Source organism: Cupressus sempervirens, chromosome 3, assembly GCF_028749045.1.
Source record: "Cupressus sempervirens isolate cs-2001-9-10 chromosome 3, ASM2874904v1, whole genome shotgun sequence".
Lineage (NCBI taxonomy): Eukaryota > Viridiplantae > Streptophyta > Pinopsida > Cupressales > Cupressaceae > Cupressus > Cupressus sempervirens.
In genome coordinates, this window is record NC_143120.1 from 826,344,066 (window position 1) to 826,611,575 (window position 267,510).

At 34.5% G+C, this 267,510-nt stretch overlaps 1 pseudogene; it reads left to right on the forward strand.

Annotated features, from left to right (window-relative positions):
* The first annotated feature begins 81,622 nt into the window (after positions 1-81,622).
* LOC149569327 (uncharacterized) lies at positions 81,623-198,720 on the forward strand (annotated as a pseudogene).
* The last annotated feature ends 68,790 nt before the right edge of the window (positions 198,721-267,510 follow it).

Sequence of the window (267,510 nt, forward strand, 5' to 3'; positions counted from 1 at the left end):
TTATTTATGAAGATAAGGATAATAAAAAATAAATGATACTTATACATACAATGGGGCTCTTAGTGCGAATGGAAATCCCTAATGATCTATGATGCAAAATCTATACATGCTCATCGCGAGTAGCCACATCCTATATACAATAAAGAATGTAATTAAATGGGATTATCACAAACATGTTACAAGAATGCATCGATATTTAATCAAATAGAAAGCACCTAATTACCTTTCCTTTGTCAATGCATGCTGGCTCACCCCTCGCACTTTGTCCCCCCGGGACAGGTGGTACCTGCAAGATAAAAGAAAGTTTAGCAACCATATATGCTACAATATCAAATAGAAGAAAAAATGCAAACACAACATAATGTACCATAGATGTCTCAAGGCCAAATGAAATGGTTGAGAGCGTGGCATCATCAATCTGTCTAAGCTCCTCCTCGGTCATCAACTAAACATGAATGAAGATCACATACATATAAAAGTCAATATGGCTTAAAAATTAAAATTACTCTATTATAAAAATTAACTATAAATCGCATATGTCAAAACAAAAAAATGTATACATGTACCAACATTGAAGGAGTCCATGCCTCTGCATTCCCCTCCCCTCTCACATTTGGGTTTGTAGCCTCTACGCATGTGTCTAGTGTATCCTCGTTTAATACAAAATGATACTCAGGAAGATCACCTATGGAACCTAGGAAAATATTATTGCACGTAATGCAAGTGTGAGGCACACAAACGCGTGATGAGCTAGTCGATGATGAACTGGCACCAGCATCATCAACACGATGAGGCTGGATTGACCTAGCCAGAGATATCATTAGGCTACCCAGCTTATGAATGGCTTTGATGGTCTGAGAGCTAGCCTCTATCATAATATCTAGGTGCTGCACTCGAGGAGGAGGGGAGATATCAGTGGGTGGGACAAAAGTGCTAGCTTTCTTCTACTGGGAGGAGGGTCTATCCTTAGGAGCTCCTAGTCTTAAGCCCATGTTGGGCTTCACACTCCAATAGTTCACTTTAAGTTTCAACACAAATTCTGCATATAATTTTCTAAGGAAATAAAATGGTATGTCTAAATTTCCATGTGGAGGAATATCAAAGACCATCCACCAACGATCCCAAAAGTTTGCACGTATGGCATCATTTGTGCACCATTTAATGGATAGTTTCAATTTTTTTGGGTCAACTGGTAAACTCATTTTCGGGTTTGCAAAAAGGCTAGCCAAATCATCTTTGGTTATTTTGAGGGTTGCAACCTCATCATAGTCCAAACCAGCATCAAACATCTTGTGCATTTCATCACACCAATGAAGAGTGACATTTTGTTGGTTCATAAGGGTTTCAATGTTATCCACTATAGTGTTTAATGTGGATAACATAAGAGCCAATGTGGGTACATTATTATATGTTCTATGCAAACCTCTCAACTCAGTGAGATTTTTGTTTATCAAATCCTCAATTCGAGGAGAGTTTTGAAGGGGTAGAGGATCATTTGGTGGACGATTTTGTGGGGGTACTAGATCATTTGGTGGGGGGTTACAAGGAATATTATTCCCTACCTCAATGTCATCATTCTGATTAGCCCTTCCTATTGAATTGAAAAACGTAAATATATATTAAAAAAAAACCTTAATTTTAACCATTTTTTTCAAAAAAAAACCCTAGATTCAACTGAAACAAACAAAATCATGCTAAAATGAGTTGAGGAAAAAAAAGCCTTAATATCTGATATCTGATATTCAATTGTATATCCGATTGCCCTGGCAAAAAACTAGCCCCAAATAAAGTAATAATGGGCCCGCGGGTCTGTGTTTTTTATTTTATGTTGTGCACAGGTATCAGATATCCGATATTATATTGGATATCGAATATCCAATTCAATATTGGATACCTGATATATTATTGGATATCCAATATATTATATATTAATTATAACATATACTATCTTACGTTTTTATTATTATATGATATTTTATATATAATATATTACATTATATTATATTTTATATTATATTGTATTATATTATATATATTTTTATATTATATTTTTTATATATTATATTACATTACTATATATTATAATATAAAATATTATATTATATTATTATAATATAATATATTATTATAATATAATATAATTATTATATTATATTATTATAATTTATAATATATTATAATTTTTTATTATATATTATATTATAATATATTACTTTTTTATTATTATATTTGATATTATATTATATTATATTATTATAATTTATAATATATTATACTTTTTTATTATATATTATATTATAATATATTACTTTTTTATTATTATATTATATTTTAGATATATTACATTATATTTATATATTATATTACTTTACTATATATTATAATATTAAATATTATATTATATTATTATAATATAATATATATATTTTTTGTATTAAGTATAGAAGGATCAAAACAGTACAAAAACGGATGGAATTAGTTCAGAGGAGGCCAAGCCTCACCAAAAGACGAAAGGAATTACATTTCAAACAAGCAAAAGAGAGAAGAGAAAGAGGGGCAACTAATGGAGAACATCAACATAAGTATCCATCCATGTTGTCCAACCTAGATTTCCTTCCATCCAAACTAGTTTTTTTGATCTTGAATATGTTTTAGCATATAAATCATGTCACTAATGAAGCTTTGAGGTGTTCTCTTGATCTCCTTTCTAATGGCTTGAATGGTCTGATTAAAGAGTTTGACATTATCCAAATGTTGTCTCCAAATGTGTCCATCCTTAAGCTCGTTTGCAAGAAGGTAGCATATCAATCCTTAAGAAGCCTTTTGAACTTGGACTTATTGGTTCTCATCATGATTTGGACCTGTGAAATTTTTTCAAAATAAGTGAGACTTCAAAAAGACTCAGTAAGCAGCCTAGGTTTATTTTGGAACCTTTCTTCATTTTTGCATTTCCAAATTTGCCATAAAATGTTAGCTGAGAGAATATTCCAAAATATGTTAACATCCTTTTTAGCATTGCAGATAAAACCAGTAATAATCTCAAAAATAGTAAAGGAAGTAGGAATAGAGATACGAAACATAAGCGAAATTTCTTTAGCAAAAGTGCATTCAAATAAAATATGCCTACCTGTTTCAAGGACCCTGCAAATGTTGCAGTAATCAACAATAGAGAAAGAGTTCCTAATAGGAAGCTTGCTAAGAATAAGAAAACATTTAAAACATTTGATTTTTGGATCAATAGAGCTTTTCCACATATAATCAAACTTTTTCATCCAAGCATGTTTGTCTAAATCAGTATACCAAATCTTATTAATATGTCTTAAGATGTCTTCATTATGATTAATAACTTTGTATATATCTTTAGCTTTGATATTAAGAAGAGCAATACCACTAGGCCATTTAATTTTTTGATAACTGTCAGAATCAACATAACATATAGTAGGGATGTTTTTACTAGCTTTAGCAATCATATTGTAAGTCTTCTTATGAACATTTAGAAGGTTAAATTTGGCTTTCAACTCCTCCCACTTAATAAGAGAATCTTTCTCAAATATATCAACAAACTGTTTGATACCTTTATTAGCCCAAATTTTGGCAGAACAACATTGAGTAAGAGCAAGGGGTTTATTTCCTAGCTTAAGGTTCCACCAAATGGACCTTTCCCCATGAAGGGTATTTTTACCAAAAAAATCCTTATTGGTGATAAGCTGCCTAACATAGTCCCAGGCTTTCCAAATAGACTTAAAAATAGTAGAGCCTTGAACTATGGTAGGGAACTCACCACAAATAAGGTCAGCAAGGGGGAGGTTCTTCCAAAACTTAGCCTTTTTAGGATAACCTCTTCCAATATTATTATGGATCAGAACCTTCCAAGGTTCCTCACCCTCCAAAGCATGAAAGATCCATTTGGAGGCCAAAGCTATGCCACTTAACTTAAGGTCCTTAAGACCTAGACCCCCAAGCAGCTTGTCAGTGTGGCACCAAATCCAGTTTACAGAGTGAGTTTTTTTATTACCTTTTCCATCAGACCACAAATAATTTCTAATGGCTTTTTGAATTTCAAGAACTTGATAATCATTAAACATCCAGGCAGAGGCGTAGTAAATATTATAGGAAGAAAGGATTTTTTGAATATTATTATTTTAGTATAATATTATACGATTATAATATAATAGTAATAATATTATATTATATAATATTAAATAATATGTTATACTATTATAATATAATATTTTTATATTATTATAATATAATAATAATAATATTATATTATATTATATTATATTATAATAATTATAATTATGGTATTATTATAGTACACTGATTATCAGATATCTGATAATATCGGATATCTGATATCGAATCAGATATCCGATGTCGAATCGGATATTTGATAAGGCTTAGCCTTACCTTCCAAGTTTAGTACTTGGATAGGTGGAAAAAAGTTAGAGCGAATTTTGAAGCACTTTTGGACATCTTCAAACTCTATTTTTTTCACATCACCACTTTTTGGCACACCATGATCCTGCACATACTCGATATAAGTACTATATAATATTTTTATTAATTTAAATATTCTATCTATACTATAAAAATTTTGTTACATAAAAACTAAATTTATACTAAAACTAATGACAAGTACTAAGCCATTATATGATACTTGTTAAAAATATCAAAAATATCTAACAAGTTGGAATGTTCAATAATCTTATTTATATTGGATAATATCATTGGAAAAATCAATACAAATAGGTTTATTCTTCACATGGTTTGGCTGCTAGATTTACTTTACTTTGGTTTGGGGCAATCATAACTGCATTTACACCTATTTTAAGAAAAAATAATTTTAGGATTAAGATAGATATATCCCCAATAATATATTTTGTTATGAATAGTCCCTTCTCTAATCCCTTACCCCTTTTAAGTACTTGTTGTAGGCTAAGTACTGTAATGATACAATTTTCATTTCATGTGTTAACTCATGATTAAAAGGTTTCCTTTCAAGTAGTTTAAATTTATCATTTTTAAATTTAATTGTAAAGTTAATAATTGTGCATAATTAGATGCACAATATTTTTAACTTAATAATTTCGATAAAATACATTTTATATGATTTGATTGGATGAATCATTTTAGCTCTTATATGGACCAGATTTTATGCATTGCAAAACATGATACTTTGAAATTTTAAGGATTTTTTATATTATGCTTTACAAATTAATTTTTTCATTCAATGAAAGATATTATATATACTTATATTGTACAATCTTTTAAGAAATACTATTGTATATTATTATTATTATAGAAATACTATATAATATTTTTATTAAGTTAAATTTATCTATCTACTATAATAAATATATTAAATAAAAACTAAATTTACTCAAACTAATGACAAGTACTAAATTATCATATGACACTTGCTAAAAATATTTTAAAAATGTCTAACAAGTTGGAATGTTCAATAGTCTTATTTATATTGGATAATATCTTTGAAAAAATTAATATGAATAGATTTATTCTTCACATTGTTTTGCTGCCATATTTGCTTTGCTCTGATCTAACACAATCATAACCACATTCACACCCTCAATAGATTTTGTTATTAATAGTGCTTTCTCTAATCCCTTGACCTCTTTTAGTACTAGGTACTATTGTGATACATTTTTCCTTTCATGCATTAGCTCATGATTAAATTCTTTCCTTTCAAGTATTTTAAATTAATTTTTTTTGAATTTATTTAAAAAATTAATAATTGTGCTTAGTTAGATGCAAGATTTTTTACTTAATAATTTATATTAAGAACTTTTCTATGATTTGATTATATGAATCATTTTAACTCTTACATGGACTAGATTTTATGGATTTAAAACATGATAGTTTTGAATTTTTTTTTTTTCAAAAGGTGGCAAAGCCACTTTATATATATATATATATACACACACACACACACACACATCTGTGTGTGTGTGTGTGTGTGTGTGTGTGTGTGTGTATATCTACATATATATGTACATATATACATATATATGTACATGTACATATATATGTACATATGTACATATATACATGTACATATGTACATATATACATGTACATATGTACATATATATATGTACATACATACATGTGTGTGTGTGAGTGTGTGTGTGTGTGTGTGTGTGTGTGTGTGTGCATATATGTGTGTGTGTGTGCACGCATATATATATAATTTTCTTCTTACAAAAGTGTTGATTCTAACATAAAGAGCTCTTGAAGAAAAGAACTAGGAAAAAATACTTCATTCATGACTCCATCAAGATAAAGAAGAAAAGTGTTCGTGTAAATAATTAATTATTATTAAACTTTACTTAAGTTTACTTAGGTTAATCCTTATTATATTAGTTCTCATAGAGACACCTAGGACTATCCATAGTCATATGAGTTGTCTTGTTGACAACACAAGAGTTTGCATATTCATCTACATTTACATGTAGACAACATAGTTGTTCACACTCTAATTAAGCACATGGTGACTACAACATCTTTTTGTAAGATACATGTATGTAAGCTTATCCTCTCATCATTTCACAAACTCATGTGCTCAATGGAGGATAATCAACTCTTGGTGGACACGTATTGAGTTGTAATCCTTATCTCTTTGATGACTCCTAGTCATTCTAGTTGCCTCTATATACAAGGCACTTCTATTGTGTATTTATCTCATATGAAATTATCTCATATCCAATTATCAAAAATCCACTATTATCTTGATCATCATGAGTCTCTCCTGTGCTATCTATTGAGCTTCTTGATCTTAGTGTTGAATTCTTGCCTTAGCCAAATTCTTACATGGTATCAGAGCCACGAGAACTTCATTGCATAGCCATTGGAGAGATTTTTATTTTTTTGTAGGTCAAGATTGGAGCTTGTTGGTGCAAATCAGATATTTCCATCACATTCAAATGGTTGAAAAACCCCCCAAATCAACTCTCGTTTCATCAAAATCGGACATCTGAGGTGAAATCTAGAGTCATTTGATTTTTGGAGGTGTGATGGGGGTGATTTAATAATAATAATTATAGAGGTGATTTTCAAATAGCGATATCTCCCTCATACAAACTCCTTTCAAGAAATTATTTTTTGTTTTGGGGTAGAATTTCATGATGTACACATTGGTGCAAGATGTTTGATTATCTTTGTTCCCAAATTTTTCTACAACTTGCAAATCTTAATTTTGACAAGTTCAAAGGATTTTTTTGGGCTCTTGTAGACACATATTCAAGTTCTATTTTTTTTTTAAAGTGCATTTTTTTTTGTCTATTTTCCATATCTAGTATTAGTTTGGAGTAATTTTGAGTAGACATAGTACTTTCAAATTTTGGTCTCATTTTGGCCTATTGGCACTTGTAATTAATTAGAACCTTGAGAGGTCTTCTATCTTATCTTGTTGAGTCCTCTATCTAATCTCAAAACCTTGATGGATAGATTACTTTATTTTTTCAACCAATGGCATAAACTCCTTGGATTTTGCAAATATCTCATATTTATACTTGAGAAAGTAAACCCATGTTTTACTACAATAATCATCAATGAATGTTAGAAAATAAATACTTCCCATAATGATGATGTTTGTATTGGACTGCACAACTCTATATGAACAATTTCTAAAGGTTCCCAAGCTCTATATGACATTTATTTCAGAAAACTTTCCCTATGTTTCTTTACGAAAATACAACTTTCACATGAACTCATTTTTTCTTTAATGAGGGTTAAAACTCTTACCATTTTTCCTTTGAACTAAACATAATCCCTTCAAATTTAGATGACCATATCTCAAATGCCATTTTCATGCTTCATCTTGAAATGTTGCCTTGAAACTTGATCTAGTCTCCTCCATCACTCAAACTTTTATGTGAGGTGGAAACATTCTATTTTTTGTCATTTCAATGCTTGCAATCACCATGTTAGTAGGAGAAATATCAAATATAGTGTACATATTCTTTTCAAAACAACTTTATAACCTTTTTGTGTAAGTTGTCCCACTCTTATAATATAATGCTTCAAATCTAATACAAAATAAACATCAGAAATAGATTTTTTACCAAGCTTTGTCACTACATTAATTGCACCTTTTTCATTTACTTCTATTGTGTTATTATTTCTGAATTTCACTTTTGATTTGGCTAAAGTATCCAAGCTTTCAAATATATTTTTATTTACTATCACATGATTACCACAATGACTATCTAGAAACCATACATAACTTGAGCTCTCTTTAGCTACATGACATGTAATGAACTATGTCCCATAACTACTCTTGGAAAATTTTACATTTTTCTTCCCTATATCTGCTTGTTTCTTTCTATATTCATTAAAAAAATGTCCAAGCTTCTTGCAATAATAATATTTAGTATTTAAGTTTTCATATGAAAACATTTTGAATAAAAATAACCTATAAATATATTCATTGAAAATGTATGTGAATCCAATTTCATTTCCTTTTGGTTTGAGTCATTTTTATGCATGTTTATGGAAGTTATGAATCTTTTAGTGGAAACTAGTTTTGTAGTATCTTCAATGGAGTTACAGGCATAGATTTGCATGCATGTAATGATTTATGGATTGGAAGAATAAATGGATTACATATTTGGAAACTAGACTCAAGAAGGATTAATATGAAATTGGTTTGGGATCATTTAGTTTTTTTAATAAAATATATTGGATTTATTAGGTAGGGTTACAAGTTTTTTTTTGGTTTATGACATCGAAAATAGGTTTTAGTACAAAGACCATAATTTGTAATTGGTATATTAGATTGGATTAAGATTTTGATATGTTTTTATAGGTATATTTTGAAAAATTCCCTCCAAAGGGTGTTGCAAGAATGTATCATAAATGAAACTTATGACTAATATCCTCTCCAATAGAAGTCAAACCATGTGAATGGTGAATTATTGATTATCTTGGGTTAAAAAATATTTTGTTTTACTTGATGAGATGCCTCTAATTAATGGAATTACATAATAGAATTTGAAGGGATATGAATGTATCCTACTTATTGGTTGGTTTCTATGATGCTCTACATCAGATTTGTATCAGAGCTTAGAAGATTCTGAGTATGTAGATATAAGATAATCTACACCAAGAAGTGTTGGATATTTAGATTCTTTTTGTAAAGTTACTTGGTTGTAGGTGCAAGTTCACTCACTTCAGATAGGTGGACATGAAGATCTACCAAAAGGGCTATAGGAGATACTCTAGGACTAGAGGAGATGACCCATTATGTGTCACCAAGAGATGGGGGAGAGAGGCAAGAGTGGACTCCTAGGTGAGGGAAAAAATTTGGTGTTTGTAGCAACACACCGGAGTGGACTTTAGATGAGAGAAGCACCTTGGAGGAAGACAACATCAACTCCATAGATAGGAGTCATAGTTTAAAGGATAAAGAGGAAGCAATAGAGGCATCAATTAAGTGATGAAGACAAAGAGACAACATATTTTTTTTACAGATTCTCACCAAAGCATTTCCATGGGACATGGAAATATTTCAAGGTTGGGAGTATTGTGCATCAACACCTAGCCATAAAGATATTGTAGATGATCCTAAGAAATATTATATTTATTTAATGTAAATCCATATAATTTTATGTGATATTATATGTAATGGAATCAATGGTAATGCCTAAAGGCAATATATGTAAAGTTGTCAAAAAAGTGAATAACTATAAAGTTGTAATATTGCAAAAATTGCAAAAAGGGTTACAAGTAGGTAATAGGTTAGTTCAAAAGTTGGTTGGGAAGTTTAAAACTACCAATTTTTTTAATAAAAAATTATATTGGTTGTTACAAATCAATAGGAGAAGAAGAAAACATTTTGGATCTATTATGGAGATTTTCTATATTGCTATTTTGATTAGTTCTTTTAGTTTTGTGTTGCTTCCAGGCCTTGTGCAGACATGTATGACCAATGAACCATGTATACTATATATATTTGGTTAGTAGCATTAATATTCATTCTCTTTTTGGTTTGGAGTAATTCCATGAAGTTTTGAAAAAGTTATGAGCATTTTGGTAAAAGTGGTTGTTTGTCAGATTTAGGATTCTCTAACTACAGTTAGATTGAAGCATTTTTTATGGACACATTTTAAATAGTCATAAACTCTAAATAGATTCATTGGAAATACATGTGACTCCAATTTCATTTCCTTTTTTTTTGAGTCATTGTTATATAGATTTATGGAAGTTATGGATCATTTAGTGGAAACTAGTTTTTTAATATCTTCAACAGAGTTGCAGGCATAGATTTGTGTGCAAATAATGATTTATGAATTGGAAGAATGAATGGATTAAATATTTGGAAAATAGACTCAAGAAGACTTAATATGAAATTAGTTTGGGATCATTTATTTTTTTCATGAAATATATTGGATTTATTAGGTAGGGTTACACGTTTTGTTTCTAGTTTATGATGGTGAAAAGGGGTCTTGATACAGAGACCATACTTTGTAATTAGTGTATTGGATTGGACTAATATTTTTATATGTTTAAATAGGCCTAGTTTTAAAAATTCCTTTGAAAGGATTTTCAAGAATATATCAGAAACAAAAGTTACATGACTAATACCCTCTTGAATAAAAGTCAAACCATGTGAATGGTGAAGTATTGATTAACTTGGGTTGAAATATATTTTGTTTTACCTCATGAGATACCCCTAATTAGTGGAATTATTTAATGGAATTTTGAGGGATCAGAATGTATCCTACTTATTGGTTGGTTTCTATGATTCTCTACATTAGCTTCCCCCATTAGTAGTTTAGCCTATAAATCTGTCAAGAATCCAACCTTCACAAAATGATTTGAGCTAGAACTCAAGTCAAGTGCTAACTAACTAGCACTATTCTTCAAGTCTTCACCAATCTTGGTTAGTTTTTCCTTTATTCCCTTGGTGAAAATTTAAGTATCACATAGTTTTGTAAATAAAGTGACAACATTATTTACAACTCCTTCTAGAGTAGCAATAATGGTGGACAATTCCACTTGATCAATGGCAATCTTCTTGGCTACATTTTACATGCTTTTGTTCTCAAATTTCCTTTCAGTCCTTTGTAGAAGTTTATCCTGGCCATCAAAATCCTTATTGAATATATGTACAATATCAATAAATTTCTCAATGATAGGGTCTTTTTTATTTACCTTAACTTGCATTATATCCAAAAATATGTCCTTGATATCTTCAAGAACCTTTCCTAAATCCCTTTCCACCCTGAGTTTCCTCTGCTGATCCCTTTTTCTCCATAGATCACTCAAGATCTTCATCTGTTTAGTAGAGAGATTAGATTGATCCCAATTTGGGATCACATTATCTATATCAAGATCAATATCTTCTAAGACCTTTTCTTTTCTCTGTCCATTGGCACTTGGAGAGAGTATAATTTCTTTGCTTTTGTCTTCATCCTTTTTCTCTTCTCCACTCAGCTAGCTCATGCTTTCTTCTTTATTTCTTTTGTCAAATGTGTCCTCATCCTTTTCTAATTTTTTCTTGGTTGTGCTTGGCCCAAAGGTAGTCAAAGTATGCTACTCGATTTCTACTTAGGTGGATGCAAGACTTTCTTTCTCCTTCTCTTCGCTCGTTGTCTTCTCTGCACTTGATGGAATGATGGCTTACCTTGGAGAAGTGGGAATAAAGGCTATTACTATAGTTGACATCATTTCTAAATCTGATTCTTTAATATTTTGTACATCTGGTGTTTCATCTTTATCTACCTTATTTTCTTCCTCAAAAATAGCTTTTCATAATTTTTGTGTCAATTAAATGACCTCTTCTATATAGTTAGACAAAATTTGAAAAGATTGAATCTAGGACTTTGTCTTTTTTCATGCTTTCTCATGGCCTTCTTTATTTCTTCTTTATTGAAGTGTGGCATGTTTCTTTTCAATCTTTTTTCCTAATGCCCTTCTCTATTTTCAAAACATTTGTCCATCTTTGCATCACTGCCTTAAGTAAAAATTCTGGAGCTTGGATTTTCAACTCATTAGGATCATATTTTCATCTTTCCATTTATTCAACCAAAACATTCTCTATCTATTACTACTTCTCCTTGATCCTAGATTCATACATGATATATTTGAAAGTAGTCATGCCTCTTCCTTCCTTAAATCTTTTCAACTATTGCTCAAAGGATAGTGGGGGATTATTCATTTGGATGATAGGTGTATTTTCTTCTTCCTCTTCATCATCACCCTTCTGAAGATTCAATTTCCTTCTTGACTTTCTAGTAGTGGTGATCACAGGGGTAGCTACCTTCTTAGTTGTAGCTTGCTTTGGTATAGTCTTGATTAATTTACCCTTCTTCTTTGGAGGTTCTTCTTCCTCTTCTTCTTTATCCTCCCCTTTTCTTTAGAGAGAATAAGAGGGTCATCCTTGTCTAATTTCTTTTGAATGTTTTTTTATTATTCTTTCCTTTCTTCAAAATTTGAGGAATCTATATTTCTAGAGATATCATGATTTTAGTCTCCTCATTTAAGTGCCAAAATATGTAACGTTAGGGTTAGCTAGCTCATTTAGTAGAGCCTCAATGATATGCTTAGTATAATCAATGTTTACTTCATACCTGAAAGCTTTTACCCATGCTATCCTATGTGTGACTACTTAAATATGAGTGTTATCATAGTCAAGTAGGAAAAAAATATCTTGTTCATACTACTCAACCAACTATTGAGGAATCTTGTAGCTATTTTGCATCTTTTTCTTGAAATTATCAAAGTATACATCCATAATGTTATCAAAATTTTCTCCTAAATCATTGATAAAATCATTGTTTAATATATAATACATCTATCCTTGCTCTAGACCACATTACTCTTAGAAGGAAAGAAATTTTGCAGATATAAAAAAAGAATACAAGAAAAGAACCAAACTTACACACATTCTTCATTGATGCTCAAACTCTTTCCATGTTCTTATGTAGTTGGCTTAGCTGCAACTAAGCTAGGTCAAAAGATATATTGTTAACACAACCTTGTATGTTAGGTCAACTACCTCACAGGGTATGTTGTTAGGCCTACTTAAGTTGTAGATCTTTTGGGTAATTACATGGATTCCAAACTTGATTTCCATGTCTATGACATTGTTCAATTTCATTCTTCTACTATCCCACTCTGCTAGGGTTTTCTTCACAAGCTTGCTTTGAGCTAGGGTTTTTGTAGTTTTAGGTCTATCAAACATTGGGTAACTCATGACTTGATGGATTATCCTCTTTGTGAGACTAACAAGTTGTTTTAGCTAGAATGACATATCATGAACCCTACTTAACACATTTATGGTCCACTTTAGTTGAAAGTGCCTTGCCATGCATAGTGCATGAGTCAAACCCTTGACTTCCAAATGTGTGAGCTCAAGTTTAAGCACTCCATTGTCACACAATGCATTATATGCCTCATTTAACTTGAAAGAACATAATTCTTGAATGATGCAATGATAAAATGACCTATTGTCATAGATCAACAATACCTTTGGAGGAATGACTGAGTGAGCTCCCAATAGGTCTTTCTGCTCAATAATTGCAAGGTTAAGCTTTAATTTTGGTGCATTGCATACTGCATTCTTTAGGAACATCTTAGAACCTTTCTTTAACTTCATACTAGATCTAGATGCCATTTCTCTTCGTGAATAAAGAATTTTTCTGATAGATAACCTTCCTTAATGAAACTTTACAAATTTTCTCCAACAACACAATAATTTTCTCTTGATCTCTTGGGGGTTCAAAAGTCACTCTGCTCAAAATGGTCTCTAAATTTGTGGTGAAAAAATGAACATTCAATTCCATCTTTTATAGAAATTTCAAACTTTAGGGTCTAATAAATGGTTTGTACTTATTAGGTGAGAAGACTTGGAAATTTCTTCAAACTTATCCTCAACATGAACTATTCATTGTGAAGCTCAATTAGAACTTGTTTCTAACTGGGCTTTGCTTGATGAAGCCTGACAACTCATTTACAACTAAATTTTAACCTAGTTAAAACATAGTTCCCTCCACTTTTCGTAGTGCATCTTTTTATGTAGATTTGGATTGATCTTTCTTTCATATCTACAACTAATGTAGGATCTTCTTTGTATTTATAGTTCTAACCATCTCGTTGAATGCTTAGTTGGATGTGGATGCCTCTTGCAACTCATTGGTTTGGATGAAAATAGCTTCATTGTCTTTCCTTGTGTTTTCCTTTGATATCCTTACCAATTTCTGATTCATCTAAGTTTTGATCTCTTCAACCTTTGTTTCATTCACTAGAATTTTTTGTAGCTCAATTAATGTAATTTCTTGCCAAATGAACTATTTTTTGCATACATAACATCTTATATTAGTATGCCTTTTCCTGAAGTGATTCCTTACACAATTTACTCCAATGTGACCATATTCTCCACGTAGATGACATCTTTCCCATGTGTTGTAGCCCAAACCAATAAATGCTCTTTTTTTGGTTCCATTTTTTTGATTTTTTTTTTTTCTGTTGATTTGATATACACTCATAAGAATTGTGACCATATTTGTCTATTCAGAGTTTGTTCATACAATTGATTCACACTTTATTGTGACCTCAAGCTTCTTTCATTGAGTTCCTTTTCAGCTCTTAGTTCACTTTAGAGTCTTTCATTCCCTATTCTTACATTGGTGATTTCATGATTTGCATTATCTAGTTAGTTTTTGATGTCTTTGTGATATTGTGACAACTACTAGATTTGATTGATCTTTTATTCTAAACTTATTGCAAGTAATATTTTATCTTCATCTACCATTTCCTTTCCATTTATTGCTTTTTTCTTTTGCTCCATGATTTCACATAGCCTGACTGAGTGAATTTCCTTTTCTCTTTTCAATTTTCTTTCTTCTTCTTATAGAGTGACATTCCTTCCTAGTAGATATTCTAGATGGCTACATTTGCTTCTTCTGAACTTCTTTCTCTACAGAGGTCTTTTATTCTTTCCTCTATGTATAGATTGTCATTCATCTGCATATCCAATTCTTTTCTTCTTTTCAAAGAGTGAGTGAGTTGCTCATTGAGTTTCTTAACTTGTTCCATATCCATATGTAGATCAATTTTATCATTCCCAATAACTTTCTCTAACTTATACAGTTCAATTTCCTCATATATTTACTCTCAATCTATTATTCCTTCGATAGGAGAACCTTTCTCTAAAACCAATTGTTGGAAATGTAATGATATATAGGTGATTGAGAGGGGGAAGAGGGTGTGTTGGTAGGGGGTGAATTAGAAACCACTCAAAATATTTCACTTTCAATATTTCTTCTTTACTTTAATAGATTGTCTAATCCACTATCATGCATGAACATGAAGCAATGCATGAATATAAAGCAATAGAAAAATCAAAACCATAACACTTTGACACAATATTTTGTAATCCAGAAAACCTCCAAGGATAAGGTAAAACTACGGTGGGGATGACACTCACAATGCTTCACTACTATAGTAATAAAGTTCTCTTGTTAGGGCTTACAAATGATCACTTCTGATAATCTACTCTATTAGGAGTATGAAGGGTTTTTAGGTCCACCTTGTGAAATAATTTTACAATACAATAAGATTTACAAGATGCAAATTTTAGGATGCAATTTTTAGGATGATCCTTGTTTGCAACTTGATTTACTGATATAGATCCTTTGAAGATCGTAATCATCTGACTGTAATAGATATGCATGTTCTCTTCCCTTTATACTACTTGGTAGAAAACTTAATCATTATTCTCTATCTTCTTCTTGTTTTCCATATTTTCTTGTTTCACTTGCTTATATACTTTCTATTCATGTTTTTCACTTCTCATGCTTATTCACATAGTTAGACAAAACAATTTACCTCTCTTATATAACCATCAAACTGTATGTTCAATCTACATCAACTCAAACAAGAGATGTCTTTACAATAATCAAATTACACCATCAGGCTGGCTGAATGCTAATACTTAGGTCACACTATGAACTTAGGTGTTATTCTGATGCTTGGGCAATTTAGTGAACTTAGGCAATACTCTAGCACTCAGGTAACACTAGATGCCTTGCTTAAAATAAATGCTCTTTTTACACTGAGGACTTGATGAATACAATGAAATTTGTCCACATTTCTAGCTTGGTTCACACTAAGAACTTAGTTTACATTGTGATGCCTGTCCATAAGCTAGTGCTCAGTTAACATAGCCTATTTTGAATCTGCTCGAGCTATATTGAAGCATGTTGATTGAAGGAAAGCTTAGTTGCAATATTAACCAAACTTCTTGGATGAATTCAATGTTTTTTCACCAATTGACAATATGTCTTGCCATAGGGTCAATTATTTTATCTTATAAGGTTGAACATAGATGATCTTTGTGAAGAAAATAAGACGTCTGAACAATTAAAATGAAACAAGATTAACTTATTTGAATTTTGTTTGATAATGTCAGTATCTAATGTATACTTTGCATCTAAAAATATGTGGTAGATGTGATTTTTTTTCAATTCTAATTTTTATTAAAGGGGAATGATGAGAAATTTAGTATAAAGCATATATTAGCAAGCAGTAGTCTTCACATGTGTAAAACATTGAACAAATCAATATGATCAATGTTAACATTGAGGATTATAGTTTATACCATTTTTAGGACTACCACTACATGTATATTTTATATCATATTTAGTATTATCGTTAAAGCTCAAATGATATTTTGATTTATTACTAATTTATTTGGGTTTGTATTTAATTGGTTTAGGATTGAAAATAAAGATAAGTTAAGGGCAAAGATTTATATTTGATTAGGGCTATGGTTTGGGTAAGGGTCAGGGTCAAGGTAAGGGTCAAGATCAAGGTGAGGACTACTGTTAAGTCTTATCATTATAGTTAGGATTTGGTTTAGGTTTATAATTATGGCTAGGGTTACATATTTATAATTAACATTAGAGTTAATATAAGGTTTATGGTTTACTACTAGGATTTAATATAATATGTTAAATCAAAATATAGTTAGGATAAGAGATAACCTTTATATCATCCTTAGGTTCATGGTTTACAATTTACAATTAGGTTTTAGCATTTATGATTAGGTTTTAGCATTTAATGAGTATTGATATGGCCAATGTAAGGGTTTAGGATTATGGTTGGTGGTATTACTATAATTAATATTTTGGTTATGGCCAAGATTTACATCATGGTTAGATTAAGTCAGAGTTAATGTCATAATTAAGATTATGATCAGGGTTTGGGTTTTCCGTGTTCTTTCAATTAGGGTTAGGGTTGTGCTTCCACCATTTTTAGGATTAGCTCTAGCTTATAAATAATGTTAAAGATAAAATTATAGCATAGCTAGGATTAGGTTTAAAGGTAAGGAATAAGGTTAATATTAGGGTTTAAATAGTGACTAGAGAAAGTACTTAGCTTAGACATAGTCCACTATAACTTAGGTTAGGGATATGGTTTTGATTACTATCAAGGGCAAGGTTAGGATTATAGATAATATTATTATCATGGTTAGGACTTAATTTAGGTTTAAAATTATTATTATGGTTATTGCTAGTATTTAGAATCAACATTAGGGCTTATATAAGAGTTGGAGTTTACTCTTAAGATTTAGTATAATATGCTTAATCAATTTACATAGTTACTGCAATAGTTAACACTCATATTATTGATAGGTATTGGCATTAGGTTTTAGCATTCATGATTAGGGTCTAGCATTTAATTATTATAACTATGGTTAGGTGGGTATGTGTAGGATCATGGTGTACCAAACTATGGCCTTAAGTGGCAGTGAAAAATAACCAAATCAGGGTTATGTCAACTTGACACATAATTTTGAAGTGGTTATGGACTTTATATCAAAGAGTTGTAAGAAAATAATCTATAGAAAATTGAATGTAGTTTCTAAACTATTAGGCCTTATTAGGAGAAAAACATAATTGATTGGTCAAAAGTTTAGATTTTAATGCAGTACTAAAAAAATTTTAGGGTGAAAATAAAAAGTAGGTCTATGTCTAACCACCTTAATCAAAATCAAATGATAATATTTTTTTAATAAAATTATAGATATAAAAAGTAGACTCATGCTCGGATGTGATGCATATTTTTTGGTATTTTTATTTCAAATAAATAATTAAATATAAATTATCCACCAAAACTTATTTAGAAAAAAAACTCCCGTGTCTGACCACCTTAACTAATAAAAAATTTTACCATTTTTTTTTTCCTATAATAGGTGAAGCATAGAATGTGACGCAACATTTAGATTTAAAAAATGTTATACTGTTTGAAAGTTATAGCTATTTTTCAATCAGTATATCAATCAACACTTTACAATTATCTTCATTAAAAAGTAACTAATAAATACTTATCGAACTTAGAATTTGATAGCAATTATATCGATGGAATCTCAAGAGTGATATTAAAAAACTTTTTTTGTTTCATTCAATTTCGATCAAAATAACATTGTCAGATGGCTACCCAAAGTTTGAGTGTCACTGAAACCCTCCTAGAACACATTCTTTTGGGTTGACTGGGTAGGCTTGGTAAATACTAGACCTAATCCAATATCCAATTTCAGATTGGATATCTGATGTGAAATCAGATATTCGATATGGCCGGGTAAGTTCCAACCCATTTTTGGAGGGAAATTTCAAAAGGAAATTTTAAAAAATTTTTAATTTAGAGGGAGACAAATTTAAAGGGAAATAAGCATCAGATAATAACTTTAGACAATTTTAGAAGAAAATATATTTTTTGAATGTGTGAACATTAACATTATAATTATTATTATATTATAGTAATATATATGATTATTATTAAACATATATAGTAGTATTATATAACAAAATTATTTTATATAATAATATATATTGTTATTATTATTATTAGATCTATAATCTAGTAACATATATGATAATTATTGTTATATATTCTAATAATATATTATTATTATATTAAAATATACAATATAATATAATTATCAAATATAATATTGTCCCTTTGACCCATACGAAGGATTCTAATATGTCCTTAGGGGTCCTAGGACCCCTGGAAACATATTTCATCATGTAATGGGTTGAAAGGGGTCATAGGCCAACTTATGACCCCCTTTGACCCATATGAAAGATTCTAATATGTCCCTAGGGGTCCTAGGACCCGTAGGGACATATGTCATCATGTAATGGGTCGAAGGGGGTCATAGATCACACTATGACATCGTTCGACCCATAAGAAGCATTCTAATATATCCCTAGGGGTCCTAGGACCCCTATGGACATATGTCGTCATGTAATGGGTTGAAGAGGATCATAGGTCAACCAATGACCCCCTTCAACCAATATTAAGGATTCTAATATGTCCCTAGGGGTCCTAAAACCCCTAGGGACATATGTCCTTATTTAATGGGTTGAAGTGGGTCATAGGTCAACCTATAACCCCCTTTGACCCATATGAAGGATTTTAATATGTTCCTAGAGGTCCTAGGACCCTTAGGGACATATGTCATCATGTAATGGGATGAAGGGGGTCATTGGTCACCCCATGATCCCCTTTGACCCATATGAAGGATTCTAGCATGTCCCTAAGGGTCCTAGGAACCCTAGGGACATATGTCATAATGTAATGGGTCGAAGCAGGTCATCGATCACCCCATGATTCCCTTCGAACCATATGAAGGATTCTGACATGTCCCTATGGGTCCTAGGACCCCTAGGGACATATGTCATCATTTAACGGGTTGAAGTGGGTTATAGGTCAACTTATGACCCCCTTCAACCCAGACAAATGATTCTAACATATGTCATCATGTAATGCATCGATGGGGGTCATAGTTAAACATATGACCCCCTTCAACCCATATGACACATTCTGGTATGTCCTTAGGGGTCCTAAGACACCTAGGGACATATTTCACCATGTAATGGGTTAAAGGGGGTCATAGGTCAACCTATGAACCCCTTCAAACAATATGAAGCATTCTAATATGTCCCTAGGAGTTGTAGGACCCCTAGGGACATATGTCATCATGTAATGGGTCAAAGGGGGTCATAGGTCACCCTATGACCACCTTTAACTCACAAAAAGCATTCTAATATGTCCCTAGGGTTACTAGGACCCCTAAGGACATATGTCGTCATGTAATGGGTTGAAGCAGGTCATAGTTAAACCTATGACCCCCTTCGACCCATAAGAAGCATTCTAGTATGTAGGGGTCCTAAGACCCCTAGCGACATATGTCATCATGTAATGGGTCGAAGGGGGTCATAGGTCAACCTATGACCCACTTCGACCAATAAGAAGCATTCTAATATGTCCCTAGGGGTCCTAGTACCCCTAGGGACGTATGTCATCATGTAATGGGTTCGACCCACAAGAAGCATTCTAATATGTCCCTAGGGTTGCTAGGACTCCTAGGGACATATGTCATCATATAATGGGTCAAAGCAGTACATGGGTTAACCTATGACCCCCTTCGACCCATAGGAAGCATTCTAGTATGTCACTAGGGGACCTAAGACCCCTAGGGAAATATGTCATCATTTAATGGGTCAAAGGGGGTCATAGGTCAACCTATGACACACTTTGACAAATAGGAAGCATTCTATTATCTCCCTTGGGATCCTTGGACCCCTAGGGACATATGTCATCATGCAATGGGTCAAAGGGGGTCATAGGTCACCCTATGACCCCCTTCGACCAATAAGAAGCATTCTAATATGTCCCTAGGGTTCCTTGGACCTCTAGGGACATATGTTGTCATGTAATGGGTTAAAGTAGGTCATAGGTCAACCTATGACCCCCTTTGACCTCACAGAAAGCATTCTAGTATGTCCCTAGGGGTCTTAGGACCCCTAGAGACATATGTCATCATGTAATTGGTCAAAGACCTATGACCCACTTCGACCAATAGAAATGATTCTAATATGTCCCTAGGGGTCGTAGGACCTCTAGGGACATATGTTGTCATGTAATGGGTCGAAGGGAGTAATAGGTCACCCCTTGACCCCCTTTGAGCAATATAAAGAATTCTAACATGTCCCTAAGGGTCGTAGGACCCCTAGGGACATATGTCATCATTTAATAGGTCAAAGTGGGTAATAGGTCAACCTATGACCTCCTCCAACCCATACGAAAGATTATAATATGTCCCCAAGGGTCCTAAGAACCCTAGGGACATATTTCGTTATGTAATTTGTCAAAGTGGGTCATAGGTTCACCTTTGACCCCCTTCGACCCATAGGAAGCATTCTAATATGTCCCTAGGTGTCCCAAGAGCCCTATGAAAATATGTCATCATTTAATGGGTCAAAGGGAGTCACATGTCACCCTATGACACCCTTCGACCCATAGGAAGCATTCTAATATATCCGTAGGGGTCTTAGGACCCCTAGGGACATATTTCATCATGTAATGGATCGAAGGGGTTCATAAGTCACCCTATGACCCCCTTCAACCCATAGGAAGAATTCTAATATGTCCCTAAGTTTCCTAGGACCCCTAGGGACATATGTTGTCATGTAATGGGTCAAAGGGGGTCATAGGTCACCCTATGACCCCCTTCGACCCATATGAAGGATTCTAACATGTCCCTAGGGTTCCTAAGACCCCTAGGGACATATGTCCTTATTTAAGGGTTGAAGGGGGTCATAGGGTGACCTATGACCCCCTTCGACCCATATGAAGGATTCTAATATGTCCCTAGGGATCCTAGGACCCCTACGGGACATATGTCATCATGTAATGGGTCAAAGGGGATCATCAGTCACCCATGATGCCCTTCAACCCATATGAAGGATTCTAAGATGTCCCTAGGGGTCCTAGGAACCCTAGGGACACATGTTGTAATGTAATGGGTCGAAGCGGGTCATCGATCACCCCATGATTTGCGTCAAACCATATGAAAGATTCTAACATGTGCTTAGGGGTCCTAGGGACATATGTCATCATTTAATGGGTTGAAGTGGGTTATAGGTCAACCTATGACCCTTTTCAACCTATACAAAGGATTCTAACATATGTCATCACGTAATGGGTCAAAGGGGGTCATAGGTCAACCTATGACCCCCTTCGACCCATATTATGCATTCTAGTATGTCCCCAAGGGTCCTAGGACCCCTCAGGACATATGTCATCATGTAATGGGTCGAAAGGGGTCATATGTCAAAATATGAACCCCTTTGACCCATATGAAGCATTCTAATATGTCGCTAGGGGTCCTAGGACACCAAAGGACATATGTCATCATGTAATGGATTAAATGGGGTCATAGGGTGACCTATGACCCCCTTCGACCAACAAGAAGCATTCTAATATGGCCTTAGGGTTCCTAGGACTCTTAGGGACATATGTTGTCATGTAATGTGTCGAAGCAGGTCATAGGTCAACCTATGATCCCCTTTGATGTATCGAAAGCATTCTAATATGTCCCTAGGGGTCCTAGAAACCCTAGCGATGTATGTTATCATGTAATGGGTTAAAGGGGGTCATAGGTCAACCTATGACCCACTTCGACCAATAGGAAGCATTGTAATATGTTACTATGAGTCCTAAGACCCATAAGGACATATGTCATCATGTAATGGCTCGAAGGGGGTCATAGGTCACCCTATGACCCACGTCGACCCACAAGAAGCATTCTAATATGTTTCTATGGTTGCTAAGAACCCTAGGGACATATGTCATCATGTAATGGGTCAAAGTGGGTCATAGGTCAACGTATGACCCCCTTCGACCCATAGGAAGCATTCTAGTATGTCCCTAGGGGTCATAGGACCCCTAGGGACATATGTCATCATGTAATGAGTTGAAGGGGGTCATAGGTCAACCTCTGAACCACTTCGACCAAGAGGAAGCACTATAATATGTCCCTAAGGGTCCTAGGACCCCTATGGACATATGTCATCATGTAATGGGTTGAAGGGAGTCATAGGTCACCCTATGACCCCCTTCGATCGACAAGAAGCATTCTAATATGTACCTAGGGTTCCTAGGATCCCTAGGGACATATGTCATCATGTAATGGGTCGAAGCAAACAATAGGTCAACCTATGACCCCCTTCAACTCATATGAAGCATTCTAGTATGTCCCTAGGGGTCCTAAGACCCTTAGAGACAAATGTCATCATGTAATGGGTCGAAGAACTATGACCCACTTCGACCAATAGGAATGATTCTAATATGTCCTTAGGGGTCCTAGGACCCCTATGGACATATGTCATCATGTAATAGGTCGAAGGGGGTAATAGGTCACCCCTTGACCCCCTTTGACCAATATGAAGGATTCTAACATGTCCCTAGGGGTCCTAAGATCCCTAGGGACATATGTGATCATTTAATGGGTCGAAGTGGGTCATAGGTCAACTGATGACCCCCTTCGACCCATACGAAGGATTCTAATATGTCCCTATGGGTCCTAGGACCCCTAGGTACATATTTCATCATGTAATAGGTTGAAGTGGGTCATAGGTTGACCTATGGCCCCCTTTGAGCCATAGGAAGCATTCTAATATATCCCTAGGGGTCCTAGGATTGCTAGGGACATATGTCATCATGTAATGGGTTGAAAGGGTTCATAGGTCACCCTATGACCCCCTTCAACCCATATGAAGCATTCTAATATGTCCCTAGGGTTCCTAGGATCCCTAGGGACATATGTTATCATGTAATGGGTCAAAGGGCATCATAGGTCACCCTATGACCTCCTTCGACCCATATGAAGCATTCTAATATGTCCCTAGGGGTTTGACGACCCCTAAGGACATATGTCATCATGTAATAGGTCGAAGGGGGTCATAGATCACCCTATGTCACCCTTCAACCTATAATAAGCATTCTAAGATGTCCTTAGGGGACCTAGGAACCTTAGGGACATATGTCCTCATGTAATTGGTGGAAGGGGGACGTAGGTCAACTTATGACCCCCTTCGACCCATATAAAGGATTCTACCATGTTCATAAGGGGCGTAGGACCCCTAGAGATATATGTCATTATGTAATGGGTCTAAGGGGGTCATTAGTCAGCCCATGACCCCCTTCGACTCATATGGAGGATTCTAAAATGTCCAGAGGGGTCCTAGGACCCCTAGGGACATATGTCATCATGTAATGGGTCGAGGCAGGTCATATGTCAACCTAAGACTTCTTTTGACCCATAGGAAGCATTCAAATATGTCCCTAGGGGTCCTAGAACCCCGAGGGACATATTTCATCATATAATAGGTTGAACAGGGTCATAGGTCACCCTATGACCCCCTTTGACCCATAGGAAGCATTCTAATATGTCTCAAGAGGTCCTAGGACCCCTAGGGACATATGTCATCATGTAATAGGTGCAAGGGGGTAATAGGTCACCCTATGACCCCCTTCGTCCCATAGGAAGCATTCTAATATGTCCCTAGGGGTCCTAGGACCCCTAGGGACATATGTCATCATGAAATAGGTCAAAGGGGGTTATAGGTCACCCCATGACCCCATTTGACCCATATGAAACATTTTAACATGTCCCTAGTGGTCTTAGGACACCTAAGGACATATTTCATCATGTAATGGGTCGAAAGTGGTCATCGATCACCCCATGACCACCTTGGACTCATAGGTCGATGGGGATCATAGGTGAACCTATGACCTCCTTCGACCGCTAATAAGGATTCTAATATGCCTGTAGGGGTCTTAGGACCCCTATGGACATATGTCCTAATGTAATGGGTCAAAGGGGGCTATTGGTCACCCCATGACCCCCTTCGACCCATTTGAAAGATTCTAACATGTACCTAGTGGTCCTAAGACCCTTAGGGACATATTTCATCATGTAATGGGTCGAAAGGGTTCATAGGTCAACCTATGACCCCCTTCAACTCATAGAAAGTATTCTAATATGTCCCTAGGGGTCTTAGGACTCCTAAGGACATATTTCATCATTTAATGGGTCGAAGGAGGTCATAGGTCACCCTATGACACCCTTCGACCCATAAAAAGCATTTTAATATATCTCTAGGGGTCCTACGACCCCTACGGACATATGTTGTTATGTAATGGGTTAAAGTGGGTCATAGGTCACCCTATGACCCCATTTGACCCACATAAAGCATTGTAACATGTTCCAAGGGGTCTTTGGACCCCTAGGGACATATTTTATCATGTAATAGGTCGAAGGGCGTCATAGGTCAACCTATGACCCACTTGGACCCTTAGGAAGGATACTAATATGTCCCTAGGGGTCCTAAGACCCCTAGGGACATATGTCCTCATGTAATGGGTCGAAGGGGGTCATATATTACACCATTACCCGCTTCGACCCATATGAAAGATTGTAACATGTCTTGAGGGGTCCTAAGACCCCTCCGGACATATGTCATCATGTAATGGGTCAAAGCTAGTCATAGGTCAACATATGACCCCCTTCGAGCCATAAGAAGCATTCTAATATGTCCCTAGGGGTACTAGGACTTTGAGGGACATATGTCATCATGTAATAGGTTGAATGTGGTCATAGGTCACCCTATGACCCCCTTCGGCCCATATGAATCATTCTAATATGTCCTAAGAGGTCCTAGGACCCCTTGAGACATATGTCATCATTTAATAGGTCCAAGAGGGTAATAGGTCACCCTATGACCCCCTTTGGCACCATGGGAAGCATTCTAATATGTCCTTAGGGGTCCTAGGACCCCTAAGGACATATGTTGTCATGTAATGGGTCGAAGGGGGTCATAGGTCACCCTATGACCCCTTTTGAACCAAATAAAGCAATATAATATGTCTCTAGGTGTCCTAGCACCCCTAGGGACATATGTTGTCATGTACGGGATCAAAAGTGGTCATCGGTCACCCCATGGCCTCCTTTGACCCATATGAAGGATTTTAAAATGTCCATAGGGGTGCTAGGACCCGTAGGGATAAATGTCATCATGTAATGGGACAAAGGGGGTCATCGGTCACCTCATGACCCCCTTCAACGCATATGAAGGATTCTAACATTTTCTTAGGGGTTCCAAAACCGCTAGGAACATATGTCATCATGTAATAGATCGAAGGGGGTCATCGATCACCCCATAATCCCCTTCAACTCAAATGAAGGATTCTAATATGTCCCTAGGGGTCCTAGGATCCCTAGGGACATATGTCATCATATAATGGGTTGAAGGGGATCATAGGTCAACCCATAACACCCTTCGACTCCTAGGAAGGATTCTAATAGGTCCCTAAGTGTCCAAGGACCCCAAGGGACATATGTCCTCATATAATGCACCAAATGGGGACATAGGTCACCCAATGACCCCCTTCAACCCACAAGAAGCATTCTAATATGTCCCTAGGGGTCTTGGGACCCCTAGGGACATATTTTGTCATGTAATTTTTGAACTTATTCTTCTTTGATACTTGATGGTAGAGGAGTAGTAGAGCCCTTATCCACAATAGCTATGAGTTGTGATATGGATGAAGGAGTAACTTCAAGAGATTGTGACTGTGGTTGCATCTGATCCCAATCCTCCTATTGAGGTTCATTAGTTGGTGTATCGCAGATCTTCTCCTGAACTAATTTGGTTTCCACGAGCATAAAATCAAAATATGACATCTTAAAGACATCAGTTCCCCCTACATCCTACTTATCAATCCATTGTTGCATTTCATCCTCTAATGCGGTTGTTTGTAGAGTTCCTTCTGGGATTGGTGGTGGTGTACCAGTAGAACTTCTTCTCCTTTCGTGTTCCATGACTCTTTCTAGTTGAGTTCTTTTATTCAAAGGTACATTGTCCTCATCATCCTCATCTTCATCTTCCTTAGGAATAGGTTCTAGGATTGATGGGACAAGGACTACTTTCTAGATCACCCTTTGCCTCTTCTTGACTAAAGTCTTAATCTTTCTTCCTTTCTTAGTCACAAAATAGAATGCTTGTTCTATCTACCAAGGTTGAGAGACTTCTTGAATCTCAAATTTTGTCTCTATTTGGCTGGGTGTAGTAGCTAGTGGCAATTGTGGGTCATCCTAAACTTGTGATGCCCTAGTATTCTTCGGCCCTTGTTCATTTACTTCTCCTTGCTATGGAGGTGGTAGGATTTCACCCTCTTTGGTCTCAACTTTCTAGGTAGAATTCCTCTTTCTTTTGCCTTTTCCTCTTCTCTCCTAAGGGTGGTAGTATCCAACTGGTCTGTCAAGTTAGTATACTATTTGGGGTCTTTTTGGTGATTGAGCTATAAAGGTAGGGATGGTGACTTTCTTCCCTTTACCTTTGGTTAGACAGGCTTGTGCATGGAAGATTATTGTTTCAAGTATTGGATCAAGTTTAAATGGTTTCTTAATCCAATCTTGTATCATTTTATTAATGTGCCTTGCCCAATGGTTAATGTTATAATTCTCTTCTTTATTAACCTCAACATTCACTATGGGTCATTCCCCAATTTTATTTGCATTGAACAAAGGATCAAGTAGCTCCCCTGAGTCTTATTGTAATGTATTCAATGGAATCTTTATCTTCAGGGCCTTTTCATCCAATTACAAAGTCATCCTAGAATAATCCCTTGATTGGACATCGTAGTCATTTGTAGCATTCATCCAATGATCCTCAATGGCTTCTTCATGCTAGAATGTCTTGCTTTCTAGATATTGTACTCTCCCAATATTATCAAAACATGGCCTTGGAGAAATGTACTCTTCTAAGGGATATTGATCCCATTCACATTCAAAAGATGAAATATCTTGTTTTTAAAGCACCAAAAAGGGTTCTATAGTCAGAGGCCATGTCCAACAATGTTTATGTTGTTTTCTAACTCTATCATATGTAGACACAATTTGTTGAGAAATCTCTAAGAGGACAAGTCTATCACAAGGGTACCTCAGAAGATTCTTTGGGTTGATAGTGGTACTAGCTACCCTTAGATATTTAAATGTTTTTAATTGAATGTAGTATTCTCTGAGTACCATTATTTGTGCTACTACATCATCTAATAATCTCTTTGCATAATCTCCTTCTATAAACCTAATTATGGAAAATATGAAGGCATCATTAATATTTCTATACTCCTTGCTCTACTTCAAGAGTCTCTTCTTTACCAAGTGTGGGTAGACAATATATGGCCATGCATTAGAATCTTACATGCTACCCCTCTTGTATAACCCTGGATAGTCTATCACCTTGGGGCTAACAAGTTCACCAAATATGATGCCATATAGAACTTCCTTTTTTCTTTACCACCTCCAACTATTCAAATAAATTTTCACTCAAAGTAGAGGCCTAATCAAGTGGCATTTTTTTCATCTTGATGGTCTCTATAAAATGTAGCATAAAGTAGTTCAAATGTTCAGCTGCTGCCAAACCCATAACCCTACTTAAAAGTATAATTGAGTATCCAATGTCTTCTTTTTTATATCCTCTAGTCATGTCAAATTTACCAATCTTCTTTCCCAAAGGAGTCTTCTCTATAAGGTAGGATGATTGAATGATATTAGAGGCTTCCTCAATATGCTCTCAGTACTAGCTTTCTACTTGTTCATAGGTAAGCTTGATAAATTGATCTGCACATGGGGGATGGAATACCTTCTCAATGTTGTTGGGTTGGAGATCAAGAAAAAATTCCCTCGTTATACTCTTCACAACCCTTTCCTCAAGGATAAAGTGTTCCAGAAGTGTTACTATGAGCTTTGAAGATTGTATTGATATTGGGTGCAAAGTTGCATTCGCTAGCCCTAATCAGATCAATGCAGAGACCATAGCAGACCTCTCACTAGGTTTGTTTCAAATCTTCAAAAATTTCCCCAAGTCAGTATTCCCCAAGTCAATATCCTTGATTTCTGAGTAGTCATCCTAGAACCTCAATTTTGTTGGAATGCCTTGGAACTTGAAAACTATAGATTTAAGTGCCATTTCCTCACCCAAGGAAGTTGAACAAAATGCCATTATATCTGCACAAAAGAAATCCATTACTCCAAAATTAGGACTGAAAATGATTAAATTAAATTCTAGAATTAAGTTAGACAAGAAATCAAACACCCAATTGCATTGAAAAACCAAAAATATTTTATTATTAATTCATGCCCTTTAAGTGTGCAAAAGTGCACCAAATGATATTGATAGCCCTTTTTAGGTTTTTAAAGTTTTTTTTAATTCATTAATTTGGGTCCACTAGTGCACACCCAAATTGGGTGCAAGTTCTTTTTGGTTTAAACTTTTGTCTATTTGAAAACCCATATTGGGTGCGCATTAGCACACCTAGATGGGTGTGCATTATGGTTTATTTCTTTCAAACTTTTTTTTAAAATTAATTTTATCAAATGTTTCAGGAGGTGCAGAGTAGCACACCAAATTAGGTGTACTGCTACACACCCCCTTACTTAGGGTGTGTGTTGTACTTGTGCAAGTTATTTAGAGGGAAGAAGGTGGGAAGTGCACCTAGCTAAGTGTGCAAATGTGAAGGTAGACCTAGAGGGCGGAGGAGAAGATGAACACACCTATGTGCCAATAAGAAAATAAAAGACACGATGAGGAAGGATAGGGTTTCAACCCTTTAAATAGGTTTTTGGAAAGCCCAATGCAGTTGCATAGTTGTGCATTTATAATGTGCAAAAAGCTCTTTATCATTTTGGGTGCACAAGCACACCTAATTAGGTGTGTCTAGTGTGCCAAAATTCTTAGTTTTAACTTGCTTATCTTGAATCTCCCAAATTTTTGACATCTGAGCTTCCTCAACAAGACCTAGACATGAACTAGGGACTTATGGGGGACCTCAAAATTGTTTGAATCCTGAATGTTTGTTCAAAAGCCAAAAAATAAAGTGGGGGGCCTCCATTTCTAAAGAAAATGGGGTGTGCATTGTGGAACCACGACAAATAATTGTGATAAAGGCATCTCTTCATCAGAAAACAATCCTCTAACATATATCAAACACCAACTAAATTTTGAACATTGCAAGCATATTTCGAATGACTTCACAATGAAGACTTCAGGATCTAAAACCTCTCAACCTAAGTGTGTGCCCTATGTATTCATTTCCTTCGACTTCTCTAGATGTAGTCTATCAATTTTTTTTGACAACATGGGAATAATCTTCCACCCCATTTGGCTCATCCATTGGAAATCTCCGCAAAGGTTGTTTATCGATCCTTTTCCTGACCAAATTAAAGAATTAGTTTGAGAACTCTTAGTGGCTTGTCACTTTTCTTTTAAATTTCTTGGTAATCCTTTGAATAATTGCTCTATGTAACTCATAATGTTTCCTTCTTCTTTTTTCGATGAATCAATGTTTTGTTACTAGATAGCTCATTTTGTATCTATTAATCATAATACCCCTTTTAGATCTTTTAGAATCCTTCAGTCTTAACACCATTCTCTCTCTTTTTGTTTTTTTTTTTTTTTTTTCTATTTTTTCTTTTTTCTTCTATATCCTAAGTATGCTTAGACTGTGTAGCTAGGACATCGGTTTCATTTCTTGGATTTGATCTTTTGTGAACATCCCTTGTATTCCTCTTTCAGAACTTTTGGAAACTCTCATGTCAAACAATGATCTTAGTAGTCCCTTTGAGAAGACCCTTTCATCTAAACCAGTGGAGGTTTGGATCATCCCTTGTTGTCTTCAATCTTAATTTAACAACACCCAAAATAGTTGATCTTTAAATTTTCAAAATGTTGAGAACTTGTTGGTCTAGAATCCTAAATTCAAGACTAAATGTCCCCCTATTACTATGAGTAATATCCATTCCTCAATTGGTATAAGACACACGAACATCAAAATGTTCTAACAAAGAAATACCTCTTCCTGAAATAAGAACCAAAAGAGTAGTTATCCAAGATAAAATGTCAAGTGCACCTTACCCCCTGGACTGATGCAACTTTGAAAACAAACACGTGACTCAAAGCAAACATGAAATTGAAAAAAAACACTCTTATAGAAAATAAACACATTTGCAGGAATGAAATCTTTTTTTCTTGGTTCTTCTAGGCTTCAAAATAATGTTTTAGAAATTTTCCATTAACTGGCAATGGAACTAATTCTCCCTATAAGGAACTAAGCCTAAAAACTTTTTCTCCAAGAATCTCTACAATCTAGTAAGGACCAACCCACAAGCATTGAAACTTAGTGTGGTTGGCTAGCTTTTCTCTCACCTTATCTCAAAGTAGAAAAAGGTCAAAAATTCTAAAGGATTTTATCGTGGCCCTCTTGTCGAACTATCTCTTGATGACTACTTGATGTTTACCCATGTGCTCCAATGTAGTTGTCCATTTCTCTTCCATCTACAAAAGATTCATCAATTTGATTTGTACTTTGTCAGCATCTTCAATATATCCACTCATGAACTTTAGAATGAGAATTGTGAGATTAAGTGGGAATATGGGCTCTTGTCCATAAACAATCAAATATGGAGAAATCCCCAAAGCATTCTTGACTCTCACTCGATCTATCCATAGAGCATATTTGAGTTTTGTATGCCAATCTTTAGGGTTCTCCTTCAATAACCATCTTATTATTGTGATCAAATTCTTATTTGAAGATTCAACTACCCCATTTCTTTGTGGGTAATAATTCAAAGACAACTTGATAATATCCTAATTTTCAAATGCCCATTGAGTCAAGAATAATGATGCAGAAGCTGATCCACTATTGCACACAAGGCTAAATGGCACTTCATTTTAAATCCTCTACATTGTGAAAAATTCATCCAGCTAGGTCACTAATTCTGTAGAAGTTAGTAAATGATATCTTGGTACCAAACATCTGTCACTATACCTTGGCTAGTATCAACTTGAGATACTATCATGTTCTTCTGGTTATTATCATTTGTCTCACTGTCAAACTTGAATTTCTTTTCATCTCCAATTTGGTTATTAGCTATCATTCTTGATAATCCTTGACCCCTAACCAACCTCATGGGTTGGATCTCTAGATCAAATTCTTGCAATATCACCATCCATTTACCTTGTCTTTCACCAAGTTCATTTTGCATCAATAATGTCTTTACTATTGGATCAGGTACAATAGCATACACTTTGCTCCTTATTATGTAAGGGTAGAACTTCTTTACTACTTTAATAAAAGAAAAATATTTTTTATTGAGGTTTGAATAGTTCAACTTAGCATTTCTTAGAGGGCAACTCATAAAAGCATTAGACCTTTCATCTTCCTTCTCCTTCTTCTGGGTTAGGATCCCAATGCATGAATGTTCTAAAGCAAAGGAATATATAATAAAGGGAAGATCATAATTAGGACTTACCATTACTAAAGCTATGGAAATGGCTAAATTAATATCCTCAAATGATTTCTTTACCTCTAGAACCCATTCTATTTTAGCCCCCTTTTTGAGTAAATCATTAAGGGGATGTACTATCTCTGCAAATCTTCTTATGAATTTTCGCATGAAATTTATCTTTTCAAAGAAAGACTTGAGTTCCTTTTGACTGTTGGGAGGCAATAACTTCAAAATGGCTTCAACTCTATCAGGATCAATGGCGATGCCAGCTTCAAAAATGACATGACCTAAGAGCTTTCCCTTAGTAACCCTGAATGAACATTTCTTGGAATTGAGAGATATGGTGTATTTGCAACATCTATTGAATACCTATCTTAAGTCAGCAATATGAGTACTTCAATCTTTGGAAGAGATCGTTAAGTCATCCATGTAGAAAACTATACATTTATTAATCAATCCCTTAAAACCTTCATCCATGGCTCACTGAAATATAGCCCCTGCATTAATCAATCCAAATGGAATTCTCCTATAGATGAAGGTTCCCCATTTGGTCATAAAGGTCATCTTTAGCCTATCTTCTTCTTCTACCATTACCTAATTATATCTTGAATATCCATCCAAGAAAGACATCATCTTCAAACCATTCACAATTTTCAAGACCTCATCTAGCGAGGGTAATGGGTTGTCCTTTTGGGATGCTAGGTTCAAGTTACAAAAATATACAAAAAGTCAAATATCCTTGGTCTTCTTTTGTACAGGAACTAAATTAGCCACATGCATGGGGAAAATAATCTTAGCATGCAGTTACTTCTTGACTTTCTTCATTATCAAAGGTTCAAGGATAGGATTGATGGATCTCTGCCTTTGTTAGAAAGGTATGCCATTAGGTTTGAGTGGAATATCATGTGTAATAATATGAGGATCATATGTCTTTAGTTCTTCATAGCTCCAAGCAATGACATCCTTACACTCTATAAGAAATTTGAGCATTTCTTTCCTTTCTTTTCGAATGCACGCTTTCCCAATCCTTACCATTTTAGGATCACCATCTGTACCTAAATTGTATGAATCACATTCCTTGATCCCTTTCTCTTTAGTGGTCCTTTTATTAAACGCTGATACATTACGATCAAAAATGTGCTCCAACTAAATCATCCTCTTAGGAATAGTATTAGTTTTCAAATTCAAGATTCCATCTTCATCTTGAAGCTTATTGTCTTCAGGTGTATCATCTAGAGTGTCATCAATTTATTGTCCCTTAAAGTGCCCACTACACATAATAAATTCAAGTATATGTTGATCATCCTAAAAAACTTGAAAATTTACAATATTGTTGAGAATAGATGGAGCAGCAACCAATTTGACTAAAAATCATTTTAATTTTGTTCTTTTGACTAGTTGTAATGCACTTGCTAAAATAGCGAGGGCATCTGCTACCATGTTTTTCCTTCTTGGAATAGACTTTATGTTCAAAGCTTCAAAATTATCTAGTAAATCCCATACTCTTTTCCTTTAATAAAGTGACCTTTTATCATTATAGGAATATAATGATTTCACTTGTTGAATAACCAATTAAAAATCTCCTTTGATTATAAGGGCTGTAACTCATTTCTTGAGTGCAAAAACAAGTCGTCAAAACAATGCTTTGTATTCTAAAACATTGTTAGTACATCTAAACTACAATTGATATACTGCATAGAAAGACTTACCTTTTGGGCTAATCAACTCAATACCTACACTAGCTTGTGATTTGCATTTGGAACCATCGAAGTGAAGTGTCCAAATTGTGCTTTCCTTGGGTTTTCTAACCTTATGCTTATTTTTTCTCAATTTTTCCTTTACTTGAGCTTGGAAGGATTATCTCTTAGGTAGCCATTGTAGCCTTTTGTGGGGTGGGCTTAATGATTTTCCATTGTCACTCCTTGAAACTGGGAACATATGTTTTTCTTCTTTGTCCTGGATTTTTCCTATCAATTCGTTGATTTCATCCACTTCAGGTTTAGGATGGATGACTACTGAAGTCCATCCCTAGCCTTTTATGTATTGTCTTCTTCTTTGTACTTTGATCATTCTAGGTGGAGGAGAAGAAAAATATTTGCCATCTAAAGAAGTGTCACTATATGACACATTTAGATCTTTAGTTTGCTTTCCAATCTCTTCAATAGTGTCAAACATGTTTGTAGAACTTTTATTTTCTATGGATTCATTTGTGGCTTATTGATTTTCTTTACTCCCATTATTTGTGTTAATACCTTGGCAACTATTTCTTGACATGATGAACATTCAAACTCTAAGTGGCTAACTTGATGCAATCAACAAAATCCTAGAAGGAGGAGGATATTGGAGTTAGCTTCTCCTCTTGGACAGTATAAATTAGCCATCATGTGGTCTATGAATTGTGTTATGACCTCATCTTTTGGGGTTGAAATCATGGAGTCTATATCTTGATCATCTGATATTTTAACCACAGTTGTGTCAAAAACCACTACCTTGTAGGAGCCCAAATATGTTTATAAGAAGGCTACCTCATTAGGAGCATTGTATTCTATAATCATCCTTTTTAACTTTGGCTCTACATCTATTTTGATTTGAATCTTCAAATCTTTCCATGGTAACCAAAGATGAGTGAAATTTGTGGGAAACCATCCCCTTAAGCATTTTTTCCATTCTCTACTTAGGAGTAATCCATATGTTTATGGGATATCAACCACATATGTATCAATGACATCTTGAATCCAAGGGTCAACTATTAACTATATCTGAACATCTTTTAATATGCCAATGACTTTAACCTCTATTTTGTCTAGCTATATCACTATTCATTTGGTATGTTGAGGGCTCACTCCTAACCTTTGCACTATTGATAGTGGTAGGATGTTGCAAGAGGCTCCTAAATTAATAAGGAAATTATGAAGATTCTTCCCATATATCCTGATGCTGAGAAAAAATGGAGGTACCTCTACCTTATCTTTAAACATAGGGGGCAATGCCTCTGTAGCATTAACCTATTGAGATACTATCTTTTGAGGGATAGAAATTGTATTATGGGGAGTCTTCTTATGGTCCAAAGTCTTCCTAAGCTCTTCTCGTTGTTGTGGACAATTTTGCAACATGTCAAACATGGATATGTTAGCCTTTGTTTGCTTCAAATATTCTATGACACTATACTTTTTAGTAGACCAAATAGGGTTTTTTAAATATTATTGGTACATTTCTTTGGTTCTAATTTTGTTGTCCTCCATACGGTGATTTAACTAGTACCAAATTGTTACTTGCTCTTAGATCAAGAGGAGTTAGTTGCAGTGCTAGGGAAATTTCATTTGTCAAAGGTTCTTTTCTACTTCTCAAGTTGTACATATTTTGAGTGTCATTGCAAAAGGAAAACATCTCTTAATGCTAACAGTCAGATTCTTGGCTAAATAGGAATGAGAATTCTTCATTGACTAGTTGTTCTACATGTGTACTTTGTGCAAAATCATAGGATTCTAATAGCATAGCATTAAATTGCATAGGAGGAGCATTGTTGTTTACTTGCAAATTTTGAGTCATTTGTTGATTTCCATCATAATATGAACCATCATTGTTAGATGCATTTTGACCATCATCATATTGATTGATATCTATGTACTGAACATTATCATTGTTATTGTTTGCAGGGATGCTTCTATTATTTGAATGAGTGTTTCATTGTTGATTTTGCCTTTGAAAGCTATTATTACGGTTAGGAGGATTGAAGTTGGTTCCTCCATTATTGTATCCACTTTTGTCATTCCCACTGAAGTTACTATTGTAATTTTGGTCATAATAGTTGTTGTAGGGGCCAATGTTGTTCCTTTGAAAAAAATTATTTTGTCCCTGTGACAACATTAATGAGTCATCTCATTGTTCATTTGTGACATAGTCTTTTCCATTTGACCAAATTTATAAACAAAGCTATTGTCTACTTTTGCAAAAACTATTGCCTTTTGTTCAAAGAATGCAACTTTCAAAGATTCATAACCTGGATATGTCAGAGTGGAGTTTTGTAGAGCAGGTGCCTGCTCTAATGGAACTAGAGTCATAGGTATGAATTCGCTAGGCATCATGGGTACTCTGATAGGTTATGTTGGCATTGTTGTGATGGCTTGGGCTAGAAGCATCAATCCTCCTCCATTAGGATTGGCTTGCTTAGTAAAATTTATTGCTTCTATGAAGACTTTTTCCAATGTATCAATATTTGTTGTAGGAAGTCTTCTCAGAAAGATAGCACTAAGAGGGTCCATAGCATTTAGATAAATCTAAATAGCTACTTCAATTGGTATAGTATATGGAATTTCTAATTTTAGATACACCATGTGAAAGTGATGATTGAAGAATGAAACTGTCTCAACTGGGTCCCTTTTGATTGATATGAATTGTTAATATATCACCACTAGGTTGATAAAAGTTTTGAATTGTTCTAAGATCAATTTTTTGAAGGAATCCCAATCTCCAATACATCCAAGTGGAAAATGAACATACCAATTAAAGGCAACATCCCCCAAGGAGTAAGGGAATAAATGGAGAATGTCATCCTTATTGGCAATCTATTTTTGATTGAAATTTTCTTTGGATACTTTGATGTGATCTTTGGCTTCGTGTTTCTCCATAAATGAACCCTGGGAAAAAATTCTTACGATTTTTAGGGAGGTCAAGGAGTGCACCTCCCAAGCAGCCTACAACATTTGCAAAAAAGGCCATTGGAGGATTTGGTGGACCCAAGGGTGGTTTTTGTGGAGGTGGATTTGAAGAAGATGATGAAATTTTGAATGGAAGTGGTTGAATTTGAGGTATTCCTTTGTCACTATGAGGCTTGCAGAATTGGCTAAGCTTGAAAAACTTGTGTGCACTTCAATAAGATCTTAAAGCTCATTGAAATGGGGATTTTGGATAAAGATCTTCTAGTTTGCATCAAATCTAGAAAAAATTGCACCTCTGTAGAAGAACACATTCTCACAAAAGAGGTGTAGCTTAGAATTTTGAGCAACAACGCACCAACACAGCAGTGCAACAACACACCTGAATTTCCCAAAAAACTCAAAAAAAAAATTGAACTTGTAAAAAGTGTAGAATTTCAAAACTTTGGTAGATTTTTCTTCTATTTTGGAAATCAAAATGGTGGCCCTCCTTCTAACACCACTTCTATTGAGTTGTCCTTATGCACAATGATAAATGGCAGGAATTCTTCCGAACTCCTCTCTTGAAAAGTCAATCTTTTTGGATCAACTCCAAGGTTCTGGGTGATCTTGCAACATACTAGAATTTTCTTAGTTGAAGATAAAAAATTTTGTTCACAAGGAGGTCTTTGCTAGTTTGAATGACTTCAAATGAGATGTAGAATCTGCTCACTACTTCAAAATAAACATAGAAAAGAACTATGTTTTTGTATTTTTTGTTTTTTTTAATATATGGATGCAATCTAACAATGTAGCTAGTATGAATTCCTATTTTAACAAGGGGTTATTAAAGAAAATAACAAGAATTTTAAAGCAAATAACACAAAAGTAAAATCCTAACAGACATAAGCTATGGAAACAAAAAGTTTTTGAAGAAATTGGTGGGTAACCAATGAAAGTAGGACTAGTGCTTCCTTAATTCCACCAATGCAATCATTGATGGGAAATTTAGTAACTATATGATTTTTTACTCTTCGTCAAATCACAAGACCATGGAAAGTGTGCTCATGCGAGACAAAAAGTTATGCAGGCACAATTTGGTCATTTCTTCTTGAGCTAGATAGATCAACGAAATTTGTCAAATCGTAGAAAACACCAAAATTAAAAGATAGCACAACCAAAAATAACACAATAAACTTCTGGCTTAATCACAATTCCATGAACATACATTCACAAAAATATGACATATTTAGGCAAGAATTACTACACTCCAAATGCAAGCAACAAAAGCATGATATTATTGCAAAATAATGATAGCCCTGATTACATATTACAATCTTGTATTTATAAGAAATCATATCCTCAATTTGTGTTGAGAGTGAGAGATATCTTCATACAATCATATGCTTCTAATTTAATAAAAAAAACCAATTATTTACAAACTGACTATCTAACTAGTTCTCAGTAGGACTCCATTCATTTTTACATCATTAATTGGATGCATGAGCCTTTACATGTCATAAAACAAAGAAATAATAAGAAAATAAGAAGAATATAGCCTTCAAAAAATGTGGAAGTGTTAAAAATAGAATCTAGTTCTTCACTGGGCATCTGTTAGAGTTAAATTGCTATCAAAATGTGTTTCCAATGCATGGAAAGCTCTATTTTTGGAACTAGCAGTTAACTATCGGTGAACCTCTTGAAAAGTGCACCTCGAAAGAAGGGCATCAATGCACCTATGCACCTCTAACTTCTTCAAAGTTCTTCCAACACTTCAAAATCAAAAAGTGCACCAACATGCTAGAACAACAATGCACCAGTGTAGCAGTGCACCTCAAGGGTCCAAAATTGTAAAATTATACTAAGTGTCAAAAATGAAATTCTGGCTTCTGGGTTTTGTCTCCCTTCATACCAAAGCTATGTCTAGATGCTTGCCCTTGAATTTCTTAATAATTTTAGTGATATTTAGCACATCTAGTAAATCCAAGGTGTTATACTTATCCTTGACCTTTTTCATGTAGTTGTCTACCTCAATACAAGTTTCAGCAAAATCCCAGAGTTTAGTATCCAACTCTAGCAAGACTTCTTCTACCTTGAATGCCTATTAGATATATTTATCACTAGAAACCTCATCAAAATCCTTCCTAAATTTATAGACTACTACCTCTATAGATATTAATTTCTCCTATTCATTGTCTTTAAAAATGTCCAAACATGCATTGCTATAATGTTTCTTTGCTTCCAAAATTTGCACACGGGTTTGATCCTTGAGCCAGTGGATCTCTGCATGTTATGACTCCATTACTTTATTTCTATTCACTATCTTTTCTATCCAATCATCAATTAAATCTAGATCCTCTATAGCATATACATCCATGAGAATTCTATATCTATGGCCCTTTATCACCTTTAGCACCTATAAATCTTTTCCCCATGCATTTACCTCATCCATAATACTGAAATCTTGTTTCAAAATTGCTACCATTTTATCCACATTTTCCTACATAGCATGAAGTAGTTTCAAATTTCCTTGGATGATTAGAACACCTTTTTCCTCAAAACATTCTCACCATTGTTGACAAGCATTCAAAATGGATCTAATTGTACAACCCCCCTATCTCTTATTTCAAGTGTAGCATTGAGAGTCTCCTTGGGGTGTTCAGGATCCAAGGGACCAACAACTTCAACTAAATATCCCTTTAGGATTTCATTTTTCCTTTGAAGTGTTATCAGTTTAGCCCCTTCTTGTTCCAAACTTCTAAATACCTCCTTGATGCCCATTGTAACCATCAACTTCGCTATGTCTAATGTGAGCTTCCCATACATAACTTCTCTGATTTGGTAATCTTGTGGATTCAAATCTTCTATTTTTGAATTAGGAGGAGGAATAGCCACTTCTGTAAATAAATCCTAGTTCTAATCATTGTTAATAAACATCAATGCTCTTGCTTCTTTTCATGGGGACTTAGGTATCCTCAGAACCTTGTTTAACTCTATCATATCTTCTTCATTAGCATTAAATTGTTTCCTTTTACTCCTTATCATTTCTTTTTGCAACCATCTTGGGATGCATTTTTCTGAAGGCCTACCTTTTGATGATGAAGAAGTTTGTTCTTCTATCCCTTTTCTCTTATCACTCCTCTATGAGGTTTTCTCTCCCTGTGATGGCTCTCCCTCCACAGCCTTGGTTTTGGTAGAGCCCACAGTTCTTACCTCTATATCCTAGGAGGCTTTTTGAGGATATTCAATCATTCTTCCTTCTCTAGACACTTCATCAGTTGATACTTGTTGTGGTTCTTCCTCTTGTTCCTTTTTAACTTGTTCTTCTTTGGTACCTAATGGTAGAGGAGTAGCAGAGCCCTTATCTATAATAGCTATGAGTTGTAATGGGAATGAAAGAGTAACTTCAGGAGCTTGTGACTATGTTGGCATCTGATCCCAATCCTCCTATTGAGGTTCATTAGTTGGTATATCTTAGATCTTGTCCCCAAATAATTTGGTTTAATGGGCATGAAATCAAAATCTGACATCTTAAAGGCATTAATTCTCCCTACATCCTACTCATCAATCCATTGTGGCATTTCATCCTCTGATGTGGTTGTTTGCAGAGGTTCTTCTTGGATTGGTAGTGGAGTAGCAATAGAACTTCTTCTCCTTTCCTATTTCATGGCTCTTGCTAGCTGAGTTCTTCTACTCAAAGGTACATTGTCCTCATCATCCTCTTCTTCATCTTCCTTAGGAATGGGTTTCAGGATTGATGGGACAGGGACTACTTTTTGGATCATCCTTTGCCTCTTCTTGACTAGAGTCTTGATATTTCTTCCTTTCTTAGGAACAACAAAGGATTCTTGTTTTATTTGCCAAGGTGGAGAGACCTCTTGTATCTCAACTTATGTCTTTGTTTGGCTATGTGTAGTAGCTGGTGGCAATTGCGGGTCATCCTAAACTTGTGATGCCCCAGTATCCTCTGGCCCTTGTTCATTTACTTCTTTTTGCTATAGAGGTGCTAGGATTTCACCCTCTTCAATCTTAACTCTCTAGGGAGAATTCCTCTTTCTTTTTCCCTTTCCTCTTCTCTCTTGAGGGTGGTAGTATCCAACCCATCTATCAAGTTGGTACACTATTTCAAGTCTTATTGGTGACTAAGCTATAAAGGTAGGGATGGTGACTCTCTTCCCTCGACCTTTGGTCGCACAAGCTTGTGCATGGAAGCTTACTATTTTAGGTATTAGATCAAGTTTAAATGGTTTCTTCATCCAATACTGCATCATTTTAATGATGCGCCTCACCCTATGGTTAATGTTAGAATTCTCTTCTCTATCAACCTCAACATTCACTATGGGTCATTCCCCAATTTTATCTACATTGAACAAAGGATCAGGTAGCTCCCTTGAGTCTTATTGCAATGTCTTCAATGGAATCTTTATCTTCATGGCCTTTTCTACCAAGTAAAAAGTCATCCTACAATAATCCCTTATTTGGACATTGTAATAATTTGTAGCATTCATCCAATGATCCTCAATGGATTCTTCATGGTAGAATGTCTTGCCTACTAGATATTGTTCTCTCTTGATATTATCAAAACACAGCCTTGGAGAAATATACTCTTCTAAGGAATATTGATCCCATTCACATTCAAAGCATGAAATATCTTGTTTTTAAAGAACCCCAAAAGGTCATATGGGAAGAGGCCATGTTCAACAATGTTTATGTTGTTTTCTGAATCTGTTGTATGCAGAGACAATTTGTCAAGAAATCTCCAAGAGGATAGGTCTATCACAAGCACACCTCATAAGCTTCTTCAAGTTGATAGTGGTACCAGCTACCCTTAGATATGTAAATTTTTTGAATTGAATGTAGTATGCTCCATGTACCATTATCTGTGCCACTACATCATCTGATAATCTCTTTGCATAATATCCTTCTATGCATATGATTATGGTGAATATGAAGACATCATTAACAATTCTATACTCCTTACTCTGCCTGAGAGTCTCTTCTTTACCAATTGAGGGTAGACAATATATTGCCATGCATTAGGATCTTGCATACCCCTCTTGTACAACCCTAGATAGTATATCATCCTTGTGGCTAAAAATAACACAAAATATGATGTCATATAGAACTTTCTTTTGTTCTTTGTTGCCTCCAACTATTCACATAAATTTTCAATCAAAGTAGAGGCCCAATCAAGTGGCATTTTTTCTATCTTGATGGTCTCGATAAAATGCACCATAAAGATGTTCAAATGTTTTCTTTTTGGCAAACCCATAACCCTACTTAAAAGTATAATTGAGCATCGAATGTATTCTTTCATATATCCTTTGGTCATGTCAACTTTACTGATATTTTTTCCCAAAGGAGTCTTCTCTATAAGGTAGGATGATTGAATGATATCAGAGGCTTCCTCAATATGATGTTGGTACCACCTTTCTGCTTGTTCATAGGTAAGCTTGATAAATTGATCTACATGTGGGAGATGGAATACCTTCTCAATGTTTTCAGGTTGGAGATCAAGGACAATGTAATATCCTCCCCTAATTTGAACTTTGACTTGTAGAAATTTAACTTAAGGAATATTGTCAAACACTTTGTATGCAAACTCATAAAGCTGATTTCCTCAATAAATTTCTTTCCAATGAGTAGATTTATGAACAACTATGAAGTGACATTAAAATGCATAATATGTGCGCATCATAACATTTTCACAAACACTTGGCACACATTCAACAATATATGAAAAATCTGGAAACTCTTTCAATCTGCTGATAAAGAGTGATTTTTAAATGTAGATGTGCACTCACAGCTGCCTTAAAGGTTGCAACAACTATTCAGACTTGTATTCAACAATTATTATGCAAAGTATCAAAATTTGACAGAAGAAACTTGGAATTAGTTGTCGTAGTATTTTGTAGATGTAGTCGGCAGCCCTCCAAACTTCTAATCAACTAGAAAAACAAGTAAACTTGATACCAACACTGTTCATGCCATACTATAGCAAAATACTGTTCATGCCGACTGTAGCAAAATACTGTTCATGTGGCACTATAGCAATAACTAACTTCAGATCTGCATCTCAAACCCTTGTAAATTTCTTTATGCGATGCCCCAAATGAAACCTAGTGTGTTTCCTGAAGTGAAAACACCCTTGATCCTCCTGACTATGTCTTCCAACAATGAAGAGAATGCTAGCAAAGAGGGATTCTGTCCTCCAAGCCCGATAATCAGATATCTAGCAACATAACATTAATCTTCATCCAAGCTTACAAAAAAAAAGCTCTTCCATTTCTTTTATAGTGTTCTCACAAGAGCTCAATCCTTCATTTTCTCAATGTGGGATAAAACATAACTCCCTTTATGTACCTTATGTCTCCAATGTGTTATAAAAATAAAGGGAACTCTTTTAATTTAAATATTTCCCACAAACTATAGTCTATACATTAATAAAGTTAAATATTTAAATTTAACTTTATAAAATGGCTTTATCAATGCATAAAAAATCTTATCAATGATAAATAAGTCTTCCTATTGATTTTAAACAATTACCATCGACATACCACTGTGATTGAATGTCCGGCCATGTCCAAGATGACTTACTATAAATAGTAAGTATGCCCAAAGTTGCCTCAGAACCCCTCAGAAAGACCTGCAACTGAAACTGTCTAGGCCAAATGGCCTCTGAGCCCCTCTAATGTCCTAGTTAGCCTACAGGATTGTGGGGAAATAGGCTAATGGCAACATCATGCTATGAATGCTAAAAAGGGGACATTACAGACAATTTCCCTAGTTATACTCTTTACAATCCTCTCCTCAAGTACAAAGTGTTCCACAAATGTTATTATGAGCTCTAAAGATTTTATTGACATCGAGTGTGAAGTTGCATTCACAACCCTGATTGGATCCGTGTAGAGACCATAGTAGACCTTTGAGTAGGTTTGTTACAAACCTCCAAAAATTCCCCCAACTTTGTATCCTTGATTTCTGAGTAGTCATATTGGAACCCCAATTTTGTTGGAAGGCCTTGGAACTTGTCCAAACTACAGGTTTAAGTGCTATTTTCTCACCCAAGGAAGCTAAAAAAGATGCTATATATCTACATGAAAGAAATCCATTAGTCTAGAATTAGGACTAAAAATGATTAAATTAAATTCTAGAACTATGTCAGACAAGAAATCAAACACCAATTGCATCAAAAACCCAAAAAATATGTGAGTTGCACTACTACACACCAAATGATATTGATAGCCCTTTTTAGGTTTTTAAATTTTTTTTTATTCATCAATTCATCAATTCATCAATTTGGGTGCACATTAGTGTACCTAGAAAGATGTGCTAGTGCACACCCAAATAGGGTGCAAGTTCTTTTCGATTTAAACTTTTGTCTATTTCAAAACCCATATTGGGTGTCCAATAGCACACCTAGATGTGGGTTATTTCTTTCAAAAAAAAAATTTAATTAATTTTTTCCAATGTTTCACGGGGTCCATAGCAGTGCATCAAATCAGGTGCACTATTGCACACCCCCCTTACTTAAGGTGTGTGTTTTATTTGCACAGGGTATTTGGATGGAAGGAGGCAGGAAGCACACCTAGCTAAGTGCATAGATGTGAAGGTAGATGTGGAGAGTAGCAGAGAAGATGAAGACACTTATGCACCAACAAGAAAATAAAAGACATGGTGAGGAAGGATAGGGTTCCCCCCCTTAAAATAGGTTTTGGGAAAGCCTAGCATTAGTGTGCAACTGTCTATTTATAATGTGCAAAAAGCTCTTTATCATTTTGGGTGCACTAGCACACCTAATTAGGTGCGCCTAGTGCACCAAAATTCTTAATTTTAACTTGTTTCTCTTGAATCTCCTAAATTTATAACATTTTGAGCTTCCTTGACAAGACGTAGACATGAACTAGGGACTTATGAGGGACCTCAAAATTGTTCGGATCCGAAATTTTTAGGATTCCAAAAGCCACAAAAAAATTTGGGGGGGGGGGGGGGGGGTGGCATTTCTAAAGAAAATGGGGCATATTTTGTGGAACCACAACACATACCCACTAGGTTTTGTGAGTCATGGGAATGGATGACTAGGAAAATATTCCCTCTACTTGGGAATAACTTTGTAATCTATGACTATCGATAAGTAATCCCATCGAGCATGGGTGAGACCACATACATCTATCATTAAATAGCCTAGATCCATCCTCATGGACTAGGCCTTCTTCACCTCCTCGGCGAAGTGAGCATACAAATAGTACTCCTATGCTATATCATGGGGATGACCATGTTATCACCATACCTAGGTCAAGGGAAATCTCTCTATAATATGAATAGAATGGTCAATTATTGGTCATGATGCAAACATATATCCTAGTCAGGCTCAAGAATTGTCCCATGCCTCAATCTCTCTCTAGGGTTGCCACACAACTGCTACCAGGTCATCAAGTTATACTCTCATAATAGAGTATGATGCATACAAATAGTACTCCTATGCTATATCATGGGGATGACCATATTATCACCATACCCAGGTCAAGGGAAATCTCTCTATAATATGAATAGAATGGTCAATTATTGGTCATGATGCAAACATGTATCCTACCCAGGCTCAAGAATTGTCTCATGCCTCGATCTCTCTCTAGAGTTTTCACACAACTACTACCAGTTTCATGAGATTCGTGTATTACTATCATTTCAATTGTCCATCATGAAGTTTTAAATCAAATACATTGTATTTAATATATATGTGCAATCATTTTGGTCTATGCAATAAATTTAATTCAAAAAATAATTGCTTTTGTCTTACTAATTGGATTGTTTAAGTTTTATTAATTTTTAAATTTACATAGTATTAATAAAATATTTCAATTCAATATATTTATTCTAAGACCAAAATTTTAATTATTTTAATTTTCTACTCACTAAGATAATAGTAAAAACATTTTTAAAAAAATTCCAAGATGTGTATTTCTTCATTCCATATAATAAATTTAATAATTAATTCCTTTGTGACTTAGCCTTCAAAACATATAACATTAATTCAATGAGAAATCCTATAATTTTTTAGATTTGATCTGACAAAAAAATCTATAGATAGGTAAATACTATACTATTGTGCTATTAAATTTAGAAATAAATACTTTAAAATTAGCTTATTGTTCAAAAATAGTCTAACTTCCATAACAAATGAATAATTAAAAAGGTATGTTATAATCATGTTGTCTAAAAGATTCCAATAGAAATGAAGGTAAACAATTGAATGGATGATATCATTTATAACTCAATTCTTGATGGAGCATCTAGTAAATTTTATGAGTATAGTGGTTCTATAGTAGTTGGGGCTTTTGGTACAAACTTCCATAACACATAGCTTTCCTTAAGCCTTCCCATGTTATCAAGGCTAGGTTCTATTTCTTGACTTTTGAGGATGAACATAGTGGTGTATTCCCTCCTGTTGTCTATTTGTGGCCTTTTTCATTAAGGATTTCTTTTCCATGCATCTAGGAGATTTTATTTCTCTACCTAGAAGATTTTTGTTTTCGTCTACCTTTCATCTCATTGGTGTCTTCTCTAGTATCCTTGGGTTATGTGAGTGGCCCTACAGAGGCTTCAAACAAAGGCACTTGGGAATTGTTCAAATGAAGCCCCCCTTTTGACAAGGGAAATTATTGTTTTAGGTTTTTCTCTATGATTGATATAAATGGATATCATTTTCAAGTATCTAATTCAACTCAAAATCACCTTCAAAATAAATTTTCTCAAGAAATAGGAAGAATACTTATAAATATAGGACCTTTTTGTTTTAAAGGCAATTTGATAGATTTTTATAGAAAGAAGATTGGAAAAAAAGGAAATATGTGAGTTAGAAGGATGGTTGAAGGAATGTTTCTAATCATGTTTTTAAAATGGGGGCATAATATATTGCACGATATGGAGTAAATCTAAAGGGAGAGAATGAGTTGAAGATGTTGCTAAACCAATATTCATATCATAAGGGAGAGAAATATTTGATTAATATGTTTTAAATAATGGAGCAATATGGAAAATAAAGGGAGATAAATACATACATATACACAAACATAAATGTGTGTGTGTGTGTGTGTGTGTGTGTGTGTGTGTGTGTAAGACATCTTCTTCTTCTATGTATCTAGAGAATTGAGAAATATTTATCTCCTTGCTCTAGCATATAAGGTCATGAATCTTCAAAGTGGTAGTTAGGAAGTCTTGAATTGGGAATTAATATAGAGACAATATCTTATTCTACTATCATATTAGGGAGATCTTCAGAGTTTAGTTTATTCAATATATTCTTAGAGAATGTGTTTATTGTGATGTGGAGCCTAATCAAACTCGAAGGTTTATTTGACATAGATTTCTCCCCATATTATTTCTATGGGGATTTGGGGGCAGTTCCCACAAGATGGTGTCAAAGGGCAGTACCCCTATGGGGTCCTAGGGTAGTAGCCCAAGTGCGCTCCCTATTGCAATACAAGGTGGGGTCGAGGGGAAACACCCCTATGGGGGTTTTTCCAAAGCCGAAAATGACCTAATATTGTAAAACACATCAGCCACTATTTCTCTTATTGGACAACTTATTTTACCCATAATTGTGTAAGCAACAAAATATTGTATAAAAAGAGCTTAGGGTTAAGGATTTCATAATGTAGTGGTGATATTGTAGCTTATTATGGTGGTATTGAGCTGTAAGGGATTGCTGATTGTAATCACTAGATAATAATAATATTGGACTTGTTGTTCGTGCATGTAGCCCAGGGTTTGGGTGAACCACATTAAATCTTGGTGTCTTGTGTTCTCTTATGTGCACTCTATTATTTTCTAATGTTGGTTATATTAGCATGTAATTATTATTTTTGTTTGAGGTAAATCCTAATAAGTGGTATTAGAGCTAGATGGTTATCAATTTTTTTAAAAAAATTTAAATGAATTATACTAAACAAGTATAATTATAAAAATACCAATAATTACCAAAAAAACAAAAAAACAAAAAATATATATACCTATTTAACAATATCAAGCATAATTGTTAAATTATTATTAAGAATCCTTTATAGGAAGGTCTCATGGTTGAGTGGGAGCGATGGCAGATGATGGTAAGCTAAAGGTGGAGAAGTTTAATGGGAAAAACTTTCAGTTATGGAAGATGCAAATGGAGGACTATTTTTATCAGAAGGATTTATGGAAGCCATTGGAAGAAAAAAAAACTAGGAACTATGACAAATGAGGATTGAGAGATTTTAGACAGAAAGAAACTTGAAAGTATTTGATTATGCTTGGCACCTTCAGTGACATTTAACATTACAAAAGGAAAGAAAATTAAAGAGTTGATGCAAACCCTAGCAAAACTATATTAAAAGCCCTCTACTTCAAACATGGTATTTATCATGAAGTGTTTATTTAATATGAAGATGACAGAAGGTGGATCTATTGCAAATCATTTAAATAAATTTAATACTATTACTAGGGTATGTGCAGGACCATGGTGTACCAAAAAGTGGCAATCTAAAAAATTTGTAGTTCTAAAATATCTCAAACCATTTCAAAATCTATTCCAAATTTTTTCCCACCCACCATGATACTAAATGAAAACAATTAATATCTTTATAAAGTCTACTATATCTTTTGATACCAAACCTATATGGTCAACTTTATAAACATCCTAAAAATGTTCTTTTGCTCTATTTTTATGTGATTTTTACCTCAAACATGTAGTTGATGACATTTTTTTCACCAAAATTTGATGAAATGAAAAAGGTTTCTTAAGAATGTTCTTATCTTTTTAGAAATGTAAGATTTTTCAAATTATGAGTTTAGTAAGTAACTATTACTTATTTTCTAATGGAGTTACATATAAAGTGCTGATTAACACACTACTTGAAAAATAACTATAACTTGCAAATGGTACAACATTTTTTAAATCCAAAAGATGCATCACATTCTATGTTTCTTCTACTATAAGGAAAAATAATGAAAATTTGAATTTTGCAAAGTTTTGAATTAGTTAAGGTGGTCAGACATGAGATTTTTTTATTCCAAAAATATTAAAGTAAAAACTTAATTATTTATTATTGTTGGTGTAAATAAGTATTCACTTATTACACTTACTTAAGTTTACTTAGGTTAAGGCATTTGTTAATTATTTTGCATTATTTTATTATTTTTATTTGTGAGATACTTAGGAGTTTGCACACCTTTTGAGTTGTCATGTAGACAACACAAGAGTACGCAACTCTATTTTAGGACATGGTGTCTACAACACTATTTTGCGTGTCACACCCTTGAAGGCTTATCCTCTCATCACTGCACTTACTTCTATGCTTAATGGAGGATAACCCATATCTAGTGGACATGTGCTTAGTTGTATGACACATCATGATGCTAACTTCTATGCATTCTAGAAGCTCTTCTAAGGCCTTTATATGCAGGCACTCCTAGTATACTCTAATGAACCAGTTATTGAATACATTGTTATTCTGATCATACTCTCTCTCTCTCTCTTTGGTCTATTATTTGCTTGTGTTTGAGTTCTTAGTTCTTGGGTGAATTTTTCCCTTAGGAAAATTCTTACAATTATTTATTTAGAATAAAAATATCCAAAAATATGTGTTACATCTAGGCATGAGTCTACTACTTATATCTAGAATATTATTAAAATATACTATCATTTGATTTTGATTAAAGTAGTCAGACATACGTCTACTTATTTTTTTTATTCTGAAATTTTTGTAATATTGCATTAAAATTCAAAATTTTGACCAATCAATTTTATTTTTTGACATAAGTCCTAGTAGTTTAGAAACTATATTCAATTTACTAGAGATTCTTTTCTCTGAACTTTTTGATATAAAGTTAATAACAAGTATGAAATTGCATGTCAGATTGACATAACCCTGATTTTTTGATTTTTTATTGCCACTTAAGAGCATAGTTTGGTTGACCATGATCTTGCACATACCCACTAGTCAATTATCTTCTATGGGTATTTATTTTGATGAAGAAATTAGGGCTCTCTTGATTTTGTGTTTTTGCATGAAAGTTGGAATGGCTTGGTAATGGCTTTAAGTAATTCTATTTTTGGATCTAATACCCTAAAATTTAGTTATGTGATTGGTGTTATTCTGAGTGAGGAAACTCATACAAAAACTTCATGTGGATCTACATCAAGAAGTTCTTTGAATACCCAAAGCAAAGGTAGAATGACTGAGAGAGGAAATCGTTATGGAAATCATGAGAAATCAAGAGAAAAGTCAAAGGGGAAGAGGTCTCAATCCAAAGGACCAAGAGATTGCTGGTACTGTGGTAAACCAAGGCATAAGAAGAAAGATTGTTGGAATTCAAAGAACAATGAATGAGATAAACTAGAAGGGTACAAGGAGAAAAATGTGGTAAGTAACAAATCCAAAGAGGATGCTTTGTGTCTATATTTATAAAGTGTTGATGATTCACAGGTTTTAGATTATGGTTCTTGATTTCATGCTACACCTTATAGAGGTTATTTCATTGATTTGTCCAAGGGGATTTTGGGCTTGTTTATTTGGGAGATAATAAAGCCTGTCAAATTGTTGGAAAGGGAAAAGTTAAGATTAAGTTGCAGAATGGGAATCATTGACTACTATGTAAGGCAAGACAAGTTTCAAAGTTGAGTGGAAATTTAATTTTAATAGGGCAACTCAGTGATGAGGGTTGTGTAGTTTCTTTTAATGATAAAAATTGGAAGGTTTAAAAAGATTTCCTAATAGTAGAAAAAGGTGTGAAAGTAGGCACCTTATATCTCTATGCAAATCATATTTTTCCTTAAACTTTGACTATTTCAGAGAAAAGTGAATGTTTAGGAATAGTTGCTCCAGTTGAGCAAGGAGAACATATAGCTATTGTAGATTCTAATATAGAGCTATGGCAAAAAAAACTTGGGCACATGAGTGAGAAAGGTATGAAAGTACTTCATTCAAAGAAAGTTTTACTAAGTCTAAAAGGTGTTAATATGGATTTTCATGAAAGTTGTCTGTATGAAAAATAAAAAAGAGTGAGTTTTGTGAAGACTGAGAAGGAAAAGAAAAGTGAGAGATTAGAGCTTGTGAATATAGATGTATGGGGACCATCTCAGGTATCCTCCCTTGTTGGCTATCATTATTATATTACATTTATTGATGGTGCAACTAGAAAAGTATGGGTTTATTTCCTTAGAAAAAAATCTGATGTATTTCAAACTTTTAAGAAATGGAAATGCTTGGTTGAAAATGAGACTAGTAAGAAATTAAAATTTCTCAGATCTAACAATGATGGTGAGTATTGCAGTCATGAATTTCAAGATTATTTCTCCTTTAATTGTAGTCATATATAGAAAACTATTCCAAGGACTCCATAAGAAAATGGAGTGGCTAAATGCATGAACAAGACTATAATAGAGCATGCAAGAAGCATGAGGCATGCAGGATCTCCCTTAAACATGTGGGTGGAAGTCATTAATACTATTGTATATTTGATTAATTGAGGTCCCTCTACTCCTTTGGGTTGTGGTATTTCAAAGGAAGCATGGACTAGTAAGAAGGTGAGTTGTTCTTTTCTTAAAACCTATTGTTGTGAAGCATTTTCTCATATAGATTTTGATAATAGAACCAAGTTGGAAGCTAAGTCAAAGAAATGTGTATTTGTTGGATATGACATTAATGAATTTGGTTATAGGCTTTGGGATTTTGCAAACCATAAAATTGTATGCAGTAGGAATACCTTATTCAATGAGAAAGTATTGTACAAAGATCTGTTGCAAAAACATAAGAAGAAAGAAAATGATTATGTAGTGTTGGATGATACTCTAAAAGATGATGTTCCAACAGTTCCTCATGATTTGAAACAACTACAACAAAACATACCACACACCCTAGTGAATGTTAGATGGTCAATAAGGCTAAGTAGACCTTGAAAAATATTTTCTCCTTCTTTGTATTCTATTTTACTTATTGATGCTAACGAAACTGAATGTTATGATGAAGCTATGCAGGTGGATACAAAGATTTAGTGGGAGTCTACAATGAAAGATGAAATGGACTCTTTGCTGAAAACTAAGACATGGGATTTATGCAAGTTGTCAATAGGTAAAAGGGATTTATAGAAAAAATGGTTTTATAGGTTAAAAGAAGAGGATTGAGGTAAGAAAATATTTAAAGCTAGGTTAGTTGTAAAAGGATTTGCACAGAAAAAGGAATTGATTTTGATGAGATATTTTCTCCTATTGTTAAAATGACTTTTATTCACACTATTTTAAGTATTGTAGCTACTGAAGATTTTTTTTGAAGTATCTTGATGTTTAAAGAGCCTTTCTTCATGGTGATTTGGATGAAGAGATCTATATGGTACAGCCATAGGGATTTGAGGTCCATTGTAAGGAGAACATATTGTGCAAATAGAAGAAAAGTTTATATGGCTTGAAGATAGCACCTCAACAATGTTATCTAAAATTTGACAGGTTTATGCATGAGTATGGATATAGCAGGTGTCACTGAAATCATTGTGTTTATTTTAAGAGGTTGGATGATAGCAGCTACATTATTTTAAGTTTATATGTTGATGATATGCTTATAGTTGGGTCTAACATAGATCACATTAAGGGGTTAAAGGAACAAATAACACATGCATTTTCTATGAAGGATTTGGGGGTAGCAAAAAAAATCACTGGTATGAAGATTTGCAGAGATAGGAAGAATAGGAAATTGGCATTATCTTAGGCTAATTATATTGCAAAGGTGTTGGAAAATTTGTCTATGGAGAATGCTAAAGCTGTTAGTACACCTTTTCCTAGTCATTTGTAGTTGACTAAGGACATGTGTCCCAAGACAAAAGAAGAGGAGGATAAGATATCATGTAAGGTACCTTATGCTTTAGCTATAAGAAGCTTGATGTATGCTATGATAGGTACTAGACTAGATATTGCACATATAGTAGGAGTTGTTAGTAGGCATACGAATCATCTAGGAATTGAGCATTGGAATGCAGTTAAATGGTTTCTCAAATATTTGAGAGGTGTATATGCGAAATGTGGCCTTATGCTTCACACACACACTTCAACATAGTCTTTATATGAGGATTCATCTCAGAATGAAAACTGGATTGCCCATCCAAAAATCATCCAACAAGTGAACCTATGGCCTTCTATCTAAAGGGATTTTGCCCATTGATATCCTCAGAATCGAGGTGCGAGCAACCAGACCCTCTAAGAATGAAGGATTTGATAAAATGAAGCTAGTCTAAATGAATATGCAAGTTATTCTAAAATGAGAAACGCATTCTAATCTAGGAACAATTGAAACAAAACTAGATTAACCTATGCATAATTAAGCTAAATGAATTTATACTAAGAATGCAAGATGTATGCAAAAATGTGAGCAAATATGAGCAAATGTAAGCAAATGTGAGTATGAATTTCAATAGCAATTCGATGCAAATTCTTATTCATCCCTCAAAATTGAAGAGATGAGGGTCTCTAAAATAGATTTTCCTGGAACCCATAAATGGTTGAGATCGATTTCAATCAACGGTCAAGATTTAAGGTGAGATTCAGTTATAAAGGAAGATTCCCAAATTAAAGAGAGTTAACTAACTCAGATTTGAGTGTAAGAGTTAGTAAGCTCAGATAGACTTTAGTGTAAAAGCCAGTGATCCGGGTCACTTCTAATTTGATTAGTAGTGAATTGAGAATTTCCATTCTTGAACTAAAGAGAAATTAGGAGAGATATTTAATTTAATAAAATGAGATATGCTCTCATAATTACCTTTTTCCATTTAATTAAATAATTCTATTTAATTAATTAGAGACACTTTTCTTATTTAATTAAATAACTTCATTTAATTAATTTGGAATGGCTTCCCATTTAATTAAATAACTTTTCTTAGTTAATTATAAGTAGCTTCTCCATTTAATTAAATAATTTTGTTAAATTAATTAAAATAAGCATATTTATTAAATTAAATAAATTTAATTCCATAGTACATTAGCCTTAGGAGATAATTTAATTTAATTAAAGTATAAATACTTCATAATTAAATTAAATCTTAATCAATAGGTTTAATGTGACTCATGTGAGTCAATACTATAAGAATTAAATAAAGACTCTAATTAATGCAGATTAGGGTTTTAAGCATTTGACAATTAAGTCAAGTAGCAAAACTCAAAATAAGAATTTGCCTAGTGAAATAGGACTTTAGAATTGATTTAGAATAGAGTAGAATTGGTATTATGGCAATGGGCCAATTTTGGGGTATTACATTTTGCCCCTCTTTGAATGAATGTGCGAACAACACGTTAAATTCAAAGAAAATTAGAAAGCATGATGCAAAGATGTGATATGTTCTGAAGTTGATGATACAAAGACCAATTGATAAGCTTTTAAGGACTATCTCTAGTATAGAGCTTAATCCCAAGGAATCCAAGCCGGAAGCCTAGATACCAAAAATTGATAAGCATTTAAAAGGTTTCTTTAGAATGAAGTTTGACCATTAAGGATCCAGATAGAACACCTAGATACCTAAGATTGATAAGCATTTAGAAGATTATCTCCATAATAAAGCTTAACCTTCAAAGATCTAGATAGAACACCTAGATACTCGAGATTGATAGCATTTAGAAGATCATCTCCAGAATGGAGCGTAACCTTCAAGGATCTAGATAGAACACCTAGATACCTAAGATTGATAGCATTTAGAAGATCATCTCTAGAACAGAGCATAATCTTCAAGGATCTAGATAGAACACCTAAATACCTAAGATTGATAGAATTTAGAAGATCATCTCCAGAATGGAGCGTAACCTTCAAGGATCCAGATAGAACACCTAGATACCTGAGTTGATAAGATCCAATTATGAGTCTCAAAATCATCCCCAAAATAAGGCCTAATTTTTAGGAGTCGAGGTTTAGACTGTCCTGATACCTGTCCACTGAACTCAAACCAAAAATGTTATAAGATGTGATCAATGATCAAAAGATGAAACAAATGACAATGATGCTAGAAAGAGGGGGACAAGATGCCCCGAGTGATGAGATGCCCCAAGTGATGAGGACATAAGATGGGGACTAGATGCCCCAAGAAATGAGATTTAGATTGAGTTACATTTAGTTCAAGGATGTAATCATCCTACCATCACACGATGGAGAAATTGTTAGGGAAGATTATAATGAAGAGTATGGCATATATGATAAACAATAACCAAGAATTTCCAAGATGTTAAATACGCATCTAATGAAAGGAGATAAATTCAAAATCCTACTCAATGTTAATATCAATTGGCATTGACACCCAACAATTATAGACATCAAGAAAGGTTGTGAAGCTATGTGATGTTCGATGCGTAGTTAAGGAGATGGTAATTTCATGACTTTGCAACTATTAATTTACAATTAAGGATTGAAGCCTTGAGGTTGTAAAAAGGTAACATGTGGTAGGAGTTGCTGACAATACAATGAAGTGGTAGATCTAACTAGTAAGGTGATGGCATGTGGTGCCTAGTTAGCAGTCAATTAAAGGTTTGACCAAGGTAAAATAGAAGGATATGGTAAAAATTCAAAATATTAAAATATTAAAAATTTCCTTCATGGAATGCTCATTCTAAGATTTAAAAGTTGAAAATAAATTTGATATATCATAAAGCTCAAACTTTATTAAATGAATAATACTTTCAACATTTAAGTGCTCTGATTCATGGAGAAGGGCTGAAAACTCTAGGCCCATACTTCATCCATAATACTAAAGTCCTATTTCAAAATTGCTATGATTTTATTCACATTCTCCTATGTAGCATGTAGTAACTTCAAATTCCCCGTGATGATCGTAACACCTTTCTCCTTAAAACTTTGTTGCCATAACTGATAGGCTTTCAAAAATGGATCAATATACCCTGCTCCCCCTTCTCTGAGAACAGTGTTCAAAGTCCGCTCAGGGTGCTAAAGATCTAGAGGACCAACTAATTTGGATAGATATCCCTTTAGAATCTTGACTTGCCTTCAAAGTGCTTAGAGTTTGGCCTCATCCTATTCCATATGCTTAAGGACCTCTTTGACTCCTAGGGTCATCATCAATCAGTTTCGACATTTAAATGCTCTAATTCATGGAGAAGGGCTGAAAACTCTAGGCCCATACTTCATCCATAATACTAAATTTTTGCTTCAAAATTGCTATTATTTTATTCACATCCTCTTGTGTAGCATGCAGTAACTTCAAATTCCCTGTGATGATTGTAACACCTTTCTCCTCAAAACTTTCCTGAAATCCCTGTGATGATCATAACACCTTTCTCATCAAAAATTTCCTACCACTGCTGATAGGCTTTCAAAAATGGATCAATATGCCCTGCTCCCCCTTCTCTGAGAATAGTGTTCAAAGTCCACTCAGGGTGTTCAAGATCTAGAGGACCAACTAATTTGGCTAGATATCCCTTTAGAATCTGGACTTGCCTTCAAAGTGCTTGGAGTTTGGCCTCATCTTGTTCCATATGCTTAAGGACCTCTTTGATTCCTAGGGTCATCATCAATCAGCCATTATTCTAATTTTTTTTTTCTAAAATAGTCAAAAGATAATTATTTACTTATTTAAATCATTAAACTAATTCCCATTGTCTTTTAATAAAATCATTGAATTATTTTACTAAAATCAATGTTAGCAATAACTAAACTCCCTCAATTCGAAGAAGTGTCTCCCATTATTCAAATTATTAGAATAATACTTATCAACTTCCAAATAAACAATTTAGGGAAGGATCCCTAACTTACCTCTTAGATACTCAAAAGCATCATTAGGAAAATGTTTGGTAAATATGTCAAAAATTTGTTCTGTCAATTTTACATATTCAAGCCTCATTTTCTTCTCTTGTACTTGCTCTCTTAAGTAGTGATACTTGATAGATATATGTTTGGTTTTGCATGCATCACTAGATTCTTTGATATGTTTATTGCACTAGTATCATCATTGCATCTCATCACTCAGGGCATCTTGTCCACCTCTTTCTGGCATCATTGTCATTTGTTTCATCTTTTGATCATTTGATCACATCTTATAACATTTTTGGTTTGAGTTCAGTGGATAGGTATTAGGACAGTCTAAACCTCAACTCCTAAAAATCAGTCCTTGTTTTGGGGATGATTCTTATTTTAGTAGAATATGGAAGAGATCAAAATGATTAGAAGATGATTTAGAGTGAGTTTAGTGTGCTTTTGAGGTCCAGAAGACCAAGTTTGACCATTAGTTGACTAGAATTAAGCAAAGATGACTTGAGTTGAAGATTTTCAAAATGAATTTTGAAAATATGAAGAATTTAGAATTGAAAAGATTTTAGGAATCCCAAGCTATCAGATAAATTTAGACTGCACAAGCGTTTGATCATGTCGGTCCCCAAAACATTAAAACATATTTTTGAGGCACTTATGTGTGCTAGATTTTGAATTCGATCCCGAAAATGGATTTAGAATGGTCCAATTAGCTAGGGGGTGATTTTTGCACAAATCAGAGCACTTTGAAAATTTTGGTCAACAACTATTTAAGGGTCCAAGGTGTCATTTCCAAACTCATTTGTGCTTTTGTCTTCTAGTGATTTTGAGCTTTGAGAGAGATATGGCAGTTAATGTGAGATATCATTGATTTGAGTGCTCCAGACGTCACAGTTGACTAGCTGACTATGGACCACTAGTGAATCATCGATTTCTTACCTTTGTACTTTTGCTTTCACACATTTCTAGGTTATTTATTGCATTTATTAGCATTTTTTTAGGAGGTCCAATAGGTCTTCATGCGAGACCTATCATCTTTCACATGAAGATCTTCTTTCTTCGCGCGAAGAAACAGGGTGCATTGTTTCTTTGCACGCGGTGGGGAGGATCTTCGCGTGGGCGGAGCTCATCTCTCACATGAAGAACAAGATTCTATGTGCAAAGGAATTTCATTTCTTGTGCAAAAAGATCTTTTCTCATGCAACGAAATGATTCTTCATGTGAGATTTAAGATTTTTGCACGAGACTTGGAGAACTTCGTGCAAAATCTCGTGACATTCATGCTTAAAGGTTTCACTTTCATGCTCAAAAATTGCATTTTAATTTGTTTTGGTGTATCATTTCAACATGATACTGATTGTTTCATTTTTCATTTTTGTTGTGCATGCAGGAGGTCTTTAGTGATGTCACATCAGATCGCATTACCCACCATATGGGGAATTATTTTGGAGTCTCGATGATGTTGATCGGGCACACATTGCTCGATTGGGGGTTTATCTTCACTATGCCAGATTCCAACCGTGATGGTGAATCACAACTTACTGACAACTTTGATGGAGCATTTCCATTCAGAGATGAAAACTTTTCATTTGGCGATGGGTGAGATGACGATCACCCTAGAGGATATATGGAGGTTACTGAGGATCCCCTTTCACGACGCTCGGGTCATCTATGATACAGTGCCCCGAGCAAGGATAGATGCACTATCCATTGTATTTGGGAGAGAGCTACCTAGGGGCAAGGCCATCAGCTCAGATGAGTTAATGCACACCTATGGACTGACGCATAGGTTGGCATCTGTGCTAGCTATATTTTTGAGCTATTTCTTATGTCCTGACAAAGGACAACATGGTTTGGAGTGTGGGTGGGGAGCTATGCTTCACAAGATGTTAGAGGCCCTTGAGATCTTTGGGTGGGGTCAATGCATGTTGGCCCATCTTTTCCATGAGATACACAAGGTCCTCTTCCATGAGAAGAAGACGATGGCAACTGGAGTGTACGTCTTACAGGTATGGGCATGGGAGCTCCTTCCCCTATGCAGGCCAATTTTTGAGGATGCCAAAGAGCCCATGCAACCCTATATATGCAGATATCAAGGGCACATTACCTAGGTCCACTTGGGTAAGACTGAGCACTGGAGGATATGTCTTGATGACCTGGTGTCCATTGTATGGTGACCCTGGCGAGAGAGAGAGGACTGGGATGATGCCCCCAGAAAGCTACCATGGATGTTTAGTTCTCGACCTCTGGCAGGTAGGACCATATTAGTCATAGAGAGATTTGTGATTTCATGAGTGTGGTGGCAGTATGGCTGACCACAAGACATTTCTATTGAGTACTGCACCTATGCTAGGTTGTAGAAGGATGTTGAGCGGGGATGGCCACCACGGATGGATCCAGGGTAATCCATGATAGATATTCACAGCCTAGTTGTAGTTCAATGGGACTACCTACCAGAGGTAGTAGATGCAAGCATGACGCCTACATATTAGTCATTTTTGATCAGCCATCCATTCCCATGCTTTACAGATCCATTGGGGATGGCAGGGCAGGCATAGAGGCAGGTGCCTCAGCAACAGAAGGCACAACCACAGCCACCAGGTTAGCCACAATAGAAGTCATGGGTCCGGAATGAGGTACAATAGATGTAGATTCCCCTACATCAGATGGGATCAGACCCAGTTGTCGGAGGCAGTGGGACAGGACATAGTCGGTGGAAAAGACAGAGGACAGAGGAGCAATCCCCTTAGTAGGAGGCTCCATAGTAGCAGGTGCCACCACAGTAGGAGGCACCACCATAGCGGCAGGCACCAGAGATGCTAGATGAGGATATGTTAGATCAGCCAATAGGTGGGATGCAAGACACATTACGATAGTACCAAGAGAGGATTCGTTAGGCCTACCTACAGTTGGGGGATTTGTAGATTTTAGTGGCAGTATGGGATGTGCAGCTGGTGGAGAGATAGCGAGAGATAGATTTATGGAGAGAGCATGTGGAGACTACCAAGAAGAGATTGGAGTTGGCACAGGATGAGATCCACTTTTAGTCAGCTCGGGCTGCCTACTATTATGCTACATATACGAGTGTAGTACCAGATGAGACACTGCAAGTTTAGCACTTTTCTTAGTATGTGTGAGAGTTTGGAGGCACACAACCTCCTGCTAGACGAGATATGTCACCGCTACCTCTGCCACTTGCTGCTCCTACTCCTCCTAGAGGTGAGGGTATGGAATTGAGTTAGATGCTCTGTGCCTGACTATGATTTTGATCTCTGGCTATGTATCGATTGGTGTGCTAGCACCACATGTATCATTTTTGTTCGATTGTGCTCGAGTAGCACCCTTTTTTGTACTGATCCATTCTTTTGATATATATATATATATACGAGATCTTGAGTCGAGTATCCCTGTGTACATGTCATTGTCTATTTTTCTTTACTTTGATGTACATGAGATGTCAATATTATGATGATGAGATGCATATTATACTTTGATATGAATGCATATGTATTCTAATGTGATGTGATGTGATGTGATTATGAGCATGTAGAGTAGATTTTATGAGTATATAGATGCAATGCACATGAAAATGGACTGACATCTCATGTAATTTTTTTTTTCTTGATAGTGACAGGTACTTCACCGAGGAACATGAATCAATGGAGCAAACACTTGTGCAGCCATGGAGAAACCTAACATGTTTGAAGATGCCCCCAATCCTTCATCACACAGGGGAGAAATAGAATCACAACCAAATTGCATATGTATGCAAGTGAAGTATGTAATGCAAGACTATGTTAAATATTCAATCATCACTGGGTATAGAACAAAGCTTGTCGGTCATACAAATCCCACTAACATTGAAATCATGGAAATATGAATATAACATACATTATAGGTTTGTCAGGATTAAATGTAAGCATTCAAGGCACAAGGAGCCAGAATGACTAGAACATTTGTCCCTTTTAATATAGAAAGTTAACATAAGCATCAAAGCATAAATGCTAAGATGACCAGAATGTTGCGTGCATGATAGACACAGTAGAGACATGGGAGATCCATCTTATGCTAACTATTCAGTTTTATTCTATCCACAACGACCCTTGTGTTTGTAACCTGAGATAGAAGTGTGCTAGATATACTTGCAGTGACCCATACGTTCACTTAGCAAGACGAGTATCCGTATTTACTATAGCATGAGGAGTTTACTCCAACAAACAAGGAGAAGAACCAATATTATTGACATATTCATACAAAAGGAGTCGAGGTACATCTAGTCATCCAATACGAGATGGAGGCTCTTATAGTTGACACCCCTCTTATAGGAATATGTCAACTAATTGGAACTAAACCACAAATAGAAAGCAAAGAAAAAATCATGCCCCCAGTCATTACTTCTCTAGTCGAAGATGACATCATGAATTTTCTCGAGGAGATATGATAAAGAAAAACAAAGAAAACAAAGCAAAATTCTCAACATATCCAAACAAGTATATCATTTTTGAGCAATGTTTTTGGGATTGATGTCAAGTGTTAGTGTCCAGAACATGTTTGAAAGAAATCTCTTTAGTAGGATGATAGTAGTAGGAAGACACAGTTAGAACGACTCGTGACTGAGGTCAAGGAGGAAACTTCATGATGAAGAACCTAAAAAGGACTAAGCGATAGTAGACAGACACAGACAGGTTGACTGGGGATTGACGCAAGAGAGATCTTCCATGAAGGAATCTGGAGACATAACCCAAGCAACAGTAGGCAGACACAACTGAAACAACTAGTGATTTTTGTGAAAGAGATTCTATGAGGAGAATCTTGAAGAGAGTGACACTAGCGACAATAGGCAGATGTAGCTAGCATAACTGGTGACTGTCGTAAAAGAGATTCTATGAGGAGAACCTTGAAAAGAGTGACATTGGTGATAGTAGGCAGACATAGTGAGGACCACTAGTGATTGTCGCAAAGGAGATTCTATGAGGAGGATTCCAAAAAGAGTGACACTAAAGGGGAATGCCCCCAAGTTGTGACAAGACTCAATCCATGGATAGGTGAGTAGAAAGAAGGAAAAGTAGGAAAGAAAAAGCATGAAAGCGATTGTATAGAAAGCCAGAAGACATGCTGCAAGATGTAGCATTGGGAATAAGAGGTGCTTGTTTACCAGGTTTTCACCTTCTTGGCAGAAATTTCCATTTTTTTGTTACCATGATGCCTGTTTCCAGGTTTTCCTTTTTTTTTGTATTTTTGAGATTTTTCACCTTTTTTGGTGTTACCAAGGTGCCTATTGCTAGGTTTTCACCAAGGTAACAATTTTTTTAGGACTTTTTCTGATTTTTAGATTTTTTTTCAAGACATATAGATATGTACAAAGAGCTTACTGATTTCAAATCAACTGTAAAATTGCTTCAGGTGGAGAGTGTTGACAGGTTCTTTAAGCACTTCTCCTTCAGTTGTAGAAAGCTGATAGGTGCCAGATCCATATACTATAGTGATGATGTATAGACCGAGCCAGTTTGGTTCAAACTTTCCCTTTTGTACTCGTTGTTGTTGATTCTTGGGGTTCTCTCTCAGGACGAGATCACCTAGCTGGAAGTCACATGGCTTAACCTTTCGATTGTAGCTTCTGGCCATTCTTTGTTGATATGCTCGTAGATGATAACATGCCACTTGTCGTCGTTCATCCAATAATACAAGCTCTTGAATCTAAGCTATCCTATAGTCATCATCAGTGATAAGGCCCTTCATAGAGATTCTTAAGGTAGGAATCTCAACCTCTATCAGAAGCACAACATCCACCCCATATACCAAAGCAAAGGCAGTCATGCCCGTTGGAGTTCTAATGCTTGTCCTATATACCCACAGAGCTGGATTGATCTAGAGATGCCAGTCTCTCCTTGACTTGCTGACTATGCAATGGAGAATTTTGAGGATCGCCTTATTGGATGCCTCACCCTGGCCATTACCTTGGGGGTAATAAATGGAAGACCAATGTTGTGTGATCTTGAATTTCTTGCACAGTTCCTTGAGGTCTTTATTCTTGAATTGTCCTCCATTGTTAGTAATGATTGAGGACAGTACACCATATTTGTAGATGATGTAGTATGTGATGAAAACTACTACAATTTTTCCATCAACAACTATGAGAGGTACTACCTCTACCCACTTCGTGAAATAATCTGTAGTCGTGATAATGAACTTATGTCCATTAGAGGAGGTTGGGTGGATTTTTCCTACCAAGTCAAAGGCCCATTGTTGAAATGGCCATGTTGTAGTAGAGGGAATCAACTCTGTGGTTGGAGTGTGGATGAGATTCATGTGTAACTGATACTACTTGTAGGACCTAGCATACTTGATAGCTTCTTGCTCCATTTTGGGCTAGTAGTAGCCAGCATGAAGGAGTTTGCGAGCTAGTGTTAGGCCATTAGAATGAGATTTGAAAATGCCCTCATGAACGTCAATTAGTGCATGTTTGGACTCTTTAGGTTCTAAACACCTAAGGAGTGTTCCGCGGAGACCTCTCCTAGACAGATCATCAGCAACAATGACATAATGTGAAGCATTATGGATTACGTAACATTTTTCATTCTGGGCTAGACCTTTTGGAATGGTTTGATTATGAAGATAGGAATAAATGTGATGATAGCGAGATGATTCTTGTCCTATAACGAAACATATCATCTTAGAATCAGGGGTGTCATAGGTTGGGTAGTGTAACGCTTCCACCAAGAACTCATGTCAGAGATCATTTTCAGGCATTTGAAGCAGGGAGGCTAGGGTGGCCATGGCATTAGCCACTTTATTATCTACTCAAGGGACTTGCTGAAAAGTGATGTATGCAAAATACTTCTTTAAATCATCAACCATGCACTTGTAAGGAATTAGTTTCTCATCTTTTTTTTGGTACACATCATTAACTTGGTTGATAACAAGCTAAGAGTCACCAAAGATATCTAACTGATCCACTCTCCACTCAGCTACAATTTTGATGCCATTGATCGAAGCCTCATATTCAACAATGTTCTTTGTACAAGGAAACATAATCTTGTACGCTTTGGGAAATGAGTATCTTTGTGGTGTAATAAAGAGTAATCTAGCACCTAATCCTTGTTGTGTGAAGGACCCATCAAAGAACATAACCCATGTGTGGTGTGTGAGTGTCAGAATTGACTCATTTGGGAAATCAAAGTTCATTGGCAGAAGAATCTGTATGGGTGCCTTGACCATTTGATCTATAATTTCCTATCCCTTCATAGCCTTGCGTTCAACGTATTGGATGTCAAACTCACTAAGTATCATAACCCATTTAGCCAATCTTCCTATAAGAGCTACCTTATTGAGCAAGTACTTTAATGGATCTATTTTAGCCACAAGCCATGTAGTGTGGGAAAGCATGTAGTGTCTCAACTTCTGGGAAGAAAAGACAACTACCAAGAATGCTTTCTCAATAATGTTGTAGTTCTTCTCATAAGAGACCAATGTTCAAATCAAGTAGTAAATAGCTCTTTCTTTGTTGTCATTATTTTCTTGAGCCAATAGGATGCCCAAATATGTTTCAGTGGCTGAAATGTATAAAAGCAAAGGCTTCTCATGAATAGGAGGCATCAGGATGGGTGGATTGACAAGATATTGTTTGATCTGTGTTAAGCTTTTCTCACAATCTTGGCTCCAATTGAATTTCACACCCTTATGTAAGGTCTTTGTCAAGGGTTGTGACCTATCCACAAATTGTGAAATAAACCTACAAATAAATTGAAGCCTTCCTTGTAGCCCTCTCATCTGACTGATGTTCGGAGGTGGTGGCATGTCCATTATTGCTTGTACTTTCTCCCGATCTACCTCAATTCCTTTTGCAAAAACAATGTATCCTAACAACTTCCTTGATGTGACACCAAATGTACATTTCTTAGGATTAAGCCAAAGAATGAACTTTTCCATACGATCTAGGATGGGATCCAAATCTTGTAGATGAGTATTACATTTAGCACTTTTGACCAAGCTATTGTCAATGTAGTCCTCCATGGCTCTATGCATCATGTCATGAAAAAATGTAGTAACAGCTCACTGATATGTAGCACCAATGTTCTTCAAACCAAATGGCATCACATTCCAACAAAAGGTTCTCCATGCACATGTGAAAGCCATTTTCTCCTAGTCTTCTAGCACAATTTTTATTTGATTGTATCTAGAAAAACCATCAATAAGTGAATACATCTCATAGGCTGCCGTCATGTCCACAATCATATCAATATTAGGGAGTGGAAAGTCATCTTTAGGACATGCCAAATTAAGATCATGGAAGTCTGTACAAACCCTGATAGATTTATCGTGCTTGGAAATTGGAACAATATTGGATATCCATTCAGTATAATCAATTGCATAGATGAAACCAACCTTTAAGAGTTTCTCCAATTCTACTTTGACGAGCAATGCAACGCGAGGGTGCATTTTTTGAGGCTTCTGTTTAACTGGTTTGATGCTTGGTGCTATGGACCAATGATGCATGATAAGATCAGGATCCAATCCTGGCATGTCAAATTATGTCTAGGAAAAATTTATTTTCTTTTCCTTGAAAAAGGCAATGAATTGTTCTTTCTCTTTAGGTGACAGTGACTGTGCTAGATGTATCATATGAGGATGTTCTTCTGTGCCTAAGTTAATTGGCTACATCGACTCTATCAACACTGATGATCTCTCCTAAAAGTGACTAGGAAGTACATCAAATATCTTATCCATGGATGCCTCAGAGAGGTTTTCACCCTTGGATACATCTTTTATTTTTACTTTTTTGGGTTTCGACACTACCACAATGTGATTTTCACCATCGAACCTTTTACGTTTTTTCTTTTTAATAGTGTGACTAAGATATTTGATGTCAGCCTTAGTCATGTTGATGCTCTACTCATTGGTGGAAGACATTACAGGTTTGATAGTGTTTAGGTAACAGGAAAGAGCATAGTCATTCTGGAATGTGGGGACTTCACTAGATGTATTGGGGTTCCAGTCTATAAGCTCAAGATGTGTGAGTGAGAGAGTAGTGGCTGGTTCAATTGCATTCACAGTATAGTAATTAAGTGCTTGGACCAGCAATTCGAGACCTATGACGACCTCGTTCGCAACTATGTTCAAATGCCTTAGAGTACAAATATTAGTAATTGATGACTATAGGACACTAGTTGAATCCGACCCATGTGACTTAACCCTAGATGTTTCACCCACTTTGATTTGGTTTTCATAGACATGCACTTGGTCAATGTATTTATCAGTAGTCACTTTTGAAAGAGAGTCAAACTGATATTCCTTAGAATCAGTGCTACATGGCGAGAGATTATAGAACTCCCGAACAGTGATAGGGACATAGTCACCTTCATCATTTGGGTTCTTACACAAATACTCAAAACGGCATGACTGGTCAACTAGATTCTCCCTTTTTTGAATGATATTTGAATTGCTTAGTATTGTCCTTAGAAGAATCACTAGTATCATCTACAGTTCTAACATGTGGCACAAAGTCATTTGGCTCAGAAAAGAATTTAGAGAGATCATAAGGGATAGGATGAGGATAGGAATCCTCATCATTAGATTCTTCCTCTTGAGTATCTGACTCAGCTTGTGACTCATTTTTAGATGAACTCTTAGGTATGGGGATGAGTTTATTTGATCTGAAATGGAAAGGGAACTTCTTAAACCCTAGGCTAGTTGTATCACAGTTGCTTCGAGCTCTTCCTTTGATAGAATCAATTAGGCCATTGTTATTGCACCCAATAAGGCTAGTTCCCTTGTAACCAAAACACTTCATAAGCCTAAGACCAAGTCCATATTTCTTAGGAGTGATTTCTCCAGCTTGTTCTGTTAGGTCCACTAGAGCCTCTTCTCTATAAAGCCATGTAGCAATGGCTCTATTTTCACTTTCATCTTCTAAGGGAACTGCAGCCTTGACAAAAGTGCCATTATACTTGGTTTGAGGTGTCAGCACAAATGAATTCTTTGCTTTTGAGGGTCTCCCATAATGTTGAGGAGACTCTGGAAGAGACGTTAATGATAGCACTGGTTCAATGTGGTACTCTCCCATACTAGTTTCTTTTAGTTTGAATGAATACTCAATTTGTTTTAGCTTATTGTCATGATAATCAGTAGACTCATAGTTAGCAGGGATGAAAGTTTCAGTAGCTTTGAGCATATTGCAAGTGTAGCTAGTAGTGGCAGGAATAATAACTTTGGAGCCATGAAATGGGAACTTGATGCATTGGTGGTATGTGGATGGTACAATGCACATCTCATGTATCCATGGCTATCCTAATAGAATGTTATAGGCCAAGGGAATGTCAAGCACCTGATAGCTGACATCCCTTTCAATAGGACCGACGTGGATTGGTAAAACCACAAGACCTAGAGACTTTCATTCCACTTTGTCATATGCTTTGATAGTGATCTTTCATCGAGGATCAACAAAGTCCTTAGAATAATTCACTTGTCTAAGCAGAGTAGCAGAGACAATATTTAGGCTAGCACCATTATCAATGAGTACCTGATGAACACGTGTCTAATGGACCATAACCTTGATGTGTGGAGGTTGATCATGTGGATGACTCAGTGAGTTTTCATCTTCCTTAGAAAAAGTCATAAGATATGGCAAGGTGAGGTGACCCACCATGGATTGGAATTGCTCAAGATCAAGATCTTGAGGAACATTTACCTCAACAAGGGCTTTACCTAGAATCTTCCTGTGAGCAGGCAAGATTTTAAGTAGCTCAAAGATGGAAATCTGAGCATTAGTTCATTTCAGTTGATCAAGAACACTATAACTGGTTACACTCAAGTTTGTTGTGGGTTTTCCACCTTTGCTCGATGGACCAGCAAGGGTTTTATCTTTGTGTTGTTCAAGATTTGAAGTAGGAGGCATAGTGCCTTTGAGCACCAACTTCACACGTGAGTGAGTAACAGTGTTAGCATAGTGTTGTGAAGGCGTATTATCCATTTCATCGAAAGTAGGGCCCCTCAATACAAATGGTGTCTTGGGTTTGTCATTATCTTGCTTGCCCTTAATGGTAATAATGTTGCAATATTCAGAATCCACAGGTTCAACCATGTGAATGACATTGTCATCATTGGAATATGTATAGTTGACGTTGTTGTAGGGTTGTGGTTTCAAAGTCTCTCCTTTTTCATAAGCTGGGAAAGGTTCTTTGAATGCCTTGTGATTTGAGTTTTTGTTATGTCCATCTACCACAAGATCACTAGCATCAATCATGTCCTATACTTTATGGTGCAAGTTTATACAGTTGCTAGTTTTGTGTCCCTTGTTTTGGTGATACTCACAGAATGAGGCCTCGTTCCACCATGGTGGACGTGGTTGTGGATCATAGGGACGAGGGTTATCCATTGGTGAAATAAGCTTATGTTGTAGCAATGTTTTGTAAACCACATCCAAAGGTTCTCCCAAAGGTGTATACTCTCGCTTGGGTCATGTTCTCCAAGAGTTTCTCAATTTGTTCCTAGATGTCTTATTTTTAGGAGGAGGTTTCTCAATGTTTTTGGCTGCTTTGAGGCCATCTATCAAATTAAATGCAGCTTTAGCAAGTTTGGGTGTGACATTTTCAACAACTCCATCATGTACAATTTCTTGGTTCTTGTTGACATGTTTGGTTTTATCCCTGTTGGAAGTGGAACCTTGTTTTATGTCTCTCTAAAGAGTGAGTTCACCTTTCTTGACTATAAATTCTTTGATACAGATAGTCTATGTAATAATGTCTTCAAAGGTACGTGGACCTTGTAGTTGGACTCTATACTCGAAATTAGGTAAGAGGTTATTAGTGAAAATGTGAAGCTTCTCCATTTGTAGGATTTTACGAGAATACTTAGTGTATAGTTTTCTCCACCTTTGGAGGCAAGTGAGGAAAGGTTCACCAACCTTCTGTTTAAGGTTGCATAGATCTCGAATATTGATAGGATGTTGTATGTTATGAGAATATTGCTGAACAAATAGATTGGAAATTTCATCAAATGTCTCGATACCAGGAGGTAAATGTGAGAACCACTCCAAAGCTTGACCACGTAGGCTTCTAGGGAATAAATGCATGAGGTAGGTTTGATCATGCATAAACTCCATAGACAAAGCACCAAGTTCCTGCAAGTGATCTTGGGAATCAGTAGTACCAAAGTACTTGTCATATTTGGGTAGTTCTACACCTCATGGGAAAGGTGACATGTTTATGCTTTTGTCAAATGGAAATGGACAAAGAGCATCCAATGTGTATGTCTTTGTGGGTTTCTCTTTCTCATGTATCATCTAAGCCAATTGGTCTTGCATAATTTTCAATTATTTTTGGAGTTTAGAGGCCTCAGTTTCTTCTTTAGGTGTGACAATGGTTTCCACATTGAAATGAGAAGGTAACTTTTCTCCCTCTTGGGAAAGTTTGAGAAAGTATTTTTCTTTCTCTTCGTTGAGTAAGATTCCCATGACCTTTTGGAAGTTTTTGTCTCTTTGACATTTTGCTATGTGTTCAGGGAGTATTTCCACCTCTTCCTGTTCCTCATCGGTGTCATAGTCTTTCTCTTTCTCTTTGTCATTCTTAGGTCTTTCTTGATGTCGACTATGACTACCATGTTTAGGTTCACGATTAGTCATTATAGGAACATGTTCAGTTTTAGCGTGTTTCGTTTCAAAAGGTCCTCTGAAAAAAGGATCAGACATCATGTTTGGTAATATAGGATCTCTACCTTTCTCAATATCCTCTTGGTACAAAGGATTCCTAATTTGTTGTAGGTTTATGGAAAATGTTCACTGAACTGGAGATGACCTAGTAGGTGAGGGAGATCGTGAAGATGCCTCACTAGCCGAACTAGATACAGATTGTGTAACGAAAGGTAAATGACTTTTGCCATGATTATGACCCCTAGCATGACCATGTCTAAGGTTATAGGGATGAAGCACGTTGTTGGTTTTGGTTGCGATAGTCATAGACAAGGACAAGAAGCTAGAACCTAGACAAGGACTACACTAAGACTAAGTCTCAAAAAAAGACAACATAATAGCAAGAATGCTATCCACCAAGGCACAAATGATCTAATTTAAAGGCTAGAACAGCCAGAGATTATGACCAATGTGACACAGAGTATGAAAAGCATTAAGACAAGGACAAAAAAAATAACTTATGAGACGAGACTAGTCAAAGTGGAAGATACAAGCCCTTAGCAAAGCAAAGTGCTGTTGTTTCAGGAATGTTCATAGATAGAAAGTGACAAATGGACGCAGAAAAGGGAAGTGTGCAGGCCATAGATAGCTAAATTAGACCAAAAGTGCAAATGCTAATACAAGATCTTGCACAAGAAACTTTTATAGGCCACACGAAGAAGTTTTCTGAGCTACGCGAAGAAGTTTCCTAGATCGCGCGAAGGTCAATGACAGTGGTTTAATTTCATGCGAGGAAGTTCAGAGGGTCACACAAAGAATCATGACAACAGTTTAATTTTGCGCGAGAACAAAATGATTTTGCACAAGGACAAAATGGTTTGGTGCAAGACAGAAAATTTTCGTGCGAGAAGGCAGACTAGTTTTAGAACAGCAACTAAATTTGACAAGATTTTTGGACTTTTCAAATAGAGTAATTATATTTATCAAAAAATCATTATTGGACAGGCAACAAGGTTGACCGAGTAAGATGTTTGGACAAAGTTTCAAGTTTTTAATCCAAGCAAAGTGTTTAAAAGATAGTGAGAAGCAAGCAATAGTTGAAAATAGTCCTGCTAAGGACAAAGCAACTCGACAGGATAGGGGAGTCTTGACCTTTGTTTGTTGTAATTGGTTTGGACTTTGTTGATGACTCGATAACAAACACACTTTATCCCTAGAAAGAAAAATTGGTAGAGAAGGCAAAACCTTTGTTCCACATCTTATGCGCATGCGTATACCTCACACAACCATGTCACCCCCTAGAGGGCGCCCATGTTTTTGGTATATTCAAAGGACTCAATAGTATACACTAAACGAGAAACCTTGTGGTAGGGGATGAGAATGTATACCACCTTTAAACATCTAGTAGCATGCCTATGGTGAGTTCTACAAGAGATATTCTTCCCCCTCCTTGCACAAAGATTATGCCTCCTTTCGAAGGTGAATTGGGTGGCTTCTTACTAAGAGGTTTTTACTTGGCTTCCATTTGAATTAATCCCCAGTGGTTTTGCAAGTAGAGTTGAGGCTAGCAACCCACACTAGCATCTGTAAGTGCACACTACTTGCTTAAAAAGCTAGGGGCCAGCGTCGACCAGTGCATATACAGAGCTTCCCCTTGATATGCAATATCAAGAATTAAGGGGAAGAAATTAATTTGGCATTGGAGTCTTTCACTCTACAAAGCATCTTGATTATATTGAGTTGGAATCTCTGGTGAAAGGAGTGTGCTCACTTGGGTCATTCTCGAAGGTTGGATTAGTCTGGTAGGCCCTCTAAAGGATTGACACGGACTAGTAGTTTAGATCTAAGGGTCTGATTTTTTGATTTCCCTCAAGGGGAAAGAGAATAATCCTCTACATTATTTCCTTGCCCAAACACGCAAGACAAATTAATTACCGACTTGGCTTAATCAATCCAAACTCATTCTTTATTAAAGATTTCGATTCCCTTAAAGGAAATCATTGTCTTATCATAGAAGAGAACAAGCTTTGGAGAACCACCAAGTTGCTTGCCTTCTTCGGAATGCCATCTTTCAAAAGTGTCTAGGTTTTTGATTTACTCTTGGTCATGACCACCAAGAAGTGAAAAGCATATTTCCCTATTCTTCCATCTTGCACCGTAGGAAGTTTACAAGCCCCTAATTACACACATTGTTTTGTGGGTTTGAAATATGGTCTTTGACAAGTGTCTTGCAAGCAAACAATTAGTCAATTTTCGAGTGGATTTTAAAAGGAGTCTTCGGCTAATGTCTTGCAAACAATGGATAAGCTGCAAGAAATCCAAAGGAACAAATCAAGACAAGCACGTTAGTGCAATCAAACAATCTGAGGATTGAAAAATAATGCTTAAAACTGAAATTGTTGTCACAAGATTTCAAAAAAAATCTCTGTCATAGCCACACAAAATTGTTTGGAGCCTGCACAAAATTGTTTTATGGCCCATGCCAAGAAAATAGGTGTTGCGCGCTCAGGAACTTTCTCACACGACTTGAAAAGAATCCTCGCACGAAGATTTTGGATCCTCACACGAAAATGAATAGTCTCACATAAAGATTCTTGACTCTGTATGGAATAGTACAGACAGAGAACACAAAAATGATTAAAAAATTTTAGAAAGAGGCCAAAAAAGTTGATTCTCTGCCCCATGGTGGGCGCCAGAAATGTATATGCGAAATGTGGCCTTACGCTTCACACACACACTTCAACATAGTCTTTATATGAGGATTCATCCTGGAATGAACATTAGATTGCCCATCCAAAAATCATCCAACAAGTCAACCTGTTTCCTTCTATCTAAAAGGATTTTGCTCGTTGATATCCTCAGAATTGAGGTGTGAGCAACCAGACCCTCTAAGAATGAAGGATTTGATAAAATGAAGCTAGTCTAAAACAATATGCAAGTTGTCCTAAAATGAGAAATGCATTCTAATCTAGGAACAACTGAAACAAAACTAGATTAACCTATGCATAATTAAGCTAAATGAATTTAAACTAAGAATGCAAGATGTATGCAAAAATGTGAGAAAATGTGAGCAAATGTGAGTATGAATTTCAATAGCAATTCGATGCAAATTCTCATTCATCCCTCAAAATAAAGAGATGAGGGTCTCTTAAATAGATTTTCCTAGAATCCATCAATGGTTGAGATCAATTTCAATCAACTGTCAAGATTAAAGGTGAGATTTAGTCATAAAGGAAGATTCCCAAATTAAAGGGAGTTAACTAAATCAGATTTGAGTGTAAGAGTTAGTCAGCTTCGATAGACTTTAGTGTAAAAGCAAGTGATCTGGGCCACTTCTAATTTGATCAGCAGCGAATTGGGAATTTCCATTCTTGAATTGAAGAGAAATTAGGAGAGATATTTAATTTAATAAAATGAGATATGCTCTCATAATTACCTTTTTCCATTTAATTAAATAATTCTATTTAATTAATTAGAGACGCTTTTCTTATTTAATTAAATAACTTCATTTAATTAATTAGGAATGGTTTTCCATTTAATTAAACAACTTTTCTTAATTAATTATAAGTAGCTTCTCCATTTAATTAAATTTTTTTGTTTAATTAATTAAAATAAGCATATTTATTAAATTAGATAAATTTAATTCCATAGTACATTAGCCTTAGGAGATAATTTAATTTAATTAAAGTATAAATACTTAATAATTAAATTAAATCTTAATCAATAGGTTTAATGTGACTAATGTGAGTCAATAACATAGGAATTAAATAAAGAGTCTGATTAATGCAGATTAGGGTTTTAAGCATTTGACAATTAAATCAAGTAGTGAAACTCAGAATAAGAATTTTCCTAGTGAAATAGGACTTTAGAATTGATTTAGAATAGACTAGAATTGGTATCATGGCAATGAGTCAATTTTGGGGTATTACAAGAGGTACATCTAGTAACTGTTTACATTTTGTGGGCTCTACTACAGATTTATAGGGATATGTTGACTCATATTTTGTAGGGGATATTGATACCAAGAAAAATACTATAGGTTATGTATTTACTATTGGTGGGGCAACAATGAGCTGGGTTTCTCAGTTGTAGAAGGTTAACACCTTATCCATTAGAGAGGTAGTGTATGTTGCTGCTATAGAGGTAGCCAAGGAGATGATATGGTTTTAGTTGTTCTTGGAAGAATTTGGACACCTTGAAAAGGATCATTATTTGCTTACAGATAGCTAGAGTGCCATTCATCTTGCAAAGAATTTAGCTCTACATTCAAAGATAAAACAAATACAGTTATGCTACCATTTCATTCAGTCAATTTTGGATGATGGATAGTTAAAGCTAGAGAAGATACATACAAATTACAATGCAAAAGATATGTTCACAAATGTAGTGACAATGAAGAAGTTGAACTCCTCTTCAACTTTGATTGGTCTTCTAGACTGAACAGAATAAAAGAACAACAAAGTCCAAGGTGGTTTGATATTCTAGTGGGAGCTACATGTTTAGTAGTGCTATGATCAGTCTCCAAGTGTGAGGCTATTTTTGTGGAGTGTGATCAGTCTCCAAGTGGGAGATTGTTGTGATGTGGAGCCTAATAAAACTTGGAGGTTCATCCAACATGGTTTTCTCCCTATATTATTTCTACAAGGGTTCGAGTTCAGTGCCTTCAAGATAGGGTCAAGGGGTAGCAGCCCTGTGTGGTCTTAGGAAATGCCCCAGGTGTGCTTCCTGACATAGTATAGGGTGGGGTTGAGGGGCAATTCCCCCATGGGGGTTTTTGGGAATAGCTCCTCCAATGTAAAAAAATGACCTTATATTTCAAAAAGTATCAACTACTATTTCTCTTATTGGATGACTTATTCTAGCCCTAATTTGTAAGAGGCAAAAGCTTTTATAAAAAAGGCTTAGGGTTAGGGATTTCATAATGTAATGGTGAAATTATAGCTTCTTGCAATGGAATTGAACTGTAAGGGATTGTAGATTGTAATCACTAGATAATCATAATATTGGACTTGTTGTTTGTGGATGTAGCCTAGGGATTGGGTGAACCATATTAAATCTTGGTGTCTTGTGTTTTCCTATGTGTGCTCTATTATTTTTTGATATTGGTTATATTTGCATGTAACTATTATTTCTATTCAAGGTTAATCCTAACAATGTTTACATGATTTGAGTTCTTCATGAACCTTGTCACTACCATTTAAAGCTATCTCACACATAGAGATAAGATAACCTAGTTTCATTTTTCTTTCATTGATACTTTCCTAAGGATTAATGCAATTTTTTGGATCAACTCTCCAAACTTATATTTGAAAGTCATTGTGAAAGGTAATACTTCATGTAGTATTTTTTATGAAAAATGCATGTGAATATGTTGGCACCAGAAAAAATAGGAAACAATAAAGATTATAATAGTAATAAACACTTAATAATAATGACATTGAAACAAGGTAGAGAAAAAAATCTATTATTGAATTGATTGCCAAAATAATTCATTACAATTGTAAGAAATCGAGTAAAATAAAAACTAATAAAGCAATCCAAGAGAGCTTAATGTGAAGAGTATTATCATAAATGAAATGAGTTTGCCAATGGATCAACAAGAATTGAGACAATATATTTTCAAAGGGGAAAGAAAAGAAAACCCCTTGTGTAATATTATGAATGGAAAGCAAAAGAGCTAAGAAAGGAGAGAGAAAGAAGGTAGAGCAAATAGCTCATTACAATAACATCAAGATGATGTGTACAAGTAGTGTAGAAGAATCACAGAGGCATCCCTTTTATAGAGATGAGAAAGGAGTTGCATGTATAACTCCCATTTCTATGAATGCGACTATTCATAATAAGTGTGTGCAAAGTGTCAATATCCTCTTAAGGAGGATAAACTAATTTCCTTTACAAATGGAATTACAAAAAAGAGTTATCCCCACATGTGGACTAGAGGAAAAGAAAATGACATGTCCCTCACATGTGTACTAAAGGATAAAATACATAAGGGATACCTTGGTTTATCCTATTAAATAAATAAATACAACCAAGGAATGATTACTAATTCTAACAACAATGTCTCTCTCTATATAGATGATTTTCATTATCTATATGGTCGTAGAAGTCTCTAGAATTCACATTGGAGTTGACACAACTACCTTCTACATGGCTAAGGAAACCATGATATGTTTGACAATACTGATAATTTCTTCAATCATAGGCTAGAAGAATAACAAACTTGAAACCAAGTAGCAGTTTAGTTATAATACCTTGACATGACAATGATCTCTATTGTGTAGATTTATATCAACACAAAATAGACACTATAGTTAGTTTAAACCAATTGCTTACATGGTGGAGTGAATTAATTTTTTGAACACTCTCCCTTAATTTCTACCACTAATGGAGATTTATGTGGTTAAAATTATTATAATAAAATATTCAAATTCGATGGGTCTCAACGTTAATCCTTCTTAGGCACCCATTAACAACATAAAATTTTGGTTCCCCATATCACTATCACTTTGGAAAATTTATTCAATTTTTCATTATTCTTTGGGTTTCTAATTAGTTCACCCATAACCATTTGAGATTTCCCCAAATTAATATAATTTCTTTTACTTTAGGATTTTCACCCAATCAAGTGGTTTTTTCTTACCACAAACCCTTCAAATAATAAATTTTAGGTTTTTTACGTAAACAAGTGGTATTGGCTTACCACAAACCCTTCAGAGACTTGACACAAATATCTTTACAATAATGGGGAAACTATCTCTAGGCTTTTCTCATTTATGAAATATCACTTTTGATGGATGGTGGCTTTTGCATAACATAATCCCTTCACAACCATTCTCAAAATAGTTATTATAAAATTTCTACTTCAAGGAAATAATTTAGATGACCAAATAACAAGTGATATTTTTGTGTAGCCACTCAACCGGCTCATTTTAAGTGTAGGGGAGATTGGTTGGTCCAAGGGTCCAACTAGAAATGGAAAGTATTCTCATCCCCTATCTTAAAGAACCCACATTAAGTCAAAGATGAGAACATTTTATGAATATTATTACATATGGTAGAGATTTTGAGAGATTAACTTTAAGAAGATTATCTCCCTTGTGATTGTTTAAGTACTTGTCAGTCATAATGTCATCCTAATTTATTCCAAAAAAATGTAATATTACAGCTGACCTTAGTTAGAGTAATATTAAGAAGATTCACATCTCTAACATTTATTTCTCCTTGAAAAATCGAAGAGAAGATTGTCTCCCAATTGACCAAGGAAAGCTTCTTTTTCAAATCACCAACAACCCACAAAATATCCTCTTAATAACATTCATGTTCTTATCCCAATCAATTTGTGTATGAAATAACACATCATTGTATATTAGGAGGTAGTTTGAATGACATCAATGAGCGTTTGAAGCTTTCCAACTTTGCTAAGTAGGGCAACTTTCTAGTTTACCGTTTTCTCTTGTCTTCTCTCAAGTAGATTCAACCAATTAGAATTATCAATTTTCCCTATAGACAAACACATACTGAGATAAATTGAAGAAAAGAAAAATAGAAACCTAAGAAATTAGAAATTATAAATTGCAGCCTTCTTAGAGTGTTGAAGAAGGAAAGATCACTTTTCTGAAAGTTAAGCCTATGATAAGAAAATAGGGGGAAAAAATGAGGAGAGATGTTCAACCCTTGGCTTTTGTACTAGTGTCTTTCATAGAAAAAAAAAGGTTCCCTTGAAAAAGGTTATTGGTGGGGAATTATAAAAGGGATAGAGAAGGGCCCAAACCCTTTGACCATGCCATTAGAGACTAGTTTGCAAAGGTCTTTACTAAGGACATCTGCTAAAATAATGAATTGGTAGGAAGATAGATGATCACCTTGACTTAAACCACCAAAAACTTGACAAAAACCTTTTAGAGAGTCATTAATTAATACCAAATACTTAGGATTTTTGAAACAATATGCCAAGAGATTAATTATCCTACTCTAAACCCAATCTTTTAGAAAAAAAGAACATTAGAAAATTGCAAGAGACTATATCATAAGCTTTCAAAACTTCTAGTTTTAGGATCATACTTTCTTTCTTTCTATTTTACATGGAGTGAAGAACTTCAGGTATAGTGAGGATAGCATCTTGTGATTTCCTCCCAAAAACAAAATATTTTTGGTGAGGGTAAATGAGTCTATCAACAAAAGGTTTCACTCTCAAAACTAGAAATTTAGAAAATGTTTTATGAATATTACTACAAATATTGATCAGACAATTTTTTTCATTATGTTAGTGCTTTCTACTTTATGAATGAGAAAAACAAAGGTATTATTTGATTCCTTGAGGATACCTCATAAAGAAAAAAACTCTTTGGTGCCCTAAAGAAATCTTTGCCAAACACTTCCTAGTAATTTTGGAAGGAAAATTGAGGGAACCCATATAAACTAGTGTATTTTAAAGGGCTTAGAGGAAAGGTGACAAACAACATTTCCTCCAACATGATAGGTCTTTCCATAGCTAAATTATCTTTAAGAAATATTGCATGAGTGGAAATAATCTAGAAGGGAGCTATAGATTAATTGATCAGTGCCCATATCAAATGAAATTACAAATCTAGTATAGCATATAGGTAAATGGGCTCACTTTTTTTTTAGTGAATGGGAGGAAATAATATTCAAAGTTATTGTACACATAATGAATCGACCTGAATCTATATCCGATATTCTTTTGTTGGCTCCTCTAATGCTAAGTCTTCTATTAGGAGGTATAGGAGTAGTATTACTTACTAATATAGTTTATTCTGCTCTTTCATTGGGGTTAGTTCTAATTTGTATATCTTTTTTCTATATTATACTGAATGCGGATTTCATAGCTATTGCACAAATCCTGATATACATAGGAGCTGTTAATATTTTGATTCTATTTGCTGTGATGTTGATAAATCCAAGTTAGGCTCACCCAAACAAAATTTATTCAATATATCCTTAAAGTAGCCCACAACTTAATTTTCAATATCACCCATGAAGGTGATACATCCCCATGGGGTTCATTTTCAAGTAAAAGTATAGTCCATCAATAGGTTTGTATGAGTCAAATTCTATAGGATGACAAGATTATGCTTTGATACCATGTGTAATGATCGAAACCAAATATTTTACATTTTTGGCATCCCCATATCCTTACAAATGCATAATTTTATCCCTAATTAGATGGAAATAGGTGTTCCATAGAGCATGTGGTGACAGAGGTTTCCCCAAACCATGGGAGGCACATCATTCTCTATGCAACTCTGATCTAAATATGAATAGTTCAATGGTTACTTAATTTTAGCTAGATGTTCAAACCCACATCAACTTTCTTTTAGTTCATTACATTGAAATGGGTGAGAGAGATACAAAAGTAATTCTACCTCTCTTATTTTTGCATCCACTATCCATTATTAATCTACTGATGAAATCAAGAATTTAAAAAGATACCAAGTTTATTGAATCATCTAGAGAATTCATTTTGGAAAGCTTTAAAAACCATTATGTAAGAACATTTAATGACTTTGTATAAGGTTTTAGTGAGGTTGTATTATTATATTAACACTAGATATTTGATTTTAGGAATAATGTATCATCAATGTTGAGAAATCTTCTTTCATAGATCAAGAATGTGATCCATACAAGAACACTCTTTTCGACAATATTGTTCCAAATTTTATGTTTACGTGATAGGTGGTAAATTTTGATATCAACTACAAGTGGATATAGCAATAGATTACAAGTGGTATAACCTTCATGAGTATTTAGCCATACCAAAGTGCCTCGTCAAGTCTTTGGAAAGTTAGATAACCCAATTCTTTCCATTTATAACCGAAATTTTAATCACTAGTAGGTCACTATTTTAGATTTCTAGTTGTGGTATCAATGTTGGGTTCCTAGTTTGATAATAATCTTTGTATAGAAAAAATGATATTATTCTAGAAATTGCATTTATATTTATATTTTATATATTTTATTTTTAATTGAATAATGTATTGTGAAATATTAAGTACCTAAAGGATTAGAGGTGTTGTTCAACCTTTTACAATCATCAAGGAAACATAAAGATATGTCTTAATATTTGGAAGCCCCAATTCAAGGTAAAATTCCAAGGTTGAGGTTGACTTGAGAGGTTAAGGTGGAGTTGGTTGAGGTCAATTTTTAAATGGACCTAGTCTTTGCAAAATTTTATGAATCCAAAGCTCCAACAAAAACCAAAAACCATAGATCTATAATGTTGAAAGTGTAAGTCCAAAAGTTTGTGAATCTACTTAGTTACAAACAAGGAAAATGAATTTTTTTTGTGGGGAGTGTCTTACCTTGGTTAATATCCTATTTATGAATTAACCTTGAAATGAGAAATCATGTAAAATTAAGGGAACTATAAATATTCACCTTACTTGTCAAACCTCTATGAATAATTTTGAATTAGCTATCCATGAATCTGTATGAATGCTTCTATGTAAACATATGTAGGATGCCTTCAAAAATAAAATAGTTATGCAAGTGTTAAATCATATATCTTTGAATGTAAGTGTCATAATCCTTAAATTCATGAATGTTTGAATGTTTGTCCAATATTGATGAATGTGGATCTCCTTCCTTGATGACCAATTCCTCCATCTCTAACAAAGAAATAATCTAGATCTATATAAGGAAATGCATGATTAATGACATGGAATGAGGGCATTCAAAACCCGTGCTTGCTTGTCTTGAATTTCTTGAGTGTACCTTAAGATCTTTCTTGCAAATGATAGCTTGAATGCATGCTTCCTCATGAAAGTGTCTATTTCTTAAATGAATAATGGATTGCATGGATCTAGTTTTCAAGTCAATAGATGACTAAACAATGTAAGACTCCCTCTTATACTGATTTTGGGGATCAAAATTAAAATGATTGACTACACTGAGAAAGAAATGGAAAAAAACCCTAAATAAGTCCATGGTCCAGAGGTAAAATATATCGGTTAAGGTGGAGCTTGACCTCAACCTAAGATATTTCATGTATCAAGATATATTTTTCAAAAGTAAATACAATAATACTTGTAGTCTTGACTTTTCTATGATATATTTTTCATTTTAATAAATAATAATGGGGTGATTTTTTTAGTTAATGAAACTACACGTCATAAAAATCACAATGAAAATAAAATTATCTATGAGCATGCCCAAATTTTTCTTGTTTAATATGACACTAGCTTGTATGATTGATATATGTATGTCTAGCTCATAAGTTATGGTGTAATTTATCTTCATTTGATACACACTACACGATAAAATAAAATACACATAATTTCTATATAATATTTGTTTTTCTAGATTATTTATAAATCATTTATTTATACAATAGAGCATTATATAAAATATTTATAAATAACAATTGATATTATTTGATTTATTATAGTTTTCTTTCAAGTCAATAATATCATATGACCACTTTCCCTTATCTGATTGACATACCAAAAAAGTCTTCTTGATTACTATATCACACAATATGTTTGATAAATGTCACTCTACAAATTAAATTCGTCTTCTTTGATGGAATACACTTTAATTAATTTGGTACAAGTCATGTTAGAAAACATGGATTTGGATTTTTTAACAATGATATTTTTATTTAAAACCTTTGTTGACTGTGAAATCATTTCAAACCCTTATAGAAAAATCACTTCCAAAAATTAAATTCATATCTCAATTTAGACTTTTCCAACCTTTCTTTGTTGAAGGTTTCATTCATTGTTATGAGAGATAGATTCTTGTGAACCACTTCTCATGAAATATGAGTCAATAGATTTAACTGAAAACCTACATAATTGAATGGTGATAGCAATATCACTATTTAACCAGCTGTAAAAAATATCTCCTATTTATAAATATCAATTTAAACTAGAATTTTCTTGCAGCTGAATAGTATTATAATATTGATGATGTGAAATTTTCTTCGCTTAATACACGACAAATAAATTTAATAACTCCGTTATGCCACTGTGTTGAATATAATCAAACAATCTTAAGCAATATACTAAATAGCGTTCTCAGTATGAAAAATAACTATTCTCACTGTATTTCCCACATCAAGATCCAATTTATTATTATTGAGATATTTTTCTTTCAATTGAATTTTACAACATGCAACAATTTATTATTGAATCGAAAAACTCTTAGAAAATCATGAATTGTGCAAATATCCTGAACAATTTTACAGCGTTTATCACTTAGCCACAAAATCGATGAGAAACCTTCGAGAGGAACCTACGCACTCTAAATATCCCCCGGAAAATATTTAAAATAATAAAGGGAAAAATGAAAACAAAATCGTGTGCATATTTAGGCCAAGCAGCCATTTCTATAACTTCCATGTTCGTCATCTTGTTTGACTCTTGTTCTTCTTTTTGCTACTCTAGTTATGCCCTGCTCTGTGCTAGTTTTGTCTACCATGACTCTTCTTTTGTCTTTCACTTTCATGTTTTCCATCCTTCCAATCTCAGCTCTTCCTTTCTCTCTAAACAATAACTTTTATCATCGTCAGAAACAACAACATTTTCTCTTGCAATTCAAATCTGCCATTGTTATAAAAAGCAATACTTCTCTGCCCGACTGGACTCCCGTTCACTCGCTCTGCAATTGTAGCGGCGTAACCTGCCATCCCTCATCTCACTGCTACCACTACACACCAGCTTGGCAAGCTTCCTCGTCTGCAGAGACTCAAGACTAATTTTAGTTTTAGTTTCTTTATTCTACATCGATGAATGAGAATGCATAGTATTTGTAAACACATACATTAATAGTTGTTTAGTTTACACCGTAAGTTTCAATGAGCCAGAATCAAATAATGAGCATTTTATAGACTGTTCAAACTGCTGTTACAAGCAGTGAACTGTAGCCTTCTCCATTGTAGATTTTTACATAATAATATTTTGAACATCAAGATTATTCTATGCAATCCAAGTTAATTTTCAATTTTCAGATCTGCAATGAAAAATAATACCTATCCATCCCTGCAAAAAATATAGAGCACGCTCTATATCAAAATTGTAAGAAAAGAATTCTCTCAACAATGCCACATAAGCGAAAAATACCAACAAATGTCGAAATAAAGCACTTAGTCAAATCAAGATCTACGATCATATGTCTTAATACAAATAAACATCATTATAGAAAGAGTTCACCAGGGATACAAGTCTTGCTGAGTGCAAGGCTCCAACATCATAAGAGATGAGGCTGGGATCGTGCCCCAGGTGATTTTGACAGCATCAACGCCCCTTAGTCCTTAGTCCTTGGCTCTAAGACAAAGAGGTTTCAGGCACGAGTGGGCCCATATTGGGTTCCTAAAAACTCTATGTGATGGCCATTGCTGGTTGGTAGATCGCAAACTTTGTGCCTCGCTTGGTTGCCTCACAGTTTTGAACCCTCCATAAAAAAATTTTTAAAAAAAGTTTATAACTTTTCTGACCATATGTTGATTTCAAAAATATACCAATTACATAAAATTTACACATCAAACATGTGTCGAGGGTATGCCGACTTGCATGTCTAACATATAAAAAAAACATGAAAACGTCACATGAGATGATAACCATAAATCAACATATGAACTATAAGAAAATCATGGCATGGGACTTGTGAGTCCATCCACATGAAATCTTGCAACCAAGCCATCGAAACAATGTCCATCTACTATCATGAGACAGAAGAGTGGCCTAGGTGCTTTTACTGCCCAACCACGGAGTGGTGCTTCCTCCTTAAAGAAGAACTTTCGAACCATGGCACAAGAAACTTAGCAACTCAAATGATTGGATTGGATGGATTTAGTGCAGCCATGTGATCTGATCTACTTACACATATGTCTAGTAGAAACTGCATGATGGATGTGGAATAGGGAAAACAAGAATTTATAACCGTGCATTCAAACATATGCATATTATTTTCTAATGGATAGGCAGAGGACAAAAAATAAAAAAGACATAGAACAACAGGATGTGTTGCGGCAAAATAAACTATATTATATTTCATTCCACCATAATATCAAATGAGTACATACAACCTTTTATAAGAAAGACGAGAAGACAAAACATCTACAAACTTCTGAAAAAATATTATAGCCGACTCTTTGAAAAAACCCTAAACCTAAACCTAACAATCTAGAAGCATAGTTTAAAATGAGAGATCTAGAACTCTTGATGAGAAGAAGAAATAAATGAAGTAGTTGGAGTAGGTAAGGGCAAGGAAGATTAAACAGACAGCTGGAAGCCAACATCACCAACACTCCTCCTTAATCTTCACTACCACGTATGTCTGTAATACCAATACTTTCTTAAAGATGTTCAAAGACATTCTTTGCAAGAGGCTTTGTGAAAATGTCTGCCAGTTGTTCTTTGGACTTGCAAAACTTAAGACATATGTCACCATTGTTCACTAATTCACGAATATAATGATATCTTATATCTATATGTTTACTACGTTGATGAAAGATAAAATTTTTTGATTAAGCAATTGCAGAATTATTATCACAATATATTCTTGTAGGTTCTTCTTGTGAATGCTTCAAGTCTGAAAGTACTCTTTTCATCCATATTGCTTGACAGGCTGTTGATGTTGCTGCAACATATTCTACTTCAACTGATGATAATGTTACAACTGGTTGCTTCTTTGATGCCCAAGAAATAGCTCTTGACCCTAGGTGAAAGATATGTCTTGAAGTGCTTCTTTTATCATCAAAGCTACCTACCTAGTCACTATCTGTATAGCCAATCAGCTTGTAATGATCTGAATGTGCATATAAGATCCCAAAGTTCTTTGTTCTAGCTATATACCTCAGAATCCTCTTTCCAGCTTTCCAATGAGTTTCTTTTGATTTATCCATGAATCTTGAAATGAGACTAGCTCCATGCATTATATCTGGTCTTGTAGCTATCAAATATAAAAGACTACCAACTAATCTTTTGAATAAAGTTGTGTCTACATTAGGACTTTTATCATTCTTGCTAAGTTTTATACCCAATGCAACTAGTGTAGGGGTTGAATTCACATTTGTCATTTTAAATCTTTTCAACAAATCAGTAGCATACTTACTTTGACAAATGAAAATGTCTTGATAATTTTGATTTACTTGTATCTCAAAAAAATATCTCATGAGTCCCAAATCAGTCATATCAAATTCATTTTTCATGGTTGCCTTGAAATTGTTAATTGACATATTACTTGTGAATATCAAATCATCTACATATAAGCAAACTATTAATATTTCTCCTTCATTGTTCACTTCGACATACAAAGTTGGTTCATAGCCACACTTACTAAAGCCATTATTCACAAAATAAGAGTCTATTCTGTTGTACCAAGCTCTAGGGGATTGCTTCAAGCCATATAGTGCCTTCTTTAGCTTGTATACCTTATGTTCTTCTCTCAAAATTTTATATCCTGGTATACACTTCTTCTTCTAAAATGCCATTCAAGAATGCTGATTTCATGTCCATGTGATAAACCTTCCAATTATTTTGAGCTTCAATGGATAAAATCATTCTAATAGTGTCTAATCTTGCCACAGGTGCAAATGTCTAATTGTAGTCTATACCCGATTGTTGTGTGAAGCCTTTGGCTACTAGTCTTGCCTTGTGTTTCTTTACTTTTTCATCAACATTATATTTTGTTTTATATACCCACTTAACTCCAATCACATCCTTTCTTTTAGGAAGATCCACTAAGTCCCAAGTATCATTCTTTTCTATTGACTAAATTTCTTCATCCATGGCTGAAATCCATTTGTCATCTTTAATAGCTTCTTCAAAATAAATTGGATCAACATGTGCTAAGAATGCAAAATTAATGCATAAGTCATCATTTTCAGCCTCTTGTAATTCATCATATATGTCTCTAAGACTTTGTGTCTTCCTTGAAGTATTTATAGATCTTGATCTTAATGAAGCAAGTGTTGGATTAGATGATTCACTACTATTAGTGCTTGCTGGAGTAGTAGTGTTTTGAGTGATAGGTGCCCTTGTAGGTGTTTTAGAAACATTTGTTTGTGTTGTAGAATGCACATCTTGAGTTTCATTTTCTTCATTTTCTTATGAAACACTAGCTACAATTGTAGTTGACTTATCCAAGCTACCATCCCATGCTTCTTCTTCTACAAACTCAACATCATGACTTATTATTACCCTTTTTGTGATGGGATTGTATAGCCTATATGCCTTAGATTGTTCACTATATCCCACAAATATGCACTTCTCTCCTCTATCATCCAACTTTTGTCTCACTTCTTGAGGTACCAATGAGTATGCCACACAACCAAATATTCTCAAATGTGCTATATTGTGCTTCCTTTTGCTCCAAGCTTCTTCAAGTGTTTTATTTATTACTCTTTTTGCTGGACATCTATTTAGTATGTATGATGAACATGCAACTGCTTTAGCCCAATACTTATTTGGCAAGTGCTTTTCCTTTAACATACTCCTTGTCATCTCCATAATTGTTCTATTTTTTCTTTTTGCTACTCCATTTTGTTGTGGAGTGTACCTTGCTGTAAATTGTTTCCATATGCCATTTTCTTTGCAAAAATTCAAAAAATCATTTGATATGTATTCTCCACCTTGATCGGTTCTTAATATTTTAATAGAGTATCCACTTTCTTTCTCAACTTTTTTCTTGAATTCTTTAAAGACAACAAATACATCTGATTTATACTTCACAAAATAAACCCAAACTTTTCTGCTGAAATCATCAATAAATGTTAAGAAACAAAGTTTTCCACTTAAGGATGGTGTTTGCATTGGCCCACAAAGATCTAAATAGACTATCTCAAGTGGATGTTTTTCTCTATAAGACTTTCCAATTGAAATTTTTTCTCTATGATGCTTTGCCAAAATACAACTCTCACATGTTGTCTTAAGTGACTCTATTGATGGCAACCCATAGACCATTTGTTTCTTATATAAGCATTGTAACCCTTTAAAGTTTAAATGACCAAACCTTAAATGCCATAGCCAAGATTCATTTTTGTGTAAAGCTTTGAATGCAGATTCAAATACTTTTTGCAATTCATTTGGCTCTAAGAATAATTCACTTTGGATTTTAAGTGGGAACAGTCTATTTTGAGTCATTTCAACTTTTGCAATCAGCCTATTGCTTGGTCTTTTATCTAAAATCACCCATTCACCATTTTTAAAATGTATTCTATATCCCTTTTGTACTAGTTGTCCAATGCTTATGAGATTGTGTTGCAATCTGAGAACATAATATACATCAGAAATTTTTTTTTCTTCACCTTTCTTAGCTCTTATGCTAATTGACCGTTTTTCCATGATTGAGATTTGATGATCATTCCCCAACTTAACCTCTAATTTTACTAATTCATCTATTGTTGAGAATATCTCCTTAGACCCACTCATATGGTTACTACAACCACTATCTAAGAACCATACTTCTTTAGAATTCTCTTGTGCAACATTGCATGTTATCAAGATGGTGTTTTGCTCACTAGTGTTGGGCTGACTTTCATTTTTAAAATGTGCCTTTTGCCTATTCATGTCATATTGTCTTTTTCTACACTCAGATGCAAAATGCCCAAATTTATTACAATAATGACATTGGATGTTAGATTTGTCATACCTTTCTCCTTGATGATGGTTGCTCCCCCTTCCTCTTGTTGATGTGAAATTGGTTTGTGAGCTTGATGTTGGCCTTCTACTCTCAAACTGTTGATTTTATCTTCCTCCTCTTGGTGTAAAATGTCCTCTGCCTCTATTGTGATCTGATCTTCCTCTTGTTTTTCCAAATTAAAGTTGAGTCTTGAAAGCATTCTCCAATGATGAAGTTCTTGAATGATTCAACCTTTGTTCATGTGATAAGAGAGAACCCATTAACTCATCTATTGATAGCAAGGAGAGATCCTTAGATTCTTCAATGGCTGCAACTCTTAAATCAAACTTATTCGGTAGAATTCTAAGTATTTTCTCTACAAGTTGTTGATCCCCAAGGGTTTCTCCATATGATCTAATCTGATTTACTATCCCCATTTTTTGAGTGAAGAATGTGTCTATTGAATCTAAATCTTTCATTTGCAAATTTTCAAAATCTCTTCTAAGATTTTGTAACTATGAAGTTTTTACCTTTCCTATGCCCTGGTATGTTGATTGCAAGTTGTCCCATGCTTGCTTTGAGCTTGTGGCAACAACTACCTTTGGAAATATTGCTTCCTCCACTGCCTGTTGAATAAAGAATAGTGCCTTAGAATCCTTTTTCCTATTTTCTTTTAATAAATCTTTGTCAGCTTGTGAAAGAGCTTGATATGCCTGCTAGTTTGTTGGTTCAGGGAACCCACTTTCAACTAAATCCCACACATCCTAAGAACGAAAAAGTGTTGTCATTTTGATGCTCCAATAATCATAATTTTTGCCATTAGAAGTAAGAATTTGTGGCTGTGAAATACTTCCACTGGTTCCTACCATGATCTAACAGTAAAACTTTCTGACTTGTAACCACTACAAACCCTTTGTCTTCCTTCCTCACGTAGCAACTATGATCTCCTCCTTAGATCTTTTTTCTCTCATTTGCCCTTCACCCACAATGACATCTGCCCATAAAAACAATGCCTAGAATTTCTACGGCTCTGATACCAATCTAATGGATAGGCAGAGGACAAAAAATAACAAAGACATAGAACAACATGATGTGTTGTGGCACACTAAACTATATTATATTTCATTCCACCATAATATCAAATTAATACATACAACCTTTTATAAGAAAGCATACAATATTCTAAAGAAATCTACTATTAGCCGAGAAGATGAAACATCTACAAACTTCTGGAAAAATATTATAGCCGACTCTTTGAAAAAATCCTAAACCTAAACCTAACAATCTAGAAGCATAGTTTAAAATGAGAGATCTAGAACTTTCGATGAGAAGAAGCAATAAATGAAGTAGTTAGAGTAGGTAAGGGCAAGGGAGATTAAATAGACAGCTGGAAGCCAACATCACCAACAGTTTCATGAGCTAGGCCAAGCATCAAAACTAGTATAAAGTAAAAGACTAGTAGGCAGCAAATGAAGGAAACATCACTAGTTTTCCATTAGATCTATCCTCCCCTTTATGACCACATTTAGCACCCTTCCAAACAAGGCACAACTTACACCACAAATAATATTACCCTTTTAAAAAAAATTGATAATTCTAGTTTTGTACAAAATCATACATAGCTATACATTACAACAATTTAATTTGACTTTCTCATACTTTCTCAAAACATTTACAATTCTAAAATAAAATTTATAGCTACTACGTGTTTCCTTATATATATATATATATATATATATATATATATATATATATATATCCATTGAAACCATGGTGGAAATAAAATAAAATAGAAGATAAAGATTATATATATATATATATATATATATATATATATATATATATATATATATATATATATATATATATATATATATATATATATATATATATATATATATATATATATATATATATCCATTGAAACCATGGTGGAAATAAAATAAAATAGAGGATAAAGATTGATATTTAAAAATTTATTGACCTCATTACATTCCAAAAACGTTTCCTCTTGTAAGGAGAGAGATTTAGTTTTACAGCAGCTCAAGTATTTAGATGAATCTACTGCTAATTTTAAATTAAAATAAAATCTATTCACTAACAATAAAGATTGTCAGATATTGTTTATTACTAAACTGTTTTCTTTATTTATTTTTCCTGCACAAAATTCCACGTCTTATAAAGAAACGAAGCTAATGTCATGCATTTTCTTGAGGTTCCAGCCCGGCTTTTCATTGACAATAATATTGTAAATGATATGATATGTTGTAATAATATGGAAAATAACTACAACCTTCTATTTAAAACTCGCATCTTAATCTTTACGGGAAAACTTTTATGTCTTCAAGGTAAACACAATGACCATTGGTATAATTCCAGCATTCTTGATTTTGTTAGAATTGATGATGAAATTAGAGTAAATGAAATTTTGCCGGATTCAAAGGTCAGGAATCATAGAATAAGAGAAGAACTATATTGTAAGAAAAGAAAAGTCCATGTACAGAGATGATCGATTAGCATCCATTCATGTTTAAACTATAACATGAACATTGACAGCCAAAATTTCAAGACTTGTGCATGATGTTAATCCAACAAAGTGATATGTATGAGTGCCTAAAGTTTACTTGTATTCCTAATATTCAAGGAAAGACAACACCGGTTGATACGAGATAAATCAAACGACTAATCACACATAACTACATTAAAAAAAACAATTAAAAGAGAACCTGGTAGTTTCCAAGATGCAAGATTCCCTGTCTCCTATGCTTTGTCACTCCCAACCGGTAATCTTTCTCAATAGTTGCTCATCGACGCTACTGGACATGAACTGGTGATTAACGCCAAAAACAAGTTGCATGTGCACACAACTTCTAATAATAATTTCCTGTGCATAAGATGCAAGCTTTCCAATCAATTCTGCAGCTAAGGCAGAGGTTCTATGGGAGGGGCTTGGGCTCTATTTTTGTAGAGCGGGTGGCTCCATGGTAATATTTTAGAAGGGGCTAAAGCTTTAATTGGAATTTTTTGCTACAAAATAGGAGCCCTGCAATTTTAGCCCTCTCAATTTGAGCAAGTGAAAATTGAGTGGGGCTGGATCAGCTTAGGGAAGATTTTTGCCATTTGTCAAACCTACTCTTCATTTTCTCACCAAAAAGAAATAATCCCACTAAACAAATTTATGCAGAAATATATATTTTTATTTTCAAAATTCACCAGACAATCATCTTTTTTGAATTTATGGACTAATTTTTAAAGTGGATTCACATATAAATCTATACGATCGCTTCCCTTTTTAAATGTAAAAAAGCTCAGTGGAACCCACTCTACTTTTAAGGAAGTAGTGCCTATGGGACCCCAACTTAAGTATCATGTATTTTTTTAGCACTACTCTTGCTCTAAAAGATTATTATTTTTCCCCAATCGTTCACTTTCCCAAGACTATATTCTCCCTACAATTTTCCTTCCATAATACATGCTTTCTAGTAATTTGATGCTATATGTTTTGGAAAGGAAACTTCAATTAACCATTAATTCCAACAATTTTCAGTTGATAAATAAATATCATCAACCCTTAAAGTGCCAACTGTGTTCAAAGGAGGTATTTTTCTTAAAGTTATTCATTTGTTTCAACAAAGATCCCAAAAGAGCAACTGAATTAACTCAAGAAAAAAAAAATTCCTAAGTCAATCAAAAGACTACTCGAGAAATTTAAAGATATGGTTATGCATGAAATTAAATTCCATTCCTAATTGCCTTTTCAATCTTTATTGCATAATAAATAAACTTGGATAAACATTATTTGTGGTAGAACAAATCTATAATTTTTTTTTAAAATATGAAAGAAATATCTAACATGATTAAATATAAATGTCAAACTTCAACTTCATCTATCTTAATATGTTGATCTCATTTTGGTTTTGACAAGGCAATGACAAAATACTTAAGTCATTACTTAGCAAGAACTTAGTGCATACCGATAAGTAGTGTATGTCGAGCATCAGTTGCTAGACAATACATGCTAAGCAATATGACAGTTAGTGCCAAGCACTAGAATGTGCTAAGCAGTTTATGCGTGCCGAGTCACTCAAGTGCCTAGCCAATAGAAGAAGTCGAGAAAGTTGGTATGTGCCAATTGATATAGGTGTTGAGCAGATAGTGTATGCCAAGTTGTCTAGTAGTCGAGTTACAACATTATGAACATAGTGATGGCTAAGCATCAGAGCCTTTGGAAGATGAGTAAACAATTTATGACATTATTTTTGCAAAGGCCCAAACTATTATGTAAACCATTTTTTGACTGACATATGCATTGTTTTATGATTCTAGAAGATAATGGTCAAGTCATATTGAGAATCCCTATGTAGTACATGCAACCAATCAAATTAAGTGATGTTTTAAGTGGAAATATGGATCTATCACAGTCGTCGATTGCTACCTAACCCTAGTTTACCTATGTTTACTTAAGGAGGCAAGTACTCAATAGTATGAAAAAGGTAGCATGTGTAAGGAAGAAAATGATAAAAGGTAGGAGAATATTCATGGTGACTATTGAGCTGTCATTTGGCACGATGCTTAACAATAGGAATTCTTTCAAATTTTTCTCTTGAAAAGCTAATCTAGGATCAACTCCAAGCTTCTAGGTGATCTTGTGACCTACTTAAATCTAATCAATTGACGATAAATGTGTATGTTCATGAGGAGGCCTTTGCTAGTCCAACCAATTTCAAATAAGATATTTAACCTACTTTCTATTTTGAAAGTAACCACAAAAGAGATATATTTTTGGTATTTTTTATTTTATGATGAATGTGATCTACCAATGTAACTATATGAATTCCTATTTTAACCAAGTGTTAGAAAAAAAAACAACAAAGATAGGGTAATGAGACATTAAAGAAAATAACTTGAAAAGAAAATTCCTAACAGACATAAACCATGATAATAACACATTTGTGAGTTAAATTGTTGAAAAGATCATGTAGGAAACCAATAAAAATAGGAGCAATGCTTCCTTAATTCTACTGATGCAATCATCGATGGGAACTTTATTAATAACTAAAAAATATTTCACTTCTCATCAAATCGCAAGGCCATGGAAAGTGTGCTCATATAAGAGAAGAAGCTATGTAGGAACAATAGATGATCTCTTCTCCAATTCAATATGTTAGTGGAAGTTGTCAACACATGGCAAACACCAATACTAAAAGGTCCCTTAATTATTTAAAAAAAAAAAAAACCATTGGATCCATTATTATTTATGATCATGCATTCACAAAAATAACACACTCTAACAAGAATAACTAAACTCAAAAGGAGAGCATTGATAGCATATATTATTGTAGCAAAATAATACCCTAAAGTACATATTACATCCATGTATTTATTAGAAATCATCTCCTCAATTTGTGTTGAGAGTGAGAAATCTCTTAATGCAAATATATGCTTCAAAACTAATAAAACAAATCTAATTATATACAAAATGACTCTCTAAATAGTAATAAGTAGGACTCCACCCTTGTTTTTATCAATTAATGGGTGCATGATCCTTTACATGACATAAAAGAATAAAAGAATTAGCAAAAAAGAAGATATAATCGATAAGATAATCTGGGAGTCTTTGGGAGCTCTAGAAATGGAAGCTTGAACTTCTCTAGATGTTTCAAGGAGTTGAACTAATGCCAAAATATGTTTTCAGTTCATGGAATAGTCTAAAATAGGATTTGACAGTTAACTATCAGCGCACCTCTACAAATAGTGCACCCACACACCTTGGCACCTACATGATAGGTTTCAAAAATGAAAAATTTTCCCAAGTGTCATAATTGAATTTCCAGCATCTAGGATTTTTCCTTCCTTATTTCAAAGCAATGTCTAGATGTTTTGTGTTAAATTTCTATATGATCTTTGTTACTTGAGTAGCTTATGAATATATCCAAGGCTTCATATTTATCTTTAACTTTTTACTTATAATTCCTCACATCTATATGAGTTTCTACAAAATTTTCAAGTTTAGTGTCAAGTTCCAACAATACCTCTTCAATCTTAGATTCTTAATTGATATCTTTATGTGATGAAGTGTCCTTGAAAGTTCTTCAAAATTATTGGACTACTAATTGCACTAAACTAAGCTTGGTTTTTTACTCATCTTCAAAAATGTCAAGGTAGGCAGTGTTATAATACTTCTTTGTTTCCAAAATATACTCTTGAGTTTGGTCTCTTAGCCTCTAAATATCCTCATGAAGCCATTCCATGACATTATTTATGGTACCTATCTTGTCTATCCAATCATATAACTTATCAAGCTCTTCCACTTTATATGCATCCATGAGTGTATGATACCTCTGACCTTTTATTGATGTCAAAATTTGTAGGTGCTTCACCCAAGTCTATACCTCATCCATTAGCCCAAAATTATAGTTCACTATGGATACTAGCTTATCCACACTAGAATGAATATAATACAATGATTTTAAATTACCCTATATTATCTATACACATTTTTCCTCAAAATTGTCACACCATTGCTGACATGCTCTCAAAAGTGAATCTACCTTTACACTCCCCTTGTCCCCTTTCTCTAGTACTAGAGCAAGAGTGACCTCTAGATGATCTAGGTTTATGGGGCCCACTACTACATGTAGATAGCCTCTAGAAAGCTCATTTTGTTTCCTTTGTAGTATCATCTTAGACTCACCTCTTTTCATATGCTTAAACACTTCTTTAATGTCTATAGTGAACAAAACTTTTGGTAGCATCTACCATGGGATTCTCTAATAAGACCTCCTTAATTTGATAATCTTTAGGAGTCAAATCAATACTATCATCATGTGGAGGAGGGATGGCTATGTGTGCAAACAAGTCCAAATCTTGGTTCTTCATAATGAAGGCTAATGGTTGTGCATCACTCATAGGTGGCTTGGGCTTCTTGATAGCTTTTACTAGCTCATCCATTCCCTCCTTGACAGTTACATTCAACTACCTCTTTTGTCGAACCATTACCTCCCTCTTTAGCCAAGTAGTTGTAGTGCCCATTGGAGACATATGTTTTACTAGAGAGGGGTCTTTTATTACAAGTCTTTTTCCCTTATCAGTCTTCTTTGGAGTCGTTTATCATTGAGAGAGATTACTACTTTGTCTCTAAAATGGCTTGAGCTAAGGTCCCAACCTCTATATTGTGAGGAGTTTGTTGAGCTTCCTACTATATTTGCCCCTCCTCTAGTACTTCATTGGCTTTCATTTTTTGGGGCTCTTCTTCCTCTACTATCTATTATTTTATTTCTATAGTTGAAGGAAGTGGTGTTGTAGATCCTTTGATAAAAAATGACAAGTCTTGAGATGGCAGTGGTGGTTGGGCCAAAGGTCCATGAGGAAAAGGTGGTAATTGGTTCTAGTCCTTGCCTAGGGATTGACTCATAGGAGTATCATGTATCTTCACCCCCACCATTTCAGTGCCAACAGACATGAAATCAAAATCTAAGAGGTCAAAGACATGTGTAACTTGATGTGTACCTTGACCCTCCTCTATTTCATCTACCCATTGCTATTATTCATCTTATGATGTTGAAACATGGATGGAATCCTTTCGAGAAGATGGAGGGGTCAAGGTCAAACTCCTTCTCTTTTCCTCTTCCAAGGCCCTAGCTGAATGAGTCCTCTAACTCTAAGGAACATTTTCAACTTTTTGATCCTCTTCTTCTTCCTTAGCTTTAGGGATTGTTTTGAGCACCTTTAGGGGAGGAGTATTCTTCTTTTTTATACTTCTCCTATGCACCCATGCCATAGTGGACTCAACCCTAGTATTTTTAGGAGCTAAGGGGGAGTCATCTTCCTCTTCATCTATCAGTGGTACCCTCAGTTCCTCCTCTTCTTTTTCTAGTTCCTACTCCTGTCCTGGTGGAGACACTTAGTCTCTTGAACTTGAGCTGCCTTCTCATCTTGGGACTTTGCTTACTCAGGATTTATCTGATGCTATTGAGATACTTGTATATGAACCACTTGCATCCTAGGTTTTCATTAGAGCTCTTTTCCTTATCACTCCTCTATTTGCCTCAAAGTACGCAAATTCTCACTCATGTTGATGAACTATTTCTAGCCTCACTAGGGATTAAGCTATGAAAGTTGGCATGATAACTTTCACACCTTTTCCTTTGGTAGGCCAAGATGTAGCTTGTAGAAGAACAATCTATATAACTAGATCAAGTTTGAAAGGCTTCTTAATACATTCCTTGGTCAATTGAATAATGTGACAAGCTCATTTGTTGATATCTTCATTTTCATCCCTTCAAATCTCTACATTCATAATTGGTCTATCATAGATTTTGTCATAGTTGTACAATGGATCCAAGACATCCTCAATATCTTTCTCGATACCCTGGAGCATGATCTTCATCTTTAAGACCTTTTCTACCAGATATAGAGTCATTCTACAATAATGCCTTATCCAGATATCATAGTCATCTATTATGTTTATCCAATAATCCTCCAAAGCATCTCCATCCAAAAAATGCTTACCTGCCAGATGTTGTACTCTCCCTATGTTGTCAAAATATGGGTAAAGGGAGTTGTACTCTTGTAAGGGATATTGATCTGATTCTACATCAAAGGTCATGATATCTTATTTATACTTGACCTCAAATGCACTGATGGTTACCAACCATTCCCATGTCTTCTTATGTTGCTTCCTCACTCTGTCATATGTATATGTGAGTTGCTTGATGACTTCTAACAAAATGAGCCTATCCAATAGATATCTCAAGAGCTTCTTCAGGTTCACCATGGTACCAACAACCCTTAAATAAGTGATTGTTTTAAACTAGATGTAGTGGGGACTAATTTTTTGTAATTCTAGTTGTTGCCTCTATTGACATTCTTTTGGCATAAACAACCTCTATGAATTGGATGATTGAAAATATAAAGTCATCATTCACTATATGGTATTCCTTGTTGTGATATGAGATCTTCTTCTTTACCAACTAAAGCTATACCACATAGGGACAAGCATTTGCATCTTGCATGCTTCCCCTTTTGTAAGGTCCTGGGTAGTTAATTGTCCTTGCCACCAATAAGTACTCATCGAGGTTATCACTCAGCATTATGGGACAATCAATAGGTATCTTGGTCATCCTAATAGTTTCAATAAAATAGACCTTCTAGATATTGAGATATTTAGTTGTTGGTAAGCTCATGAATCTACTCAAAAAGTACAATGGCATATCCAATGTCATCCTTCATATAAGCTTGAGTCATGTCTTCCTTTTTGACTTTGTAGCCCATAGTTGTTCTTTCAATAAAAAATGATGATTAGATTGTAAGGCCAATTTTCCATTGCACCAAAAGCCATGATTGTTAGTGAACATGGAACACCACATAATTAACCACCTCTGGGCAGGGGAGCGTGTCGCATCACCCAACAATCTCCCCCTCGATGCGCATACTAGGTGCTTATGTGGGTCAGGAAGGCACCGGGGAGATTTGAACCCATGACCAAGATAAAACCAAGCTCTAATACCAATTATAAGGCCCATTTTCTGTTGCACCAAAAGCCATGACTGTTAGTGAACATGGAACACCACATAATTAACCACCTGTGGCCAGGGGAGCGCGTCGCATCACCCAACATAGATAATCTCTCGGGCTTCTTTCTCATTTTCTTGAGACTATCTTTCAACTCCCTCATAGGATATCTATAAATATTGATCAGCTCTAGGAAGGTGAAATACTTTCTTGATGTTTCAAGGTTGCAGGTCTAGGACTATCTCACTTGTGACATTCTTGACAACCTTTTCTTCTATCACATAGTTTTGAGTGAGGCCCTTGATGAGTTTTGGGGATTGCACAAATGTAACATGTGATGCTCCATTCACAAACTGTAATTAGATATTTACCAACACCACTGTGAACCTCTCTTTTGGCTTGTTGCAAATAGTGAGGAATGTGTTCTAGTTGATGTGTCCTAGCTCTTAATGTCTCTAATCTCAAACTGTCTATCTTGAAAATAGGATTTCTTTGGTGTAGCTTGGTATTTAAGCACTACAGTCATGGGAGAAATATTTTTGCAAGTGAGGATGATGAAGACACCATTTTATTTGCATAAGAAATGAGATATTAGTCCAGAAAGCTAGAAATCTAACAAAAAAAAAACCCTAATCTACAAAAGACCTAGCAAAGATGACCAAAAAAAGTAGAAAATCTATTAATTTCCCCTCTGATAGCCCAAATATAAAAAATAGCATACTAGCACACCCCCACATAAGTGCTAAGTGCATTAAATGACCATTGTATGACTATTTTAGTGTAGTTGTGCACCCTTGTGAGGTGCTTATGTGCACAACTATGCACATGTGCTTGTGTGAGTGCAATGTGAGGGGGGTCTTAACTAGTTTTGCAAGCTTTTTTCAAAAAGGGTGCACACATGCACACCTTGATTGGGTGTGCATATGTGCACCCTTATCTATGTCTTAAGTTATTTGTGAAAAGGTGCACATGTGTATACCTTTGGGAGCTGCACGCATGCACACCTTTCCTTTGGTTTACTTAGTTAAATTTAAACTTTAAAGGTGTGCATGTGCATGTTGGATAGGTGTTCATATGCGCACCTTTAACCTAAGTAATTAAGTTTTTACATTCATTTTATAGTTTTTTGAGGTGATCAAAGGTGTACATGTGCAAACCTTTAATGACTAACACTTGAGTGTTGTGTGCAAGGTCTAGTGCACCTTGACAGTTGTGAATGTTTAGCTGCAGAGGAGGCATGGAGAGAAGTGGGGAGAGAGGAAGGGGTCCCAGTTTTATAATGACTCGAGCCTAGTGCTTGCACCCTTTGAAGGTGTGCACATACATAGTTGCACATGTGTGCATCTCCAAAGGAAAATGAGTGTGCACTTGTGCATTTAGTGCACCTAGGATAGGTGCACATGTGTACTAAGTGTGCTAGTGCACTTTTATGCACAAAAACACTCATTCTTCCAAATTTTCCCAGTTAAGACACCCTAGGGCTTGTTAGTTAGAGACATAGACTTGACCTAGACCTCTCGGGGAGTCCCAACATTATCTAGGTCCATGACTAGGGGTCTAGGAGATTAAAAAATTACTAGGGGATCCCCATTTCTAGGAGAAATGGGGCATGCATCATGAAACCACAAAAAATAGCACCAACAAAAAGGAACAAATGTCATAGGAATTTCTTCACCAGCAAGAATTCTTCTAACATGTGTCAACTAGTAACTAAGTTTGGAACACTTCAAACAACTTTCAAGTTCCTTGATAGTCAAAACTTCAGAATCTCGAATCTTCAAGCTTGATTTGTGCACAATGTATTCATTCCTTTGACATTTCAAGGTGTATTTTATCATTAGCTTCTAGAAACTTGGAAGCATACCTCCACTCTATCAGTTCATTCATCTAGAATCCTCATACATAATGTGTATCAATCACTATCTAACTAGATAAGAGAATTCATTTTGAGGACTCTTAATGGGTTATCATTTTACATTTTAGATTTTGAATAATCCTTTTTTATTCTTCTTCATGGAGCTCTCACATTTTCGTTTAAATCTTCCATTAAGTCATTTGTATAGATATTGAATAGCTATTTTATAGTGCATATCCCTATTGTTAGATTACCTTTCTCAAACCTTTTGGAACCTTTCATTCCTAACACCACCTTTGACTTCTTCTTTTTTCTCTACCTTGACCATGCTTAGAATAGGTGGCCAAGGCATTGGTGTCATTTCTCAAATTCATTCTCTAGTTCAATAACAAATGTGTTACTATTTTATAAACTTTTGGGAGCTCTTGCACCAAATAGTGACCTTAGCAATTCCTTGAAAAGACCATTTGTTTGAACTGGTTGGTTTTGAACTATCCCTTACTGCTATCAACCTTGTTCTAAAAACACCAAGAGAGCCAATTTTTTAAAGTCATGAAATGTTGAGAACTATCGATCTGCAATTTTGATTTCAAGACAAAAAAGTCATTTACAACCGCAAGAAACACCCATCATCATTTGATAGAAGAAAAACAAATCATTTGAATGCTTTGACAAAGAAATGACTCTTCCTAAAATTTGAACCCACAAGGAGTGATTTATGAAATGCATTAAGAATAAGTCTTGATTGCACCTAACCACTAGACTAACATGAAAAGATAAACAACTTATAAATAAAACAAAAACACAACTAAAAGAAAACACCCTTGCAGAAAAGAATTTTTTTATGATTTTTTTTTTCTTTTAGGCCTCAAAACAATGTTTTAGGAACTAGCCATTGACATGAAATGAGACTAGTTCTCTTTGTAAAGAACTCATTATAAAAGTATTTTCTCCCTAAATTTTTACAATTTGAAAAGGGCCAATCCACAAGTGTTGAAACTTAGTCTCGCTACCTAACTTCTCTTTCACCTTGTCCCATTAGAGAGCAAGGTTGGATATTATGAAATATTTGATTGTGGCCTGCTTGTCAAACCATCATTTGATAGTATCCTAATGTTTTGATGTGTTCTCTAGTGCCACTATCCTTCTCTCATCCAATTCCAAGAGCTTCATTAACGTGATCTGAACTTTGTTAGCATCTTTAGCATGCCCACTCATGAATTTAAAAACTAGGAACCTTAAGATTAAGTGGAACTACTAGCTCTTTTCCATAGACAAGTAGATAAGGAGATGTCCCCAAAGCACTTTTTATCCTAACTCAGTTTGTCCACAATGCATATTTGAGCTAGGCATGCCAAATTTTTTGGTTGTCTTTCAACAACTTTTTTATTAAGTATGTGATCGAGTTCTTATTGGTGGACTCAACCACACCATTCCCTTGGCGATAGTAATTATGTGAAAACTTGATTATATCTTGATTGTTTAAGGCCCATTGCATGAGAATAAATGATGCAAAAGATGAACTGTTATCACATACAAGAAATAAAGACATCCCAAATCTAGTAACAATATGTTCAAACAAATAGTCTGTAACCACTTTCGTTGTGCAATTCTGAAATGCCTTTTCTTCTGTCCAACAAGAAAAAAATATGTAGCTGTGAGGATATACATGTGTCCGATTGATGATGGTAAGTTTACTAGACTGATGAAGTCTAGCCCCCACTTTGCAAAATCATGTCTCTCAAATATTGGTTGTAGAGGCATAGTAGGATGTCTCTCTCGGTTGGCACTTATCTAAGAAACATGGGAAGAATGCACATGTTGAAATGTATCCATGAAGATTGTAGGCTAAAAGTAACCCAAACTTAAAATCATAGAGGTCGTAGCCTCTACTGATCCATGTCTTGTGCCATACTTATCATGAAATTGTTCAAAAAACTCCTTCACTTCTTCATGTCCTAAAAATTTGAGATAAATTCCCTCGTAGTTTCTTTTATAAAATTTCCTATCTTGAAGCAGGATTCACATTTCATCTTGATACCTCTAGGTTGGGAACTATTCATCCTATTAGGGTATTGATTCTGCAAAAGATAGTAGACAATATATTGATACTAGATATATCTGTGATTATTCCTTGATCAATATCTACTTGAGATACTATCATCTTGTGTTGATTTTATGTGCTGATGTCATCATCAAATTTGAATTTATCATCAGTATGGAATTCATTATCAGTGATCATCTTGGTTAATTGTTGTCCTTGTACCAACTACATGGATTCAATTTCCAAATCAAACTCTTGCAATAAAGCCATCCATTTTCCTCATATTTCACCTAATTCATTCTACATCAATAATGTCTTAATGACAAGATCAAGCACAACTGCATATAGCTTACTCCTTTGTATATAATGGAAAAATTTCTTAACTACCCTTATCAAAGTAAAAGATGATTTGTCAAGATTAAAATAATTCAATTCAACATTCTTTAATAGACAACTCATGAATGCAATGGGTCTCTCATCTTCCTTGTCTTTATTCTGAGTAAGGATTGCAGTGCATGAATGTTCTAAAGAAAAAGAGTAAATTTTGAATGTAGATCATAATCTAGACATACAAATACTAGAGCTAGTGATTTTTATAGTGGCAAATCTTCGCTAATTGACTGTTTCATCTCTTTGGGAAATCACAATTTGGAAAAAAAAATCAAGATAGTAAATAATTTGGGTCCAAATCCTAGGCTAATAGCTCATTAGTTTATACATAATTGATCCCAAATCCTGGTCCAATTGTCAATGTAATCTACATTTTGAACACAATTATTTTACAATTTTTGCCAGCCTTTCCCCAATGTTTTTTTACTAGACAATGTTCTTTTGACCTTAAAATAAAATAATGCTTTCCCTCGGGTTGTGAATCACCTACCATTTATTGATGTGCATATCCAACTATCCCTATTTAGCCAATTATTTTATATTTTGGTCTTTAGGACACATGTCCTAATTTTGGGGAGATTTAGACTTTGTGGTATGTCAGTTAAATTAGGCCCAAAATAGAGATGAAGCCATTGATCTATATTACATTGATGGTTCAAATAATTTCCTTTCACCATGATAATGACAACATTAAAAATGATGGCAACCAAGTTGGCAATAAAAAAGGGCACATTATTAATTGAATCTTAATGCATTGGCATACTAAAAGTACATTGTACAATGTACACTCAGCATGTGGGCCATGGACCACTTGTGACTCTATAAATTCAGCAAAAAATAAAATAAATTCTCTTTGGAAACTAACATATATTAGCCAACTATATTAATATTTTGTGATATATGAAATAACTAATTCACCTCTTAAATTTAATTTTTTTTTTTTTTTGATGGTCATAGCCATGATTAATTTTATTAAATTAAAACTTAGAAATACAAACAGTCCCCCATTCTGGCAAGCACTGGTAGGAAAGAATGGGGAAAGAAAACCTCCAGTCTTGTCTAGGACCAAAGTCCTATATTATATATTAGTAAAAGGGGCATGCCCTAGTTATTACATCATGATGGTGTCAAAAGATGATATCTTTATCTTTCTTGAGGAGTTCCAAAAGATTGGAGAAAATGACAATATAAAATCTATCAACAAGTCACCACATCCACCAATACATTAGGGGTTAGAGATAAACATAATCCTCAAAACCTCTTCGTAAGACCATAGGGAACTTATTTCATAAAATATTTAAGTTAAGAAATTTTAAGGAACTTAATAATTAATTGATTAACAAATTTCATTATAATTAGTAATCATGTTGAAATTTGGTAAGTTATAATTACAAATAGTGAAAATTAATGATTAAATTAAGAGTTTAGTTTTTGGAATCATTAAAGCTTAATTTGAGAAATACTAGTGATAACTATAAAGAAGATAGTTATTAGCATAAAAATAAATAATTTTAAAAACTGAATCTAGGGGGAGCAAACTGAGAATAGGTGCACCAGAATAATGAAGAGAACACCCAAGCCATAATGTAGGAGTGAAAAGAGAGCCAAAATGAAGGGTGTGCTAAAAGTAGAATTCATACTCTATTTACCAATTTAAATAAATGCTTGAAACTTTGTGCATCAATACATAGAACCCAGACAATTAAAGAACTGAGATTAAACAATTTTAATTTGGAAGCTTAACTAGAAGAGCTGAAATGATATGCAAATCAAACTATAACCAAATCCATATAATGAGGCTAGATTATAGCTTTAAAATGGTTTTCATTAATATATAGGTCGATATATACACAAACAAAATTTACACTATTTAATATTGATAGGGACACTAAATTGAAAATGTGCCCTGTATACTAGTTTTGGTCGAGAGTAAAGGTGGAACAACTATCAACAGTGGAATCCATACTAATGGCATAGTGTTAATAACTGAAATTTTGTGTCTCAATTTCATACAAATTGACCCAACTTACATATATTTATCAAATTTTCCTAAAAACCATAATAATTTCTGAAGCTCCACGTAGAGAGGTGGCCTTAGATCCTAGGGGAAACTCAAAAGTTGATCTTTGCCTACTAGTCTTGTCATAATTCAGCAAATAGAATTTTGCATCCTCCAAGTTATTGAGGTCTACATCTGGGTGAATGTAAGCATCATATGCCCTTAGGTAGTTGAGGAGCCAATCCTTGCCTGGGTCTTCAACTATTCCCCTCCATCTTAACAGAAAGTTGATACTTGATTCCATTTGCAGCCATTCCCAGAAGAACTGAACATTGTCCCTAATAACCAAGCATGGTTGCCTTGGTCTTCTACCAATTTTAGGGCTACCTACTTCAAATTACATGTAGACTTCAGGGAGAAGGATACAAAGCCTTTCATCAATTTGTTTGCAACTACAATTTCCAGCCCAACTAACCAATATGGATCGAAAATGTTTTGGGTGAGCCTAATAATATCCCATTTTTCTACTCCAACCCTTGCCAAACAACCTACACAGAGCCCTACAATGTCATTGTTAGTCCTCTATGAATATTCATAGCTAAAAGTACCCTCTCCTAAAGCCCAACTGATTGCAACATGACTCATATCATCTATGGGCCAAAGGAGCTGATTCCATCTCTCCTATTTAATCAGCCCACAAAATGCCATGGGATGATTTTCATAAGCATGGAATAGACTAATATTGAAATCCATAAAATCTAGCCCAAACCACTACCTATCTCACTAGTGAATACAATTCACAAGCTAAGATAAAATGAGAGTGAGTCCCAATCTCACTTATAACTATGTGAAGGCAAAAATTCTGGATGCATAATATTAGAGATGGCATTCTAATGATTAATACATTTCCTTTCAAGTTCATCATTTAAAGGATACTATTACTTGAGTAAAAGATTTATTTTTAATTTGGTACTCTATCCAATAAATATGAAATCACTTCACACAAAGGAAATAAAGGGAAAGGAATTATACAGTGATTAATAAGATTAAATGATATGATTAAAAGTTAAGGTATTAAAACCATTGGTGCCTAAATTGGCTAATTTTTCCACCTCCTTGTTGCCTTCTCTGTAGATATCCACATATCTTACTTCTTCAAATACTGAAAGAGATTTGATGATAGCTTCTAATTTGGAATTTAGGACCCAATTTGGGGTTGCTCCTTTTCTGAGAGAATTAATGATAATTTGGGAGTCCCCTTCTATTATAAGTTTTTTAATTTTAAGTTTAAGACATAGTTTGATTCCTTCTTCTACTGCTTTGAGTTCAACAATATTATTTGATGCCATATCTAAGGACTTTGATCTTTCTATAATCCACTCTCCTAATTCATCCCTTAAGATACATCCAATTCTAGCTTTGCCTAGATTTCCTCTTGATGCCCCATCAAAATTCAGCTTCTTCCATCCTAGTAGGGGGGGGGGGGTGTCTGCAGTGGGGGTTCCAATTTACATGTTTGTCTAGCTAGGTCATTCTTCTTTTTGTAATACAAGGGGGGATTGATTAATAGAGTCCATCATTTTTTTATTTCTACATCCCATTCAGAGAAGGATCCTTCTTCTCTTGGTCTTAAGAAGGATCTCTATACATAACTTCTAAAATTGCCACTTCTATTTTCTCATAAAGAGCTTGCTCAAAAAGATCTTGATTTAAGAAAATTCGACAATTTCGTTCTTTCAAAATTTCCCATAAAGCAATTGTTGGGGTGATATTCCAAAGCTTACCATAGATTTTCTTTGGATCATCTTTGGGCCAGCCCAATAAGTGGTCAACCCATTTGCCTACTAATGGGGAGGACCAAGATAATTTACTTTGGATCCACCTCCAACATTCTTGAGAATATTTGGATGCATATAAGAGGTATTCTACATTTTCTTCTTCTTCTTTGCAAAGAATACACCCTGAGGGCCCTTAGAATCCCATCTTTTGAATTCTATCTGCTGTTAGTATTCTCTTTTGCATGGCTACCCAGAGAAAAATTCCTACTTTAGGAAGACTTTTTGGATCCCATCATAGGTTAATGGGGAGGGTACTAATTTCCCATTTCTATGAATTTGTGATCATTCTATATCCTTCTTTAACTTTGTATGTCCCATTATTTGATGTAGCCCAAATTAATTTATCCTCCCTATATTTAAATGGAATAGTTCAATTCTTTAGAGTGTTTTCCAATTTCTCTTTATCCTCCTAGTTAATGCACAATCTGATAACAATTTCCATTTCCATATCTTACCCATGTCTGAGTCAAATTCCTTTATATAATCTTTCACCTTTGTTCCCCATAAATATTTTAGGAGAGATATTGCTTCTGAAGATAGGTCAATCCCAATTAGACAGGGATTCCCATTCCAAGAATCTTCCTAGAATAGTGCTTCATCTTCATGTTGGAAATGATTGAAAAGCTCATGAATGAAGAGTAATGGAATTGGTAAAGAATATTTTCAACCATTGTTTTGAAATTGATGTCAAACTTTCTACTTGTAGGAATGACAATTCCTTTAGTGATCCAAATACTATAAGTTGGTTGATTGACAAGGGGGTGGCAATCAATAAGATGTAACTAGAGTACCTAGACAAAGGTTGAAGTTATGATGTTGTAATGAAGTATAAGGATTAGCTAAGCCATTGATGAAATAGTGTATTGATGACATACTCTAAGACACAAAGGATAGATACACCAAAACATATCAAAGATGTAAGGTTTAGCTAAGTCATTTGTATAGCCTAACTAAGTTCATAAGAGAGTGTTGAGCAAGCTAGTTAGTGCCAAACAAATTCTTAGTTGGAGCTGAGCAAGTTCACCTTTAGAGTGTGTTGAGTGATCTTCAAGTGCCAAGTGATCTTCAAATGCTGAGTAAATATCAAGTGCTAAGTGATCTTAAAGTGCCGAGTAAATATCAAGTGTCGAGTGATCTTCAAGTGCCGAGTAAATATCAAGTGCCGAGTGATCTTCAAGTATCGAGTAAATATCAAGTGCCAAGCCAAGCTCAGATGCAGAGAAGAATACAGGAACCGAGTAATATAGAGGGTGTCAAGCATCAATAAACCAATAGTGCCAAGCTGCTGCATTATTTTAAAAATCAAATATTTTCTAGATCTAAGCCGACATGGTAGTTATCTAGAATTTTGTGAACCAGATAGAAGATAAGAATGATGAGCTAGTGGCACAAAACACTATGTAAACCATTTTTGGAAAATAAAATTGGATTCTAGATAAAGTTTCTAGATAAGAGAAAAATATGGGATAGATACATTGTATATTACCTAATCTATTGGAACCCTAAAGTTAGAAAGGGAGAATTGAGCAGGAAAGGTATTCCAAATTTCTATTTAAGGAGTCATAAGGTCATGAAGCAAACTGTGCTATGGTGGTCAAGCATGAAATCATGAAATGCTGAAGAAAGTGATAAGGTGGAAGAGAGCACAGATACTTTGCTTCGATAGGTGACCATAGATATGATTGCATTGGTGTAATGAGTAAGAAGACTCAAGATGACGAAGCTTGAGATGACAAGCTTTCAGAGTTGCAGCGATTAAAGTCAAGAAAAGGATTGAATTGAAGTGTGATCTGTAATTTGCAAGATATGTTGTAAGTTGTATCAAATCAAAAATCATTATTGTTACTCTCTAGAAATTGTAACAGTTAAGATAAACCCTATGGAATTAGGTTGGTTTAATAGCCATGTTGTAAATCCTTTAACAGGGTGACATTCCAAGTGAATGTTCCAAAGTCCTTTAACTAGGCCCATTCCTAACAGTATGGTGAAATCCTCTAACAAGGTCACATTTAACAATGTGTTGTAGCCTTTAACAGGGTAGACCATTAGAAGTGGTTGAAATCAATTGTGTAGTTATTTTGTGGGTATCATCCCCACCCCAGTTTTACCTTCTTATTCTTGGAGGGTTTCTGGGTTATCAAATTCTTAGGATTATGGTGTGATGCATGTCTACTTTTCATATTTGTTTAAATTTTCAAATTACATGCATGATATTTTTAGTTATGTGTCATTGAGGATTAAGAGAGAAAAAGTGGAATTGGACCTTGAATAACTGATTCACTCCCCCCTGCTGCTCTTAGTTATTCTAAAGAATTATAACAATTGGTATCAGAGCCTGCATCTGACTTAGTTTAAAAGGACTAGAAGCAGAAAACATCAAAATGCCTAAAGATAAGTTCCCAAGCTTAAAAAAGACAACTTTGTTGCTTGGCAAAGCTTGATGAAGCTACATCTTGGATCTATAGGAGATTATGCCCAAAATTCAATTGTTACTGAACATGTTGATCCAACTGGTACTCTTACTATACAAGATTTGAAAAACAAACAAGAACACAATCAGACAATGATGAAAATTGCTTCTGCACTCAACTTGTTGAATTCGATGATATCAAAGGATGTGACACAACATTCAAGATGTGGAAAGCCCTATCAGACATTTATGAAGGAGATCAGAATGTCCAAAGAGAAAAAAGAGAAAGACTTAGAGGAAAGTTCGATGATATGAAAATGGAAGAAGGTGAGAATGTTGTTTAGTATGCTACTAGAATAAAGGAAGAGGTAAGTGCAATAAGATGTTTGAGTGGTCAATTAGATGCTGATACTATTAATAGTGAGTTTTTGAGAACCTTACTCCCTATCTATGCTATTAGAGTATCAGCTATACAAGAGCTAAGATGTATGCCAAGAAACAATCTAAGTTTTGAAGGTATAGCAGGTAGACTCACTGCATTTGAGTTATCTAACTTTGATAACTACAAACCTGAGAATGTTGAATTTTCTTTCAAAGCCAAGCTATCACTAAAAGATGTTGAACAGGTGAAATCAAAGAAGGGAAGAAAGATGAAATATGTATCCAGTGGTAGTAGTACTGATAAGGAAGATGTGGAACAATTGGAAGCATTGCTAGCTAGAAGATTCCACAAAGGCAACGGAAAATTCAAAGGTAAGTTTCGTATCTTTTTTTTCAATGGAAATGAAGTAGGACATATTGCTACAAGGTGTACATAGAAAAAGGAATACAAGGAATGTAACAAGTACAAAAGTAGAAAAGAAGATGATAAGAGAGATTACAAAGACAAAGGCAAGAAGTGCTATATTTTTGAAAAAGATTTTGATGATAATGATGATGAAGTTGTCTACATGGCCATGAAGGACCAATCTGATGAAGAAGAGCCTACAACACTGGTAACATGTATGAACAAGAATGACAGATGGATTATAGATAGTGGATGCTCACATCACATGACAGGAGACAAAAGTAAATTTGTTAACTTTACTCAGTATGATAGAAATAGTGTTAGATTTGGTAATGATGCTCCATGTCAAATCAAAGGAAAAGGTTTCATTAAGCTTACAGAGGAAATTTCATGTGATGATGCATATTATGTTGAAGGACTAAACTACAATTTGCTAAGTGTCTCATAGTTAGGCAATGTAGGGTGCAAAGTAGAATTTGAAAATAAAACTACAAAATTCTATGATATTGATGGTAGATTAATAGGAAAAGGAGATCAAACAAGAAGTAATCTATTTTATATTGATCTGGAAAATGTTTCTTGTCTTGTTGCAAAATTTGATGATGTGTGGTTATGGCATAGAAGGCTATGTCATGTCAACTTTGATAATCTGGTCAATATCAGTAAAATGAAAAAAGTCAGAGGTTTACCTAAACTAAAGAAGCCTGGAAATATCATGTGTAAACATTGTTAGCTAGGAAAGATGACCGAGTCAAGTTTCAAAAGTAAAAACTATACATCTAAAGAAGTACTTGAGTTAGTCCATACTGACTTATGTGGTCCAATAGAAGTACAGAGCTACAAAGGAGATAAATATATAATGTTGTTTGTTGATGATTATTCTAGGATGATGACTGTTATCTTCTTAAAACAAAAATTTGATAGTTTTCAAACGTTTAAGTGGTATGTGGCTAGAGTTGAAAAAGAAACAAGAAAGAGTTTGAAATGTCTGATATCAGACAGAGGTGGTGAATTCACATCAAACAAATTTGAGATATTTTGCAAAGAAAAAGGAATCAAGAGACAAACATTAGCTCCTAGAACTCCCCCATAGAATGGAATTGCTGAGAGAAGAAATAGATCTGTGATTGATTGTGCCAGAACATTAATGATGGAAACGACTATTGCTCTAAAATATTGGAGAGAAGCTGTAAGTGTGGCTGTTCAAATACTGAACTGAGTACAAGTCAGGAAAGGTACTAATGCAACACTTTTTGAATTATGGTATAGTCACTCATCCAATGTAAAGAATTTCAAAGTATTTGGTTGCAAATGTTTTATCCTTAAAGATGCTAGAAATGGAAAATTTGATGTAATAAGTAATGAAGGCATATTCCTTGGTTACTCCACTAGAAGTAAAGCATACAAGTGTTTAAATACTAACATTGACAAAATTGTGGAAAGTGCAAATGTAAACTTTGATGAGTATGTAGATGTCCAAGTTGAAAAACCAAAGAAAATGGATGACTATAGAACCTTTGTATATTATTATGAAGGAATGCATATTGATGAGGATACTATCAATCAAATTGGAATTCAAAAATAAGTTTTAGTCTCAATCGAGTCACAACCAGTGAATGATGAGCTGCATTCAGAAGCCAAGTTGCAGAATGAAGGAAATGCTCATTTTGACTCTGAATTTAGTACACATGATAGAGATGTAGAATTACCTGACAATGAAGTGCATAGTGATCCTGAATCTGAAAGATCAAACATAGAAACAAGGACAGAACCAAAATTTTCCAAATATGTGAAGAGACATCACCTTGCTGAACAGATAATTGGTGACAAAGATGCAAGACCAATGACAAGGAATAGACTAAGAAATGAATCATGCTTGTTAAGAAAATTTGAACCTAAGACAGTGTATGATGCATTACAAGATGGTGATTGGTATAAAGCTATGGAAGAAGAGATTGATCAAATAAAGAAGAACAAAACTTGGAGTTTGGTTCCTAGACCAATTGACAAGAATGTGATTGGCACCAAGTGGATATTTAGAAACAAGCTAGATGAGACTGGTGAGATTAATAGAAACAAAGCCATACTAGTATGTAAGGGTTATTCTCAAGAAGAAGGATTAGACTATGGGAAAACATTTTCCCCTGTTGTGAGAATGGAAGAAGTAAGAACTTTACTTGCATACTCTGCATATAAAGGTTTTAAAGTCTATCAAATTGATGTAAAGTCTACTTTTCTGAATGGTATATTGGAAGAGGAAGTCTATATTGAAAAACTAGAGGGATTTGTTGATGAAAATTATAGGGATATGGTTTGTAAACTACATAAAGCACTCTATGGTCTAAAACAAGCACCTAGAGCATGGTATGAGAGTCTTCACAAGTATCTAGTGCAAATAGGATTTGAAAGACCTGATGATAACAACAACATGTACATCAAATCAGAAGAAGGTATGGATATTATTGTATTTGAAATCTTTGTGGATGACATAGTGTTTGGAGGAAAGGAAGTGCTTTGCAAAAGTTTTGCAGAAAAAATGAAACATGAGTTTGAGATGTCTATGTTTGGAGCAATCAAATTTTTTGTTGGTTTGCAAGTACATCAACTAAAACATGGTATATTTATGACACAATCAAAGTACATCAAAGAGATACTTAGAATTTTTGGATTAGAAGACTCTAAACCAATCAGGACACCAATGGCAATAGGACATAAGATATCCAAAAATGATGTATCAGATGAATTTAATCAAAAAATGTACAGATCAATGATTGGAAAACTACAATATGTTGTACATAGCAGACCAGACATAGCATCAGCAGTTGGAATAGTGGCTAGATTCTCTGCAAATCCTAAAGAGAATCATATCATATAAGTAAAAAGAATAATGAGGTATCTCAAAAGAACTGAAGATTTTGGCTTATATTATAAAAAAGTATGAAGAGTTTGAGATCAATGCATACACAGATGCAAATTGGGGAGGCAACATTAATGACGGAAAGAGCACAAGTGGAGGAGCACTATTTCTAGGAAAAAGACTAGTTACTTGGACTAGCAAGAAGCAAACATGCACGTCTTAGTCCACTGTAGAATCAGAATATGTGGCAATAGCAGTCAATTGCACAAACATTGTGTGGCTTACACATTTATTGCAAGGAATGAAAGAAGAGGTAACCAAACCTTGTGATAATGTATTGTGATAATACAAGTGCTATAAACATATCCAAGAATCCAGTAATGCATGCAGAAACCAAGCATATTGCAATCAAGTATCACTATATCAAAGAATTGGTAGAAGACAAACAAGTGAAGATGGAGTACATTCACACAAAGGAACAAACTGCAAATATCTTCACCAAACCATTTCCCAAGGATGCTTATGAATATCTTAGAGGAAAGTTGGGGGTAATGCCCCTAACTTAAGCAGTTTAAAGCAAAGAAGTTGCCCTGCATCAACATAAACAAATCATTAAAATATTAGAAGCATGATGCAGAGGATAACAACAGAAGTAGTAACTCCAAATTAGTCACAAGCATGGTGATAGAGGGAGACAATATGAGATGCAAAGCTTATATTTTGCATGATTAAGATGTTACATCTTTGGCATTTATGTCAAAGAGGGAGATATATGTAAAAAATTGATCATCTACAAAGGATCATCTACAAAGTAAGAGGGAGATATATATGAAAGAGAGAGATATATAAGATTAGTAGTAAGGATGCAATAGTAAAGAGGGAGAAGAAAAAAATAGTAGCAGAAAACATATGTAATTTTGGTGGTAACTAAGTTGATCAATTGATTAGTTTGGTTTGCCATCAATGCTAAAAAGGGAGATTGCTGGAAATGATTGAAAAGATCATGAATGAAGAGTAATGAAATTGGTAAAGAATGTTTTCAATTGTTGCTTTTTCATTGATTTCAAACTTGCTACTTGCAAGAATGACAATTTCTTTAGTGATCCAAATACTATAAGTTGGTTGATTGACAAGGAGGTGGCAATTAATAAGATGTAACTAGAGTACCTAGAGAAAGGTTGAAGTTATGATGTTGTAATGAAGAATAAGGATCAGCTAAGCCATTGATGAAATAGTGTATTGATGACATACTCTAAGACATAGAGGATAGACACACCAAGACATATCAAAGATGTAAGGTTTAGCTAAGTCATTTGTATAGCCTAACTAAGTTCATAAGAGAGTGTTGAGCAAGCTAGTTAGTGTCGAATAGATTCTCAAGTGAAGTTGAGCAAGTTCACCTTTAGAGTGTGTCGAGTGATCTTCAAGTGTCGAGTAAATATCAAGTGTCGAGTGATCTTTAAGTGCCAAGTGATCTTGAAGTGTCGAGTGAATATAAAGTGCGAAGTGATCTTCAAGTGCCGAGTAAATATCAAGTGTTGAGTGATCTTCAAGTGCCGAATAAATATCAAGTACTGAGTGAAGATCAGATGCCAAGCAGAATATAGGAGCCGATTAATACAGAGGGTGCCGAGCATCAGTAAACCAATAGTGTCGAGGTGTTGCATTATTTTGAAAATTGAAGATTTGCCAGATTTGAGTCGACATGGTAGTTATCTATAATTTTGTGAACCAGATAGAAGACAAGAATGATGAGTTGGTGGCACAAAACACTATGTAAACCATTTTTGGCAAATACATTTTGATTCTAGATGAAGTTTCTAGATAAGAGAAAAATCTAGGATAGATACATTCTATCTTACCTAATCTGTTCGAAACCTAAAGTTGGAAAAGGAGAATCAAGTGGGAAAGGTATTCTAGATTTCTATTTAACGAGTCATAAGGTCATGAAGAAAATTGTGTTGTGGTGGTCAAGCATGAAATCATGAAATGCTAAAGAAAGTGATAAGGTGTAAGAGAGCACATATACTCTACTTTGATAGGTGACCATAGATATGATTGCATTGGTGTAATGAGTAAGAAGACTCAAGATGAGAAAGCTTGAGATGACAAGCTTTCAGAGCTACAACAATTAAAGCCAAGCAAAGGATTGAACTAAAGTGTGATCTATAATCTCCAAGATATGTTGTAAGTTGTATTAGATCAAAAGTCATTATTGTTACTCTCTATCAATTGTAACAGTTAAGATAAACCCTATGGACATAGGTTGGTTTAATAGCCATGTTATAAATCCTTTAATAGGGTGACATTCAAAGTGAATGTTCCAAAGTCCTTTAACCAGGCCCATTCCTAATAGTATGGTGAAATTATCTAACAAGGTCACATTTAACAATGTGTTGTAGCCTTTAACAGGGTAGACTTTTAATAGGGAAGACCATCAGAAGTGGTTGAAATCAATTGTGCAGTTATTTTGTGGCTGTCATCCCCACCCCAATTCTACCTTCTTATTCTTGGAGGGTTTCTGGGTTATCAAATTCTTAGTGTTATGGTGTGATGCATGTCTACTTTTCATAGTTGTTTAAATGTGCATGATAGTTTCAGTTATGTGCTATTGAGGATTAAGAGAGAAAAAGTGGCATTGGACCTTGAATAACTGATTCACCCCCCCCCACCCCCCTCCTCTCAGTTATTCTAAAGAATTATAACACTTCATTCCCTATGTCCCAAGTAAGGTATCTGGAACTCAAACTTTGGTTATTCATAAGGAAATTCCAACTTGTGGATCCTTTGGGGAGGATTTAATTCTGAATAATGAAGTTTTGTCTAAGGGGTTAAGATATTTATTAAATAATATTTTAGCCCATTTTCTATCACTTTCTTGATAAAGTCTCCAAACTTTTTTGGCACCTAATGCTTGATTCTACCATTTTAAATTTTTTATTCCTAATTCGCCAAATTCTTTTGGTTTGCAAATTTTACTCCAGCTAATTAAAGCTACTTTTATCTTACCCTCTAATCCTTTCTAGAAGAAGTTGCATAGTTTACTTTCCAATTTAGTGTTGATATTTTTGGGCAATTGCTAGGACTGCTTTGATCTTTGTTATTCTCCCTACCTTTGTTAACCATCTTCCTTTCCAAGATTCAGTTTGGTTATCAATTTTCCTAAGGATATGTTCCCATCCTAGGTTAGAATGATTACTCTTTTCAAGGTAGAATCCTAGGTATCTGAATGGAAATTTTCCTTTTTTCAATCTTAATTTCTGATAGAATTGATCTTCAACTTCTATATCAATATTTAGAAAAAAGATTTCTAATTTCTCAACATTGATCATTTGCCTAGATGCTTTTGTATATGTCTGTAGGATGTTTTGTATATGATTTGCCTCTTGCAAGGTGCTGATTCCAACAAGTATAGTGTCATCAGCAAATTGTTGGTGGGTAGTGTTGTCAACTCTGTTCATGACTTTTTCCCCTTTAATTTTACTTTCCTCTTGTGCTACTTTAATTTCCCTTCCAAATGCCTCTGCCATTATCATGAACAGAAATGGGGAGATCTGGTCTCCTTGTCTGATGCCCCTTGAGATATTAAAGAAACCTTCTAGGGTTCCTTTAATGAGAATCAAAATTTTGGGGGTTGAGATACATTGAAAAATCATGTTGATCCAGTTTTTAGAGAATCCAAATGCCTCTAAGGTTTTACAAAGAAATCTCCAATCTACCTTATCATATGCTTTTTGAATATCTAGTTTAACCAACATACGAGCTTCCTTATTTTTATTTGCTAAATGAACAGTTTCTTATATAATCAAGATGCCATCTAATATAGATCTACTAGGGACAAATACAATTTGTTCTTCCAAAATGAGTTTCGAAAGGAAACTTTTAAGATGATTAGCTAGGATTTTTTAGAACACTTTATATCTAGTGTTTCATAAAGCAATAGGCCTATAGTCCCGGGGCACTACACTTTCATTCTTTTTGGGAATGAGAGTAAGAAAAATATGATTAATTTCTGTTAAAATTGATCCTTCATTATGTGTGGCTTTTAAGGCTATCCACAACTACTCTCCTAGAATTTCCCAACATTGTTTAAAAAAAAAAGGTTTGGAAGCCATCTGGACCTGGTGATTTATCCAGGTTCATACTGAAGAGTGCAGAGTTCACCTCTAGAAGGGTAAATGTTTTGTTAAGAAATTTATTATCCTCCTCTGAGATCAACTTGGGAATGATTTTTAACATCTCATCTTGGGCAAATTTGTTTGATGAGTCAAAATTATTGAGCATATCATAGAAATATTTGATAAGTGTATCAGCAATTTCCTCTAGATTTTTAGTTTGCTTCCCCTCTAAATTCCTAATTTTGGAAATGTTTATATAATTTATATTGTTAATAGTGCTATTATGAAAAAAAATTGTATTTCTATCCCCTTCTAGGAGCCATTGTTCTCTAGATTTCTTTCTACAAAATATTTCTTCTTTAGCTAGAATTTCTTCATGTTTTAAAAGGTACTCTTTTTCTAACTCGTAAGATTCATTATTCATTCCTTTTAGTAGGATCTCTATATTTAATTTACTCATGTTTTCTTCAATTTCAAGTTTTTCTTTAAAAATATTTTTAAAATTTAGGTTATTCCATTTTGATATCTTTTTTTTATACTTTTCAATTTGGAGACCAAGCAAAACATTTTTAAACCCTCAAACTGTTCCTTCTGCCACCAATCTCTAATCTAGTCCATAAAAGCTTTATCCATAAACCACATTTTCTCACATTTGAAGGGGTTTCTACTAGGTTTTATCTACTCTTTGATTTCCATTTTTTTGGGAAGTGGTTTGATCCGACCATTGGTAATATTTCCACATTTATTAGATTATCCATACCGAGTTCTCCTTTTAGAAGAAATCTATCCAGTCTTTCTGCTATATCACAAAATCCTTTCCTTTGATTATTCCAAGTGTAGATGCCATTCTTTATTTTAATATCCATAAGAAAGTCTTTCTAAATCTAATTTTTAAAATCTTCCATGGCTTTGCTTATTCGATTACTCCCTCCCTATTTTTGTTCCTTGCTTAAGACCCCATTAAAGTCTTCTCCTACAATGACTATTTCTTGGGGCCAAAAATTAATAAAGGTATTGATCTCTTTCCAGACTACAAGCTCTTCTTCTGTAGGTTTTAGTCTATAGACATTACTTATAGCTTCCTGTAGGTTAGATTTTGTACTGACAACTTTAACTCCCATCCAATTTATTTGTGAGGAGAGTACTTCAATTTTGATTTGCCAAGGATTCCATATTATACCAAGTCCTCTTGAGGCACCTTGTGACTGCTGAAATTCTAATTTCCATTTTCCTAATTTCTGACTCGGCTTTATTCCTTCTTCTTTGTTTAATTTAGTTTCTTGTAATAATGTAATATCTGAATCAAGTAAAGTGAGATTACACTTTAGTAAGCATTTTTTGCTAGGGGGGTTAAGGCCCCTAGCATTCCAGGTTGTGATTCTCATTGCTCCTTGGGAAGGAACTTCCCCTTCCCACTATAAACTATATCAAAAATATTTGTCTGATCCTTGACTTGCCCTATAACCTCTCTGAGTTCTTTTAGTGATTTCCTGCCATGTTTCTATTTTGATTTTCCACAAATTGGTGTTTTCATTCCTTCCTTATTCATTCCTATACCAATTCTTTCAAGATTTTGCTCTTCTAATACCATTTCTATGATAGTGGAGACCTTGCCCTCCTAGTTTTCTTCTGAGATGATTTCCTTGATTAATTTTTTTTGATTTGCTGGTCCTTGCCTTTTAATACCTCGACCTCTTTGTGGCAATCTTTTTTGTTAGGACTCTCCATTGACTCACTCCCCCAATTTTATTCTATGTCTATTGAATGTAATGATTCTCTTAGTTCTGATCCAGTATTCTCTATTTCTATTGCAAACATATCTTTTCTATCATTAGGTGTTTGCCAAAACTTATAACTTTTCTTTTTTCCTTTCTTCTTGATGGTTATATTGCCTCACTGGGTAGAGTTTGTTGTTTGGATGATAACCGCTTGCTCTTTCAATCCCTCTTGAGTAGCTTCTTATTTTAGTATTTATGAGTCTTTTTCTATTCTTCTTTTTTACCTATGCTCCTCTTGTCTTGGTTCATTAGTTCCAATGCGGTCAAATTCATCCTCCTACCTCTGATCCTTATTCTAACTTGCACAAATTCCTGATGGCTCCCCTATTTCTATGATTTGAATCCTATTCCCTTTATGTTGCTTATGTATTTCTTCTACTAATTGACTTTGATCAATTAAGTCATTTTGAATCAGGAGGGTTTCATGTAGGAACTTGTTTAATTTGATGATATTCAAGTCCATTTTTTCAATGACTTCTTTTTCCAACTGACAGTCCTTACATTTCTTGAATTTATTAAGTAAATTATGGTAGCTAACATTATCATTCCACACTATTTCCTTTGATCTATCCAAATCCTTTCAAACATTTATTGGTTCTATTATGCTATATGTAGATCCTTTTTTAGGAATGTTTGTTGCTATTTCTTCATTTAGATCTTCCTTGAGATTTGAGTTTTTATTATAGCCACTTCCTTCCTTTCTGATTTTTTTCTTGGTCTCCTTTTTGTGGTTGTATGTCTTTGATGTTATTTTTAGTACAAGATTTTGAGAAGTTTGCATCTAACATTTTAAGAATTTCTCCTGAATATTCTTTGAAGGTTAAATTGTATATAGATCTATTTGTTATGATCTTCTTACTGACTGGATTGTTTTGGTTAGTTTTAACAAAATCCCTAATTTTTTTGGTTTTATTTTGATTATCTTCAAATCCAATTATAGTTTCTAATGGGTTACCAATTTTTTTAATAGTGGTCTCCTCCATTAATTCTAATTGGATTTCTCTGCTCTCCATCCATTTGATAGTTTCTATATTTTTAATATGGTTTTTGTTAAAGTTTGGTTTCCATCTTAGAAATTTAATATGATATCCTTTATAGAAGAGAAGTTATATTTTTAAAATTTCCTTATTATCCTATAGATTTCAACATAAAATGAACGAAAATTTATTTGCAAATGAGTTAAGAGTACTTACCTTGTCACCCCAAATCTTAGAAATGATACATACCACCCTAGAAATTTTCCTTGACAGATCATTCCAATACATGTAGATGCCTTTATCCTCACAATCCCTCCACTTTCTTTCACTGTGTGAATTTTTGATGATTACTTCATCATAGTTTGTGCTCTTATTTGAGAAACTTCATTTTGACCTTTCTAGTATTCTTCCTTTGGATGCTATTTGATCTATCTTCCAATGCAGTGGGATATAAACTAATTTTCCTTTATTAGATTTATTAATTTGTAGATTTTTGTCATGTGATTTCTTAGATGGAGCCATGGTATTTTTGGGGAAATTTCCCAGACCCCACCCTAGACGGATAGCATTAGCTTTAGAAATCCATTGTGGTTTTCCTAGAGACTCCTTTTGATTGATTATTTTTCATAACTTCAAGCTAGGGCTAGTCTTTGGTTTTGACACATATTTGTTTTGACAATAGAAGACTTTTTGTTTCTAGATTTTTTCTCTCATTCCTTCTTGTTCATGCTGAACTTGGGGCTGCTTTGTTCTTATATGCACAGAGTGCTAGCCATCTTCTTTTTTGTGGATTTGAATTTTACGAATTTCTAAGTTTCGTCTAGTATGTTTCTTGATGAATGATTCAAATTTTTTTTGGTCTACATCATGAGTTTCTCCTTGATCTAAGTGTCATTGTGAAAGGGCTTCATATTTGTTTTTAATTGCCAGAGAAGGTTGCAGATAAGTCTTCGGCTGATATGCAACGAATCTCGAAATGGGACGACTAAGTTTTGCTTGAAATTTTGTTTTCTTCACCATTATAGCAAAGTAGAGTGTTTTAATTCACCTCTTACATTACGAAATTTTTTTGACCAACAAAAAGAATTGCCTACATTTATTTGCATACCAAAAAAGAAAAATTAATTCACCATAGTTATTATTAAATTTTGATAGGGCAATGAAAATTTTGGCAATAGAAAATAATTTTTTCCCTTGTCTTGAATGAAAAAATTGCCCTCAATTAGAAATTTTTCTTGCATATTTAGTGTTGAATTTGCCAACATTTTACATATTTTTCTTTGGAGGGGTTTCTTAAAGTTATCCCTAACTGGGGAGCTATAGAGGTTTCCACTTTAATGTCATCAAAGGATTTATTAATCTATGGAACCCATTCAGTCTTTGCTCCTTTTTTCAACAATTCATTGAGGGGACATACTATTTCAGCAAACTCACTAATGAACTTACATATGAAATTGAGCTTTCCAAAGAAAGACTTACACTCTTTACAACTATTTGGAGGTGACAACTTTAGAATGGCTTCAATTTTCTTAGGATGAATGGAGATTCCAAGTTCAAAAATGATATGACACAAAAACTTTCCTTTTGTGATCTGAAATTAACACTTTTTAAGATTTAGCGATATTCCATATCTTTAGCATCAATTAAACACATGTTTTAAATCAGCTACATGAGTGTTGTGATCTTTTGAAAATATAGTTAATTCATCCATATAAATCACTATACACTTGTTTATTAATCCCTTGAATGCTTCATCCATTGCTCTTTGGAATGTAGCCCCTATGTTAATCAATGCAAAGGGCATTCTTTTGTATGCAAAGCTTCCCCATTTCATTGTAAAACTAGTCTTCATCTTATGTTCTTCATCTACCATCACCTAATTGTATCTTGAATATTCATCTAGAAAAGACATCATTTTGGATCCATTTACAATTTGTAAAACTTCATCAAGTGAGGGTAAAGGATAATTATCCTTCTTAGATGATTGGTTCAAATTATGAAAATCCATACAAAGACAAATTTCTCCAATCTTTTTCCTTACCGGAACCAAGTTAGCAACTCATGTAGAATGCTGAATAGGAAAAATAATTTTATCATTGAGAAAATTCTTGATTTCATTCGTTATCAATGGTTTAATAAAATGGGATTTACCAGTCTTTTTCTTTCATGAAAAGGCTTGGCATCTAGTTTCAATGGACTATCATGAGTAATGATTTCAGGATCATATGTTTTGATTTCTTCATAACTCCAATCTACAACATCTTTATATTTTGTAAGCAATTGAAGCATGTTTTCTCACTCTTGGAAGGTACAAGCCTTTCTTATTCTCACTATCTTAGGATCTTGTTTCATACCTAGATTGTATGAATAGAATTCTTCAATCCCTTTCTCTTTGATAGTTGTTTCACTACAAGCTGATTTATCTTTGTCAAAGATACATTCTAACTCAACCATCCCCTTAGGGATAGTGTTAGTTTTCAAATTGATAATCCCATCTTTGTCTTCAAGTTCATCATCTACATGTTTGTCATTAGGAGTATCATCAATCTCTTGCCCTTTGAAAATACCATTGCACATAATAAATTTAGAATATTCTTGTTATCTTGGAAAGTTTGAAAGTTCATAATATTGTCTAGGATAGATAGGGTAGCAACTGATTCTATTGAAAATATTTTTAGTTTTGTTCTTTCAACTGGTTGCAATGCACTAGCTGAAATTGCAAGGGCATCTGCTACCATGTTTCTCCTTCTTGGAATGGACTTCATGGTCAAAGCCCTAAAATATTCTATTATATCCCATACTTTTTTCCTATAAGACAGTAATCTCCCATCGTTGGAAGAGTAGATTGATTTCACCTATCTAGTCACCAATTGGGAATCTCCTTGAATAATGAGAGCTTTGTCTCCTTTTTCTAATGTGAAGAGAATTCAAAAAATCAAGGCTTGATGTTCTACAACATTGTTAGTACATCCAAACTATAATTTATATGCTACATGAAAAGTCCTACCTTTTGGATTAATTAATTTAGTACTAGCACTAGCTCCTAATTTGCACTTAAAATTGTCAAACCTGAGCATCCAAATTGAGTGTTCTTGTTTGGTCTTTCTAGACCTATATTTATTTGTTCAAATATTTTCTTCCACTTGAGGTTTGAAGGATTATTTCTTGGGATTGATTACAATCTCTTATGTGGTGGGCTTGGTGCATTACTAATGCTTATCTTTTATACCAAGGATTCTTCTTTCTCTTGTTGGTCTTGAATCTTCTCAATCAATTCTATAATCATATCAATTTTAGGTTTAGGATGAACAACCATAGAAGTCTAACCGTTACCTTTTATAAAATTCCTTCTCCTTTGGATTTTGATCATCCCTAGTGGTGAAGATGACAAAGCCCCACCATTTGAAGAGATATCACTATAGGATGCATTGAGATCTTCCACTTCCTCTTTATCTTTTTCCTACATCTTTTGATATGTAAGTCGAACTTGAATTTTCCATGGTACTTCAATTGGAACTTGAGTACCTTTGAACTACATTATCTAAGTGAACAACCAAGTAACTACTTCTTGGCAATGCGAACATTCAAATTCAGAATGACTAACTTTATGTAGCCTGCAAAGTCTTGGAAGAAGCAATACATTTGGATCAACTTCTTCACCTAAATATTATAAATTTGATACCATTGTATCTATGAATTGAGTCACAATATATTCTTTTGGAATAGGGATCATGGGTGTTTCGTTTAGATCATTTGGTGTTTTTTTCGAAGCTATTTTAAAAGCCATCACTTTGTAAGAGCCTAAATCCAACTATAAAAATACCACCTTGCTTGGTGCATTGTATTTAGTGATCATATTATTCAATTTTGGCTTAGCATCTATCTTTATTTGATTATTCAACCCCTTCCAAGGTAGCCACAGTTGAGTAAATTCAATTGAGAACCATCCTCTTAACAATTTTTTTCCATTCTCTACTTGGCAACAATCTATATGTTTCTAGAATTTCAACCACATGTGTGTCTATGATATTTTAAATTTGAGGATCAACCGTTTACTGTATTCAAACATCTTTCAAAACCATGATAATTTTTATTTATATTTTGTCTAGTTGTATCACTATCTAGTTAGAAGGTTGTGGGGTGACTCCCAACCTTTGCGTTATCGACAGTGGCATGATATTACAAGAAGCTCTTGAATCAAATAAATAATTGTGAAGGTTCTTTCCATAAATTATGATACTAAGCAAGAAAGGAGAAACTTCAATCTTTTCCTTCAACATGGTCGGCATGGCATCTAAAGCATTAACTTGTTGCAACACTTTCTTTTAGGAACAATATTTGGATTAGGCATCAACTTTTTATGGTCTAGAGTTTTTATCATAGCATCTTATTGATTAGGACAATTCTATAACACATCAAAAAGAGACATATTAGCCTTCATTCATTTCATGTCTTCCACTACACTATATTTTTTAGTTTTCCATACAAGGTTTTTTGGGATTGTAGACACATTTCCTTGATTTTGATTTTGTTTTCCACCATAAGGTGCTCTAGTAGGTAATAGACTATTGCTTGCCCTCGGATCTAGAGGAGTTGGTTGCAATGTAGGAGGAATCCCATTTGCCATGGACTCTTTTTGACTCCACAAATTATAATTATTTTGATTATCATTCTAAAAGGAAAACATCCATTTTGGTTTCTCATATTAGGCTCTTGACTAAATAGGAAAGCAAATTCTTCATTTATTGATTTCTCTATTCCCATGTTTTGTGTAAAATCATTAGATTCTAGCAACATAGTATTGAATTGCATTGGAGGGCTCATTGTTATTGCCTTCTAAATTTTGATTCACATCTTGATTTCTATTGAAGTATAAACCATTTTCTTTGTGCATTTTCTAATTACTATCGTATTGATTGATATCCACATACTGAGCATTGTTATTGTTGTTAATAGGAGGGTTGATTCCATTGTTCATATGGGTATTCCATTGTCAATTCTACCTTCGAAAACCATTGTTATGAGTAGGAGGATTGAATTATTCCCTACATTTTTATTCCTTGTATTTTTATTGTTTCCACTGAGGCTCTTATTGTAATTCTGACTGTAGTTGTTGTAAGGACCAAGATTTTTTCTCTGAAATATTTTGTTCTATCCTTGTGAAATCATCAAACATGTTAGCTCATTGGTAAGTTGAGACATGGTATTCTTCACTTTCCCAATCTCAAATGCTACATTATTTTTTGTTTCAATGGATATAGTTGTCTTTTGTTCAAAGAAAGAAGCTTTTGAAGGCTCATATCCTAGATAAGTTAAAGCTCAAGCTGGTATAGTTGATGCCTATTATAGTGCAACTAGATTCATTGGTATGAATTTACTAGGCATCGCTGACACTCCAATAGGATATGTTGATACTATTGTGATAGCTTGACCTGTGACCATCAATCCTCCTCTATTAGGATTGGCTTGTTTATTGAAGGTAATTGCTTCCAAGAAGACCTTTTCCAACGTATCAATATTTGTAGCAGGGAGTCTTCTTAGGAAAGTAGAAGTGAGATGGTCCATAGCATTTAGGTAAATCTAGATTGAAAATTCAACTGGTATCATGTATGGTATTTCCAACTTGTGGTATTCCATATGAAAATGATGATTGAAGCATGAAATAGTCTATGCTAGATCCCTCTTGATCAATATGAATTGATGATGTATAAAAGATGGATTGATGAAAGTTTCAAATTGTTCCAAGAATACTTTTTTGAAAATTTCCTAGTCTCCAATGCATCCTGGTGGTAAATTGGCATACCATTTAAAGGAAACTTATCCAAAAGAGTATGGGAATAAATAAAGAACCATATTCTCATCTACAATTTTTTTCTAATTGTATATTTCCTTGAATACATTGATGTGATCTTTAGCTATTCTTGTTTCCTTGTAGATGTACCCTGGGAATTTTTTTATAGGTTTCTTAGGAAGTTCATTGAGTTCACCTTGTGAGTTGATGGGTGAATCTACAACATTAGCAAAAAAGGCCATTGGTGGAGGATTGGGTTATATGATGGTTGGAGGTTGAATTGGAGGTGGAATAGGAGATAATGGAAATTGGAAGAGGAGTGGTAGAATTCTTGGTACTCCTTTGTCACTGAGAGGCTTGTGAAAATGACTATGGTATAGAAACTTGTGTCTAGATTTTGAATATCTTAAAGCTCTTTGAAATGGAGATGATAAATCAAGATCTTCCAATTTGTGTCAATTATGAAAAAACTGCACCTTTGTAGAAACACACTTTCTCAAAAGAGTGCACTTGGGCACCTTGCACACCTTTTGATAGTTTTACATAGAAAATTTTCAAAAGTTCTAAAACCTTCAAAATTTCAAAACAACGAGTTACTTTTCTCTTTTCAATGGTATGAGGCCTTCCTTCTAGTGCCAACATCTATTGAGTTGTCAGTTTGCATGATGCTTACTGACATGAATCCTTTTGAATTTCTCTCTTGAAAATATAATCTATGATCAACTCCATGGTTATGGGAAATCTTGTGACCTACTAAAATCTACACAATTGAAGATAAATGTGTATGTTCAGGAAGAGGCATTTTCTAGTCAAACCAATTTCAAATAGGATATTTAACCTACTTATTGTTTTCAAAGTAACCTTAAAAGAGATATACCTTTGGTATTTTCTATTTTATAATGAAAGCAATCTACTAACACAACTTTATGAATTCCTATTTTAACCAAGTGCAAGAAAATCAAATAACAAAGATAGTGTAACAAGAGATTGAAGAAAATAACTTGAAAGAGAAATTCCTAATGGACATAAGCCATGGTAATGACATGTTTGCAAGTTAAAATGTCAAAAAGATTAAGTAGAAAACCAATGAAAATAGGAGCAATGCTTCCTCAATTCTGCTAATGCAATCATTGATGGGAACTTTAGCAATAACCAAAATTTATTTAACTTCTCATTAAATCCAAAAGCCATGGAAGGTGCACTCATGTCAGACAAAAATCTATGTAGGAACAATATATGATGTCTTCTCTAGTTTGATAAGTTAGTGGAATTCATCAAAATGCAGCAAACACCAGAACTAAAAGGTCACTCAATCATAACAACACAATAAAACCATTGGCTCCATTATTAATTATGAACATGCATTCACAAAAAGAACACACTCTAACAAGAATAACTACACTTAGAATGAGAACACCAATAGGATATATTATTGCATCAAAATAATGACCTAGAGTACATATTACATCCATGTATTTATAAGAAATTATCTCCTCAATTTTTTTTGAGTGTGATAAATCTCTTAATACAAAGATATGCTTCAAAACATAAAAAATTAAATCTAATTATATACAAACTAACTCTCTCAATGGTTCTAAGTAGGACTCTACCGTTCATTTTATCATTTAATGGGTGCATGAGCCTGTACATGACATAAAAGAATTTTAAAAAGCATATAAGAAGATGGAAGCCATGAGATAATATGGGAGTCTCTAGGAGCTTTAAAATGGAAGTTTGGCCTTCTATAGGAATTTCTAGGAGTTGAACTGCCATCAAAATGTATTTCTACTGCATAGAATTCTCTAAAGTAGGAACTCATAGTTAACTATAAGCATAGTCTTACTTCTTCAAAATTGCAGGTGCACCTCTATGAATAGAATACCCATGCACCTTATGTAATTTTCAACTTGCACACTGTTATCTTTTGTTCACCCACCAAAGATTCAAATTTCAAATGTTTAGCTCGTCCAATGGCTAATTCCCAAAGTTAGTATTATTTTAATGTCAAGCCTTATAACATACTTTTTGCGGCCCACAAGTTCTTTTTTGTTAGATCTGAGGAAGATCTACAGAGGGCGTTGTCTCACTATGGTGAAGTTGTGCGAGATTTATGTTAGCAACATTGTGCCCTGTTGATGCATGTCTGGTGGGTCCAGTTTGCAAGTCATCCAAGACTCTTTGGCGGGTCAAAAAAATTTCACGGTGGGTCAGAAAGGTTCCACGACACCATGGGCGCTATGTTGCTATCATGTGTTGGTCAAAAAATCTTCATAGCGACATAGTGCCCGCCCGACCGGAAGGTGTTCTACGGTGAGTCCCAGTGTCGGCGGCAAGGTTCATGGCAACGGAAAAGATCAATGACAGGAGTTTCAGGCAGGCGAGTTTGGGTCCCATTTCGCCCAGTTGGAAGGGTCCTTGATCCATGCTAGAAAATCAGAACATGCCACACCTGCAAGGAAGAGCTACTCAATGAGTCGAGGCAGTACAAGTCGCCAAGATGATGCTACGTGAACCAATGTCGGGACGCCATGTGTATTATGGGGCTAGGGTTTTTAATGTGATCAGTAGGATCAAGGTAAGTCTTCTCGATCATCTGATCAAAGTCAGATCGACGGTTGGCACTATCTTGGCTTTCAAAGTTGCACGGAGAATATGATGGTGACATAGCGCCCTTCTACCACATCTCTAGTGAGTCTCATATGTCAGAGAGGACCCATCAGACAGTGGTAGGTGGCCAGTTCATATTCATTGATGCACCGAGGGCAATGATCTATCTTGCTCGTCGTCAGATCGATTTGGATCAATGATGGGTGCCATCTCGCTATGGTAAAGCTGTGCGATCTTTACCATAGTGACATAATGCCCATTCACCACGTCGATCAGTGGGGCCAGGTTACACCAAGGTACGTCAGTCAGGTACTACCAGGTGTCATTTGAGTGTGGTGAGATTGCTAAGACGATGCCAGATATGATGGGCCTAAGGAAAAGCCAGCATAGAACATGACAAGTCTTCATGATCGTCATATCAGGACAGATCAATGGGGGGTTCCATCTCGCTATGGTGAAGTTGTGTGATCTTTACCATAGCGACATAGCATCTTTCTAATGCGTGTCTCACTGGTAGACTAGGGTTGATGGTTAATGGTTGACAGCCAGTGCAATCGACGCAGTCAACATGGCAGTTAATTTTGATGCTACGGCTAGATGGTGGAAAGGTGGTGCAGTTAAGTTAAGACCACTAGGTGCTATGGTGCTATCAGGATTTTTGAAGACTTTTTCAATAGCGACATGGCACCTAGTCAATATTAAGGGTGGTCAACATGGAAAAGGTGTCCAGAATGACAGAAGGAGGGAATGTGATTGGCCTGCGTGGCCCAGTCAGCATGTGGAACTGTTTGACCTCGTTGACCCTGCTGATTCATGAACCTTAAAAATGAAGGTGATCTATTTTATTATGCAATCTGATCTTCATGATCGATCCAAAACCACCAGAAATGAATGCAAAATATAGATAGACACTCCACCGTCTCAGTCAATCCATCTACCGGGTCAAAGCACAATTATGGTGCTATTTTCGATCCTCTCAAAACACCTATTGCAACAAAAATTAGATTTTCCTCAAATTCCCATGATTTTCCTCCGTAGGACTTAATGACAGGTAGCTGCAGGGTCACTTCAACAGCAAAAGATCTCAGTTATGCCTAAACTATAAAGGCAAATTTTGTAGTTTTTGTGGGTGACGTTCTCTCTGATTTTCCACTACTTTTCCTCTGCAATTCTAGTGTGAACTCCCCTGTGCCTCTGAACTATCTGATCCTCTATTTATCTACTTCAGCCATTGGTATTAAGTGCAAGAATTCTTTTCCTATGCCATTGTTTTGTTGAAATTTGTAATTCACATGAGTGTATCTCTGCTGGCCTGTGAATGATATATAAGTGAATTTCTTCCTTGTGTCATTCATCTTGGTTTTCTAATCTGTATGTGGTTATTTGATTAAAGAAAGTCTAGATGTGTAATATCCTTAGTTTCATTCTGGTTCAGTAGTGCATGTATGGGCAGAGAATTGGTCTGAACACTCTATTTTGGTGCATCACCTCCTTAGGTTAGACTAGGTAGATTTGCTTTTGTGCTCTCCTTCTCCCTTTTCCTCTCCAAGAGTAGATAGGTGCACCCTGATAGTAAGAGGAAGCCGGCCTTCTCTAAAGACTCAACCTTGCAGTTCAAGTCCCACAGCTTGGAGGTTGTTTCCATGTTTCACTAGGTTGTCCTCGCGCATAGGTCTTGGACAAGGGTGCAAACCTAATTGACAACATTTTTTGGCATGCCCGGTGGGACACTTTTCAAACAAAATTTAAAGTCTACTAGTGTCAAGAAGAAGGATTTCCAGAGATTAGTGCTGAAGAGGTAGTGTTGGCTTCAGTATTCAAGCCTTCAAGAGGTTGATTCTTCAAAGTACTTGTGGACTCTGAACATCAACAAATTTGGTTCCAGGCCAAAGTTGCAGAAATTCATGCCCAGAGCTGAAACAAGGGCATCTTCTAGAGGTAAATTTCAATAACAAGAGCTTTCTCTTTCAAATCCTAGAAGAAGAAGGACTAGAACTTCATTATCACTAGTTAGGGGTGTAATAACAGTTAATATACCTGTAAGATCTATCTCTACTCCTCCTGTTGCTTGAACTCAGCCTAGATTGCCATCAACACTCATCAATAGAACACTTGTTTACATGGCACAACCAAGAGTCCATGCTTTTCCCACCTTTAATGGTGGAAGTCCTCTATTGTTAGCCCAAAGACATGATATACCAGTAATTGCACTAAAAAGTATACCTAATTTTACTGATGAAACTTCCATCTCCCCCTTAGAGCATACCCAAGAAGTAGAAAATGTCTATAATATTCATGGTATTATAGAGGATGATGTTGCTGTTAGACTTCTAGCCTCATCTTTAAAAGGAAAAGTATTACAGTGGTATAGAGGCTTAGCTCATGGTTCTATAACTTATTGGGATGGACTAGGAGTAGGGTTATGCAAACATTTTGAGGATAGAAGTGACCATCTGTCACTTTTAGAGCAACTGACTACTATAAAAAGAGCCCCCCATGAATGTATGACTAATTTTAACTATAGATTTCAAAAGACATGAGATAGAATACCTACTATAGTGAAACCTACCCCTGGTAATGCCTTCTTGCATTACCTTAGAGCTTTTAACAGTGATATTGCCACTACAATCCAAAGTATGGGAGGAGATACCTTGCCTAATGCTTATGAGATAGCCATAAAAGCTGAGAACATCCTGATACAAGGAGGAAAGTTGGCTCCAAGGCCCCCTATGCCTTTCTTTCCTGATGTTCCCAACCACCAACCAGTAATGGCCCCTCTTCCTACAACTTCTACATCACAAGCCCTTACTCTAGTTCCCAAGCTTCCACATCCTCAAATGGGAGAGATGAACCCAAGGAAATGCTCCAAGGTCTAGTGCTGAATACAGATAAAAGAGAGAAGACCCTAGATAAAAAATTGCAAGAGCAGGGGAGGGAGTTGAAGGACCAAGGGAAGAGATTAGAGGATAGTTTTTCTATAATACAAAAAATGTGTAACAAGGTGGTGGCCTTGGAAAGGCAGCAAGCTCAAGCTGGCAAGCCTCCCCAATTGCAATATCAAGCTCCAAATGGTGGTAGGCTTCCTAATCAGTGGAATAGCTCTTTTGATCAGGGTAGGAAAAATAGTCATGCTTTTGCTTCAAGCTCAAATTAGAACAGAGCTATAGTCCCTCAAAATAACTTGGCCCAAGATCAAGATTTCTATCCTTCCTGCAACTATTCTTATGCGTATTGCATGTGCCAAAAGGCAGAATCTTAATTGGCCCTAACTGACCAAGAACCTCCAGCAAAGCAATCATACAAGGAGGATGATCCCAAGGAGGCCTCATATATTCAAGGATGTGATGATTTCTCTTTCATGAATCATCGGATTGGGGAGCATTGTAATGTAAACCAGGATTCTGTTGCTCATAACACAAGAAGTAAGAGGAGAGCTCTGGATCATGTTGCCCCTCCTTCTCTTAAGCAGGCCTCAACTTCAAGTGCTACACCTCATGTACAAGCAGCAAATGAACAAACAGGTGCTTCACATGATCTGATTATGATCCAGTGATTCTATCTCTGATACCACTTGATCCATAAAACTAATCAAGCACTTACTCAGAATAGCTCACGGGTTAGACTTACAAAGATTACATTAGTAAAATCTAACATCAGGATCTTTTAATTATTGATTTGAATCCAATATGTAAATCCAAATCTTTAATCTACGAAGCTTAGAAAAACAACTGCAAGAAAATCACAAAAGAATAGGACCGAGATGATAATGGAGTTCACCAAACATCGGCTACATCTCTGAATTCGTTAGAAAAATGAATCGATCTATTGCCTTCAAGACATGGAAATGCCACAGGCTACAAAAAAGAGTTAGCTTTTGCCTTACAAGAGGCCTCAAGAAAGGAGCTCCACCTATGACAATAGCTCCCATGTCGACAAGACGTCCTTACAAGAGAACATGAAGAAGCTTTGCAAAAGCTTTTACACAACGTAGATTCTTTACCAAGTTACACAAATTCCTCCAAGGAATGCTTGGCTTACAAGATGAATTTCTACGAGAAGATTTGAGAAGAGTTGGATGATCAACTGATGGATCCCCCCTTGAAGAAGACCCTCCTGGTCCCCTTTTATACATAAAAATATGCCAAAATTAGGTTTAAACAAATTGTTTCAAATATAGGGCTTATTAATTAACCCCATATCTGAAATCCCCTTTGGCTATTTTACAAATTCGGCTTGAAACAAAATTTAGGGGTTGAGTTGTTAACAAATTAACAAATAAACCTATTTTTAATAGGTGATTGGGCAGTCGATAATGGTTAAATATAATCTGCGGTGATAATATCTCAAAGCTCTAAGATAGCGCAATGGTTTCTACCATTTTAGACATGCCGCAGGTCGGGGGTTCCAACCCTGCTGGCGGCTCTTTCAAAGCCATTTTCGGCCTAGCAAACCTTAAATAGAAAATCTGCCCATTTAATTTGAAACTCAAGCGGTGGCTCAATGGTCACATTCTGTGTCTTGGAACCCACAGATCACGGGTTCGAATCCAAGCTTAACTTTTTCTTGCGAAGACGAACTTGTCGTTGCCACGTGGCACAATGTTATTCGACACACCATGACATGTGTCCTCAGATGATTAGACCCCGTTGACTGTACCTATCATGTCTACCATGTCATATGTTGATTGTACATGCCATGTGTCATCATTTTAAACTGCCACAATGCCATGCTGACATCATCGGACATGACACGTCATTGGTCAACTTTTCCTAGGGCAAACTTTGACTGTTCATATCTTTTGCGTATGAACTCCTTTTTCGACGAAACGAATGCCGTTGGAATTGTGATGATGAGACCTTTTCGATGATGTCAATTTTGACTAATTTTTTGAAAATGAAAATTTTCACCTTTTTTCTCGTCCCTGATCTCTGAGTTGACCAGCCTTTGACTGATCTTTGACCGATGATATCTTGGATATATGGTCTCCTTTTTTGCCCGTTCAAGTTGCGTTGGATTAAGAATTCTATGCTCTACGCGATGACATTGCTTCTGAGAGAAACTAGAACACTTCAATTTTAGGTCCTGAAGAACCTCCTAGATCAAACCTCCCCACTAAAGAACTTTTGGTCCTCCAAAAGTGTATAGTTCCTTGCCACAATTTGAATCTCTCGAACACACTATCACATCTGCCTGGTGTGGCCTTACACTTTAGCAATACAGGAATTCACAACTCCTCATGATGCAATTCAAAAATAGAACTTAGAATACCTAAAGCAAGAAGGAAAAATTGGGTATGGTAAACCTATTTCCCAGTGCTTCTCACAGGGAGTTCACATTTTGCATCTCTTGCCATCTTCGGACATGCTTCTATTTCTTCTCCAACTACTCGAGCATGGTATCTACGCCTCAGCCTGAAATATTCCTTCACCTTTGTACATCGAAAGAGCTAATTCAAGGCTCCACCATACAACTTGGGTCAGGTTCATCTAAAACAGTGAGGTCATTGATAACATCCTTCAAGAACTTCAACTGAGTTTAGACGTATCTTCAAAATGGCCTCTACCGAGTCTTCAAGCTGAAAACATACAAGGTCACCGTTGACCATTCTCAACAACTCTTATCTGAAAAGTGTTGTTCAACTGAAGCTTCGCATAAAAATAAAATGCAAGAAACTACAAGAAACAAATTTCTATCCTACAGTAAGAAGTTTTCAAGTATCTCTTTCCACTGATTACAAGAGACAAGGCTTCTACGAGCCTTACAAGTTCTCAATCAGGAAGAAATACAACTTCACAAATAAACTATTACAAACAATTTTAATGAGTTTTATTCTCACAAAACCACACTAGCTTATCAACATGTTTATTATACCACAAACACATAATAAAAACACACAATTTGATATACTAGTTCGATGAGCAATGTTCCCAGCTGTTCGAAGGAACTCTCCTTTATTGGCTGCTCAGGCTGTGGCTTGGATTCTTTTGGGATTGCTTCAGAGGTGGTAGCAACTACCAGCTCTATTGTCCTCTCATCAACATGCTGGTGGTTGGGTCTCTCTATGGACCTCGATCAACGATGGAGCTTCGGATGCAGCTTCCAACACTTTGCGTCCCAATGTCCACTGATGCCACAGTGGTTGCAAAAATTCTGAATTCTAGAGGATTGTCCCGTTTCTTTTTTGTATCCCAATCCTTGGTTCCGTGGTCATTTCTTTTCCTCGACCGAACTGGTGATACCTTGCTCAGAAACACTAAGGCCCTTTCCTCTAAAACCCATCTTTCCTAGCAGCTTCATTCCGATACCTTTTGTGTGCTTCTCGAAGTGCGCAAAAGAGTTCTGCTCATCCTTTGCTGACTTCTTCTGGTATATGGAAGAAGATACTTCAAGATAATTATTATCACTATCTGGCAGATTAAGAGTCTTAAAGTACTCCATCTATCGACAATAGACACACTCTACTGCACCAGGAGAATTTGCCCCATCGTGGCCACAAGAAAAATTGGCCAATGACTTTATCGCTGAAGAGGCCCGCGTACTTTCAAGCGAGGTAAGCGAGGAGTATGAGGATGATGTATCCTCAGAATGCGGATGAAACTCGCTAATACAACCGCTCTCAGATACAAGAGTACTCCGCTTGTTCTGCTCTTCAGTGATCTCTTGTAACAGGATCTCCAACCTTTTCTTTTTTGCATTGGCCTCATCCAACAATCTCTTCAATTCTTCATTCGCTTTCTGCAAATGATGATTTGCCTCCTCTAGCCTCTACACCTTGTTAGACTTTTCACAATGATCGTGAAAAATAGTCTCGATCATCTTCTTCATCTCAAAGAACTCTCGTACCATCGATGATGTCATCACTATGGATGCTTCACAGGATTCAGATGCCATCTTGTGATTAACTGAAAAAAGAGCTTAGTAACCTACTCTGATACCAAACTTGATCTGATTATGATCCAGTGATTCTATCTCTGATACCACTTGATCTGTAAAACTAATCGAGCACTTACTCAGAATAGCTCACGGGTTAGACTTACAAAGATTACATTAGTAAAATCTAACATCAGGATCTTTTAATTATCGATTTGAATCCAATATGTAAATCCAAATCTTTAATCTACTAAGCTCAAAAAAACAACTGCAAGAAAATCACAAAAGAATAGAACTGAGATGATAACAGAGTTCACCAAACATCGGCTACATCTCCGAATTCGTCAGAAAAATGAATCGATCTATTTCCTTCAAGACTTGGAAACACCACAGGCTACAAAAAAGAGTTAGCTTTCGCCTTACAAGAGGCCTCAAGAAAGAAGCTCCACCTATGAAAATAGCTCCCACATCAGCAAGATGTCCTTATAAGAGAACATGAAGAAGCTTTGCAAAAGCTTTTACACAACGTAGATTCTTCACCAAGTTACACAAATTCCTCCAAGGAATGCTTGTCTTACAAGAAGAATTTCTACGAGAAGATTTGAGAAGAGTTGGATGATCAACTGATGGATCACCCCTTGAAGAAGACCCTCCTGGTCCCCTTTTATACATAAAAATACACCAAAATTGGGTTTAAACAATTTTTTTCAAATATAGGGCTTATTAATTAACCCCATATCCAAAATCCCCTTTGGCTATTTTACAAATTCGGCTTGAAACAAAATTTAGGGGCTGAGTTGTTAACAAATTAACAAATAAACCTATTTATAATAGGTGATTGGGCAGTCGATAATGGTTAAATATAATCTGCGGTGATAATATCTCAAAGCTCTAAGATAGCGCAATGGTTTCTACCATTTTAGACATTCTGCCAGTCGGGGGTCCCAACCCCGCCGGCGGCTCTTTCAAAGCCATTTCCGGCCTAGCAAACCTTAAATAGAAAATCCGCCCATTTAATTTGAAACTCAAGCGATGGCTCAATGGTCATGTTCTATGTCTTGGAACCCACAAATCACGGGTTCGAATCCAAGCTTAACTTTTTCTTGCGAAGACAAACTTGTCGTTGCTACGTGGCACAATGTTATTCAACACACCATGACACGTGTCCTTAGATGATTAGACCCCGTTGACTGTACCTGCCATGTCTGCCATGTCATATGTTGATTGTACATGCCATGTGTCATCATTTTAAACTACCACAACACCATGCTGACATCATCGGACGTGACACGTCATTGGTCAACTTTTCCTAAGGAAAACTTTGACCGCTCATATCTTTTGCGTATGAACTCCTTTTTTGACGAAACGAATGCCGTTGGAATCGTGATGATGAGACCTTTCTGATGATGTCAATTTTGACCAATTTTTTGAAAATGAAAATTTTCATCTTTTTTTCTCATCCCTGATCTCTGAGTTGACCAGCCTTTGACTGAGCTTTAACTGATGATATCTTGGATATACAGTCTCCTTTTTTGCCCGTTCAAGTTGCGTTGGATTCAGAATTCTGTGCTCTACGCGATGACATTGCTTCTGAGAGAAACTAGAACACTTCAATTTTAGGTCCTGAAGATCCTCATGGATCATCATAGCAGCAAAAGCAAGATTCTAGAAAGAAAGATTCAAGTGATCCTTATGTTGCCCCATCCTAACCTCTTATAAGTGTAGCTCCCAAAGTTTCTACCAAAGTTTCTAATACACCATTCAGTGTGGTAGAGAAAATGAAGAAGACCAATGTGAATATTTCTATGTGGGATGCTGTTGCTACCATACCAATGCAGAAGAGGATGCTGCAGCAAGAATTAGAGAAGATTGAACCCAAGGATCAACCATCTACCATGGAGAGTGCCACAAGTCTAGTACAACTAGCAGGTTATGTGGAGACAAATAAAAAGGTTAGACCTCCTCCATTCTATGTTTCTCTGATTATAGGGGGCAAATTAGTCCACAATTGCATGATAGATTTAGGGGCTAGTAGCTCAGTAATGCCTAGGTGTGTTTCTAATGCTTTAGGAATGAAATATGAGCCCATTGTTAGGGATGCGTTACAATTAGATGGTAGTACTATCAAAATTTTAGGTATCCTTAGGAATGTGGAGATGGCCCTACATGCATGCCCTAGTTGCACTGTGATCCAAGACATATCTGTTGCTAAAGTCAAGCCCTATTTTGCTATCTATCTTTCAAGAGACTTCACTGCTCAAATCGATGGATTCATATCTGCTGATTGGTCATATATGTCATTTAAGACTAGATATGGAGCCAATGCCTCAATTAGAGTAGAGCCTCAAGCCCTTCATCACACTGAATCTTACAACCGCAACCCCATCAACATGAATTGCCTATTCTAGAGATGGATGAAAATGACATAGTAAATGAGCCTGCCACTTCCATAGCAGAGATTTCTAATTTCTTCTTAGATGAATGGGCTAGTGCATATCAGCTTGAGCCTATGTTAGAGACTCTTGAGATAGGCCTTAGTACATATTGCATAATAGAGAAAGATGATCAAGTTCCTGATCTAATGGAGACTAATGATGATATAAATGGAACATGGAGTATGTACTTTGATGGCTCAAAGAATAGAAATGGATAAGGGGCTGGTGTTATGTTGATCTCTCCTGCACAAATAAGATACTACTTCTCCTTTAGGCTCCAATTTAGTTGCACCAATAATGTGGCTGAGTATGAATCTTTGATTCAAGGTCTCTTACTTGCCCAAAAGAGAGGAATTCAAGCCTTGAGAGTATATGGGGATAGTGAGTTGGTAGTTAACCGAGTGAGAAATTAGAATATCACCAAAAATGGCTTGCTCAAGTCTTACAAACACAGAGTCTGGGATTTGCTTGAGGGCTTTAATGCATTTAATATTCAGAGAATTCCTAGGAAAGAAAATAGACATGCTAATAGACTTGCAACAGTGGGTGCAGCTTATGATGTATCAAGGAATCTTGAGGAAGAAAGGAAACAACAAATAAGGGTGGTAGTGAGGCTTTCCATCCCTGACAACAACACTCATTGGCAGGTGTTTGATTCTGATGAACAAATTGTGAGTTTCTTGCAGAATGAGGCAGAATTCTTACATAGAAACCAGTCAAGACTGGAAGATCAGTATGGTGATCAGATCATTCAACTCAGTTCTAACAAGTTTCCCAAAGGTCTCATTACCTTGGAGAGTGTCTTAAATCCTGATGATCAAACAAGATGCAAAGGAATGAATCTAGCTACAGAAAAGGATGATCATGCCCCACTTACAATTGCTGATGGAAAATCTCTGAATATGGGGAAGGTATGTTCTAAAACTGAGAAAGAAATCTTCATTCAGTTATGTCAAGAATTTAATGATATATTTTCTTGGACATATGATGATTTAAAAGGGTTTGACCCTAGTTTGTTTCAACATACCATAGATTTAGTTGATAAGGCCAAACCAGTAAGGCAAAAACGGAGGCCAGAGAATCCTAAAATTGAACCTCTAATGAGAAAAGAACTATCGAAGTTGATTGAGGCTAATATAGTATTTCCTATCAAACACTCATCATGGGTAGCTAACGTTGTCCCTGTAAGGAAGAAAAATGGAGAAATCAGACTATGTGTGGACTTTAGAGACCTTAATCAAGCTTCTCTTAAAGATCACCATCCTCTCCCTTCCATGGAGCAGATTCTGTCCATAGTCAGTGGGTCAAGGAGATTCTCTTTTCTTGATGGATTCTCTGGTTATAATCAAGTGCTGGTTAAAGAATCTAACAGATATAAGACAACATTTACTACTAAGTGGGGAACCTATGCTTATTGCAAGATGCCATTTGGGCAAACAAATGCAGGTGCCACATTTTAGAAGGCAATGGAGATGGCCTTCAAAAAATTAATTGACAAGTTTGTCTTAGTATACCTTGATGATATAACTGTATATTCAAAAAATGTAGAAGATCATTTTGATCATCTAACACAGGTATTTCTAAGATGTAGAGAGTTTGGGGTTTCCCTTAACCCAACCAAGTGTGTCTTTGCTACAAGCCAAGAAAAATTATTGGGACACATTGTATCTAAGGATGGGCTAACCATTGATCCAGAAAGAACAAAGGCAATACTTGCCCTTCCTCTTCCTAAACATAAGAAGGGGCTACAAAGTTTCCTTGGTAGAATAAATTTTTTAATAAGGTTTATTCCTAATCTTGCTACCATGGTGAAACCTCTTATAGCTATGCTTAAGAAAGGTATGGTCTTCTCATGGACCAAGGAAGGGAAGGAGAGTTTTGAAGAGATCAAGGCAGCCATAGCCTCAGCCCCTACTCTCATGAACCCAAATTTTGAAAAAGATTTCATCCTCTACACTTTAGGTGGTGAGTCAAGTATCTCTTCTATCATCAGAGCCTTGAAGAAATTCAAGTACCTCTTATCCCACAGTAGGATCCATTTGTTGGTGCCTCATGCTAGTGTAAAGGACTTCTGTTAAGCAAAGATATTAGTGAAAAGAGAGCTGGATGGATCCCTAGGGTAATAGAATATGATGTTTATATTCAAATTACCAAGCTGGTAAGAGGGAGAGGATTGTGCAAAGAAATGTTATCAAGCCAGGATTCTGATGAAGAGGCTGCTATGGTAATAACAGAGTAGTAGGAGGAAGGAAATGCTAATGGCCCAAGGAGCTAGATAAATGATATAAAGAGCTTCTTATCAAGGAATGGATACCCTTAGGGATTGGACAGAGCTAAAAGAAGACAATATAGACTGCAGTCCATTCCCTATGTTGTGATTGATGGTATCCTATTCAGAATGGATTTTAATGGGACCCTTTTGAGATGCATTGAAGAGGATCAGGCTGAGAGGATGATTAAGGAACTTCATGATGGACTTGATGGTGGCCATTTCTTTGCAAGAACAACTGCCATGAAGATCATGAGGGCTAGTTATTATTGGCCATCTCTATTTCATGATTGTTATGGATATGTGAGAAAATGTGAGAAGTGTGCTATCTTTTCAGGCAAATAGAGGCTTGCAGCTCTCCCCCTTCATCCTATTTAGGTGGATCAGCCCTTTACCCAATGGGGGTTGGATTTCATAGACCCCATTAATCCTCCATCTAGTGTAGGTCATAAGTGGATTTTGGCTGCTACTGATTATTCCACTAGGTGGACAGAGGCAGTTGCCTTGAAGGATGCCACAGAGCCATCAGTGGTTGAATTCCTTGATGGAATTGTATCTAGATTTGGTGCTCCTTCTACTATCATCTCAGACAATGCTAAGTCTTTTGTTGGAACCTAGATTTGTGCATGGGCAATGAATCACAATATCTACCTGAGCACATTATCAAATTACTATCCCCAGGGTAATGGTTTGGCTGAGTCTTCCAACAAGAATTTGATCAAAATTATGAGGAGGACAATAGAAGACAATCAAAGGGTCAAGCATAAGAAATTAAGAACTGCTCTGTGGGCTAATAGGATAACACCCAAGAGATCTATTGAGAATTCACCTTTTGTGCTGGTATATGGTACGAAGGCCAAACTCCCAATTTCATTGGAATTCCCATCCTTAGAGTTGGCTCATCAGCTGGAATTGATTGAAGATAATGCCATGTTAGTAAGAATGGTAGAGCTGATTGAGCTAGAAGAAAAGAGAAATAAAGCTATGCAAACCCTAGAGACACATCAGCAACAGACGAAGAGGAGTTTTGATAAGAAAAATAGGGTTAGGACCTTCAGAGAAGGATATTTAGTTCTAAAGTGGGATGCCGATAGGGAAAAACTAGGAAGATATTCCAAATTTGATGCACTATGGAGTGGCCCCTATCTGATTGCCAGTTGCAAACAAGCTAATGCATTCCACCTGAGCAGACCCAATGGTGAATTTTTGCCCATTCCAGTTAATGGGATCTCTCTGAAGCCCTGTTTCTAAAAAATTTGTGGATCCATGTACATAAGTAGTTCAATTTCTTTTCTGTTGTTTCCTTCTTTTCAAGAAGTGCACAGGCACAACCACCTCCCTGTGAGGTAGTGGATTTTGAGGTGTCTCAGGTTGTAGAGGAAATTTTGTTTTTTATTTCTAGTTGCAGTTGCAGATCTAGGGTTTTCAATGTTCTGGTCTCTCACTAGAAGGGTTAGGGTTTCACAGTATGCATAGACCCATTTTTTGACTCCATAGCCCAATGGATTGTTCACAGGCAACTGGTCATGCATCGAGCAGGCTCATGTCCCCTATGAGTCACCATAAATGTTATCTTTTGTTCACCTGCCAAAGATTCAAATTTAAAATGTTTAGCTTGTCCAACGGCTAATTCCCAAAGTTAGTATTATTTTAATGCCAAGCCTTATAACATATTTTTTCCAGCCCACAAGTTCTCTACCATCAGATCTAAGGAAGATCTACAGAGGGCACTGTCTCGCTATGGTGAAGTTGTGCGAGATTTATGTTAGCAACATCGGACCCTGTTGACGCGTGTCCAGTGGGTCCAATTTGCAGCTCATCCAAGACTCTTCGATGGGTCAGAAAATTTTCATGGTGGGTCGGAAAGGTTCCACGACACCATGGGTGCTAATTCGCTATCGTGTGTTGGTCAAAAAATCTTCATAGTGACATAGCGCCCGGTCGGTCGGAAGGTGTTCTACGATGACTCCCAGTGTCAGCGGCAAGGTTCGTGGCAACAAAAAAGATCAATGGTAGGAGCTTCAGGTATGCTAGTTTGTGTCCCATTTCACCTAGTTGGAAGGGTCCTTGATCCACGCTAGCAAATCGAAACATGCCACATCTGCAAGGAAGAGCTACTCAATGAGTTGAGGCAGTACAAGTCGCTAGGATGATGCTATGTGGACCAGTGTGGGGATGCCATGTCTGATATGGGGCCAGGGTTTCTAATGTGATCAGTAGAATCAAGGAAAATATTCACAATCATAGAATCAAAGTCAGATCGACAGTTGGTGCTATCTCGCCTTCCGAAGTTGCACAGAGAATATGATGGTGACATAGCGCCCTTCTGCCATGTGTCTGGTGAGTCTCAGATGTCAGAGAGGACTCATCAAAAAGTGGTACGTGGCCAGTTCCTATTCATTGATGCACTGAGGGGAATGATCTATCTTGCTCGCTATCAGATCAATTTGAATCAATGATGGGTGCCATCTCGCTATGGTAAAGTTGTGCGATCTTTACCATAGTGACATAATGCCCATCTACCACATGGATCAGTAGGGCCAGGTTGCACCAAGGTACGTCAGTCAGGTACTACCAGGTGTCATTCGAGTGTGGTGCGGTTGCTGAGATGGTGGAAAATATGATGGGCCCAAGGAAAAGCCAGCACAGAACATGACAAGTCTTCACAATCCTCAGATCAGGACAGATCAACGGGGGGCGCCATCTCGCTATGGCGAAGTTGTGAAATCTTTACCATAGCAACATAGCATCTTGCTAACGCGTGTCTCGCTGGCAGACCAAGGTTGATGGTTAATGGCCCACAGCCAGTGCAATCGATGCAGTCAACATGGCAGTTAATTTTGATGCTATGGCTAGATGGTGGAAAGGTGGCGCAGTTAAGTTAAGACCACTAGGCTCTATGGCACTATCAAGATTTTTGAAGACTTTTTCAATAGTGAAATGGCACCCAGTCAATATTAAGAGTGGTCAACATGGAAAAGGTGTCCAGAATGGCAGAAGGAGGGAATTTGATTGGCCCGCGTTGCCCAGTTAGCATGTGAAACCATTTGACCTCGCTGACCCTGCTGATTCATGAACCTTAAAAATGAAGGTGATCTATTTTGTTTTGCGATCTGATCTTCATGAACAATCCAAAACCACTAGAAATGAATGCAAAATATAGAGAGACACTCTACCATCTAGATCGATTCATCTACCAGGTCAGAGCACAGTTATGGTTTCATTTCAGTCCTCTCAGAACACCTGTTGCAACAAAAATCAAATTCCCATGATTGTCCTCCACAAGACTTAATGGCATGTAGCTGCAGGGTCACTTCAATAGCAAAAGATCTTAGTTATGCTTGAACTATAAAGGTAGATTTTGTAGTTTTTATGGGCGACCTTGTCTCTGATTTTCCTCTACTTTTTCTCTGCAATTCTAGTGTGAACTCCCCTGTGCCTTTGAACTGTCTGATCCTCTATTTATCTCCTTCAGCCATTGATATTAAGTGCAAGAATTCTTTGCCTGTGCCATTGTTTTGTGGAAATCTATAATTCACATGACTATATCTCTGCTAGCCTATGAATGATATATAAGTGAATTTCTTCCTTGTGTCATTCGTCTTGGTTTTTTGATCTGTATGTGGTTATTTGATTAAAGCAAGTCTGGATGTGTAATATCCTTAGTTTCATTCTGGTTCAGTAGCACATGTATGGGCAGAGAATTGGTCTGAACACTCTATTTTGGTGCATCACCTCCTTAGGTTAGACTAGGTAGATTTTCTTTCATATTCTCCTTCTCCCTTTTCCTCTCCAAGAGTAGATAGGTGTTCCCTGATAGTAAGAGGAAGCCGGCCTTCTCTGGAGACTCAACCTCGCAGTTCAAGTGCCACAGCTTGGAGGTTGTTTCCATGTTTCACTAGGTCATCCTCGCATATAGGCTTTGGACAAGGCTGCAAACCTAAGTGACAACACACACCTGAGTGCCTTGATGACAATTCTCAAAAGTCTAAAATTTTTCCAAGTGTCAAAATTGAATTTCCAACATTTGGGTTTTTTCTTTCCTTATCCCAAAGCAATATCTAGATGTTTTCTCTATTAAATTTCTCTATGATCTCTATTACTTGAGTAGCTTCTATAAAATCCAAAGCTTCATATTTATCTTTAACTATTTGTTGGTAGTTTCTCACATCCATATGAGTTTCCACAAAATCATCATTTTTATTGTACAATTCCAACAATAAATCTTTAATCCTAAATACTTGCCTAACATCTTCATCTGATGAAGCATCCTCAAAATTTCTTTGAAACTATTGGACTACTGATTTTACTAAACTGAGCTGTGTTTTTTACTCATCTTCAAAAATGTCAAGGCAGATAGTGGTATAATACTTCTCTTCTTCCAAAATCTGGTCTTGAGTCCAGTCGCTTAGCCTCTAAATATCCTCATGAAGCTCTTCCATAACTTTATTTCTAGTAGCTATCTTCTCTATCAAATCATCTAACTTATCAAGCTCTTCTATTGTATATCCATCCATGAGTGTATGATACATCTAACCTTTTATTGATGGCCAAATCTATAGGTCCTTCACCTAAGTTTTTACCCCATCTATTAACCCAAAATCTTGGTTCACTTTGGATACTAGTTTATATATACTATACTAAATATAATGCAATAGGTTCAATTTACCTTGTATTATATGTGCACCCTTTTCCTCAAAATTGTCACATCATTGATGACATGCTCCGAAAAACCTTTTTCTCTAATGCCACATCAAGAATTACCTCTGGATGATCTAGGTCTATGGGGCCCACTACTCAATGTAGATACAATCTAAGAAGCTCATTTTGTTTCCATAGTAGTATCAGCTCGAACTCATCTCTTTCCATATGCTTAAATGCTTCTTTGATTCCTATAGTGATCAAAATTTTGGTAGTATCTATAGTGGGCTTCCCTAATAAGACCTCCTTAATTTGATAATCTTTAGGAGTCAAATCCTTAGTGTTACCACATGGAGGAGGAATGACTATGTGTGCAAACAAGTCTTGATCTTGGTTCTTCATGATGAAGGCCAATGGTTGTGCATCACTTGTAGGTGGCTTAGGCTTCTTGATAGCTTTAACTAGCTTGTACATTACCTCCTTGGTAGTTACATTTAGCTACTTCTTTTGTTGAACCATTACCTCCCTCTTCAGCCAAGAAAGTATAATGCTTACTAGAGACACACATCTTACTCAAGATGGGCTTTTTACTATAGGTCTTTCTCCCATATCAACCTTTTTTGAAGTCATTTCTCATTGAGAGAGATCACTAGTTTGGGTCCCTAAAATTTTCTAGGCTAAGGTCCTAGCCTTAGTATTGTGAGGAGTTTTTTGAGGTTCCTCCTATATTTTCATCTCTTCTGATACTTCACCAGCTTGCACTTCTTGTGGCTCTTCTTTCTTTGCTGCCTATTCTTCTATTTCTATAGCTTAAGGAAGTGGTGTTGTATAGCCTTTTTCTAGAAATTATAGGTCATGAGATGATCGTGGTGGTAGGCTTAAAGGTCATTGAGAAAAAGGTGGCAATTGGTTCCAATCATCATCTAGGGGTTGACTAGGAGGAGTATCCCATATCTTCTCCCCCACCATCTCAATTCCTATTAGCATAAAATCAAAATCTGAGAAGTCAAAGATATTGTAAGAATTTGCTTAAGGGCAAAATTCACCCAAGAACTAAGAACTCAAACACAAGCACACAGTAGACCAAAGAAGGATATGATCAATTAATCAGAGTATGTCCGAATACATTTCTCTGTTCAGAATGTGATGCTAATACACTAGGAGTGCCTGATTATAAAGGCTATAGGAGAAATTCTAGGATGCATAGAAGTTAGCACCATGAAGTGTCAAACAACCAAGCACATGTCCACCAGATATGGATTATCCTCCATTAAGCACAGAAGTAAGTACGGTGATGAGAGGATAAGCCTAGAAGAGTGGAACACGCAAAACAGTGTTGTAGACACCATGTGCTCAAATAAAGGTGCAGACTCTTGTGTTGTCAACATGAAAAATCACAAGGTGGCACAAAATCCTAAGTCTCTCATAATAAAAATAATGCAAAGTAATTAACTAATGCATTAACCTAAGTAAACTTAAGTAAGTGTAAATAGTAAAGTACTAATTTACACCAACACCCCCGCTTAAGTGCAAGTTAGGGGAATGCGCTTAAGCCTACAAGCTAAAATGAAGATGCATAATGGGTCCCAGCTACTAGGCCATGTTAGGTACCCATGTACATAATGAAAATGCAAATCTCCCATAAAGCGGAGAAAGAGGAAAACGTCATGGGAAAAACCCTCTCCCAAAAAGAGAGATAATGATGGATGCATCGATGGATGGAGTAATCAAGACCCCCCCATTACGACATACATCCAATATATACAAAAGAGAATGAAAGAAGGAAGAAAGACAGAAGAGGATCCCCCCCCAAAAGAAGAATGCCAACAGGTGAAGGGTCCTCCGATGAAGAAGCAGGTCCAAGAATGCAGAATGGTGTTCCTCCCCTTAGGAAGAAACAATGCCCAGGGTACTGTCCTAAAGATGTGTGGTGGCTCGAAAGCCTGCTCAAGTATCCCTGTACTAATGTTGAAGTTCACCCCATCCAACTGTGCTGAAAAGAATGAATGCGGATCTGTCAAGGATGTCTGTTGAACCTGTTCCATGAAACCATCTGTCTCCTCTACTGACAAAGAGTCCTCCACTAATTTATGTTCATAAGGATCCACAATCATGCCAACCTGTGTAGATTGATCATGTAGAGAATGGACATGAGGGTCAGAGTGAGCCCTCGCAACAACTATGGAAGTATCATCATCAAGGAGAAGATGTGTGTCCTCAAGTCTGTCTCCCAAGTCAAATGAAGCTGGAGCTAGAAGACGAGATGTACCATGATGAGATGAACCTTTCACTATGGCAATATAAGCATGTGGACCGGACTGATGTGACCTCTCACTGCAACTATCTAAAGAACCCCACATATCAGAACCTGTTGAAGCACTATTGCTGGTGTCACTATCAGTTTCCACTATGTATGAAGTGTGAAGAGGAGTAGAGGACAAGCTCGGAGAACTTTCTTCAAAGTGAACATCCTTCTCCACAAAAATCTCATGTGTCTCAGGATCAAGAAGTCTGCAAGCCTTTACATTGTCTTCATAACCAATAAAGGTACAAGGCCTAGGTGTCTATGCCTTGCAGCTCTTGGAAGAAAGGTTAGCCCATGCTGGACAACCGAAGACTCTAAGGTGACTCACAACTAGTTTTCTGCTGCACCATGCCTCAAAGGGAGTCTGGCCATCTAAGGCTGGATGAGGAGACCTGTTAAGTATGTGAATAGCATAGCTAATGGCTTCAACTTTAAGTGTAGGATCAATAGACTTGGCCTTTATCATGCAACTTGGCATGGTCTTGAGAGTCCTAATCCTCATAGCTACAACATCTATCTTGTGCAGACTAAATGCTGGTGAGTTCTGAAGATCAATCCCCTCTATTTTACAAAAGTTCTTAAGTCTCCTATCAACATATCTATTCTCATTGTCCACCCTTAATACTTTGATGGCTTTCCTTGACTTGTGTTCAACATGAGTCTTGAAGTCTTGAAGCTTATGAACCACTTCATTCTTATGATGAAGGAAGAAGACCCAAGTGAATCTTGAAAAGTCATCAACAAATGCAAGTATGTAGCGGCCTTGGCTGACCGAAGTCACTGCAAACGGTCCTGCTAATACCATGTGAACTAGCTGAAGAACAACTAGAGCTCGAGAAGACTTCCCTTCATCATACTTCTCCTTGAGATGCGTATCCACTGAACAAGATGAACACTCCCCCTTAGAGAAGTTGATGTTGGGTAGACCTTTAACCATGTGTTTTGAGCAAAGTTGCTGAAGGGAGCGAAAGTCAAGGTGACCAAACCGCTCATGCCATAAGTTGTTGTTTGAATTAGAGTGAGTTAACAAGGCTTGAGAAGAACTCTTAGGCACAAAATGGGAAAAGGAATAAAGCCTCCCTTCATCATTGACTTTCCCAACCACTACCAATGAATCATCTTTTAGACTGCGCACCATCACTGAATCGGGAAGGAACTCAACCTTATGACCATCTCCAAGGTGAGTGATTTGGTAAAATGATAGTAGATTGGAACTTAGATTTGGAACATAGAGAACATCTTTGAACTCCCCATCTTCAATTTCAACATGTCCTTTCCCTTCAACTTCCATTTTTTCATCATCTCCCACGAAGATGTGTTGTACCTTTGATTGCTTCAATGAAGAAAAATCTTGCTTTGAAGAACCCATGTGGTAAGAGACACCTGAGTCAAGTATCCATTTCGAAGAAGAAGTTGTGTTTGCCATAAGTGCTTGACCTTTACCCTTTGAAGAGTTAGGAGTAGAATCCTTGGAAGTACCTGGCACTTGAATTCTATTCTTCTTGAGTAGATTTTCTAACTCATCGATTCTTTTTGTTTTGCAATGATGTTCATCATGATTTGGCTTTTTACAGTATGCACAAAAGAGTGTGTCCTTCTTTTCATTACTTCCCTTCTTGTTTGAAGAAGAACCGCCTTGTTGAGAGGAATCATGTTGTGTCTCAGATGGTGTCTTCTGCTTCCACTGCTTCTTTTTGTTGTTGCTTTTTCCCCCTTGACTAGATTTTTGATCATCACGAGCCACCAAGGCTTTGGTCTTAGATGACTTGAGAAGACCAAAATCCACCAAGTGAGATTGTTCAACAATCAACATGTCTGCAAATCCATCAAAGGAAGGCTTCTAGTAAGAAGATCCCATGGTTAACTTGTGAGTATTAAAACTCAAAACAAAGTTGGCGTACTCAGAAGGTAGCTTCTTCAGGATGTGATGTATCAACCTTTCATCCTTCATGGGATTTCCACAATCTTTAAGAAGTGCCCTATACTCATTGACTTTAATGATATAATCCTAAATTGTGTCATAATTCTTAGGATCTAAGAGAAGTAGATCATCCTCAATCTGAAATCCCTTTTCTTCATCCACTTTGCCATACAACTGTTCAAGTATGTCCCAAGCTTCTTTAGATTCTGAACAATTTTTAATGTGGAAGAGAAGATCACTATGTAAACAACTCCTGATAACACCTAAAGCTTGTCTATCTAGATTTGTCCAATCAATGAGTTCTTTAGCATCAGTAGGTTTAGTGATTGTACCATCAACATATAAACTATATCCTTTTTCCATTAATCTACTCCATGCAATATCTTTCCAAGTAGAATAGTTGCGTGAACTTAGAGGAGGACATTTAAAACCCATGATGCAGAAATGAAGAGCACAAAATAGAGACACAAGAACACTGTACACACACCCCCTTTTCACTCAATCAAAAGACCCCCACAAAAGAGATGCTGTTGGCACTTTATAAGTAGTGCGCGTACAATGAGCCACTTGTCAAAATGACCAAAGTGGACTTTCTAATTTTGCTTTTACAACTGCCTTATGAGGCTGAAATCTGTCACTTAAGCACTGTAGCTTACTTTTACAAGAATTCTGAAAAGAATGAAAGCATTACAATGCCAAAGAAGGCCTAATTCTAAAAGTGAGAAATTTGTCCACACAACCCTAGAATCTGACTTTAGATCTAGAAAAAAATGCACTTTCAAAAAAAATAGAACCTGAAAAGGTGACCAGATGTGCCCGTACGGAGCTTTTGAAGTTGCAAAAGGAAAGATTATGCAGGTATAGTCGCCAAAAAATGCAAATTCTACAAAATCTGTGCACCAAAACCAGAAAACAACACCACCAATGGAAAATTCAAGAAATTCTACCTGATCTCAAAAAAAATTACACCTGAATCGGAGGTCAGATGCCGGAGTTATGACCTCGTGAAGACAGGCTGCCAAATTGAAAAGCAATATGGAGAGGGGTCTGGAGCAGAAACTGCGAGCCCAAATTTGATGGTCAAACAACCATCAACGTAGTTCAAAAAATACCCTAGGATGACGTCCTGACGGGCATCAATTTTAAACCAGTGAAATAATGACGCTGCTGACGGGGTCTAATAGCACTGCTGTCGCTTCACGTGTCCTATGTGGAAAAATGCAGTGACTTGGGCGGGAAATGAAATGCGGGTGGGTTTAATTCCTGTCATTGCCAGACAAACCACTAGTTGAGACGGGAAAGAAAATGCCGACGCCGGTATTCGAGAATATGCAACAGCGATCGCCAAACTGTCTTTGCCAGAAAATCGTGACCACTGCCTGAGATTGGAGTCGCCGGAGAATACACTACTGACGCAAAAAACCAAACGCTGCCAGACTATGTCAAATCTGACTGCCAGAGACTTAGGGAAAATAGTCCCACATTTAGCATACAGGGGTGTACAGACTCTTTAAAAAAGCCCGCCGACCGTAATGCAAATGAAGTCCTCCAGTGGAAGGGCTTACGCCGACGGTTTGGACTGTTGGGGCCGGGGGTCCCACAGCGGATTTGTGGTCGGGTCGGGCTTAGGCCGCCGACGGAGCAGAGTACGGCCCAAATTAATAAATTCCCCAATTAAGAATTTTCTTAAGGGCAAAATTCACCCAAGAACCAAGAACACTGCTGAAATCTGTGAACAGCGTTGCTAGCGGAAAGCACACCAAACTGTCGAGAAAGAGAGACGTCAAGATATGTGATCGCACGCTGGACTATTGAAGCAGCGTTGGTCGAAAATAACCGCAGAGAACGACGGCAAAAGGGAGAATGCGCGGGCAGAATCTGCAACAATAATCCCACATGCGTGGGTGAAATCGGCTGCGGGCTGTTTAAAAATAGTGCTGCAAGGGCTAAAAGCAAAGTCCGCGGATGTGGCCGTCGATGATGCTGCCGACAGGAATGTAAAGCCCATCACCGATGGATGTGTTGCCGGTTAGTACTGTTTGATTTGTATGGTACGGCCGTGGATTTGGCAGTATAGGCTGCAGAATAAATTAAAAAAACTGTGAACAAATGATCCACCACAATGTGCAGTACGGGATTTGACAGCTTGTACTGCATAAAAAAATTTCTCTGATGGGTGCCCAAAGGGCTGAAAATTTCACAAATAAAATTGACGAAAAATATAGAGAAAAATAACAGATCCAAAAATAAATTAAATCACAGATCTGAAAATGACCATACTCATACCGCAAATCGGGGCTTTCGGGTTTCGATTTGCTAAAAAATTTTTCCTCATGGTCAACTATGGGCCAAGGTAGGCGTGCTTATAGTCGATTTTCACCAGTTCAGCATTCCAGACGCAATGGAGAGGTCAGATTTGATGCTGGACGCTCCCAATTTTTGCAGCACTCTGGATTCAGGCTGAGGTGATGAAGCATGCAAGAGGTCTCGAACGGCTATGTGATGAGAAAGTCTCCAAGCTCTGATACCATGTAAGAATTTGCTTAAGGGAAAAATTCACCCAAGAACTAAGAACTCAAACACAAGCACACAGTAGACCAAAGAAGGATATGATCAATTAATCAGAGTATGTCCGAATACATTACTCTGTTCAGAATGTGATGCTAATACACTAGGAGTGCCTGATTATAAAGGCTATAGGAGAACTTCTAGGATGCATAGAAGTTGGCACCATGAAGTGTCAAACAACCAAGCACATGTCCACCAGATATGGATTATCCTCCATTAAGCACAGAAGTAAGTGCGGTGATGAGAGGATAAGCCTAGAAGAGTGGAACATGCAAAATAGTGTTGTAGACACCATGTGCTCAAATAAAGGTGCAGACTCCTATGTTGTCAACATGAAAAATCACAAGGTGGCACAAAATCCTAAGTGTCTCATAATAAAAATAATGCAAATTAATTAACTAATGCATTAACCTAAGTAAACTTAAGTAAGTGTAAATAGTAAAGTACTAATTTACACCAACAGATATGTGTACCTTGAACCTCCTCCATTGCATCTATCCATTGTTGTTGTTTGTCTTCTGATGTCAAAACATGGATGTATTTCTTTTTAGAAGATGGAGGGGTAAAGGTCAAACTCCTTCTCATTTCCTCTTCCAAGGCCCTAGCTAAACGAGTCCTCTAACTCAAAGGAACATTTTAATGTTGTTCATCCTCTTCTTCTTATTAAACTTTAGGGATTTTTTTGGGCACCTCTATTAAGGGAGGAGTATTCTTTTTCTTTAGACTTCTCCTATGTGTTAATCCCATAGTGGACTCAACCCTAGCCTTTTTAGGAGTTGAGGGGGATGTGTCTTCCTCTTCACCTATTGGTGGCACCCTTAGTTCTTCCTCTCCTTTCTCTAGTTCCTACTCTTTTCTTGGTGGAGGCACTTGCTTATTCTTTTAAGCCTAAGCTACCTATTCATCTTTTGGCTTTGCTTGTTCATGATCTACCTATTTCTATTGAGGTACTTTTACCTAATCCACTTGCTTCCTAGCTTTTTCCAGAGCTCTCTTCCTTTTCATACTCAACTTTCAACTCATGTTGATGAACCATTTTTGATCTCACTAGGGATTGAGTCACAAGAAGATAGCACAATAACTTTCACACCTTTGCCTTTGGTAGGCTGAATTGTAGCTAGTAGAGGAACAATCTATAGAATTGGATCAAGTTTCAAAGGCTTCTTGGTCCATTCCATCATTAGTTCAACAATGTGAAGACCTTGATTGTTGATATCTATATTTTCATCCCTTCCAATATTTGCATTCATGATTAGCCTATAATAGATTTTGTCATAGTTGTACAATGGATCCAAGACATCCTTAGTGTCTTTCTTGATAGCCTTGAGTGGGATCTTCCTCTTTAAGGCCTTTTCTGCCAGATATAGAGTCATTTTACAATAATCCCTTATTCAAATATCATAGTCATCTATTGTGTTCATTCAATGATCCTCCAAAGAATTTTCATGCACAAATTGCTTCCTTGCGAGATGCTCCACTCTCCCTATGTTATCAAAATATGGGCGAGGGGAGTTTTACTCTTCTAAGGGATATTGATCCCATTCTGCATCAAAGGTCATGATATCCTATTTTTTCTTGACCTCAAATACACTAATGGTGATTGATGATTCCCATGTCTTCTTGTGTTGCTTCCTAAATCTTCCATATGTAGATGTGAGTTGTCTGGTGACCTCCAACAAAATGAGCCTATCTGATGGATATCTCAATAGATTCTTTACATTTACCATGGTAACAACAGTCCTTAGGTAGGTGAATATTTTCAATAGGATGTAATAGGTGCCAATTTCTATAATTTTGGTTTCTACCAAGCTATAGACATTGTGCATAATCACCCTCTATGTATTGGATGATTGCAAATATAAAATTGTCATTCACTATCTAATATTCTTTGCCCTGATATGAGAGCTTCTTATTTACCAACTGAGGATATACCACATAGGGTCAAGCATTTGGATCTTGCATGCTTCCCATTTTGTAAAGTCTTGGGTATTTAGTTATCCTTAATACTAATAAGTACACCAAATATGATGTCATATAAAATTTGGAATCACCCTTAACCACTTCTAGCTTCTCATCTAGATTATCACTTAGCATTGTGGCCTAATCAATAGTTATCTTGGCTATCCTGATGATTTCAATAAAATGGACCATCCAGATATTGAGATTTATTGCTACTAGTAAGCCCATGACTTGGCTTAAAAGCATAATGGTGTATACAATGTCATCCTTCATATAAACCTGATTCATTTCTAGCTTTTTGATTCTACAACCCAAAGGTGTTCTATCAATCAAAACTGATAATTAGATTATCTCTCAGGCTTCTTTCTCATTTTTATGATACCATCTTTTGGCTCCCTTGAAGGAAATCTATAAATATTGATCAGCTCTAGGAAGGTGCAATACTTTCTTGATGTTTTGAGATTGGACGTCTAGGACTATCTCTCCTGTGACACTCTTAACAACCTTTTCTTCTATAACATAGTTTTTGGTGAGGGCCATGATGAGTTCTAAGGATTGTATAGATGTAGGATGTGATGTTGCATTCACTAACTTTGATCAGATAAGTGTCGACACTATAGTGGACCTCTCTTTTGGCTAGTTGCAAATAGTGATGAATGTATTCTAGTTGATGTGTCCCAGTTTGGTGTCTCTAATCTCAGAGTGTCCATCTTGAAAATGAGATTTCCTCAATTCACCTTGGTATTTGAACACTACAGGTTTACGAGTAATCTTTCCTACAAGTGAGGATTGATGAAGATGTCATTTTATCTATACAAGAAAGGAGACATTAGTCTAAAAAGCCAAAAATCTAATAAAAAACAAACCCTAATCAACCAAAAACCAAGCAAAAATGACACAAAAAGGTGGAAAATTAGTTAATTTTCATTTCAATAACCTAAATATGCAAAATAGTGCACCTAGCACACCCTTATAGGTGGCCTAAGTGTGCTAAATAGCCATTGGAAGACTATTTTAGTGCAGTTTCCCACCTAGACATCTATGAGCCCTCGCAAGATGTGTACGTGCACATGTGTGCAATTGCGGACATGGACTTGTTAAAGTGCAATTTGAGGGGGGAATTAATTAGTTTTCCAAGATTTGTTTAGATAGGGTACACACATACACACGTTGATAGCCTTATCTATATCTTAAGTTGTTTGTGGAAAGTTCTGTATGTGTGCACCTTTGGGAGGTGCACACTTATGACCTAAGTGTTTAAGTTGTTAAGTTTATTTTAGGATTTATGAGGTGATCAAATGTGTACACATGCACACCATGAATAGGTGTTCATGTGCACACCTTTGGTGTCTAACACTTGACTTTTGTGTACAAGGTCTAGTACACCTTTAAAGGTGGAAACGTGCAGTTGCAAAGTAAGCACGAAGAGAAGTGAGGAGAGAGGAAAGGGTCCTTGGTTTATATAGATCTTGATCTAGTATGCACACCCTTTGGAGGTTTACACATGTTTAGGTGCACATATGGGCATCTCCAAAGTGAAATGAGTGCACACTTGCACATTTAGCACACTTGCACACCTAGGATAGGTGTGCATGTGCACTAAGTGTACTAGTGTAGTTTTATGCAAAAACATACTTATTTTTCTAAATTTTTATAGTTCTCACATACATGGGCTTCTCAGTTAGAGATAAAAACTTGACTTGCACCCCTGGGTGATCCCCAACATGACCCAAGCCTCAGACAAGGGGTCTAGGAGAAAAAAATTAACTAGGGGGTCCCCATTTTTAAGAGAAATGGGGCGTGCATTATAAACCACAAAAGTGACGAAGGATGTAATGATAGTGTTATGAACTATAGAACTAGTTATAAAGAACATAGAAAATTAGAGAGAGGACAAAGGAGACATAACTGATCAAAGGATCAAGGATGTATCAAGAAAGAGAAGATCTCACATCAAGAAATAGTGTGCTAATTGAGGAATCATGGTGTTGAGTAATTTTAATTGGTAATACTGAGAAAATCTCATAATAGAGTAGTCTTAATAGGCTTGCATAAATCTTTTAACATAGTGCTTACTTCATTGTGATTTAAAGCCCTCTAACAAGGTGAGACTTGACAATCTCTGTAGCCTTTGATAGGGGAGACCCCTCATAGGGTAGATCATAGCTTATGATTAAACACTTGTAGCCATAATTGGCAGAACTTTACAACTACAATAGTGAAGATTTGTGGGTTTCATCCCTACCCTAGTTTTACCTTCTCTTTGGATGGTTTCTGTGAAACCAATTTCTTGTGTCATATGTTATTTATTTCATGCTATGGATGAGATGTATGTTTAATTATTTTAGTTTACATGTTAAATAATGAGATGGATGTTTTATGGTTAAAGTTTTGAAGTTTTGATTCACAATATAAGTTATCAATAGCTCTTTACTAATCTATATATTAATACTCCCTCTTAGATTAGTAAGATAAGACACATAAGAGGTCTTTGAACAGAAGACTTCTTTTATCCAATTTCAAAATATTGTGACATGTGAGAGTTGACCTATCAAAATATCAATTTCATGATATTCACCAATCTCTCAAGAGCAATAGCCTATCAAAAACATCAACTTAATGATGATCACCAAATACTCAGTGTGGTAATGGCCTATCATAATATCAGGGCAAGATATACACCAAGTACCGAGAATATATCTATACAAACAACTTGTAGATAATCAAATTAATGATATCAATTGCCTAGTTGTTGATTTACAAGATAAAGCCCTTACATGTAACACTTTCACAAAAATGAATCATGCTACAAGTTATTGTAAGGATGTCACTTTACAACAACTTCTCCTAATACAAGCGATAATCATTTAGAAGTCGTCACTTCTTCATGATATACATAGGGGACATGCTCATACATGTATGACATCAAAGGTTTTCATGAAGTCTCTATGAATATTGTCATGTGGAGGTGTCACAACATTCACCATGAAACATATCGAAGAATAAGGTTTCTCCCTCTTAGTTTGATATCAACTTTTCTAACCTCTTAGCTCAAGGTTCTCTCTGATGAAGTATCAAACTTCCTGTAAATCTATTATCATCCTTCTATCCTCTTGGAAGCCAATCATGTCATGCTTCCCTAGTTCAATGGGTATCCTGATAGCATAAAGCCTTCCAACCTACATACATGAGACTTTATCCCATGAATCATAGTCTTTTAGCTATTATAGTTTTTTACTAGTGTTGAATCCATCAACAAAGTCTACTCATTCTAAACCAGTATCATCAAAATTTTAATTGAAGCATTTTTTTATTTTCTACTCTCTCTCTTTCTCCAAGGTTGCTTGTAATGAACTATCAGACTCCCTCTCATAATTTCAATCATCAAGGATATCTACTTCAAGAAACTCACGTTATCCAACCTAATCATTAGATGATTCATCAATCCTAAATCATAGCTTCTTTGAAGCTACTATCATAAGATTGAGTGTGCACAATATTTGATAGCATGTCTAATGCACCAATCTTCTTTTCCTGCAAGAAATCCTCAAAGACAAGAAAAAATCAGAGAAAATAGCTAATTATAGTAATTATAGAAATACAAAAGAAGAAAGAGACTACAATGAGTAGATACATGCAATGCTCGAGGATAATAAATACTTATCTGCAAATATAAGTTGCTCCAATGAAGGTCAATATGCATCAATTAAGGAAATTCCTCCATGCAAGAATTTAAACAATTTGAGTATGTCATTTTTGCTCCCATATAAGGATGGTTCAAATGGGAATAGAACATTGGTAATCATTCCCCCTTACAATGTTGGATTGCTACTCTTATATTATTGAACATATAAGTATGCCAAAAATGTTGCATATATATGGACACACAACCTATCTCCTTGCAACTCAAGCCACATTGGTATGGCTTTCACAATGTGTCCCATGCCCATGTATTAAATAATGCTTGTTTACCATCATTTCTTTCTCCATTTCTTAGAAAGAAAATCATTATCAATATGCACACCATCTAGACATCAATGTCGTTCCACCAAACGAGGGAGCAAAAATACATCAACTCGTTGAATGCAAAGCTTATATTTGAAATTCCTTATAGTCCTCTTTAACTCCATGTATGTGAACATTTTAGATGAATTTCTCGAGGAATCCTCATATGGTAGAAATTTATTGATGATGCCTTCTCCACAAGGTCTCAACATGTCATTGTTGATTAGTCTTTATTTACCTTCTAAACCTTGTAGGACGTAGTGGATGAGTTTTATAGGAACTTAATTTTCAAAATACTCTTCGAACGTTTCTTTCCTACATGAGTATTTCTTTAGTACTGGTCTAATCAAGATTATTTCCTTCTCTTGAGATGTCCACTTCATTTTTTTGTCTTTCGTAATGAGCCAATACTTTTGTGTTTGTAAATTCATCACAAATCTTTTCAAATTTGCATGCCTCTTGAATATGTCATAGAATAAATGCCCTTTCCTTAAAACTTTATTATGCACTATCTTGTGTAGTTTTGGGAAGGGTTCTTGCACCGAAGCCCCTACTAGAATTAGTTTTCTTGGTCTCAAAAATCACATAGCATATGAATATATTGTGCCAACACAATATATTCATAGTAGTGATAATGGAAATACATTTTAAAGACGTATAACTTTATAAGCCTTCATGATAATGAAAATGTGCTAACAATTATACAAATATAACCTTTATTCCAATGTAGTAGAAATTTAAAGGTCCAAGATATGTTGGTGATTCCTTTTGTACTTTATTTCAGATTTAAATGCTAATAGACATAGTAATTTATGATGATCCATTTAGTACCATATGAGTGGGGATAACTATAATATGTGTGCAAAATTTCTCAAACTCCCATTAACATCTTTTGACTCATGGGTAGGGGGATTTTGGAATCAATCCATTCTTCAGGGATGGTTGCCAACTTCTTTTTAATTTGGGCTCCACCATCTTGAGGTGGAGATACTTGCAAAATTCTATCAATATCATCAACATTAAGGAGGAGGCACAATCCATCCTCTATAACAATCCTAGCTGCCAACATTGGCTCTTATTCAAGGGGCCTCTCACTCAACTCTGGTTCACTTATGTTATTACCTGATGCATTAGGTGTGGAAGGTGCGTCCACTTCTAGGAGTGGACAAGGTCTAAAAATAGTAAGAAAATGGTACTATCCCAAGTGCATCTACCTGAAGATAAGCATGTGGCTATACAACAGCTTTTGTGCATGATGGTAAATCACGTAGATATGAAGGTGCAAACTAACTTTACCTTTAAGATTTTATAGCTTTCTTGGCTTGCATAGCCTGATGATAATAATCATCTACATAAGGATCATTTCTATGAATAGCAGCAAGTTGCATCCATACAATGGTTTCAATTTCTTTTGGAAACATATATTTTGATTTGAAACTGTGGCCAGCCACTGTAAATCCTACTTAATTGATTGTTTGTCTTTGAATTCTATGGATAGTTTCATTGGCTTAGCCTTCCACATTGTTGGGACTTGATACTATGTGGATCCCTAAAATCCCCAGCCAAGAGAGTTTCACCAAATTTGTGCATCATGGAAGGGGAAGAGGGAATAGTATTACTCCATTTTGAATGTACTTAACTATAAATAATTTTCTCTATAGCTAAATCTACTCTACATTTACTATTTTTGATATATTTTCCTCTTCAATGGAATCATCTTCATCTCCCCAAAATCTCAATATCATGCATTCTAAGCTTCTTCCTTCTTCTTCTTTTGACAATTTCATAAGAGTGCATGAAGACTTATACCTCTCTCTTCAGGTTTTAAGAAGGTCTTAAGGAAGACTTTGTGAAAAATTTAACTATTGCAGTCACTAATTATTTATCTCCTATCATAAACGATTATTAAACTGCGGAAAATAAATTCCTAGCTAATATCAAAAAAAAACAAAACTACAACTTCACTTATAAAATACGAAAAGAAATGTGCAACACAATGAACACAATATTTTCGGACAAATTGTCTCTGGAAAAACCCCTAAGGGAAAACCAATTCTACAGATGAGAAATTATATTAAACTTCAGCAAATAAAGAGATACAAAATTCCCACTGATATTCCCCACTGCTATTCCCACGCTAACATTGCGCCCTTGCTAACACTACAAACGTTTCTCCGAACTTCATGTTCTCCAAATGCCCCCTTGACCTCCTTTTATACTACTCCTATTGGTAAACCAACGGCCGAGATTGATTTACAATCAACGGTTGAGATTAAAAAAACTTAACAACCCTAACCAAGTCAGTTTCTAGTTGTTTCTATAAGTGGTCAATTAATTAACAAATATTTGTTTCGAATCTAACCAATTAGTTAGCAAAAAAATTACTTGCTAAATAATAACAAATGGACAAATAGCTGTCCAAAGCTAACAAAACTAACACTCCCTCTTAGCGAGGAAGCTATTTTGCAGGACACCTAACTTATCTCTGAAGAAGATAAATTTTGCCTTCCCCAATGCCTTAGTCAGAATGTCTGCTACCTGCTCCTCTGTGGGTATGTACTGTAGCTGAACAACTCCCCTTTGTACACAATCTCTGATGAAGTGATATATGATATCTATATGTTTAGACCTATCATAAAACATTGGATTCTCAGACAACTTGATGTAACTTTGATTGTCACAATGTATCATAGTAGTTTCAACCTTCCGACCAAAAAAGGCTACTAACAACTTCTGAAGCCATATAGCTTCACATGTTGCCATGCTAGCTACTATGTATTCTACTTTTGCTGAACTTAGAGTCATAGACTTTTGCTTCCTGCTGAACCAAGATACAACTCCTGATCCCAAGCTGAAACAACATCCTAAAGTGCTCCTTTTGTCTATTGTACTTCCTGCTCAATTTGCACCAGTATAGCCTATCAACCTGATATCTTCACCTCGAACATATATGATCCCATACTCGACTATACCATGCAATTAACGTAGCACATTCTTAGCCGTTGTTGAATGCTTTCTCTTTGGTTCAACCATGAACTGACTAAGAGAGTTTACTGCAAATGCTATATCTGGTCTAGTGTTGATCAAATACATAAGAGAACCAATCAACTGTCTATATAAAGTGGGATCTACATCTTTCTCCTTAGATGTATCTACCTTTCTCCAATTTGTAATCATGGGTGTAGACATGGCTTTGCAATCCTCCATCCCAAATTTCTTCAAGATTTCAATGCAATATTTCCCTTGACCAAGGAAAATCTCCCCATCTGTCTTCCACACTTCCATGCCTAGAAAGTAGTGCATAAGTCCTAAATCCTTCATCTCGAACTCTTCTGCAAGGTTCCTCTTGCAATCCACTATGAGCCCTAGTGAACCTGTAAGAAATAGGTCATCCACATAAAGAACAAGAATGAGAATCTCACCCCCAACCACCAAGTAGTAGAGGTTAGCATCTACTTCCCTCTTCACAAATCCCATTTTCTGCAAGTATGTATCAATGCACTCATACCATGCTCTAGGAGCCTGCTTGAGTCTGTACAATTCTTTCTTCAATCTGCACACATGGGTCTCTTTGTTGTGTGCTACAAAGCCTTCTGGGTGTTCTATGTATACCTCCTCCTTCAACTCACCATTAAGGAATGTTTTCTTAACATCCATTTGATGGATTTGTCATCCCATCTATGCTGCAAGTGAGATTATAGCTCGTATACAAGTATACCTGGCAAATGCAGAAAATGTCTCCTCATAGTCTATTCCCTCCTTCTAAGAGAACCCCTTTGCCATGAACCTCACCTTGTATTTATTGATGCTACCATCTACACCATGCTTTATCTTATAGATCTAGCATGATCCAACTATAGCCCTATCTGTTAGTCTAGGTACTATCTCCCACACATCATTCTGCATTATTGAAGAATATTCCTCAACCATAGCATCTGACCATACTTGATGTTTTGCAGCTTCCTGATAGCTAGAAGGTTCACTATCTACCAACTGACTAACTAATGCCACATAGTCATTGAACTTGGCTGGTTGTCTTCGCTGTCTAGTACTCTTCCTAGGAGCTCCCACAAACTCCTGAGTATCCCTTTGTGTATCTGGAACCACTTGGTTCCTGTTGCCAATTATAGAGGATGAAATGTCAACCTCTAAGTCTTCTAGATGCATTTCCTATTGCACCTATTGCTCCATACTCTATGAATCCTCACTAACTGAGTCTACATTCGTACTCATAACTGTACTTGAGCTTTGTTGCTCTTGACTTGGTCTTGGAGCTTCTGTTGGCTGCTCACTCTGATCTTTTGCTAGAAAATCTCTAGATCTCCTGAATGCCTTGTCTTCCATGAACTTGACATATCTTCTAACAATAATTCTTTTAGTCCCCGAAATGAAAATCCTATATGCATTTGAGGTCTCATTGTACCCAACAAAGTACCCCCTCTCTGCAGTCTAATCTAACTTTGTACGTGTATCTCCAAGAATATGGCAATATGCCAAACTCTTGAATATCTTGAAGTGACTAACATCTGGCTTCTTCCCTGTGAAAGCCTCCTTTGGTGTCATCTTCCTTAGCACCTTGTGTGGAACTCTATTCTGGATGTAGACTGTTGTATTACATGCCTCTGCCCATAAGTAACGGGGCATGTCTTGGTCATGTAGCATAGCTCTTGCTGCCTCCGATATAGAATGGTTCTTCCTCTTAGCAATTCCATTCTGCTGTGGATTGTAAGGAACAGTGCATTCTCTCTTGATTCCTTCTCTGGTACAGAACTCCTGGAAGACATTTCCTTTGTACTCGCCTCCATTGTCTGACCAAAGAACCTTTATCTTCTTTCCTATCAAATTCTCCACTAGAGCCTTGAACTCTTAGAATCGACTGAAAATCTCATCCTTAGTCTTCAAGAAGTATATCTAGGTCTTTCTAGAGAAATCATCAATAAAAGTAACATACTACTCATATCCTCTAAGAGATTTCATCGACATGGGTCCACAAACATTTGAATGTACTAGATCAAGAATACGCTTAGATCTGGTGTCACTCCTTGGAAAAGATGCTTTCACAAACTTCCCCAACACACATCCCTTACATACATCGTAATGCTCTGTACTCACCTCTGGAACACCTGTCACCATCTCATGAAGCAATCTAAGTGCTTCATGATGAATATGGCCCATCCTCCTATGCCATATCTCTCCAAGATCTCTAGGATTACTGTTGCTCATAAGTCCCTTAGGAGTATCAAATTGCAATCTATAAAGGTGACCACTCCTAACTCCAATAGTTATGGGTTATTTCCAATCCTTGTACTTAATCAACACATTTGTCTCTCTAAAGAGTATAGTATACCCCCTATCCTGAAGAATAGATACAAAAATCAAACTTATACCTAAGCTTGGCACATATAACACATCATGAAGTGGAATTATCTTTCCATTCTCCCTCTGAAATTGAATAGTCCCTTTCCCAATAGGGTTGAGTTTGGACAAGTTTCTCATAGAAATTTGGATGTTGGTGTCGTCCTCCTTGTAACTAGAGAAGTACTCTTTAACTCCTATCATATGAAATGACACCCCACTATCTATATACCAAACACACTGTGAGGTTGAGCTAACCATACAAGCTATGAGTGCAAACTCATCTTCCATTCTACTGGAGAGTTCTTTCGCACTTGTTGAAGCTACCACCTACTTCTTACCCTTCTTCCTCTCTAGGAAATCACTGACATAGTGTCAAAACTTGTGACATCCAAAGCACTTGACCTTAGAAAGGTCCTTCTTCTTCTTCTCACTTTGTGAATTTGATCCTTTGCTAGATCACTTCTTTGCTTTCCCTTTACCCACTAGGGCAACGTTCTCTTGTTCCAACTCATTTTTCTAACTCTTGTTCGCCCCATTGACAAGACTTGGTCTAAACTCCTCCTGAGTAAAATTAGTCCATAGTCGATCCCAACTCGATAAAGTATCTCGTCCACTGACAACTTGAACAAAGACACTCCATTTTTTAGTAAACCCATTTAGGGCTATTCTCACTAGCTTGTCATCACTAGGGCTATCTCCAATAGCTGCTAACTCATCCTTGACAAGTCTGAGCCTAGTAAGGTAACTTGTGATGTCTTCTCCCTAATTCATTTGAGTATTCTTTAGCTTCTCTTTGAGAATCAACTTCCTATTGGTGGTAGCATTCTGGTGTAGATTCAGAATGGCGTCCCACATCTTCTTCGCCATATCTAGCTATGCGATATGTGGAACAATATGATCCTTGACACCATCAAGTATTATCCTCCTCTCTTTGGCATCGTCCTTCCTATATGTTGTAAGTTGTGTTGCATCTGTTGGTACAGGTACAACACTGGTAGCATAATCCTTGATACCATTCTCTTCCAACAATAAAAAATTTTTGGCCTTCCAGACACCAAATTTGAGGCACCATCCAATCTATCCTGATCTCTCAAACCAGGTAAAGCCATCTCAAGGGTTTAAAGAAATAATAAATCTAAACAGATCAAAATTTCTTTCCTAGGGAAAAACTCTTCTACCCTTAATAATGCTCTGATACCATGTGAAAAATTTAACCATTTCAGTCACTGATTATTAGTCTCCTATCATAAATGATTATTAAACTGCTGAAAATAAATTCCCAGCTAATATGAAAAAATAACACAACTGCAACTTCACTTATAAAATACGGAAAGAAATGCGCAACACAATGAACACAATATTTTCGGACAAATTGTCCCTGGAAAAACCCCTAAGGGAAAACTAGTTCTACAGATGAGAAATTATATTAAACTTCAGCAAATCAAGAGATAAAAAATTCCTTGCCTCTTATTGGCAGAATTTCAACAACCTCCTAATTTATCCCGTTGATATTCCCCACTGCTATTCCCACGCTAACACTGTGCCCTTGCTAACACTGCAAGACTGTTGCTAACACTGCAAACATTTCTCCAAACTTCATGTTCTCCAAATGCCCCCTTGACCCCCTTTTATACTACTCCTATTGGTAAACCAACAGACGAGATTGATTTACAATCGATGGTTGAGATTAAAACAACTTAACAACCCTAACCAAGTCAGTTTCTAGTTGTTTCCAAAAGTGGTCAATTAATTAACAAATATTTGTTTCTAATCCAACCAATTAGTTAGCAAAACAATTACTTGCTAAATAATAGCAAATGGACAAACAGCTGTCCAAAGCTAACAAAACTAACAAACTTTTGGTAAAACACAAGAGATCGCAACCAGTAGAAGAATATGGTAAATTCTTGTAGCAGCTTAGTCTTCGAAATTAATATTTAAGTCCCATCAAGTAACTTAGAATTCCCCATGGTAGGAAAATTCCAAAAATGAATTTATAAAAACTCATGGTCTAAGATTTCCATATCATTCTACAATTTCAATCAGGACAATACTATTGTTATAATATCTCTTGTCCCAGGAGTTCATAATTGCTCTGATACCATGTTAAAGTATTAGACTAAAGAGTTTTATTACATAGAATAACTATTCAAGATAATATTGGACTAAAACTAGTATAAAAACTCTCTGCAATATAATATATTATGCACGTGGATAATGAGTATCTCCTGCTCTAAAATTACTTGAAGACTTTATTTAATTCTATGTTCATTGTATATCAGAAACAAGGTGGGATACATTCATATATACAACAGTCTCTTTTAAGAACAAGAGTCATGACCAATAGTCATGACTCATATTTGAGTCACGTCTATCGGCGTGACTAATCAGAGTTTGTTTATTTGATTAAGTTGATAGATGACTTCATACTACTGCTTTAATATATATGATTTTGTATTATATAAAGTTTGATATGAATCAATAACTTATTTTATCATTTTATGTATTTGTGATTTTATATATATATACATATACACGAATACATATATATATTAAATATGAATATAAATTATCAATAGCTCTTTACTAATCTATACATTAACAAAAACATCAACATGATACTTAAGTTTATAAATAAAATGTCCAATATCATAATAAATAATATTTTTCCAATATACTATATAATATTTTTTTACCAATTTGAAATATGAGTATGCAAAATAAACTTAGAAACTTTCTTAATATGCACATATTGTTTATTTTTAATTACTTTGTAGAATTTTATATTAATTTTTAGAATGTATGAATTTAGAAACTTTAAGATATGAGATTTTGTAAATATTACTAATTTATAAACATATTATATTATTTTTGACAATAAGTATTTATCTCAAAACGTAAAATGAAAGGCATTAATATGACCAAACTATAACAAAAAAATAAGGGATAGGCAGGGGTGATCGTCAAATTCCACCATAAAACAATACTTTTATTTTTGACTTTTCTATGATATAATTTTCTTTTTAATAAATAATAATGGGGTGATTTTTTTAGTTAATGAAACTACAAAACATAAAAAGCACAATGAAAATAAAAGTGTTTATGAGTATATAACATCAAGACTTTTCTAGCTTGAGATTAAATAGCTGATAGGCTTTTAATGTGGTCCAATGCCCTCATACTTTTTGCTCAGGAAATTTGGCTCACGTCATGAAACTACTTAAAAAACCTTAAAACAACATTTAGAAAGTCATATAACCATTTTGTGGTGTAGAAAATCTATTCACTTTAAGAAAAAGAAGTCCAAAATTATAGATTTTTTATTTTAATTGAAAAGACTTTTCTTATTTATTTTTATTAAATTAAATAATCATTACTAATTATCTTTTTAATTAATCAATTTACAAATTGAAAAAAATAATTACATTGTATAAAATAAGAGCATAATGGATAAAATTAATTGTATAAAAATTTAAAAAATATGTTCTTTAGGTAAAAGGATATGTAAATTTTCTTTGTAAATTATACTATAATAAGTTTATTTCTTCTTTAATTTAATTTTTCTTTTAACAAAAAAAGACAAAATAAATAATTAATTGAAATAATTATTACAATTTTTTTATTAACTAAACCAATTATATTCTCTAGTGAATAAAATATTAAAAAATATAAATAGAATGATAATGTCTTCACATTTAAAGAAAACATAGTATAATAGTATCTTCAAAACTTTGAATAGTAGATTTAAGATTACTTTTTATATTAAGAGTTAAATAAATACTTTACCAATTTTTTTATTCTTATAAAAACACAACTATCATCTATCTAAATTTAATTTTAACAAACTTAATACACTAAAGTTAAGATTACTTTTAATATTAAGAATTAAATAAATGCTTTCTCAATTAATTTTTTCTTATAAATAAACAACTATCATCTATTTAATTACTTTAAACAAACATAGTATACAAAAGTTAACATTAGTTTTTATTTTAAAAAATCAATAAATATTTTTTTCAATAATTTTATTATCATAAAAAATAAATACCATGTATTTAATTAATTAAAAAACCTCCATAACAATTTCATTGATAGGAAAGGTTTGTTGTTGTTTTTTTACTATATATATTTTATTAATCAATTTAAAAATTAACACTAAAAACAATATTGAATAAAATAAAAGCATAGATAAAATTAATTGTACAAAACTTATTTTTTTGGAATAAAAAAGATATGCACTAATCAAAGAAATTATAAAAATTATAAAAATTATAAAACACTATAATTACAAAAAAAAATCTCATTCTAATTAAAATAATATCTTTGAATTTGAATAAAATAGAAATAAATCTAAATGCAATGATAATATCTTGACATTTAAAAAATAAATTATAATAACATTTGAAAAACCTTATATAATAAATTAAAGATTATTTTTTATATAAAGATTTAAATAAATAATTTTCCTATATTTTATGTTGAGAAAAAAAAACCCATCCTCTATTTAATTAATTTAAATAGACTTAAATTTAAGATTGTTTTTAAATTTTAAAAAAAAAATCCTATTTTTTTCCTTAATATACAATTTTTTTCTTTGTTTGTCAAGAAATAAAATAATCAATATAAAGTATCATATTTAATGAATAAACATATTAATATTAAAATAAACAATATTAATATATCTAAATCTCTTGAATACAATGTAACAAGTCAAGTCTCCCAACGCTATGATTTTTTATTTAAAAAATGGCGCTCTGCTCTGCTTTTGCAAAGAAACCAAACCCTTTCCGACTCGCAAAGTCTCGAAAAAAATTCCTACAAAAACATGTAAACACAAGCGGCCTCGAGCTGATTTGGCAGCAGAAGAAACCACAAAACATATATGATAAGAGATACTCAGTAAACACAGTGAATAGATTTGACATTTTTAAAAACGATGCTGAGGAACCTCGCAGCCAGCGATGTAGCAGGGGAAATAAAGATCGTGAGATGTATGTCCAAAATCCTCCTCCGTAGAACTCTCAAATCCACTTTGAGGTACACCAAAATCTGAATCACCAAATTTTTACAGTAGATCAACTGAATAATTAGATTCATATTTTCAATTTAACGAGATATGCTCACCTAGAAAAATATAAGGCTATGGTTCCAGATCCATATCAACTGGTTTCACCCCAGGCAGAAAGTTTACCACCCAAATCTGATTCCCTAGGTTCATACATCCCCCGTCATCATAGAATCCATAATCCACATCTTTCTGTGAACCCTAGTCCATCTCCTAGGTCATCTTTGCGATATGCAAAGGATGAACCGGTCAAAATTTCAAGCAAAGCTATCGAATCTTCATGGGACAAATGCATAAAGAGAGGCCTCTTTGCTATTTGGAATGGGCCATAGGATGATTTCCCTTTGCTACTCGACTGGCTGGAGGAGTCCTGCGAGAACCAGGTAAGTATATTCACTTTCTCAGATAATATACTTTTTTTACAATGTTTAGATGAGTCTATCAAAAAAGAATTTTTATTATGGTCTGAGTGTTTTTTTAATGGTCACTGTGTTAAATTTATAGATTGGTCCCACAATTTTAAATTAGAAAATTTAGATTGCAAGTTGCCCTCTTGGTTTGTCCTGCCATCCCTCCCTCCGAAGCTTTGTCATGAAGAAATTATTACAGCCATAGGGTCAGAGGTATTGATGCTTCTTTCTACTACTGTAACAATGTCAAGGTGTTAATCAATGTGAAGTTCAATCATCCACTAGATTTTAACAAAAAATTTATAACTAGTAAAGCATCTTATGATATCAAGTATCAGACATATAAAAAGAGAATAGTTGATATTTTAAGATTTGATGAATTTTATAAAATCATGCCCAAGATCCTCCCCCTTACCTCGGATATCAGCAGTCAATTTTCTTGGTTGAGGGCAATGAAGAGAAAAATGCTGGAAGATCAGATCTCTCCAACAGGATTCCAAAGTCAGGTCAATCAGAAAGAAAGGACAGTTGATAAAGCATTAGACAAGGTTTTACCTAATAAAAGAAGACTTAAATCTATTATAGTTTATATTCCTAAAAAGGACACAGATCTGGGGTTGGATGGTAGTTGTTCTAAAAGACAGAGTAGAAAAAAGAAAAAAGTTGTAGTGGAACATGACAAGGAGAATTGTAAGTCTAATCCCTCACCAAAATATTTGGTAATCAGAGACAAAGATGCCCCAAAAAGGAGTGTAACAATGTCCACAATAGTCATAAACCAAGATCTAGAACAAGACACAGAAATACATGAGGCTCCTGGAGAGCACAAAGGAAGCAGTATTATGGAAGATGAAAAAGAAGAGATTCATTTGGAAACAGAAACTATAAAGGGGTCCTCAGCACACATGTATCAGAAGGATCTTGAAGAGAATAAGGAAAATGTATGACAAGGAGAGATACAAAGAAAAACTATAGATTCAGTGAATCATCAAGACATAGATGAAGCAGAAAATAACATGCTTTTCTCTTCACCCAAGGATAGGATGGAAATAGCAGTTTCAAGAACAAAACCACAGGAACCTCAGTAGTTGAATACTAATATACTCCCTGAAGTAGAATTAACCACTCTGATACTTGATGGAACCAGAAGAGCTTCAAAATTTTGGCAAACTCCATATGGGCATCCTTTCTCACCTTTTAGCCCAGTAGAGGTTCAGTCACAAACTTGGATTGATGGAAAGAGTCCAGAAGTCTCAATTGTAAAAGTGCTTCAACATTTTTAAAATGAGGATCTAGAATATACACCAGAAATTGGTATGTTAGAGGTTGAAGATAATAGTTTAGAATAGTTAACAGAGGAGCTCATTTAGGTCTTTGACTTTGATAACCTAGATAAGAGCACTACCTCTCAAAAAGAGGAGCTGGTACAAAAAATAATAATCAAATTGGGAGGAGATGAATATATAGCTGAGGATATCCAAAGGGATATCATAGAGATCCAGATGGAGGACAGTGTAAGGAAACATGACAAACAGAGTGGAAATACACCAAAAGGCAATTAGAAAGATGATAGGACAAACATTGGAAAGTCGACAGAAATAGAAAATAAAAAATTTGAGGAGGATAGTCTTGGGCATCAGATCTGTAAGGAATTGGAAATGAAGGAGTTTGTAAGATTAGAGAAAGGATTTGCATCATCAGATCAAGATCTGGATATATTTCAGTAAGAGCTTGGTATACAAATGAATTAGGAAGGTTTAACCTCTCCAAATTATGGCAAACCTAAAGGAAAAAGAGGTAAGAGATCATTAAAGGAATTACGTGAAATTGAAGGTCTAGCCAGAGAACAGAGGAAAATTGATGAGCTTCTTATCATGGGGAAGGGGAAGAGCCTTCCTAAGGCAATATGAGGATAACATCTTGGAATGTTAGGGGTCTTAATGCCCCTAGCAAAAAAAGGTTATTTAAACAATATTTAAAAAATTTTAAATCAGAAATAATATTAATTCAAGAAACCAAACTTAATAAAGGAGAAGGTGCTAAACTTAGTAAGATGTTAGGGTTTTGGGATTCAATCTTAATTGAGGCAATAGGTGCCTCGGGGGGTTTAGGAATTATTTGGAACCCTAGGAAAGTAAATCTAACATATCTAGTAAATAATAATAACTGGCTGTGTGTGAATATATAGAGCATAAAATCAGATATGAAATTCATTCTTATAAATGTGTATGGTCCTAATAGTATAATAGGGGAAAAAATCGTTTGTGATGAGTTAAGTTCGGTTATTACAAAGCACAAAGAAAGCTCGACTATATTAGGAGGAGATTTTAATACGATTCTAAATTTAGATGAGAAAGTAGGGGGAACTCAACATCTGCCGCTCTCGTCTATAGAATTCAAATTATGGATTGACAAACTTAGTTTACTAGAAATTCCATCAAGTAACGACATATTTATGTGGAATAATAGAAGAAAGGATAATGATTATATCATGGAAAAATTAGATAGATTCTTTACAGTAGGTAATCTTTCTTCCTATAATAAGGAATTTCAATCCTCCATTCTACCCTTCGTAGGATTGGATCATTTCCCTATTTGTTTGGAGATTTCAGAACCATCTAAACCTCCCAGAAATCCTTTTAAGTGTGAAAAGATGTGGTTTCAAGATCCAAGATTTCTTGAATTGGTTAAAACATGGTGGACTCAAGCAAATTTTGCTGGGTCAAAAATGTTCATTTTCGTTTCCAAACTCAAATTACTGAAAGAAAATATTTTGAGGGGGAACAGAGAATACTTCAACAATATTTTTAAAGAAAAACTGGAAATTGAAGAAAAATTGGAAAACCTGAATTAGGAAATTATAAAATATGGTATGAATTATGAGAAATAAACTTTAGAAAAAGAAATCCTCATGAAATAGGAAGATATTTTATCCAAAGAAGAAACCTACTAGAGAAAAAAATCCAAAGAGAAATGGTTGGATGAGGGAGATCAGAACACTAAGTTTTTTCACAATTCTACGATCCAGAACCGAGCTTTCAAGAAAATTACTAGCATCCCGACTCCATAAGGTTTACATATAGAAAGTCCACTAGAAAGAGTAGACATGATAGTTTCTCATTTTAATAATTTACTGAATAATTATGAAGGGTCTAATAGGGAGGCACAGTCCTGAATGCTCAAATTTATCCCAAAATTGGTCACTGCAGAAGATAATAAAAATCTAAATGGACCAATAACTTTGGAAGAGGTAAGATCAATGGTCTTTAATATGAGCCAAGGTAAATCCCCAGGTCCTTATGGGTTTCAAGCCTTCTTTTTTCAAAAATGTTGGGATATACTAGGTGAAGACTTATGGAAAGCAATTGAAGCATCAATGAATGGTGGGTCTCTATTGGCTGAAATCAACTATTCCTTCTTCACACTTATCCCTAAGAAGGATTGTCTGGAACATCCTGGAGACTTCCACCCTATTGCTTTATGCAACACTATTTATAAAATATTTTCAAAAGTTATAGCTAATTGACTTAAGGTAATCATGCCAAAATTGATTTCTAAAGAGCCGATAGGTTTTGTTCTAGGAAGGTTGATTTTGGATGGCATACTCATAATTTAGGAAGTCATTCACTCAACTACCATAGATAAGAAGCATGTATGTTTATGAAGTTAGACATACAGAAGGCTTACGATATGGTTGACTGGCATTTTCTCTGTAAAGTTTTAGAAGCGTTTGGTTTTTCTCATCAATGGGTAAATCTAATATTTAAGTTTATTTCTACTCCGAATATTTTGATTCTCATAAATGGGACACCTAAGGGATTTTTTCAAATTTCCAAGGGTATTAAGCAGGGAGATCCTCTATCTCCCTCCCTCTTTATTCTAATGGCTGAAGCCTTTGGGAGAGCAATCTCCTGTGCTTATCAGGAAAGAAAGATCTCTGGTATTGTTGTTAACAAGAATCTTCCTAATATTACACATCAACAATATGCAGATGACACCATTCTACCTAGCAAGAGCTCCATCCAAAAGGCCAAGGGTTTTAAAAGCATAATTCAGCAATATATGGATGCCTCAGGTCAGAAGGTTAATAAAGAAAAATCAGAAATTTTCTTCTTGAACACCTCTCTTGAAATGGAAAATAGGATATGTGGAATTATGGGATACAAAAAGGGAATTTTCCCTTGCAAATATTTAGGCATCGTTTTGGAGAGGAATTTGAGGTACACCAAAGTTTGGATGGACACGATTGAAAAGGTGGATAAGTGGATTAAAAGCTGGAAAAATAAGTGGCTCTCTAAGGCTGGTAAGATTACCAAGATCCAAGCAGTCCTTTCAGCTACTCCAATTTTTCCCATGGCATGTCTTCCTCTTAATAATTAGATGTCCAAGAAATTTGAGACCAAACTTAGAAATTTCTTGTGGAAGGATAAGGAAAATGACAAGAAACTTGCTCTTATTAAATGGGATAACTTATGCAAACCCAAGGAATGTGGGGGTTTAGGAATAAAGAAGCCATAATGGTAGAATGAGGCTTTGGGAGCTAAACTTGTGTGGAGGTTATACCAAGAAAATGAACACAAATGGGCCAAAATTCTATATTATAAATATCTAGATCCATCAGACCTGGAATCATTGTTTAGGATGGAAAGATTATCGAAAGGGTCGGAGTGTTGGAATTTGATGTCAAAATGTTGAGGTATTATTAGCAAATATCTAACTTGGGATGTGGGGGTAGGGAATAAAGCCTTTCTCTGGGAAGATTCATGGGATGGACTGCCCCCTATTCATTCATCCCCCAATTTAGAGAACCTTATAACTAAGTTGAAATCATTGTGGGGTTGTAAGGTCAAAGATTATAAAGTTAAAGAGATGTCGGATGGGGAACTGCGATGGAGATGGTGCTCCATCGATGATTTAGAACTTGAGCCAGATTCAACTGCTGCTTTTGAAAAGATCATATCGAATAGGAAAGTTAAACAATCAGAAAGGTTGGATAGTCTTATCTGGGCTGGATCAAAGGATGGAGTTTACAATGTGAAGCTTGGGTATCAATCTATTATTCATTCACAAAAGTGGAACTATGTGGAAATCCCTTTAAAATTGTGTTGGGATGCAGCTTGCCTACTTAAGGCGAGTTTCTTTTTATGGATTTCCCTTTAGAATAGAGCTCTAACCACGGATAGATTAGCTAGATTTGGTATCATGGGCCTCAACTGGTGTGTTATGTGTAAACAGAGCAATGAATATGTAGACCACCTCTTTTTCAATTGCCCTTTCGCTCAAAATTGATAAGAATGGATTAAATCCTGACTTAAGTGGTCAACCCCCTTTCAGAATATCCTTAAGGGGCTCCTAAACTCTTGGCCCACACATGTGGTTCATGGGGTATATATGTGAGGCCTCGCTCCCGACCCATCATAGCATAGTGATACATTAATCTTATTTTGTTATCCGCGACTCGAGTTGTCGAGACATTATCTGATGCTTAGAACATATTTTATTATTTCATGTTGTGTGATGTTATTTCCAGATATATTTGATGATTGTCATTTAATGCTCATGTATATGTATGTTGATGAAATCAGTAAAATGTGGGATTAACACATTGAGTTGGAATCTTTATGATTAAGGATATAAGTAGGATGCATGAAAACCCTGATTTATGTATGTTTCAAATTATGTAAAATTCTGATACGTATATATGTACATGTGATTTTTAGGACTACTGATGTGTGCAATGAGTGTGCAGATATTTAGCCCAGAAACCCTACGGAGGAACAAAACTGATCTCCATGTGCTAAAATTTGGAAACCCTATTGTTCGTAATTATGTTCTTTCAGTGTCGCTTGACACTCGTAAAATGTTATGTGCTTTGGTATGCTGGTTAGGGTTAATTGTTTAACCTATGGTTTCAAGTTAGTGTCAATTTTCTATTAGATTCTTAATGAGGGTTAGTCATCCCTAATTCGATTTAGTGCTAGATTGCAAGTTAGAGGTGTTAGATAGACCTATTTTATCTCTAGATTTTTATTTGACTCTAACCTCTTCCCTAAGGCTTTAAAACATGTTTTTATTCTAACCTAAGGGTATGGGTATGGGTTAGGGGTCTTTTCCAACCCCTAAGACCCTAGCTTTGACTTTTGAGGGCACTCAAAAAGTGTAGGTTGTCATGAGTTGTCTTACCCCACCTCCTTTTAGGGTTTAACCAAGGTGTAGGTTGAGTTAGGAGTTTCTAGTGTGGCTAGTGGGTGGAAATAGTTATTGCTCCTTTTGGGTGGTTGAGTTGGAGGCTTATTTAGAGGCCTTCCTTGGTCTAGTGGTGGGGGTTACCCAATCTCTACATTTAGAGAAGATTTCTTGAAGCTTGAAGGAAGGAGGGATACTCTACTCAAATTTGTTCATTGCCATTACCTCCTTGAGAAGGTAGGAAACTCCCATCTCCCTTATTCAGTTTTTGTGTTTTGTTTCATGTTCTTGCTACCTTGTTGTTGTTTTACTGTTGTATGGTTGTGGGTATGTTGGGAAGATTTGTAAACCTTGTTTCTTTTGGTTGTTTTCCTTTCTTGTTTATGTTTGCAATTTTGAGTTCCTTGCATGGGTGTTTTGGTATTACTCACCCTAGGAGAGGGCAGAAGTGACCAATTTTGGGAGAGGTCTGTTTAGTTGGACTCCAACCTATGTAGAGTCTCTTCTTAGGATGAGAAGAGGGATAAAGGGTAGGGTGTTATGGGCCCCTACCCGTCAGCACAAACCTGGTATGAGTATGGCAAGTTTAAATGGAAGAACGGAAGTTCTTGGTTATTGGCCCCGATTGGGCATTTGAATAGGTGTTGTTCTTGACTTCTCCAGTTGGAAGAATCCACCTCTCCCTAGTCTTGATTCACTGTGAATCTTATTGTGTAAACCATGTATGATTATGCATGCTTGATGTTCTTTTGGTTCCGCTTGGTTGACACCCAATCAGTTATTGGTTTCTTCCATGGTTCTTGAAATAAGATTTAGAAGACATTACAAACTCCTTGTTTGGATCATGAAGAAAATTTGATAAAATTATTGAAGATTGGGATTGAGATCCTATTGTAAATTGTTTTGTTTTTTAAACCTTATTACATATGGCAACGAAGCTGGGTTTTCTTCCTAATTCTTTCCCGGCTGAGCCTTGAATTAGGTTGATAATAAAATAAGTGATTGAGTAAATTTACTTCTCTTAAAATTTTCGTATTCTATGTTGTCATATGAATGTGTATCAAAGATAAGATGCAACAATGATGTTCAATTATACATGATACAATTTGTGATGTATGGTGATGCCTCATTTCATATGGGCGGTAGAGAGAGATGTTGCTAAACCACGTAAATGTATGGTGTCTTTATCAAGTTTGAAATGATTTAGTTCATGGTTGATTGTGTTGAAAATAAATTTGCAAGAACATGTAGGAACAATTATGTCAAGAGATCCAAGCTAAATTGAAACATGATAGAGAAATAACTTTGTGTATTTTGATACTCCTTTCAAAAGGAATGGAGCATTATCATTTTGATCTCTCTTATTTTCTCAAATGCCTTAAGACTAGTTTAGTCATTATGTTGATCCATCAGCTTTATTAGATAGTTAAATGAATACGTAGATGGTTATTTCATGTAATGTGGTATTATTGAAATGCATGGCCATTTGAGGTTCATGGAAATAACAAATTAGAAATTCATAAGAGAATGCATACACCTATTGTGGTAATATAATTGCAAAAGAAAAATATACATTGAGTTTCAAGAGAGAGTAGAGAAATTATCAAATAACCCACCTACAGCATTCTGGAATTTGTATGGCAAACACATATTTAGTTGATTCTATTACAGGCTAATAAAATAATAGACTCCTCAATGAAATAATAATTTTTAAAAAAATAACAATGCTTAAAAATATATATATATATATTTATATCTAAGCTACTAAAGTCTTTTCTCACCATATAAACTTTATGCATTAAGTCCTCCACCCACTTGAAGCTAGCTCGTAGGAAGGTCATGATGAACCTTTTTGTATTGGTGAGGATGTCAATCTAAGGTGACGTCACCCTATACTTGTGTAGGGGTCAATTTCCTTTTTGGAAAGCGCTGAGATTTTAAAAAAAACCATAGCATTTATGCTGAAGACATCCTTAGGGTCGATTGGTGGGAGTACCTATGTTCTAGGTGTTGTTGGAGTAGTGTCATCCTATGTGATGATGTCACCTGCCATGCTTTCCCTTTTATGGGCGTCGGTTTTAAGTTGCGTGAAGGTGTGTTTAAAGATTAAACTATGTGTTTCATCCACCTTCCTCACCAATCACTTTCTTAGGGAGCTTTTGGTTGGTGGACTTGTTGTCCCATGTACTTGGGTCAGGTCCACTTGGGTCTACGTGTTGCAGACCCTCGGGTTGCGTGGGTACGCTTGGGATTCGCCCAAGCCCTTCTTGGGTGAGAGGTGTGTAGGGTGGAGAGTAGGGTTTAGGGAAAAATAAAGGGTAGTATAGAAAGTTAGCAATAAGTGTTAGGGGTTAGTAGGTTAGGGTTAACTTGTTAGGTGTAGGTTAGTAGGTTTTTATTTATTTATTTTAGTTTGAGTTTTATTCAATGTTGTAAACTTTTGTTAGAATGTTAAGGGGTTAAGATAGTTCTAATTAGATTAAGTTAGATTTGTGTTAGTTTATGAGATGTTAATCTAATTTGCTAAAGTTCTAAGTTAGTCATAAATTGATAGAAGGATTAGATAGCTATTCATTATGTTAAGTTAGTTGTATTTCTTAAAGTTGTAATTTTTAGATATATATATTTTAGTTTAGCTTTTAAATTAGTTTAGTTAGTTGTTATATAATTAAATTTAGATTAAATTGGATTTAGTTAATATTATCTAGTAGTTCTAGTCAGTAAGCAGTTATTTCCGATGAGTAAGGTTTCACTACCTAATTATAAGTAATCATGTTAGTTTAATCGAGACTTGGTTAGCAATTGTTAAAATTAGATTTTAATTAAAACATTTTAAAATTAAGTAAAATGGATATTTATTTCAGAAGGTTTCCAATTTCGTAATGTAATTAGTAAATTTAATTTCGGTTAGTAAAGTTTTAAATAGTGGAAGATAGTTTGATTTTGATTAATTCATTTTTAGATATTATGGATGTGATCGTCCTCATGGTTATAATTTTAAGACATAATGTAGAGAACCTGTACTTATAATGTTATCTCAATCTCTCCAAACTTAGAGCATGTTTATTATTAATTATTGTTCAAAAAAAATTTGTGTGTGTGTGTGTGTGTGTCTTGCCTCGTAGTTTGGGCATGACAATATAGTAAACTTTGGAATATTTGCCCATCCCTAGTGGTATGGGAACTTTCGAAAGAAATAAATCATCGTATTTTCAAAAATAAAGAGAAGAATTTAGACAATTTTTTATTAAAACTAGAAGTGGCTATAATAGAAGTTATGAACGCTAATCTAAGGAAATCCTCCCATGAAGAAGGCTCTTTCTCATTTTGGGATGGTATAATGAAGAAACAATGGGCTAATCTGATCAACCCCCCCAGGTATATGTAGCTAGCAATAAGGAGGCAAGGGCAAATTGTAAATGGGTTCCTCCACCCCCGAGATGGTATAAACTGAACTTCGATGGTGCAACAAGAGGGAATCCTGGGATAGATGGTGTAGGTTGTATCATCAATGATGAGGATAGGCAGTGGATTGCAAAGCTAGCCTCTCCTCTTCCTCCAGTTTCTAATAATATGGCTGAATTTGAAGCGCTGGAGAAAGGTCTAAAACTATGTCATAATTTAGGTCTATCTAAAATCTTCATCGAAGGTGACTCTCAAGTCATCCTTAATGCCATTAGGAAAAAAAAAATCCTAATTAGATCTTGAACTCTAAACTCCAAGAACTGTTGATTTTAGTGGAAAATTTTGAAGATGTCCTGATCAACCACATTTACCGAGAAGGTAATGTGATGGCAGACAAACTTGCCAATAGGGATGCTGAGGGAGAATTGCTCTTGATATACAACTTAGAGTCTTCTCCTCCTTTGTAGAACTAGAGAAAATTTCATAATTATTCTCTCTTATTATCTATAAATATATATACTCATATATAAAGGCATATATATATTCATATGCTAACATAAACATAGACATATATATATTGGTATATACAGATTTATAGTTTCTTAGAAACAAATCTGTACTTATTAATATTCCAAAATATATACTTTTAAACACTATATCTAATTAAATAGGAAGAAATAGATTAAATAGTAGAATTATTAAGTTATTTTTGATATTTTCGCCCTTGTATCTCTACTTTCTATAATTAAGAGGGTATTATTATTATTAAAATACTATTAGTCTGTAGCTTTATTACTAGTCTTAGTATATCCTGAGATATATTCCTTTCATAATCTTTTTTATTAGTGTACATATTGCAACTATTTAGGTGAAACCCAGTTATCTATAATTTTAGTTCACCTTAGGAACTTATTATTATTATGTCAATGATGGTCTAATTTATATAGGGACTTCACTTAGTGAGAAGTGCATCAGGACATAACTACAATGGTAAGATCTATAAATTATCTAGCAAATTTGCCTTATCCTAAAATCTCTATTCGCTTTCATTTTATAGTTCTGTGCTTTCCAGCTGTCCTCAAGTTGAAGATTGTGTCAATAGATATTATTACTAATTGGGGGTACATAAGGTTATCATTAGGAAATATGGTTGGGATTAGAGGGGAGCGAGTTCTGAATTTGCCACTTGGCTCATGTGGTAAAGGCTCTGGAAAATGTGATCTAATACTCAATGTTTAATATGAGTAGCTGAGGTCACTACCAACCAAAGATTTTATTCTTGTTTAAAGGGCATAGAGGATGGATCGAATAATGATGGTTTTTTTGGTTACATGGGAATGAAGTTTTGAGAGAGCGCATAGATTTAGAGCGACAGGCTTCTATCGCTCCTACGTGTTTGCCTATTGCTACGATGGAAACTAATGTGAGTGTATATCATATGATAGAAAATAGAACAATGGCCTTTCTCGGGAAGGTAATGCCAGAAAGATGGAGTCATCTTCTGAGAAATGTAGATGATATGACGTGTTTTGTTGTGAGTAGGGTGTTGGGGGAAGATACCTTTGATTATAGGGCGACTTGGAGAACCAATAGCTCAATAATTGGGACTTTCATTGGAGTGATGGTAAGGGCAAAGATTGGGAAAGAAGAGATTGTTAGGCTTTGTGAAGATATTTTCAATCTTGTCTAGAGGCGAGGGCTAGAGAAGGCGGTTCACAACATTGATGAAAAGGGCAGAATCCCTTATCTTGAAAAATACATGAGTCTTCCCTTGGGTGTGGAAGAGTTGAAGACTGCTCCACGTCAACAATGTCTCATGGTTAGGGAAAATATGGCCTTTTTTAGGGCATGGCCTCGAATGGAAGCAAGTGTTAATTTCCTCCTATGCTAGCGTGGGATTAGGGCGGAAGATAATCTGGATTGGGTGGTCAAATATATCAACGTGTTTAAATCCTATGTAAGCCCACATGTAGTCTTTAACGACCTCAACACCTTGGAGTTCTGCATTCTTAATGCAAAAAAATCAAGCAAACTCAGAGTCGATTATGTACTCCCTCCAAACGTAGTCATGGATGATCCAGACTCTGTTCCAGAGGTGATTATGGTCTCATGGAAATAGTAGAATTTGGTTTCAAGTTTTTGATATCTAGTAATAGATGGCGGTTATGTACTTAGTTAAACTGATCTAGCATAGTAGGCCTACTGGTATGTTTAGGGTTCCTTAATCAGTATAATATAGGGTGTTGTGTATATCCTTGTTATAGTTATACATAGTAAAGTATTGTAAATCTTTGACAATATAGTTTTGTAAGGTAATATTTGATAATAGAAACATATTTCCAAATGGTTGGTGTTTCGATGGGTCCAAAATTTGAGCCCTACTTTATTTGATCTATTAAGGTAGCGATTTAAGAAATTTTCTAGCTGGTGACAATTAAATTTTTAGGGATTGATTTGTCGGTGATAGTTATATAGATATGGATTGTATTATCAATATTGGTTTCTATATATCAGTCGGATAATTCAGTAATTAGAGTTTATTATTCCTTGTTTGTGGATCATAATTAAGACTGATCTAACAAATTTGAGGGGTTGGCATTTTAGATATTGCTTACTCTCAAGATCGTATATTAGGTAGGTAATGGCCTTTGTTTTAATTCATTGTGTATAAAACTCGCTTTTTAGTTCAATATCCCCATCTTAGTTCTAGCAAAGGTTTAATATAAGAAATTAAAATGTTTAATGGACTAAAATTAGATGTGACAACTAGACAGATTATTAATTATATAAGGTCTTATAAGGAATATACATATATTGGATTTTGAATGAGTATTTTGAAAGAGTAGATTGGATTTTGAAAGAGTATTTCATTAGGCTACTAACAATCCTTGTTTCTTGAAGAAAGAATTTCTTGATAGGTATTTTATTTCGAATTCTTCATATATAGTCAGATTGAAGCTATACTGAGTCAAATTTCCATGGGAATGCCCATATGTAATCTTATGTAATTTGTTAACTCATGTAACTTTGAGAACCGAGGTATGCCCCTAGGGTAATGTAATAATATAGGACATGAGTCCTAGGCAAGACTGGAGGTTTTCTTCTCCGTTCTTTCTTACCAATGCCCGTTTGAATGGAGAAACTCTATGTATCTTTTTTTCCCTTTCTTTAATATATGATCCAAGGCCTTGTCCATTTATCGATAAAAAAAAAAACAAAAATAAAACAAAAATAAAAAATAAAAAAACTCTCTTGAATACTAAATAAAATAGATTTGTATGCAATAAAAGAATATTTTTATTAATTAGAAAATTATATTTTTAATTTTAACTTTGGTAATAAAACTATAAAAAAAATCTCTATTTTTTAAGTAAGAGAGATATCAAAAATAGAATAAATAATACAAGACTTGTAAATGTCTTAAAAAAAAAATCATCTATTTTTTATAGTATTTTAAATTTGCCTAAAAACTATGCATAAATTTTGTCATGTGTTGAACTTATGCATATAAATATAGGGTTAGAGTATTTCAAAGAACCACAAATTTGAGAAGACTCACATACTGAAAGATATTTGACATATTCGTATGAATGAAGTTTAAATTGAATTTTTAATTGTCAGTATTTTGATAGTTGTGTATTTTGTATAGTGTTAAGTATTAATTGTCCATTCAATATACTAATTACTACCTTTCTTCACTTTTCTATAGAGAAGGTTTTCATTTATTGTTTCAAAGTAGAGGAGGTATAGACGCAAAGAGGTGTGTCTTTCTCATCCAATCTTTTGACCAAATATTTATTTTGTTATTGTGTTATTTCAATGATATCCTCTATGTGTTATTGAGTATTTACATATTTTTTATCCAATGCTCTAAAATGTATCTTTGTTCAACTCTTATTTTGTGTAATTCTTTTGATATTATATTATTTCCAATTAAGTCCTTCAATATTTTTGTTGGAATGAAAATAGTATTTGAGATCCCTTAATTGGTACACTTACACTAGGCAAGCCCTATTTCTAGGGTATAATGTACATTTGTTACTTTATCCACTATCTAAATTACTTTCAGGTAATGACAAAAAGATCAACTACCTTGGCCAATTATAGACATTTCAAGTGATGAATTTGATAAGGATGTCCCAACAATGTCTGAAATGTCAACATCTATGAATCAGAGGGGAAATGACCAAAGCTATATTATGAATTTGACAAATAGTCTTCTAGCAACTTGTGCTATGAAATGTGACAATGTCATTCAAATAAGTTAGAATTCAAATGATGTTCAACATTGTAGTTACTAGTTTTCCACAATCCATTATAAATCTTTGCTATATTTTCTAGGTAGATTGTGTGACAATTTTTGCATCAACGTTTCGGATCACACTTTGTGATCCATCATCAGGATGAAAGAGCTAAAGGAGAAAATGATGGATCATAGAGTGTGATCCAAAATGTTGATACAAAAATCATCACACAATCTACCAGAAAATACAACAAAGATGTTCAACATGTTAAAATCACTACTATAGGAGAAGCATTTCACCAATTCCACATTACATGTGAGAAACTAGATGTATTTTACAATCTCTTGCAAGAGTTAGCTTATGACAAGTATTACAACATGGGTATTGCATGACAACTTAAATCTGCACTTTGCAAGCTCTTCTGATGAATCTAAGGCCACCAAAGTATGCATAAATGGTTTAGTATTTTTCAGTTAAGTTCGTAGTTTGTTGGATGTTACAAATAAGGTAACTTTCGCAAAAGTATAATTTCTTTTGAGTACTTCCCCTTTCTACTTGACTTAATATTCCTTTACTATACTCCAAATTATGATTTTTCCTTGTACAATGTTCCAAGGTACGTTGAAAACTTGATAGATGGCTTCATTGCAAAGAATATATATATTTCTTTTCCAAAATAGATTATCATGGGTCAATACAACTAGTATGCTCCTACTAATAATATACACCCATAGATTTATAAAAATTAGAATACTCAAATTCAAGTATTACTCAAAATATTTTCCAATATTCAATTTGAAATATTTCAAAAATCTTTTTCATTGTTCAACAACTATGTTTTCATTGTTGAATATTATTGAAACCGTAAGAAAATAAAGAAATTTTATTTATAATTTTAAATGATTCAAATAATAAGCATATAAAAGACTTCTTAACTTATCTAATAGTTGTACTTGGGGTGTGTTTAAATTATTTAAATACAATCACCAACTTCTCATTATGATTAGTAAAGAAATGAATTTTTGTCCCTTCTTCCCATTGTTCAATACATGTTTTGAATCTAGAAAATAACCTTAATTTCACAAAATGATTTCTTCAATTTTGCATTGTTCTCCTAATTATGTGGGAATGATTTGTTCTTGCAGACTACTAAGGGTTCCCATACTATTTTTCCAATATTGGTAAGTAATTTTGTCAAATAGTCTTTAATTTCTACAAACTAAGAAAAGAAGCCCTTGAAGGTGTCAATGTTGGTGTCCAAGCAAACATTCCTAATGAAAAGATTTTGAAGTGCTACATTAGCATCTATAATGTCTTGAACTTTCTCTACAATGTCCCTATGCTTTGTAGAGGAATATATATAGAAGTTTCTCATGTGTGAAGCCCTCCATTAGTTGGCAAGTAGTTTTGGCACAAATATTTGCCTCTTCTCCTAGCCCATTCTCATTGCCTTTCATTTTTCACTTCTTTGAATATATGCTCATTTATGCTCCCTATGCTTTACTCTAATCAAATTGTTTCAAACCCTCTTCAAAAAAATGAGTCCTTCAAATGATTAGTGCTCAACAAATGTGACTATTAAAAATACTAGGATGAAGTTAATTCAAGTTGACAATCCTTGATTCCTTTGCCCATCAAACTAACAAACATATTATTCACTCGTGCACACCTAGCGCACAATAATATTCATGATCTCTTTTCATAAATAGAGAGCTAACCCATGAATTTATCTCAATAATCAATCTTGTTTAGAAACTATAGTGAGATGGGGTGCTCTTGTAATGTCCCCATTTTTGGACCAACACCTCTAGAATGCCAAGACACTTTATGGGCAAAGGGTAGCATTTTTTGGCCTCTAATAGTAGATTTATATAGTCAATGATAGAAGAATAAAGAAGGAAACCATGAAATCTTATAAATAAGATGGTTTTCTAAGTTTGAGTTGATCATATATAAGGAGGTAATGGGAATTATATAACTTGGGTATCATCATCCATCTAAAATAGCTATAAGAATAATATAGTTGGAGATTAAGGCATACAATTTAAGGGTATGTGTAGGATCATGGTGTGTCAAAAAGTGGCGATCTGAGAAACATGTAGTTCTGAAATGCCTCAAAGCATATTCCAAATCTATTCCAACTATTTTCCCACCCATCATGATACCAAAGAAGAAAATTAATATATTCATAAGGCCTAGTATATATCTTTGGATACCAACCCTACATGGTCAAATTTAAAAATGACCCAAAAACATGTTTTTGGCCTATTCTTATGTTTTCTTTTTAACTTTAAACATGTATCTAGAAACTTTTTTCTCTCCCAAATTTGATGAAATGAAAAAGGTTTCTTAAGAATGCTCTTAGCTTTCCATAGATGTAATGTTTGTCAAATTAATATTTTATTAAGTAATTATTACTTATTTTCTAATGGAGTTACATATAAATTGTTGATTGGTACACTGATAGAAAAACAACTATAACTTTCAAATGGTACAATATTCTTGAAATCCAAAAGATGCATCACATTCCATGCTTCTTCTACTATAAGGAAAAATAAATAAATAAATAACTTTGTTAAATTTTAAATTAGTTAAGGTGGTCAGACATGTGAGTTTTTTTATTCTAAAAATAATATAGTCAAACATTCATAATTAATTAAGAATAATATTGTCAAAAATTCATAATTAATTAATTATTTTTTAAACAAGTACCCAAAAATATGCATCATATCTAAACTTGATTCTTCTTCTTATATATGTGATCTTATTAAAAATATTATCATTTGAGTTTTATTAGGGTGGACAGATATACATCTACTTCTTATTTTTGTCCTAAAAATTTTGTGCTATTGCATTAAAAATAATTTTTTTGACAAATCAAATTTTACTTTTTTTAGATAAGGCCTAATATCTTAGAAACTAAATTCACTTTCCTAGAATCTTTTCTCTCAACTTTTTGATAGAAAGTTCATAACAAGTTGAAAATTGCATGTCAAGTTGACATAAGCCTGGTTTTCTAATTTTTTGTTGCCACTTAAGGGCATAGTTTGGTTGACCATGATCCTAGACATACCCTTAATGAGAATAATTACCAATCTTATGTTGTGCCATCAAGGCCAAGCCCTTGCAACAATCTTTATCAAATCAAAGCTAGATGATAATATATAAAAAACTATTGAAGACCTTCAAGTACACTTGAAATCATTACCAGACATTCAATTAGTAGAGGAACTAATGCATTTTGGGAGTAGTTACAAGGAAAAATATCATATTTAAATTAATTTTGCTCTTATTTGACAACTATGATCAACCAAATTCATTTCCCAACATTGTTCTTGACTTAAAGCATAGCAGACAAAAAATGGCCAAACCTGCATAGGTTTTTTTGAAAAAACAATACACCTACAATAATCAATAACAAACAATGCACAACTAACATGATTAAAAATACACCTACCACAACTCTCTACATGCATCATCGATTTACAATATTTTGTGAAGATGTTACTAAAAAATACTTAAAAGAAAAATTATTAGTACCTCTATGAATAGAAACATTGAGGCTCTACACATATACATGGATTCATTTATCTACCTAATGTACTAGGCATGGATGCACTTGACTAGGGAAATAGAGCCGAAGATATCAAAGTGAAAATTTACTTTGACAAGTTTGTTAATGCTTGAAATCCTTTCTCAAGAGAAAATACGATACACAGATCTCCTAGATACAACCCATTCTTTCTCAGCACAATATAAATATCCTTCAAATAATCCATTGATGATTAGGAGGAGTTGGTCAACCATATCCAAAGAAGAAAAAAAGGCATAGAATGAACTTGCCTAGGTGAAAAAGGGAACAAAGTAAAATATAGATATAAAGCTCCATATAAAGAATACATGGAATCTGCCTTAACATGTGATAAATCTAACCAAAAATCATATGAATCCACCTTAACATGTGAGCAATATGACCAAAAATCATATGAATCACCAAGAAATGCTGATATGATGAACATTCATAACCATGAGATGCTATCAACATGAGGAGCTAACATAGATTCCAAACTTATAATCACACACCATATTTTTCTGAAATAAATTTCCAAGTATACATCAAGGAAAGAATAAAAATTAGAGATGTGTGTAATTTTTTTGGAAAGGATTTTCTCACATGAAAATTTACAATATCCATCCCTCAAAGAATTTATAAAGTTCATTTCATAGATTCTTGTGGAGAGAAATATAGGAGCACGAGTAACTTGTCATACATGTTTCATAAATTACCACTTATGATATGAAATAGACAATTTATATCACTCAATATAGGTAAAAGGTTGTCCACCACCTAAAGAAAAAAAATGTTGGCAATGAGATACAATAAAACTATATCCAATCCTACATGCAACACTTTGAACAACCAAAAAGATTGACACTAACTAAATCAGCAAGATCTTACACATATCTACCTTCTCAAGAAGAAAGAAAATAGAATAAAAGAAAAGAGCAGGCAGTATTCCAATTGCTTTTGCAATTTTATACCATCCCAAAAGAAGACTTAGAAAATTTTGAGACATTTTTTTAGACTGATTTACTATTATATATTAAAGCTTTCAGAAAGATTGACAAAGACATCAAGAAAATAAAAGAATAAATCGTCAACAATTAGAAACAAATGAAAGTGCACTACAATGAATGGAATGTTCATAAAGTAGATCAAATTGAGGCAGAGGTTGATGATGATGCCTTACTTGATGAAGAAATGAATGATCAAAATAATGTAAAAATGAATGAATGGGAGCTACTATCTCAAATGGGACTTGCCAGTAGTGTTGACTTAAAAGATTTTGCAATGCTAGGTCGACATGATTTTGACAACAACCATGATTGAGATAACCACAATGATTCATTACCTTTCCATGCAACTATATAGTCAAACTTGAAAGACTAGAAAATATCATGTACACAAATAGGAATAGATGTGGACAATCAACATAACACTTTAGCATTAGAACAACAACAAGAATTGCTATCATTACAAATTATTTAGTGTCAAAAACTTTCAACCAACCATTATCTATGTTCATGCAAGGAACAACATGAACTAGGAAATCCTATCTCATTGAATTTGTAAGGAACACATTACAAAATCAAGGACAAAATGAACTAAACACACTACTTGTTCTTGCACCAATAGGAATAGGTTCATTTAATATACAAGCCTCAACAATACATGCAGCCCTAAATATTCCAATGAGAGACATGAAGCATGTCTGAGAACAATGATTAACAACTCTACAAGAAGAGATGAAAACCAAAATCTTATATTTTCTCAGCTATGAGATAAGCTTCATCAGGAAAAATATTTTTTTGAAAATTGATAGTAGGGTATGTGAGGAAATGCCCCAAAATCATCATCTTTACTTTGGGGTCATTAGTTTACTACTCATAAGTGACTTTGCAAAACTACCACCTAAAATGGAAAAACATATCTAAACATTGCATACAACTACACAAAATCTATGGTGCAAATTTAATTTAATTGTAATATTGCAAATAATTTCTAGACAAGAAGTTGGTGACCTAATGCAAGTACAATTTTGAAAAACCTTAAAAATATGTGCAATATAGAACCAAAATAGTGGGATTGGGAATTTTTAGTGACACACAAAATCAAGCACATAAGAAAATGAACAAGAAGATTTTAACCTATCCATACAATTATTCCCAAAAAAATAAACTTGTAACAATACACAACAAGAAAAGCTTATAACAACTAAATGTAAATGTTGCACTAAGCCTTGCAATAAACACAAAGATTAAATCAACCAGTAATGATAATTATGAGAAACTTCCTTGAGAATTATTGCTAAGAAAATCACAATGTGTAATCCTAACAACAAATATATGGATCCACACTAGTCTTGTAAATGGGTCACTTAGAGAGGTCAAAGATATTGTCTACTACATAGGATCAAAACCATTGGAATTACCAGCATATATGTCTATAACATTTGACAACTACAATGGTTCGTAATGGGATGAGATAAACCCCAAATCTATACCAATACAACCCATAACATAGGGGAGTTGTAGCAAAATTTAACTATTGATGGCATCAGCTATTACTATACACAAATTGCAAGGCTTAACACTCAAGAAGGCAATGATTGATATTGTTAAAGAATAGTGGCAGGGCCTTACCTTTACTACAATCTCTCGAGTCAAAAACATACAGGGCATTCAGATTCAACCACCATTCACTTCTAATCATTTTTCCAAAATGAAAAAGAATCCATAAAATATTATAAGGAAAGAAGAAGAGGCTCATTTGCAATTGCTCTCAAAATATCAAGGAAAAGTATGACCAATAACATTTGCATTGCTCACACTAATAAAAACATGATGGGGCCTTATTTAATACCTATTTCTCAACATAATTTGACAAATACTTCATTTTATTGTATATAGATCTACTAGCAAACAAGAAGAATAGGGGATCATGAAGACTTACATTCCCTACCCACCTCCCCATTAATAGCTAAGGTATGTTTCCACCAACAATGTTCACATTACTCACAATAATAAAAACATAATGAGGACTTTTTAAATACCTATTAATCACTACAATTTGACAAATACTACATTTTATTGTGTACAAATCTACTAGCAAACAAGAAGAATAGGAAATGATGAAGAATTATGTTCCTCCTCCCCAATAAAAAGGTATGGTTCTTTTATATGTTATTCTCTCTTTATTTCTTGGAAAAAATGAATTTCTAATTATTCCAAATAAATTTCAAAATAGGAAATACTTCATAAAATTTAGAAAAGAAAGAAAAAAAGAAAGAGGAGTAACCAATGAAATGATATAATGAAGAAAGAAAAAGCTTCCTTCTCTAGAACTCAAAATAGAAACCTAAGGCATGCACATGTATTTTGATAATGCTTTTACTAACAAAATTACATGGCAGCCTTGTTTAAGAAATTACGGTTAACTAAAATAAACAACTACACATTTTACCTTCTACATGTTGAATCTACAAAAAAAGGAGGCAATGAAGGTTTATGTTTCTTATTGAAATAAAATGGTGAATTTCCTATGCACATTATTGTGTACTAAATATTTAGAAAAAAATTAGTTACTATTTTATTGTACATTGAATTTTACTACATGGAAAAATTAAAAAAATGTTACATTACAAAGGGAATATGACAAACTTTAAGAACCTTGATTTCACCAATGTCATCTTCTGGAATGCCTATTATAACATGTCTAACACATTATCAAGGTAAATGCTTCATAGCCAATATGGGATAAGTCAAATGACAAGTAACCACCTTCACATCTATCGAAGAAAATTCATAGAATGCCTTCATATAGAAACATCACACTCTTCTTAATGAGAATTAATTTGGTAAATGCTCAATACAACATGTCTATAGAGATAAAAATTCACCTGAAAATACCTTATAAAAAGGGAAAGTCATGTATGCAAAATTATTTCTACAATACTCATACTGACAAAGATCATTTTGTATTATTCTTTATTACCTAACAGTGACCACTACTAACAGTATAGTAACTACAAGCTCCTCCACACCAGGTTGATACACAATCTTAATTAGTCAAAATTCTAATTTCACCACTATACAAAGAAAGAAATGGAGATTTATAAAAGGTACATTTACATCTGAAAAAAAATAGGTGTATTACCCCTGCACATTAATGTCTCCTTAAAGTATACAAATACATTAGTTCAAATTTGTTAGATTGATCATTAGAACGAAAAAAATTGCTAGACAATTGACAAAGGGAAGACAATAACCCACAATGCAAAAAGGTGTTCTTTAGAAAGATGGGATTCCAAACAAAATGATACCATGTTTACAATAGTCTACTCATTCCAAATACAACACATTGAGGGTGACAAGAGTGCCATTAAATACGTAAACCAAGTATGTAACACTATTGTTCTATTATTCATACTCACAAGCTTGCATAATTTTGGCTTCTTTATTAAATAATGGTTAATACTTCTAATTGACCACTAATTTAAATCTTCTAAAAACCAAATCAAAAAAATAAATAAAGAAAAATAGCAGAGATCTACTTTGCATCTTCGAAAAGAAAGGTATATATCCTTTAAACTCAAATGACTACTACAATTATTTTTTAAAGAATTATAATTAAATTTATTTATTTTCAATTTAGGTGAACTTGGACACAACTTAAAAAATAAGGAAACAACTCACATTGAAAGAACTCAATTCTCCCATAATGCAAGGACATAAATATATGCCTTCATACTCAAATTGGGTAGTGGATTATCTTTACGATGTCCCCAGTTAATCCTCCTCCATGTTTTGCAGACCAAATAAGTGCCCTTTCTAACATTTTTTATGGCATAGGATTTAGTTTGGCATTGTTAGACTAAAAACTCTTACATTAACTGAGTAGACTAATTGTATGTTACACCAAATTGAATGGGCTTCATTGATTGCAGGTTCAAGGAAATATGCACCAAATAGTTACAAGAGTTTATGTATTGTTGATCTACAAAATCATATTATGTGAAAAATAAAAGGGTTATTCCTTCAAAAAATAATGAATTCCAACTTAGAAATGACTTCAATGTTTGTATTTCTACAAAACAATTATCTAAAAAGGGAAAGATTGAAACAACTAGGTAATGTACGTAAGTCTATTGAGGCTATAAACGTCTGACTAGTAGTAGAGCAATGCCTTGTGGAAACTGAGACACCATCACCCTTGGGTGTATGGATGCCTTTATGGAAAGAAGGTACTATTTGATCTAATATTAAGAATGCCCAAATTATTAAGCTTACTATGACAATGGATTTTAGAACATGTGCTCTCCAAAGAGAAATGATTAAATAACATACACATACTAGAATGAATGTCTGATTCAACTCCTCTGATGGAATGACATTTGCACTCCACCTCTTGATCTATGAATTTATAGCTTGATGATGTCATTACTACTCTTATATATTTGGCTTGTCAAATATTATGCATTGTATTCATCACCACAATCTCCCCCTCATTTGTACAACCATATAGATTTTCATTCTCCTCGATACACTATCAACCTTCCTTGATTTTTCATAAATATAGGTACATATTTCATGTCATTTTTCCTCATCCTTTCAAAGATCACATTTCTCCGTTCAAGCCTTGGGCTGCACAAATAAGTAAGAAAAATGAGATTATGTGATTCTAAAAAAGGTGGTCTTCACTAATACATTATTCATATATTGGGTACAACAACCCATTGTAATACAATTTCTTATTGCCCAACTATAGATATTATGTTTATTCAATTAAAATATATACAAATTATTATTCTAAGATTTTGTGTTATTGTATAATCTTTTACCTAGCAATATAAATATTTAGAATTATATTTGATGATAAAAAAAAATATCATGTTGAAATAGTATGCTTTTAGAATTGCATTCAAGATACTATGACAAATGCATTCATATTAAATTAATGTTTACTAATCTCACATGTATACAAAACAAATATTAAAAACAAAAATGATACTTTATCAAATATTTGTAAATAATTCAATTACCAAATTAAAACTCATTCTAATGATATAAGAAAGTTTCCTTCTAAGTGGTACAACATAAAATAACAAGAACATTGGCTCTAATTAATGGTAAAAAATTCTCCAACAAAGATTTTTACCAATGAATCAATGTTTAGATTTAGATTATGCAAGATAATTATTTTAGAATAAAAATATAATGTTATTTATTTGAATCATCTAAAGGCTTCTAGAGGGATTAAATCTTTTATTAAGTTAAAAATTACCAAAGTGGACAAGTACAAAAGTGTGTTCTCTTGCACCTTCTATGATGCAAGTGCTAGTTTTTTTTATAACTTATAGTGTAATTAATTTTCATTTGGTACAAACTACACTATAAAATAGGATACACATCATTTCTACATAATATTTATTTTTCTAGATTATTTATAAATCATTTATTTACACAATAGAGTGTTATATCAAATATTTAAAAATATGAGTGAAAACAAATTTTAAAAAATTTGATTTATTATAGTTTTCTTTCAAGTCAATAGTATTGTATGACCACTTTCCCTTCAAGTAATATGGTTCTTGATTATACCACACAATATGTTTGATAAATGTAACTTTACAACTAATATGGTTCTTGATTATACCACACAATATGTTTGATAAATGTCACTTTACAAATTAAATTTGTCTTTTTTGATGGAGTACACTTTAATTTATTTGGTACAACCAATGTTAGATAAGATGGATTTAAATTTTTGAACAATAATATTTTTATTTAGACTTGGCAAACATTTCTTTGTTGATTGTAAAATTATATCAAACTTTTTAGAAAAATCACTTCGAAAAATAAAATTAATATCTCACTTCAGACTTGTCCAACCTTTTTCTATTGAGGATTTCATTTATTTTTATGAGAGATAGATTCTTGTAAACCACTACTCATGGGTCAATAGATTTAACTGAAAACCCACATAATTGAATTGTGATAGCAATATCACTATTTAATTGGTTGTAGAAAATATCTCCAACTTATAAATCTCAATTTAAGCTAGAATTTTCTTGCAACTAAATAGTATTATATTATAGATGATGTGAAATTTATTAAGTGCAGATAAATTTAAGAACTTTGTGGGATTCCGCCTGAGCTGGGTCGTCTAACAAGTCTGAAGCACCTTTACGTGGGAGTAAATAATCTCACAGGTGCCATACCCACCTCTTTTAAAAATCTTTTCAGTCTAGTTGAATTATATTTGCAAAAGAATGATCTGACAGGTACCATTCACCCTGAATTAGGAGCCCTCCTTCAACTAAAGGAGCTTTCCCTTCATACGAATCAGCTGTTAGGAAGCATTCCACCTCAACTCGGCCAACTTCACCATCTATAGATACTCTGGCTCTTTGACAATCAATTGCAAGGCACCATCCCCAGCTCTTTGGGAAATCTGTCCACCTTAACTAATTTAGAATTGTCAGAAAATAACCTCCAAGGCTCCATTCCACCGGAACTAGGCATGCTTGTTCACCTAAAGCATCTTTACCTTTCTGAAAACCTCCTATCAGGGATTATTCCCTCCTCGTTAACAAATCTCTCCAAATTGAATGAATTGATTTTATATCACAACCAGCTGACTGGACATATTCCGTGGGACATTGGTACCAAACTACCCCATTTGACATACCTCAGTTTATGGGACAATCAGCTTAGTGGAAGCATACCAAATTCCATTGGAAATTGTTTCAGACTCGACACACTTACAGTGACCAAAAACAAGCTCACTGGAACGGTGCCAGTGGAACTTGGTAAGTTGGGCCTCCTTACTGAGCTTTATCTGAGCCAAAATCAACTTGTCAGTAGTAGCACAAACACAATGGACTTTCTCACCTCTCTTAATGTGAAGTTCTCTATAAGTGCAAACTGGAAATGAACAGAACAAGCAAAAGAAAAGAGAAATGCAAACACACGATTTACCGTAGTTCACCACAAATTGTGGCTACGTCCACACTGCAGGGAAGATCTCTATTAATATAAATAATTGAACTTTACATCACAGCGGTTGCTTCAGCTCTTCAAATACAATATACAATGATCAACCTCCAAAACATATTTATAAAGTCTCAAAGGAAATAAAGAGACAAACAATTTGGAGGGAACAATAATAAAATGAGCATAATAAAAAGGTGGTTGTTGGGCTTCACATATGCACCCAACAAACGCCCAGTTGAAGTCCAACAGCGGTAATGGATGAGTCTCCCTTGAATTTCCCTACTGTTATTTCTTTACAACACCAAGAGAAGTTCGACACAACTTGAACTTCTCTCGTGGAACAACCTTGGTTAATGTATCAGCTGGATTTTGCTTGGTGTTAATCTTCAAGACTTGAAGTTTACCCTCTTCAAGTTTACTTCGAATGAAATGATAGCGAACCTCAATACGCTTGGTCCTACTATGAAACACTACATTTTTAGCTAAGTCAATAGCACTTTTGCTATCAAAATGCAACGCTGAACCTTGTTGAGGACAATCGAAGTCACCAAACAAACATTGCAACCAAATCTACTCTTTTGCTCCTTTAGTGAGAGCAATGTATTCAGCCTCAATAGTGGAAAGTGAGATCACTTGTTGTAACTTTGATGCCCAACTAATTGCTGCTCCAACAAATGTAAAGACATAACCAGTAGTAGATCTTCTATTGTCTAAATTTCCAGCCATATCTGAATCTGTATAACCTTTGAGTGAAGTGTCTTTCCCACCAAAATACAGTACAAAATCAAAAGTGCCCTTAAGATATCTCAAGATCCACTTTACCGCATCCCAATGTTGTTTACCCAGATTGCTCATGAACCTGCTGACAACCCCCGCTGCTTGGGCAATATCCAAATGAGTGCAAACCATTGCATACATAAGACTACTGACTACTGAAGAATAAGGGATGGTCTTCATGTAGTCTTGTTGTTCTTGTGTCTTGGGACACATGGCTAAAGACAATTTGAAATGATCAGCGAGAGGGGTGCTGACCAGTTTGGCATCTGCCATGCCAAATCTTTCTAGTACCTTAAAAACATAGTGTTCTTGAGAAAGCTTTATTTCTTTCTTGTCCCTATCATGGATAATGTCCATGCCAAGTATCCGTTTCCTTGCCCATAAATCTTTCATGGCAAACCTTTCTAACATTTTTGCTTTCAATTTTGAAATCAGCTTCATAGATGAACTGGTGACAAGCATGTCATCAACATAGAGAAGTAAAAGAATAAAGGAAGCATCAGGTAACTTCTTGTAATAGACACATGGATCAGATTCACATTGAATGAAATTATGTTCAATCATAAATTGATCGAACTTGAGGTACCACTGCCTTGGAGCTTACTTGAGACCATACAAGCTCTTCCTCAATCTACAATATAAGTTTTCTTTACCACATTTAATAAATCCTTCCGGTTGCATCATGTAAAATTTTTCATTCAGATCACCATGGAGAAATACGGTCTTGACATCCAACTGCTCAAGTTCAAGATCATGAGCAGCAACTAAGCCAAGAATAGCCTGAATTGTAGTCATTTTGACCATGGGAGAAAAAATCTCATTGAAGTCTATACCCTTTTGCTGATCAAAACCTTTAACAACCAGCTTAGCTTTATACCGCTTCTAAATTTTACCTTCATCTTTCAGTCGATAAATCCAACGATTTTTGAGAGCTTTCTGAGTTGGTGGCAAAGAAACCAAATCCCAAGTTTTGTTTGTAACAGAGAATCCATCTCTTCTTGCATTGTTGCCTCCCATTTGTGAGAATCCGACGCTTTGCGAGCTTCTTTGAAGCTTGTTGGTTCAACTTGGTCTGAAAGCAAGAGTTTCAGCTCTACTTCTTTGGAGTACAAGAGTTCATAATCCGAGAATCGGGCAGGAAGCCTTCTCTGTCTTGTTGATTTTTTTAGTGCCTAAATATTATCATTATGATTAGAATGTCCCTTTTGTTTATCCTTAGAATTTGGTGTGTGCAGTTCAAAATCACTACCCTTTGAAGAAGTGTAATGCTTCTTCTGAACATGAGAATCATTATTACACTGAGAATCATATTGTTCAAACATAGTTTGATGATTTGATACCATAAAATTATTTTTAGTCTGAACGACTGTCATTCCAACAGGAGAGTCAAATTGACCCTATGGTTCCAAATCAACATCGGCATGTCTATATTTATTGTTAAAACCATGCTCTATCTCAAGACCAGTGCCATGCTTGTGTTGTGGATTGATCAGAGACCCATGAAGTGAAAAAGGAAGGGCGTCCTGAAGTAGCATAGTTGTTTTGACACCATGGGAGTCAACATTCTTTTGAATGTCCCTATCTACGGCTGAGAAATCCTGCTGAACTCAAATGTGGGTGAGATCCTGTCTGCTCACATTCATGATATTTGGAGAGGAGACGTGAGTTAGCTACTAACAGGAGTGATTAGGAAGTGTTCCTTCAGCAATTTGTGGATTCGGCTCAAACTGATAGTAATTGGATAGAACATCCTTTGCATAAGCAGTCTGATGAGCAATGTCAGTGTCTTCACTCATAAACTCCTTGCAAGGTTGTCTGACAGGATGTTCTATAATCTTGTGTGTAGCATGATGAAAGATGTGACCATACTGACAGTCCTCTGCATTCTCTTGATGCCAAGGGTCAAGACTATCATTGAATTGGATATAGTTTTTGGTGCATTGACTAGTTGTGCCAATGTTTCCAGTGCATGAATCTTTGGAGGTAACGTGCTTGCGAATGTGACCATGTGTATCAATAGGGAGTGTGCCTTGATCACTATGTTTTCCAATGTCTCTGTACTCAAATAGAGAGTTATCTTCTCTATTCTGATTTGGATTTAAGGAAAAGTTGTTATCACTCTGACTGTGATAATCTGAATTCTCTTCATCATGCTGAGTCCACATACTAGTAGAAGAAGAGGATAGAGGGGCAAGGGCCAAGATGGAGGTGGGAGATAGAACATTTGGAGAAACAACATTCTGATTTCTACTAGCATTATTATTATCAAAAATAGAGAAAGGTGCATATTCACATACCATGTTTTCTTCTTTATGTAATGCTGGAAATACCTTCTCGTTGAAGAAAACATCTCTACTTCTGATAATTTTGCTCCCAACTAGATCCCATATTCTGAAACCAAACTGGTCTTCACCATAGCCCACAGAAATACCTTTTTGTAATTTTGGATCAAGCTTTTTCCTTTTCTCCTTCGAAACATGTACATCAGCTTCACATCCAAACACCCGGATGTGTGAATATGAGATTTTCTTTCCTAGCCACTCTTCCTCAAGTATGTCAAAGTCCAACTAAGAAGAGGGACTTCAGTTGATTAAATATACCACTATATTGCATGCCTCTACCCAAAACTCCTTGCCTAAATCGGCATTAGAGAGCATACAACGAGATTTCTCAAGGATTGTTCTATTCATCCTCTCTGCTGCTCCATTTTCTTGCAGGGTGAATGGAACAATCTTAATTCTACAGATGTCATTATCCACACAAAATGAATCAAACTCTGATGAACAAAACTCTCCTCCATTGTCCATTTGCAAGCACTTCATTTTGTGGCCAGACTGATTCTCCACTAAAGCCTTAAAGATTTTAAACTTGCTAAAAACATCAGATTTCTTATGCAATAAATAAATCCATACCTTTCTTGTGCAATCATCAAGGAAGGTGACAAAGAATTTTGCTCCTCCAATAGAGATTTCCTCGTTGGGTCCGAACACATCAGAATAAAAAAGAGCCAAAGGAGTACCTTTCTTTTCATGTCCGGTCCTTAAGAAGTTGACCCACTTCTATTTTTCATAAAGACAATGTTCACAAATTTTAAGTCAACTGATTTCAGCCCTGGTAATAGCTCCCTCTTATGCATAACAGCAAGGACCTTTTGGCTCATGTGACCGAGCCTTTGATACCTCAATTCTAAATTGCTATCTTCAACTGTCATGGCAGCCCCCACTTCACTGATATTTTCTACAATATACAAGCTCCCAATCTTGTCGCCTTTTGCAACTAACATGGATCCTTTTGTGACTTTCCATGAATTAGTTAGAGAAGTGACAAAACCTTGTGCAAATAGTTGACTTACGGAAATCAGATTTCTCTTTAGTTTTGGAACATGATGCACATCTTTTAATAGACATTTAACGCCTCCTTTCAAAGATAATAAAATATCTCCTTTCCCTATTATTTCACATGCCTTATTATCACCCAAGTATACTTCACCGAACTTACCTTCTTGATAATTTGAGAAGTATTCCATACATGAAGTGGTGTGAAATGATGCGGCAGAATCCAAAACCCATGAGGCTGAAGTGGTTTCGGTTGTAGATAAAATCAACATGCTATCATCTTTGTCATAAACGGTATTGGCTTGACTTTCCTGCACTCGTTCTTGTGCTCTCTTATAACCTCTACAATCCTTTTTCAAGTGACCACTTTTTTCACAAAACAAACAGCCTCCTCCTTTCCTTTCTCTTGACTTTGACTGCCTACCTGATTTTGATCTTCTATGATGATTGCTCCTTCCTCTATTTTGGCTTCTTCCTCTATTTTCAGTGCTGACCGCTATCAAGGCTTCACCAGATGAGGATTCCTTGTTGCTTCTCCGCATATCCTCACTAAGTAGAGTTGCCATCACTTCATCATAGACCAACTTTTTGTTTGAGGAGTTAGAATTACTAACTGTTGTAACAACGGGATCCCAGCTGTCCGATAATGAACACAACAAGATGATAGCTTTAGATTCATCATCTTGTGTCATACCAATGGAGGTTGCTTGGCATAGCAAGGTGTTCAAATCATTTATATGATTCGACATCGTAGTCCCATCTTTCATTTTCAACTTGTAGAGCTTCTTCATAATAAATATTTTATTTGCTACTAAGGCCGTTTCATACATAGTTTGAAGTTTATCCCAAACTTCCTTTGTTGAATATTTGTTGTGAACATTGAATAAAACATTCTGTGATAAAGAAAGAAATATTGTTGCATTTGCTTTATCATCAATTTTAACCCAGTCTTCATTCGTCATTGCAGCCGGTTTGTTTGCCTTTCCATCAATTGCTACTGCGAGGTCTTTCTAGACTAACAATGAACGCATCTGAACTTTCCACAAACTGAAATTCTGTCTTGAGAATTTCTGCACTCGCAAATCTTCCATGACTTTGGATTTTCAAACACCAAAATCAATTCCAGCGTCTACGCCAAGCTCTGATACCAATTGTGAAGATCGCTAAAAGTGCAAACTGCAAATGAACAGAACAAGCAAAAGAAAAGAGAAATGCAAACACATGATTTATCGCGGTTCAACACAAATTGTGGCTACGTCCACACTGTAGGGAAGATCTCTATTAATGTAAATAATTAAACTTTACATCACAACTGTTGCTTCAGCTCTTCGAATACAATATTCAATGATCAACCTCCAAAACATATTTATAAAGTCTCAAAGAAAATGAAGAGACAAACAATTTGAAGGGAACAATAATAAAATGAGCATAATAAAAAAGTGATTGTTGGGCTTCACATATGCACCCAACACTTACAAATTGTTCCCACTTAGAGTTAATAGATGTATCGGATAATCATCTCAGTGGTATATTGCCTCCATCCATCGGTAAACTGTCGCCCAATCTCTCTCGCCTGAATTTATCATACAACATGGCAAGTGGAACCATACCTTAGCAAATTGCCAATCTGACAAATTTGACCTTCTTACATCTAGGCAATAATCTTTTTAGTGGCAAAATTTCATCTGTAATTAAAAGATTCCACATGTTGGAAAGATTGTATCTGAATGGGAACAAATTAGAAGGAAGCATTCCAAGTGAGATAGGTCCAATGGAAAATCTCGGACTCTTGAATCTTAGTCAGAACCTGCTATCTGGAAGAATACCTGATTCCCTCTGTAGCCCACAACAACTAAGATATCTTTATCTTCATCATAACAACTTATCAGGAGAGATCCCTGTTACTTTAGAGAGATGTTAGAAGTTGGAGCTGATTGACTTCTCCTACAATAAACTGGCAGGAAGAATACCCCGTGTAGTCATTGCAAGTCTTCAAAACCTGCAATTTTATCTCAATCTTTCATCAAATTCTCTACAAGGGCCCTTACCACTGGAGATGAGTAAAATTGTGATGGCTCAAGCTATAGACATATCTAGAAATCGACTTACTGGGGTAATTCCAAATACTCTTGGAGGCTGCACAGCATTAGAACATTTAAATCTATCCCACAATGCCTTTGAAGGTCCAATACCGGATTCTTTATCCAAATTACAAAATCTCCATGAAATGGACCTATCTGCCAATTTTTTATCAGGTTCAGTACCAGTCTCTCGTGGGAGACTAAAGATGCTGGACTACATGAATGTTTCTTTCAATAATTTGTCTGGTCAAATTCCACAAGGAGGGTTGTTTCCAAATAGAACTGTTACAACATTGTTCGAGGGAAACCTTGGCCTCTGTGGCCCAAGAAACTATTCATTGCCTCCATGCCCAAAACAGAGCCAGGAAAAGCCTTCACAGCTGAAAAAATAGTCTTATCAGTTGTTGGAGTCATTGCCTTAATATTAGTCTCTTTTATTAAAGGAAAGTTATGGAGGCATAAAATGTCAAGAAAACTATTGCATCCTTCAAACCCTTTTTTTCAAAGGCTCGGCTATCCTAAGTTTTCTTATCAAGATCTTGTCATTGCAACATCTGGATTTGATGAATCAACCTTGCTTGGAGTGGGTCATTTCGGATCAGTCTACAAAGGCATTTTGAGGGATGGTAGGATAGTTGCCATCAAGGCTCTCGATTTGCATAATGAAGATTCCCGAAAGAGCTTTAACACAGAATGCAAAGTGTTGGGAAGGATCAGGCACCGCAACCTCGTTGGGATCAAATGGGAGCTTGGAAAAGCTTTTGCACCCTGACAGAGATGATCCGGACTTTTCTGAATTGGGATTGAGTGAGTTTTTGAGCATTGCTATAGATTTAGCGCATGGCATGGAATATTTACATCATGATTATCCTTTGCAAATTGTTCATTGCGACTTAAAACCTAGCAATGTACTTCTCGATGCCAACATGACAGTTCTTGTGACTGATTTTGGTATATCCCATTTAATTACCACTCCAAACTCCACAGACTCACTGGGTTCAACAACATTTGCACTAAAAGGATCTATTGGCTATATTGCTCCAGGTAATTTCTTTTAATTATGTTCACATTGGTATTAATCCTTTCCTTCATAGTTAAAAAATAATAATTATTTTTAAAAAAAATTATTTATTTATTTATTTTTTGACCAAAATGGGTTGCAAAGTATGGATTGGGCGGGGCTGTGTCTACAAAGGGCGATGTTTACAGTTATGGAATTCTGATATTAGAAATGGTTACAAGGAAGAGACCAAGCGATGATATGTTTCTAGAACACCTGAACTTGCAGAAGTGGGTGAGATCAGCTTTACCAGATAGAGTGGCAGAGATTGTTGATAGTAGGTTACTGAGGGATGTGAATGCAAACATGGAAGAGAATGGATTGCTTCTTTCATTTATAAATGTTGGTTTGCTATGCAGCAATGAATTGCCAAGAGAACCACCTTCCATGAGAGATGCAGCCAGGGCCTTGGAAAACATCAAAAAAGCTTTGACGGGAGATGCAGCTTCTTTCAAATTAGCATCAACTATATCAGACCTCCTACGCAATACCAATCCCACTGGATTTTCGGCATCAGATAGCCAAAGTTCTACATTTTAGATGTTTTGAGTTCCATCGTGTACGTTTAGGTAGTCTATGGTGACTATAAGTTTATAATCTTTTACAAGTTTGGATACCTTCATGCAAAATATCATGTACAGTGCTTCTACTTCCTAATAATGTGCATATATATGAACGTAGTAAATTAATGTTTGAATATTATCTTCTGTATCGTAGTTCATGGCAGTTCCTCTTATTATATGCAGAATTTTTAAGTATGCAATTCTGTTTTTGTCCTGAGTACTCATCATTCTCCACAATCACAAAGATTAGATAAATCCAAATGCTATAAAAACCATGAAATGTTCGTATCTAGAGAGAATATATTGTGCACAAGAATTTGAAGACCGTCCATATCCGAATTTGTTTGAATTGTTAAGAATAGCTTCGAAAGATGGTTAATTATTCATGGCGTTGCCGAAAGAATTTATTTAGTTGATTAGACCTATATTCAGATACATGTAACATTATATGAACTGCATCAAAGACCTGTCGGTACTGCAAATTGGCAAATATTACCTCGATCTTGAAGATTGATGCTGTGGTTCCACGAGTCTGAGATGAACATGCAACATCAGTTTGAAGTTTTATTTTAAATTTGGCTTTGACCGTTAGGCATCATAGTTAGCTTTTTTAAACAGCAATTCACAGAATAAAACATGTCCATGGACAGAGTTTCAAGTCTAATTTAATTGGTTTTAAATTCAGTTTTGTTTGCGCATTCTCCGCATTCTCCATCGATGAAAGAGAATACATTCGTAGTCGTTTAGGTCTCCATTGTAAGATTTAGTGAGTCAGGATGAAATGATGAGCAGTTTATGTACTGTTTAAATTGCCGTTAGTAGAACTGTACTGTACCCTTCTCCATTCTAGATTTCTTGATAACAATATTTTAAACTTCAAGATTATTCTATGCAACGTAAGCGGGTATTTCAATTTTCCGATTTGCAATTTTAAAAGAATTTCTATCCTCAAAAAGACAGAGTACTGTTAATATTTCATATTTCAGATTTATGTGTATGTTTCTTGACTGTTTAATTGTTGTTTATATTCTTTCTCTCATTAGTTGATAAGAATTGTGCATAGAGCTGCCTTCAGGTTTCACGGATATTAACCTTGTTAATTTTCTGCAGTAGTATTGAAGAGTTGTCTTGATACTCACTCTATGACTGATTTTATAGAGGATAATTTCAGAATACTTATCGGAAGATGGGGTGTTTTGGAGATGCTGGAGATTCGTTCAAATGGCTAATTATTAAAAATATGAGATTGAAGTATTCGGACATATTATTTTTAATATAGTTTATTAATTTTGTAAAATATCTTGACAGACGACTTTGAAAACAAAGAATGGTAACTAAGTCACACAAGAAAAGTCAATAACTAGCAGTTAATTCTTTATAAACTATTAATATGCATTTTTGTAAAGGCACAAATGTTAGTTTGAAACATTATACAAGCTCTTTTTATTAATTTGCCTTCTTTTTAAGTCTTTTAATGCATTTCCTGGCACAGAGATCAGAAATGTTAACCATAAGAACTTTCTATTTCAGGAATTTTAGAGATACTACCAGAACTAGAGATTCATCTCTATCTCCAAGGGCATTCTCTCATATAAGAGTCTCTAAATAGATATGTAACAATTGAATGATGTGGTAAATTATGTACCTTTCCAAATTAATGTGTCAGTGAGGACTTTCTTATAGAAAAAGGTTTAGCATCATGCAATATTTTAGAATAAAGAATTATGATTTTTTATTGAAAAATACATGAAAATTTATCTCTTAGAATCAATATCTATAAGATAAATTAAGAATTATTCAGATATTTTATATTGGAAAATACAGGTAAATAAGTAAGTTTATTAGTGCTCCTTTTAGTTAATTCTTAGTGCAAGTCAGTGAAGTATCAAATATAACATTTAAGTTGCCATTCTTTGACAAAGAAGTTGTAATCTTATATTGATGTATAAAATATTTTTATTTTCTATGCTACTACATTCAACACATGCTCTAAATAGAAAAGGTTCCTCCCTCTAATAAATATTAAAATTTATTTAAGAAGAGCTTACCATTTGAAATTATATTAGTGGACAAAGACAATGAAATTTAACCCTCTACAAATAAACTTTATGTTTCTCTATTATTTCTTTGCAATGCAAATATAAAATGATAGATTATTAGGACTAGTGCATTATGTTCCTTTAAAATCCTTGTTCATAATTTCACTTAAATACATATAGTTGGTAGGTAATGTGTATCTTGAGAATTGTCAAGTTAGAAGAATCCCCTCCTCATTAACAAATCTCTCAAAATTGAATGAATTGGATTTATATCACAACTAGCTAACTAGACATATTTTGCAGGACATTGGTACTAAGCTCCACCATTTGACATACCTTAGTTTATGGGACAATTAGCTTAGTGGAAGCATACAAAATTCCATTGGAAATTGTTCCCGACTCGATATATTTATAGTAAGGAAAATAACTCATTGGAATAGTTCCATTGGAGTTTGATAAGTTGAGCCTCCTTACAAGGCTTTATTATGAGCTAGAATCAACTTGTTAGTAGCAACACAAACACAATGAATTTTCTCACAGTTTGTAAGAATTAATTGATAAAATTTTGAGGAAAAGGTGACAATTTGATCATATATTCATCCATATCATTAAGTCTTTAGAGATTTCAAAATAATAATTGTTAACTTTTAAGATGGTAAAATAATAATAAAATATCCTTACATCTACTTAGATCTTAGGTTTCCTAGAGTGTAGTGAATCATCTTCCTTCTAATATAAAAGGACATATGTCTTAAAAGGGCATATAAATTCTTTTATTACATTCTTAAATGTATGATACACTTTATTAAATATAGAAAAAAAATCACTTTATGATTGATAAATGTCTAGCTAGAAATTAACTTTTTATGAGTTATGATGTATTTTTTTCATTTGGTACACACTACACTATAAGATACATCTCATTTTCAGATAATAGTCATTTTTCTAAATTATTTAGAAATCTTTTAATTACACAATAGAATGTCATATAAAACATTTGAAATGATGGTCTTGAAAAAGAATTTGATTCTTTCAAGTCAATAGTATTGTATGACCATTTCTCTTCACATAATATGACTATACACCATAAAAAATAACAAAAATAAATATATCTAATTGACATATCAAGAAAGGTCTTCTTTCATACTATGCCACACAATATGTTTGATATATGTCACACTATAAATTAAATTTATGTTCTTTGATGGAATACAGTTTAATTTATTTGGTACACATCTTGTTATAAAAATATGGATTTGATTTTTTGAACAATGATATTTTTATTTAGAATTTTGGAACCTTTCTTTGTTGAGTGTGATGTCATATAAATTTTTTAAGAAAAATCACATATAAACATAAAAATGATATATCAATTTACACTTGGCAAATCTTACTTAGTTAAGTGTTTCATTCATCGTCATAAGAGATGGGTTCTTATGAACTAATGCTAAAAATGAAACGTAGGTCAGTGAATTTAACTTAAAAATTATATAATTGAGTCCTTATGCTAATATCACTATTTGATTTGTAGTAGAAAATATTTTCTACTTATAAATCTCAATTTAAACTAGAATTATTTTGCAGCTAAATAGTGTTATACTAATCTTTCTTCACTTAATATGTTGAGAATAATTAAAAATATTAAATATTTCTGTACTTGTTCCAACATCATACAAAAAATTGAAAATATGGTTTTTTGAAAGGATGAATTTCATTAAACTTAACCTTTCTTCACTTTATGCAACCACAAACAATAAATTATTTAAGAAGAATAAAATCAACACTATGAGAATGGTTGATAAATGTTCATTATAATATTAAATTTACTTTATTTCATGTAGTAGATTTGTATCCATTTCATATACATCTTTTCATAAATGTGAATTGTATGATTTCAAAAAAATGATTTTATTTTTTAAAGTTATTACAAATTCCTATAATTCAATAAAATTAAAAAAAGAGTCAACTCAAATAAAAAGTATATATAAATGAATTATTTAATTGAAAAGCTACAAAATAAAATAATAGAGATTAATTTATGATTATTTTTTATAAATTTAATAATATCATTACACCACTCTATTAAATATAACCAAATAATCTTGAAGAGTATGCTAAGTTGGGCTTTCAATATTAAAAACAAGTCCACGTAGTGGCTAGTACTTGGCTTATTAGAACTATAGTAATATTTTTTAATAATTTATTTCATTTTTAATAGTATAATAATTAATTTTATAATATTATTTCTCATTTCATTAAAATTATTACTACTAGATATATTTTCAGTTTTTTAAATTATGGATAGTATAGGGTAGCCAAACTTAATTATTCTTATTTGTTGTGATATTTATTATTATTTATTATGTTGGAGTAGACTTAACCTAAGACCTCTTTTTTTTTTTATACTGCAGGAATCGGTGCAACACGGCCCCCCTATAAACTGCAGTGCGCCTGGTAAACTAACCTAAGACCTCTTAGATCAAAGGCTCTTTCTTAGTTTCATTAGTAATTTTGATTCAAAGTATAACATCATATATGACCAAGTTTAATTGCAATAATAATTATACTTATAATGAATAAAAATATTTATTTCAATCACAACCTAACTTAATTGAAATGTTATTTATATTTGATATAGTAATATTCATTATAATTATAACTATTATAGAATAAATATTTTTTCATTATAATATATCCTACCATGTACTATATTTAATTTGTGTATGTATTATTCAAAAACAAGAAAGAAAGTAATATCCTTATTAAACTCTTAAAATCATTTTAAAAATAAACATGAATGTCACTTTATATTTCTAAATGAAGTAAAATGTTTCAAAAATAAATATCATAAATCATAGAATAAGGGGCACATGCATCCATTATCCTATTTTATAGGAATCATCCAAGAAAAGTGTGTATAAGACCCCAAATGTATTATGCAATGAAGATTGAGAAAAATGATTTTAAGATTTAAAAAATAAAATATTGTTTATGTAGAGTTTATTAAAAGAAAATGTAGCTTAAACAAATGAAAAATGCTACTTTGTAATTGGTTCAACTAAATATAACTAATAACTAGTTAAACAATATTGATTACAATAGTGTTTTCATACCAACATTGTATCAAGTTGTAATATTATTCTTTCAAAGTCAATTTTACATCATTTGTAAGAAAACTCTTACAAATGATTGTCATGACGTGTGGAAATGCCATTTGTCACATAGCCATGCAATCAAATAGAAACACTCCAATGAATCTACGTGCTCAAATATCCCTTAGAAAATGCTCAAAATAACAAAATGAAAAATGAAAACAAAATCAACTAAGGTGGAATTGTACAACACCATGTGCTTATTTAACCCAAGAAGACATTTCTATAACTTGCATGTTCTTCCTCTTGTTTGACAATTGTTTTTTCTTTTTGCTACTTTAGTTATGCCCTCCTCTATGCTATTTTTTTTTTACCATGACTCCTCTTTTGTTCTTCACTTTCATATTTTCCATCCTTCTAGTCTTTACTCTTCCTTTCTCTCTCAACAATAATTCTTATCATCGTTAGAAACTGCTACATTTTCTCTTGCAAATAAAATCTTCCATTGTTAATAGCAATACTTCTCTACCCTACTAGACTCCCATTCACTTGTTTTGTAGTTGGAATGGCATTAGCCACCATCCCTCACCTCATTGCTACCATTACACATAAACTTGGCAAGCTTCCTTTTCTTTAGAGACTGAAGACTAATTTTAGTTTTAGTTTTAGTGAATAATCCAACAACGTTCTTGTTCTTTTATTATACCCCTACATTTCTGTAACTATCTTATCATAATTTCTGGAGACAAGACGAAATGACTAGCTTATTGTATGTGGAACCTCTAGCATTTGTAGGTGTAATGTGTCTCTCTACATAGATTTGATGTAGTTTCTTATTGATTACAATCTAGAAATGTTCATGTTCTTCTATAATATGTCTATATTTCTTTACCTTTCTTACCACAATTTATGGAGACAAGAAGCAATACTAGGCTTAGTATTGCATGTAGTTCAAATGATTAATTCATTTAAAAATTATACGCCTCATTAATATAATTAATTGGACTTGGATTGGATAGTTGAGATTCCATGTATCTTGTGTATCTCACTTTATCTTTTTTTCTAAAGACTGATAAATTATTCTTATGTTTGCTTTAGGTAGACATGAATGTGAGAGACAAGATCCTAACACTACTAGATTTCGGGCAGGAAGCTTTTGGTGGTCCCAGAGGAAAATATCCATAGTACTTATGGGCCTATGATGAATTGAGGGTAAGAATCAAAAGAAAGTTCTACTTCCATATGCAATATTCTTTTTTTTAATGATTTACAATATCATTTTTAAGATGCACTCCCTTATAATAATTCTTCTAGGTGCAATCTTACTAATTGTTTTCCTCGATTTCTTCCTTTCAGAAATGATAGAATATATCACGTTGTTAAGTTTTTTAAATTTTTGGGGCTAGCTTTTAGATTTTCTAGATATATACACTATAATAATATCAATCAAAATTAATCAACTTACATTTCAATTGTTTACATTTATAGACACTAGTTTTAAATTTTTACTCAATTTATCATACTATACTTTCTTCTATGCACTTGATGTAATTTATTGAACAGATTTTTAGTTATCTTTTAATGTTCACACATATTTGTTTAAGTGGATGAATAAAGTATCTCCTTTGCATTTTATAACTCATCACAACACTTGTTTGATACATAGAACATTTTCTCTTCTGTCTTCTTCTAGAAATTGATTTGTAACACTCTTTTCAAACTATTGCTTTGAGGAAAGAAATATTAGTATTATTGTAAATGCAAAACCTTCCTAATTCCTATCCCATCCTTGTAGAATAATTTTCTATCACCCATGTGTCTCAAACTTTTTGGAGTTAATGCCTAGAAATAATTATGAGTTAAGATGTGATGGGTCCTTTCCTCCAAAGTTTTGAACACTCATCTCATTATATCCAATAATGGTAGATAGTGACATGAATTTCATTGTTGTTCATTTTAGACTATTTACAATCTCAAAATGCAATTATATCACTCAAATCCACTTTTGTGAGCCCATTATCACAAACATTGTATCAAGTGGAAGTACCCTTCAAACTTGGAATCCAGTCAAAAGGAACATGCAGACATCTAGGGGTACTTGCATTAGCACCAATCCTTTAATTTCAGGCTTTGATTCAATGCCCATCCAAAGTTATGGAGGAGTATTGTTTCTTTCCTAATTAATTCTGCCAGTCACATTGAGATACCTAGATAGGATTTCATGTATATCTCACATGAACTATAAACAATTTATTTGAAGCCAATTGCAAACTAAAAATAAAATCCCTTCCCTATCATTTGAACTAGGTTTGGAAATTTTCCAATGGTTACATTTGGACATAAGGGGTTTTGAACTTGGGTAACCTAGTTTATGTTCCTATAATGACCTCTTGTAGACTGTGATAAAATTTCTCCCTCAATTGTTGTAAATAAAAGATAAGAAGATCTCCCAACTTCCTATCAAGTTGGATTTCTCATTTGAATCCATTTTTCTTGTTCCCAACCATATAGAAAGGGAAAAATTCAGTTGTAAAGAGACTTGTTGTAGTCTTATAGATACAATTCATCTGATTACTAAGCTAGGATTTACTAATGACTTCAACAGTGCTTCATGATACCAAGACTACATAGAAGTTGTAGTGAGCCTAGTCATGTTTCAATATTATTTTTTCCATCAATGTGGAAGGAGAGTCCATCAATTTCATTGGTTTTTGCAGGAATGCAACAACTATAGCTTGATGCTAATATTGAACATTTCATGGAAGGAGACACATATTGGCAATGCGATCCTACAAATGATACTAATCAGGTGTGTTACAAGTATAGTGGATATTTGATATTCTTGATGATTTATGTTATTGATTCAGTTATGAATTCTTTAGATATTTTAGAATGATGAAAATCACTTTTAGAATCATTACCCTATAGATAACTTAATGACAATCCTGGAAAAACTAATTTAAACTAAGAAGAAATATGATTCCTAAAGTGGTAGTATATATGCTATTATAGCTTGTTCTCTTCAAAGAAAAAAAATAAATTGAATTTTTTTTGATAAAGCATAAATTATTTTGATATCCATTGGAGTTGCAAAGCTTAATGTTTTTGATAAAGTAGAAGTATACATTAAAATTGTGATAAGATAAGAGTTTTATTTATTTCTATCTCTTTTTACTTTTCCTTTTCCTTTTCCTTAATTCTCCATATAATATGTTTCTAAATATGCACTTGAAAATGGCTATATAACATATTTTATCTTCGATTGGCCTCTTATATGTTCTGGTGTTGTATAACAAAGCTCTATTTTATTGGAATCTATAGCTATGGGATCCATACATGCAAGATCTTGGCCTCTGTGATGGAAGTGATAATGGTGATGGTTTTAATATTTCAGATGTTGATCTCACATTTGAAAACTATGAAGATGTATCTAGTAGTTCACACAATTAGTTTGATTCACTATTTGAGGACACAAGTGTAGCTTGCTTCAACATGGAGATGGATATTTCTCTTATTGAGTTGAGTGGTCAAATTAACAATACTCCTAAGGTTTGTTTGCTAAGAATGTACCTCTAGCTAGCATTTTTCTCTTGCAATTACATTTGGCATGTTCTCCCTTTTGAAATTTACACACATAGGATAAGTTTTTATTCTATGATCATGAATATAGAGACCACATTGTTTGGCCAAATATAAAAAGGAGACTTTCTTGTAACCTATTAATGTTCTTTTGATAAATGAGTTACCACTTTTGGTGTCTAGCACTCATGAGAAATCAAAGTGACTACTTTGTGCCTCTCATTTTTATTGATTCTTTGTCTTTGAGTGATCACATGCTTGAGATTTTTAGAACATTTAATAGTGGGTATTACTAGGATACTAATTGTGTTAGCCTTTCTATCTTTAGAATCCAATACCTTCTCATGCACTAGTCTCTCAGGAGACTCAGAAGCACTCACATTATCTTCAATAGAAATGTCAATTGTGTCATTCTGTGACTCCTTGATAGTATCATTTACCAAAAAATTGCCACATTTTACACCCCTTTGAGTTACTGCTTGCTTTGGGCTCTTAGAAGAATTCATAGTCAAATTAGAATTAGCTTTCGATAACTCTCCCTTCTTGTGCTCACCCTTACAGCCCTTCCAAGTAACCATTTGTTTAAGATTCAGAAACATTAATAGTGAATTCCATAGGAACATTAGTTCCAATGTTTTTGATCTCTTGAGAATCTTTAGTGCCAACTAACTCTTTCTTCTACCTAGCATGTCATCCTCTTCAATTAATAGTAGGTACATCAAAAACATCATCAGAGCTAGCATTGACCACCTTCCCCTCATTATGACTACTCCTATCTCCCCTTCAAGTGACAACTTGTTTTAGGCATTGTGAAGATGTTTACATGGGTTCATTTGAGACACAAAAGGCATTAAATTTATTCTCTCTATTGCTAGTTTTCAAATCCTCCTTATTCTCACCCTTACGACCCTTGTGAGTGACCAATCCTTTGGGAGATTCAAACATATTCAGTGTGGCTTCAATAGGAACATCAGTTATTGTGTTCTTGGCCTCCTTAATACTATTAGTTACAAATTTCTCTCCCTTCTTGCCATCATTTCATCCTCTTTGATTAATAGTAGGTTCACCTAGAACATGAATCACATCAATCTTGTATTCTTCAAAGCTAGCATTCACCAACTTCTCCTCCTTAAGGCTACATTTTTGTCCCCTTCAAGACAAGAATTATTTCAAGCACTCCCTAGAAGTTGAAGTGGGTTCAACTGAGAGACAGACTACATTAAACTTATCCTCTTCATTGCCAGTTTTCAACACCTCCTTCTACTCACCCTTATAGCCCTCACAAGTGACCACTCCTTTGGGAGGTTTAGAAGCATGTGTAGTGGGTTTGAATAGTAACATCAGGTAAAATTTGTTTATCACCTCATCAAGTCAAAAAATAAGGTCAAACTTGATCCATTGCAGGCATATCCACCTTTGTGCCAACATTCTCCTTTTTAAGATATAAAATTCATAATTAATTCATCCATGAAGTATTTATCTAAATAAAATTCAATAATCTATTACATTTAAAATTAGATTTAGCCAGTTGCATGCTAGGAGACATGAGGCCATGATGACACTTCTTCTTGAAAAGTGCCTTCCCTAACTCCTGTAACAATATGAGTTGAAAGGATCCCTTCTTCCATGACTTCCAAATCATCATGCTCAAAAACATAATAATCATCATTAGTAAGTGCAACAATCCACTTAGAGTCTGGATCAATCTCACCAAGGTCAATTGGGGAGTTATCCTCTAAGTTAACACATTTGCTCTTGGAATATGGAATTCAAGATTCAATTTGTTATAAAGTTTGATTTGGGTTGAATTTGCTTGAAATTATATCACAATTAAGGAAGTTTACTCCAAATTCTCTCAAAAGGACCTTGTAATAATTTTTTTTTTGGACAAAGGTATTTGAAAAAAATTTGGGGTGAATTTTATTGAAAATGTCATTTTCATTGATATCTTTATGAAGTTTGTTTTTTGCCAACTTCGGTCTATTTGATCCTCCAACCCTAAAAGTGACCACTAACAAGACCAAAAAGATTTTTATATATTTCATTTGTGCATTTCAAATGAAAAGAAAAACTTCTTGCCTCCATTGCTAAACTTTCTTGTTTGGTTGCCATTGCTCAAAGAGTGTTGGTAGGTGATTATTACATGCTCTAAGCTTGTTTCTGAGTTGTTCCTTCATGGTTACAAGTGTGGACAACACCCGAAAGACATTGAGGAGGAAGATTTTAACTTTTTGTGCTTCTAATTTTCAACAACAAAATGATGATGATTTTTTTGATGGTTGATTATTTATGCTCACATGATTGCTTTTGAGCCAAAACATTGATATGTTGGCGTATTTTAACATTTAGTACTGCCAATTGGACTAAGACATTGATATATGTGGCAATATATTTTGCTATGTTGCTTTGATATTAAGATAGTGGTGTATAAATGTATTTTCCACTACACATATATTAGAGTTCCGTGACTCTATCCCAGTTGTGAGAGTAGTCCAAGTTATTGTGCAAAGTAGACCTTTGCAATTTTTTTTGACTCAACCAGAGTCATGAAATATGATATATAATTTCATATATATATATATATATATATATATATATATATATATATATATATATATATATATATATATATATATATATATATATATATATATATATATAATTATACAAGTATATTTTCAAGGGTCCTTTCATTTTTTTGAGTCATGAGTTGAGACTGGCTTGCCAAGTTCGAGCCGAGTCTGAACCTCTTAGTTTCATATCCCCTTTTGTGCTAACATTCTCCTTTGAAAACATCATCAATAGCCACAAATATTTTTTTTTATCACCTCATCAAGTCAAAAAAAAGGTCAAACTTGATCCATTGCAGACATATCCCCTTTTGTGCCAACATTCCCCTTTGAAAACATCATCCATAGCCACAAACAATTTTTTTTATCACCTCATCAAGTAAAAAAAAAGGTCAGACTTGACCCATTGTAGACATATCCCCTTTTGTGCCAAAATTCTCCTTTTTAAGATATAAAATTCATAATTAATTCTAATTTAGCTTTTATTTCTACAAATAACTTATTCAATTCATTTTTCCATTTCTATATCTCTCTAACTCTCATTCAAATGTCAATGCAACATAGCTCAGGGGATCTTTGTTTTAGACCTTGAAATGCAATATATCATTATTAATTGTTATTTTTGTTTGTAGGTAATAAGTATTCCTTAGGAGAAAGTATTAAGATGGGTTATCTTATAATGAATGGGATTTATTTTAAGTGTAAAAAGTTATTAAATTTTCTCCAGATAAATACTTTATGGATGAAAGCTTTTTATTAACAATAAGTGAGTTATGTATGCATTGCATGCATAAACTATTTTGAAGGTATCATTACTTGGTGAAAAGGTTTTCCTTATGTGCTTCATGTTTTTTCATTTCACATCAACCCAAGATATTTTGCATAAATTAATATGTTGTGGCATTTTGGCTAACCGGTGTATACAATTGTTGAATGATACCGTGTATGTATTATGATCTAACTATTTCAACAAAATCTTGTTTCTTTATCTTATTTGTAGTTTTTTGTTGCAAGTGCCAATGAATTAATTTGAAGTAATGGTAAGTCTTGGTATTGACCTAATTATTTTATTTTGGTGATGAATCCAATTTTCCAAGATACATTGATCTAATTGCCTCATCATTACATATGTCTGAGAGACTTATTTTTCAGCTAAGATCTAAGGTTTGTTATCACTTATTTTTATAATTATTTCTATTAATTGTGCATCTTTATTATATTTTTATTTAAATAGTTAATCTGTCACTTTAAAGTCTAAATTTAGCACCTTAAAATTTAGAGAAAAGCTTTTTAAGAAGCTTTACTTTGAAAGTTTCTTTGTTTCCTTCAGTTATAGAAAAATGATCAAATGTTCTTATATAGCAAGCACACTTGTAAACTACGTAAACATGTGGATGCTATCCTTTAGATGTGAAATTACATGAAACATGTCAATGAAGTCTTAGTAATTTTCATGATATTAAATTTAGAATACATTTTAAGCTTGAGTTGCTTACTCTGGTCCAAAGAGATAGACATAAATGACATCAACCTTGTTTTATGGAAGCTATGGATATGTTCTTCTAGCTCCAATTGGATCATGCATGTCCATGGTTGGTGCATTTATAGGAGACATTTCTGCTCAATTGACAACACAATTTAGTGGTTTGTGACATTTCTTCCTGTAAATATTATTTTCTTGCATGAATATTTTTTTTAGGTACTCTAATGTTAAAAACATCTACCTATCATTCAGAGCATTGAAAAGTCTTCAATGCAAGAATGCTTATTTATACCTTCTAATGAATAAATCTTCTGAAACTATAATGTTCCCATTGTTTACATCTATAAGAAACTAGAATTATAGCATATTAAACCTTGTAATCTATTGGAAAGTATAAGTTCTATGGTTAAATAAAAAATGGTAATCTATCTCTAAACATGTATTGGGATGGAATCATTTTTTCTCCTTTCTAGTGGCCTTTACCTAGTTGTTTTAACACCTGTGATTACAGACAAAGGCTACTTGGATTAAAAGAATAGCGATTAGATAGAAATTCTTTTAGGATCTTTGATGTAAACCATTGCACAAGATTGTGAACAACACTTTGAAATACTTCACAAACAAGAAACTAGTGAATCATCCAAGGACCTCTTTGAGAAATTAACAATTTTTCTTGGAATAATGATAAATTTGACAAGATCAATTCTACTTGTAAATAATTCTTCAGATGAACTTAACATCAAAGAATATATTTGGAGTGCTATATAGAAACCTTGCATCCATTATCTTTGTAAAACCATTATAGATTCTAATGCACAGGTATGTTTTGCATTGATCTGCATTTTCAAGAAACATAAAATAATTAAGTAGAAAAGTTGATAGGCATTATTGTATTTTAATGTTTCAGGTTCAAATAGTTGTATTGCATGCATTGAGAATAATCCTACAAATAGCTATAACATAGAATCCCAAGAATAACAAGTACACAATAGCTCTTCTTATCATGGGAGAGCTTGCTAGTGATGTTTTCTTCACTAATTCAAAATTCAACATAGGTATTTGTGTAGGAATGCATATATTTCTATATTTGTAATTGAGATATACTTTTTTTATCAAGCGACTTAATTATTCTCTTTCAGCTCATTATTACTTCAACATGTGATGGTGTTCTGACATATTTTACTTATAGCTATAGAAGTTAATGACAAGTGAGCTAGCATCATCTATTGGTGAAAATTTAAAAATTCTCCTCCTCCTATACACTTTAATAGAAGCTAGTGAGTCCCAAAAAGATGTCCTTGATTTACTTTTACAAGCAATAATCATGTCCTTCTTTGTGGACACTAAAGAAAATTCATAGGTATAATCAAGCCTTGCTATTATTTATTATATATAGTTTCTTGGTATTTAGTTTCTTTTTTTTAAAATCTTCCTTAAAAGAAAAATGATAAATTAAGACTTGTACAAGGTTATGAGTTAATGGACTTTATTGTATTCAAACATTGCAGGCATGCCAAGGACATTGTTGTAAATATTCTACTTCTTTTCCATGATCAAGATACTCTTTTCTTGGTTTATAAAAGGGTTCATGGTTCCTTCTACAATCAAGGAGCTAGTTTGTTGCTTCATATAAGAGAGACCATTAAGAAATATATTTTCCTTTCTCAAACAAGTCCTGTTATTTATATATGAATGTGGTTGTTTGAGATTCATTTAGTTAATATACTTTCTTATAGCCATGTTTATGTTGTACTCCCATCTGTTTAGGACATTTTCTTGATGTAGTTGGGTTAGTATACTATTAGAATATGCATTTGAGGTTTAGTTCATCTTGCTAGATATGAGATTCTGATGAGACTACTTCTAAAATAGTATCTATAAACTATCCATGCTTAATAAGCTTCATTGTGTACCATACAGATTTATGGGTCGCCTATAAATCAAATCTTATGATATTAAATAATACTAGAAGTGCAAAAAAACATTTTTTTATCTTATAGGGGATAATTCTAACTAGTTGATAAAATAAGCATTTATTTATATGGATAGTCTTGTTGCATTTATTTATTTGTAGGAGCATTTGAACTCAATCACATTTGATACGTGTGTTTTACAATTAACACCAAATGCCAATTAGCTCTATTGCAACAACAATATTGGGTGCTGAAAACACTCCAACCTAGTGCATTTTTGTCTTCTAACTAGGTGAACTCTAAATATGAAATTTGTGCAGCCTTGTAGAAAAGTTCTAGATTATTTGAGATTTTGAAAATACACTAGGATAATAGGATGATTTCAACCATTTCTTTTTAACTCCATATTGTAAGTGTCTAAAGACTTAATTTATCTTAAGCCAATCTATATCTATATTTTGAAATTGTGTAAAAGAATTGTGCAAAAGTTTTCTTTCTCTATTTGTACAAAAGATACCATATGATAGCCAAAATCAGAAGAAAACATCATGCACTCTTATATTTTCCATAAGATTTTTATGTCAACTATTGTCAATTCAAACTAATTGTTAGTTATATGCATTTAGATGGATTGGTTTAGGTAATCCATTTAAACAATGATTTTCCAGTTGAAGTACCTACTAAAAAAAAAAAATTCTAAATTCCAAGTAACAAAAAGAAGATAACAACTAGTAAAAATATTGAGCTCCTACATTTGGCTTTGGTGTCTGACTTCAGCTCTTGTGTCTAACTTTATGGTAGCTATGATTTAGGGTTTTCTACATCTGGCTTCTACATCCAACTTTGGTTCCCATGTCTAGCTCCTGCATCCATCTTTGGCATCCATCTTTGGCTCGTGCATCTGGCTTTATGGTGGCTATGATATATGGTTTCCTATATCTAGCTTTTGCATTTGGCTTTGGCTCCCATGTCTAGCTCCTATGTCCAGCCTTGGTGTTCAACTTCAACTCTAGCATTGGCTTTAGATCTAGTGTCTGTCTTCTACTTCTAGTTTCTATTCCTACATCAGGCTTTATGGTGGCTACTTCAGATTCTACTTTTCAGGCTAGGGCTTCTCTTGCTACTAGTGGGAATATTGATGTAGGTGGTTCAACCATTTCTTATGCTGATGTGGTTACCTATAAGGCAAGTATTGGTGACCAGTTTGTGTATCTGGGGTTTTGTGATACCATGCATTTAGGGGTGCCAATTGTGGTATGTAAAATGAAAAAATAAATTTTAAACCTACTACTATTGATGTGATCTCCAGATATACAACTAATTTCTAGGCCAAAGCTTCTATTGTTCATTCTAAGGGTTTCTAGCCTTCTTTGTTGGATCTGCATGCATTGATTACCTGTGTTTGGGAGCCCACCATTTTGAAGATTTCCCATATTTACCCTATGGCTAGGGGTTTTTTCATTGTGAAATTTTTATTTGTTGAGGATAGAAATACCATCCTACACCAAAGTTTCTCTTGGGGAGAGAAGTTTCCCATGATGGTTAAGCCTTGGCATAAAGATTTCAACCCATTAAAAAAATATTTTAATAAGTTTCCTCTATGGGTTAGGTTGTTGAATCTCCCCCTTCACCTTTGGGTAGATCCTGTCTTAGAGGAGGTGGGGAACGCCCTTGGAGACTTTCTCATGGTTGATGATGATTCATACAATGTGTATCGAACAATGTATGCTTCCATTTTGGTAGAGATTAACATTTCTAAGGGACTCCTAGAAATGATTTCTTTGGCTTCTCCTCTTGGATCTCAGAGTCTTTTTCTTGACTATGAGGATATCCCTTTCCACTGCAGGAAATGCCATATGACTGGCCACCTAGCTATAAGTTGTTCTGGTAAATCTAGACTGAAAATGCCCCTTTCTTTGTGGAAGGGGGTCTTGGAAGATCACTACAGGGTCTACAAGGTCCCCTCTAAGGAGGATGGCCAAAAGGTCCCTTCTACAGGGAATGACAATTATTCGCAAGATACTTTGGTTGTGGATTCTACTACTATCTCTGATAGACCCTTATCTCTAGGCATCTTGATGAAGGATCCTCTTATGGCTCCTTATGTGGTGGCACCTGGTCCATCCCTAGATTCTAATATCCTAGTTTCTAGTGTGGATTTTTCTATAGTTTTATTTTTCCATCCCCTCCTCTGGCTCCTTGTAAGGTGGCAGCTGATCCATCTTTGGATTTTACTACCCCAACTTCTACTGGTCTATCTCTAGATTTTATTATCCCATTTTTTGGTGTTTCTAGTGCTATTGTCTCATCTCAAGCTTCTGTTGTTACTTCCTCTTCTATGACCTTTTCCTTGGCTTCAGGGATTTTAGGTATTGGCTATGATGGTGTTGATTTTTAATGGTAGAAGGCTACTAGTTTGGTGGAGGATGGATGGACCATAGTAAAAGGAAAAAAGGTCAAGCCATCCAAACCCTCTTTTGATATGGCATTATGGTCTGAAAAGAAGGATTCAAAATGGAAATTCTGATGTGGTTGTCCTTTTTTTAGCTCTGTTGGCTTGTAGCCTGTTGTTCTCTATACTATCCCCTAGCTCTTTTAGCCTATTGTTCTTGTGTCTCTCCATGGGGTTTCAAGAGCTCAGTCAAACCCTATTTTTGTGGCTATAGTGTTTTGTTTTATTATGTGTTGCCACCTTGGTCATGTTTTGTTTAGTAACATGTTTCACCTTGATTTTTTGTTTTGTATATGGTTTTAGGCATACTTCAAAACCTATTGGGGGTTTTAGGTGCCCATTCAAAACCTATTTGTGTGGCTGATGAGTACTGTGTTATTTGTGATGCCACCCTGGTCACTATATCTTGTTGGGTGACCTGTACTACCTTTGCACTATTGTTTGGTTTAGGCTTCTTTGAAACTTTCTTGATATGTAAAGGGTTTTAGATTCCCTTCAAAACCAATTTTTCTTATCAAAAACAAAAACAAGATAACTATTAAAAATTCAGCTTTATTATAATGAGTAGTAGTACTAATAAACTATTTTAACTTGGATTTATTTGTCCAATTTGGGAGGACAAAAGTGGCCTGAATCAAGCACTCCCCTATCTCCTTAAATGCTTATTGTAGTGATGAATGGATTTGTTGGGTATCTTTTTTCTTGGTTACAATGAGTTAGGGTTTTCAGTTTATTAGTTAAATATCAAACCCTATTATTTTTTGATAGAGCCTCAATTTTGTTTGTTGATCTATCGTTTGAATATTTCTATAAAACAAGGTTTAAATTCAGCTGTATAATAATAAATATTTGAAACATTTAATCCATATATTCAATTGCAAGTAACCATAATAGAGATTGGATGTTTGATATTCCTTTATTCATTCACCAATCTTCGAAATCACATGTAGGAGAACAATGTACTCAATCTTCCATCTCCTCATGAGGAGCCCATCAACAACATTATTATGCTCACACTACATTACATTTGAAAGGTAAAGGTTTATGATTATAAAAATTCTGGCTTATCCATCACTTTATAATGTATCATGAACCACTTTCTGGTAGAATCTGAATGTTGCTATCTCAAACCCGAGTTTCTCTAAAAACATATTTGGGTTGTTTTATTCTTGTATTTTGATGATGCTTGGAAACTATAGATATAGCTACAATATTTATAGTCAAGAAAAATCTTTCTACAAACTATGAATAAATTAAGGAGCAACAAAATAGGGTTTCACTTGATAAAAATAAGATTATTGCAAAGTTTTTCTCTTCTCATCATGTAATAGGCAAAACATATGTTGCATTCAACATGGAGTTTCATTTGAGATGGAATCTGCACATACACAAACATATGCAACATTCAACATAGAAATTCACGAAATAGAAACCTACAAGTATTGAGGGATACTAAGGAAAAAAACAACAATCCTAATTTTTAAATGTGAATGTAAAATGCAACAACTAGTTTCATAGATGTGTTCTCATAGTTGCACTTGTTGAAAATATAAATAATTGAATGAGGATAAAGAAAAAAGGAACTGAAGTTAAGCATTTCAACCCCAACTGCATTCCAAAAATTGACATCTCTAGTATAGAAAAGTAAATTTAAAGTTGTTTCTATCAAAACATGCAAAACATTTGCAAATAACATTCATGTCCACATATGAAAGTATTTGTGTTGAATCTTTCAATATGAAAATACTTCTAAAGTGAAAATTTGATATGTGGTGAATGCTTTTTTCAATGCTCTCCCCATTGATGGGCATTCCTACATAAATTTCATGGGTGGAGATCTTCTTTATATTTACCCCTCTTGTTTACTTATTCCATTGCTCTATCTTTCTTTCCCTTTCTCACCACAGTGTCCATAAAATAAAGTATATGATGTAAACTTTCACTTGGGAAAAACTTTTAAAGTAAAACTTTTATATATAGTGAATCTTTTCTTAAGTGCTCTCCCAACTCAAAGGCTATGTGCTCATACATAGACTTTGTGGCTAAGATAGCTTACTTCTTTATTATGCTTGGCCTTTCCTCTACTTCATTGAGCCACACTAGATCCATGAGTCCTTGTAGTGGATATACTCAGCAACACCACTATACCTCTAGCAATACCTCAAGACAACCTAGGACCACTATGTGCCCTTGCCTCAAACCATATCCATCATCCTTGGCTACTTCTTACCTATGGGAAGTATTTAGGCTCTTCTTGCTTCTTGCTCTATCTGTTTTCTTATTGCCTTTCTACTTTTGGCTTTCCTACTTTGTTCTTTTTGTGGACACTACTTTGTGCTCCTACTACTGGCTACAACCCTATTATAATCTCTTTAGTCCTTTAGATCCATTTGTGGTCTCTTGGACATTAATAAATTCATCTTATCTTATCTTTTGCATCTTTGCTACTTTTTCTTGTTCTCCGTGTTTAGTTACTTTGTGTATAGTATAGTTGTTTTAATGGAAAGACTTATTTCACATAACCAGTATATTTCTTAAGTACATTAAGCTATGTTTGGCCATCTAACAAAATCTAATAGAGTTCCTTTCTTCGTCTCTATGTCTCATGTAAGTCTTTATGGCTGATTAATTTTATTAAAAGCCAAGTATATTGTGCTGGCAAAAATAAGTAAAGCCTAATAAAGAAATTTATCTATGACAAATATGGTAAACATAATAAAAAACAATTTATGACAACTAGCTCTACAAGCTTCAAGCTCAATGATTTTAAATTGAAGGTACTCTGATGTTTGTTACTATACAAACATTAGTAGCAAAAGGAAATGAGAAGGAAATGTTGAGGATACCTACTACTAAATATTAAGGTTTGTCATATTTTTGTTTGATGTCTGAAGTAACTTCTAGCTTTTACTGTAAACTTTGATGTGTGCTCCTTTTATTATGTTTTTCAAGTTGCCGCATTGATACAATATATGTATGTTATGTTGGATGTCAAACTTCTTGCAAAAACTCTAGTTGGGTATTGTATGTAATATGTAGTATCTTTGAAATTTGAACTTTTTTTTTAATTCCACATTTTGTGTATTTAATTTTTCTTGTCAAGCTTTTGAGTCTTATCTTACAAAAGTTGAGCAATGGTCATTTCTACAAAATTTAGTACCATTGAATGTTGATCTTAATAGAGTTGGTTGTACAAGAAAATTAATTTGACTGGTTAGATAACTAGAGATGATATGATATAATTATATCATTTTGAGAAACCTATCTGCCAAGGTTGCCAATTCAACTCCAAAGATTTAAAAAATTTCTTTTGTGGATTGATCCCACCACCCAAAGGAGTCTAAAAACAAGGGCTATGGGAAAAAGTGGCAGACACCATAACAACACTCGGTGCAAAGCCACATGAATCATTACATTTGAGTTTGGATTTTCCTTTAGGTCTAAAAATCTTGGGTGCAACATGTTATGCTAATAGCATACTTCAATGACTTTACATGAATACAACATTCAAAAATGGTTTCTTTTCTATTAAGCCTAAACTTTTGCAAGAACAAACAGTTTTATGCCAACTTTCATGACTATTTCCACAACTGTATTCAGGCAAGAAGGTTGTAGTAGACTCATATGCATTTACAAGAACATTGGAACTAGATAATGGAGTCCAATAGGATAGTCATGAATTTCTAACATTACTTCTCTTTATTAGAACAATTTCTTACTCACTCAAAAATTCCTCAAGCAAAAACTATGGTACAAGATTTGTTTCATGGAAATCTCTCACATGTAGCTCAGTAAGTTATTTTGGAAAATTTTTTTGGTATAACTTATTAATGGAGTACACTTACTTTAGCATATATTTGAAAAAGTTGTTAATTTAAGATTCTATTTTTACTTCCAACAATAATCAATGCAAGGGAGATGTACCATAGCGAGTAGCTCTTACCTTTTTGAAGATATACCATGCCTACAATACACCTTCATTATATATTTAAAATTTTGTTTATTAAGGATTATCAATAGGTGCAAAAACACTCACAACCACATGTCCAACATAATTTCATTCACAATTTTAGGCCCAACAATCTTTGCAATAGTGTGTTCAACATTTGTAAGCTTCATAGCAACATGTTCAACAAACCCCATTTGGCCATGCACTACCTTCATAAAAACTATCTGCATATAGGTAGTTGCATGTTTCTCAGTCTCTAATCTATCCAAATGTTGTTTCCTCTTTCCGTTAGATTCCTCCTAGCATGTCATTATATAACATACATCCCTAAGCTCAACAACTATCATAATAGCAACCAATGTAACAACTATTAAAATAGCAGTTAGTGCAACAACTATCACTACAATAGCCCTCTAGTTAGCTATTACAATGGTAGGTGTCTATTTTGTAGATTAATATTCAACCCCAATAACACCTTTGATTTCAATAGTAGATCTAGTCACCTTTGACTAGCACTGCAAGCCTCAACTCAATCCCAGCAGCAACCGCTCTTGATGCACCGTCAAAAGAAGAAAGTGCATGATAAACATTATTAATAAATATAATGACTCGAACTAGTTGAGTGAATTTGAAATATCTTAAGAATAATTATTTATGATTTTCATTTTTCAAGGTTATTCTTAAGTGGCTCCAACACAATAAGCTAGATTGCAATAAGTCAACAATTCATCTATGACTTAGCTATTGATTTGTTTAAGACTATTAATGTGGTATAGTATTAAAATTGTTATATTTTTTTGATAAATCCATGGACATTCTCAACACATCCACAAGGAATTGTGACAACTAGCTCCACTAGTGCACTTTTTGTGTCTGCTAAAACCAAGATTACTACAATTGTCACACCAATTAGTGACCCTAGTTCTGCACCATTGACTTGTGTCTAGATAGGACATAATTCTCTATAGGGGTACAAGTATTATTATAATAGTGTGATAGGTGAAAGTGAGGTTTTAAGAAACATTCTTTTATTTAATCTTGTTAATTTCACATGAAACTTTGTGATTAATGTTAGACATTCAAATTATGCAACTTGCTCATTAGAGGCCATTCTTTTAAGTTAAAATGCTACCATTTGAAAAAAAAAACATGATACAGTTTCATATGGTTTCCAATTTATGTTATCTTGCAACTAGTAGTCATGCTTAAAAAATTTGAGCAATAAAAGCAACTACATCATCCCCGACCAAAACTACAATAACCTCATCAACAATAAAAGCCTCAAATGCTACAACCCCAACAACAACAACCTCAAATGCAGTAGTCCAATGCACAAGAGTAGCCATAACTTTAGCAGACCTAGCAACAACATCAGCCTCAAGTACAACAACCTCAGTAACTTTTTCAACCTTAATTATCAAATGTGAGTTTCCTTTTATATGATGTTCCATGTGGACCATAGTAGTAAAATATAATGGTAATTTGGTACTTCAAATTTTGATTTGAATTTTTACTTGGACCTTTGTGTTAACCAATAAAATAGAGCAAGTAAGGTTTCAATAATGTATAAAACTCCTTTAGCCTCTCTGACATGGAATCTTACAAGTTGTCACCTCCAAAGAGTGTGGGTGGAATTAGTTGTCCAATTTTTAAAGATAATTTATTTTAACAATAGAAATATAATTCATGCTTATGGAAAACTTCGCATGCTATTTGTTCTCATTGATGTGGCTTCAAGGAAAATTTTGAATTTTTCTATATAAGTAATTATTTTTTTAGTGTTCTTGATACATTTTCACTTACTTCCTTTTGGCTACTATTAATCCTAAAAATAAACTCTTTTGTGCCTTATCTATGCACAATGTCATGTGGGTTTAGTAGTCACCATTTTATTTTGAAATGAAAAATACCTTATAATCAATTTTTTTCATCTATTGTTAACTTAAAAAATAAGCATTTATTTTGTGTAACTGCATGGTCAAAGGGTGGATGAAGAATCTGCAGTTGCAATTGCATGTTTGATGCATGACCTTGGTGATGTTACATCAAAATTTAAGCCAATACTTAAAATCATAAGTGGAAGAGCAACACTTTTACCTAAATGCAAGCACTTGACTATACATATATTGCAAGTTAAATGATCTAAGAAAGAAATAGATTCTAATGTACTTCTTGCAATACTTGATATAATGATAGATAGGATTGAAAACAACTTCAAGTCATTTAGCTCTAGAACTCCTAATGTTATACATAACCTATTATAGCTAAATATACTATTAAATATGCTATTAAATGTACTCATATAATGCTATACACATTGTATGATTATTATTCAAAGGGTATTAGCTCAATGGAAGAGAACTTGCTTTTAAAGTAGGAGGATGGTGGTTTGATTCCATCAGCCCTATTATAACTAAATATACTACTAAATATGCTACTAAATATACTAATTATGTGACCAAATAGATCACAAAAAATAAAACTAAATATATGACTAAATAAACTTTCAAATTTATGACTAGCTATGCGATTAAATATACTATTAATTACATGACTAAATGTGTGACTAAATCAATGATAAAAAATAGTGACTTAAATCAGTCAAGTGACTAATAGTAGTTAATATCTATTCATTTATAACACTACTAAATATACTACTAAGAAATTTTAGTCACTAATTTTGATCTATGTCTAAACTATACTACTAATTAATAGTAAATAAGTAGTATATTTTAGTCACAGATCAAAATTTGTGACTAAAATTGCTTAGTAGTATATTTAGCAATATTATAAATGACTGGATATTAACTACTATTAGTCACTTGACTGATTATAGTTAGATATATACAATTTTATGCACATATTGTTGTTTTTGTACTAGTATACGGTAAGGGGAACACTCTTAACCAAAGAGAAAAAGTGATGAACAACCAGATTGTTCAACACTTTAAAAAACCTAGGCAAATCAAAATTGGGATTATATTGATATCAGATTGGTTTTGACAATTAAGTGTCAACACACTTAAGATATTTACTAAGTTCATGCCAAGCTAGTAATACATGATGAGTATAATATAGATGCCAAGTTACAATGAGTGCTAAGTTACTCATGTGTCAAGTCAACTAAGTGTTGAGAAAATAGACAGTGCCAAGCAAGTTAAAGGTTCGAGTGAACAGTTGATGCCGAGCAAGTTCAAGTGTTGAGTTGGACAAAATTATAGTAAGTGCCAAGCATTAGTATTATCAATTGCCAAGTAGCATAGAATGGACATAGATGTTTGTGATGGCAAAAACAACTATATAAACCATTTTTATGCCAACTTATGGATAGATATTGAAGCCTTAATGATAAGATCAAATCTATTTGATTCCCTATGCAATCAACATTCAACCAATTAGAAAATTGGAATGGTTAAGCAACAAAATGGATAAATCTTAGCATTAGATTAATCATACCTAACCCTAAGTCACAAAATATTTGTAAGGAAGATGAGGTCCCATAATTTGAGTACATATGTGAGTGAAGAATAGAAGGAAGAAAAGGGGTGAATTGATCAAAAGGCATTCAAGGTGAGTTAGCAAAGAAAATGAATTGCAGAATCAGTTTGCAGAATAGAGGATCAAGGATACAATATTCACATATCAGATCAAGAGGATCAAGATGGATAGGACAAACTAAAATTAGCAATACTAGATTGTAAGTCATCAGATCAAACATTCTATTGTTACTTTCTAACAACTATATCAGTAGGTTGAAATCCTTTGGACTAAGGTTGACTGAACAATGATTGTAAAATCCTTTAATAGGGTGACATTCCAATGTTCTAAAAATCCTTTAAACATATACACTTGTAGCAAGGTGTGAAATCCTCTAATAGGGTGGGACTTAGCAGTCTCTTGTAAGCCTTTAATAGGGTAGTCCTTTCACAAGTTAGATCATCTTTCATGATCAAACTTTGTAACCTTGACAAGTTACACTTTATTACTGTAGTAGTGAAGTTGTGGGTGTCATCCCCACCCTAGTTTTACCTTCTCATTTGGAGGGTTTCTAGGTAATCATACCTTATAACTTAGAGAAAAGATCTTGAGATAGAAGTCTACAAATTGGTAAAGATTATAGAGAACCGAGGAATTGAGATCTAGCTCATTCTGCATTCATTGGACAAGGCTAGAGAGGAATTAAGAAAATCCTTAAAGAGAAGGAAAGAGATTGCCATTGTAGAAAATGACATAGAGTACAAAGAGATTAGCACCACCAAGTTCTTTGCTAATGGAGACACAAATGAGTTTGATGCAACAATAGTAGATCTAATGGAGAAGAATAGAGCTCTAGTAGAATAGATTAGAAATCTTAAGATTGAGCAAGAATCACAAGCCATGATGCTATGTGAAGTGACTAAACAAAAGGAGAGAGCCATAAAAGACAAAGTCATGATAGAAGAAGGCAAGAGAAACCTAGCCAAAAAACTAAAAGAGAAGTCAATTGAGCTTGCTGGAATCTCCGACATACAATTGGATACCCAAATCAAATGATGAACGATCATCATGAGTTAAATGTCAAAGACATTGAGATCACTACACTAAAGTTGTAGAATGAATAGCTTCAAAATGATCTAAGAAGAGAAAGAGAGATTGTTGAAAGCTTCAACAAGCCAAATGAAGCCATCAAGTACTTTGAGTAGCTACTAAAATCTCCAAGATCCAACAATGATACATTAGGACTAGGCTATACCAACACTGAAGAAGGAGAATCATCCAAGACTATTGAAGAAAGGAATGACAAAGGTAATAATTCCAAACCCACTTGCCATTTTTGTGGTAAGAAAGGACATACTGATAATGTGTGTAGGAGCAAGAATGAAAATTAGCATGACAAACCTAGAAACATGGGTCACTATCACAACTGCAAAAAGCAAGATCATCAAGCCCATGAATGCAAGACAAGAACCATGCATGCACAAATATTTGAAGGTTACTAATACAACTATCAAAAGCATGGACATAGAGCCTTTAAGTGTAGATCTAAACCCATGTGGTCACCAAACAAATTAGAAAAGGAAAGAAGTCATGGACACTTCTATAATTGAGACTACAATATGAGGCAAAGTTGTCACTACTATCAAGAGTATGGACATGTCCCTGAGAATTTCATAAGAACACATTTCAATGGTAATTGGAGTAGATGGTTGAGTCAAACCACATGCTTTAGTTATTTAAAGACTAGTCATATCATCAAGCATTATCCAAAAAAGTTAAGGGTACCTAATTCTAGGTTCAATAAAGGAAAAGGCATGGTAGATGTGGAACACACCAAAGGAGAGATGAACAAAACATGGAAGAAAAGAGATGGAAGTAGCACATCAAATGGAGGGATCACTTCACCGAATAGGTCAAGTGATCACACCTTATCAAACTAAGAAAAAGAAGGTATGTGGGACTGATATTTAAATGCTTTATCATACATTAGTTCCAAGACAAGTTAGTATTGAAAAGGATAGGTCAGCATGAATAAAGATACAAGACAATGAGAAAAGTCTAAGGTCAAAACTTCAAGCCTTCACATTACTGCCAAGTGTGAAAAGTTCTCTTTAGATGCTGAGTAAAATACTAGTAAGTGTCAAGTCGTCAGCCAAAGCTAGTTGGGGCTAAGTCAGTAGTAGCTATTGAGTAAGGAAAATACTAACAGCTACTGAGTGAGGGTAAAATTTCTATGGATGCTGAGTAAAATAGAAATCTTATTGAAGTCAAGTTTATAGCTATATATGCACCATGCAATAAATGCTATATTTTGAAAGTTATAAAGCCAATTTTGACCCATTTCTCATCATTAAAAATTTAGAGCAAGAGGGAACAAAGAAAAGAAATAATTCAAAAGCTAGATTGATGCATTTGTATAGATTCCAACTAAGATCAAGCATCAGTTCATTGATCTTAAAGGTATTCTTCACATGTTAAGTTATGCAGTTTCAATTTGTTAAAACCCTAGGTCACAAAATGGCTGCTAGTTTAAGAACTATGAAGGAGAAAGAAACTTTTGAAGTATAGTTGGTTAGCAACAAGGTTAAACAACGTAATTTCAAGGCCATACTAGAAATTTCTTATAAACAAGATCCTTTAGGTGTGCTATTAATGATTCCACCTAAGGTCGTAATGGTACAAGATGTAAGGAAATGTTATTATTGCAAGGGAGGAAGGATTGGAGACATGGAAATATGTTAGGCTTATGAAAAATTATGTGAAAATGGGGTATTAGAGGAAGAGTTTAAAATTGTTGAGAGAAAGGGCTTAACCCATGCCCTAGAATTCTCCATCATATTCAAAACAGAGTATATTGAAATAGTCTTAAGAAGAATACATGATGGATGCCTATGGTTAGTGAGTGGACCCACTAAAATCATGAAGAAAATTATGCATGGGGTTACTAGTTATCCAACCCTAGATCAGCCCAAGACCCTAAGGAGTGACTCTAAAGAGGTTATTGAGAAAAAAAAAGGAGCAAAGTGGAACAAGTGTAGAATGACCATTGACACTATCAAGGATCCACTTCTTGACTTTTCCATTAGAGTCATTTGACATAAATTCTATCAGTCAAGTAGACTGAACAATGTTCCATGTATAGCAATAGATGTGGGATATAATATTGTTAAGAAAGATCATACTTATGATCTTGTAGAACTCCAAATGTAGAAGATAATGGAGAACTTAGGAGCAATAAGGAAGTCTAAAAGTTCTCAATGTAATTCTAGTTCAATATTGAAATGTACATTTTTCTATGTGCAAAATGAGTTCCCATCTTTTGGAAAATTAGGATGGAAGACAAATAGGTCAGTTTTTGTACAAATAAATGAGTAAATTGAACAAATGGGAGAGAATTTTGAGTCATTAATGACTAGTTATTTTGAAGACTTCAAGAAGTCCATGAAGTAGAGGTTGAGAATTCCTATTTCCTTAGTAGAAAAACACTACAATGACATATATTTCCTTTTATACATTGACTACACTTACATCTAGGCTATAGTACCTAGAGTTAGATGGCTAAAGCCTCTAGGATATGAAATAAATGTTGATGAAGCTTTAGCTACTCTCACTACACTACTTGCAAAAGAAGTTGATAAGACTGCTAAATTTTTTGGTAACTATGATGTTTGAGGGAAGAAATGATAGAGAAGAAGAGGATAATGACAAGGAAAAAGAAACAACAAAATAAAAAGAAGATAACACTATGGAGGAGATACAACAGAGGAAAGATGAAATGGCAATAGCTGATGGTCAGCAAAGAGAACAGAGTGTGTAAGACACAAATGCTAACATTAAGTCCTCCACATGACACAAACACACTTGAAAACACCATGATAGTGAAAGATGTTTATGATAGCTCAGCTCAGAACATCAATCCATTAACTATACTAGTTAGTGTGGATAAACTACAGGAAGCTAGATTATGTGATAATCTTGTATTGGTTAGTGTGGATGAACTATAGAAAGCAGTATCTAATATCACCAGGGATAAGGTGAACACACAAGAACCACCTTCTACCATCCCTTTAGCTACTAGTGGTCAACCTCTAGTGCAGACATCAAATGATACATCTGCAAAGGTTGACACTATAGTTAAACTTGTCATGGTTGAACAATAGACACAAATTACCCAAGAATCATATCCAGAAATAGGACAAATAGAGGATTCTATACTTGAGGCACAAAATCAAGGTGCAACTAAAATAATTGTGATTGATCAAGGTAGATTTGATGATGATAAGGACATACCAAAGAAGAAGGAGCAAGAATCCATATAGACATTGGTAAATTTACCAAAAATTGGCACTCCTACTAAAGTCATTCAAAAGCTGAGAACTGATGCAATACCATTACAAATTTCAGCACCAAAATCAACCTCAAAAAAGGTTACAAAGGTACTTCACTATCAAGACCCAACTCTAGATGAAAATATAGTGATACCAAATTATGACTATGCAACCATGAACTTAGAACATATAACCATAATGCAAGAGGCATTGGAAAGAAAGAAGAAAGAAGAAATACTTAGGAAGGAGTACAAAAAAAGGCAAACACTATAGGAGATCAAAGACATCTTTTTAGATGCCTTTAGCTTGCAAACACTTGATGAATTCAAGCCCATATTAAAACAACTATCATGAATTGTGGAATGGGTGACTAATAAAGACTAGGATACAAATTCTAAACTCCTAGAATGGTCTGAAAAGAAATTTCAAGGAAAAATTAATGAGAAAATATCCTATGAAATAACATTATCACAAGTGAAATTTCCTAACAAAATTGAAAAAGTGAAGAAAGTACTTGTGAACATATTCTCATTGTACACAAAACTATGTGATCCCACACTCTTCACACAAGAAATGAGCCGTAAGATTCTAAGTTTGGAGAGTAACTTGAAAGTATCAAGAAAACAATTACCTCAAATTTCTAGCTCAAAGTGAGAAACATTTCGACTCACTTCTTCAAACCCAAAATCAACTAGTTGTATTAATAGTAGAAGAGGCTAACATAAGAGCCAAGTTAATTAATATACAAGCTTCTCTTACCCCTCACATGGAAATACTCCACAAAGAACTAGCATATGCACATATAGTATTAAAGAAAGATTGTAATCTTTCAACTTTAGATGGGCTAGTTCACCTTGTAGTAGAGACAACCATCCAAATTAAATCCTTAGATGTTGTAATAGATAACTGGGATGCTGCTCTGAAGATTATAATAGAAGTTCACAATTTTTTTTTGGACAAGTACACAATCAATGTATAGACCCTTTGACATAAGTGTCAAAAAGGGGGAGATATAAGTAAGGGGGAGATATGTGCAAGGGGAGATAAAGAAATAGAGGGAGAGCAAACAAAGGGGAAGTAAACATCAGAAGAGCAGAAATAGAGCATATATCAAATAAAGAGCATCAAAAATTTTGAAGACAAAGAGTATCAGCAAGAAGCACATCTACTTGGAGAAGAAAAGAGATTTTGGAAATAGAAAAGGCACATTAACTTAAGGGGAGTTAGAAAAAATGGTAGGTAAAGAAGTCTATTACAAAATTTTGAACAATTTTTGAAGTTTTTTATATATGCCAAGTTATAAATGTATTATACTTGAGGAGATTAAATTTATTATGTATAGTTAAGTGTTTTGATGCTCATTGCAAAGGGGGTGATTGGTTATCTCAGATTGGATTTGACAATTGAGTGCCAACACATATAAGAGATTTACTATGTTCATGCCAAGCTAGTAATACATGTCGAGCATAATATAGATGTTGAGTTGCAATGAGTGTCAAGTCAATCATGTGCTAAGTCAATGAAGTGCCAAGAAAATAGATAGTACTAAGTGAACAGTTGATGTCAAGAAAGTTCAAGTGTTGAGTTAGATAGAATTACAATAAGTGTTCAGCATTAGTATTATCACAAGACGAGTAACACAGAATGGACAGAGATGTTTGTGATTTTACAAACAACTATGTAAATCATTTTTATGCCAGCTTATGGATAGATCTTGAAGCCTTAAAGATAAGATCAAATCTATTTGATTTCGTATGCAATCAACATGCAACCAATCATAAAATTGGAATGGCTAAGTGACAAAATTGATGAACCTTAGTCGTAGATTCATACCTAACCCTAAGTCACAAAATCTTTATAAGGAAGATGAAGCCCCAAAATTCAAATATGTATGCAAGTGAAGAATAAAAGGAAGAAAATGTGTGAATTGATTAGAAGGCATTCAAGGTGACTTAGTAGAGCAAAAGAATTGTAGAATCAGTTTGTAGAATAGAGGATCGAGGATACAAAATTCACATATGAAATTGAGAGGATCAAGATAGACAGAACTAAGATCTAAAATTAGTAATACTCTATTGTAAGTCATCATATCAAACACTCTACTATTACTTTCTAACAATTGTATCAATAGGGAGAAATCCTTTGGACTAAGGTTGACTGAATAATCATTGCAAAATACTTTAATAGGGTGACATTCCAAGTCAATCTTCTGAAAATCCTTTAAATAGGTACACTTCTATTAGGATGTAAAATACGTTAATAAGGTGGGACTTAACAGTATCTTGTAAGCCATTAATAGGGTAGATCATGTTTCATGATCAAACTTTGCAACCTTGACAAGTAATACTTTATCTTTTGCTACAACAGTGAAGTTGTGGGTGTCATCCCCACCCCAGTTTTACCTTCTCATTTGGAGGGTTTTTAGGTAATTATATTTTGTATCAAGTGTTTTTGTGGATGCATTTAATTTACATGGTATTTCAATATGATTACATAGTTAAAAGTTTTATTTCTTAAAGATTAGGACTTATAATTCACCGCCTCCCGCTCCCCCCCCCCAGAAGTATATGCTTCCCATGTGTAATTCCAATAGACTAAAACTTGAAATGAATTCTATTCTAATGTTAAATGCAAAGATGGAAACATGAGAGATTGGCTATGACAACAAGAGAGTAGAAGGAATGACAGAATGGGCAATTCTCAGATTGCTAAGTTAAATGATATTTGACAATACCTAGATTGTCCCTTTTTAGCTAATTCATTGATCAAATTTTGGTCCTCCCATGCAATGAACTAAAGAACACATATGAACTACAATGCATAGCACAAGGAATAGAATAATGGTAATGCTAAAGAAAGTAAATCTTATGATCTAGTGAAATTAAGGAAATAAAGACAAGTTTACTTGCAATCATTCAATTTTTAGGTACAACACATTTATTCCAAATATTATACCATAACTAAGTGAACAATGGAATTAAAAGTAGACTTAGAGTCACATGTAGTCCTAGCTACAAGGGTTCACCCACAAATATTTTTTTTCCCCTCTATTAACTTTTGAAAAAGTTACATATATAAGCCTCTTCAGAATGACAGGTTACATTTAATGATTGTACTGAAGAGAATCTCTAAATGGAATAAGCTAAAATAAGGATATGACTGAATCATTGTCCATTACATGGACCAATTTTATTGAGAGAATTCCATAAATGGCTAAAAAAAGAGAGATAAGAGAGGGAATGATAGACATCTTGAAAAATGTTAGAGCATCATGCCTTCTTAGGAGTAACTACCTTGGCTCTATTGTCCTTCATCACATTTGTTACTTTATCCATCTCCTTGATATCTAGGATGATGATATTGTTAGCTTGAATCATCCAATAGTCATGTGTCTTTGTTAACTCATCCACTCTAGTAGCCTTTGATTGGAATTTCTCTGATTCTTGTGTTAGGATAATGTTTTCTATTGAAAGGGCTTGGATATTTGACATCTAGAAATTTATTGGGTCAATAGCCTCATCAAAAAAAACCATGAACTTGATTTTCATACACTTGATATCCACCAATTTTCCATTTTAGATACATATGATTTCATCTATAGTACCTTCAAGTATTCAAAAAATAAAATCTAATGACCTTCTAGACTAGGTCATGCACATCCTTGAGCTCACTTGCAGATCTAGTAGATTTTTCAACAATAAACTCTAAAGATTCCTTGCAATGAAGCAGTGACTCTTGCCCTATCTTGAGGATCCCACGTGTGATGGTGACATTGGTCTTCATATCGATCACCTCTTGTAGGAATGTTAATTTTTTTGTTAGCCTTTTTCTGCATTGTAAATGGTGGTCTAATGAATTGGATTTGTCTCTCTCAACTTGTCATTATCCAACAGTATATTTCCCAAATTTTCAACTAACAAGGAACCTTATGCCTTCATCTTATCTACCCATGCTCAACCAATTATACCAAAGTTACCTTTCTTATTGTTGTTTCAAAAGTAAGTTCTTATTATCCTCTACATTTGGGTCAAATGTGCTTGTTATGGTACTTTTAACTATAGAAATGATGTAACTCATTAGTTCCTTATTTAAGGCCTTGAGCACCTCTTTCTTCGCCCTCAACTCCTCTAGTGTATCCTCTATCTTTTCATTTGTAGGCTTCCATATATTTACTATGGAGTTATGGACATGAATACCAATGGCCACCATTCTAATTTAAAAGTTAGTAGTAGTAAGCTCGTGGAATTTCCCCTCCTTCTAAGGCTCTTCTATCTCCATCAACATATGGCCAATGCTAAGATTAGTAGCCAATGTCACTATGGACTTTTTCTTTTTCACCTTCTTTGATGGTACCTGAGAAGAAGTTGCATTTGTGATAAGGTCCTTAAATAGAGTAACTTATTCATTTCTATGACTTTTCCAAACAATAGTCTCTTCTAGCCAGACTAATACATTTGGTACCAAATGTATTAGTGCCATGAATAGGTTGAGAGGAAATTAATTGCAGATTGAAGGGTGGAAGGATCAAAGAGCTATTGAAAACAAGATTGTTTGTATGGAATTTGTAACAATCATTATATTTTCAATGATGTCAAACCTACTAATTTTTGGTGAGACAACTTCTTGTTTGGTCTAAATGCTGTCATTTGTTTGATTGATGAAGAGGATTTAATAAAATGTGATAACAAGAACACCTAAAAAAAAGGTTGAGTAATTTGGTACATAAAAGTACTCAAACCAAGTAAGACACATGGATGATATGTTGTATTGATTATCTAATTAAAGTTAAAGTTGATGGATACACTAGCTAAGTCTGGAAGAAAAAGGAAAGAAAAATGAGTCTGGTAACCTTGATTGAGTGCTGAATTGGTGTTGAGTGAAGTCACTTCAAGCCAAGAAGAAAATTAGTTAGTGCTAAGAAAAGTGGAGATCTAGTTTATGCCAAGTGAATTTATTATGATCCAAGTAAATTGTAGTTCATTTCAAGTGACAGTAAAAGATAGTATATGATGAGTGAATGTTAGTCAATGTTGAGAAACATAGTATGTGTTGTGCATCAAAGGCTAGTTATTGCTAAGTGTTAGAAAATTGAGCTAGATCATTGATTCACTAAATCTGAGATAACAAAGTTGATAACTTGGATTGTGGTCAAAGCATGTGGAAGATAAGCTTGATGAGCTAGAGGCACATAATTCAAGATAGTCCATTTTGAGGTAAATTCAAAGAGGATTGTAAAAGAAAGTTTCGAGAGGGAAAAAAATGGAAAAGAGGGAAGATTCTATGAATCTAAGATAATTATAAAATGGACAATTTTTATTGAGCAAAAAAAGACCTAAATTCTCTTTATACAAGGATACAACACTTGAAGCAATAGTTGGCATGTGCGAGAACCAAAGGAAGACAAGGAGTCTAGGGTGTTGCTTCATATGGTGGCCAAATAAGAGAGTTTTTAATTGGCATGCAAAACAAGAAGGCTTAAGAGGATGAATGCTTGAAATGTTAACAAGCTACCAAAGTTGAAGTGAAAGAAGCCAAGCAGAATGGAAGACTGAAATAGAGATCTATAATATGCAAGTGAGTTGTGATTTATTGTCAAATCAAGTCCTATTGTTACCTTCTAATCATTATATCAATTTTGGATAAATCATTTGGATTAAGGTTGACCTAATAGTCAGATGTAAATCTTTTAATCATGTGACATTTTAATGGAATTTTCTAAAGTCCTCTAACAAGGCTCACTCCTAACATGGTGATTTAAATCCTTTAACCAGGTCACATTTAACATTGTGTATTGTAACCTTTAACAAGGTTGGCCATTCACAGGGCATCATTTGAGAAGAGTGAGAATTAGTAGCATGTTACTAGTGGTTTTTCCCAAATTGGATTTCCTTGTAAAATCCTTGTGTCAAATGTATTATTAATTATGTTATGTTTCATGTTTACCTTTCTCCAAAGTTATTTTGACCTATGATAGTAACCTACATGTTTAAGTATTGGATGATCTAATGAATGCGTGCAAGGTACATAATAAGGATATATATGTATAAGTTTTGTTAAGTGATGACAAGTTTTATTGGGACATTTGGACTTGGGATAATTGATTAACCTTCCCCCCCCCCCCACCCCCTCTCAAATATTCTAGAGTATTCCAACAATTGGTATCAGAGCATTGGTTTCTTGTGAGAAATGGTTTGAAGGTACTATAAGATAAAAATTAAAATGCCTAAAAAAGAGTTACCCAAGCTTAACAAGGAGAACTTTTGTACATGGAAATTTTTGATGAAGTTACATCTAGGAGGACTAGGGAAATATGCACAAACTACCATTTCTATTGAGCATGTTGACCCTACTAGAGCCCTTACTACTAAAGATCTATAAAAGAAGAAAGAGCACAATCAAGGAATGTTGGAGATTGCATCTTCCATAGCTACATGAAGTTTGATGACATCAAGGAATGTGACTCTACTATGAAGATGTAGGATACCATAGAAAAGATCTTCAGAGGAGACAAACATGTGCTTAGAGACAAATTTGAAAATCTTAGATGTAAGTTTGATGACATGAGAATGTTAGAAGGTGAGGATATTGTTCAATATTGTGCCATAGTAGAAGAATTTGTTAATGCTATATGAGGAGAAACTAGTAAGATTGAAAATGAGACTGTAATTAGCAAAGTACTAAGAATACTGGTGCCTATTTATCGTATTAGAATCTATGTCATACAAGAGTTTAGATGCACACTTGGTAATTATTTAACACTTGAAGGATTGATGGGTAGACATGCTACCTTTGAAATCTCTAATTTTGACAATTTTAGAATTGAAAATGTTGAATGTGCTTTCAACACTAAGTTGTCACTTAAAGAATCTATTGGCTTCTGATTTAAAGTTTTGAAAATAACCAAGAAACTAGAGCAATACATCTAAGGTTATAAAATTCCTATAATGGATGCACTTGACTACAATCTTGGGCCAACTATAAGGATACATCCTTCTTCTTCTTTAGGATCTGTAAGACCTAGGTGGGTGAACCTCAGATTCTTTATATGGTACCAGTGTAAAGGCATATAACTAAATCTCAATAATAGATGAAATCTTGTAATCTTCTATGTTTATACAAGAATTCATGAGTCTGAAATAGCAAATAATAGAGCTCATGAACCTAATAAACCAAGTGAGGGAAAATCTTTTAGCTCCTTAAACATAAAAGGAAAAGATATTCAATTGATAATTTGGATCTGAGCATAACTCAGGTATGCAACAATAGAGGACATGTAATATCCAAGCTGACTAGTCCCTTATCCATTGGGAATCAACTAAACCTTAATACATAGATAGATACATGAAGTATACTCATATATTTAGACATCTGATCTATCTATTTGACTTGCAAATAGACATCAATCTTAGTAAAAACCCTCATACTTATGGTGATATCCTCCTAGTGTAACCTACAACCCTATCAGTATAAACAAGCATTTACATGGATCTTAGTTCCACCATCAAATTTATTTTGATATAAAACCTTGATGGATTGTAATTGAGTTCAAGCTCTTAGTTCTTAAACACAAAAAATTGTACATAACAAAAGTAGGAGATGAAAATTAGAATGAAACTAAGAGGGTTAAACTCTTGCATTAATTTCCTTGAAACCAATACATCATTTGTATGTCAAAGTTTAGTAAATACAAAATGAATGACTGTAAAATATGAAATGCTTCAAAAGAAATACAATATTTTTTTCATAACAGAAGAACATTGAGAAAATGGTATCACAACTCTAAAAACTAGAGCCAACCTTGTGGTCTCACAAGTCATAAAAAATTGGAACATGACTAGTCTCACAATCCTCAAAAAATATCCAAAGAATTGGAACACTTACAAAGAGAAAAGAGGAATAATATATATAAGAGAAGATATTTTAGAGCTTGGAAGCTGAATTTGACATGTGTCCCACTGACAATGTCTTCAATTTGAAGTTGCTTATACTAAACTTCTTTATCTACCTATAACCAAAAATCATAAATGATGCAAAACTATTTGATATATCTCCCTAAAGAAAATATAAAAATATCTCATGGAGAAAATATCAGGTATAGATCAAATCTAAGGAGGCTCAAAATTTGATTTAACTGGTCACATCTACTTTTGTTGTGAAATCAACTTGTGTTGTTGAAAAAAACATATTATTTGCAACAAACTGCATTTAGAAACCATCAAATCTCCCTCATAATTGATGATGCATAATTGATGATGAAGTCAAATTTGATATAATCTAATCAAAATCCAATATCAAATCAAACTGGAAACATCATTTTCAACTTTTCATTAAGAATCCCCCAATATCACAAATTTGTCTGTAGCCACTTGTGGTTAATACCTACACAAAATCTGATCCTAGAAATGGAAAGTTCACTTTTTCCCAATTCCATTAGTATATTATACTACCTATTCTAGATTGAAATCATGCCCCTGAGACTGAAATGAAAATCTAGCTCCTAGACTTTAAAATTTTGTTTTTACCATCTCTCGAGGATTGACCCTTCTGATCCTACAATGGTTGTAGCATCATAGGCTTTCATTTTCTATGGATTGATCATAGGACATATGGTTGTTACTATCTCATTCCATAATCCTACAAAACTCATAGGATTGTATGCCTCCAAAGTCTATCCAACGATCTCCCAATTGGCGTAGAATCACACATCTTCATATTGAGCCACATGATCATACAATGTTAGCGTAACATTACAGACCCCCAAATTTTTACTTATGACCACACAACAAGAGGCTTGTCATAGCATCATAACCCCTCTAGCAATAGCTTCCCGATCTCATGATATCCTCTTTCTTGGCATAACATCATAGCCCATTAAAATTCTCCTCCAGACCTTACAAAAATTGCAAGAATGGAGGCCCATTTATCCCCTCACACAATCCTATGAAACCATTGTAGTATCACACACCTCAAAATTTGGTTGTTTGACCCTACAATCAGTCATAACATTGGCACACACTATTCCTCGATGCTATGCCAACCTCATGTTTTTGTAACATTGCAAGCCATAATATTTCACCTATGATCTCTTGATGTTGTCGTAACATCACAATACCTCAAGATGTCCATCTCTAATTTCATGCTAGTCATAGAATTGTGGCTCCCAAAAATTCTTTCTTTGATATTACAAAGTGACCTCTAGACATGTCATATGGCATACCTTTCTTAGTGAGTGTTGAAATTCAAAATTTTGTTGACTCTCCTTTCCCAACTATTTACAAACACAAGCCCCTATAAATGTGCATTCATGTCCACAAGAAGACTACTCAGTTTATTTAACTCTTGAATGCCACATCTTTTAAAAATCAAAATAAACTATCCCCTCATGCATATGGGATAAAAAAATCCAATTGTTTCCATGTACTCCATTGCAAATTCTTCCATTCATGCCCCTTCTCTGATATGCTTGAAAAAATGATGGAGTGCTCTTCTCTTGCTACAGGGATGTGGAATGAAGTTTGAAGTGGATGCATTGTTTTACTGGCATGAAATTCCTTGTCTCATAATACCACCCTCTTATCACTTTTTGACACTTAGGCATAATTGTGAAGCATGACACTAACTCAAAACGAGGCTTTATAGAATGGCTCAGAATGTCAATTTATCAATATAGAACACATATGTAGGCTAAATGCAAGATGTTAGAAACATAAAACACCACTTAAGCATTAATTCAATAGTTGGGTATATAGGCATGAAAAGCTTTCATATGGGCCTCAAAACTTGCAATGGACACTCAAAATGGGAATACAATTTTGAGCACAAACATAGGCTCTATCTAGGGATGCATGTCCCTTGCAGGCATGGCAAGAAATCAGATCTCTGGTTGAAGGCCACTTCAAAAAATTTCTTGAACAACTTACTGAAAAAAAAAGAATTTATTTTAATTGTACAAGATGTTGACCTCAGTCCATCCAAACTCCTCCAAACTTCTTACCTCAATCATATACCTAATTATCATTAACATCTCTCTAAGGTAGGCTAGAAATTTTTTTTCCATTAGTTTCACCAAACACATAAAAATTCTCAGTTAGCTCAATTGGTAAAACAAAATAACTCTCCTTACTTTCATAGTGCATACTATGGACATCCTTAACATAATGCTAACTATGAAAATAGGGGTCAGCATGCTCTTGAATATAAAAATAAAAATAAGAACTATCATGAACATATGATAGATGCATGCTATCAAGAGGAAACACAAAGTGTTCATATTCCACTTCGTTCACCAAGTTGCATATGTCAAGAAAATGCAACTCACCTTGTGTATCCAGGTGTGAAGGGTATGTAAAATCTGATTCCTGGCTCTTTGTAATTATATTACTCATCAAATCAGATTCAAAAATTTCTGAAAATTCTTGACATTGAAATAAATGGTTAGTCACCAAATCCAAAAAACTATTTAGAAAATATTGATCCAAAATTTTCTGATCACAATCCTTGTCCTCATATGTCTTATTACATGATTTTTCAACATAAAAAGGAAACTCAAAATCAAAAATATTATTTTCACTATTGTCCTCTTCATCTCCCAAAGGATCAAAACTTATTGTAGTACAATCACTAGCATGAGAAAACATTGAGCTAGTAGAAAACTCTCCTTCAAACTTATCCCCTACATCTAACAAGTCATCATGTGCACATACATTAGAGGTATTACTATATGCACCTCCAAAATTTGATATCAGATTTTGTATCTTTCTCCACATCAAAGATTGGGGAAGTGACTTGACTAAATGGAGAAACATTATGAGGGAAAAAACAAACATCCTTAGAAGTACTTACATATTTCTCACACTCTCATCAGGCTCAAGAAGATTTCCTTACAAATCTTTTCCTAGCTATGATTATTATCTGGATGACATGAAGAACTCATAATAGCAGAAAAATTACCTCATCATGGCAATCATTACCTCTACTACTATTGAAAACCTCGTCAAACTCATATTCACTATCACAAGACTCATTTTCAATTTCATATCTATCTTCTTTATGCTCGTTTCAATACTTTGATTCACTAAAAGTTGAATCCACCTCTTCACATTTGGAAGAAAGATTATCATTATTTACAGATTCATTACATTCATGATTACCTTGACTTTTAGCACATTTATGATCATAATTAGGAGACACATTATGAACATTATCATTATCACTTTCCATCTCCCTAATAAATCTCTCAACTTGTAAAAGCTCTTGTAACCTTATAGGTGCTAGCCAATCAATTGAATTAGGTGTTATAATATCTAGGAAAACATAACGTAGGAAAGATTCCTCTGGTCTAGAATGCAAAGGCATCATATTGATTACTAATTTAAACTTTATATAAACTTGTTGAACATTTAGACCCTAAAGACTTCCCATTTTTCCTCTAACTATACTGACAATCATATTGTGGATTTTCTTATTCAACATAACAATATTACTAGCCATAGTTTTCAAACTATAGAAAATTGTAGACTAACCTTAGACCTTATGTTTGAATCCATCTTAAAATTTAAATCTTCACCTCTTTCTCTAGAGCTGAAAATCACTTAATTGAGGTACTAAGTTTTAACATTACACGTTCATGAAAGCAAAAATCATGAAAAGCAAAATACCTTCAATGCTAATGTAAAATTTTTCCTCTATTGATTTTGGCATAGGTGCGAACATGAACTTCCTCACACAATATATAAAATCATTATAAAGATGCCACCTTCTTTAAAAGAATAAAATAAATCACAGCTATGATTCACTTTCAAACATTCAAATTTTTGTAACAGAAGAAACAACAACACTAAACCTTAATCAAGAAAAACTTCTTTTCCAAGAAACTATCAAGAGCTTCAAATCTATCCATACAATTGAAAGTCCTTCAAATCTTAAACATGAAATCAACTAGGATACACTGGTACAAAGACAGAGTCACCACTCATAAATATGAGAAATAAAACAAGATTTTTTACTTGACAAAATCTAAACTAGACTTTCAATGGTAGGAGAAATACAAATCATCAAACCACTCTTATAGATTTACATTAAAACACTTTGAAAATACTTCCAAGTTAAACTGACTAATGATGGAATCACTAGTGACAATACAATCTTTCCTCAACCTTCAAAGCTACTGCTATCCTAGATAAAACATCACTGGGAGGCATGAAACTTTAGCATGACCTTACTTCTTATAAAAAACTTTACACATGCCTTTCATATAACTATATTGAATCACCTTTCAATTTACAATACTCCCCAATAGAGTTGCCATTTTGTTAGCTCTTGATTTAAAAGTTTTGAGAATAACCAAGAAACTAGAACAATACATCTAAGGTTAGCAAATTCCTATAATGGATGCACTTGACTATAGTCTTGGGCCAACTATAAGGATAAATCCTTCTTCTTTTTTAGGCTCTATAAGACCTAGGTGGGTGGACCTCAAATTTATTATATGGTAATAGTGTAAAGGCATATAAATGAATCTCAATAATAGATTAAATCCCTTAATCTTCTATGTTTATACAAGCATTCATGAGTGAGAAATAGCTAATAACAGAGCTCATGAACCTAATAAACCAAGTAAGGGAAAACATTTTAGCTCATTAAACATAAAAGGTAAAGATATTCAACTGATAATTTGGATCTCAACATAACTCGAGTATGCAAGAACAGAGGACATGCAATCTCCAAGCTATCCAGTCCCTTATCTAATGGGCGTCAAAAAAACCTTAATAGACACATGGATGCTTGAAGTATACTCATATATTCACACATTTGATCTATCTATTTGACTTGCAAAAAGACATCAATCTTCATAAAAAGCCTTATACTTATGGTGATATCCTCTTCATGTAACATGCAACCCTTTCAATATAAATAAGCATTTACGTTGATCTTTGTTCCAACAACAAATTTATTCTAATATAAAACCTTAAGGGATTGGAATTGAGTTCAAGATCTTAGTTCTTAAATACAAAACATTGCAGATAACACAAGCAGGACATGAGAATCAGAATAAAACTAAGAAGGTTAAACTCTTGCATTAATTTCCTTGAAACCAATATGTCATTTGTATGTAAAAATTTAGTAAATAAAAAATGCATGAATGTATAATATGAAATGCTTTAAAAGAAATACAATATGTTGTTCATAAAAGAAGAAGACTAAGAAAATGTTATCACAACTCTAAAAATTGGTGCCAACCTTGTGGTCTCACAAGTCATAAAAAATTGGAAGCTGACTAGTCTCACAATCGTTAGAAAATCTCCAAAGAATTGGAACCCTTACAAGGAGAGGAAGACTATATAGAAGAGAAGATATTTCAGAGTTTAGAAGCTGAATTTGACATGTGTCCCACTCAAAATGTCTTCAATTTAAAGTTGCTAAAAATAAACTTCTTCATTTACCTATAACCAAAAATCATAAATAATGGAAAACTATCTGATATATCTCCCTAAAGAAAATAGAAAAATATCTCATGCAAAAAATATTAGGTACAAATCAAATCTAAGCTGAAGGCTCAAAATTAGATTTAGTTGGTCACATCTACTTTCGCCATGAAATCAACTTATGTTGTTGACAAAAACACATCATTTACAACCAACTACATTTAAAAACCATCAAATATCCCTCATAAATGATGATGAAGACAAATTCAATATAATTTGATCAAAATCTGATATCAAATCAAACTGGAAACATAATTCTACACTTTTCACTAAGAAGCCCCCAAAATCACAAATCTATCTATAGCCACTTCTGGTTAATACCTGCACAAAATCTAATCCTAGAAATGGAAAGTTCATTATTTTTAAATTCTAGTGGTATACTATACTACCTATTCTAGATCAAAGTCATGCCCCTAAGACTAAAATGAAAATCTAGCTCCTAGACTTTAAAATTTAGTTTTTAGGATCTCTCGAGGATTGACCCTTCCAATCCTACGACGGTCATAGCATGATAGGCTTTCATTTTGTATAACCTAATCATATGACATATGGCCATTACTATCTCATTCCATGATTCTACAAAACTCATAGGATTTTAAGCCTCCAAAGTCCATCTAGCGATCTCCCAATTGGCGTAGAATCACACATCTTTGTATTGGGCCACACGATCATATGATGTTAGTGTAACATTGTAGACCCCCAAATTTTGACTTATAACCACATGAAAAGAGGCCTATTTTAGTGTCATAACCCCTCTAGCAATAGCTCCCTAATCTCATGACATCCTCTTTCCTGGTGTAACATCATAGCCCATTCAAATTCTCTTCATGACCTTACAAAAATTGTAAGATTAGAGGCCCATTTATCCCCTTGCATGATCCTATGAAACCATTGTAGTATCATAAACCTCCAAATTTGGCCACCTACTGCTATGATCAGTCACAATATTGAGGCACACTATTCATCATCTTATTTTAACACTTTGAACTCCCCGATGCTATGCCAACCTCATATTTTCATAACATCGTAGGCCTTAATATTTCACCTTGTGATCTCTCAATGTTGTCATAACATCACAGCACCTCAAGATGTTCATCCTCGATTTTATGCCAGTTGTAGCATCATGGCTCCCAAAAATTCTTTCTTCGATCTTACAAAGTGACCTCTAGACATGCCATGTGGCATACCTTTCTCAGTGAGTGTTGAATTTCAAAATTTTGTTGAATCTCGTTTGCCAGCTATTTACAAACATAAGCCCCTATACATGTGCCTTCATGTCCACAAGCAGATTGCTCAGTTCATTTAACTCTTGAATTTTGCATCTTTTAAAAATAAAAATAAACTATCCCCTCATGCATATGGGATAAAAAATCCAACTATTTCCATGTACTCCTTCATTGCAAATTCTTCCATTCATGCCCCTTCTCTGATATGCTTGAAAACTTGATGGAGTGCTCTCCTCTTGCTACATGGATGTGGAATGAAGTTTGAAGCGGATGCATTGTTTTACTAGCATGAAATGCCTTCTCTCATAATACCACCCTCTTATCACTTTTTGACACTTAGGCAAAACTGTGAAACATGACAATAGCTCAAAATTAGGCTTTATAGAATGGCTTAGAATGTCAATTTATTAATATAGAACACATATGTAGGTTAAATTCAAGATGTTAGAAACATAAAACACCACTTCAACATCATTTCAATAGTTGGGTATATAGGCATGAAAAGCATTCATATGGGGCTCAAAACTTGGAATGGACACTCAAAAAGGGAATGCAATTTTGAGCACTAACAAAATCTAAGGAGAATCAAAAGAAAAAAAAACAAACATGTTTCTAGTGATAATGATAAAGATGAAGAGAATTTTGAAGAGATTGAATAATTATTGATTAGGAGATTTCATAGAGGCAAAGGAAAATAAAAAATTAAGCTATCTATTTTATGTATCAATTGTAATGAAGTTGTTCATATTGTTGCAAGGTGTCCTAAGAACAAGAACAATAGAAATGGAGAAAATTTCAAAATAAAAATAGATGAAAACAATAAATATTACAAAGATAAAGGAAAGAAGGCCTGCTACATTACAGAAGAGGAAGAAGAATCTGATGATCATGACACTGAAGTTGTCTATGTTGCAATGAATAATGATTCTAATGAAGTTGATGCAAATGCGCTAGTGTTTTATGTGAACAAGAGTGACATATTGATTATTGACAGTGGTTTCTCTAATCACATGACTAGAGCTAAAAGTAAGTTCAATTCCCTTATGCATTATGATGGTAATAGTGTTAGATTTTGAAATGATGCACCATGTTTGATTAGAGGATAATGGTCAATTAAGTTAATAGATAATTTGTTAAGTGTGTCACAACTAAATAGTGTTGGATATAAGGCTGAATTTGCAAATAGAAAATCCAAGATCTATGATGCTAATGGAGAACTAATTGTATACAACTGAATCTGATTACACAATTAGTCAATCATATTTAGTCACCTCCAAACGCATTATTGGTTAAATATTTATTATTTAATTAATTATTCACCATCCCCTAGCGAATTAATTTATTTAACTAACTATAGTCCAATTGATAAAATTAAATGATAACCCAAAATCAATTTATCAATTAAATCCCTATTCCTCTATTAAATTAAACAAATCTCCAAATCTATTTAATTTAATCTCATGTCCTTTATTTATTAAATAAATCATTTAATAGTTTATCCAAACCTCTAAAACATCCCTACACCCTATATTTACCCCTAATCCAACCCATTCACCCATACTAACCTCACTTAGCCTCCTAACTAACCCATCCCATCAAAGCTAAGCCTCTTGACCACTAACCCCCTTTCTAAACTAAGTCTAATCCCCTTCCTAAACATGTACACAAATTTAAGCAAGAGTTAAGATTTTCTAACCCAAGCCAAAGTTAGCAAGTCTCCCTTATCCTCTTCCATCCCTATCCAAGAGAATTACTAGTTCTTACATGCCAATAATGTCTCTTACATATCTCTTTCTATCTCTTACATCCCTCTAACAAACTCATCCTCCCTCATTACTCCCTTTGACCAACCATTATCCCATCCTCTCACACTCATCCTCCTTGTGACAAGTCTCACTTCCCGATTGGCTTCAAATAAGTACAATCCACGTTGTTCCCTTTGAAAGCATCTTAGCCCTCCCTCACCATTCTTCCATCCTTGTATCTTGACCCTCCATTTCACTACCCCTTAGCCTATAAATAAAGCCCTTCCCTCTCACAATAAATCATCCACTTTTATGCAAACTATAATGCCCCACTACCCCTTAGCCTATAAATAAAGCCCTTCCCTCTCACAATACATCATCCATTTTTATGCAAACTATAATACCCCACTAACTACAACATCATAGCCATGTTGCACTATCACCATGCTGAATACATCCACACCTCGATTGTTGAAACTTTCACTCATGTACACACTTGGTAGAAACCCCCACCCATTGAAAGCTTGAGCACACTATGAGCATACATCCCCTATCCATTAAGAATATATATTTTTCATCTTAGGTTATGCCCAAGGAGCTTACCATTCTTAGTTTGCCTTCCTTTTGGTGATAACCTTGTCCTATCATAACTGTTAACTTATTTAGTTTTTTGAATGCTCTATTAGTTAGCATTTCTTTATTACACTACTAGATTAGGTGATACATTTTTGCACACCCAATGGGAGCCCACATTCGGTCACTATGATCAAACTTTTTCTTATTAATGTTTGAACTAAGCAAACTAACATTTTGTGTTCGTTTGTGCATGTAGGTTATTTTCTAACATATTTTGTGAGCACTAAGGTCTCTTATTAGAAATTTCACTCTCTGATGAAAAAGAAAATTCCAATTTAAGGAACATTTTAGGAGCCTTTGTTCGTGATCCCTTAACTTCTAAATCATGATCTCGTGACTATGAAATCAAAAAGTTTCCCCAGTGGGAATGCAAACCAATGAGTGTAGGATCACTCTCTGTCTTGAATCCCACCACCAAGCACCATTAAAAGTCCCCCCATCATTCCCACTAACCAATCCTCAGATGGGAATATGATTTTTTATTAGTGAGATCGTTGTAAAACCTATGAGAATGCTTGACCAAAATAGTTGAGCCCAGAAATCCAATTTTATCATTTTTCCCTCAATCCCACAAATATACTTGCTAGAGAGAACATTTTTCATGAACCTATAAGATCACTCTTTCGTGGGATCACATTATGAGTATATTTCTCATGGCCCACTTTTTCGTTGTTTTCACTAGTCTCTGTACCCCATGATGCAAGATTGTTGTTTGACTCCTGCTATCACTATTTTAAATTTTTTTTCAAAGAGTATAAATAAAATTTTGAATTTTGGTCGTTATGTAGGATAGGGGTTATTCTAAGCATTTTTATGCATATTAAAAGGAATAAAAAAATAGTTTTAAAAAAAAAAAAAATCCATAGTCAAGCTTCCATTTTTAAAAATTCTTTTGGTGACTAATCAAATTGAATCTTTGTAGCATTGTAGATTGGAGCATCTTGAAAATCTGACCATGTTTCTTGGAGGTTTTACTTAAAATGAAATTGAATGTTTAAATTTTTTTCATTGAACTAAAATCAAGCTTTTATTGGAATGTATGATTAAAACAACAAACACAATCGTGAATGGGCTGAGGATCAAATAATCATTTCTATACCTCACACTTCAACTTTGGGGCTTAAAAAAAAATCACTCAATGTTGAATTCATAAATGAATTGACTCATTGACTTGTTGACTTGTTCCTTATCGAATTTCTCATTTTGATGATGCTTGAATTTCTTATGTTGTCAAGTTGGAAAGAACCATATATGTCATAAACACATGTGTCTTGAATAGTAGAATACAAAATCTAAATCATCAATTGGAAACAATGGTGAAAGTACAAAGTTGTGTCACCTTTTAGGCTAACATATCAAAATGACTAAATTTGAGTATTTCTATCTAAAAATCATTTTTTCCAAACATATGATCTAGATAAATTCATTCTAGCTAAGTTATATATGGTCTCACACTTTTCCAATTGGAAATGTCTATTAAATGCATTTCAATAACTCTTACAATTGAAAATTACTAAAGAAATACAATTATTTTAGAAATGTGGCATTTCAATAACTCTTACTATTTTTTGTGATATTTTTTTTAATAACATATAAACACCAATTTATATAGCTCATAGTCAAGAATATTCTCATATAGAGTTTATAGCGTTTTAATTAGATATAGTATATTATAATTAAAAAATTCTATAATCATGTAATTTAACACTCAGAAAGATGTCAATTTTGAGAAAGAAAAATAAATTAAATCATATAAAAAAAATTAAAAATTATATGGCATTCTAGAGGAGAGAGTCTTCTTTTAGAATGTATATTTTTTTCTCCTAGTTAAAATAGATTTGTTTCAAAAAAATTTGTGGGAGATAAAAACTATCGATTTCAGGTGAGTTGAAAATTGAATCATTATAAAAGAGAAAATATAGGTGTAAAGCTGATTTTTATTTTTGATTGTTCTAGCTATATATGTTATCTATAACATAGTATGAGATCAAAGGGAAATAAGTTTATTTTCATCTAGTTTTGTGGTGGGAACTAGACCCCTAATTTCCATCATTTTTTAAGAGCTAAAAAATTATCTATAAAAATTAGGAAAATATATAAATTCTTATTCCAAATAATTATTAAAAATTATAATCCTAAACTTCATCCATTTATACATGTTTGATTAGTTTACTTCATTTTCAAATTCAAAATAATAATACTAATTTTATGTCATTGAAGGTGAATAATTATACTTTTGTTAGCCTTCGCCTTTATACAAAAGGGTGACATAGGTTTGTGCTTTTACCCATTGTAAACAAATGTCTTTTAAACCCAAGATCGCTTCTGTGGTTTTGTTTTACACTTTTTAGTAGGCCTTCTTGAGGATTTCATCATCCCTTGGGATGACCTCAACTCTAGCATTCTGGTAGAGCATTAATATCAAGAGATGAATTGAAAGACACATCTCTTGGAAGCATAATCTTTTCACTCTTGGCTAAGCCCCAAAGAACTTTATACCTTTGGTAAGTGAAGCTGGAGATTTGGGTTACCATATCCTTCTAGTTGTGTGACATTATTTTCTTTCATCTATAGATTTGGGCCTCCTGTACCTTGCATATATCAAGGACACTCCTAGCTAAGATTATATATCCTAGTAAAGCCTTCTATGGTTATTCATGTGTTTAAAATGTTTGAATGTTTCAAAACCCACCGCACATTTTAGAAAAACTCAAGTCCTTTTATTAAAGAGATCACTTATATTTCATTTAGGATGGTTGTTAGCAAGTCCATTCACAACAACACTAAGTCTAGTTTGCTCTCCTTTATCCACTAGTAAATCATTCAACCCAAATGAAAGTCATACTCAGCATAGTCACTACCTCATCAGAGATTCATCCAAACTTCCCAAAACATTTTCATCCTAATCACATCCTTTCTCACATCATTCTAGTCTTCCATCAAGTCTGCTTTATCCTAAGCTAGCTCTATCTTCTTAGTCATTCCCCATCCCATTTCCATTTCCTCTAGCATCAATCATTCCTTCTATCATGAGCCTAATCAATATCCAAATCCTAATTTGCATTTTTTTATTCATCCTTCATCCCCAAAACAACATGTCACAATCCTATTATGATGAGTTTGGTCATCCCACCTTTTCTCCCACTCCATCCTATTCAAATGATTATGATGATCTTGTCAACTATGACAAGTATATTGAAAGCCTTAGAGAGATTGTTCCCAACATCCTCCAAAATCCAAACATTCCTCCAAACTACTCCATCATTCCTCTATGCATACCCACTAGCACTCCTTACCATGCCTTTGACAAGTGAAATCCATTAATATCCTCATCCTTCCCTTCTTCATATATTGAGCCTACATATTCCTCTTATGCATTAGTTATATCTCCATTTTCCTCCACCTTCATATCCTAGTCTCCACCATACTAGAACAACTCTAGTAGCTACATCCTAGTCCAAATCCACCATCTCAATATCTTCCAAACCCATTTCCAAATCGTCCAATCAATCCTATTTATATAATACATCACCCTAATCCCCTTACTCTTCCTAGTCCAACACACACATCTCCAAGGAATTTTACAAGAAAACCCATAGAAAACCCATCTCCTATACCTATCATTCATCTTACATCATCCTATCACTATCATCCCTATTTACTCCACCCACTTATCAAACCCCTTCTGTCTCCTACCTCCCATCCATTGAATTCATCCAAATCCCATCCACATCGGGTCCTCCTAACATTATCCAGATCCCATATACTAAACCCAATGAGTGCCTCCCCCACTAACTCATCCCTTTTGAAGAATCTCCCACCCATCCATCTACCTCACTTAAAGAAACCATTCATACTTCTCCTACCATACCATCCAGTCTACTCCAATCCTTTCAAGATCTTGTCCAAAAGCATGTTGAAATATCCCATGACAAAAAAGAAGATCCCACCATCCCACTTATTCCCCTATATGAACCACTTTTACCATCCCCTCCATAGGACCATATCGGAATCCTACCATCTTACCTACTCCATCTCAAGATCCATTCCCATCAACCCATCCAAATCAAGATCCTATTCTTCCATTCCCTCCACTTCATGATCATACATACCCTATAATCCATGATGATAGATCCATAGAAGAAGAACTAACTATCACATTTGAAGCTTCAAATCATTTAGCCAGTAATGGACTCACATCTTTTGTTCTAAATAATGAACATCATATTGAAGAAATAAATAAAAGTGTATGTCTAGATGTTGGTATCCCTTCTATCCCTGTTTGGTCCCAAGTCCTTCCATATTCACCCAAGTTTCCCATCCATCTTATTCTACATCTATTTTGGGCACTTCTCCTACTACTTCTTTTCAACCCTCCATTTTGGGTCCATATATCCCTTATCTAAATCCCCAACCGTTTCCATCCACTTTGCATCCATATATCCCTTATCTAAATCACCCACCCTTTCCATCCATTTTGGGTCCTTATATAGCTAATATGAATCCTTTTATCTCCTCCATCTATTTTGGGACCTACTCCTTCCTTGTTTCCTTCTTTATTAGGCTCATATCCCTCATTCCTTGCATCCATTTTGAGCAATTATATGCATCCATATCATGTGTTCCAATCCATCTTTCCGTCCACAATCCCTATCTATCCCCCATGCTCTTGTTCCCATACCATGGATAATAGAAGCATATTGTATGCCAAAATAAACAATCATAAATCCAAAAATCCACAACATTCGAAGTATCAACATTTCCCTTCTAAAATGCATGTTCTAGAAGAGAAGCATTTGATCCAATTCAAAGAAAAAGTCAAGAGGCCACAATGGCCCATACTGAAAAAGTCAAAATTCATGTGGATACCTAGGATTCTCATACAAGAAATGCATCTCAAAGAAAAATCTTAATTGGCATCCATTCATGCTACTCAAAAAGCCTCATTTGATCATACTCTATCCAAACCTCCATATATGCATCCTTCATCCCCCCAGTCTACTCTTATTACATATGCTTCTTATCCTAAATTTCTTCTCCTCTAGCTTCCAACTTTATTGTTGATCCTTATATTTCTCTTCCTCTATTTTCTCCTTAACCTTGGTCAACATCATCTTTCCCACTACTTCATTACCTTTTTAGGTATGTGCTAATGATGATCTTTCCATTTTCCTCATCCATTTATCCACAATTTGAATGTCTTCCCACCCCTTATCTACCAACTCCCACCTACCATTCCACTCATTTAAATCCAATATTTTTCCACCCATCCTACAAACATCTAGGAGTAAAAATGCATTGAAAAAGTCAACAATTCAAAAACAAACTATCCATTGGTGAATACTTGGAAATTCAAGTGCCTTGGACAAGTACCATGATGAAAGCCTGGCAAAAAAACATTATGTGTGATCTCTCCATCCAAATTCTCTACACAATTTGGGGCATGTTCCATCACCCACTATACCCATCTCATCCCACCATATGAACCATATCTTATCCATTTCACCTGCCATTCTCCTTTGGATCTTATTAAAAATAAAGTCCACCAATATATACATGCTTTTGGTCATCCTTTTGACATCCATTTCCTAAAAAAACTTGTATCCACATATCCTTTATCCACCCTTTCTTTCATCTATATAATTCCTCCATCAGCCTCATCCATCCATCATACTTACCCTCTACCTCCTTCACCTTTCACATCCTAGCTTCCATCTATCTCCCTCATCCTCTTATTGACCAATCTTCCATCCTATCTCCTCATCTTGCGTTTCTCCCACTATCTACTTATCCTGAGCTCTTTACCCCCACTATCTCCTCATCCTAAGCTTTTTATCCCTGCTATCTCCTCATCTTGAGCCTTTTACTCCCACTTTATTGAGCTTTCTATCCACTATCTTTGCAGTCCTCTCATCTTGAGATTTTCATCCACTATTTTCCTATCCCAAGCTTTGCATCCCCTTTATCTACTCATCCTAAGGTTTTCTACTATCTTCTAATCTTGACCTTTTCATCCTCTATCTTAATCTTTTTATATGATATCTTCTCATCCTGAGCTTTTCACCAACTATCTTCTCATCCTGAGCTTTTCATCCACTATCTTAAGCTTTTTCATCCACTATATTGTGCTTTCCATCTGTTATCTCCTCATTTGAATATTTTAACCTTCTATCTCCCCATCATGAGCTTTTTATCCACTACCTTCCCATCTCAAGATTTTCATCCCCTCTATCTCCCTATCCCACACTTTTTCCACTCCCTCCTCATCTTAAGCCTTTTATTTGTTATCTTCTCATCCCAAAGCTTTCATCCACTACCTTCTCATCTATATCTTTTTTTCCATTATCCTCTCATGTTGAGATTTTGTATAGTAATACCTTGTAAATCCTTTGGTCTATCAATTGTATATTCCTTCTACATCAATCCTTTACTTGGTACCATTCTATATCTCTCATCTCTTCATGTCAATTCATGTTTGCTCACAAATTGTAGTTCTCTTGGTTAGGTGGTTTAGTGAATCCTCATATGAGATCCCTTGTCATCAAAATATTATCCTAAAATGTTCTAATTGCTTGTTTTATCCTAGTCCTTGATATTACTAATAGATTCTTGCAGTATGCATCCTTCCTATCATATGATCTTAGTTTGTTAGTATCCAGTCTGACCAATCTCTTTGGCAAAAGGTTACTTTTTCATTGATTTATATTTTCTCTTGATTTCTTTTCTTTTCAGGATTTAAAACTTGGTTCTTAAAGTGTGTCTTTTAGGTGATTTGGGTTGTTCTCTCCTAAAAGTCACCATGATCTTTTATATCATGGTCTGCTACAAATAGAGCAGTTTGAGAGCAAGGTTTTGATTAGGTTTCTTTCATCTTTTCTTTTTTCTTCTTGTGAGTGAGTCTAATATGACCCTTTCATATTACAAACATGTGATCACTTGTGGTTACATGGTGCACTTGGGAAATATCATTTTCTTGTGGGTTACCCAATATCATTTCCACTTTGATTCTTTCGAGATTCATGTATGATGCAGGTGCAATACTTGCATGTTTATTTTACGTCAATCCTATGTAATGTTTGTTCAAAGGGCTTGATGTTCTTAGTAACCTTGGCATATCTAAAATATTCCTATATCAAAATAAGTGCTCAACTATATGGTAGTGCTCCCCTTTGGAACACCTCCATAATCAAGATTTAATGAAATACTTCACACTTCCATTCTATCCAAACATCCCATCCTATCCAAGCCTCACATGCTATCAAAACATCTCATCCTATCCAAACATCCCATCCTATCCAAGAATCCCATCCTATCAAAACATCCCATCCTATTCAAGCATCCCCTCCAAGCATCTCATCCTATCCAAGCATCCCATCCAATCAATCCTACAATCATGATCCTACTATTCTATCCATATTAGTATCATAACTCTTGCATCAATCATAATCATAGCTCCTACATCAATCATAATCATAGCTCCTACATCAATCATAATCTTATTCATCACCAATCATAATCCTAGAATCTTAATCTCCCCAACCCTACCATCTTCCACATCACTTCCCTGGGTTCAAATTTAAACCAGCTAATCACCCTCCCCACTCCCCCTATAACTCATATTCTTAACCATTGGTTGTCCTTGTTCACAAGTTTTTCATTTGTATCATTCTCCCATTGTGAGACTAAGCTTCCTTAAACCCCCTCTCTTATCCACTCTCAGTCCTCCTACTTGCCCTAGATTCTTGTGCTTTCTCAAGAAGTTGTTAGTCCTCACCTTCTTCAGGGGGTATCATTCAATCCATTCTCTCCATTTCTTCTCAAAATTGGGGCAATCATATTTCTATGTCAAAGAGAGGCAAAATGTAGACACCTAAATCTGATTGCACAATTAGGTAATCATATTTAGTCATCTCTTAAGGCACTATTGGTTAAATATTTATTACTTAATTAATTTAAATTATCATCCACTAGTTAATTAATTTACTTAATTAACTATATTCCAATTGATAAAATTAAATGATAACCCAAAATCAATATATCAATTAAATCCCTATTCCTCTATTAATTTAAACAAATCCCCAAATCTATTTAATTTAATCCCACATCCCTTAATTATTAAATAAATCATTTAATAAATTATTAAAACCCCTAAAACATCCCTAAACCCTATCTTTACCCCTAATCCAACCCATTCACCCATACTACCCTTACTTAACCTCCTAACTAACCCATCATGTCAAAGCTAAGCCACTTGCCCACTAACTACCTTTCTAAACTAAGTCTAGTCCCATTCCTAAACATGTGCACAACTTTAAGCAAGGGTTAAGACTTCCTAACCCAAGCCAAAGTCAACTAGTCTCCCTTATCATCTTCCATCCCTATCCAAGAGCATTAATAGCTCTTACATGCCATTAATGCCTCTTACATCTCTCTTTATGTCTCTTACATCTCTTGTTATGTCTCTTACATCCCTCTTACACACTCATCCTCCCTCATTACTCCCTTTGACCAACCATTTTCCCATCACCCCACACTCATCCTCCTTGTGACAAGTGTCACTTCCCTATTGGCTCCAAACAAGCACAATCCATGTGCTTCCCTTTGAAACCATCTTATCCCTCCCTCACCATTCTTCCATCCTTGCATCTAAACCTGGCATTTTGCTACCCCTTAGCTTATAAATAAAGTCCTTCCCTCTAACAATCCATCATCCACTTTTATGCAAAATTATAATGCCCCACTGACTACTACATCATACCCATTTTGCACCATACCCATGCTAAAATACATCCACACCTCCATTGTTGAATCTCTCACCCATTGGAAGCTTGATCACACCATGAGCATACATCCCCTATCCATTAGGGACATAACTTTGTCATTGTAGGTTTTTCCCAAGGAGCTTGCCATTCTTGATTTTCATTCCTTTCAGTGATAGCCTCATCCTATCATAAGTGTTAACTTATTTGATATTTTGAATTCTTTATTAGTTAGTATTCCTCTATTACACTACTAGATCAAGTGACACACTAATTGGCATTGGTGATCAAACTAAAGGTAATCTATTCAACCTTAACATGAATGATGTTAGTTGTCTAGTTTTATAATTTTATGATGTGTGGATAAGGCATAAAAGACTATGTCATGTAAATTTTGATAATTTGATCAATATCAGTAAGATGAAGAGAGTCAGAGGTTTTCCAAAATAGAAGAAACTAGATAATGTAATATGTAAACAATGTTAGTTAGGAAAGATGGCTAAATATACTTTTAAAAGTAAGAATCGCTCTTCAACAAAAATTCTTGAATTAGTTCATATTGATTTATGAAGACCAATCAATGTACAAAGCTACAAAGATGACAAGTACATTATCCTATTTTTTTATGATTATTCTAGGATGATGATAGTTATGTTTTCAAAGAAAAAATATGATGCATTTCAAATGTTTAAGTTTTACTTGGAAAGACTTGAAAAAGAAACTAGTAAGAGCTTCAAATGTCTATGATTTGACAAAGGTGGAGAGTTCATATCAAATGATTTTGAGATGTTCTATAATGATAGAGGAATCAAGAGATAGACTTATGCACCTAGAATCCCTCCACAAAATGGGATTGTACAAAGGAAAAATAGATCTATGATGGATTGTTCTAGAACACTCATGATGGAGAAGAAATTTACTTTGAAATACTAGAGAGGAGCTATTAGTACATCTGTCTATACCTTGAATAGAGTACAAGTCAAGAAAGGTACAAATTCTACACCTTTTGAACTTTGGTATGGATACTCACCCAATATAAATTATTTTAAGGTATTTGGAAGCAAATGCTACATTATTAAAGATAATAGGAATGGACAAGTTAATGCTAAAAGTGAAGAAGGCATATTCCTTGGCTATTCCACAAGAAGTAAAGCTTATAAATGTTTAAATACTAACATTAAGAAAGTTGTGGAAAGTGGAAATGTGAAGTTTGATGAATATACAGACTTACAGGAAGCTGAATTTGCAAAAGAACTTGAATATTATAATTTTTTTGTGTACTTCTATGATGACATGAGTGATGATGAAGCTTTGAACTGAGTTGCAAATCAATGACAACAAGTTTCAATGACTGTTGAGTCACATACAATGAATGTTGAGTTACATTTAGGAACCAAGATACATTCAAGTATTGAGTTACAATTAGAAGATGATGTATATTCTAATAATGAGATTACTGCACATGAAATAAATGTTGACTTACCTAATAGAGAAGCAATAGTGATTCTAAAGTTCAAAGATCCATTGAAGAAAATAGAGAAGAACCAAGATTGTTAAAGTATGTCAAAAAACATCACCCTTATACACAAATTATTGGAGATAAAGAGGCTAGACCTATGACAAGAAACAAATTGAGAAGTGATACATGTCTATTAAGCATGCATGATCCAAAGTCAATAAAGGATGCATTAGAAAATGATGACTGGAGTCAAGTCATGAGAGAAGAGATTGAGCAAATTGAGAAGAATAAAACATATTCACTTGTACCTAGACTAGAGAACAAAAATGTATTGGAACCAAGTGGGTTTATAGAAATAAACTAGATGAGAATGGTGAAGTTACAAGAAATAAAGAAAGATTAGTTTGCAAGGGGTATGCTCAAGAAGAAGGAATTGACTATGGAGAAAAATTTTCCCCTATTGCAAGATTGGAAGAAGTAAGAATTTTGCTTGCTTACTCTGCATACAAAGGTTTCAAAGTTTATTAGATGGATGTGAAATCTTCATTTTTGAATGGTATACTAGAAGAAGAGGTCTAATTAAAGAACATGAAGGATTTGTTAATGCAAACAACAATAAAATTGTATGTAGACTACACAATGATTTATATGGGTTAAAGAAAGCATTTAGAGCATGGTATGCGAGGCTTCATAATTATCTTGTGAAGATTAGTTTTGAGAGAATTGATGACAAGAGTAATTTGTACTTGAAGACTGAAGGTGGTAAAGGTATTTTACTAACTAAAATTTTTGTTGATGATATCATATTTGGAGGATAAAATGCACTGTGTAAGACATTTGCTGATGAGATGATGAAAGAGTTTGAGATGTCCATGTTTGGAGAGATTAAATTCTTTTTTTTCTTGCAAGTCTATCAAATTTAGTAACTTAGTCCAAGTATGTGAAGGAAATATTGAGAACTTTTGGTTTGGAAGATTCAAAAAATATTAACACACCTATGGTCACATGACATAAACTATCAAAGACTGATGATTCTACTCAATTAAACCAAACTTTGTACAAGTCTATGATTGGAAATTGCAATATGTAGTTCATAGTAAACCTAGCATTGCATTAGCTATTGGGATTGTTACAAGACTTTTTGCAAATCCTAAGGAGAATCATTTGATGGTAGTCAAAAGGACTATAAGATATCTAAAAGGAAGTGATGATTTTTCTCTATACTATAAGAAAAAAGAAAAGTTTGAATTTAGAGCCTATACAAATGTTGATTGGGTTGGAAATGTAAATGGCAGAAAGAGTACAAGTAGTGGAGCAATTTTATTGGGAAAGAGACTAGTTTCTTGGACTAGTAAAAAAAAAATTGCACATCATAGTCTACTACTAAAGCCAAATATGTTGTTGCTGCAATGAATTGTACTAATATCATATGGATCAAGCTGCTAGTCAAAGGAATGGAGGAAATTATTGAACCTGTGATACTCTACTGTGATAATACAAGTTCTATAAACATACCTAAGAACCCTGTGATGCATACAAGGACAATAGACATAGCTATCAAGTATCATTACTTGAGAGAGTTGGTTAAAGACAAAGAAGTGAAAATGGAATTTGTGAATACTAAATAATAGATAGCTAATATATTCACAAAAGATTTACCTAAGGATGCTCATTAGTATCCAAGAGGTAAGTTAGGGGTGATACCCCAATCCAAAGTTGTTTAAGAAGCATGAGTAATGTCCTATATCAACTACATTGAATATCATATATTACAATTTGATGTAGTAGATCTTACCTTAGGAGCTGCCTAAAGTAATCAAAGAGTTGGAATAGAAGACTAGTGACAAGTAAGGTGACAAAGGGAGAATCTGAATTGTTAACATCTACATATTGAGATGACAAGTCTTTGGCATTTTTATCAAAGAGGGAGAAATATAGAGAGAAATATAGAGAAATAAAATCATGTTGAAAGAGGGTGAGTTATATTAGAGGGGAAAATAACTTGAAGAAAAGGGAGGGGGATAAAATCAGAGAATAGACAAAAAAACTAGAGATATACTATAGAGGGAAATATTAAAGAAAGAATAAATTGACAAAAATCACATCACCCTACACAGATAAAGGACATATATAGATAGAGGGAGATATTGAAATACAAAGCATTAATTTTATTTTTTGTATTGTTCTTGGTATTGGTTTGCCATCAATGCCAAAGAGGGAGATTGTTGAAAATAAGATTTTTTGTATGGAATATGGAACAATCATTATACTGTCAATGATGTCGAACCTACTACTTGCTATTGAGACAACAACTTACTTGGATTGAATGCTATCTTCTTTTGATTGTTGAAGATGATTTAATCAAATGAGATAACAAGAGCACCTAGAGGAAAGGTTGAGTTATTTGATATATAAAAGAAGTACTAAGATCAAGCAAGACATGGTTGATATGTTTTATTATTTATCTACTTAAAGCTAAATTTGATGGATACTCTAGCTAAGTATAGAAGAAAAAAGAAAAAAATGAGTCAACTAAGGTCGACTAAGTGATTAGTTAGTGCCAAGCGAAGTTATTTCAAGTGGAGTAGAAAATTAGTTAGTGCCTAGCAAAGTGGAGATCTAGTGTATGTTAAGTGAATTTAGTATGAGATGAGTAAATTCTAGTGTGTGTTGAGTGATAGTAAAACATAGCATGTGATGAGTGAATGTTAGTGGATAACGAGCAACATATGTATCAAGCATTAGAGGCTAGTTATTGCCAAGTGATAAAAATTTGAGTTAGATCATGGATTCACTGAATTTGACCTAACAAAGTTAATTTCTTAGATTGTGTAATGTATGTGGAAGATAAGCTTGATGAACTATAGGCACATAATTCAAGACAAACAATTTTGAGTAAAATTCAAAGAGGATTTTAGATGAAGTTTCTAGAAGGAACAAAATGGAAAAGAGGGAAGATTCAATGAATCTAACCTAACCTTAAAATGGACGATTAGTATTGAGAAAAAAAAAAAGACCTAATTTTTTTTTATAAGGAGATACAAGGATTAAAGAAATAGTTGGCATGTGTGAAAACCTAAGGAAGACAAGGATTCTAGGGTGTTACTTCATATGGTGGCCAAATAAGAGACTCTCCGATTGACATACAAAGCGAAAAGGCTAAAGAGGATGAATGCTTGAAGGGTGAATGATCTATCAAATCTAAAGTGAATGAATGCAACAAGAATGGAGGACATAAATAGAGATTTTTAATCTACAAGTGAGTTGTGATTTTCTATCAAATCAACTCCTACTGATACATTCTAATCATTATATTAGTTGAGGATAAATCCTTTGGATTAAGGATGACCTAATAGTCACTTGTAAATCCTTTAACTGGGTGACATTCTAATGGAATGTTTTAAAGTCCACTAAAAAGGATCACTTCTAATAGGGTGACTAAAATCCTTTAACTAGGTCACATTTAACAGTGTGTATTGTAAACTTTAACATGGTTGGCCTTTCATAGGGCATCACTTCAGAAGAGTGAGAATTAGTATCATGTTACTGGTGGTTTTTTCCAAATTAGGTTTCTATATAAAATCCTTATGTTGAATGTGTTATTGATTCTATTATATTTCATGTTTATATTTCTACAAATTTATTTTAACCTAGGATAGTAACCCACAATTTTAAGTATTGGATGATCTAGTGGATGCATGAAAGATACATAATAAGGACATATATGTATAAGTTTTGTTAAGTACTAAATGTTTTATTGGGATATTTGGACCTCGAATAACTAATTCAACCATTCCAATAAGAGCTTCCTTGTCATTGAAGGATTTTCCTTACTCTGAGATTCTACTGGGAATGTAGTCATCTTGATAATTGAAAGGGTCAAGGTGTGCCCTTGTTGAGATACTCCCTAATCTTGACCATCCATATGATTGGTGTCACCATCCAGGTTCATGACTTGGATAGGGGAGGAGGGCTTAGGTGTGAAATTTTCTTTCTCTTTCTCATTTCCCTTTTCCTTGTCCTCTTCATACTTCAAAATTTTTCCCATATCTAGAAGAGATCCACCTCCATAAGTAGTAGTGATTGGAAAATTCTTGTCTGGAGGTTGGTCACCACCTTGGCCAATTGAATAGGTTGGGCATGAAAATGTCAAAGTACCATCAATAATGGTTGTTACTAAAATTGATTGAGCAGCTCTAGAAGATACTCCACTAGTGGAGACAATACTTCCCATTCTCTTCTTACTCATTTGGTTCCACTCTACCCACTCGTCATTCCTTTCGATGATTCTATACATGAGGACCTCCATGGTATCGATGACAAGACCTATAGGTAGGGTAGGTATGAAGGGAATGTCTTCAGTTTTCTCGTAAGAGGAGGGATGCATATAGGAGCCATCATATGTAAGATCAAAAACATCAATAGAATCATTATATAATTTTACTTCATCAAATTTCAATCGGGACCAAAACTTCTCCCAGGTTTGATACACATTAAGACATTCACTCAAAAAATATTTAGTGTCTAAAATGTGTCTAAATGCATATACCACCTTCAAATGATCTCTCATGAAGTTTATTGGGTCATACTAAGGCTTGAGAACCTCATAATTGATCAATTTGATCTTACTTTAAAAGCCCTTTACTAGATTTTGAGCATCAGATCTAGAGGCATAGAAATAGTGTCCAACCACTATGGGGATGGAAATCCAAGCTATTATTTTCACATTTGAACACAAGGTGTTCACTTCAAGAATATTTCAACACAATTCAATAAGTAAAAGCTTGTCCTCGGGGTACCTAGGATTTCTTTTGGGAAAGTCATCAAAAGCATCTATGTGTAGGTATGAAAAGCTCAAAAATTGGGTGAATGAGCATCCAAATTGGCTAATAGCCAAAATTTCTTGTATTGAAAATCTTTTCTTAGAGAATCCTTGATATTCCTTACATAATCTTATAGTGAAAGTATCTTTTACTATGACATACTCCTCATAGCTTCTCTACAGCTAAAGGTGTAGGTAGAACTCATACACCTTTGTATGTTCATCATAATTTTGAATGCTAGGAAGACCCAACTATAGGTGATGGATAACCAAGGCATATATTAGATAAGAAGGAATGTAAAAATAGTTTAATTCCTTGGCTAAATTCAACCATGAGGTGGGCTCATCACATATAGCCTAGGCCCAGTCAATCTGCACACCTTTGGCACAAATGGTGCGCAATAGGATGAAGTGGTGCTCAAAGAACTCTAGAATTTTATTTTTTCCTTTTAATCTAAGTATAAAGGTGAGGATATCTATAATCTCCCTTTTCAAATTGGTTTTGAATAGGGCCTTCAACATCTTTCTCTTCTTTGAGCACAACATTTGGAACCAGGTCCTTTGCATATCCTCCCTTCTCGAGGTCTTCTTCTTATTGAACATGGATGTAGAGGAGCCAAAGTAAACATTACAATACTCCTTCTTTATAGGCACACCAAAAGTAGACTATATTAAAGGCTTGTTGATTGAGAGGAGGATAAACTAGTTAGGGAACATAATTTTCCTTTTCTTTGGATTCTATCTCTTTATACACTCCTTTACTATTTGTAGAGCATGTAGAGCCATGGGAAAACTAGAAACTTCCACTAATCTAATCTCTTTCAAATTTTTTGTAATTAGGTGGATAGGCTAATAGTTATGTCTTCTGTGAAAATCACCTAAATCATAAAACTTAAATGATCTATCTATTAAATCTTTTAAATCACTCTAAGCCCATAAGCTTATCATAACCTACAACTCTGATTTCCATTTTCTATGATTGCAAAGATGAAATTCTTGATAAATAGTCATTAAAAATATATGATGAAACAAATTTGAGGCAAATTTAATGAATAGATGTAGAAATCTAAATGGTAGCACCACATGAACAAAATTAAGGTTGGTTAACCATCATAATGGTATGATTTGCATTAAATTTAGTAATCAATGACTTTTTAAAAAATTTTGTTTTCATCCACATAATAACTCATAATCTTGAAATCTATGTTGCTTTACTTAAAGTAAAGTTCTATCATTAAAGCACTTATTGAAACAAGGGTTTTACTTTAGCGGAAAACACCTTGTTTCCTTTAGAATCCAGAAAGAAGATTTGTTTAGTTACTTAGTATGTGCAGGGGAAACAGCGTAGATCAAATTTTCCATAAGCCTAGTTTTGCTTTGATTCAAAAATGTAGTGCAGGGAATGTTCCTTTAATATCTTGAGCACTTCATTCTTTAATTCTCTACACTGAGCACTTAACACTTGCTTTTTTTAATGTCAAGGTTACGCCTTTATGGCTAACTTTACTGGAAGCATCTTTTTGGCATCTCTGAACAATAATTTCCCATTAGAGTCACTTGGATTTTAGTTTTTCCAAGCCTTCAAAGAAGTGGCCTTTCACATGGTTTAGAGATAGAAAACCCCTCTAAAAGTAGTGTTTTTTGAAGAGAGGAAAAGTTCATGACATCTTCCTTTTGATCTCGATCTAATGGCTATGAGGTGATGCTTGGAGTATGGAACTTTCATTATAAGTTCTAAATAATCCCTTTGAGCATTATGATTATCCTTCTTATATGTAAAGACTTAGAATTGGGCATCAGCCAAGTTGGTTTTAGAAGTAGAATAGAAATATTGTATAGGTAGCTTGTCAGCAGTCTCTTATATCTTCTTATAACTAGACTAGATATAGCATATGTTGCTAGTGTTGTATTTGGGTACATGGTGAATTCACATTATGATCATTGGAAAGATACTAAGAGGATTTTGAGGTACATCAAAGGTACTTTCAAGCTTGGTATAGATTACAAACATGAAAGAGAACCTACTTTAGTAGGTTATACAAATTTTGATTATGCAAGAGACATTGATGATAGAAAATCAACTTCAGGATACGTCTTTCATCTTGGATCTAGACTAATTTCTTGGAGTAGCAAGAAGAAATCAATAGTATCACTTTCATTAGAAAGGGTATAATATATTGGTAGATGAAAGGCATCTCAAGAAGCTCTATGGATCAAAAGACTACTTCAAGAGACACATCATCAACAAGCTCATCCAACCACTATATTCTATGACAACCAAAGCACCATCATGCTTGTGAAGAATCCTATATACCATGCTAGGTCCAAACAGATTAAATTTCATCATTACTTCATTCATGACCTAATGGATAGTGAAGTAGTGGACCTATACTTCTATGGCACTAAAGATCAAATTGCAGATATATTTATCAAAGCATTATCTATTGTTAAATTTCTCAAGTTTAAAACCTTTCTATATCTCAAAGAGGTTGATGTTTGAATTCATTATTGTAATAATTTCTCCCACTTAAAGATGTATTAGCGGTAGTAATTAAGGTAGGGTGTTGGAATAATTACACATTTGAATGAGTAGTTATCGTTGTTTGATACAACTATACAACAAGTTGTTATTCACATCTTCCACCCTCTTCAATTAGTGACTAAGTAAACTTGTAGTTAATTCATCTTTTACCTCTTCCATGCATGAAGTTAGTTGAGATATTCTTTGTTCTAGAAAATGTAAACATCTCTATATATAGAGAGGTAATTGCATTGCAAATCAATTAATCAATAAAAGATAGTTTCTCTTCCAATATGTTTTGAGTTGTTCTTTTCTGTTAAATTTATTTATTTTTTCCTTCACCTTTCAATATTTTGATTTACTATGTATGTAAATATCAATGACTAGACCATGCTTTGAATGGTCACTCATCAATCCATGAAACCCTATCAATGATATTGCTACAAATGATGAGTATTACATCACACTTCCTTTCCATTCTCTCCACAAGGAAAATTCTCATCTACCACAAATTGGGGGTATTTATCATTTGGATTCTCCCACACTTCTCCAACTACAAGCTATGGAGAGAAAAACTCAAGGAAAACTCTATGTTCAGAAATTCATAACAAAGATGGAGGCAATTTCTGAGCATTTTTGGAAACCTTTTTTTCTTGCCGAGGCTTTGACTAGCTCATGCTAACTAGAATTGGTATCCCCAATTGATGGGCAAGAGCATCTCAACCTCTCTTCCCCAATTTTGGAAATGATATGGAAATCCCTTTCAAGGAGAATTATGCAAAGAAGACATTGGAAGAGCCTTTATGTAACATTGTAGAAATTGTATGGAGCATTGTGAGTGGTTCCATAAATAGTGATTATTCAATGTTTTTTGTAGATTTGGTGGAGGAGAAGACATCTACCATGATGTTATAAATAGTGTATGTGGAAAAGAGCTCTGTCATGGTGGTGTCATTAGAGTGAGGAAACTACTATCTGTGAGAGATATCATTAGTGCAAAAATTAGATATGATAGAGATTAACAAGTGGGCTCTCTATGGAGTCTATGGTCCAACATGCCTCTAGTATTTGGAATCATGGGAAATGCTAGTGTGTTGGGGTTATGGGTAGTTCTAGTGGTTTGGAAATCTTTTGGGATCCACAAAAAATGTATCCCCTTGGCTAGGTGTCTTCTCACCTAGCTCTCTCTACGGTGGCTTTTGCTTTGGACTTAGGAAAGGTATTCATGATTACTAATGTGCATGCACCTATTGATATTGTGGGAAAGGATAAACTTTAGAGGCATATTCAGTATGTTATAAATTGTTACCCTTTTCATCCCTGGGTGTTAGCAGGAGACTTCAATTCTATTTTAAGTCTAGAGGAGAAATAAGGTGGTTTGACTAGATTGGGGCCTTCTTATGCTCTTCTTTGTCAACACATATTGCTTTTGCATCTATCTAATGTTAAGCCTTTTAATGGTCTCTATAATTGGAATAATTGAAGGAATGGGTTTGATGATATCTTAGAACATATGGATAGATTTCTTGTTTATTCTTTCTAGGTTAGTGGCACCCTTACTCTCTCTTTAAAATTTTTGGACTGTAGGGGTTTTGATCATTGGCCAATCAATTTTTTTGCTATTGGGGCTTGTATTCCAAAGCATCAATCTTTCAAGTTCTATTTGATGTGCCTTCGTGACTCCTCTCTTCGTGATTTTGTTTTATGTTGGTGGAGAGATGGTGCTCCTACATATGGTATTACTATGTTTTCATTTTTTGGAAAGGCTTCAATATGTAAAAAGGTAGCTTAAGATATGGAATAGAAAATGCTTTGGGAACCTTCACTCTATGAAGAGGCTTGCTCAAGAAGATCTTGATGTCATCATTAGGAAAATTAGAGATCAAGGTTTCTCGAAGGATCTTGGAAGGGTTGAATCCCTTACTTCTAGAGCTCTAGAAGAATGGGAACTTCGAGAGGAAATTTTTTCAAAGCAAAAGGCTAGAGTTGATTGGCTCTAGGAATGTGATAGGAAGACTTCTTTTTTCCATAAAACTGTGCAATCTCGTTGGAATTAGAGCAATATCTCTCCTTTGGTTAATTCTCAAGGTATCTAACTGACTTTCTTGCCAACTTTGTTCCAAGAGGCTACTCGATACTTTTCTACCATCTTCTTTGAGGACTCTCCTCCTATTCATAATAAAGAAAATATTATTTTTTCTTGTATTCCTTTCCTTATTACTCAAGAAATGAATGATTATCTAATATGACTGATCTCTTTGGAAGATCTGGAGGAGGTGGTCTTTGGCATGCCTAAGGGAAAGGCTCCTAGTCTTGATGGCTTTCTAGTTGAGTTCTTTTAGGAATTCTAGGACATCATAATCATGACTTATTGTAGGTACTTTTAAGGAATCCTATTCTATCAAGAAGATGCTTCAAGCATTGAATTCTACTTTCTTGACTCTTATTCCAAAAAGAGAGGGTGCTAATCAATTGGAGTTTTTTAGACCAATTGCCTTATGTAATGTGGTTTAGAAAGTAATTACTAATTTGATTGTTTAGAGAATCAAAAAGTGGCTCTCCATTATTATCTTAGAGGAACAAGGTGGTTTTGTTGTTAGAAGACAAATTTTGGATGGGGTGGTTATTGCTATTGAGGCTATTTACTCTATGGCTAGTTCAATGGAGAGATCAATGTTTGTTAAGTTGGATATGGATAAGGCCTATGATAGAGTTAAATGGAGCTTCCTAAGGAATATTCTTCTCACCTTTGGCCTTAGCTCTGACTGGGTGAGTTTGACTACGAGTTGTGTTACTTCTACCACTTTTTTAGTTTTTCTTAATGGTCAACCTTTCTAGCTATTCAATACCTCTAGAGGTCATAGCTAGGGTGATCCTCTCTCCCCATATCTATTAATCATCATGACTAAGGGCTTGGGTTGATTCATTAACTATCAGGTGTCCCAAAATTCTATTTAGGGGTGGTGGTGGGGTAATGGTTTACCTACTCTTTCTCACCTTCAATTTGTTAATGATTCTTCTCTTGTGCATCTTGCTAGAATCAAGGAAGCTAAAGCCTTTTGACATACTTTGGATATTTATTTGGTGGCTTCAAGCCAAACATTTAATGAGCACAAATCTTCCATTTATTTTTTTAACATTCTTGATTTTGTTTAGCAAAGGATTGCTAATATCCTGTGGTTTCTGATTGGATCGCTTCCTTTGAGTTATCTTGGAATCCCTATTGTTGTTTCTTGGCATCCATGACTCTTCTAGAAAAAATTAATTACCAAGCTTTAGGATAAGGTAAATCATTGGACTCATCAATGGCTTTCTATTATTGCTCAAGTTACTCTTCTTTAATATTTTATTCAAGCTCTTCCTACTTATAGAAGCATGGTTCATGCTACTCCTGTTTACTTTCTCAAGGATTTTGATGCTCTTTCTTGAAAATTCCTTTGGAGTGGTAATTTTTGTAGCACTAAATGGGGTTTGATTAGCTGGGGGAGTGTTTATAGGCCTAAAATGGAGGGTGTCTTGGTCTTCAATCAGCTCTCTTGAGTAGTCAATTAGCATTGGTTACTAAGCTTTATTGGCAATGATGCTCTAGACAACATCAACTTTGGGCTGATATTATCACCCATAAATATTTTCATGGTGTTGATCCTTGCTCTATTTCTACACTTCCTCTTGAAGGTCTTTTCTCTATGGTCTAGCATACTCTGAAGACTAGTGTTGTGCTAGTCAAGAGAGGTTTGTTTTGGATATGTAAGGGAGCCTATGATGCTTTGTTTTGGTCTAATGCTTGGGATAGATTACCATCCATATTATCCATGTACCCTCATCTTCAAACTCTCTTTGATTCTTTTCATGCTACTAGATGGAATAAAGTGGCTCATTACAAGACTCCTTATCAATTGGGACTTATTGTTGGTTACAAATGGATACACTCTTCTAATTGGCCTCCTAGAGGCACAGAGGTTAATTGTAAGGATATTTCTTAGATTTTTGCCTCTAGGGAGTGTTCCTCTTTGCTAGGACTAGATGTTTTGGCTTGGGGTGTTAGCTTATCTTGTAAATATTATGTCTCTATGGGGTATCAGGAGATAACTAGACAATTATTTGGGGATGCTGAGATCCCTTGGTGGAAGCATGTTTGGAATAAAGTTTCTTGGTCTAAGTGAAATTTTTTCATATGGCTAGTGGCTCACAACTACTGCCTTACATGGGATAATCTTTTTAAACATGGATTTTAGGGCCCCTCTTATTATGTTTTGTGTGGTAATGGGAGGAGTTTTTCTCCCATCTATTCTTCTATTGCTCCTTTTCTACTCATCTATGGCACCTTTAGTAGAGTTCTTGGGGTTTCTCTTGTAGGCATGCTTCCTCCTTGCCTGAGTTTTGGGCCCACTTGGGTGGTGCTCACTCCATGTCTTCAACCCTCCATGTTGCTTTGATTGTTGGCCCATAGTTAATTCTTTGGCATATCTAGTTAGAGGGGAATCGTCGAATCTTCCAAGATGTTCAGATTGGTGTTATGCATCTTTGGTGGAAGATCTCACATTCTATTCAAGTGACGTGTGTGCTAGATGGGGGTATGGATCTAGTTGATCTTCCTATATGAAATCACCTCAATTTTCATCTTTAGGATGGGGTTGTAGCTCAATGGTTTCAAAGAGTGCCCAAGAAGCCCCGACAACAGAGGAAAGGACAGGTGAATTAGGATGGGCATTGGACTCCTCCTCCCCATGGAGTTCTCAAAATTAACACTGATAATTCTTTCTAGGGGAATCTAGGCCTTGCTAGTATTAGGGGAGTGGCCCATTGCAGATCTAGTGACGTTAAATTCTTTTTCTCAGTACATAAGGGGGATTACACTAATAATCTCATGGAGGCTCGGGCCATTTTATATGTTGTGGAACAATGTTGTTTGCAAGAATGACACAAGATTATCTATGAGTTTGACGCCCAAGTGGTGATGAACTTGCTTTCCTTGCAAGAGCTTGTAGATGTTAGTTGGCAGCTCGCCACTATTGTTAATCAGACTCTTCTCTTTTGTACCTCTCTTAAGTTCATTAGGTTTACTTACATTCCTCATGAATGGAACAGAGTTGCTGATTATTTGGCCAAATGGGCTTCTAGTCATGCTTTAGGCTGGTATATTATGGATAGGGGACAACTTCTCTCTAAGATGGTGCAAGAATTTGGATAGAGCTCCTTGTTGAGATCTCCTTGTTGCAATTCTTTCTGTCTT